Source organism: Lissotriton vulgaris, chromosome 12 (assembly GCF_964263255.1).
Source record: "Lissotriton vulgaris chromosome 12, aLisVul1.2, whole genome shotgun sequence".
NCBI classification, from domain to species: domain Eukaryota; kingdom Metazoa; phylum Chordata; class Amphibia; order Caudata; family Salamandridae; genus Lissotriton; species Lissotriton vulgaris.
In genome coordinates, this window is record NC_141700.1 from 72,310,765 (window position 1) to 72,597,529 (window position 286,765).

At 47.6% G+C, this 286,765-nt stretch overlaps 1 protein-coding gene across 1 annotated transcript; it reads right to left on the bottom strand.

The window, feature by feature from the left end:
• Positions 1-32,667: 32,667 nt before the first annotated feature.
• Positions 32,668-179,792, bottom strand: IZUMO4 (IZUMO family member 4). Its single transcript, XM_086945490.1, has 6 exons — positions 179,561-179,792; positions 138,457-138,537; positions 96,112-96,183; positions 84,466-84,492; positions 77,142-77,217; positions 32,668-32,719 (listed from the first exon to the last, which is right to left on the bottom strand). The coding sequence occupies exons 1-6, from the start codon at positions 179,790-179,792 to the stop codon at positions 32,668-32,670; spliced, it is 540 nt and encodes a 179-aa protein (XP_086801616.1).
• Positions 179,793-286,765: the final 106,973 nt, after the last annotated feature.

A 286,765-nucleotide genomic window follows, 5' to 3' on the forward strand; every position in this document is an offset into this window, starting at 1 on the left:
CGGGTCCTCCTCGTGAGCAGGTTGTGGGTGTGAAGGTGGGCACCCCGATGGAAGCACGGGTGGAGGCGTTTCCGAAATTGGAGTTGCTTGTCTAGAACCTGCCGATTCCGAAGGTGGAAACCTCCGATAGTAATCATCCAGCATAAATTGTAAGTTGGATATTAAATCCAAAGGCATTTGAGCAACAGGAGTAGCGACAGGCATGGACACCTCATCAGAAGAGTGAGGATCTTCATATTCCTCATCTTGAAGTTTAATATGTAACTCCGATGGACTAGTGGCTTGTCCAAAAGCATTCTGGACCATCTCATTGTCACTGTCAGAATCCAGTAGTTGGTCTGGGACTTCAGAGGACACCTTGTGTGGTGAAACACGCAGGGGTGAAAGCCTCATTACAGTTTTGCCCAGCTGTTCTGCTGCTTGACGTGGTGTTAAAAACACCGTTGACGGAGACCACACCTGTAGTGCCGTGCATGAGGAGAACTGCGGCGTCGTCGGAGGGTTAACTTCCGATGGATTTGTCGTCGACGGATCACCTCTCGCCAACGGAACACTTTTCGGCAACGAAATAGTCGTCGTCGACGGGATACTCGTCGTCGACGGGAGACCTTTCGTCGACGGGACACTCATCGTCGACGGGACACTCGTCGTCGACGGGACACTCTTCGTCGACGGGACACTCTTCGTCGACGGGGCACTCTTCGTCGACGAGGCACTCTTCGTCGACGGGACACTCTTCGTCGACGGGATACCCTTCGTCGACGGAACACTCCTCGTCGACGGGACCGTCTTCGTGGACGAGTCACTCTTCGTCGACGGTGGTATTTTCGTCGACGGCGTAGAACCTGACGACGAGCTCGTCGACGGAGTCTTTTTCGTCGGCGGTAAAGCCTTTAAAGACGTCGACGACGAAGTGTCGACGACGGACGTCGACGAAATAGGCCTCACAGAAACAAAAACCATCGTTGGAGATGCCGTAGACGAGGACATAACCATACCAGGTTTAGGAGATGAAAATGTCACCGTAGATGTCACTGAAGTCGTCGTTCTCGTCGACGAGGAAGCGGAAGAAGACTTCACAGGAGGCGGAGATGAATTCTGTGGCAAAATCCTGTCAGAAGACAGGGGAAGCTTGAGTTTTTTCACCTTTGAGGAAGCAGAAGCGCCTTCCATGCCCCTGGAGGTGGGGACAGCCTGAGAAGTGGATGGTTGATCCAGTCCTTTAGCAGGTGGTTGTTTTTTAGGCAGTTTAGCCTTGGGAGATGACATCCCCTCAGGCGCAGATCTCTTCCTGGAGGCTGAAGTGGAAGCAGAGGCGACACTGCTTACTTCGGAAACAGGATTAGAAGAATCCTTTAGCCTCTTCAACCACAGCAGTAAACGACCCTCTCTATCTCTGAGAGTCTTCTGAGGCATGGTTCTGCAGATTTTACAAGCAGAGGCCTGGTGGTCTGGGTAGAGACAATAAATACACTTTTTGTGTGGATCCTTCTCAAAAAGCCGAGGCTTACCACAGCAGTCACAGACCCTGAAGAGAGATTTCTTTGAAGACATCCTGGAGAAGACACAGATGAAGTAGAAGACAGAAAAAACTGAGCAGAGCTCAGGGAGACTCCCTTCACACGACGTGCGGTAGAAAATCTGAGAGCCTGAGCCTCTGGGGAGAGCATTCTGGTGGGTGCTGGCGCCTGATTGGCTGTAGTTTGGACTATACAAAATGACTATGATAGTCATAGAGGGGAAGTTTTATTTTGCCTACTGTACCATTGGCTGTTTTACTTCCTGGTTCATTTCTATTGGTATTACTGTATATTTATAGCATTTATTGCTTTTTTATGTACCGTGGGACTCCCACTCCGACGACGGGGAATGATTCAGGCATGTGAATCTATGAAAGACACCCCTAATACTGGAGAATACTGAGTTACAAGGCCCAAAGTAGAGAACATGACTTAGACCCATACAGCGTACTGAGTTGGTAGAACTTGTGAATTTCAGGTAGTCAGTAGACAAATTCCTTAGTCCATGACTGCCTTTGGGCTCACTGTCAATGGCAGGATATCTTATCACAACAGGGATGAAAACCGAGAGTCAAAAAAGAGTGGCAAAAGGAGAGAAGAACAAGTTACTTACCTAGGGTAATGCCTTATCTGGTAGAGACTATCTAGCTGCAGATTCCTTACCTAAATTATCCCCAGGCGTCAGACTGGATCCAGACTTTTTTCATAGGCAGTACCCCTGTGCGCCAGTAGGTGGCATAGTTCGGCTATACGTGTCTTTGTCCACGCCCAAAGTGACATTCACTGTGCCTATTTAGGCACCACCTAGGTGCCCTGACCTCAGGTACATTTCATGACTTTCCATGCCAGAAGTGTGGAGCCACGAAGTACACGGACCACTGGTGTGGAAAACTAGGGCCTTGAAAGGCAGAAGGTGGAAACAAATGCTATAAATATTTCAGAAACCTGTTTACAATGGGGGTTTTGAAAAGGGATGGCTGAGGAAACCGCAGTAAAGCTGAAATGGCGGAGAGATAGCCCTTCAGATGCCCCGAGCCTTGCTGGGCAAGGGAAAGGATGAATAGGAGAACGTGAGAAAGGAGGGCAGAAAGGGGATCAGTTTGTCTTTCTGTACACAATGCTACAAATGTTGGCCAAAGGCTTGCATAAATTGTTTTGGTGGAGGGAGGTCTGGCAGCCAAAATAACATCCCAGACTTCGGGAGAAGGTAGAAACCTGTCAACTGCCGCCGCTCAATCTCCATGCAAGAAGGCGAGTTGAAAACAGTCCGCTGCTGTTGCGACCAAGATCCTCCCAAAGGGGCAGCCTGATCAGAAGACCGATTACCATTCTCAACAGTTCGAGATACCAGACTCTCGATGCCCAATCTGGAGCCACAAGAATGACTTGGGCCTAGTTGTTCCTAATCTTTTCGAGAATTCTGGGCAGTAGTTGTATGGGCGGAAAGGCATCCAGGAGGCCGAGCTCCACTCGAGATGAAAAGCGCCTCGGAACTAGAGCCGCCTTGGAAACTGAAACGTGCAGAACTGTTGACATTGCACATTCTCATCAGTGGCAAACAGATCTAATCAAGGATTTCCACACTGCTGAAAGAGACCTTGCACCACCTCCGGATGGAGATGCCATTCATGATCCGCGAGGCATCTTCAGCCGAGTTCCTCCAGATGTTGAATCACCAGGGATATGCCCGCTGTTCTAACCATGTCTAGAGACACATGGCCTTTAGACAAAGGGTCCACGACCCCCCACCGCCCTGTTTGTTGCATTACCACATAGCGGTGTTGTTGTCCGTGAGCCTTCCCTAGATGGAGGGTAGGAAAGCTTTCAATGCTAATCAGGTCACTTGGAGCTCCAATAGGTTTATGTGGAGTCCGGATTCTGTCAGAGACCAGAGTCCTCTGATCTGCACCTCTCCCAAATGGCCGCCTCAACCCAGGACTGACCCTTCTGTCACTATTGTGAGATCTAGTTGGGGAAGGGAGATAGGTATGCTGCTGGCCCATTCGCAAATTGTTAACCACCACTGCAGATCTTGTGCAGTTCCAGCGAGATCTGGACCATGTCGGCAAAACTTCTGATGCTGCACCCACTGGAACTTCAGGTCCCACTGCAGATCCTGCATATGCCAATGGGCATGTGTTGTGCAGGATGCAGGAGGCCAGGATGCTCAGCAGTCTCAGTCTGTTTCACTGAAATTCAGGATAGAGGCTGAAACATCAGTATCATAGCCCAAATATCCTGGATTCGCCGTTGGGGAGAATAGTTCCAAAACTGCACCGTGTCCATTCTCAGATGAAAGGGAGCATCTGAGGAGAAGTCAGATGTGACTCCGGCACGTTGACAGTGAACCCTAGTGAACGCATGAAGTCTGCCATAATTCGGAGGTGAGAGATGACAGCTTGGGGTGAGCCTGCCTTCAACAGCCAGTTGTCAAGATAGGGATAAATTGACACCCCTGATCACCGCAGATGTGCTGCAACCACTGTCATCACCTTGGTGAACACTTGAGGGGCACTGATGAGGCTAAAGAGGAGCACAGCAAACTGAAAGTGCTCGTGACCCACTGGGAACCAGAGGCAGTAGGCAGGCAGGATGGGAATATGTAAATGTGCATCCTGCATGTCCAATGCTACCATCCAGTCTCCTGGGTCAGGGGCAGATAAGACCTGAGCAGAGGTGAGCATTTTGAACTTTTCCTTCTTAAGGAAGAATTTGAGACAGCACAGTTCTAGGATAGGATGAAGGCCTACGTCCTTCTTGGCACCAAAGAGTAGCGGGAATAACAACAATGACCCACTTCTGGCATTGGATCTCGTCCTATGGCTCCTTTGGCCGAAAGAGCTGTCACTTCCTGGTGGAGAAGAGATAGGTGGGCCTTCATCAATCTGTCCGGTCCGGAATTATGAGCACAGCATCAGCAGCACACGGTGAGAGCGCCTGACCCCTACGCCTGATGATGCAGTGCGTCCCAGCCTCTGTATAAGATGCTAACACACTTTTCCTAAGATAAGCGCAAAACTGAGGGACACCCTATGTGCGATGCAGAGGCTTTGAGAGATCCACTTTAGGATTGAAACTGCTCTCGTCTGGACTGCTTGCCCCTCATGCCTGACCCTAAGATGGCGCCCAGTACCCTTAACTGCTAAACAGGATGGCAAGCGAACTGCTCGGGGGCCTTACTCTGGCGCCATGCTCTGGGATTGCGTAATTGTTTTGCAAAGAGTCTACATTGAGCCCAGCAGGGAACCCAACCCACTTTGCTCCCTGCACCAAACACACAAAGAGGGGAGCCTTGCGACCGCCGAGAGAGCCTGAGCACAACCGGGAGCAGGAAGCCCTCATAAGCCCCTATGCCTCCCAGGAAATCACAACCAAACAAAGTCTCCTGCTTTAACATACAGATATCCCGGTACTAAAAAAATAAGGACTCTATTTGTGTTTATATATAACCAAAACAAGCTGCATTGAACAGTATCCATATAACACTGGAAACAGACAGATTTGGATTCATACAAAAATTTTGTTTTTAATTTAGAAAAACATTATGCGAGACATCACAATTTTCAAAGAAGACCAAGAAAGAACCATAGTCCCTAAAATACATGTAACATTGAAGAGACTGTTCATAAAAAGATGGTTTTAGCTTTATGATCTTGATCCAAATGCGCACCAGCCGACACGTGTTTCGTCACGTCAAGTGACTTCCTCAAGGCTTTTTCAAATTTCAAGGTTTCCGTGTCTATACATGTACTTGATTCCAAGTGGTTTGTAAACAAAGACCGATTGTAACCAGAAATTTCCTGATTTTTAGACATCGTCCACCTGTTTCCTTGCTCTGATTTGCCGGAGAACTGCCAGGTCAGGTAGTTTCAAGAATATGTAAAAAAAATCTTTTCTGTATTATGTCCCTGAAGATACGTATTATAACAATGTTCTACGTCCGAAAAAAGTATGATCTGAGTTGTGTTTGTCCCGGTTATGTTATGTTACTTAAGTCTTTTTTAGCGCTCGGCTACTCAAAAGAATGTCCCGGCGCTTTATTGACAGCCTGAAAAAGACAAACACAACACAGATATAAAAGAAACAGGGTCAGCAGGGAAGGGGAGTCTAAGAGGCAAAAAGCCAAGTTTTCAAGCCTTTCCTGAAGGCCAACAGATTTGAGGTACTACGCAGTGTCAGGGGCAGAGAATTCCAAAGCTGTGGAGCCCGAGACATAAAGGAGCGGCCTCCAATACGGGCCCTTTTCACGCGAGGGACAGTAGCAAGAAACAGCGCCTCTGATCTCAGAGATTGTGACGGACGGTAGAAGGCGAGCCTTCTTTGGAGGTATTTAGCCCCTGAGGCATAGAGGGACTTGTGTGCAAGAGTTAAGGCTTTAAAAACTATCCGCTTCCGGATAGGCAGCCAATGAAGAGACTGCTGCAGACCAGAGACTCTGACCCGCCTGTGCAGGCCGAAAATGGCTCGCGCTGCCGCATTCTGGACCACCTGCATCCTTTGCAGGAGATAATCCGGCAGGCCAAGATACAGGACGTTGGAATAGTCCAATCTTGAACCAATCAAGGCCTGTACCGTAGTCCTCCTATGGTCCTCTGATAGCAAAGGGAAAAACTTCCGAAGCATATGGAGGAGGCCAAAACAGGAGCCGGTAAGGGCAAGTATCTGAGATCTTAAAGTCAGGCAGTCAGGTTAGAAATATCTTCATTCCATCAAACGAGTTCTTTTTCCCCAAAGAGCAAAGATAATCTTTTAAAGTCTCTAGTGTGAGACACACATATATTTGGTTCACAACGGCTGTGATAGGCCCGCTACTTTGGAGCCTCCGGTGGCGCCGACAGTGCAGAACAAGGAAATCACCAGCCGGCAGAAAAAATGTTGCTCTCTCGTGAGGATCTCTTGGCAACTCTTTGAGATTTCAAAAATGAATTGCGGGCAGACATCAAGGCACATATTAATGCCTCGCTAGATGCCTTCAAATCAGAGATCAGTTTCAAGATCAGTGAACTGCGAAACAACGTGGACCCGGTTGGAACCCGCACCCTAGACTTAGAAACTAAATACCTGAACCTTGAGGAGCAACTACAGCCACTTGAAGAAGGAGCGGACACCATCACTGCCCAGCTGAACTCTGCATTGTCAAAATGTGAGGACTTAGAAAATCGCTCCAGATGGGAGAACATCAGGGTGCGTGGCCTTGAGGAGGGACGTGAGGGGACTAACCTGGAGCAATACATGGTGGGCCTCTTTACCAGCGTCGTGGAAGACGACAGTCCTTCGATTCTCTTGGAGAGAGTACATAGAGTGGGCTCCCCACAACAGGGCAAGCAGCAACGACCGAGAGATATCCTGGCAAAATTCACCTCTTTTAAAACTAAAGAACTTGTGCTACGAAAGGCCAGAGGGAACGACACGATCGAATATCAAGAAGCTCCTGCACCCTATGCCAGGACGTGGCACAGGCCACGCTGCTGAGACAGCAACAATTCTGCCTCATCACCACTACACTGCGCGACAAACAGATCAAATATAGATGGCATATCCATTCGGCCTGGCCGTTTCCTAGAATGGTAAACATCACCACTTTACTGAAGTTGAGGGGGTGGCTGAACTACTGGGGGTTGCCCACTCGTCACTGCGGAAAAGTCCGTCATCTGCAGAAGGCACCAGAAGGCACACAATGACTCCAGGCACTACAGGCGACTGGCAAACTGCATCACACTCCGGAAAGCCAATGCCCTGAGCGACCCGCTTCTCTCTCCTGTGCCAAACAGAAATATACAACGGCAAGGCGGTCGAGAAGATCCTATTTCTCAGTCCCTATCTGGGCTTGGCTTGGCCCTCCGGCTTTGAGCGAGGTCTACACTACTGAGTTGCTCCCACAGACCTTCCTCTGCAGAACCCCCGGCGTCTCCTGATGCCTGTGAACTGATGAGACGCTGATCTTGCAATGATTGGGTTGGACTCTCCAACAATCAGAAATCATATTATTGCTAGTTTGTAGAGGTGTCTCTAAATGTGTGTGTGCCCATAATATTTTCTTGCAGTTGAGATTTTAAAAAACTGCTGTCTTCCGCCATAACTGCTTTTAACTGCAAATTACTTTCTAACTATAAACAAACACAACATTCTCATATACACTGCAAACGAGCCGAAAGGATCAACAACGCATGCGTCCGTGTGCATGAAAGTCCTCCAAATCTGGACCATAATAAGCAAAGAGGTGTGAACGGTCACATGAAAACAGCCAGGCACATGGTACCAATTTAAAAGCATTAACAAAATCTGGTAAAGCAGTGCACTCAAACTGAACAGGTGGCATTGACAACACCGACCCGATTTGGTTCTACAATGAAAGTGCAAGTGTTCACAGCATCAAACACAATTCAATACACCAAATACAACATTTTAACTCAATCTGCTCAAAAACATAGGCCATGTGCCAACGCAGTGGTTGTCGCTATCTGAAATACCAGCTGAGAGTATGACTGAACTGATGGGAGATCTGACTTTGCTGCTGAAATTAGTTATTTCAATAATATCGCAATGGAACTTTGCAGGGGCGCCGTACCACCCTTTCTAGGGCCTCTAGGCATCAGCGCCGGGATAAAACACCTACTTAAAGGGACCTCCACCCTGGCGCTTGCAGGAAGGCCGTGGGGCGAGCCCCAGGGATCGGGGGCCCTTTCACAAACAAAAGCCCGCTTCAAAGCCAGCGCACCTGCAGCAGGAGACGGAAGAGACATGAAAAGGCCAACAAAGCTGCTGGATTCCGGGGATTTTCACCGCTCAAGGAAGCGGCTGCGGGATTGTCAGACACGGGCAGGAAAAGCCTTTCAGCAGCCTGCTTGCCTGCGCGGCGTCTGAAGCCGGCTCAGCGCGGCGCTTGTAAACAAATTGGGGAATTAGGGCCCGTGTTTACTTTAGCGGCCTGTTCCAAGCGGGGCGGGAAAGCGGCGACGGGTGTGCTACTCCTACTGGGACCTGTCTCGGAACGTGCACTGCCAACAGGGCTGCTGTGCAACACTACACCTTGCGTATGAAGATTTGGGGCGCACATGGCCATTAATCCCATTCTAAAAGTAAAAGGAGCTGCTCCTCTGGGCACCCAGGGCCCAGCCCCTTGAAGCATCGACTAATCCTTCTAACATGCAATGTATAGATAGCTGCCCCGGGGTGACTGTTCAAACCTGGGCTCCCGGATACCACTCGCTTTGCACGGATTGTTCCTCCTTGTCAGGGGCCAGCGGGGCCTGCGTGCTGCCCGGCTGGGTTTACTTCTGGACGACCCCGAACTGCACCGGAGGCCCAACTGAATGGGGAGGAAAGGAAAGCAGAGATGCGGACTCATCAACAGGGGTACCGAAATGGCGGCCACAAAGCTTCCGATTTTTTCGGAATCGGGGCGTGGTTTTGCTGTTTTGAGTGACAGACAACGTCACTGTCTAAAGAACAGCAAAACTTACGCCCCCAAATCCGAAAAAGACGGAGCTATTTGGAGGGACGGCTCTCTCCTCCAATGGCTGGCCTCCGTTTAGGAAGCCAGCCAATGGAGGAGAGACAAAAAGAGAGGCGGGCTAAAGCAGCCACTCTAAGAAACATTAATTCTCCGGACTTCCGGTCTTGGCCTACGGCCAAGCCCTACGGTCCCTCGACCTAACAACCTGAGAATCGGCAGGCTGCTCCTCGAGGGTCTGCTGTGAGCCAAACCAGAATGTACAAGATCACAGCAGTGGGGGCTTAGCCCACCGCGCTATCTTACACACGCTGAGGTTTATTTAAAGTCCATTGCCCCGAACTGCCGCACTGTTGTCTTTTCAGCTGCACATTTCTCAGGTCCAAGTTCTTAAGTAAGACTGTGAAGCTGATTCTGTTTCCAATGCAATTCCCTAAGCGCCCCCCCACTCAGGGGTGTATCTTCCATTAGTACAGCATGTACAGTTGCACCGGGACTCATTCATTTGCTACCAGTTCATTAACCATAACATTGCAGATGAGGCTTCTCTAATATTAAAGTAATTAGAAACATGGCTTGTCACTCGTCGCTAAAAACACTGTCTCAAAGAGGGCTATATAATCATCCTTCACACAGGCAGAATAATTGTAAAACCATGAAGCAAGTGTGCGATCACATTGCAACCAAATATTTTACTAAGATTTGAAAGTGTTGTATTGCATGTACATCAGATCATATGACGCTAATTGACTAGAACAATTTAAGAAAAATAGCAGATAAATGGAGTTTAGGAGCTGGGTCAACAAAACAGAAAGAGCTGCAGTGTCTTTATAAAGGAAAGATGAGATGTGATAGACATACCTTGGAAAGGCAATCCCACCTCCTAGGTAGGAGAGACCCAGTTTTGTGTGTGTGTGTGGGGGGGGGACTCTGTGTGTGTGGGTCTGTGTCTTTGTGTGTGGCATTTGCGAGAGATTAAGCTATTGGCATTGTAAATGACAATGCCATTTATTTATCTGTTTTCAAAACCAACACATAAATGAAAATGTTGTCATTTATAATGTCAATAGCTCTAACTTTTGCAAAGGCGAGACAGTTGCATTGTAAATGCTTGTTCTCACATGTGCACAGATCATATTCACAGATTGGCCAAGCTTTTTTAAGCCAATCACTCTTGCACACAGTCACGAATGCTCTTTTCCTACCCATAGCTCTCTCTGACCACGCAGCCCTGACTTGTCTGTTTAATTGGCCTACATTGTGGTGATCTTCGTAAGACGATTAAGGATTTCTTTTTACTCAATGACCCGGCAGACACATCCCCGTTGACTACCATGGATGCCTTTAAGGCACATATTAGGGGCCACTGCCTCTCATTAGCTTCCTCTCTCCGGAGGCTTCAAACGAAGGAGCGCCTGGAGCTAGAATGAGACCCATCTGAGGCTGAGAAATCTCATAAGCCCGCCCCCTCAGCCCCATCTCAATGAAAACTTACAGCCCTTAGAGGGAAGCTTAATGCCATATACACCAACGGAGCTGAGAAGACACTACTCCGGCTCCAAGCACGGGGCTACGAGGGGAAAGACAAAATGGGTACCCTCCTACCTAAACAACTGCGAGTCAAACAAGAGAAAGAATTTATTAAACAGATTACAGATGACCAGGGCATGACACATACTAGCGAACAGGATAAGGCGCGAGCATTCCTTGAATTTTATCAATCACTGTATCGAGCTGACTCTTACGAGATAGATGACCAGCAGCAATACCTGTCAGATCTAGATCTCGCACAAGTCCCTGCATCTGTCAATGAGAGTTTGGGTGCGCCATTTCCCAAAGAAGAGGTCCAGGCTGCGATCGACTCTCTTAAATTATACAAAGCGCCAGGACCTGACGGGTTCACGGGCCACTTTTACCGCACTTTTGCAGCAGATTTAAACCCCCACCTGACAGCACTGTTCAATGCTAATGCCGCCCAACAGACAGTCTCCGTTTTCTACAAGCAGGGGATAGATGCACAATTGTGTTCTTCATACCGACCCATTGCCCTCTTAAACCTTGATGCTAAGCTTTATCAAAAAAAGTTGGCCACCCGCCTCAAGAAAATACTACTCGACCTCATACACCCCGACCAATCGGGATTCATTAAAGGGCATCAGATGCATGATAACCTGAGGCGGATCTTCCATCTCATCGATAAGGCCCACAAGAAACAGATCCCGGCGACTCTACTCTCACTCGACGCAGAGAAAGCCTTTGATCGGGTTGATTGGACTTTTTTTGTGCTTTCTCTGCGCCGATTTGGATTTTGTGAGGCCTTTATACACATGGTCTGAGACAATTTTAGTGCACCTCGATCTCAGGTGATGGTGAATGGGGTGGCCGCCGATTTTTTTTATCTATCGAGAGGGACGAGGTAGGGCTGTCCCCTTTCCCCATTACTTTTTACCCTTAGCGTAGAACCCCTTGGGGCCAGAATACGGGCCAACCAGAATATCACAGGAATTACATTTGGGAAGGACAACCACAAAATAGCCCTCTATGCGGATGATGTTCTCTTGCCGGTTACTAATCCGGACATCTCCCTACCAGCACTCAACCAAGAATTAGCGCGCTTTGAATCGGTCTCAGGATTCAAAATACATCTGTCCAAGTCCTCCCTATTAAATCTTACGCTACCCACGTTCTACTGGGCAAGGAAAGCGATCACTTATCTAGGGGTCCAAATTACGCCTAAACTCTCTCACTTATATAAAGCTAACTACCCGCCCCTTCTCCGCCAACTAAAAACTGATTTAAAAAAATTGAATGCTGCATTTATCTTATAGATAGGCAGGATCAACACAATTAAAATGAACGTCCTGCAGCGTCTCCTATATCTCTTCCAGGGACTCCCCATCTTACTTGACAAAACCCTCCTCCCAGAACTGAAAACTATGCTCCTCAAATGTATCCCCTGTGGTTTTATGTGTATAGGCCAAACTACGCAGAAGGCAAAAACACGTATCCTGCAGCATTGCAGCAGAGTACGCTGTAAGGTACAGGGGGCACCGTTGGTGGACCATTTTACCAGGTTCAAACATCACCCAGAAATTCTTAAGTGGTGGATAGTCGAGAATGTGACACAGAATTCGCGGGGAGGTAATTTTACCAACATTATAAGCACCCGAGAATGTAGATCAGGGGTCTCCAACCAGTCGATCGCGAGCTACCGGTAGCTCGCCGACCCTCTGTGAGTAGCTCGTGCCTCCTATCTAATTATTAAGACGTGGTTTTGCCTTTTATTTTGTACTCCATCATTCTCTTTTATGGCAATCAGCCCTTGTCCGCCCTCACCCAAACCAGCTTCTCAGATTGGCTAAAGTGAGCTTTGCTGGGGCGGGGCGGACAGAAGAACGTGACGTTCTTCCTGCAGTCACAACTTCCTGAATTCACGCGCCACCTCTATTTTCCAGGCTGGCATCGCGCTTAGTATTTCCTATTTGATCCTCCCGGAGTAACTTCAAGGTAAGATGGCTGGTGGCCGAGCAGCAGCATAGTGACTTGTTAAAATGAACGCCATGCAAGCAAGGCCCTTTGGTTTGAACGTCGTCTCCCACCGCGCTTTAGATCTGCATTAAAAAATAAAGCGTGGTGGCAGGCGACGTTAAGATCAAAGGTCCTTGCAGGCACTGAGCTGCTACCGCCGTGGCAGCCGGTGCTAAAATACAAGTTCCTTGTATGCACGGAGCCGATTTCACTGACTTCACCAAGCTTTCCTTTGCCTGCACGTTGTAGTCAGTGAAAGTGGCTCCGTGCCTGCAAGGAACTTTGATTTTAACATGGGCTGCCACAGCTCTTTACGTCTGCTTTAAGTAATAGAGCGCAGTGGCTGCCCATATTCAAATTAGAAGTCCTTGCTTGTACTGGGCAGCTACGCTTTACATTTGCCTGCCTTCATTAGTAAAACAAGTTCGCAGACAGCAAAAAATCTTTGCCAGCACTAAAACTGTTTCACTGTCTACTTCAGGCAAATATATAGCGTGGTGTAATATTCAGTGAAAGTTTTCACTGATTACTACACCGCGCTATATATTTGCCTGAGGTAGACAGAGAAAGCTGCTCAGAGCATGCAAGGAACGTTGACAGCCACCGCGCTTTACATCTTTCTTCAATAGTAAAGTGCGGTGGCAGCGGATGTTGCAATCAAAAGGCCTCATATTCCCTGAACTTCATTTTTGTAATTTAACTGTGGGGCATTTGAAAATTAAGGTCAGATTGGGGCCAAGTATAACAGTACATCGAAAATATGTACTTGCACTGGCAACACTCAACATTAATGAATGTATATTTTTTTGAAACATGAAGGCTCTGTGCCTCTTGCTTTGCATATTTCCCTTATGCTACACAACATGTATCAACAAGCAGAAACAGGGCATTGCCACCAGTCAAAGACGGAGTCCCTTTTATGGGTTTTTGTCTTGTTCTTCTCTGCTGTTTAAAGTCCAGACTGCAAAATTCATGCCACACAATGTGAGAAGGAAAAATAAATGTTTACTTTGCAATCTCCTACTTTTGCAGTAAGGCACAGGCTCCAGATGAGTAGGGACCCATCAGACATTGTGTTAGCAGTGCACACACCCAAAAATTAACAGGCAGAGCAGAATGGTTTTTGAGATGAAAAAGTAGAATACATTCAAATATGCACTGGTAGCCCTCAACATTTTGAGCAGGTGAAGCACCATGGCTGGGATTGTACACAGAAAGATTGATGCCCTCACATTCAAAACCTTTTTTGAAGAGGTTTACACCTGTGTACCTGAGGGGTATGTGGCAATTGTGCGCAGAGGACAGCTGTACTGTTAGTGAATGGCTTTTGAGAAAATGGGGATGTGCTTAGTGTAGGATGCAGACAATGCTAGCATCTGAAATCTGTGAAGTGCAGGACTGTGTGAGAACATAATTGAGTTAGGGGTGAAAGCTAGACTGCAAAGTAAGCCCTTGTAAAATAGACTGCAAATTATGATTTTGAGTAAATAAAAGGCTGCCAAGAGATTGGAGTTGGATTTCTGGAAGTAGAAGACTGGGCAGAGAGTGCAAGGCTTAGCAGACAGTATGTTGCTGTGCTGAACAGAGTGAAAAACTATGGCAATGCATTTTCTGGACTTTGCAGAGTTGAAGTATGTGTTATAGAACTGAGTGAAATGCTTTATAGTGAAACTAGGGTGGTTGCCAAATACCGGCCATTTGACCTCTGTTTTAATAGTTTGCAAAGGCACAAGCATAAAACAAGCATTTACAATGCAATGGTCTCGGCATCATTAAAGGTAGAGCTATTGGCATTGCTCATGACATTTCTTTTTTTTTCTTTAAATCATAAATAAATGGCATTGTCATTTACATTGCCAATACACAGCACTCTGCACCTGCACTCACAGCTCTGCACTCAACAGCACACACCACTCTGCACCTGCACTCACAGCTCTGCACTCAACAGCACTCACCGCTCTGCACCTGCACTCACCGCTCTGCACCTGCACTCACTGCTCTGCACCTGCACTCACTGCTCTGCACCTGCACTCACTGCTCTGCACCTGCACTCACTGCTCTGCACCTGCACTCACTGCTCTGCACCTGCACTCACTGCTCTGCACCTGCACTCACTGCTCTGCACCTGCACTCACTGCTCTGCGCCTGCACTCACTGCTCTGCGCCTGCACTCACTGCTCTGCGCCTGCACTCACTGCTCTGCGCCTGCACTCACTGCTCTGCGCCTGCACTCACTGCTCTGCACCTGCACTCACTGCTCTGCACCTGCACTCACAGCTGTGCACCTGCACTCACAGCTCTGCACTCAACAGCACACACCACTCTGCACCTGCGCTCACAGCTCTGCACTCAACAGCACACACCACTCTGCACACACTCACAGCTCTGCACTCAACAGCACACACCACTCTGCACCTGCACTCACAGCTCTGCACTCAACAGCACACACCACTCTGCACCTGCGCTCACAGGTCTGCACTCAACAGCACACACCACGCTGCACACACCACTCTGCACACACTCACAGCTCTGCACTCAACAGCACACACCACTCTGCACCTGCGCTCACAACTCTGCACTCAACAGCACACACCACTCTGCACCTGCGCTCACAGCTCTGCACTCAACAGCACACACCACTCTGCACGTGCGCTCACAGCTCTGCACTCAACAGCACACACCACTCTGCACCTGCGCTCACAGCTCTGCACTCAACAGCACACACCACTCTGCACCTGCGCTCACAGCTCTGCACTCAACAGCACACACCACTCTGCACCTGCGCTCACAGCTCTGCACTCAACAGCACACACCACTCTGCACCTGCGCTCACAGCTCTGCACTCAACAGCACACACCACGCTGCACACACCACTCTGCACACACTCACAGCTCTGCACTCAACAGCACACACCACTCTGCACACACTCACAGCTCTGCACTCAACAGCACACACCACTCTGCACCTGCACTCACAGCTCTGCACTCAACAGCACACACCACTCTGCACCTGCGCTCACAGCTCTGCACTCAACATCACACACCACTCTGCACCTGCGCTCACAGGTCTGCACTCAACAGCACACACCACGCTGCACACACCACTCTGCACACACTCACAGCTCTGCACTCAACAGCACACACCACTCTGCACCTGCACTCACAGCTCTGCACACACCACTCTGCACCTGCACTCACAGCTCTGCACTCAACAGCACACACCATTTTGCACCTGCACTCACAGCTCTGCACACACCACTCTGCACCTGCACTCACAGCTCTGCACACACCACTCTGCACACACCACTCTGCACACACCACTCTGCACACACCACTCTGCACACACCACTCTGCACACACTCACAGCTCTGCACACACTCACAGCTCTGCACACACTCACAGCTCTGCACACACTCACAGCTCTGCACCTGCGCGCACTCACAGCTCTGCACCCTGCACTCACAGCTCTGCACCCTGCACTCCCTACTCTGAATTAACGCCTCCCTGCAGGTAATGTAAGTTTTCCCCGTTTTGTTGCCAACAAAACCCTTCAAATGTCCTAGGAGGCAGCGCACTACAAAAATAATAATGGCGTGATTACAAGTGCACATGCTTCTAAGGCACCCTACCAGCAGTGTGTCGCCCTGTCCGGCCTGGGGAGAGCCCTGCTATCTTATCGAGCCACTCACTCGGTCAGGTCTGTAAGAATGGTCCTGGAGGTGAGATATGCACACAAACTTTTTAAGGCATGGGCCAAGTGGGCTCTGGCCCAGTGCCCCTGCCTTTTAGGGGCCTCCCTGATAGAGGCATCCCTGTTCTACAGAGTCTGTACGACGCGTCACACTCAACTGTCCGTATCTTAGTATTCACTTTTCTATTTTGGTATTTAAACTAACTAGACACACACTTTACATGTCTAGGGAGAATATGGAATGACAAGATGTAAAATTGACTAGCACAGCTACCATCAGATAAGCCTAACCCGCACGCCCCTAAATAACAACTCTATGTCCGTGTTTACCATCAGTATAATTCCAGGGCTGAAGGCCTCATGATTGCTGTAAGAATTTGGCTCAAGTTGCAGAAACCAAGTCTTAAAACTTGCATATTGGGGTACCCAGATACAAAGAAGAGACGAAACCCTGTGAACTAATTCATGCCTCAGATCAACAACAAAGTAACGTGACTCAAAATTCCAATTCCATAATATTACGTGTAGCCCCAGTGACCTGCGAACATAATTGCGAAGCTGGTCACAATTTTTTTTTAAAACGAGACCCTGCTAAAAAACATAAGTCCGTTTGACCCAATGCATGGAAGCATTTAGGGTAACTCATTCAGTAACATTTTTACATGTAAAAGAAAAAAAGCAAAAGTACTACGGCAGTAAAGAGGCTGGCAATCGACAGATGGTGAAAAATAGACACGTTCTGTCATACATAATGTTTGTTCCGTTCGTACTGGTGATTGAGACCTTGGTGTTGCATCTAAGGCCATGGCTCCGGAGGTTTGTTTTCTAGACTTAACTCGCTGAGCAAACCGCACTCATCCTGTGCCTCGAATCCCTTAATAATAAATGTAAAGCACATGAAAGAGTTTTCTGCATCTAAGTATGTGACTGGTGCACAGCACACTCTGAACTTACCCAGGGGATGGGACTTCAAACTTGCGTTCACCGCTGCGCCTCCGGGTTCGGACCCTGATCCGGGGCAGGCCAGGCCAGACTCGACCCTGGCTCGGGGGGGGGGGGGGGGGGGGGGAGCTTCTCTGCGTCCTGGGCTGAGGTGTGTTCTCCACGGTGAGAGACGGAGAGCTGCGGGCAGAGGGAAGGGGGGGGGGGGGGGGAGAGAGACAGAAACACCTAAAAACCTCTGTCTGCTATCAACATGTTCCCCGGGTGCTCCAACTGGACCGGAGACCAATTTTGCAGAAGAAACTAAAAACGTGACTGAAAAACAAAGTTCTTACCAGCGCATAATTCACATCTACCACGGAGACAAACTCCTACTGATACAGATTTAAAAAAAGATTAAAGGGTGCACCCGTTTGTGTGTTGGGTGGTCTGGTGGCTGAATAGCTGCCTCTTGGTGTAAGAGGCCTGCTTTCTAATACCAGCTTCTCAATTGGAGGAGAGGCGTGTGATCCTCTCGGCAAATGTAACTGTCGCAGTGAGATCTTAGCAGCACTACACACACACCAGTGAAAAGCACAGCATAAAACGGGTCGAACTTGAAAGGGTTTTCGGTTCGTTGTCGCGCAACACACTCATCCATTCACTATTGTGTGCCTCAGAAAACACGTCTATTCCCCTGAAAGCACGGGGATCCGGGAATGGCTTGGGGTGACCTTGGGGCCACTCTGCTGCCCCTTGCCTTGGCATGGATGGCAGGGGGCGGAAGCTGCTAGGAAGCCCAGTGAAGTGCCCTTGCAGCTGTGGGGTGACCTGGCCCCCGACGGGCCCCGGTTCTGTAGTTGAGTGGTGACCTCGTCGCCGCCCCCCAGCCCTGGCAGCCGCTGCTGCGGCCTGGCAGGCTCTGGCCCCTGCAGCTGAGCGCTTTCATCCGCTCTCCTCGCTTGTTAACACCATTCAGCGCGAGGCCCCGTCCCGGGCCCGGCGGGGGCCTTTGCACTCGGATTGTTCCTAATTAGCCGCCTCGCTGTGCCCGCAAACATGGATACACGGTGCGGGGGCAGCGATCTGCAGGTGGGGGGCGCACAGGGTATCCCCGGAACAGGAGCCGCACAGACCCCCACCTGCCCCCTTCCTCGGGAGGGTTCCCGTTTAGCCCGTGTTCCTTGTAACACAAAGAGGTGAGAACAAGCACCAGGGCGCGCCTTCCAGGCCGTGCCTGGAATGGGTCTTTTCGGCCACAGGAAGTTACCGTGGATGCGCCAGCACCAAAGATAACGCAGTAGGTTCCGTGGTGCCTTGCACCAGTGACGGCACTCACAATGAGGTGACCAGGGGCAAGAGACTTCTCGACTGTAGAAAGGCGAGTTCCTGCACAGCACTCCGCAGACGAAGGGGGGCGGGGGGGTGCGACGAGAGACGAAGGAGAGCTGCGGGCAGAGGGAAGGTGGGGGGGGAAGACGGCACTCACCGGCTGTTCAGAGAGGCGGCGGTTCCTCCCTGCCACGGGCAGGGCTGCTGGGCTTCGGCTGGGGACGTGCTTCTTCTCCAAGATAAGAGCGGCAGGGCGGCTTTGCAGAGTGCGCTCCGCGGCTCCCTGTGGTGCCCCCAATGCCTGTCTGCCCACAAAAAACGAGACGGGCCGATGTGTACACACAGAGACTGCCAGGTGGAGGAGGCTGCGACTTCTTGGGGCGGCTGTTGTCGAGAAATGGCCTAAAGAAAAGCGCCGCCATTTTCCGATTCGGGGGCGTGTTTTTTGCGCCCTGAGTGACAGACGACGTCACAGGGCTAAAGAATGCAAAAAATCACGCCCCCGAATCCGAAAAAGACGGAGCTTATTTGGAGGGATGGCTCTCTCCTCCAATGGCTGGCCTCCTTTTAGGAAGCCAGCCAATTGAGGTGAGACGGCCGAGGGAGGCGGGTTCCAGATCCCTACTAAGTATCATACGATCTCCTCCCGGAAATGCTGGCAAGCCAGCATTTCCGGTCCTCGACCGAAAAAGTAATATGTATTCACTTGTAACATAACTTTTCTCCCTTTGTTTATTTTACTTTATTTGATAATGAAGTAAGGGGAGGCCTTCTGTTGCAGCATTCTATCTATTTTAGCGCTTACTAATCCAATGTGTGGCACTGAAGCACTTACTTCACTGAAGCACTTACCTACATGGTCAGCAAGCTATGGCATGTGTACCGTGAGTGGTTGGACATGTTTTCTTTGGTTTGTGATCCTATATGGGAAGTGTTACCTTGTCTTCCCTGATGAACACCAATAATTCGGCTTAAAGTCAATGAAGCCAGGTGTGGGGGGGATGTCTCAGAAAAATGCGTGAGTTGCTCGGCATTTAGTAGCTCACAACGATTTTTACTGATCAGAAGTAGCTCTCACTTCAGAAAAGGTTGGAGACCCCTGATGTAGATGGATGCACTTCTTTGATACTGTCAATAGGGGACTGAATGAGCATGAAGAAGTTACTAGACAAATGGCATCGATATATAATGGTTAATTTTACCATTTCCGAATAATGTATATGCTGACTGGATGATTGATGTTTACATTGGATAACCTTTCCCATTAGCTTATAAATGTGAAAGGTTTTTGAAATGTATTTGAACTATCCTGATGTATAACATATCAATCACAAGACTCTGTTTATTGACTCTGTGTACAATTGTATATATATGTATGTTTTTGTACAGTATTTACATTGAATGTGTGTTTTTATGTTTTTTATGTTTCCTCTACATTGATAAAACATTTGTTTCCTGAATATATCGCTTGGGTACTGAGCCTATAATACAACGGTTACATTTGGCACCGATAGTATCCCACAATTTATTTTAATTTTGACAATTGGAATTTGGTAATAATAAATGCCCCTTGCGATGTCATTGAACATTTATTAATGTGTACAACATCCTTTTAGACCTGGGATCGAGTAGCCGTATGCAATTTCCCTTGAATAAACAGTCGCGAAGAATGTCTTTCATCTTTATACGGGTCTTTTTATGCACCACGTGATCTCACGTTACGTGCTGAACAGACGTGCCTGATTGTGTTTGGAAGATGCTTTTCTCCCGTGGCTTGTTTACAACCTTGCAGTCACTTAAGTAAAATAGGAACGTTTCGCACCATCCCAACAGGTATTTACAAAAGCGGGGCCAGTTAATGAGCAATATATAGGGCGAACTCCTCTTACGAATTGTTTTTAAAAGTACAAGCAATTCTGATGCCGGTTCCGTTTTTCATGACAGGACGCTGGGGCTTTACACAGCACTGCCTCCTTTGACATTGCTCACGATTGGATAATAGCCGGGGTAAGGGAAGTTTGTGAACTTCAGCAATACTTTGCACTTACTGACTGACTTTTTAAGATATCGTGTACTCAGTCCTCCCCTTGTTTATGTTTAGAATAACATTGGAAACCGTTTCCCCCCTTTTTGAATGGAATATTCACCATGAGCCAAGTATTGGATGAACACTGGGCATACCACTGACGGGTGAGTGCTCAATTATTGATCTGTCAATAGTGATTGACAGGGAATGTATCATTGTGACATTTGGAGATGGGCACTTAGCCAGTCTTTCCTTTTGTGTCCCTTAGGTTGCCCTCACTCATTTATTGTCAGGACACGACCTTCTTTTCATTATTCTTGGTAAAGTACCCAACCATTAACCAATTTTAACAAGATTCTTCTAAGTATTTAGTCTAACTGAGTTATTTTAAATTGCCTTTTAGGTCCTTTCTGTTGCTTTCCACCTCCCTCCCTCCCCGTTCAGTCCTGTAGAAGACCCGCAGCAGAAACGTTAAACTTCCCCTTATTGCACCAGGGTCGAAACGTCGAGGTTGTCTCCCCCTTGTTTTGAGGCTTAGACCTTAGTACCCTTGTCCATGTCCCTTCCCTGTATGACCTATCTGTATGGGTAGGCCTCTGTGTTTGTTCAACTAGAACAGGGGTCTCCAACCTTTTCTGAAGTGAGAGCTACTTCTGATCAGTAAAAATCGTTGTGAGCTACTAAATGCCGAGCAACTCACGCATTTTTCTGAGACATCCCCCCCACACCTGGCTTCATTGACTTTAAGCCGAATTATTGGTGTTCATCAGGGAAGACAAGGTAACACTTCCCATATAGGATCACAAACCAAAGAAAACATGTCCAACCACTCACGGTACACATGCCATAGCTTGCTGACCATGTAGGTAAGTGCTTCAGTGAAGTAAGTGCTTCAGTGCCACACATTGGATTAGTAAGCGCTAAAATAGATAGAATGCTGCAACAGAAGGCCTCCCCTTACTTCATTATCAAATAAAGTAAAATAAACAAAGGGAGAAAAGTTATGTTACAAGTGAATACATATTACTTTTTCGGTCGAGGACCGGAAATGCTGGCTTGCCAGCATTTCCGGGAGGAGATCGTATGATACTTAGTAGGGATCTGGAACCCGCCTCCCTCGGCCGTCTCACCTCAATTGGCTGGCTTCCTAAAAGGAGGCCAGCCATTGGAGGAGAGAGCCGTCCCTCCAAATAAGCTCCGTCTTTTTCGGATTCGGGGGCGTGATTTTTTGCATTCTTTAGCCCTGTGACGTCGTCTGTCACTCAGGGCGCAAAAAACACGCCCCCGAATCGGAAAATGGCGGCGCTTTTCTTTAGGCCATTTCTCGACAACAGCCGCCCCAAGAAGTCGCAGCCTCCTCCACCTGGCAGCCTCTGTGTGTACACATCGGCCCGTCTCGTTTTTTGTGGGCAGACAGGCATTGGGGGCACCACAGGGAGCCGCGGAGCGCACTCTGCAAAGCCGCCCTGCCGCTCTTATCTTGGAGAAGAAGCACGTCCCCAGCCGAAGCCCAGCAGCCCTGCCCGTGGCAGGGAGGAACCGCCGCCTCTCTGAACAGCCGGTGAGTGCCGTCTTCCCCCCCCACCTTCCCTCTGCCCGCAGCTCTCCTTCGTCTCTCGTCGCACCCCCCCACCCCCTTCGTCTGCGGAGTGCTGTGCAGGAACTCGCCTTTCTACAGTCGAGAAGTCTCTTGCCCCTGGTCACCTCATTGTGAGTGCCGTCACTGGTGCAAGGCACCACGGAACCTACTGCGTTATCTTTGGTGCTGGCGCATCCACGGTAACTTCCTGCGGCCGAAAAGACCCATTCCAGGCACGGCCTGGAAGGCGCGCCCTGGTGCTTGTTCTCACCTCTTTGTGTTACAAGGAACACGGGCTAAACGGGAACCCTCCCGAGGAAGGGGGCAGGTGGGGGTCTGTGCGGCTCCTGTTCCGGGGATACCCTGTGCGCCCCCCACCTGCAGATCGCTGCCCCCGCACCGTGTATCCATGTTTGCGGGCACAGCGAGGCGGCTAATTAGGAACAATCCGAGTGCAAAGGCCCCCGCCGGGCCCGGGACGGGGCCTCGCGCTGAATGGTGTTAACAAGCGAGGAGAGCGGATGAAAGCGCTCAGCTGCAGGGGCCAGAGCCTGCCAGGCCGCAGCAGCGGCTGCCAGGGCTGGGGGGCGGCGACGAGGTCACCCCTCAACTACAGAACCGGGGCCCGTCGGGGGCCATGTCACCCCACAGCTGCAAGGGCACTTCACTGGGCTTCCTAGCAGCTTCCGCCCCCTGCCATCCATGCCAAGGCAAGGGGCAGCAGAGTGGCCCCAAGGTCACCCCAAGCCATTCCCGGATCCCCGTGCTTTCAGGGGAATAGACGTGTTTTCTGAGGCACACAATAGTGAATGGATGAGTGTGTTGCGCGACAACGAACCGAAAACCCTTTCAAGTTCGACCCGTTTTATGCTGTGCTTTTCACTGGTGTGTGTGTAGTGCTGCTAAGATCTCACTGCGACAGTTACATTTGCCGAGGATCACACGCCTCTCCTCCAATTGAGAAGCTGGTATTAGAAAGCAGGCCTCTTACACCAAGAGGCAGCTATTCAGCCACCAGACCACCCAACACACAAACGGGTGCACCCTTTAATCTTTTTTTAAATCTGTATCAGTAGGAGTTTGTCTCCGTGGTAGATGTGAATTATGCGCTGGTAAGAACTTTGTTTTTCTGTCACGTTTTTAGTTTCTTCTGCAAAATTGGTCTCCGGTCCAGTTGGAGCACCCGGGGAACATGTTGATAGCAGACAGAGGTTTTTAGGTGTTTCTGTCTCTCTCCCCCCCCCCCCCCCCCTTCCCTCTGCCCGCAGCTCTCCTTCGTCTCTCGCCGTGGAGAACACACCTCAGCCCAGGACGCAGAGAAGCCCCCCCCCCCCCCCCCGAGCCAGGGTCGAGTCTGGCCTGGCCTGCCCCGGATCAGGGTCCGAACCCGGAGGCGCAGCGGTGAACGCAAGTTTGAAGTCCCATCCCCTGGGTAAGTTCAGAGTGTGCTGTGCACCAGTCACATACTTAGATGCAGAAAACTCTTTCATGTGCTTTACATTTATTATTAAGGGATTCGAGGCACAGGATGAGTGCGGTTTGCTCAGCGAGTTAAGTCTAGAAAACAAACCTCCGGAGCCATGGCCTTAGATGCAACACCAAGGTCTCAATCACCAGTACGAACGGAACAAACATTATGTATGACAGAACGTGTCTATTTTTCACCATCTGTCGATTGCCAGCCTCTTTACTGCCGTAGTACTTTTGCTTTTTTTCTTTTACATGTAAAAATGTTACTGAATGAGTTACCCTAAATGCTTCCATGCATTGGGTCAAACGGACTTATGTTTTTTAGCAGGGTCTCGTTTTAAAAAAAAATTGTGACCAGCTTCGCAATTATGTTCGCAGGTCACTGGGGCTACACGTAATATTATGGAATTGGAATTTTGAGTCACGTTACTTTGTTGTTGATCTGAGGCATGAATTAGTTCACAGGGTTTCGTCTCTTCTTTGTATCTGGGTACCCCAATATGCAAGTTTTAAGACTTGGTTTCTGCAACTTGAGCCAAATTCTTACAGCAATCATGAGGCCTTCAGCCCTGGAATTATACTGATGGTAAACACGGACATAGAGTTGTTATTTAGGGGCGTGCGGGTTAGGCTTATCTGATGGTAGCTGTGCTAGTCAATTTTACATCTTGTCATTCCATATTCTCCCTAGACATGTAAAGTGTGTGTCTAGTTAGTTTAAATACCAAAATAGAAAAGTGAATACTAAGATACGGACAGTTGAGTGTGACGCGTCGTACAGACTCTGTAGAACAGGGATGCCTCTATCAGGGAGGCCCCTAAAAGGCAGGGGCACTGGGCCAGAGCCCACTTGGCCCATGCCTTAAAAAGTTTGTGTGCATATCTCACCTCCAGGACCATTCTTACAGACCTGACCGAGTGAGTGGCTCGATAAGATAGCAGGGCTCTCCCCAGGCCGGACAGGGCGACACACTGCTGGTAGGGTGCCTTAGAAGCATGTGCACTTGTAATCACGCCATTATTATTTTTGTAGTGCGCTGCCTCCTAGGACATTTGAAGGGTTTTGTTGGCAACAAAACGGGGAAAACGTACATTACCTGCAGGGAGGCGTTAATTCAGAGTAGGGAGTGCAGGGTGCAGAGCTGTGAGTGCAGGGTGCAGAGCTGTGAGTGCGCGCAGGTGCAGAGCTGTGAGTGTGTGCAGAGCTGTGAGTGTGTGCAGAGCTGTGAGTGTGTGCAGAGCTGTGAGTGTGTGCAGAGCTGTGAGTGTGTGCAGAGCTGTGAGTGTGTGCAGAGTGGTGTGTGCAGAGTGGTGTGTGCAGAGTGGTGTGTGCAGAGTGGTGTGTGCAGAGTGGTGTGTGCAGAGTGGTGTGTGCAGAGTGGTGTGTGCAGAGCTGTGAGTGCAGGTGCAGAGTGGTGTGTGCAGAGCTGTGAGTGCAGGTGCAAAATGGTGTGTGCTGTTGAGTGCAGAGCTGTGAGTGCAGGTGCAGAGTGGTGTGTGCAGAGCTGTGAGTGCAGGTGCAGAGTGGTGTGTGCTGTTGAGTGCAGAGCTGTGAGTGTGTGCAGAGTGGTGTGTGCAGCGTGGTGTGTGCTGTTGAGTGCAGACCTGTGAGCGCAGGTGCAGAGTGGTGTGTGATGTTGAGTGCAGAGCTGTGAGCGCAGGTGCAGAGTGGTGTGTGCTGTTGAGTGCAGAGCTGTGAGCGCAGGTGCAGAGTGGTGTGTGCTGTTGAGTGCAGAGCTGTGAGCGCACGTGCAGAGTGGTGTGTGCTGTTGAGTGCAGAGTTGTGAGCGCAGGTGCAGAGTGGTGTGTGCTGTTGAGTGCAGAGCTGTGAGCGCAGGTGCAGAGTGGTGTGTGCTGTTGAGTGCAGAGCTGTGAGTGTGTGCAGAGTGGTGTGTGCAGCGTGGTGTGTGCTGTTGAGTGCAGAGCTGTGAGCGCAGGTGCAGAGTGGTGTGTGCTGTTGAGTGCAGAGCTGTGAGTGCAGGTGCAGAGTGGTGTGTGCTGTTGAGTGCAGAGCTGTGAGTGTGTGCAGAGTGGTGTGTGCTGTTGAGTGCAGAGCTGTGAGTGTGTGCAGAGTGGTGTGTGCAGCGTGGTGTGTGCTGTTGAGTGCAGAGCTGTGAGCGCAGGTGCAGAGTGGTGTGTGCTGTTGAGTGCAGAGCTGTGAGCGCAGGTGCAGAGTGGTGTGTGCTGTTGAGTGCAGAGCTGTGAGCGCAGGTGCAGAGTGGTGTGTGCTGTTGAGTGCAGAGCTGTGAGCGCACGTGCAGAGTGGTGTGTGCTGTTGAGTGCAGAGTTGTGAGCGCAGGTGCAGAGTGGTGTGTGCTGTTGAGTGCAGAGCTGTGAGCGCAGGTGCAGAGTGGTGTGTGCTGTTGAGTGCAGAGCTGTGAGTGCAGGTGCACAGCTGTGAGTGCAGGCGCAGAGCAGTGAGTGCAGGCGCAGAGCAGTGAGTGCAGGCGCAGAGCAGTGAGTGCAGGCGCAGAGCAGTGAGTGCAGGCGCAGAGCAGTGAGTGCAGGCGCAGAGCAGTGAGTGCAGGCGCAGAGCAGTGAGTGCAGGCGCAGAGCAGTGAGTGCAGGCGCAGAGCAGTGAGTGCAGGCGCAGAGCAGTGAGTGCAGGCGCAGAGCAGTGAGTGCAGGCGCAGAGCAGTGAGTGCAGGCGCAGAGCAGTGAGTGCAGGCGCAGAGCAGTGAGTGCAGGCGCAGAGCAGTGAGTGCAGGCGCAGAGCAGTGAGTGCAGGTGCAGAGCAGTGAGTGCAGGTGCAGAGCAGTGAGTGCAGGTGCAGAGCGGTGAGTGCAGGTGCAGAGCGGTGAGTGCAGGTGCAGAGCGGTGAGTGCAGGTGCAGAGCGGTGAGTGCTGTTGAGTGCAGAGCTGTGAGTGCAGGTGCACAGCTGTGAGTGCAGGTGCACAGCTGTGAGTGCAGGTGCAGAGCAGTGAGTGCAGGCGCAGAGCAGTGAGTGCAGGCGCAGAGCAGTGAGTGCAGGCGCAGAGCAGTGAGTGCAGGCGCAGAGCAGTGAGTGCAGGTGCAGAGCAGTGAGTGCAGGTGCAGAGCAGTGAGTGCAGGTGCAGAGCAGTGAGTGCAGGTGCAGAGCAGTGAGTGCAGGTGCAGAGCAGTGAGTGCAGGTGCAGAGCAGTGAGTGCAGGTGCAGAGCGGTGAGTGCAGGTGCAGAGCGGTGAGTGCTGTTGAGTGCAGAGCTGTGAGTGCAGGTGCAGAGTGGTGTGTATTGGCAATGTAAATGACAATGCCATTTATTTATGATTTAAAGAAAAAAAAAGAAATGTCATGAGCAATGCCAATAGCTCTACCTTTAATGATGCCGAGACCATTGCATTGTAAATGCTTGTTTTATGCTTGTGCCTTTGCAAACTATTAAAACAGAGGTCAAATGGCCGGTATTTGGCAACCACCCTAGTTTCACTATAAAGCATTTCACTCAGTTCTATAACACATACTTCAACTCTGCAAAGTCCAGAAAATGCATTGCCATAGTTCTTCACTCTGTTCAGCACAGCAACATACTGTCTGCTAAGCCTTGCACTCTCTGCCCAGTCTTCTACTTCCAGAAATCCAACTCCAATCTCTTGGCAGCCTTTTATTTACTCAAAATCATAATTTGCAGTCTATTTTACAAGGGCTTACTTTGCAGTCTAGCTTTCACCCCTAACTCAATTATGTTCTCACACAGTCCTGCACTTCACAGATTTCAGATGCTAGCATTGTCTGCATCCTACACTAAGCACATCCCCATTTTCTCAAAAGCCATTCACTAACAGTACAGCTGTCCTCTGCGCACAATTGCCACATACCCCTCAGGTACACAGGTGTAAACCTCTTCAAAAAAGGTTTTGAATGTGAGGGCATCAATCTTTCTGTGTACAATCCCAGCCATGGTGCTTCACCTGCTCAAAATGTTGAGGGCTACCAGTGCATATTTGAATGTATTCTACTTTTTCATCTCAAAAACCATTCTGCTCTGCCTGTTAATTTTTGGGTGTGTGCACTGCTAACACAATGTCTGATGGGTCCCTACTCATCTGGAGCCTGTGCCTTACTGCAAAAGTAGGAGATTGCAAAGTAAACATTTATTTTTCCTTCTCACATTGTGTGGCATGAATTTTGCAGTCTGGACTTTAAACAGCAGAGAAGAACAAGACAAAAACCCATAAAAGGGACTCCGTCTTTGACTAGTGGCAATGCCCTGTTTCTGCTTGTTGATACATGTTGTGTAGCATAAGGGAAATATGCAAAGCAAGAGGCACAGAGCCTTCATGTTTCAAAAAAATATACATTCATTAATGTTGAGTGTTGCCAGTGCAAGTACATATTTTCGATGTACTGTTATACTTGGCCCCAATCTGACCTTAATTTTCAAATGCCCCACAGTTAAATTACAAAAATGAAGTTCAGGGAATATGAGGCCTTTTGATTGCAACATCCGCTGCCACCGCACTTTACTATTGAAGAAAGATGTAAAGCGCGGTGGCTGTCAACGTTCCTTGCATGCTCTGAGCAGCTTTCTCTGTCTACCTCAGGCAAATATATAGCGCGGTGTAGTAATCAGTGAAAACTTTCACTGAATATTACACCACGCTATATATTTGCCTGAAGTAGACAGTGAAACAGTTTTAGTGCTGGCAAAGATTTTTTGCTGTCTGCGAACTTGTTTTACTAATGAAGGCAGGCAAATGTAAAGTGTAGCTGCCCAGTACAAGCAAGGACTTCTAATTTGAATATGGGCAGCCACTGCGCTCTATTACTTAAAGCAGACGTAAAGAGCTGTGGCAGCCCATGTTAAAATCAAAGTTCCTTGCAGGCACGGAGCCACTTTCACTGACTACAACGTGCAGGCAAAGGAAAGCTTGGTGAAGTCAGTGAAATCGGCTCCGTGCATACAAGGAACTTGTATTTTAGCACCGGCTGCCACGGCGGTAGCAGCTCAGTGCCTGCAAGGACCTTTGATCTTAACGTCGCCTGCCACCACGCTTTTTTTTTTAATGCAGATCTAAAGCGCGGTGGGAGCCGACGTTCAAACCAAAGGGCCTTGCTTGCATGGCGTTCATTTTAACAAGTCACTATGCTGCTGCTCGGCCACCAGCCATCTTACCTTGAAGTTACTCCGGGAGGATCAAATAGGAAATACTAAGCGCGATGCCAGCCTGGAAAACAGAGGTGGCGCGTGAATTCAGGAAGTTGTGACTGCAGGAAGAACGTCACGTTCTTCTGTCCGCCCCGCCCCAGCAAAGCTCACTTTAGCCAATCTGAGAAGCTGGTTTGGGTGAGGGCGGACAAGGGCTGATTGCCATAAAAGAGAATGATGGAGTACAAAATAAAAGGCAAAACCACGTCTTAATAATTAGATAGGAGGCACGAGCTACTCACAGAGGGTCGGCGAGCTACCGGTAGCTCGCGATCGACTGGTTGGAGACCCCTGAACTAGAAGAATTGCAATTTTAGTTGTACATACATTTTGAATTTGTTCTTTGAACTATTTTTCCCCTTTCAATTCACTTGAGCACCCTCTTTACACTCTTACTGCATTCTGCAGTTCCCTTTCCCCTTTTTTGTCATCGAATCTGTGTTGCAAATGTTGAAAATAAATTTGAAATACATTGACTGATCAGAAAGATTGGTTGTTTTTGATTAGTAGATGTTGGGTACGACACATTGATATTGAATTCTGGCTTTGTAAAGAATTATTTCTCCTTCTCTGTTTTGGATTAATCTCCTCAATATATAAAGAATAAGTGATACACCAATTGGTGCTGTAAGATATGTCTAGGACCATCTTTGTTGCTTTATACTAATAGATACCCAGGTCCTTTGACTTATTGGGTTAACCCCATTGAATTAATAGCCTCAAATTTATCTGGCAGGGAAAACGGACACCACTGTCCTACAATTTACTGACAATGTCGCGAACTGGGGGCGGCGTGGCCCTCCCGGACTTTCTAACTTATTATAGAGCAGTTCAACTACGAGTGCTCGGCGAGTGGTCATTGCGAGAGTCTGATAAATGATGGCTCCACATAGACAGACAGGTGACTGACAGGACTATCTGGGACCTACCTTGGAGACACAATTTGGATAGACCACTGAACGCATACTTAGGTGTCCCTACCTCCACCACCCTGCATGTGTGGGATGCAGTCACTAAATCACTACCTTTGACCACGTTTCCTTCCCCCTATACCCCCATCCACTTCGCCAACGACTTCCCTCCTGCGCTTCGAGAGGGGCCCTTGGATTTGTGGAGGGACGGCGGCTGCCTAACGATCTCAGACTTATTTCAAAGTGGCAAAATACGCTCCTTCCCAGACTGCATGGATCGCTTTCACCTCCGCACACTGAACGGTTCCACTACTCGCAACTAATTCACTGGGTACAGGAACCCCAGATGAGTCAAGCTGCCACTAGGGATTACCGCCCAAAAGAAAAATGTGTTCAGACCCGCAGTACGGGTAAAGGTTGTATATCCTTCCTATACAGGTTACTGCTGGCCCTCTCCCCACATCGAACACAATGACATAGAACACTTTGGGATGACAGACTTCGAACTCCGCCATCGGAGAAACAATGGGAGTCTCTCAATAAAGACATAGCGAAATTCAACAGATCCATGTACCTCCGAGAAGCCCACTACAAGATACTGCACTACTGGTACCTATACCCCCACAAGTTACACTCTATCTTCCCGGGCACCTCAGATCGCTGTTGGAGGGGTTGTGGCCTACTTGGGGATTTTAAACACAAATAGTGGGACTGCCCTATCATCCAAACTTTCTGGAAGGAAATCCTGGCCCAAATTAAGCTCATATTGGGATACCCTATAGGGGACTCTATAGAACATGTGTTACTAGGCCTTCGAGATCCGCTACTCAAATATCAGACTCCTGCTGACCGCTCGGCCCTTTGGATGTGCCTGGGGGCCGCCAAGGTGGCTATAACTGCAGCGTGGAAGAAACCTACGGCCCCCTCCCTCACCCAGTGGCACGCAAGCCTTTGGAGAGCGCTGGCGATGGAGCGTCTGACTAATACAGCTGATGATACCCGAAAGGGATTTGAATATATTTGGGGTCCCCTGGTAAGCTACCTTTCAGAGGGCCTTTCTATGTTTGCTTGTCATCCCCGACTCAGAGCCCTACACCTCTTCTTGATCTAGCAACCTACATGAGGGATGGCTCTCCTCCCCTTGATGCCTGTTCGACGCCTGCGCTGAGAGGGCATTCCGCACTGGCTGTGGGATGCCCTTGACTAACATTGACCTCCTCCCCATTACCTCTCCAACATTCCCGGGTGTCATCATTGTTTTTTTTAGTTTATTTTGTATTAACTGGTTATCTCCTTTTGCTTTTTCTTTCTTGATGAGATGATTACTGTTGTGCTGCGACCAGCAGCCAGAGAAGCCTCTTTCTAGAACTAGGAGTGCTTTTTTTGGCGTCTAAATGACATTTACCCCTAAGGGTGATATGAGGTGGTCCTCATAAGGGGGCCATAAAGGAGTTCAGTTTGGGTCCATAAGTTTTACTAATGCATTCACTCCTGGTTCAGCTAAACACTGGGTGTGATTACCCAGAGTATACGAAACTGTGTCTTATTTTCTTTGGCTATCTAATGACGATACTCGCATCCACTGAATGTATGTCTGCTGATTAAGCAATGTTTTGATATATTGTGAAAATACTTCAATAAAAAGAATTTGATATAAAAAGGCGACACTACTCTGCAAACAGATCCTCTCGAAGGTGCCGGGCTGGACCAAGCTGTGTGGAGAAGCAGTGTTCTCTCTTTCTCTTGTCCCATTCCCCTTCCCTTTTGGGACACCTGCTAGGACTCCTGTAGCGAGTTCAGTAGTGCCGAGAGGTGTTCTAGGAGGAGAGAGGACAGTTCATCGCTCCAGCAGACAACCTGCCCTTCAGGTAGGTGACTGAGCCACAGTCTTACTGTATTCACATACATTCATAATGATGATAGCACGCACATGTGTAATGACCTACTCACATGTCAGCATGCATGAACTGGTACGTCTGGAATAATGTGTGCGCCACTTACTTTTTTTTTATTGACTGATCCAAGATGGTGAACACCACTTACATCAGTATATTAAAAAATGACAATGTAAGCATGTGAAAGCATTTTTCTGTGTAGCAAATGATAGCTGCTGGGTCCACCAAATAAATTAAATGTTATTCAACGGGAGAAGAGGGAAGCTTGTCAGGGGGAGAAACACACTACAGAACAGTACACAAGGAGGAAAGCAAAACTGCCCAATAGCGGAGGAGCACTTGAGAGAGAGAGATGGATAACACAAGTACAATCATGAATTGCTTGACCAAAAAGAGAAAAATTGCTTTATAAGAGTAAGCTGTGGGGGATACAAGTCAGTCAATCAAAAGGATGGCCAGAAGGCTGTGCTTCAGGGAAGGGACAAGCACAAGAAGGAGAAAGCAAACCATCAAATATGAAACGATCAAATGACATTGCAATAACGCCACTGAGATCCCAAGCTTGTATAATGTCTGGGTTAAGGTTGCCTCCGTAGCCTCTGTGGTCTTGCTTAAATATGTAGTACAAAGTATTATTTCATTTTTTGAGTTTTATTACAGTGTGGCCTGTGTCAATGTCGACAAAACACTACTTTACAAAGAAGAAGCAGCCATGCAAAGAATCGCTTTAAAACAAATACTTCAATAAGCAATATATCTTCATAAACAAATTGAAGACAACAACAAAATCCTCCATTAAAATATAAATGAATTCAACATTCTTTTAGGTGTCAATTTAAGTTTTTAACTAAGTCTTAAGCTATAAAAGTATACGACTTCAGCAACAAACAGCAAACACGTTCTCAATTAATCATAAATATAGCTTTAGGATTATAAATCAATATATTTTAGTAGACGTAGGCGAGATTCATTCTAAATAACGAATTATATTGCTATGTTTATAAGTAGACATGTTTTAGGAGATATAGGCAAGGGATGCAATCTGAATCTATAGGAACATACAACCATCTTGGTCGACGTGTTTTGTCATCCTTATAAAGCTCACACATATAAACAACCACAGAAAGTGTTGCAAATTCATGGCTTCAAATGCTTCTTTCACACTTTTCAGCCTTAAACAATGTTTTTCAAGGCTCCTTTCCCAGCAACCCTAGACTTACACATATTCAGGGATAGTTTTCAGGGCCAGTTGCCACTCTTCTACCGTCCTTAAAGAATAAAAAAAAAGGTAAGAGTTGGTGGTGCAGAAATAACATGCAATAATGCAAAACTGTGTGTTACTATATAAAAAATGTTTGTGATTTGTGGCAATGTAGATATGCAATTGCTTTGTCAAGACCAGTCCATTCTAAGTCACATTTTATAACTGAACAAAACACTAAAACATAAGCCAAGCTGTGTGAATTTTTGGATTATAAATTAAGACTGCATGCCAACGCCTAACGCGTTGTGTTCAAACCTATTGCATTGCTATGATTTAAGGGACAACAACAAATTAAGAATGCTAACCGTACTTGTAACTGAAACTTGACTGCACTTTTTTTTTGTCAGATGCAGACTCCTTTGCTACTGTGCGCTTATGCACATTGTACGACAATAAAATAATTATTTTGTATCTCCCTGTTGATAGTGTGGTCTCAAGGTACACCCTACAGGAAACAGCTCCACAGAAAATAAGTTACTTACCAGTAACTGCAGTTCTCCAGTATTTGTATCTTTCTTATGCTTGAATCATTCCCAGTCGTAAAATTGGGAGTCCCACTGTAACATAATAAAGCAGTGTGTATCACTATCATAGGCTATAATGGCAATGGAAATGTCAGTTTGTTGGCCCATCTATGCCCTTTTGAAAAAAAGACTAAACTTGAAATATAACCAATCAGGCAACAGCACCCTCTAGAACACTTCCAACAGAGGCCGAGTCCCTCAGATTTGCAAGCAAAAGTGGGACTAAATAATCCCAAGCTATAAGGGGAGCCTATCCGGGGAGGAGGGTGGGTTGCATGGGAATCTATGAAAGTTACCTATACTGTAGAACTGCAGTTACAGGTAAGTAACTTAGTTTCTTCTCCAGTATTGGATCTTTCATAGATTCACATGCTTGAATCAGAATAGCAACATCACAAAATAATATGATGGACAGAGTGTTAAAACTATTCAAACACTCACCCCCAGTTACAAATCTGTGTTTAATCCATCGATATTTTGCTCGACACGTCACCCAAGTTTGGATCCAGCAATATACAAATCAGTCTTGAGCCTGCTCCCCATGGGAACAGTCCAGCCCGAACGGCCAAGCCAGGTCCTCCCTGGACAGGTAACAAGCATCCTGGGACCGGTTTCAGGGTATCACCCCTCATCAGCCAGGCTAACTTGAATCCAGGGAGCACGGGACTCACGTCTGGGCATACCCGTAGCCACTTAGGGCGCACATAGCAACATCACCAAATAAAAAGATGCAGGGTCAAGACTGATTTGCATATGGCTGGGTTTAAACTGGAATGGCGTGCAAAAAAATGATGGATTCAGGCACAGATCCCTGTACTGGGGGTGAATGTTTGCCATTGTTTTAGCATTCCATCCATCAATTGTTCTTTTTGCATTTCTTGCCCTAAGTGGGAAGGGTATGCTCAGACGTAGGTTCCGTGCACACCATGCCACTGGGGTCAAGCTAGCCTAGTTGATGAGGGGTGATACCCTGAAATCGGTCCCAGGATACTTGTTTCCGGTCCACGGAAGACCTGACCTAGAATTTCGGGCTGAACTGTTCCCATGGGGAGCACAGTCAAGACTGATTTGCATATGGCTGGGTCTAAATTGGAATGGCATGGTGTGCAAAAAAAGCAATGGATTTATGCCCAGATCTCTGTGCTAGGGGTAAATGTTAGACATTGTTTCAGCATTCTATCAATTATTCTTTTTTCATGAATCAGAATAGCAAGCAGTTACTGTATATTTGCATATCTTATAGAATTAGCACAAATAGCAAATGGTGGGTAGAAAATATATATACACATTCATATGCAATTTAATAAATTCATATATAAATATATATATCATAAGTTAAAATTTGCATAAATATATAAGCAAACACATGGAACCAAAAGAGGCTCCCCTTATTGAAATAAGTGGTGTAGTAAACCTGTCCAACTGCTGCATCAATGGCTGTGTCACTTCCTGGTAATAATTCTGCAAGAATTATATGCCAACTCTTCCAAGTTGCAGCACAACATATCTTCTCCAGAGGCACCGCAAACAAAGTAGTTGACGTGGAACAAGCGCTAGTTGAGTGCACCCTGGTTTGCCCTGTGAGGGGCTTGCCACCCTTTGAGTGGCAGAACTGGATTGCAGCTAAAATTCATTGAGCGACGGTTGCTATTGTGACTGGAGCACCCTTCTGAGTTTTTCTATCTAAGTTCAACAGTTGGTCAGTTCTCATGAGTTGTTTAGTGAGATGCAAGTAGAATTTTAGATATCATTTGATACCTAGCATATGAATAGACCTCTCAACTGGTGATGTTGGATTTTGGAAGAAAGTCCGAAATATTACAGGTTCATTGAGGTAATCCGAAGGAACCTTCGGAATACATCTTTGGATTGACTGTGAGAAGTAATAAACTGCTAAGGCACAAGAAGAATCTTAAGTTGAGAAAGCCTGAACCTCCTCTACCTTCCTGGTCGGAGTGAGAGCTAGTAACAAGGTGACCTCCATGTGATAAATATGAGGTGTGCTCTGTGAATGGGTTGGAACAAACTCTTCATGAGTTGAGATAGAACTACGTTCAGGTGCCGGTCTGGGGAAGAAGCCCTTACAGGAGGAAAAAAACTGAATAATTCTTTCATGAACTGTTTGATGATTCTGCAAGAGCAGAAAGAGAGAAAATGTGATGAGCATCCATATCTTGATGTTGCTGTAAGCCATACCTTAACAGACACATGTATCAACCATAACTGAGCTACGAGAGGAGATAGTTATCTGCCAGATTATGCTAGTAAGGGACGTAGGTTTAATTTCTGGTGCCATAGGCAGAAACATTTCCATTACGATTTACATGTCTATTGTGTCTTCCACCTTGACTTGGAGAGAATACACCTGCAGTCCTGAGGAACATTGAGATCTTTAAATTCATGGAATTTAGGAACTGTGTGCATAAGAGGAGAGAAGTCGGGTCAGGATGAATGACATGGCCTTAGTTCATCATCAAATGTTTATGGGATGTTGGAAGGTGAATGTGATAGTATTCCGATAGCAGGAGAAGCTCCGTGAACCAATGCTGCATGGGCCACCTGGGGGCTATCCGGATGAGACGACGCCTCTCCGCTTTCCTCTTGCTGAGAACCTTCTGTATTAAAGGCTTCAGGGGAAAAAAGGTAAGCAGAGATCCCAGACCATCTGCCGAAAGGCATTCCTCTACGATTCTGGATGTGGATGCCAACTTGAATAGAATTAGCATTTGCTGATTTTATTTGTTGCAAAGAGATCTAGACCTGTTTGCCACAGAACAAGAAGATCATATTTAGCACCCACTATTCATGGAGGCGGTTTCATTGCAAGCTGATGGTATAGTCCATGCAAACTAACACAGAGGACTAAGCTATCATTGGCAGGAAAGCTTGGAGACTGATTTAGATGGCTTTGAGATGCAGGCGATTGCTATATATGCCTTTTTGATGCGGAGACCACTTCCCTTGAATTTTCAGGTTCTGTAGATGACCGCCCCAGCTCTACAGGGTGGCATCCACAGTCATTATGAAGAGAGGTATTTGAGGTAAGAACGTGAGGTCCTCTGACAGGTAGGAGGTCTGGGACCACCAGGCTAGAGCTTTCATCATACTTGTGGGAAGATCACCAGGCCCTTGAATGATTCTTTTGTTTGAATCTATTGTTTTTGTTGCTGTTTCTGTAAGGCTCTTATTTTCAGGCATGCAAGAAGGGTCATATTGATCGCTGAGTAAATGATGCCCAGAAGCTAACTGAACAGACGGGCATATTTATTTGTTTTTAGTTCGAGAGCCAGTTCCTTGAGCTTTCGTAGCTTGTCTTGGGATACATAATCTTTGCCTTGGATAATATCTAGTGTTGCAGCCCAGGAACAGTATCTTCTTGGATGGAGGAGTTGATGATCTTTGATAATTCGCAAAGAGCCCTAGTTTGTGAAACAACTTTAGGCAAGCCTCTGGGGCCTTTGACACTTTAAATGCCAATGGTGCTTTTATCAACCAGTTGTTGAAGTAGGTGAATACCTGATCACCGTCCTTCCTGAAAAAAACTGTCACAGGACTAGGCATTAGATCAAAATGCAGGAAGCTGATTTGAAGCCAAATGGGAGAACTTTGATGTGTGGGTGGGAATATGGAAGTATGGATTACGTAAATTCAGAGCTGTCATGTGGTGTCGGAGAGAATGACCATGTAAAAGTATTGTTTCCATAAATACTTGTGTAATTTCCAGAGGTCTATGATGGATCGCCACTCCTCTGTTTTTGTGACTGAGGAAAAAACGAGAATAGAAGCCAGTTCCCGGCTGAGAATGTGGGCCTTTTTCTGTATGGAACCTTTAGTTAGCGTAGCTAGCATTCCATTCTGAAGCCGATGGAGATAAGGTGGGCCACCTCGTTTTGATGGAGTGGTGGGAGGAATTTGGGTGAACTCTAACATCTGACCATATGTGATGAGATCCAAGACTTATTAGTCCAAAGCTATTTTCTGCCATAAATGACATTTTGGAATTGTTTCTTCCACAGGATGGCGTAAGCAGCACCAAAAGGTTGTCATTGTAGATCCGCTAGCCTAAGGGCTACTGAGAGGGTTGCTAACTCTGATGCCTCTCGTTTCCTCCTTGATACAGAGAAGTGTCTCTTTTGCTGGTCTCTTTAACCCTTTCGATGCTCATGACGAGCTCAGCTCGTCATGATGCACGGTTGAGCTGTGCTCATGACGAGCTGAGCTCGTCATAAAACAATAATAATGAGAAAAAGTCAGCACAGGAGGGGAAAACACCTAGCAGCCAAGGTGTTAAAGGGTGCTTCTTTCAAAATTGTAATGTGCCAAAAGATCTTGCAGTGTCAGTCAGCCTTGACTGCTTGCAAGGCATCATCAACGTGCTTGCCAAACAGAGCGTCGCAATGGTAAAGTAAAACTATTAGATATATTTGCAGCTCAGGTTCTAAATGTTGTGGCCTAAGGACCACTGATCCTGCCAGTTGTGGGACACCTATTGAAGCTATATCTACAGCACAATTTATGGTTTTCTGATGAGAACGTTTTGCCTCCCCTGCAGAAACTTTTTTAATTTCTGCCCTTTCTGTCTACCCGAGTGGCAGGAAGATCAACGCGAACTACAGTTCGCGCCGTCCACCGCCGCTTGCGGAACTCCGCTTTGCAGACATACTCCGCCCAGGCCTAGTCTGGATCTCAAGCTGTTTCGGTCCGCCTGGTGGTTCGGTCAATAGTCCTTGATAGAAGGGTCCTTTTTAGGTCATGCTCACGCAGCGCGCATGCGCTGCATAGGCGGGGACCTTTAGCAATGGACCAGCACTTTGCCTAAAAGCGTGCACATTTTGCATTGCTTTCTATTGTAACGTGTGCACGTTTGCCGTTTCCCTTGCGAGAGCGAGCATCGGCGCTATCTGTTTGTAATTATCTTGAAAACAGATGGTGCCCCTGCTCGCACCGGAAGGGAAACGCTGTGGGTGGCTGGTCCCTGTCAACAGACGCCTTGTCTTTTTTTGCAGTGTTTAACAATGACAGACGGGCTACTTTTCTTGTGTTGTGTGTGGCTCGCCCAACTTGATTCTGGCAACATTGTATGTTTTTTTCCCCAACAAAGCACACGTGCTAGCAAACATGCGTTTTTTGTGCACAAGTACACTAATTTGTCACACCGTTCGCTCATGCGCATCGGAATGACAGACAATCAGTTTCAAAATGGCAAGAAAAATATAGGAACCACAGCGTATATACGGTTTAACAAAAAACTATGAGAAAACAACACAACCAGTTTCAGAGCAACTCTAGCGAGCTGCAAGAAAATATGTCACCATACAGGTAAGTGTGGGAGGAAAACGTTCACAGTTGGAAAAACTTGTGAATTTATTCATACTAGGAGAAAGTAAAGCACAAGTTACTTACCTTCGGTAACGATATATCTGTAGGTAACTGTAGTTAGTGTTAGATTCCTTACCTTAGAATATCCCCAGGCGTCAGACTGGATCCGGAAAGTTTTGCCTAGCAGTACCCTTGCGCGTCGGTAGGCGTCGTCCACGGCTCCGTGTCCGTCGTCGGCATTGTCGGAGTACTTAGACGCCGCACTCGCGTGCTGACGTCAGTTCTTATACATAGATTTTCCGTGCCAGAAACGCAGAGCCATGATACAAACCGACACTGGTGCCATGAAACTAGGGCCCCCAAAGGAACCTTAACCCTAGATATCAGTTCGCAGAACGGGGAGGATGGGTGGGGCTGTAAGGAATCTAACACTAACTACTGTTTCGTACAGATTTATCGTTACTGAAGGTAAGTAACTTGTGCATCTGAAAGAAACAGGTTAGTGTTAGATTCCTTACCTTAGAATAGATACCCCAGCAATACCAACCCTGGTGATGGGTCTGCGAACCAAGATCACACCAGAAAGTCCTGGAGCACGGATCAGCCATAGAAGCCTTCTCTCCGGACTTGACTGTCCAGGCAGTAGTGTCTAGTGAACGTGTGCAGCGAGGCCCACGTAGCTGCCTGACAGATCTCCTGCAAGGGGCTCCCCGACCCAGGTCAGTAGTAGCCGCCGTGGCCCGAGTGGAGTAGGCACGCAGCCCCACCGGAGGCTCCTTCTTAGCCAGAGACTAACAGGCCTTAATGCACAAGAAGGATGCAGGAGGCCATCAGCCCCAGAAGCTGGAACTGGCGTGTGCGGTCCAAATAAAATGAGAGCGCAAGTTTTGGGTCCAGACGGTGGAGCCTCTTCCTCTTTTGAGGGATGCGGAAAGAAGGTGGGCAAGGTGATGGACTGCCCGATGTGGAAGGCTGTAACAACCTTGGGCAGGAAAGAGGGACATGTTTTTAAGACAACTTTGTCCGGATGGACAGAAAGGAAAGGAGGCTGAGAAGAAAGAGCCTGGAGCTCGATCAACCTCCTGGCAGAGGTGATGGCAACCAGGAATGCAGTCTTAAGAGTAAGAAGACGGGGAGGATAATTGTAAAGTGGCTCAAAGGGAGCGCACATCAAATAAGTTAGAACAAGGTTCAAGTCCCACTGAGGTATCACGAAAGGAACAGGAGGAAACATGTGAGTGATGCCCTTCAAGAATCTATTTACAACAGGGGACTTGAAAAGAGAAGGCTGATCAGGAAGCCTTAAGAAGGCTGAAATGGCAGAGAGGTAGCCTTTGACAGTGCCCAGAGAAGAGCCCTGCTGGGCAAGTGAAAGAAGAAAGAGGAGAACCTCTGAAAGAGGGGAAGAAAGGGGATCAACAGTCTTTGCAGTGCACCATGCCACAAATCTGTCTTGACTTGGGCCCGGTCGCGCCTGATCTTCTTCAGCGCTCTGGGCAGAAATGGTATAGGCGGAAAGGCGTACAACAGACCGCAACTCCACTCGTGACAAAAAGCGTCGCCGAGCGAGTGCCACCTTGGAAATTCCAACGCGCAGAACTGATGACATTGCGCGTTCTCTTCTGTGGCGACCAGATCTAACCAAGGCTCTCCCCACTGCCGAAAGAGACCTTGTGCCACGTCCGAGTTCAGACGCTATTCGTGATCCATCATGCACCGACTGCTGAGTTCGTCCATCCTGGCGTTCAGGGAACCTGCCAGGTGTTGAACCACCAGGGTGACGCCCTGGAAATCCAGCCATTGCCAGAGGCGCAGAGCCTCCTGGCAAAGGGTCCACAACCCCACCCTGCCCTGTTTGTTGCAGTATCACATGGCGGTGGTGTTCGTGAACACCTGCACCACACTTCCCCGGACAGAGGGAAGGAATGCCTTCAGTGCAAGCCGGATCGCCTGCAGCTCCAGAAGTTTGATGTGGAACCGGGACTCTGCTGGAGACCAGAGGCCTCTGATCTCCGCCTCTCCCATGTGGCCCCCCCCAGCCCAGGAGGGACGCATCCGTCACAACTACGTGCTCCGGTTGGGGTAGGGAGAGAGATCTGCCGCTGACCCAATCGCGGACCGTGATCTACCACTGCAACTGTTTTGCAGTGCCCTCCGAGATCAGGACATGGTCGGACAGGTTGCCCTGATGCTGGGCCCACTGAAACTTCAGGTCCCACTGCAGAGCCTGCATCCGCCACCTGGCGTGATGCACCAGAAGGATGCTCGAGGCCATCAGCCCAAGAAGCCGCAGCGTCAACCTGACCGAGACCCGGGATAAAGGCTGAAAGATCGGAATCAGAGCCTGAATATCCCGAACCTGCTGTTCGGGAGGATAAACCCGCAACTGCGCCGAATCCTGAACCGCTCCGATGAAGAAGAGCTTTTGAGAGGGACACAGGTGTGACTTCGGCACATTGATGGAAACCCTAGCAAGTGCAGGAGGTCGGCCATAGTCTGGAGGTGGCTGAGAGATGAGCTGCGACCACCGCCATCACTTTCGTGAACACCCATGGGGCGCTGGTAAGGCCAAAGGGGAGCACAGTGAACTGAAAGTGCTCGTGGCCTACCGTGAACTGCAGGTAATGCCGGTCGGTCGGCAGGACGGGGATGTGGAAATTAGCGTCCTGCAAGTCCAACGCTACAATCCAGTCTCCGGGGTCCAGGGCAGCTAAACCTGAGCCAAAGTCAGCATCTTGAACTTCTCCTTCCGGAGGAAGCCGTTGACATTACGCAGGTCCAAGATAGGGCGTAGGCCCCCTTTGCCCTTCTTGGGAACCAGAAAGTAGTGGGAATAGCAACCACACCCTACTTCTGGCCCAGGAATGCGCTCGATGGCCCCCTTGGCCAAGAGGGCCGATACTTCCTCTTGCAGAAGTTGCAAGTGATCCCTGACACGCGGTGGTACTGCCGTGGCATGGCTGGAGGGGTCGCCTCGAAGGGGAGGGAGTAGCCCCTTCGGACGATTTGCAGCACCCACCTGTCCGAAGTGATGTCGCGCCAGAGTAGGAGGTGATGGCTGACTCTGCCCCCCACCGGCGTCAAATGGGCCTGAAAGCTCGGACTAGGAGGGCTTTGAGGCATATGCTGCGGGGGTGGATGTGGACTGGCCTCGCCGTTGTCCCCTGGCACCGCCACGGCGGTTACCACGTGCCCCGCCGCGCTGGATGTTAGACTGCGGCCCGTGGCTGGCAGGACGTGAAGGGGCGCCCCTTCCTTGGCCACGAAAGGAGCGAAAGGCAGAAGATGGCTGACGCTGGCCCGACAGGCCCAAGGACTTGGCCGTAGCCCTGGAGCCTCTGAAGCATTCAAGCGCATGATCTGCCTTGCCACCAAAGAGGTGGCTGCCATCGAACGGCATGTCCATGAGGGTGTTCTGGACATCAGTCGAGAAGTTGGCGGACCTCAACCAGGCGTGGCGGCGAACCACCACCGTAGTTGACATCGTCCTGCCCAGCGAGTTTGTGGTATCCAGCCCACAATGAATGAAATACAGCGCTGCATCTCGTCCCTCCGCAAGGGCTTGAGCGAGCTTTGTCCGGGCCCCCTCCGGGCACTCCGGCAGCACGGACGCAAATGTATCCCACAGAGAGTGGGTGTAACAGCCCAAAAGGCAAGCGGTGTTGACTGACCGCAATCCCAAACTGAGGGAGGGGAACAGTTTCTTGCCAAACTGTTCATACCTTTTGGATTCCCGATCTGGAGGTGCAGTCGGGAATGCGGACTGGGAAGTAGAGGCCTGGATGATTAGGCTCTCGGGGTGGGGTGGGTGGACAGAAAACTAGGGTCGCCCGGAGCCGGGCTTTGGCGCCTGGCGACGTTCGTATCTAAGGGGAAACTGTAGCAGGCCTGGACCAGGTGCCCAACAGGACGTCCGTGAGAGCCTCATTAAACGGCAGTAGAGGCTCCGGAGAGCCTGCCTGCAGTTTAAGGACCACAGTGAGGATGTTGGACCTCAGTCGCGATAGGGAGCTCAAGAGCCAAGGCCTGATTTCCTGAAGCTTTTTGTTCTTTGAAGATAAAACTTCAAACATTGTTTAATGTCCAAAGAATGCAGTTTTCTTTCCGACGGGGTTGTAGGATTTGGGAAGAAAACTCGCAATTTCACTGGTTTGTTTAGATGGAACTGAGAAGGCAGTTTGGGTATGAAAGTTGGATTTGTTCGAAGAGTGGCATACTCTTGAGAGAAATGTAAGAAAGGTTCCTTTATAGTGAAAGCCTGAATTTCTCCCACTCTTCTGGTAGAAGTTAGGGCTAAAAGCAAGGCGACCTTCCATGTCAGGTACTTGAGGTCGGCTTTGTGAATCGGCTCGAACTGGTGCTTCATCAGTTGTGAGAGGACTGTGTTGAGTTCCCATTCCGGTGGAGAAGGTTTAACCGGAGGATAAGTTCAGAAAAGACCTCTCATGAACTGTTTTATCAGTGATGAAGAACATAGTGAGGGAATGTCAGCCACCTTCCTGAACCTGGATAGAGCCGCTAGATGGACCTTTATCGAAGAGAAAGAAAGACCAGAACGAGCCAAATGTAAGAGATAAGGAAGAATGTTTTCTGCTGGAGCTTCAATAAGGTGTAAAGCATTTGAAGTACACCAGGAGCAGAATCACTTCCATTTGAGACGATAAGTCTTTAATGTGCTTTGGCCTCGTGCTTTCTTTAAGATGTCCCCGGCAATCCTGAGGAATTTGGATGTGTTGAAATTCTAAGAAGTTAGGAGCAATGCGTGCAATTTCAGAGATTGAGGGTCTGGGTGATGTATCTGACCCCCGTTGCGTGACAGTAGTGTTGGAGCTGGGAGAAGTTTGATTGGAGGCTCCTGCGATAGCAACATGAGCTCCTGAAACCAATACTGAAGAGGCCATCTGGGAGCAATTAGGAGGAGACGGCAGCTCTCCAGTTTCATCTTGCGCAACACTCGTGGAATCAACAGGATCAGAGGAAAGGCGTAGGCATAAATCCCTGACCATCGCATGGACAAGGCATTCCCTGTTGAGGGTATCTGCTGGTGTAATACCGGCATTTCTTGTTCTGTTGGGTCGCAAACAAGTCCAACGTTGGCTGGCCCCAAGTCTGAAACACCTTGATCAATTGAGTGTTGTCCAGCTCCCACTCGTGGCAATCCGACAAGGATCTGCTGAGTTTTATCTGCTAGGGTATTGTGGAGGCCCTTGACATGTTCCGCCTTGAGAGTTATGTTGTGAAGTGTCAGCCGTTCCCATAACTCCTGAGCCTCCTTTGAGAGCGAAGCTGACTTTGTCCCTCCCTGCTTGTTTACATTAAACATGCTGGTGGTATTGTCCGTTCGGACCAGGAAGACCCTGCGATTCTGGGAAGGAACGCTTGTAGGGATAGAAAGATGGCTCTCCACTCTAGACTGTTGATGTGAATTTTTTGTATTTCTGGGACCATTTGCCCTGCACTTGCAAGTCCTGGAGATGACCTCCCCAGCCCTCCATGGACGCATCTGTCGTTAGAACGAAGTCCGGAGGAGTTTGCAAGAATGTGAGTCCTTGTTTTAGATTGCGTAGTTGCGTCCACCATTGAAGAGCATCTACCATGCGTGGGGTGACTTTGATGATGTCCTGGAAAGAACCTGTCGCTTGTTGTCACTGGAGATGTAGCTCCTCCTGTAGAGGCCGCATTTTGGGACGTGCCAGTGGATTGAGATTTATGGCCGAAGAACACATTCCCATAAGTGAGGGAAACAGGCGAACAGAAAGTGACTTTTCACTGTGGCTGGCGCCATTATCAGTTCAAAGTACTCGCATTTGGCCTCAAGTTGGCTCCAAGGATTTTTACGAAGTGCCTGGCCCCGGTAGCGGCAGCACTTCGCTCTTCAGGGATCCAGGTTTTCCCGTACTTGGACGACTGGCTAGTCAAAGGTCCATCAAAGTGCAGAGTACAGAACGACATAGCAGCGTGTCGCAATCTCTTTGCATCCCTAGTTCTCACTGTGAACGAAAACAAATCTCAATTGATTCCACGAAGAATTCTGCTTTTCCTAGGGGCTCGTCTGGACACAATACAATGCAAGGCATTCTTGTCTCAAGAAAGGCAGCTCCGTCTACAGACATTGGCCATAAAACTGTCAAAAAGAACGGAGATACTTTCGATGTTTTGGGTGAATTGGGATGTGGAAGTAAGAGTCTTCCATGTCCAAAGAAGCCAAAAAATCTCCCTCGTTTAGGCAACTTAGAATTTCCGAAAGAGTGACCATGCGGAAGCGCGCTTTTCTTTTAGATGAGGAGTATTGGTAGTGAGTGTTTTCTATCTTCAGTTGTAGGAAAGGTTTTCCATTTTCAGTTGTAGTAATGCTCAAACACGGTTTTTCGGGTCCGTCTGATACTTTTTAGACTTGGGCCGGTTTCTGTTATACAATGTAGCAGTCTGTGTTGCATACAGCACTGGTCACTGGGTAACATATGTTTGCCAATGGCATTAATATGATTGTAGTTTTCCCACTTGGGGCATTCATCTATCATAGATACTTAGGACTATATATTTCATTAGCATTTGGCACATATTTTTTTGTTATCTCAGGCCTCTCCTGTGGGGCTTTACTCTACCATCAACTGTGGCGGTTAAGTGACTGTAGGTGTTCCCTGGCGGGGTGGATAGGAGTCTATCACAATTCAACTGGGTTTAGTGTGTGTAGAGCGATTTGGCTGGACACAGAAGGATGGTGCACTAACTGTGTCCTTTTCTTTACACATCAGACCGGGGCCTCAATTTCCCGAGCAGTTGCCGGGCGAGGTGAGGTCTTCACCCACACAAAGCTGGGTGAGTATCACTATCAGGAAATGCCTCTTAGTGGTCAAGCTAATATGCTTAATTGTTGTGCAGAACGCAAATTGTTCTTGCAGGTGTTTTCTGTTTTGGTGGGGTGCGTGGTGCTATGTGGATACATGTGCATAAATGGATACATTGTATTTTTGTTTTTTGACAGGAAGAAGATTTTTCCTGTGATCAGTGGACACTGGGGTTCCAAGGTTTGAGGGGCAGATATGATTTTCTTAAGTATATCACATGATATTGATACAACTCATTCCCTCTTACATGTGTATGTACCCCTCACACTGTTTTGCAGTAGCTTATTATGTTTTACAAAGGTCCTGATGAAAGCTGGAGCAACATTCCTTCAAGCTGAAACTAGTCGACCACTTTGCACAGCGCCATAATGTAGTCTTACTCACCCACTACCAGGCGTGTTTTTAATCTTGTCACCTAGATTTATTTCTGCAAGCTGTTCCTTAATCTAGGTAGCCAATTTTAGCAAGCACTTTTTCAACAGCACTGCACTTTTTCTATCTTATTTTTAGAGCACTACTGTGGCTGAAATTGCCGCTCTCCATGTATGCAACGCCACTTGAAGGTTTAGGCGTTGTTTGGAGCGACCACTAATGCCCATATGATGATATGCCGCCAAATGGGTGGTCTGATGGGATTTTTCAGCCCAGCAGGACTCAATACTCTTTTTCACATCTGTGTCCATGTGACTCCCACGCACCTTTCAAATCAGTACACCACCTTGACCTGGTCTTCTCTCTTGTTGTTTCATGACCATGCGGAAACCCTGCTTCTTGAGATATCTGTTGAGATTGCGCAGGTCCAAGATCGGTTGCCATTCCCCTGATTTCTTCTTTATGAGGAAAAAACGAGAATAGAAGCCTGTCCGCCTCTGATGAACTGGAACTTTTTCTATAGCGTTCTTGAGGAGCATTGAGTGAACTTCCTTGAACAATAAGTGAAGACAAGGGGGAGGGAGACCCCTGGGCGGAGTCAATGGTGGTTTGGTGACAAACTCCAGTGTGTGTTTCCATGTTGAACTAGGTCCAGCACCCATTGATCGGATGTAATCTGCTGCTTCTGTTTTTGAAAGGCAGATATTTTCGTGCCCACAGGGAGGGAAGGAGATAAGGTTGGCGCCCAACTGATCTCACTGTTTTCTGTGAGTATCTTGCCCTTGATTGTTTGTGCGCTTTCGCCCGCCTTGGCGAGAGAAACTAGCTGTTCCAGACTGGCGATAAGAAGACTGATAATTGTGCCGGTATTGAGGCTGATATTGTTTGTCTTGTTGGTAATAGCTTCCTCTAGAGGAGTATTCACGTCCTCTAGCACCTCTAAAAGATCCCCGCTTGTACTGTTGTGAACCTAGGGATCTTGCGGTATCAGTGTCCGTTTTGATTGCCTGGAGAGCCTCGTCGATGTATTTCCCAAATAGAGACTCTCCATCATAAGCCTTGTCCAGGATCTTTAGTAGGACCTCGGGCTGAAAGGTGGTAGCCTTTAGCCAGCCCTGACGTCTGAGAACTGCAGCTCCTGCCAGTTGTCTAAAGTTCGTAGTTGCAATATCCAAAGCGCAGTCGATGGTTTCTGCAGCTGCACGTTCCCCTTACATTAAGATCTTGCTAGCCTCCTGCCTTTTATCTTCCGGGATTAGATTAATCATACCAGCCATGTCGGATCACATTTGGCGATCATAGCGCCCTATAATCGCCAAAGAATTTGCAGCTCTGATCGAGGCAGCAGCAATGGTGGAATTTTTTTCACCCGTCCTTATCTGGTGTTGTAGTAATGGGGGTGGCTGGGTTTTTCGATCTTTGTTGTGAGGCCTTCGAGATGACCGAATCTGGCCGCGGGTGTCCAGTGAGGCATGAAGGGCTATTGAGAGGAGCACGATATTTTTTGTCAATCCGTGGTAACATGGCCGGCACAGAAGCAGGATTTTTCATCACTTTGATGCCTTCTTTCCAGATATAATCTATAATAGGGATGGCTCTAGACACCTAACTAGTTTCATCTTTAAAATCATGAAGAAAACATTCTGTCTGTTCCACTGTTACCGGTAGTTGAAATCTAGTTGCAGCTAGCTGCATAAGATTATGGAACCCACCTATGTCTTCAGGTGGATCTAACGGAGGATTATCTGGTAACTCGCCAGGATCATATATGAGGGTTCTTTTAGTCACAATGGAGATCTTGGTAGACAGGACAGGATAGGAGAGGTGATGGCTGTGGTGGAAATCATAGCCGTCGACGAAGGAGCAGAAGAGGAGATGGTAGTCACAGGTGAGGAGACAGAAGAGGTCTTACTCACAGTTTTCTTTGTAGATTCCTTGAGAGCTGGGGCTTCAGGGAGAGAAGATGTAGATCTCTGAAGAGCCCGAAGTGGAGTGGGAGGTTTTAACATGTTTTCTCCCCTCACTTGGATAATCCTCTTGCGATCTTGCTCTCTTACTTGAAGTCGAAGCTCTGTCTTCATCATCAGTAGAAGAGGATTTGAGCCATAAAAGGACTCTGGCCTCCCTATCCCTTAAGGTCTTGGAAGGAAAGGTGTGGCAGATCTTACAATTTTTTGCCTCATGTTTTGGATAAAGGCAATAAATGCAGTCCTTATGTTGGTCATCAACATGGACCCTTTTCTTTTGACATGTTCTGCAAGGTCTAAATAAGGCCTTTTTGTCAGACATCCTGAAGTAGAGAAAAAAATGAGTAAAGACTCAGGAAGACTCCCTTACACACGACGTGCGGTGAAAATCTGAGGAGGACTGGCTCTGCAGAGAGGGTTCCAGAGGGTGCTGTGAGGTGATTGGTTGAAACAAAGACTTTGGTCTTTTTAGCATAATGAGGTAGATGAACAATAGTTACTTACCTGTAATCTGTGGTTCTCCAGTATTGGTGTCTTTCATAGATTCACATGCCTGAATCATTCCCCGTCGTCGGAGTGGGAGTCCCACGGTATATAAAAAGCAGTAATATGCAATAATATCCTTAAAAAAACTTGGTAATAATCAACCAGGAAGTAAAGTAGCCCAAGCTACAAGAGTAAAATCTTCCACACTCATGACTATCCTAGTCATTATGTATAGACCAAACTGCAGCCAATCAGGCGACAGCACCCACCAGAATGTTCTCCCCAGAGGCTCAGGCTCTCAGATTTTCTCGCACAGGAGTGAAGCTAAAAACATCCTAGCCTAAAGAGCCTCAGAGGGGAGGTGGGCGGGTTGCATGTGAATCTATGAAAGACACCAATACTGGAGAACCACAGATTACAGGTAAGTAACTATTGTTCTTCTCCAGTATTAGGGTGTCCTTCATAGATTCACATGCCTGAATCAGAGTAGATAGCAGTACCGAAATAATGCTTGGAAGACGCTATTTGTAACATAGGTTTGTACATAGCAAGTATATACATTCACATAATAAAATGCCAACATTCATATATGCATGAAAAAAAAAACTTGCAATCACATGAGAATGCACCCAAATTAGGCATGGAATAAGCGTCTGGAAAGCAGTACAGAGGAGGGAAAACAGAAGCTCATCTTATCTCAAAAGATTGCGTAGAACCGCTTGACCCACTGACGTATCAGCCTCGCTGGCAGCATCCAAACAATAATGCCTGGTGAAAGTATGTCTGCTGGACCTAGTCGCTGCTCTGCAGATTTGCTGAAGAGGATCTCCAGCGAAAAGAGCAGTCAAGGAAGAAACAGCTCTTGCAGAGTGAGCTCTTGGAATTTTCTGAAAAGGACTTCCAGCCTGAAGATGACAAAAGTCAATAGCTGCAGAAATCCATCTAGCTATGGTTTGTTTAGACACTGCTTGTCCTTGCCGTATCTTTCCATAGGCAATAAACAGTTGATCGGATTTGCGAATGGCAGAGGTCCTTTGCAAATAGAATTTTCAACTTCTTCTGATGTCAAGGGTATGTAATGCCCTCTAAATAACAACAAAGCCTGTAAGTCAATTGGTGCTGAGGTATGATAATTGACACTGGTGTAATTGCACAGGAGTGAATCCAACAAAAGACTATCAACTGTAGCTGATTAAGTCCTATCAGCCCACCAGATGGCGGAGCCTCATCATGTAGGACTCCAATACCAAGGTAAGTGTGCAGTCGCCTAGATGCAGTTTAGCGACGCATTACTAAACCATGGTATGGTCACCACAGTTGTTAGACCAGAGGGTGAGGCTGATATGTGCAGTGCAAAAATATAAACTAAAGTGGTGTGTGTTAAAATGGCTATCGAGGCAAACCAGGACCTTTATTAGCGTTTGCCTGGACGTCAGATTAAAAATAGTGAGAAAACAGTGTGAAAAAATCACTGTTTGACTTGCTTGGTAGAAAACTAAGTAAGATGTAAGAGGGCCAACATGTTTCTGCCTTAGATGTGAAAAAGTCACTGGCATTCGTCAGGGCCGAATTGATATCTGCTACTGCAAGGCTACCTTCGGCTCGTGATTCAGCCTCAAGGTACCGACGGACAGAGCGGTGCCTTATCCGTCCGAGCAGTTGCCGGGTGAGGTGAGGTCCACTTCCCACACACAGCTGGGAAAGACCTATCGCATCACCATAACTACAATGAGAAGATGTGGTAGGACGGTTTCGCTTTGTTCACTTTGTTGTATATTTTCTTTAGTTTAGCACATATCATAGTGCCTTGCAGTAGCAGATATCAATTCGGCCCTGACGAATGCCAGTGACTTTTTCACATCTAAGGCAGAAACATGTTGGCCCTCTTATATCTTACTTAGTTTTCTACCAAGCAAGTCAAACAGTGATTTTTTCACACTGTTTTCTCACTATTTTTAATCTGACGTCCAGGCAAATGCTAATAAAGGTCCTTGTTTGCCTCGATAGCCATTTTAACACACACCACTTTAGTTTATATTTTTGCACTGCACATATCAGCCTCACCCTCTGGTCTAACAACTGTGGTGACCATACCATGGTTTAGTAATGCGTCGCTAAACTGCATCTGGGCGACTGCACACTTACCTTGGTATTGGAGTCCTACATGATGAGGCTCCGCCATCTGGTGGGCTGATAGGACTTAATCAGCTACAGTTGATAGTCTTTTGTTGGATTCACTCCTGTGCAATTACACCAGTGTCAATTATCATACCTCAGCACCAATTGACTTACAGGCTTTGTTGTTATTTAGATAGTCTTACAGGGGGTATTAGCCTGTTTTGTCGTTAAACACTTCCCTCGGACCCTCTCTTACGAATTGTTTAGATTATGTAATGCCCTCTCCACAGGGGATTGCGGATTAGGAAAATACGTCTTTAAGATGACTGGTTTGTTCAGGTGAAAATCCGAAGGCACCTTAGGCATAAACCTTGGGTTTGTACGTAGCACCACAGAATTGGACGTGAATTGTAAGAAAGGTGAATTGACGATGAAAGTTTGAACATCACTGACTCTTCTAGATGATGTTAATGCTAGCAAAAGGGAAACGTTCCATGCTAGAGATTTGAACTACACCCTGTGAATTGGCTCAAATGGGTGGCGCATGAGCTGCGCTAATACTACATTAAAATGCCATGATGGAGGCAGACGACGTACAGGAGGAAACATTCTGAATAGTCCCTTAAAGAACTGTTGTATTCTTGAAGAATAAAGAGAGGTGGACCCATCCTGACATTACCTTGAAGTGGCTGCCAAAAAGACCTTCAACGTTGCATGAGATAAGCCTGATCTTGCCAAGTGCAAGAAAAAAGGTAATATCTGGTCCGGCGTTGCATGAAATGGGTGAACCCCAGCAGATTAATGCCAAATGCAGATTCTTTTCCAAGCTGCTAATTTTAGAGAAGCCAGATCCACATGGCAAATTTGACCATTCTGAATGGAGAGGAGATTCGGTATTGGTCGAAACTGTATTGGATCGCACTCTGAGAGGAGAAGAAAGTTCGGTAAACCAGTATAGGCAAGGCCACCTGGGGGCGATGAGAATCAAGCGACACGGCTCTTTCTTCATCTTCAGGATAACTCTCGGAACCAACGGTATCGGAGGAAAGGCGTAAGCATATATTTGAGACCAGTTTATCGAAAAAGCCTTCCCCTGCGAGTCCCTGTGGGGATGCCAGCTTGCAAAGAAATAGGCATTTGCTGTTCTTTTTTGTCACAAAGAGGTCCAGATTGGGATGACCCCACTGCTGGAAGATTCGATCTGCCATTGGCTGATGAAGTTCCTATTCATGGTTGGACACCGTTGACCTGCTGAGGGTGTCCGCCAGCACATTTGCAACTCACAGCACATAATCAGCCAAGAGATTGAACCTGTGTCGTATCACCCAAGCCCATATCTCATGGGCTTCCTGAGATAGAAGAACCAACCTCGTTCTTCCCCGTTTGTTTAAGTAATGCATACTTGAAGTATGGTCTGGGCGAACCAATACTGTGGCCCCTTGAATGATTGCACAAAAGGATTTGAGGGCTAAGAAGATGGCACCTAGCTCTATCAGATTGATGTGCCAAGCCTTTTGTTGAGGGTTCCATTTCCTGCTGACCTTCAGCCCTTGAAGATATGCTCCCCAACCCTCGAGGGATGCGTCTGTGGTGATTGTATAATTTGGCGCTTCTTGAAGGAAACGCACACACCTTCTACAAATTTCTTTCTTGGACCCACCAAACAAAAAGGCCTCTTGCATCCGAGGAGTGATTTGAATGAGATCTTCGATTGAACTGGAGACCTGCAAACACTGCTTGTCTAGCTCCTCTAGCAATTTGCTCATGTGTAATCTGTAGTTGGGAACCAACGGGATGCAGGTGGAGGCTGTGGCCAGGAATGTCTTTGAGGATCTACTGAAACAGACTTTTTTGTACGTAGAAGAAACACTAAGTGGGAGCTGCAGGCCCGTCGTTCGTGTGAGACAAACACCCTTGCTAGGTTTGTATTGATTGATGCTCCGAGAAACGTTCATATCGGAGCTAGTACTAGTTGGGACTTGTCATGATTTATTGAAAACCAGGTTTTGAAACAGTGACTGACAAGTCTGGGTGTGCTGGACTGCTTGTAAATAAGAGCGAGCCCTTATTATCACCATTGCTGCTAGCGATATTTTGCTCCTGTGCTGTAATTTTCAAAAGCCCATTGTTCATGACGAGCTGGGCTCGTCATCAGCCTGGTAGGAGGCTACTTTATGACGAGCCCAGCTCGTCATGAGCCTGGAAGGGGTTAAACAGTTGTCTCAGTAATGATAAATTTGTATGCCTTGCAGACGTAGATAGGCTGCCACTGGTGCCAGGATCTACGTAAAGACTCGTGAAGCGGACCTAAGTCCAAAAGGTAGGACTTTAATTGAAAAATGTTTTGTACCTATTGTAAAGCGTAGCCACTTCCTGTGCTTAGGAAGGATTGGCACATGAAAATAGATATCCTGGAGGTTTAGAGTAGTTATAAAGTCGTTCTGGCATAAGAACTTTAGGACTTTCTTGAGGTACGACATTTGTAAAGTTTGCGCAAAGATCTAAAATCATGCGCTACTTTCCTGATTTGCTTGTTGATGAGGAACTGAGAGTAAACCCTAATGCTGTTGGAGATTCGGAACCACTCCGACGGTCCCTGTTTTTATCCATATAGACACTTGTGCAAACGACTACCGTAGATGAGAAGGTGAAGGTCCCTTTAGAGGTGTAGAGTGTGCCCTTGGGCATGACGTTTAAAAACCCAACCTGTCACCCAACTGTCACCTTTGACCAATTGGAATAAAAGTGAGATATTAGACCTCCAACGTCTTTGGAGGGAATAAAGGTGGGTTCAAGGTAATCTATTGTTTCTTAAAAGAGTTGCCTCGGCTGTACGATGATTTTCTGTGTAGGACCTGTTGGTACTTTGCCCATGTGACTGCGTTTAATTTGAGTAACGCAGTTGGTTCTGATTGTAGGAGCCAATACTGGATTGAACTCCCTTGAAAAAAGGACTTGGATCTACGTCCTCGGCACCACGAAAAGGCTGTGAAGTATTGAAGTCTGAACCTCCTTGCGAAAGACGTAGCATTGAAGCAAAAAATGTCTTTGCCAGACTGCCCCTATTGCGAGCTGTCGAAAACCTGTACACGCAATGTCCGCTGCACAGTGTATTATTTCTGATGCACCTCTCTCTCTCTCTCTCTCTCTCCCTCTCTCCCTCCTGCAGGATCTTCAAAGCGTGAGGCTTGGAGGGTTCTGGAATAAGTTCTACTAGTGCCAACATGTCAGAGCACATCTGGCGGCATACCTGCCCAACTGGCTTGCAAGATAATCACTGTGCCTCCTGAGTAATGACTGAGTCAGGGTAGGCTGAGAGACTAGAAAAGCAGGTGAATAGTGGGGATCTTCACATTTCTTGTCGAGGCGTGGAAAAAATCGCCGGCACAGAGTTTGGCCCTGCATGAGTTTAACACCTTCTTTCTAAATAAAGTCTATGATAGGAACTGAACAAACTTGTTTCTGTGGTTTCCCCAGGATGAGGGGAAAGGGGAAAACGATTCGCCGCTCTCTTCATAAGGAGGGGAAAACTCCAATACTCACTGTCTACAGAGCTCACTGTCTACAGAGCACACCGTCTACAGAGCTCACCGTCTACAGAGCTCACCGTCTACAGAGCTCACCGTCTACAGAGCTCACCGTCTACAGAGCTCACCGTCTACGGAGCTCACCGTCTACGGAGCTCACCGTCTACGGAGCTCACCGTCTACGGAGCTCACCGTCTACGGAGCTCACCGTCTACAGAGCTCACCGTCTACAGAGCTCACCGTCGATGAGCCTACCGTCGACGAGCCTACCGTCGACGAGCCTACCGTCGACGAGGCCAACTGTCAAAGAAATTTACCATCGACGAAACTCCCAGTGGTCGACGAGCCTGCAGTCGACAAGAGGGCACTGTCCTCACTGTCGTCGACGAATGCCAGGAGGCGTTGTCGTTGCAGAGCACTAGTGACGGCAGAGATTGTCGTCAGAGAGTACATCGACCGTATCGTCGACAAGCAGGCACATTTTAGCGTAGAAAAGTGGGCCAAGTGAGTCTAGACGCCTGAGAGTAAATCTTGTGGGCGTGGATGTGGGAGGCACAGACTCAAAGAAGGCCAGAGACCCCTTCATTGTGGTTTTACTTCCGGCTGGTGAAGTAGAGGAGAAGCATCACTTAAAAACCTTAATGTGCAGGTCAAACGAAAAAATCCTCCCACATCAGAAGGGGGGGTATAGTCTAAGCACAAGAACAACCCCTTCTCCTCCTACCATGTCAGAGACAGGCAGAGTGCTGGTCCATATACTCTTCATGAGGGTTCACAGGAAAAGGTCTCCGCTTTCCACAAGTGACGCAGTGTCTAAAGGTAGACTTCATGTAAGAAGACATTACAAAACTGTAATATTATGAAGAAAGAGTTGAAGAAAAATTAAGAAAATTGAAGAAAACTGAGCAGAGCTCAGGGAGACTCCCTTCACACAACGTGCAGTAGAAAATCTGAGCGCCTGAGCCTCTGGGGAGAACATTCTGGTGGGTGCTGTCGCCTGATTGGCTGCAGTTTGGTCTATACATAATGACTAGGATAGTCATGAGTGTGGAAGTTTTTACTCTTGTAGCTTGGGCTACTTTACTTCCTGGTTGGTTATTACCAAGTTTTTCTAAGGATATTATTGCATATTACTGCTTTTTATATACCGTGGGACTCCCACTCGGACGACGGGGAATGATTCAGGCATGTGAATCTATGAAAGACACCCTAATACTGGAGATAGGCTACTACTATCTAGGCCTCAGACCTTTCTCATAGGGCCTACTACTGTAATTTACTTTTGGCACTGCTTTTTTATATACTGTGGGACTCCACCCTCGGCGACAGGGAATGATTCAGCATGTGAATCTATGAAAGATACCCCAATACTGGATAAGTGTCGAGACCACTGGCTTCCCCTAGCTTGTCTGTCCAGTCCTGAAATGACTGACACGCCCGTGTCAGAGGGTCCTCAGACCCCTGCAAGTCACCCTCGCCCTCCATCTCCTGAAAATCAGGTGCAAAGGATGGAGCCGGATCATAGAAGAATTGCTCTTCTGCCGGCGTCGAATGAGGCGTCGAGCGGTGCCGATCTGACACCAGATCCGGACCGAGGGAAGAACCAGGGACGGCGCCGTCTGGGGACAGTGCCGGGTGCGACACCCTAGGGGTCGCCGCCGGTGAGGTCGTAAGGTCGACCAGCGGCGACGCGGATCCAGAACCGGATCCAGCGCGGCCCTGCGGCACCGGGACTAAATTCGCCGACGGCGCCGAAGCACCCGACGGTGCCAGGGCCGAAGCACCTGGCCCGCTTGGGCTCCCACCCGGGACCGAGGGGCCCGAAGGCGCCGCAGAACCCGACGGAGGAGAGAGCGACCTCATGGCCATGAGGAAGGCATTGATCTCCTCCGGCGTCGCGTTCGGCCCAGGGACTGGCGGGTACGTAGCAGGCAGCAACGACTGCAGCTCTGGCAGAGCCGCGTGGGCGGGGTCGCCCGAACCCATCGCGCGAGCGTCGGGGGGAGTCGGAAGAGCGATGTCGCCTCTTCGACTTCTTGTGCCTCCTACCTGAGGACTTGGAGCCCGACGAATGGTGACGACTCGCCAAGCTTCGAAGACTGTGGCCCCACGACTGGTCCCTTGACCCCCTTCTGGACCGTGAGCGGCGCGGGGCCGACTGCCGGATCTCGAGGCGCTTACGGCAGTCGGGCACGACTTGTCGTCGTGGTCCGCCCCAAGGCAATAGAGGCACCGGCGGTGGGGATCGGTAACCGACATCAGTCGGTGGCAATCGGTACAGGGCTTGAACCCGGGCATCCCTACCCGCACCGAGAGTCGTAAAGACCCGAAGAGCGATCAAAAAGGATCCCCAAAAAAGTTTAGTCAATTAATGACTAAAGTACTTCTTTGTCCGGATCTGCGCTTGCCGGCGCGGAAAAAAGAAGAACTGACATCAGCGCGCAAGAGCGGCGTCTAAGTACTCCGACGATGTCATCACGGCGTCAATGACGGACGCGGAGCCGCGGAGACGCCTACCGATGCACAAGGGTACTGCTACGCAAAACATTCCGGATCCAGTCTGACGCCTGGGGATATTCTAAGTTAAGGAATCTAACACTAACCTGTTTCTTTCAGATTAACTGAGCAATTGGCAAAACTCTGCTTCTGTAAGAAAAATCGAACCCATCCATGTGACAGATTACTGATAAATATTCCTGGTGCCCGTTTTAAGAAAAAAAATGACAAAACTCTGCCCGGCGCGGCATCACGTCCAGTCTTAGATGCGCGCCATTGAATCAGTGCTTTGTTTCTCTTCCTTGTAGGGTGATGCGTCAGCAGCCCAAAAGATAAAGCGCAATGGCCCACTGCCCTTTTAATCGTGGAGGTGCAATCAAGACATACAGCAATGAGCAGCTCTCGACCCTTGGCCTGGCAGAGGAGGCGGGGGCATCTCTACCCCTCTGTTTGGAATGGAGAAGAATGCATTGAACTCTGCCCGGGTTCAATGTATGACGCAGAACTCTAGTGACACAACCCATTTGGCAATGGCAGAACACAAGGCCGAGAAACTGAGACACTTAATGATTCCAATGTTCGCCAACAGCTGAACCGGGTTCAAAAAGGTGATCTGCACACGATCACAGCAAGTGTCAGTGCTGGAATCAGTTTCTCCACCGTTCATATTTGCAAAAAGCACGTGCAGAGGCTGCTTTACAGACGGTTTACGCAGCCATTCTCCAGGAAAGCCAATGTTTCCATCACAGCAGTATTATTAGTTACCTTGTGCTGGTTACTATAAAGACAAAACAAATTCTGAGGTGGCGTGGACTTCTTTCCAGTTCAAGGAGTAGGGTGTGCATCAGCAGATGGGTGTACAAAAGTGAGCTGGTCCTGATGTCCTGACTGCTCAGTGTCACTAAATGGTTCTAGGGCTGGGGCCGAATCAGTCACACATGTGAGATTTTCTTTAGCTCCTGAAGGCACCGAAATAACTTGGCTGTCAATCTCGGCTGACTTGAATGTAATGTTATTTATTTTCTTAAAAGAAAATTTAAATAAAAAGATTTCATTTCATGAAGCTTTATTCGGTACATAAAAAACAATGACCATAAAAGCACACAAGCAAAATATATTACAATATAACAGTACAAATTAAAAAAGATGAATGTTTAAAATATCATACTTTTTCTAAACTGAATAGATTTACATATTAAAGTAGCAATATAAAAACATTTGTCCACAGAGTTCATGTTATAAATCAACTTCATTAAAAATACCATACTTTACAAACAATGGTTTTAAGTAAACAACCCTAACATTCAAAAATAGCGTACAGATTAGCATGAAGTGCAGGGTGCTTTGTTTTGAGTGCCCATCACATGGGCAAGGGCCAACAGGATACTTCTTTGGTTGGGGGAAGGCCACAAGAACGTGTGCCATTCCAAATCTAAGTCTAGTTAAGACAAATCTATGGGCTGGTCTAGTTACCAGGCTCAAGTACTGCTGGAAGCCTTCACTTTCAATGTATTTATTATAAAGATGGACTGTGGTAAGGCAACCATTAGCTGCTAGACGTTTTTGGGCTCTACACAACATAAACCTATTTTTCATATCCTGTATAGGGATATTTCCAGCAGAACATGGGTCTACAATATGTTGAGCCCATAGATAACCTGAAAACTGTCAACAACATACTTAAGCCAAGGTATCTTCGTGCAATTATCGAGGTCTAGACAGTCCTTGATGACAAGTTGATTAAAAACTGTCTCTTCCTTACGCCAAATAGCTCGCCAAAGCATCAGAGGCCTTAACAAAATAAGGTCACCCAAATAGGCAACCCCAACTTTCCTGTGGATCAAGGCAGTTGGGGCTGAAGTAGGTAAACAAAGACGTTTTTTAAGGAAGATATTTTCTTCTCTTTGCAAAGAACCTACATTGGTGTAGCCCCACAGCCCTGCCCCATATAATGCAATAGAGACACTCCTTGCCTTATAAATCTGCATCATATCCCTGGTACGCCTATCACCGATCTTAGAGGTGAATTTAAATATGCCATAGGCGCTTTTTGTCATCTTAGACCTAACACTTACTAAATCCTGAGACCAACTACCATCACACGAAAAAATAACACCCAAGTGACAGAATTTTTCCACCTGCTGCACTTTCACCCCTTCTAAAAAAAAAAGGCATGATTTTTATTAGTTCTAGCCCCACAAAGCATAATATGGGTTTTACTCTTATTGATCAGCAACTTCCTCTCCCCTAAAAAATCAGAAAACCGATCCATCAGGCGCTGTAAACCTATGGGGGTCCGTGATAGGAGCACAGCGTCATCTGCATAAAGCAGAACTGGCACACTAGACCCATCAACCTGGGGAGCATCAGCCTTAACTGTTTTCAAAACGGAATCTACGCCGTTAATAAATAGAGAAAACAACAACAGGGCGAGGACACAGTCCTGTCTTATTCCGCGCTTTACGCTAAAGTTTGGGGTACACTCCCCACTTACCCCATAGCGCACACAGGCCTGCATCTTATCATATAATCTAGCTAAGAAGAAGATAATTTCCTCTGGTGCTCCAAGCTCTAACAAAACTGGCCATAGAAGGGAGTGGTCGACCAGATCAAATGCACTACTTAAGTCGGCAAAGCAAAGATATAAATTACCAGGCTTAGCCTTGGTATACTTGCCAATTAATAGATCTAAATTCAGGCATTGATCTAGTGTCCCACAGCCCTTTCTAAAGCCATATTGGGAGTTCACAAGGATCCCCTTCTCGTCGGCCCAGTCTTCCAACCTGGACAGCAGCACTCTACTCATGATTTTCACTGATGAGTCGAGCAAACTAATTGGTCGATAATTACATGCTGCTGTCTTGTCCCCCTTCTTATAGATAGGGACAATAATCGAGTCTCCCCATGTAGGTGGAATCAGGACTGTTACTGCTGCATTGAGGACCAAGGTAAGTATAGGTCCCCACAGCAGCGGAAGGGCCTTGTAGACATTGATGGGAACTCCATCAGGCCCCTGTGCCTTTCCCCCCTTACTGGCCTTTATACTACACTCAACCTCTCCCAAGGTGATGTTTAATGGGGCTATAGGCCAATACCTTTGCTCTACATTGTTCGGGCCACTAGCTTGAAATATGGCTAAGAAATGGGAGACCCAGGTATCGCTACTGACATTGGATGAAAGTTGCGGGATTTTATCATCTTTAAGAAAGGTGGAGTTAACTGTGGACCAAAACAGGCAGCTATCAGAGGTTTCTGCCGCCCGCGTTAGACTGTCCCACGCTTCTTGCTGCAGTTCCCTCTTTCTTTTGGAAAGTGCCATTGTATAATCATGTCTCAGGAGTGTAACTTGATTTTTATCCCTATGTCTAAGGGCTAGAGCCTGTTTCAATTGGGAAAGGAGGGTTGTGCAGACATGGTCAAACCAACCCTTACCATGGGCGGTTCCGCCTGGCCTGTTTCATGTAAATATGGTATCAATAATTTTATTAATATTAACAAAATTATTCACAATAGAGACAGACACACTACCTGATGTCAAAATGGCATTAATATCTACCAAGGATTTAGATATAATTATATGGACTACTGTTGCAGATTTTTCCCCTTTCCACCTTAGCCTAGTTCCATTTCCCCTATGAGGCTCAATATTAACTAGGGTTCTTGACACCCGCTGATTTCTACACTTCCAAATTTCTATTCTCATTACAATGCAGTTATGATCACTTAAAGTGGGTACCTCTATTACCGTTGTCAAACAATGTGGTACAATGCTGGAAGAGACCATGATATGATCGATATAGGAATTCGTATTCCTCCCTGTAAAAGTAGGGATAATTAGGCCATTCGCGTCTTTTACAGGCTGCACCAATTCTAAATCATAAGTTGTCATAATACTATTAATTGCCTCCCCATAGGTATTATGAGGGAAGTGTGGTGTATTCTCATCACTATTGTTTTGCACCCCACATACCCAGGAAAATCACTATGGACAAATCGAAGAATTAAAATCGCCTAACCAAATATAGTTAAAAATACATTTTGCTTCTGCTACAAGCTTCATGAGGGCACTTTCCATTTCCTCTATAACTTTTGCCGTGAATTATTAAAAATGTTGTTATAGAAGTTTATTAAAAGCACTTTTGGGCCTTCCTTCATTTGTACCCATAAAATTTGAGAATGAGTTCCAACTGTTATATGTTTTACAATTGTCAGCGACAAATCCACAGATAAAAGAAAAAGCAGACCTCCCTTTGCTCTGCTGTGCCGGGACTCTGAGGCTTCTAAACTGTAACAAACAAATCCATCAAAGCTGGGTTTTGTGATGCACCAAGTTTCTTGGAGACATAAAATATCATGTGACCTAATCATGTCCTCCCATCCCAACTTATTCCCTTTGGAGGCCCAGCCGGCTATGTTCCAGCTGACAATAGAGGTGCCCTCTATAGTACAATTTTTGGGTTAATCTTGGACAATATTATAGTTAACACCATATACACAGGGTTCAACCTCAGTTAAACCAGCATTAGGGTCCTCAGCACATGTTGATTGCTGTTTATTCTCTATAGCAGAGACAGATTCCAGCCCGCTGTCAATAATCGCTGTAGAGGTAATATCCCAGGTTCGCTCCAAGTCTAAGCTTGTCCCACCTAGGTATTTTTCTTGGGCATTTAGGGTTATACTCAACTGAGGCCTATTAGCCTTTAGATGTAAATCATTCTGGTCCAGAGAGCTCAAAGCTTGATCTCTGTTCTGTATTGGTACCTCAAAAATTGGACAGTGGTTGGGAGTGAAGGGTCTGTCTCTTTTAATGGCAAGAGGTGTCTTACTAAGATGATTATAAAAATACCCCAATGGGCGCACAAGTACATCATTCTCATTCAGAGTTAGAGAGGCTGCTCTAAGTAAAACAGTTGCGACATGCTGAGGATATTTAAAATTAACAATGACACAATCGACCCTACAGGACTTTCTTGAGTTGCCAATCCAATTTACCTTTCTAGTTGTTAGAATTTGGTCGGAGTAATTGGTTGGGAACCCACAGTGCCTGTGCAACCATGAGACCGTTTTATTTTTGAGTGAATCATGTGATTCCTGAGGGGATTGAGCCTGACTAGGATCTAGAGGAGGAACATTGGAAAGAACAGCTACATAAGGCGCACTATCTGGTGGAATATTAATAAAACGACTTTTCTTGGGTGCAGATACTCCAATCATACTTACAGGTGCCGCTGATACCTGTACGGTTTGACAGCCCTCTGGCGGACCTGGTATAACTACTTTGTTTAAACTGGGCCTCCCAGCAAGCGGCTTCGGGACAGTGTCATTGAGTGGTACACCCCTCTCTTTGGACCTAGGGCTGTCAATCTTACCAATGTGCGCATCTAAAAGACTGCCCAGTCTAGACACTTCAGCTGTAAGTAGGTCTATTTTGTCCACCAATGGTTTGACAATAGTTTCAAGTTTTCCCTCTATAATACTAGCTAATAAATCAAATTGCTCAGTGTTTAAATTAGCAGCGCTGTTCTTAATCAAAGTCTCATTGTCGCAGACAGTACTCTTTGGTGTATTTTCAACTCTTCTCTTGTTATTGTTTCCCCCACGCTTAATTTTTAATTTTCTACAGGCCCTCATTGTTCTCCGGGCCGGAGAACGCCGTGGCGGGATATCATCAGATGCTTCAGGGGAATCCTGGTTAGGAGCCGGCGTTGCTGATATTTCTTTTAGTATAACGTCACAATCACAATTAAAGTCCACAGACACTACAGTATCGGCTATAGGAGATGTAGAAGGTAAGTCAGATGGGCTCTCCCGGCCCAATGACTTTCTCCCGTCATTGTAAATCTTATTCACAACTTTTACTAAATAAAAAGATATAAGATATATATATATAAGATTGAACAACATAGATGAGATGCACCATTTTCTGTAGTAAAAATGAGCTTCTTTCCATTTATATTTCCTGTTGACGGTCACAGACCCATGTTTACCAACAACTGTGATCTCCCTCTTAGTTAGGATCCCTATTTTGAGGTTGAGAGTGGGTCTGTTCACATTATATGCTAAAGGTGTAAATAAAGATGTATAGTATTTTCTAGTTGCTGTAATATTGAATGTATTGACTCTTTGATGATGTATGTGTGTATATATGTGTATATATGAATTTATTGTATATACATTTATACATATGTATATTTATATTTTGTACTTTTCTAATTTTCTACTTTTCTAGTTCTCTATTTTTCCACCATTTTTCTATTTTTCTACTGTTTTACACTGATAACTGGTTGATAAAATGATAAATATTATGGACATGAACACTATAAGAAAGTATACATAAATTGTTGTGGGTTGTAAATATGTAATATAGATTTGTATATATATGCCAGTGAAACTGAAATGTGGTTATATATGTATTATCAATTGATTATCACAAATCCGGGTGTATTTCGATGTTCAAGGATCCTTTTTAACTATTTATACTATTTATTATTATTAAAGTACGAAAAATACACACATGATATGTTGGGGTAATCAGAACCCACATATAATTTAAATGTGTTCTGATATATTCTTATCGTACTAGATATAATGACTGGTATTGCACTTTAGCTGATACAGCTTTCTCATCCTATGCACTTTTTGATAATTTTGCACTTTACCTTATTCACTAAGCACTTTATCATACTATCACTGGTACGTAGACAGAAACACCTATAGGCCTGAATTGTGGATATGAGAACTTTCCTGTCATTTACTACTTTTGAGTAGATGTACAATGGTATTTTAGATAAGTGATTTGATCACTAGTAAATAATTGACAGGTCTTTGATGGTACATGTGTATCAATGGATTTAACCGGTGAGGTCTTATGGTCTATGAATATCAATATCTGGATTTAACCAGTGATGTTTTTTCGTCTTTTTGGTAATTACCATTAGATGTACCAGCACTGACTGTGATAGTATGTTGTCTATATCTATTAAGTCACATGACTCACTACGTCACTGTGAGGGGGTGGTCACGATGTGTAATTTGCATTTAAAAAAGCATTGAGTTTGATGTACTTGTTGCAGCGTGAACAAGGGCATATCTTGCCAGAAACGCGTAGCTGCTTTCTGTTGTTCAATAAAAAACAACTCTGCTGATGTGACGTGGTCCGTCTACTTCCTGTTTGCTGGTGTGCTGCGTGGGTGCAAGAAACACCGAGAGATTTAGAGGAGTCACGTGGTTGATGTAAAAACGGAGGTGGATTTGTCTCCGTAACGGACCCCTTCCTCGTGTTGTGGAAGCCGCCTTCAAATCAACTCTGCCTGGAAACGTCCTGTTGGGAATTTTCGGCGGCTGCCCCCTGGTCGGCAAACTACAAGGAGTCACTGAGCGCGGCGGCGGTTGAACTGCGGTGTGGTCCATGTCGAAGGGCGCGGTTTACAGAGCGGATCCTGCCTTCGCTGTTCGGTGAGTAACAAGAGCCTGCACCAGGTGGGGTAGTGTACACAGCGCAATCTCACACGCACACGTTACGAGAACCCAGGTGGCCATCCGGTGTGAGACAGAGATAACGTGTGGCGTGTGCTTGAACAACGCCAGCAACAAAAAGGAATAACATTATGTCTGACGAGCTGGATAAACCGCGTGAGGAAGCTGCTATCAATCTATTTAGTGATCAAAGCAGTGAGAATGGCAATACCAGAGTGCCAAACAGAATCACTCAAACAGAACAAGTGAGAAACCTAAAAACGATTTTCAAGGAACTAGAAAAGTTAAAGAAACTTGAATGCACCAAGTGGTGGGAGCACAAATCTCTCAGCAAGTGTGAGGAGGTGGGCCGGGTCCCTCGTGGGCTGCGGATCCTTTTAGCCCCAAGTTTCGAGAAACCAGACCCCGCCATGCTACAGGAGTGGGGGGAGAGCAACCTGGCAGCTTCCATGAATCTGGTTTGCATTTTAATAAAGTATGCTGCCAAAGATAGAATCAGGTTGTTAGAACAAATCAAAGTATTGGAAAATGAACTATCTACATATGCTGAAGGGGAAGAAATGAAAAAGCTTTCGGACACCATGAATGAAAGGCTGAGAAAACATGAAGAAAAGATCAAAATTCGAAAAGCAACCAAGTTCACCCGAGATGCCAATGATTACCGTGATGGGAAAATATTCACATTTTCACGGAAATATGACTCTGCGAAGAGACAAGCCTTCAGCAAAAAGAAAAATGTCATTGGAAGTTCTACCACAGTGGATACACGTACTGCCAGGCAAACAAGTTCTAGTGCAGGCGCACATGGGATTAGTTCACAAACCACAAGTAGAGGTGAAAATGCATTAAATGAGGATGTTGTTGAAAGTAGCAGCTTGGACTCAGATGCAAGCTCCATAATAAGCAACTCGAGTGATAACTTAACTTCCTCTTCCTCTATGTGCTCGGATTTAAACTTGGAAGGACTAACCAAACTCACCTTGCAGGAGGAAATGGATTTTATAGTAGAGGAGAGGTTACAGACTTTGAGACCAGGGCCAAGGCAAAAATCATCGAGAACAGACAAAGAAGAAACAAGCGAAGAAAAGAAAGGCGCAAGCGGCAGCAACGGCGCCCAAGTGCAAACAAGAAAGAAGAAGCCATGGGTGAGACGCCGTTGAATGATAACACTATTATAAATCTTTCTAATGTCATACTAACAAAGGCAGAACAACAACTACTGTCATTAGGCTTGAACTTTTGTCCTGTTCAAAGTTTTAACCCCTTCGACACTCATGACGAGCTGGGCTCGTCATGGTGTAGCCTCCTCAAACACTGATGACGAGCCCAGCTCGTCAAAAAACAATGTAAAAAAAGAATTTTCAGCACAGAGGGGGAAAACGCATAGCAGCCATGGAGTTAATTATACTATGACCAGAGTAGATTTGTTCTTTTTCATTAGAAAATTAAAACTAAGAAAACATTTAGCACTTAAATCTATCAAAGACCCTACTAATAATATTGGTGAGGACATGTCCTCTGACAATTTAAACATGTTATCAGCTTCAGATGTACACACTTTTCTGGATGCTAACGACCTCAATACCTCTACTAATGACACTGAGGCGGATTTAGATGCTTCCACACAGGCAAGACTCAGCAGGATATCTGTCTTGCAGAAAGGAGCAGGCCTCAGCCCATTTAAGAGTAAATCCAAATTTGTTCCCGTAACACCCAAAGACGCCATCGACGTCTTCCATGACTGTGTGATAAATGATATCAAAAAATTGTACAAACAAACCAATTCTAAATCAAAGAAGAAAACAACATTCATGAGAAGAGAATATGGCAAACTAATAAAGAAACTTGGAGAAAATCATGAGATTGTAATAAAAAAATCAGACAAGGGTGGCAATCTAGTGATTTGGCCCAAACAAGACTACGTGCTAGAGGCCAAGCGACAACTTTCTGATCCCTTGTGTTACAAAGTCTCAAATCAGAAAGAATACCTCCATGCCAAATGTGAATTGCAACAACTACTTTCCCAATGGAAGAGAGAAGGTCTGATTTCCACCGAGGAATATAAATACATGAATATAGAATTTCCTAGAATGCCATCTCTGTATTTGATCCCAAAGGTGCATAAAGGCGTGACACCTGTGCCCGGCAGGCCAATAGTTTCCGCCATTAGAAGCATGGGCGAAAACGTTGGTCAGTACATAGACTTCTTTCTCCAGGACATAGTGAAAAATCTTGCAAGTTATGTCCGTGACACCAGCGATTTTTTTTGGACAAAATTGCCTGTATTAACTGGGAAGATGACATGTGGCTGATATCATTAGACGTTGAATCGTTATACACAAGCATCGACCACAAACAAGGCATAAATGCAATCAAGTACTTTTTGGACAAAAAACCCATGGCATTTTATGAGCATAACAAAGTAATTCTTGGGTTAATCAATTGGTGTCTTCATAATAACTTTTTCACATTTGGCAAAGACATCTATAGGCAAATGAGGGGTGTAGCGATGGGGGCCTGTTTCTCTCCCAGCTACGCGTGTTTACACGTGGGCTGGTGGGAGGAGCAGGTCCTCACCGCGAAGCACTCTGCCACCATGGGGGCGCATGTTGTTTGTTATCTAAGATATATAGATGACATTTTCATGGTGTGGAAAGGGCCTAAAAATGGAGCTATGTCATTTATAGATGATATGAATAACAATGCCGATTCCTTGCAGTGCCCGTGAAATTCAAGCTCAATGCGCATGCGCATGCGCATCGAGCTTGCGAGACTATGGGGGCTTAAACAGTCTTTAACCAACTTGCAAGGAATCGTGGCGATTCCTTGCAGTGCCCGTGAAATTCAAGCTCAATGCGCATGCGCATTGACATTAAAAGCGCGTGCACATGAAAGCGACAAGGCTCCCTCCCACGGCAATCCCCAACCCCATCCGCCAGCACCCCCCCTCTCTCTCGCACCCACCCCCAGCCGCCAGCACCTCCCCTCTCTCTCCCCGCACACAGAAAGGGTCGCATTCCTCCCGCCAGCACCTCCCCTCTCTCTCGCACCCACCCCCAGCCGCCAGCACCTCCCCTCTCTCTCCCCGCACACAGACCGGGTCGCATTCCTCCACAGACAGGCTGCCATTTCTCATCCACCTCCCCAGCCACCAGCTCCTCTGTCTCGTCTCCCTTAACCATGCACAACTCACACTGAAACACACTATTTTTAAAACAAAATTCGCCAGCCTTCGACATCTGTTCCCCAGCCCCCAGCCGCCAGAACCTCCCCTCTCTCTCCCCGGACACAGCCAGGATCGCAATTCACCTCCCCCTCCCCCTCTCTCTACCCGGACACAGCCAGGCTCGCAATTCTCCTCCCCCTCAAGGCTCCCTCCCACAGCAATCCCCAACCCCATCCGCCAGCACCTCCCCTCTCTCTCGCACCCACCCCCAGCCGACAGCACCTCCCCTCTCTCTCCCCGCACACAGACAGGGTCGCATTCCTCCACAGACAGGCTGCCATTTCTCATCCCCCTTTCAGCCACCAGCTCCTCTGTCTCGTCTCCCTTAACCATGCACAACTCACACACTGAAACACACTATTTTTAAAACAAAATTCGCCAGCCTTCGACATCTGTTCCCCAGCTGCCAGAACCTCCCCTCTCTCTCCCCGGACACAGCCAGGCTCGCAATTCTCCTCCCCCTCCCCCTCTCTCTCCCCGGACACAGCCACGCTCGCAATTCTCCTCCCCCTCACCAGACGCCAGCACCTCCCCTCTCTCTCCCTGGACACAGCCAGCCTCGCATTTCTCCTCCCCCTCCCCATCCGCCAGCACCTCCCCTCTCTCTCCCTGCAGTATCACGAACGTGTCTCGTTTTAAACACGCATTTCACAGCTTCGCATTGAGTACTAAAACATGTACATGTGTGGGAGTGAACGGCAGCGTTTAAATGCTGGTTGCAAGTTGCAGCCCGTTCCTTTCTGCTGATACTTACTTTGTATCGAGTGCCCAGCCTTCATACTTAAAACCAGGGCTTCAAACTGAGCCAGCAAAGGGAAGCCGCATTGAAAGCCCCCTCAGCCACCCACCCCATCAACCCACACGAAACAGATAGAGGGCTGCCATTGTTTTTGATTTGGGTGGGCTCAACAGCATTTGAACGCTGGCTATTGGCATTGTAATTTATTGTTCATTATCAGACTCGCAAGAAATGGTGCTCGTTTAGCAACGGGTCCTTTCGTACAACACACACTCCGTTCACACCACTTCGCCACACCACAACACATTTTTTCATACACACATACCCGGATCAAGGGGACTTTCACACACACCCTCTATTACGTCTCCTTGGGTTACATTTATACGCACACACAACACACAACACATACTACATTACACGCACAACTTATGGATTGCTAACACAGCTTATGCTTACTTAACACTACCAACCTGCTAGACAGTGGCCACAGCTTCTAATTACACTTGGGACACAAATCTGGCACACAATCTCTGATTCATATGCATAGTAACAGACATCCCTATATACCAGGCGTACCTCCTCACCCACTCGGCATCTATCACCCACACTGCATCTATCACCTCTGCAGACCCACTCTGCACCTTGCACCCACTCTGCACCTTGCACCCACTCTGCACCTTGCACCCACTCGGCAGCTTGCACCCACTCTGCAGCTTGCACCCACTCTGCAGCTTGCACCCACTCTGCATCTTGCATACATACACACAGGAAAACACAACTCACAGGCAATACTTTACTGCTGATCAGTATACATCCAGACTCGCTACAAATGTTGCTCGTTTAACAACGGATCCTTTCTTACAACACACACTCCGTTCACACCACTTCGCCACACCACAACAAAGTTTTCATACACACATTCACGGATCAAGGGGACTTTCACACACACACTCTATTACGTCTCCTTGGGTTGCATTTTGACGCACACACAACACACAAAACATACTAAATTACACGCACACCCAAAAAAGAAAAAATTACAGCAAGTTCGAGGCACAGGAGGGATGGCTAGCTTTACTTTCAAAAGACTTGTGTCAAAACGAATAAAAAAAATAAAAAAACACCCCATTCAGCTGGCCTACTATTTCCCCACATCCCTCTACAGCGTGATACGATCACACTCCCACAACCTCCATCACGCACCATCACTCAGCAACACACCCTCACACACAACCTCAACAGACTCCCCCTCACACACACTCAATCACCCTCACCCACTCACCATCACACACCATCACTCAACAACACCCCCAAACCCTCCCACCCCCTCACACCCCCTCACCCTCACAAACACTCACCCTCACCCACAGTCACACCCTCAACCTTCAAACTCGCACACCCTCACTCACCTTGACACCCTCACAACACTCAGCCTCACTCACGCTCAAACTATCACCTTCACTCACCCACACCTATCATCACACACTATCACATCCCATTACCCTCACCTTCACACACCCTCACACCATCACCCTCACACCCACACTCATACTCACACCGTCACCCTCACTCACCCTCACACAACATCACACACCCTCACACCCCCTAAAAATCACATCCAATCACCCTCACACCGTCCAGGTCCACCCTCACAACCCTCAAACCCTCACTCATACTCACATCGTCACCCTCACTCACCCTCACACACCATCACACACACTCACACCCCCTTACCCTCACATCCACTCACCCTCACACCATCAAAGACAACACTCCAACTACACCATAAAAGTACAATACCACACTACAACTCTACACTCCAACTACAACTCCACCCTCAAACTCCACACAAAAATAACGTTAGTCAACATTTACACTCACCCCCCACACACACTCACAACACTCACACCCTCACTCATACCAAAACAGTCACCCTCAATCACTCTCACACACCATCACGCACCCTCAAACACCCAAAGACTCACATCCAATCACCCTCACACTCACACAGTCCAAGTCCACCCTCCAACTACACCCTATACCTACAATACCACCCTACAACTCTACACTCCAACTACAACTCTACTCTCCAAATCCACACATAAATAACGTAAGGCAACATTTATTTTAATACGTACAATTCGGATTACACACTTGTAGCTATTAAAACATTAAAACTTAATGCAACGCAAGGACAGTGCAGCAATTAATACACAAAAATAAAGAAAGGGATTGTAAAATAAAACCGTTCTTTCACAAAGATCATAAATGCACACAAAATAGACAAACATATGAATACACAGCAAAAAATACAACAATTTTTAAGTGGACAAAGTGAGCTAAAGGAAAAAAATTCACAACAGAAAGCACTTACTAAAGTAAGGGGAAATAAACAAGTAAACAATGCCAGAAATAATCAAAAACACAAACAAAATGCGTCATCACAAAAGCACAAGACTCTGGTGTTGCTCTGACTGATGCTGCTGTTGCACGAAGTGTTTTGGTGGTGCTAAGTGCACAACCACAGGAACACCGTACACCAAAACAGCATCAAACAACATCAAAAGAGCACTACTCAACAACACAACAGCCAACGCCCCTTGCCCACGCAGCTGTTCACAAAAAATTAGGGAAGTACAGAAAATACAAAAACATCCTAAGACGTCTACCCTTATGCCCATAAATTAAAAGCAACACCCTTATTCTCACTGTTGCATACATCAAAGATAGTTCACATACACATTCTGATCTAACACATACTAAGCTAAAAAACACAGAACACGTTTGGGGAAGGAAATAGACTGCATACAATACTACAAATTTACACATACTGTGGCAAACTCCAAAAGGCTCACATGCACTCACCCTCACACTCACACCGTCAAAGTCCAGCCTCCAACTACACCCAATAACTACAATACAACTCTACAACTCTACACTCCAAATACAACTCCAGCCTCCAACTGTACACATAAATATTGTTAAGCAACTATTTGAATTATACGTAAAAAGAGGATTACACACTTGCAGCTAGTCCAAAATGCAAACTTAAAGCAACGCAAGGAGGGTGCAGCTATTAATACACAAATATGCAAACAGGGATTGGAAAATAAAACAATTCTTTCACAAAAAGCATAAAATACACACATTACATCACTGTGCATCCTCTTAATACGTTGCTAGGGAAAATAAATTCAGCAAATACACAAAGTTTCCTTTAATACATCGAGTACCTCAATAACATATAATCCGGCTACTTCAGCATCACAGGGAAAAAACAATGCAAACACAACATACATAAATATATTATAAACTAAATAGCACTTCAAAGTTCAAATAACAGCTCTTGTACGTCAAATAACAAACACCAGCTAAAAATACATTACATTACAGTTTTAGAAAACATATGCATTACATATCGACAATTGAAAACAAGACTTTAATTTACATTACATTACAAACATTTACAACACTCAGCCTCACTCACGCTCAAACTATCACCTTCACTCACCCACACCTATCATCACACACTATCACATCCCATTACCCTCACCTTCACACACCCTCACACCATCACCCTCACACCCACACTCATACTCACACCGTCACCCTCACTCACCCTCACACAACATCACACACCCTCACACCCCCTAAAAATCACATCCAATCACCCTCACACCGTCCAAGTCCACCCTCACAACCCTCAAACCCTCACTCATACTCACATCATCACCCTCACTCACCCTCACACACCATCACACACACTCACACCCCCTGACCCTCACATCCACTCACCCTCACACTCACACCGTCAAAGACAACACTCCAACTACACCATAAAAGTACAATACCACACTACAACTCTACACTCCAACTACAACTCCACCCTCAAACTCCACACAAAAATAATGTTAGTAAACATTTACACTCACCCCCTCATCCTCACACACACACTCACAACACTCACACCCTCACTCATACTAAAACAGTCACCCTCAATCACTCTCACACACCATCACGCACCCTCAAACACCCAAAGACTCACATCCACTCACCCTCACACTCACACAGTCCAAGTCCACCCTCCAACTACACCCTATACCTACAATACCGCCCTACAACTCTACACTCCAACTACAACTCTACTCTCCAAATCCACACATAAATAACGTAAGGCAACATTTATTTTAATACGTAAAATTCGGATTACACACTTGTAGCTATTAAAACATTAAAACTTAATGCAACGCAAGGACAGTGCAGCAATTAATACACAAAAATAAAGAAAGGGATTGTAAAATAAAAGCGTTCTTTCACAAAGATCATAAATGCACACAAAATAGACAAACATATGAATACACAGCAAAAAATACAACAATTTTTAAGTGGACAAAGTGAGCTAAAGGAAAAAAATTCACAACAGAAAGCACTTACTAAAGTAAGGGGAAATAAACAAGTAAACAATGCCAGAAATAATCAAAAACACAAACAAAATGCGTCATCACAAAAGCACAAGACTCTGGTGTTGCTCTGACTGATGCTGCTGTTGCACTAAGTGTTTTGGTGGTGCTAAGTGCACAACCACAGGAACACCGTACACCAAAACAGCATCAAACAACATCAAAAGAGCACTACTCAACAACACAACAGCCAACGCCCCTTGCCCACGCAGCTGTTCACAAAAAATTAGGGAAGTACAGAAAATACAAAAACATCCTAAGACGTCTACCCTTATGCCCATAAATTAAAAGCTACACCCTTATTCTCACTGTTGCATACATCAAAGATAGTTCACATACACATTCTGATCTAACACATACTCAATCAATCAATCAATCAATGGCATTTGTAGAGCGCGCTACATACCCGTAGGGTCTCAAGGCGCTGGGGGGGGGGGGGGGGGGGGGTGCCGCTACTGCTCGAACAGCCAGGTCTTCAGCTTCTTCCTGAAGGAGAGGTGGTCTTGGGTCAGGCGCAGGTCGGGAGGGAGGGAGTTCCAGGTCCTGGCGGCCAGGTAGGAGAAGGACCTTCCTCCTGTCGTCGCTCTTCGGATGCGGGGGACGGCGGCGAGGGCGTGGTTGGCTGATCGGAGGTGGCGTTTGGGAGCGTAGAAGTTGAGTCGGCTGTTGAGGTAGCTCGGGCCTTGGTCGTGTAGGGCTTTGTGTGCGTGGGTGAGGAGGCGGAAGGTGATTCTTTTGTTGACGGGGAGCCAGTGAAGGTCTCTCAGATGTCCGGAGATGTGGCTGGTTCGTGGGATGTCGAGGATGAGTCTGGCTGAGGCGTTCTGGATCCGCTGGAGTCTCTTCTGGAGCTTGGCGGTGGTACCGGCGTAGAGGGCGTTGCCGTAGTCCAGTCGGCTGGTGACGAGGGCCTGGGTGACGGTCTTCCTGGTCTCGGTGGGGATCCACCAGAAGATCTTCCGTAGCATGCGTAGGATGTTGAAGCACGCTGAGGAGACGTTGTTGACTTGCCGGGTCATGGTGAGGGAGGAGTCCAGGATGAAGCCCAGGTTGCGTGCGTGGTCTGTCGGTTTGGGTGCGGTGCCCAGGGCGGGAGGCCACCAGGAGTCGTCCCAGGCGGAGGGCGAGGAGCCCAGGATGAGGACCTCCGTCTTGTCCGAGTTCAGTTTCAGGCGGCTGGTCGTCATCCACTCAAGCTACAAAACACGTTTGGGGAAGAAAATAGACTGCATACAGTACTACAAATTTACACATACTATGGCAAACTCCAAAAGGCTCACATGCACTCACCCTCACACTCACACCGTCAAAGTCCAGCCTCCAACTACACCCTATAACTACAATACAACTCTACAACTCTACACTACAAATACAACTCCAGCCTCCAACTGTACACATAAATATCGTTAAGCAACTATTTGAATTATACGTAAAAAGAGGATTACACACTTGCAGCTAGTCCAAAATGCAAACTTAAAGCAACGCAAGGAGGGTGCAGCTATTAATACACAAATATGCAAACAGGGATTGGAAAATAAAACAATTCTTTCACAAAACGCATAAAATACACACATTACATCACTGTACATCCTCTTAATACATTGCTAGGGAAAATAAATTCAGCAAATACACAAAGTTTCCTTTAATACATCGAGTACCTCAATAACATATAATCCGGCTACTTCAGCATCACAGGAAAAAAACAATGCAAACACAACATACATAAATATATTATATAGCACTTCAAAGTTCAAATAACAGCTCTTGTACGTCAAATAACAAACACCAGCAAAAAATACATTACATTACAGTTTTAGAAAACATATGCATTACATATCGACAATTGAAAACAAGACTTTAATTTACATTACAAACATTTACAAATATTACGATCGAAAAAAAAAATTGTCAACAGTTATAAAAACACCCTCCTATTCAGTCGTTAACTTAAAGATAGTATAGATACTACATTACATTACATAAAAAAACACTTTGGAATACATTCTTACCTGTCAAACGACGCAGCAACAGCACAGGAACAAGAACACGCCTTCCGCGCACCAACATTCTCGATCTCTGGGGAATTCCACCGTTGACGTAAGCAAATCGGAACGCAACGTCAAAAACGTCGCGCTCCGATTGGCTAGAAATAAACGTCAAGGAAACGTAAACACTCACAACACAAAAATAAACTAGAACGCTAACGTAGGGAACGTCAAGGTGACGCATTGCGTCGGCCATTTTTAAAATAATAAAATTAATACGGGACTCCACAGACAACTAAAACACACACAACAACACACAGTAATTAAGAAACATACACAGTTCTATTACATACAAATATACACATAAGGCAGGACAATTACAAAGGGAAGATCTATCACGTTTTTTTTTACACGACACATATTAAATAATTAATATTAACATACACACACTCATAACATCACCCTCACACACCAAAACTCTCACACTCCTTCACACACCCTCAATCACCCTGACACAACATCTCACTCACACACCATCACACACCTTCAGCCTCACACCCACTCACTCACACTCACCCTCACACACACTCACACCCCCTCACACTCACACACACACCCTCACTCCCCTCAAAAAATAACACCCCTCACAACAAGCTCACACTCACTACACCGGACAGCCGCACCCACTCACACCCCTCACACTCTCTCACCATCAACACCCCTCAGCCTCACACAGCCTTACCCTCATCCCCTCACCCTCACACACCCTCAATCACCCTCACACCATCACCCTCACACACCCTAACTCTCACCCTCAACAACTCACACACACTCACACTCCCTCGCTCACCCTCACACACACACACCCCCTCACCCTCACACCCCATCACCCTCACACACCCTCACTCCCATCACAACATCACACCCCTCACAACACTCTCACACTCACTACACCTCACACACTCACCCTCAAAAACCCTCACACCCCCTCACTCACACTCACTCACTCACAATCACTCACACTCAGCCTCACACACCCTCACGCTCACACACCGTCACACACCCTCTGCCTAACAACACCTCTCTCACCCTCAATCACCCTCACACACCGTCACACACCCGAAACCTCACACCCCCTCACTCACCCTCACACACACACACCCTCTTCCTCAAACACCTTACCCTCACACACACACGCTCCCCTAAAACCCATCACAACACTCTCACACTCACTACACCTCACACACTCTCAGACGCAAACAACCTCACTCACCCTCACACACACTCACACCCCCTCACCCTCACACCCCATCACACTCACACACGCTCACTCCCCTCACCCTCACAACACCCTCACACCCCCTCACTCACACTCACTCACAATGACTCACACTCACCCTCACACACCCTCACCCTCACACACCGTCACACACCCTCTGCGTAACAACACCTCTCACACCCTCACTCACCCTCACACACACTCACGCACCGTCACACACCCGAAGCCTCACACCCCCTCACTCACACTCACAATGACTCACACTCACCCTCACACACCCTCACACACCGTCACACACCCTCTGCGTAACAACACCTCTCACACCCTCACTCACCCTCACTCACCCTCACACTCACACACACACCCCCTCACCCTCAAACACATGACATTCACACACACACCCTCCCCTGACACCCGTTACAACACTCTCACACTCACTACACCTCGCACACTCACCATCAAACACCCTCCCACACACTCACCCACGCTCATCCTTGCAACTTGTCACAATAAACACGCCTCACACTCACACACCCTTACCATCATCCCCTCAGCCTCATTCACATTCAATCAACATCACAACACCTAACTCTCAGACTCACCCACTCACACACAATCACACTCCCTAACTCACCCTCACACACCCTCAGCCTCACACCGTCACACACCCTCACTAAACATCAAAAACACTCACTCACCCTCACACACCCTCACCAACACACACTGTCACATACACTCAGCCTCACAAACACTCACTCAACTTCACCATCACACACACTCACACCCCCTCACACTCACACTCCCTCACACTCACAACACTCATGCTCCCACCCCTCACACTCACATTCCTCACTCTCACACCCCTCACCCTCACACCACTCAAGCCACAGATGGGTGTGCGATGGGAGGACGCTCAGCTTGCAGGGCTGTGCTTCTATCCCCTGCTGCACTCTCCTGCTCTCTAGAAATGTGGCATAACAACATAAGCTGCCATCAAAGTCACGTCAATACAAATCATGTGGCATTCCAAATGCTATAGGTGTCACATTCAAAAAAATTAAAACTATTGGCATTGTAAATGACTAATCTATCAATGTAGCTATTTGGAAAAACTACACACAAAAAAAAAAAAAATTACAATACCAATAGCTCCCACTTTTCTAATGCGAGACCTATTGCATTTCCAATGCTTGTTTAAGATATAGCTCGCTGACTGGAAATTAAGTTTATTTATTTGCTTAGTGACTGTTTATCTGTGCTTCTAACAACAACAAACATCTACAGGAAACCTTGACTGTATAATTTCACAAGCTGAGGAGAGTCAAGTGAGTAAAGGGAGAAAGCTCAATACTCAATCGAATATAATAGTATTGCTGGACTTAAAACCTCATTGGTCAACAACATTATCCACAGAGAATTGTTTTCAGTAACCACTGGTCCAGGACCCTCAGAAAAGTTCCCAAGGTTAATATACTAAGAACATGTTTCAGAGTAAAACAATAAATAATAATTGCATATGTCTAAATAGTTTTTAATTTGTATTCCTTTGTCCTTAGAATAGGTACGCTTGCAAACAATACAATTAGCCCATCAACCCTTCATACCTGCAGTGGTATCCAAAGCATGCGGTCACAGTAAGATTGCAGGTCCTGCAGGACACTGTCACGTACTCGTAGATCCCTAAAACACAAGCAGATAATATGTAAGGTTCAATGATGTTGCTGCGCATTGCTCGAACGGCCTTTCTCTAATTAGTAGTTCCTGTACTGTCATGATTAGGAGAGACTGAGGGCCAGATTTGTCAAAGGACTGTATTGCATTGTCCTTGCATCACACAAGGTGACAAAAGGGCAACACAATCCTAAAGTCCGATATACTGAGCCACACACCTTGCATGGCCTGGCAAGGCAGCACAGTCGCAGTCTTGCTTTACTTTGTGACGAGAAGACATTATATGGGTTGAAGTGTGGGTGTTCCCACACATTCACCCATGCTTTTTGAGGCATTCCATGATTTAATAAGACAAATAAACCTGGGAATACTTTATAGTTGTATGCCTTCCAGATAGAGGCGCAAAAAGGAGAAATATTCTTATTTCTCCTCATTTCCTCTTTCTAAGTGTGTTGCATTTTGCAGCAAACTGAGAACAAGCATTTACAATGCAATGGTCTCGTCCTTGTTAAAGTTAGAGCTATTGGCATTGCTCATGACATTATTTTTGTTTTTAAAACATATAAATAAGTGGCATTGTTATTTACAATGCCAATAGCTTAATCTCTCGCAAATGCGAGACCAATTGCATATGCACCCACACACACACAGAGCCACACACAGAGCCACACGCACCCACAGACACACACAGAGCCACTCGCACCCACACACAGACAGAGCCACACACACACACAGACAGAGCCCCACACACACACAGACAGGGCCCCACACACACACAGACAGAGCCACACACACACACAGACAGAGAGACACACACACACACAGAGCAACACACACACACAGACAGAGCCACATACACACACACAGACAGTCACACACACACACACAGAGCCACACACACAGACAGAGCCACACACACACACACACACTGTGGAGAAGTGTGGCTCACTGGTTAGAGGAGGCAGACCTGGAAGCAGAGGTCAGCCTGGGACCAGGGTTCAATTTCCGGCTTGGCGGGGTCTTGAGTCCTAAAATATTCATGGACTCGACAATTCTCGCTCCGGTGCCTACTCGATTCACAGGTTCACACTGCGACTCTGGGCAATAGCTTGCTTAATCTCCACAACGGCCCCTCGCGGCAGGATGCCTGGCTTTCACCTTGCGGATACCCTGCCGGGGTTATCTCACAGGGGAATACCAGGACGGGTTCCCTAAGCAAGCGCTTACAAACCGCTCGGTGATTTGCGCTATATAAATTCCTGTACATTCACATTTACATTTACACAGACAGAGCCACATACACATCTCTCTGCCCAGTAACGCCCTATGGAACAGAGGCATGAAAAATCGGATCACAAGCAGGGAACAGAGGCACAAGCAGGGAACAGCGGGACAAGCAGAGAACAGCGGCACAAGCAGGGAACAGAGGCACAAGCAGGGAACAGAGGCACAAGCAGGGAACAGAGGCATAAGCAGGGCACAGAGGCACGAGCAGGGCACAGAGGCACAAAAAACGGATCACGAACAGGGCACAGAGGCACAAAAACCGGATCACAAGCAGGGCCCAGAGGCACAAAAACCGGATCACAAGCAGGGCACAGAGGCACAACAAGCAACGAGGGGGCAGGGGCAGGGGAGCAAGCACAAGCAACGAGGGGGCAGCAAGCACAAGCAATGAGGGAGCAGGGGGCACAGAGGCACAAAAACCGGATCACAAGCAAGGCACAGAGGCACAAAAACCGGATCACAAGCAGTGCACAGAGGCACAAAAACCAGATCACAAGCAGGGTACAGAGGTACAAAAACCGGATCACAAGCAGGGCTTAGAGGCACAACAAGCAACGAGGGGGCAGGAGAGCAAGCACAAGCAACGAGGGGGCAGGGGGGCACAGAGGCACAAAAACCGGCTCACAAGCAGGGCACAGAGGCACAAAAACCGGATCACAAGCAGCGCAGGGCACAGAGGCACGAAAACCGGATCATAAGCAGGGCACAGAGGCACAACAAGCAACGCAGGGGCAGGAGAGCAAGCACAAGCAACGAGGGGGCAGCAAGCACAAGCAACGTGGGGGCAGGGGGGCACAGAGACACAAAAACCGGATCACAAGCAGGGCAGGGCACAGAGGCACGAAAACCGGATCGCAAGCAGGGCACAGAGAAACAAAAACCAGATCAGAAGCACAAAAACCGGATCACAAGCAGGGCACAGAGGCACAAAAACCGGATCACAAGCAGGGCACAGAGGCACAAAACCCGGATCACAAGCAGGTCACAGAGGCACAACAAGCAACGAGGGGGCAGGGGCAGGAGAGCAAGCACAAGCAACGAGGGGCAGGGGGCACAGAGGCACAAAAAACGGATCACAAGCAGGGCACAAAGGCACAACAAGCAACGAGGGGGCAGGGGCAGGAGAGCAAGCACAAGCAACGAGGGGGTAGCAAGCACAAGCAACGAGGGGGCAGGGGTGCACAGAGGCACAAAAACCGGATCACAAGCAGGGCACAGAGGCACAAAAACCGGATCACAAGCAGGGCACAGAGGCACGAACAGGGCACAGAGGCACAAAAACCGGATCACGAACAGGGCACAGAGGCACAAAAACCGGATCACAAGCAGGGCACAGAGGCACAACAAGCAACGAGGGGGCAATGGCAGGAGAACAAGCACAAGCAATGAGGGGCTGGAGGGCACAGAGGCACAAAAACCGCATCACAAGCAGGGCACAGAGGCACAACAAGCAACGAGGGGGCAGGGCCAGGAGAGCAAGCACAAGCTTGGAGGGTGCAGCAAGCGCAAGCAACGAGGGGGCAGGGGGGACCAGAGGCACAAAAAACGGTTCACAAGCAGGGCACAGAGGCATGAACAGGAAACAGAGGCACAAGCAGGGAACAGAGGCACAAGCAGGGCACAGAGGCACGAACAGGGCACAGAGGCACAAAAACCGGATCACAAGCAGGGCACAGAGGCACAAAAACCGGATCACAAGCAGGGCACAGAGGCACACCAAGCAATGAGGGGGCAGGACAGCAAGCACAAGCAACGAGGGGGCAGCAAGCACAAGCAACGAGGGGGCATGGGGGGCACAGAGGCACAAAAACCGGATCACAAGCAGGGCACAGAGGCACAAAAACCGGATCACAAGCAGGGCACAGAGACACAACAAGCAATGAGGGGGCAGGGGCAGGAGAGCAAGCACAAGCAACGAGGGGGCAGGGGAGCAAGCACAGCGAGGGGGGGCTGGAAAGCAAGCACAACGAGGGTACAGCCGCACAACAGAGAGGACAGAGGCAATAGGGCACAGAGGCACAAAAACCGGATCACAAGCATGGCACAGAGGCACAAAAACCGGATCACAAGCAGGGCACAGAGGCACAACAAGCAACGAGGGGGCAGGGGCAGGAGAGCAAGCACAAGCAACGAGGGGGCAGCAAGCACAAGCAACGAGGGAGCAGGGGGCACAGAGGCACAAAAACCGGATCACAAGCAGGGCACAGAGGCAAAAAAAAAACGGATCACAAGCAGGGCACAGAGGCACGAACAGGGAACAGAGGCACAGAGGCAGGGAACAGAGGCGCGAACAGGGCACAGAGGCAAGAACAAGGCACAGAGGCACAAAAACCGGATCACAAACAGGCCACAGAGGCACAAAAACCGGACCAAAAGCAGGGCACAGAGGCACAAAAACCGGATCACAAGCAGGGCACAGAGGCAAAAAACCCGGATCACAAGCAGGTCACAGAGGCACAACAAGCAACAAGGGGGCAGGGGCAGGAGAGCAAGCACAAGCAACGAGGGGGCAGCAAGCATAAGCAACAAGGGGCAGGGGGCACAGAGGCACAAAAAACGGATCACAAGCAAGGCACAAAGGCACAACAAGCAACGAGGGGGCAGGGGCAGGAGAGCAAGCACAAGCAACGAGGGGGCAGCAAGCACAAGCAACGAAGGGGCAGGGGTGCACAGAGGCACAAAAACCAGATCACAAGCAGGGCACAGAGGCACGAACAGGGCACAGAGGCACAAAAACCGGATCACGAACAGGGCACAGAGGCACAAAAACCGGATCACAAGCAGGGCACAGATGCACAACAAGCAACGAGGGGGCAATGGCAGGAGAGCAAGCAACAAGGGGCTGGAGGGCACAGAGGCACAAAAACCGCATCACAAGCAGGGCACAGAGGCACAACAAGCAACGAGGGGGCAGGGCCAGGAGAGCAAGCACAAGCTTGGAGGGTGCAGCAAGCGCAAGCAACGAGGGGGCAGGGGGGGCCAGAGGCACAAAAAACGGTTCACAAGCAGGGCACACAGGCACGAACAGGAAACAGAGGCACAAGCAGGGAACAGAGGCACAAGCAGGGCACAGAGGCACGAACAGGGCACAGAGGCACAAAAACTGGATCACAAGCAGGGCACAGAGGCACAAAAACCGGATCACAAGCAGGGCACAGAGGCACAACAAGCAATGAGGGGGCAGAAGCAGGACAGCAAGCACAAGCAACGAGGGGGCAGCAAGCACAAGCAACGAGGGGGCAGGGGGGGCACAGAGGCACAAAAACCGGATCACAAGCAGGGCACAGAGGCACAAAAACCGGATCACAAGCAGGGCACAGAGACACAACAAGCAATGAGGGGGCAGGGGCGGGAGAGCAAGCACAAGCAACGAGGGGGCAGGGGAGCAAGCACAGCGAGGGGGGGCCGGAAAGCAAGCACAACGAGGGTACAGCCGCACAACAGAGGGGACAGAGGCAATAGGGCACAGAGGCACAATAACCGGATCACAAGCAGGGCACAGAGGCACAACAAGCAACGAGGGGGCAGGGGCAGGAGAGCAAGCGTAAGCAACGAGGGGGCAGCAAGCACAAGCAACGAGGGGGCAGGGGGGCACAGAGGCACAAAAACCGGGTCACAAGCAGGGCACAGAGGCATGAACAGGAAACAGAGGCACAAGCAGGGAACAGAGGCACAAGCAGGGAACAGAGGCACGAACAGGGCACAGAGGCAAGAACAAGGCACAGAGGCACAAAAACCGGATCACAAACAGGCCACAGAGGCACAAAAACCGGACCAAAAGCAGGGCACAGAGGCACAAAAACCGGATCACAAGCAGGGCACAGAGGCACAACAAGCAACGAGGGGGCAGGGGCAGGAGAGCAAGCACACGCAACGAGGGGGCAGGGGGGCACGTAGGCACAAAAACTGCATCACAAGCAGGGCACAGAGGCACAAAAACCAGATCACAAGCAGGGCAGGGCACAGAGGCACGAAAACCGGATCACAAGCAGGGCACAGAGGCACAAAGACCGGATCACAAGCAGGGCACAGAGGCAAAACAAGCAACGAGGGGGCAGGGGCAGGAGAGCAAGCACAAGCAACGAGGGGGCAGGGGAGCAAGCACAGCGAGGGGGGGCCGGAAAGCAAGCACAACGGAGGGGCAGACGCACAACAGAGGGTACAGAGGCAATAACACGGGCACAATCAGGAAAGAGAGGCAAGAAAAGCGAGCACTCACCGGAGGACTCTGCAGCTTCTCGTCTTCTTCCGGCGGCGGTTGGGCAGAAATGGCATCAGAAAAGCACCGCCATTTTCGCATTCGGGCGTGGTTTTTGCTGTTGAGTGACGGATAACGTCACGGAGTTAAAAATTGCAAAAAACACGCCCCCGAATCTGAAAAAGACAGGGCTTGAACGGAGTGATGCTCCTCTCCTCCAATGGCTGGCCTCCGTTTAGGAAGCCAGCCAATGGAGAAGAGGGGCGGATTCATGCCCCCATACTTGTAAACATAAAGTCTCGGCTGCACGACACTGCTGCGCAGTGTACCCTAGTCCGAGACCTAAAAAGGAAACAATCCTCTAATTGTTTTTGTGCAGGAAGGTGTCCCTTTCTGCACAAAAACAATACTGCCAGCAACGCAGGCACCCTTGCACCATGCTGCAAGGGGCGTACGGTGCACTAGGCAGCACATAGTGCACCAGTGCAGTGAGAGAGCAGGAATGCACCATAGGAGTTGTCCACATTCTGGGCGTTTCACCAGAATTTTCCATCATCAGAAACTTTACTGATGGCCATAATGAATGTACTGCCACCTCCAAGCGAAGAATTTTAGAAACATTTATTCAAATTATCTAAATGATTGAATGGCCAACATCCTGTGGTTCTAGGCAAGTAACTTCATCTCTTTTTGCCTCAAAAAACGATCTGACCTTGCATAATGTCATCTGGTGCTCATGTAAAGAGTTCTAATGCTCTTGGGCCAAGCTTGTGCTATACAAAAAAAACACAAAATTAATTCTCTCTGCCCTTTTCACATTTGACAGGAAAACGTAAGAGTTTCAGCTATATTTTCAATTGACATATTTTGCATACAAGAACATTTGTCAGCTGTCATTAACTGAAATATTGTTCTAACATGAATGACTGTCAATAAAAGTCTTTTTCAGTATATCACAGAATACTGATCAAATTGAAATGTGAATAATTCCCCTCATCATTAGTTTTTCAGTAGCATCTGATTGCCTCCTTGCACACCAGTGTAGAAATTAAAACCTCAATATGTTTCATGCACAGGAACGTTGCGTTATCAAGTGTATCTGCTCTTTAGACCAACCCTTTGCGTTCACTCAAGCTCCTTTTTCCCTGAGAGTTAACCACCTTAGCTTTCTGATTGTATCTTTTTGTTCCTGTTGTTTCCTAATTCATTCTTGTGATAGTATTGGATTGAAATGTTTATTGAGTGCTTACTACCCCTATGTGGGATGCTGAGGCGCTTGCCTACATGGATAGCATGCTACATTATGTTGGATGTGTGGTTGGAAGGATGTTATCTTTGTTTTGATCGTATATGGGAAGTGTTACCATGTTGTGTGTGAAGACCACCACCGAGGTACCATTCTCATTTTTTGGGACGCAAGGTTAGCAGAGTGATGGATGAAGAAATGTGAGAGAGAGGTGCAGTTTGTGGTTTTTTATTCATGTCTGCGCACAGCTTGGCAGAGTCTGAAGCACATTTTCCTATTTGCAGGGGACCTGGCCAGATTTTTCAACCTGGACTCTTGCTATTAAAAGAGGACCAAGGGTTATTTGCCAATGGCCGGTAGTAGACTGGCATGCTGCCTCAGTAATTGCCAGTTATATCTGTTTGCAATACATAGGATGTGTCAAGTAATTTGCATTCACTGTCTTCAACTGGTGCTTGTTTGTTTGTTACATTTTCCAAACTTAAATCCATTAAAAAAAGTATACTAGAGACAAATGCATACTTACCGCACTGTTTTTCACAATCAATTCTGGCTAGAGAAAAGAAAGAAGAAAAACAGGAGATCGGTGTTTGCGATGTTCAGGAATTTGCACACTTGACAACATTAAGTCACTTCATGCGCTGATACAGTGCTAACGCGAGATCCCAACTACTGACAGATCTAAATATGTGAGATGGCTGAGGCCAGCTGACCACTAAGCACTAATGCTCCGTCAAGGGAGATAATGGTGTTTAGGGCACAGTCACTCGATTCCCTCTATCGTTTCCCATCCTTTCCTCTCCCCTGGTTTCTCTTTTCCTCCAACAATGATGATGCTGTGGAAGCACACTCTCAGGGTTCTGACTACAAATTGCAGAAGTGCTGAAATTACTGGATCAAAAAAACAATTGCAGGCGGCAATTGGACCCCTGCCCAGGCCAATTAAGAGTTTTTGTCTTTAGCTGTTATTTACCACCTGTTCTGAGCAATTCAGAAAAGGGGGTGGTGATGGACCGAGTTTCTGAATGAAGCAGAATACTCTTACCCTGTCAATAGATCAGGGCTTGATCCATCACCGTTTTTTAGCTCACTGCACCATCCCAGCTCAGAACCTGGCTACATGCAAATTAGTCTGTCCCTGGCCCAGTGCATCATGGGAACAGGGCAGACCAAACTACCAAGCCAATTCTTTTACCGGAAAGGAAACAAGCTTCCGGGGACCGGTTTCTGGCATTACAGCCGTCTTCGGCCCGGCTTGCTTGAATCCTGATGGTGCAGTGAGCAAGGGACTCATGTCTGAGTATACCCTTCCACGCTTACGGTGGACAAAACGATTCAGAAAAGGGGATGGTGATGGACAGTGTTTCTGAATGAAGTAGAATACTCTTACCCAGTCAAGAGATCAGGGCTTGATCCATCACCGATTTTTAGCTCACTGCACCATCCCAGCTCAGAACATGGCTACATGCAAATTAGTCTGTCCCTGGCCCAGTGCATCATGGGAACAGGGCAGACCAAACTACCAAGCCAATTCTTTTACCGGAAAGGAAATAAGCTTCCGGGGACCGGTTTCTGGCATTACAGCCGTCTTCGGCCCGGCTTGCTTGAATCCTGATGGTGCAGTGAGCAAGGGACTCATGTCTGAGTATACCCTTCCACGCTTAGGGTGGACAAAACGATTCAGAACAGGGGGTGGTGATGGACAGAGTTTCTGAATGAATCAGAATACTCTTACCCAGTCAAGAGATCAGGGCTTGATCCATCACCCTTTTTTAGCTCACTGCACCATCCCAGCTCAGAACCTGGCTACATGCAAATTAGTCTGTCCCTGGCCCAGTGCATCATGGGAACAGGGCAGACCAAACTACCAAGCCAATTCTTTTACCGGAAAGGAAACAAGCTTCCGGGGACCGGTTTCTGGCATTACAGCTGTCTTCGGCCCGGCTTGCTTGAATCCTGATGGTGAAGTGAGCAAGGGACTCATGTCTGAGTATACCCTTCCACGCTTAGGGTGGACAAAACGATTCAGAAAAGGGGGTGGTGATGGACAGTGTTTCTGAATGAAGCAGAATACTCTTACCCAGTCAAGAGATCAGGGCTTGATCCATCACCGTTTTTTAGCTCACTGCACCACCCCAGCTCAGAACCTGGCTACATGCAAATTAGTATGTCCCTGGCCCAGTGCATCACGGGAACAGGGCAGACCAAACTACCAAGCCAATTCTTTTACCGGAAAGGAAACAAGCTTCCGGGGACCGGTTTCTGGCATTACAGCAGTCTTCGGCCCGGCTTGCTTGAATCCTGATGGTGCAGTGAGCAAGGGACTCATGTCTGAGTATACCCTTCCAATCTTAGGGTGGACAAAACGATTCAGAACAGGGGGTGGTGATGGACAGAGTTTCTGAATGAAGCAGAATACTCTTACCCAGTCAAGAGATCAGGGCTTGATCCATCACCCTTTTTTAGCTCACTGCACCATCCCAGCTCAGAACCTGGCTACATGCAAATTAGTCTGTCCCTGGCCCAGTGCATCATGGGAACAGGGCAGACCAAACTACCAAGCCAATTCTTTTACCGGAAAGGAAACAAGCTTCCGGGGACCGGTTTCTGGCATTACAGCTGTCTTCGGCCCGGCTTGCTTGAATCCTGATGGTGAAGTGAGCAAGGGACTCATGTCTGAGTATACCCTTCCACGCTTAGGGTGGACAAAACGATTCAGAAAAGGGGGTGGTGATGGACAGTGTTTCTGAATGAAGCAGAATACTCTTACCCAGTCAAGAGATCAGGGCTTGATCCATCACCGATTTTTAGCTCACTGCACCATCCCAGCTCAGAACATGGCTACATGCAAATTAGTCTGTCCCTGGCCCAGTGCATCATGGGAACAGGGCAGACCAAACTACCAAGCCAATTCTTTTACCGGAAAGGAAATAAGCTTCCGGGGACCGGTTTCTGGCATTACAGCCGTCTTCGGCCCGGCTTGCTTGAATCCTGATGGTGCAGTGAGCAAGGGACTCATGTCTGAGTATACCCTTCCACGCTTAGGGTGGACAAAACGATTCAGAACAGGGGGTGGTGATGGACAGAGTTTCTGAATGAATCAGAATACTCTTACCCAGTCAAGAGATCAGGGCTTGATCCATCACCCTTTTTTAGCTCACTGCACCATCCCAGCTCAGAACCTGGCTACATGCAAATTAGTCTGTCCCTGGCCCAGTGCATCATGGGAACAGGGCAGACCAAACTACCAAGCCAATTCTTTTACCGGAAAGGAAACAAGCTTCGGGGGACCGGTTTCTGGCATTACAGCTGTCTTCGGCCCGGCTTGCTTGAATCCTGATGGTGAAGTGAGCAAGGGACTCATGTCTGAGTATACCCTTCCACGCTTAGGGTGGACAAAACGATTCAGAAAAGGGGGTGGTGATGGACAGTGTTTCTGAATGAAGCAGAATACTCTTACCCAGTCAAGAGATCAGGGCTTGATCCATCACCGTTTTTTAGCTCACTGCACCACCCCAGCTCAGAACCTGGCTACATGCAAATTAGTATGTCCCTGGCCCAGTGCATCACGGGAACAGGGCAGACCAAACTACCAAGCCAATTCTTTTACCGGAAAGGAAACAAGCTTCCGGGGACCGGTTTCTGGCATTACAGCAGTCTTCGGCCCGGCTTGCTTGAATCCTGATGGTGCAGTGAGCAAGGGACTCATGTCTGAGTATACCCTTCCAATCTTAGGGTGGACAAAACGATTCAGAACAGGGGGGGGTGATGGACAGAGTTTCTGAATGAAGCAGAATACTCTTACCCAGTCAAGAGATCAGGGCTTGATCCATCACCCTTTTTTAGCTCACTGCACCATCCCAGCTCAGAACCTGGCTACATGCAAATTAGTCTGTCCCTGGCCCAGTGCATCATGGGAACAGGGCAGACCAAACTACCAAGCCAATTCTTTTACCGGAAAGGAAACAAGCTTCCGGGGACCGGTTTCTGGCATTACAGCTGTCTTCGGCCCGGCTTGCTTGAATCCTGATGGTGAAGTGAGCAAGGGACTCATGTCTGAGTATACCCTTCCACGCTTAGGGTGGACAAAACGATTCAGAAAAGGGGGTGGTGATGGACAGTGTTTCTGAATGAAGCAGAATACTCTTACCCAGTCAAGAGATCAGGGCTTGATCCATCACCGTTTTTTAGCTCACTGCACCATCCCAGCTCAGAACCTGGCTACATGCAAATTAGTCTGTCCCTGGCCCAGTGCATCATGGGAACAGGGCAGACCAAACTACCAAGCCAATTATTTTACCGGAAAGGAAACAAGCTTCCGAGGACCGGTTTCTGGCATTACAGCCGTCTTCGGCCCGGCTTGCTTGAATCCTGATTGTGCAGTGAGCAAGGGACTCATGTCTGAGTATACCCTTCCACGCTTACGGTGGACAAAACGATTCAGAAAAGGGGGTGGTGATGGACAGTGTTTCTGAATTAAGTAGAATACTCTTACCCAGTCAAGAGATCAGGGCTTGATCCATCACCGTTTTTTAGTTCTCTGCACCATCCCAGCTCAGAACCTGGCTAACTCCAAATTAGTCTGTCCCTGGCCCAGTGCATCATGGGAACAGGGCAGACCAAACTACCAAGCCAATTCTTTTACCGGAAAGGAAACAAGCTTCCGGGGACCGGTTTCTGGCATTACAGCCGTCTTCGGCCCGGCTTGCTTGAATCCTGATGGTGCAGTGAGCAAGGGACTCATGTCTGAGTATACCCTTCCACGCTTAGGGTGGACAAAACGATTCAGAAAAGGGGGTGGTGATGGACAGAGTTTCTGAATGAAGCAGAATACTCTTACCCAGTCAACAGATCAGGGCTTGATCCATCACCGTTTTTTAGCTCACTGCACCATCCCAGCTCAGAACCTGGCTACATGCAAATTAGTCTGTCCCTGGCCCAGTGCATCATGGGAACAGGGCAGACCAAACTACCAAGCCAATTCTTTTACCGGAAAGGAAACAAGCTTCCGGGGACCGGTTTCTGGCATTACAGCCGTCTTCGGGCCGGCTTGCTTGAATCCTGATGGTGCAGTGAGCAAGGGACTCATGTCTGAGTATACCCTTCCACGCTTACGGTGGACAAAACGATTCAGAAAAGGGGGTGGTGATGGACAGTGTTTCTGAATGAAGTAGAATACTCTTACCCAGTCAAGAGATCAGGGCTTGATCCATCACCGTTTTTTAACTCACTGCACCATGCCAGCTCAGAACCTGGCTACATGCAAATTAGTCTGTCCCTGGCCCAGTGCATCATGGGAACAGGGCAGACCAAACTACCAAGCCAATTCTTTTACCGGAAAGGAAATAAGCTTCCGGGGACCGGTTTCTGGCATTACAGCAGTCTTCGGCCCGGCTTGCTTGAATCCTGATGGTGCAGTGAGCAAGGGACTCATGTCTGAGTATACCCTTCCACGCTTAGGGTGGACAAAACGATTCAGAACAGGGGGTGGTGATGGACAGAGTTTCTGAATGAAGCAGAATACTTTTACCCAGTCAAGAGATCAGGGCTTGATCCATCACCCTTTTTTAGCTCACTGCACCATCCCAGCTCAGAACCTGGCTACATGCAAATTAGTCTGTCCCTGGCCCAGTGCATCATGGGAACAGGGCAGACCAAACTACCAAGCCAATTCTTTTACCGGAAAGGAAACAAGCTTCCGGGGACCGGTTGCTGGCATTACAGCCGTCTTCGGCCGGGCTTGCTTGAATCCTGATGGTGCAGTGAGCAAGGGACTCATGTCAGAGTATACCCTTCCACGCTTAGGGTGGACAAAACGATTCAGAAAAGGGGGTGGTGATGGAAGTTTCTGAATGAAGCAGAATGCTGTTACCCAGTCAAGAGATCAGGGCTTGATCCATCACCGTTTTTTAGCTCGCTGCACCATCCCAGCTCAGAACCTGGCTACATGCAAATTAGTCTGTCCCTGGCCCAGTGCATCATGGGAACAGGGTAGACCAAACTACCAAGCCAATTATTTTACCGGAAAGGAAACAAGCTTCCGGGGACCGGTTTCTGGCATTACAGCTGTCTTCGGCCCGGCTTGCTTGAATCCTGATGGTGAAGTGAGCAAGGGACTCATGTCTGAGTATACCCTTCCACGCTTAGGGTCGACAAAACGATTCAGAAAAGGGGGTGGTGATGGACAGAGTTTCTGAATGAAGCAGAATACTCTTACCCAGTCAAGAGATCAGGGCTTGATCCATCACCGTTTTTTAGCTCACTGCACCATCCCAGCTCAGAACCTGGCTACATGCAAATTAGTCTGTCCCTGACCCAGTGCATCATGGGAACAGGGCAGACCAAACTACCATGCCAATTCTTTTACCGGAAAGGAAACAAGCTTCCGGGGACCGGTTTCTGGCATTACAGCCGTCTTCGGCCCGGCTTGCTTGGATCCTGATGGTGCAGTGAGCAAGGGACTCATGTCTGAGTATACCCTTCCACGCTTAGGGTGGACAAAACGATTCAGAAAAGGGGGTGGTGATGGACAGTGTTTCTGAATGAAGCAGAATACTCTTACCCAGTCAAGAGATCAGGGCTTGATCCATCACCGTTTTTTAGCTCACTGCACCACCCCAGCTCAGAACCTGGCTACATGCAAATTAGTATGTCCCTGGCCCAGTGCATCACGGGAACAGGGCAGACCAAACTACCAAGCCAATTCTTTTACCGGAAAGGAAACAAGCTTCCGTGGACCGGTTTCTGGCATTACAGCCGTCTTCGGCCCGGCTTGCTTGAATCCTGATGGTGCAGTGAGCAAGGGACTCATGTCTGAGTATAACCTTCCACGCTTAGGGTGGACAAAACGATTCAGAAAAGGGGGTGGTGATGGACAGAGTTTCTGAATGAAGCAGAATACTCTTACCCAGTCAAGAGATCAGGGCTTGATCCATCACCGTTTTTTAGCTCACTGCACCATCCCAGCTCAGAACCTGGCTACATGCCAATTAGTCTGTCCCTGGCCCAGTGCATCATGGGAACAGGGCAGACCAAACTACCAAGCCAATTCTTTTACCGGAAAGGAAACAAGCTTCCGGGGACCGGTTTCTGGCATTACAGCCGTCTTCGGCCCGGCTTGCTTGAATCCTGATGGTGCAGTGAGCAGGGACTCATGTCTGAGTATACCCTTCCACGCTTACAGTGGACAAAACGATTCAGAAAAGGGGGTGGTGATGGACAGTGTTTCTGAATGAAGTAGAATACTCTTACCCAGTCAAGAGATCAGGGCTTGATCCATCACCGTTTTTTAGCTCACTGCACCCTCCCAGCTCAGAACCTGGCTACATGCAAATTAGTCTGTCCCTGGCCCAGTGCATCATGGGAACAGGGCAGACCAAACTACCAAGCCAATTCTTTTACCGGAAAGGAAATAAGCTTCCGGGGACCGGTTTCTGGCATTACAGCTGTCTTCGGCCCGGCTTGCTTAAATCCTGATGGTGCAGTGAGCAAGGGACTCATGTCTGAGTATACCCTTCCACGCTTAGGGTGGACAAAACGATTCAGAACAGGGGGTGGTGATGGACAGAGTTTCTGAATGAAGCAGAATACTCTTACCCAGTCAAGAGATCAGGGCTTGATCCCTCACCCTTTTTTAGCTCACTGCACCATCCCAGCTCAGAACCTGGCTACATGCAAATTAGTCTGTCCCTGGCCCAGTGCATCATGGGAACAGGGCAGACCAAACTACCAAGCCAAATCTTTTACCGGAAAGGAAACAAGCTTCCGGGGACCGGTTTCTGGCATTACAGCCGTCTTCGGCCGGGCTTGCTTGAATCCTGATGGTGCAGTGAGCAAGGGATTCATGTCTGAGTATACCCTTCCACGCTTACGGTGGACAAAACGATTCAGAAAAGGGGGTGGTGATGGACAGTGTTTCTGAATGAAGTAGAATACTCTTACCCAGTCAAGAGATCAGGGCTTGATCCATCACCGTTTTTTAGCTCACTGCACCATCCCAGCTCAGAACCTGGCTACATGCAAATTAGTCTGTCCCTGGCCCAGTGCATCATGGGAACAGGGCAGACCAAACTACCAAGCCAATTCTTTTACCGGAAAGGAAACAAGCTTTCGGGGACCGGTTTCTGGCATTACAGCCGTCTTCGGCCCGGCTTGCTTGAATCCTGGTGGTGCAGTGAGCAAGGGACTCATGTCTGAGTATACCCTTCCACGCTTAGGGTGGACAAAACGATTCAGAAAACGGGGTGGGCATAGACAGAGTTTCTGAATGAAGGGTATACTCAGATGTGAGTCCCTTGCTCATTGCACCATCAGGATTCAAGCAAGCCGGGCCGACGACGGCTGAAATGCCAGAAACCGGTCCCCGGAAGCTTGTTTCCTTCCCAGTATAAGAATTGGCTTGGTAGTTTGGTTTGCCCTGTTCCCATCATGCACTGGGACAGGAACAGACTAATTTGCATGTAGCCAGGTTCTGAGCTGGGATGGTGCAGTGAGCTAAAAAACGGTGATGGATCAAGCCTTGATCTTTGGACTGGGTAAGAGTGGTCTGCTTAATTCAGACACTCTGTTCATCACCACCCCCTTTTCTGAATCACCTGTTCTGAGCAGAAAATAATCGAGAGTGAGTGGGGAAAATGTGTGTCATTGAATGGGGGTGTTGGGGGCATCTGGGCCAATCGTTACATGCACCCGGCCTGGTGTGGGTGATGCGTTACAGCTCTGTACCTGGACACCCACTCAATTTCACCTGGTTTGTTTCCACCTGGCAACTTGTTGTTGCCTCACCAGGTAATCCTAGGTGTTGGAATATTGAAGCAACTGTGATCAGCTGAGCAGTAGCCCTCCGGGGATACCGCTCCAGCTGGCTTGTAAATGGGGCCTTTATGACTCCCCGTCAGCACAGTCAACAAACATACCTGTTTTCTGGGTTCTTCCAAGTAGATCCCCTCACCCTTGTGGATGTTCACTCAAAAAACCAATGAGTCTTGGGGAAAAGTTTGGAAAAACGTGAAATCTCGCACTTGTTGTTACCTCCGTTTTCGCAGCCATTATGTAATGACTCCCTCAGTGTGAAAACATAGCCCTATATAGAGTAATGTGGCATCTACTTCAATAATCTCACGGTCCCAGTTCGGGTATGATGTACTTCAAAAAGGTTTGTGATGGAGTCCTGCTTACTTTGGCCAATCCCATACCACCGTTGTTAATGCCTGCGGCACTGCGCCAAGATAGGGACAAAGGAGAATCACACACAGCACCGGGTATGCCATGAACACCATCACCCGCTCCATGACACCCATCCATCCGCTTGATGGCTTACCATACAGTGCAAACGCAAACTCTGAGCCTTCTGTTTGAGACCTCACTGGTTCGTGGTCAACATCCTGGGCTTAATTACATGTCAGATTGGGCAAGCGGATCGGTCCATATCGATTCAGTAACAGGTTTCCGCATCTCTAAATCATCTCTGCAGGATGCTTCAGTTCCCTGACCAAGGGACCTGATCTGCATCTCCTCCGCGCCCTAAGTGACCACAGTAATCGAGCCGGCAGACGGAGTTCAGATGAGAGTGGCAACCTTCAACTGCAGCTTTCAATTCGCTTTAAAGAGTTTGGGTCAGAATTAGCTGCCTTGTATTATATTTCTAATTTTCCTTGCCTAGATAAGCAGAGTATGGTGTAAGGATGATATTTGGGTTGCTCTTGACTAGATGCACAAAGGGGAACTTAAGAAAAGTATGTATACAGGGTTTAAGAATGCTGAATATTAGAGACTTCAGCTGAAGATTCAGAGGTCAGAAGGGTCAGATTCCTGTGTCACCTTCACTTTCCTTTCTGGAGTGACTTACCCAGATGTTTGGACTGAATCTCCATAGGATGATTTTCCTTCCTAGTACTTTTTTGGGGGCTCTCTATGACATGTTTTCCTCTGACTAACCTCCATCAACTGCTTCTCGTTGCATCTATTGTCGTGTTTCTATGAGGCCTAACTGCCTTTGGCCATTTTGTAGTGCAGAAGGTCCACACAGGAGGTTGTAATTCAGGATGTTTTATTCAATGTAGGTAACAAGAAGTAAGGTTCAGAACATCAAGTAGATATGTTGTAAACCAGAGCCCCACCAGGAGCTGCCTGTCAGCTGCTCAGCCCATGACCAACTGTCCCTCTGCCTCTCTCAGTCTCAACATTCCGAGGCATCATCAGACTCCAACATTCTAATGAGTCAGAGCACAGGCACTGGCTGAGCAGGGCTGGTAACACACCTTACAATATATGCAGGATACTAAAGATTTGTGTAAATGTTTTCTGTGAATGTACATTTCTTCCTTTGGTGATAGGGGAGTAAAGTAAAGTAGAGTGACGCAGAGTAGAGTGGTGTGCTGTAGAGTGGCATAGTGTGGCGTAGATTGGAGTTGCATAGAGTAGATTGTTATAGAGCGAAGAGCGGTGGTGTAAAATACAGTGGCATAGAGTGGCGGTCTGGTAGAGTAGAGTGGCATACAGTAAAGTGGAGTAGCATAGAGTGTAGTGATGTGGAGTAGCATTGTGTGGAAAGAGTGGCGTAGAGTGAAGTGGTTTAGAATTGCGTTTTGTAGAGTGGAGTGCAGAAGCATGGAGTGGCATAGAGTGTCATTGTGTGGAGTGGCCAGGACTGGAGTGGCATACAGTGGAGTGGCATGAAGTGGAGTGCCACAGAGTGGAGTGCCATTGAGTGGCATAAAATGGCATGGAGTGGAGTAGAGTGGCATGGAGTGTCGTAGAGTGGTGTACAATGGAGTGCCATAGAGTGGCATTGTGGGAAGTAAAGTGGTGTAGAGTAGAGTGGCGTAGTATGGAATGGAATGGCACAAAGTGGAGTGGCGTAGAGTCTCTCACAATAGAATGACATAGCGTAGAGAAGAGTGGAGTGGCGTAGAGTGGAGTGGCATAGAGTCGAGTGATGTAGGGTGCCGTTGAGTGACATTGTGTGGAGTAGAGTGGTGTTGCACAGAGTACAGTGGCGTAGAGTACAATGGTGTGGAAAAGAGTGGCTTAGAGTAGGGTGGCATAGAGTACCGTTGAGTGGCACTGAGTGGAGTGGTGTAGAGTGGTATTGCGTAGAGTAGAGTGGCGTGGAGTAGTATCGCATGGCGTGGCATAGAGTAGAGTGGTGTGGAGTAGAAGGCCACTGAGTGGAGTGTCGTACAGTGGTGTTGCGCAGAGTAGAGTGGCATAGAGGAGAATGGCATGAAGTGGCATAGATTACAGTGGCATAGAGTAGTATTCAGTGGCATAGAGTGGAGTGGCATAGAGTAGAATGCCATCAAGTGGCATTGTGTGGAGTGAGGTGGCGCCAAGTAGAATGGCGTGGAGTAAAGCGGTTGGAGTAGAGTAGAGAGTCATACAGAGATGCTCAGTGGCATTGTGTGGAGTTGCTTAGAGTTGATTAGAGTGGCAAAGAGTAGTGTGGAGTGACTTAGAGTTGAGTGGAGTAGCACAGAGTAGTACAGTTGTGGGTGTAAGTAACTAAAGCGTCAATAGAGACAGCAGATTGGGTGAAGGCACCATAAATAAAAAAAAATACGCATGTATACCTGTGTTAAAAGTAGGTAAGCACATTGCAAGACGAGGAATAACAAAGATGAGGAAGTACACATGTAACAACTGGTCCAGGCTCTAGGGAGTAGCTAACACAACAAAGGAAAGGAAGCCCACAGAAGCTAAGCAATCAAAAGATTGCAAATGAGAGTGGTAACAAAAACCAATGGTATGCTGTGAGCGGGTGATAAACCCACTGAATTGTAAACAGTTTGTCTTGCAGAACAACTTATGCGCTGTGTAGGCGAGAACTAAAAAGAGGGGTATGAGGTATTCGGAGACCTCAGCATTCATCATCAGCAAGTTTGGGTTCCTAAGAAACATTTGCACTCTCCTGCAATTTGTTTTTATAAATTAAACACTGCTTTTCCAAACCATACAGCCTAGCAACAGAGCAATTAACATGGGATGAAATTGAATTCTAAAGTAACAATGTTGTCGACTGATATCCCCTCCAGTCAGGCAAAAGAGTGGAGCTTCCTCTGTATGTGAGCCCTGGCAGACATTCTTTTTGCAACACTTTAGAAATGCTACTTTATTTGTAATCGTTTCTGGAAGAACAAATGGTTCTCTGCTAGAAAGTGTAATAGAACCTCACTTTCGATGATAGCCCTCTGCAGCAAGTCATTCTGGGTGTCTAAAATGGAGCGCAGATGTTTTGGGAACGTACCTGTGGGAAGACAAACATCTTGTCAGTATTCGCAACAGTACAAACACTGAAAACCAATTGTAATCTCGTACACATGCAACCCTTCATTCCCTGTTAAACTATAGTAGAAGCCTCTTCTAAAGGATGTGCTAGCAACCTTCTTTCTTGCCTGTAAGGTGGCTGGTTTTTAAGAGGCTTCTTGCACTGCTTATAGTAGAGGTTCTGCACCATGCTTATATCACAGGCCTCTTGCCATACTTGCAGCACTACCGTTGCGTTTAGTGGGGAATGACAGTGACCAAATTGCTTAGACCCCACTGGTGATAACCTAAGGCAGCTGGCTCACCATGAAGTCAGCAAACGACCTGAAAAAAAATCAAATTCCACATATGGTGATGCTGGCACAGAATAAGCAAACATTGGCTGAAAATGCAAAACAGCTCTGAAAATCTTTTAGTACCAGCCCCTGTAAGGAATGTGAACGAATGAACGTAGAAAGTGAACTCTACATTCTCCAGTTGTTTCATTATCCATTTTATAGGACCATTTGTTAAATATATATGCAACGTTGTCGGTTATCTGTGGTTAAATATTTTATATCCTCCTAATAAATTGTTCAACACCGTGACTCATGAGTAAATGAGTATATCCAGCCCTTGGGAATGCTGCTTACCTGGCAAGAAATGTTACCTCTGTAGTCCCTTCGATTTCTACTTGCCATGGCAATGCCAGAGGGATGCATTGCTTTCAAGGCGGCTTCCAATTTTGACGGGCAATGAATGACTTCATCAAGTGATCTATGGCGCTGAGATGCAGAGGGGCTGTTGTGCATATGATGTTAGCAGGTGTGCGCCGTGTTAAAATGCAGAGAGGCTGTTGTACGTTCACAACATGCACAATCTTGGGAGTAGAGACTCAGATTGAATCCTCCTCTTTGTGATTATTTAAGGTTGTTAGGTATGTGTCACGGGTCCAACAAGCGGGAGTCCATTCCACCCGAGGACTGGTGGTCCGCCACCCCCCTTTCACCCTGCACCTTTTCCCCACAGCCACAAACCTGCACTTGGTACGAGGACACCGAGGACAACGAGAAAGACTGGCCAGACGAGGTTGCCGCGTTCGGCTCCTTTAAGGCAGCGGATCGGGATTACGAGACTCCGCCCCTGATGACGACAAAAGGCGGAAGTTCCTGCACGGAAGCGGACGGCGATTCCCCAGCGGAGAAGAACATCGAGGAGGAAGCAGGACGAGTTCCAGGACGCGGAGAGTACGAGAACGACAAGCCAGGAGGCCAGCGGTTGGACGCTTCGCCCTGCCACGTGCCCACGGGAGGAGCGTGGCTTCGAGAGGTACGGGGCCGGGTCGCGGGTTGGGTTGGGAGGCGGAGGCAGCCCCCGGTGTGAACCCAGTAAGCGAAGTCCTCTCCTTGAGCACGAGCACTCCTAGGCACGTCCCTTTGTAAATTTGAGCACTTTACACTAGTTGTGTACCCTCACTCCCGGCCCTTATCACACTTCCCCGAGTACTGGATGTGACTCGTGTTTCTCCTTTTCTTTTTACGGTCAAGGACGAGAGGACCTCTGTGCAGAGACGCCCCCTCCTGGAAGAAGACCCCCAAGACCCCAAAGCATCTTGAAGGAACCCCTATAAAGAGGCTGAGGTCCCCCTCTTTTGTTACATGAAAAAGACATACATTCCAATAAAGCCTTCACTGAAACCCTTATTGAAGGCACCGGTGTTTCTATTTGACCCACCAGCTCCCCTTCAGGTGGTCGACAACCCTTCCAACCGGCACCCCCGGGACAGTATGTATTTAAAACACAAGGCTTGTGTTCTTCAATGATGCGTAGAGTTGCTACCTGAGAGATACTAATATGCAATGCCTCCAGGCCCAATGACACGAGTAGTTGGTTGACTAAGTTGTACTCCAATTTCCTTACTAAGTTGACTTTGTATTTAGTATCTTTGAGGTAAGATGGCAATCTTCCGAACATAGGTAGTAGGAAGCAATCATAAAATTGTTCTTGGAGTTTTATGGCAATTTAATCCCTGGCACTATTGGTCTTGCACAAGACACTTTTTTATTCTCTTAAATATTTGGTAAACAATAGAATTATTGTGGTATTGGAATGACTGTGATCCGGAATACGCTTCGCTTCTTTTGAAATCCAGTCTTGGTGTGATAGCCTCATCCACCATGATTTAAATGTATTTCATGATTACACTAACTGGATTCCCTGAAAGTTTCCTATACTGTTGGGGTCCGATAATAACCTCTGGTAGGCGATGTTTGTCCTGTACTACTGTTAATACTCCCCCTTTGTCTGCTGGCTTTGTCATAATGTTTTCATTATTGGATAGCGAGATAAACGCTTTTCTTCTTTCACATCCCGGGAGGTTATCAAAGGTCTTTCTTCTTCAATTTTCTACACATTTGCAAGTGCTGCTTCCTCAAACGATGATGGTGGGATCATGTTAGATGGTGGGATAAACTGGGATCTGAGATAAGAAATTTAGTTACCTGTAAACTGTGGTTCTTCAGTATTGGTGTCTTTCATAGATTCACATGCTTGAATATTCCCCGTCGTCGAAGTGGGAGTAAGACGGCACATAAAATAGTAGTAAAATATATATATATATATATATATTTATGTAAATATAGAAAATTATATATATTATAAATATACATAAATGTAAGATATATAAAATATAACAAAGTTAAAAGTACCATAGAACTGAGAACAGGCCCATAGAAGCCTTAAAGGGAGAAATCACTTTAGTAACATATCACAGTCATTATAATGGTCCACACTCCAGCCAATCAGGCAACAGCAACCTCTAGAACCTTCTCCTCAGAAGCTCAAGCCCTCAGATTTTCGTAGCACCAAAGTAATCATGAGTGCATAAGGAGAAGAGAGCCTCTAAGGGGAGGAAGGGTGAGTCGCATGTGGATCTATGAAAGACACCAATACTGGAGAACCACAGTTTACAGGTAAGTAACTAATGTTCTTCTCCAGTATTAGGGGTGTCTTTCATAGACACCCCTAATACATGCTTGAATAAGAGTAGAAAGTAGTAAAATATTACATGAGTCATAAAAGGCAGTGCAAAACTAGAGAAGTAACACTATAGTATTATTCAAATAGCATACAGTGAAACACAATTCAAAAACCTTTGTGACAGGAGGCGGGAAGCAACAGAGGCTCACCTTAGTTAAAAAGAGTTCGTAGCACAGCTTGGCCCACAGCAGCATCCGAGGCGTCAGCTGATTCCAGACAATAGTGCCTCGTGAACGTGTGTCTGCTCAACCACGTTGCCGCTCTGCAAATCTGGTGTAGAGGCACCCCAGCAAAGTGGGCGGTAGATGAAGCCACAGCCCTTGTCGAATGTGCTCGTACTGGAGTAGAAAGAGGTTTTCCGGCTTGGCAATGGCAAAAGGAGATAGCAGATGAAATCCATCTAGTAATGGATTGTTTGGTCACTGGCTGTCGTTTGCATATTCGGCCATAGGCCACAAAGAGCTGGTCTGATTTACGAAAAGGTGCGGTGCGCTGAATGTAAAATTTCAGGCAGCGGTTTAAGTCCAGAGAATGTAAAGAACGCTCAGCCGGAGACTGAGGATTTGGGAAAAAAGTTCTGAGAACTACTGGCTCAGTCAGATGGAAATCCGAGGGCACCTTGGGAATAAATGTTGGATTCGTACGCAAGGTAACAGTGTCCCTGGAGAATTGGAGAAATGGAGGTTGGATCATAAATGCTTGGATATCACTTGCTTGCCTTGATGACGTCAGAGCGAGTAGAAGAGCAACCTTTCGCGTGAGAAATTTCAAATCTGCTGAATGGATCGGCTCAAAAGGAGGTAATAGGAGTTGGGATAAAACCAGATTCAAGGGCCAGGGAGGCGGAGGACGACGAATTGGTGGATACAGTCTAAAGAGGCCTTTAAAAACGGTCGGATGATCCGAGAGGAATACAGAGATGTGGTGCCATCATGACGAAAGCGGGAAATCGCTGCCAAAAAGACTTTAAGAGTGGAATGAGAAAGTCCTGACTTTGCTAAAGATAAGAAAAAAGGCAGGATTTGCTCTGGCTTAGTGTGCATTGGATCAAGAGCTTCTTTGTGGCGGTATACAGCCGTTACCATGCATCTTTTACCACGAAATACTGTTACAACGAAACTATTACAACGCAAGTGTATTTACAACGCATGTATTTACAACGCATTGCACTACAACGCAGATACTATTACAACGCATACCATTACAACGTAAGTATAGGTAAGTTTATCTTTTTTTAAAAACATTTATTAGGGGTATTGGGTTATGGGGTACAGGGGTATTTTAGGGTTCAGGGCTAGGTTTGGGTTATGGGGTAAAGGGGTATTTTGGGGTTCAGGGCTAGGTTTGGGTTATGGGGTAAAGGGGTATTTTAGGGTTCAGGGCTGGGTTTGGGTTATGGGGTACAGGGGTATTTTAGGGTTCAGGGCTAGGTTTGGGTTATGGGGTACAGGGGTATTTTAGGGTTCAGGGCTAGGTTTGGGTTATGGGGTACAGGGGTATTTTAGGGTTCAGGGCTAGGTTTGGGTTATGGGGTACAGGGATATTTTAGGGTTCAGGGCTAGGTTTGGGTTATGCGGTACAGGGGTATTTTAGGGTTCAGGTCTGGGTTTGGGTTATGGGGTATAGGGGTATTTTAGGGTTCAGGGCTGGGTTTGGGTTATGGGGTACAGGGGTATTTTAGGGTTCAGGGCTGGGTTTGGGTTATGGGGTACAGGGGTATTTTAGGGTTCAGGGCTGGGTTTGGGTTATGGGGTACAGGGGTATTTTTAGGGTTCAGGGCTGGGTTTGGGTTATGGGGTACAGGGGTATTTTAGGGTTCAGGGCTGGGTTTGGGTTATGGGGTACAGGGGTATTTTAGGGTTCAGGGCTAGGTTTGGGTTATGGGGTACAGGGGTATTTTAGGGTTCAGGGCTAGGTTTGGGTTATGGGGTACAGAGGTATTTTAGGGTTCAGGGCTGGGTTTGGGTTATGGGGTACAGGGGTATTTTTAGGGTTCAGGGCTGGGTTTAGATTATGGGGTACAGGGGTATTTTTAGGGTTCAGGGCTAGGTTTGGGATTTGGGGTATAGGGGTATTTTTAACATATATATTTACAAATTCTTAAATAAAAATTAATATAATTAATTAAAATATTTAAATAATTATTAGTTACATTATTTTAAAATATTATATACTTACCTATACTTACGTTGTAATGGTATGCGTTGTAATAGTATCTGCGTTGTAGTGTAATGCGTTGTAAAGCCATTCGTTGTAATGGGTCCTGCGTTGTAAGAAATGCGTGGTAATGGTATGCGTGGTAAATATATGCGTGCTAACATCATACATCCCTTTGTGGCACAAGACACAAAACCGTTTCCATTTCAGTTGATATGTTTTAATGGTGGAGGGGGCGCGTGCATGAGTCAGCACCTCTCTGCACTCCGGAGCAATATTTGAACTTGCAAATTCATTGTATTCAGGTTCCAGGCGTGTAGTTGAAGATATGCTGGATCCGGATGACAAATGCAGCCTTGGTTCATGGTGAGCAGGTGAGGCAGAGGATGAAGTGGTATTGGGTCGCACATGGAGAAAAGAAGGAGGTCCGAGAACCATGGGCGACGTGGCCACCTGGGCGCAATCAGAATGACATGACAAGGTTGAAGCTTCATCCTGTGCAGCAGACGCGGGATGAGAGGGAGCGGGGGGAAAGCGTAGACTAATTCGCTCGATCAGTTGATCGAAAACGCATTCCCGCTCGACTCTCTGTGGGGATTCCGACTTGCAAAGAATGACCCTGAAACCTGTCTCCATTGTTTGTCCAACTCCTCCTGTATGACTCTCATGTGAAGTCTGCAGTGTGGGATCAGATGTATGCAAGAGGAGGCCATGCCCAGAAAAGACTTTAGGGTCCGGACAGAAACAGACTTTTTTGGTTTGAGAAAAGCGACCATCCTGAGAATGCTAAGTTGTCGCTCCTGGGACACGAACACCTGTGCTAGACGAGAATCGATTAAGGGTCCTAAAAAGATTCTCTGTTGAGATGGACGAAGATGAGACTTTTCCTGATTCACTGAAAGGCCTAAGGCGTGAAATAGTGACAGACAGGTTTGGGTATGCTGTCTTGTTTTTTGACGTGTCTGAGCTTTTATTAGGCAATCGTCTAGATAAGGGTAAAATTGAATGCCTTGCAGGCGTAGGAAAGCCGCGACTGGAGCCATGATCTTCGTGAAGACTCTCGGCGCTGATCGAAGGCCGAAAGGCAACACCTTGAACTGGAAGTGCTTCAATCCGACAGTGAAACGAAGATATTTCCTGTGTTTGGGATGTATTGGTACATGGAAATATGCATCTTGGAGGTCGATAGTGAAGAGGAACTCTCCGGGATTGAGGTATTGCAAAATTTCCAGGAGGGTCAACATTCAGAATGTTTGTGATTTGATGAATTTGTTGAGGGCTCATAAGTCCAGAATGGGGCGCCATTCTCCCGATTTCTTCTTGATTAAAAAGAAGCGGGAATAAAAGCCCCTTCCCTGTTGTGCTCGAGGGACCACTTCAACAGCCCCTTTTTGTATCATGATCTTGACTTGAGCCAACAGATCTTTTAAATGAGGTGGTGGGGGACCAGAAGGTCGACGGCTGGGTGGAAATTTTGTAAACTCGAGAACATGTCCTTTCGAGATGACATTCAGGACCCAACGATCCAAGGTAATACGAGACCAGTTGGAGTAGTTTTGGGAGATTCGACCTCCAATTTTCAGAGTCTGAGAACACTTGGTGGGGAAGTCACTGTTTTTTGGAGGTGTTACCCCCTCTGTAAGTATTTTTTCTCCGATAAGGTCTTGAATCGGACTGGCGAGTCTGAGATTGATAGCTGTACCTTTGTTTGTTGTCGCCATAGGAGCGATACTGGGAGGAGCCACAAAAATTGGAAGAGCCACCTCTGCCACGTGCTCCTCGAAAATGCTGTTTCTGTACTGGAGGCTTTCTAAGGCACAAGCAGAATCTGTGCCCTTTTTAATGGATTCAAGGGCATCGTCAACATGCTTGCCGAAAAGTGAGTCCCCATCATATGGCAAGTCCCAGCTCCAGCAAGTTGTCTGAATCCTGTTGAGGAGATGTCAACAGCACAATCTATAATCTCTGCAGAGATTTTTTCCCCCCTCCTGGACTATCGTCTGGGCCTCGGTGCGGACAGAATCCGGGAGCTGGTGAATCAAAGCCGCAATCTCTGACCACATTTGGCGGTCATATCTCCCCAGGATGGCCAGGGAGTTAGCCGCTCTGACCGTTGTGGCAGCCATGGTGGTAAACTTCTTGCCGATGGAATCTAATCGGCGTCCCTCTTGGTCTGGAGGAGAGGTTAGAGGAGTGGCTGGATTCCTCAAACGTTTCTGGGCAGCCTGAGTTACAACGGAGTCCTCCTTGGGATGAGAGACAAGGCATACTGGAGAATCTGCAGGCACCTTGTATTTTTTGTCCAGACGTGGTAATACAGCTGCGATGGAGTTTGGCCGTGCCATAAGTTTAAGTCCTTCCTGCCAAATAAAATCAATGATAGGGATGGTATGAGTCTGTTTAAGAGGCTGATCTTTGAAGTCTTAGAGGAAGCAATCTGTTTGCTGTATCTCTAAAGTTAAATGGAAGCGCTTGGCAGCACGCACCATTAAGTTACGAAAACTTCCAATGTCCACCGGCGGAGAGGGCAAAGGCGATGTTGGTGGAGTAGATGGCGTTTGAGCTCTATAATCATCCCAATCCGCGAGAACGTCATCTTGATCAGTGTCCTGATGGACATCCGCGTCTTCATCAGTATCTGTGTGCGGAAGAGTTGGGGACTGCGGTATTTCCACACTTACAGGATTGGCGCCGCAGGGTGAGGAGTTGGTGAGGTAGTCGCAGATGGAGGGAACCTGCGATTGTAATTGTCCAACATGTTCTGCAAGTTGGTCACTAAAGAAGATGGTATTTGCGTCATACGCTGTTCATGTGGTGCTTCAAAGCGAGCATCCTGAACAGGAAAAAGAGCAGCTCCTTCTTCCTCATACTCCTCATCTTCCTCCTGGCACTTTATGTTAAGTTCAGATGGACTGTTAGCAGGACGAAATACTTAAGTAACATAGGAACCGTCATCAGAATCGTCTTCTGCAGACTCAAATAATTTAGTTGGCAGAGTTTCAGTCATCGGACTCAATGGAACAGGTCGTTTCACCACAGAAGCTGTAACCACCGTGAAAGTAGTTGCTGTAGCGAGTGAATGTTGCGCCGTCGGACAGATGGCAGCAGATGGCAATGGAGTCGTCGACGGAGGTAATATCTTCTCCTTAGTCGACGTAGATTTCCGTGCCGTCGACGGAGTCGTCGACGAAGATGAAGTCGTCGACACATGAGGAACCGTAGACGGCACCGTCAACGAGGATCTTGCCGTCAACGTAATCGTCGACGAGGGTGCAGCTGTCGATAAGGTCTTGGCCGTCGACGAGGTCTTGGCCGTCGACGAGGTCTTGGCCGTCGACGAGGTCTTGGCCATCGGCAGGGTCTTGGCTGTCGACGAGGATGTCGTCGTCGACGAAGAGGAGGCCGTCGACAAAGGACGTGTCAATGGTGTCTTCGATGATGGATGCTTTAGCCCAGGCGTCGACGAGGCAGGTTTAACCGCCGTCGACAAAATCTTTAAAATAGATGAAATAGGCCTCACTTCTGGAAGCGCCGAGGATGAGGTACGTTGTCGTGGTAGTCTTCGTAGACATAGAACATGTCGTCGTCAGTGTTGGCACAGCGTCGACGGATCTCGTCGTCGTCGACGGAACTCGTCGTCGTCGACGGACGCATCCACGGTCCCGTCGACGAGCTGGCGCCCGATTTCGATAACGAGGGCACAGCTTGGGATTGCGACGCCAGAGAACCAGGTCCCGTAGGCGTGGAAGCTTACAAATCCCGTGGGGAGACAGATTTAGAAGCGTCGACGAGCTTCTTTCTCTTCAGAAAAGGAGATGGCATCTCAGTCTCTGACCCACGCTTGAGAGAGGCTTTAGAATAGAAAGAAGACACGCTTTCCACATCAGAAACTGCACCTTCGGAAGTCTTCAACTTCTGTAGCCACAGAAGGAGACGGGCCTCTCCGTCCTTCAGTGTCTTTGAGGAGAAGGTCCTACAGAACTTGCAGTTCTTAACTTCATGGTCCGGATAAAGACAGTAAATACACTTACTGTGTGGATCCTCATGAAACAGGCAAACAAGGGTTGAAGAAACTGAGCAGAGCTCAGGGAGACTCCCTTCACACAACGTGCAGTAGAAAATCTGAGGGCTTGAGCTTCTGAGGAGAAGGTTCTAGAGGGTGCTGTTGCCTGATTGGCTGGAATGTGGACCATTATAATGACTGTGATATGTTACTAAAGAGATTTCTCCCTTTAAGGCTTCTATGGGCCTGTTCTCAGTTCTATGGTACTTTTAACTTTGTGTTATATTTATATATATTTTATATGTCTTACATTTATGTATATTTATAATATATATATAATTTTCTATATTTACATATATATATATATATTTTTTTTTTACTACTATTTTATGTACCGTGGGACTCCCACTTTGACGACGGGAAATATTCAAGCATGTGAATCTATGAAAGACACCCCTAATACTGGAGAATGTAAGCTCAGTTTTCAAAAAGAAAAAAACTGCTTTAGTCCTCTCCTATGATCAAATGGACAATGTTGATTGGGGAGTAAAAAGCGAAGATCTCTGTACTCTCCTTTCCATGGTGCTCATGATAAAGTTGGAGAAAATGACCGCTATATCTAGGCTAGGATCTCTAGCTGGGCTTTGCCTTTGCTCCTTGTAGTCTTATGTGTGGTTATGGTCCTCAGTATGACTTTTTGAATATTCCTCTTCCTCTGCTTCCCCACCACCGTTCGTTGCCTCTTCTTAAAAACAGTTCTGTTAAAGTTTAGGTAGAAAGGGAATAAAGGGGAGCCAATAGTTTTAGTCATGCTTCTCCGAGTAGCTCGCAAGCTACTGACAGCTCTCCAGCTACCTGTAAGTAGCTCTTCTGTGTGCAGTCCAATTTACAAAATAAAAGGCTTTTGCTTGGATAAATTATTAGATGTATACTAAAATTAAAGAGTGCACATAAAACAAAAATGTGTTTATTTTCAGAGCTCATAAGCCTGTTTGGAGAAAAGGGGTTGAATTTCCAAAATATATTTGAAGCTGATATTTAGGTGATGAATCATGTGGCACCGGGTGACACGTATTACTAAAATTACTTTGACCTTTGTGCTAGTGGTTATAGATATGCCTGTCTATGTATTACCCATGTAAAGGAATTCCAAATTGACAAAGTCTTTTTTACACTGCATGTGCCAAACCTGCCTGATGCACTGAAGTGATAAGTGATAATGTCTGTCATCCCTGCACGGAGGTGATAACTGCCAGTAATTTTGCATAAGGGCCACCAATTTAATCTTGTCTGATGTGGTCATTATTACAACTCTAATAATATTAATAGTTCAGTGTAGGAAAGTAGGATCTGCTTTCATGGTCACCCCCACTTTTTGCTGGTGTCATTATGTTTTACTGACTAGTCTGACTGGGATCCTACTAATCAGGACCCCAGTCTCTGTGCTTCTTCCCTAAATGGGATATGGTGAGTACTTAGGTACAACCCAGATTAGCTAATGGTGTACCTTTGTAAGTCCTTAGTTTATGGTACCAAGGTACCAAGGGCATAGGAACACCAAGGGTCACCCATGGGCTGAAGCATGTATTATGCCACCCATGGGAGACCACTCAAATTGTGACTACAGGCCTGCAATTACAGCCTGTGTAAGCTGGTGCTAGCACCACTTATGACAGATATAAGTTTCCTTATATCTGAGGTCACTGCACTTAAAACCTATAAGTCACCACTAAGGCAGGCCTTTCAATCCTGAAGGAAGGGTTCTCGGTTGTAATTGTGAGGGTGCCCCTGCATGAGCAGGACACCCCTTAAATCCACGGAGTCCATTCTCCCAGGTTGTAAGTGTATCAGCCATTACGATACATATAGTGGCCAATTCTCATTATGCAATGGCTATCTCTAAACTAGCTGGAACAAACCCTGTCGTGTTTGGGAGGTATGATTCCATGCACTGTCAAGCTCCTCTTGGGGGCCCTCAGTGCTCCTGGTACCAGTCTTCTAGACCTAGAGAGCAAACTATGGCTGCTACTGACCAGAGACACGATTCTACCCTCCTGCTGCTGAGCCAAGCTTGAGCAGGGAAAGGGAGAACAATAGGTTACCTATGTGACCACCTTCCAGACAGCATTTAGTGTATTGGGACAGGATGGAGGCGCTTGCCAGCGCCACTAGACTATTTGAAGGGCACATTTGGTGCCCTCCTTGCATACTCCAGTTGAAACCAGTTCAGGGAGCCGTTATCTCCCACTCTGGCACGAAAATGAACAAAGGACATGGGAGAATCCTTCCCACTGTCCAACCCATCCTCTGGGAGGAACTCCTGAATTGTCCCAACCCTTTCCTTAGGGTACTTAAGGGCGTACCTGTGGGTGGGTCCCTAGATTCATCGTGGGACAAGATTCAGATCCTAAACCACTTCATCTTCATCCATCTGGGCACTCTGGACTTCGGTGGACTTGCTTTTGGAACCGAGACTGCAACTGGGAGGACTCCTGCTGCTCCTGTTCTCGTCGTCCTGCAAGTCTTCTGCGTCGTCTGTGCCTGTACTCCATAGAGGTTCTTCTACAGGCCTGTGGATATCCAAGACACTCGAAGGAATCTCCCCTGAAGGGAAGGAGTCACTTCCCTGCATCTGCAGGCACAGCAACGAAGCTGACCGGTCTGCTATTCCTGAGCACCTACGAAGTACGAGAGGTTGAGCAACACAGTTGGTGGTTCTGCAACTCCCTCGAGGCCTGCACTGTCTTCACAGCAAGTTTGTAGCCAGTATCCCTCGTCAAAACCGCTGGAGCAGTACCCCTGTGCACTGCGTCAACTTGCCATTGCCAAGGCTTGTTGACTCTCTTTACCAGAGATCTTCAGGCTCCAAGAAGCTCCAGCTTCAATCATCTCCTGCAACCAAGATCTTCGCCTGCACCGCATCCTCTTCACCGCGGGTCTTCATCATTTGGTGAGCTGCTCAAGGTCCTCTGGCGACTCCTGTGCCTTCGGCCAGTCGGTCCTTTTGAGGGTCTACTTTGGCTCGAGTGGGCTCCCCTGCTTGCTCGGGGCCTGCTTTGCCCTACCTGCTCGTGGCAAGTCCCTTGGACCTTTCTGGTCCGACACTGCACTTTTTTTGACAGTTACTTTGGTTGCCTTTGCCAAGACTTGTTGGTGTCCCTGCCGGAAAGTGACCTCCCTGGCTCTTGACATCCGACTTAGGACAGCTTGTAAACAGCTTCTGGTCTTCCACAGCATCGCCTAGTCCGCATAGCTGCAACTTCAAGGGCACATCAAATTTCATGCATCCCGACATCGGTGGGCATTCGTCTTCTGTGCCACTTGGTCCCTCCTGAGTGGCATAAACTTTGTCCTCTCTGCTTGCAGATACCTCTTATCTTGAATCTACCTTTCGGTTGCAACGGACTCGTTTGGCCTCTTCGCCAGCGGCATCTTCACTGAAGTCCTCCATTGTGGTCTACGCGGTTTCCGACATCACTTCGCACCTATGCACCTGGGTTCCTTGGTGTAGGTATCCTGGTTCCTGGGGTATACACTGGTGGGGTGACTCTCCAACCTTTCATATTCCATAGGGTTTCTTCAGGGTCCAGTGGGAAGGGTCCTTCTTCTTTAAAACTGTAACCGCAACTTACCAATTGACTTGTATTGAGCACGCGCTCGTGTTCCCTCTCTGCACACGGCCTCTGTGGGGTTCCTGGGTATTTACCTTGGGTAGATCCTTGGGCCCCGACTCTTCTACATCTTCTGGGTCCAGTCCCGACTTAAGTCATGGTTGGTATGCCACTATTTTAGTATATGGTTTGGTCTCCTGCTGGAGACCACTGTCTATTTGTGGTACTTATGTGTTCTATTACCAAAGTATTGTGTTTTTTGTGGTTTTATCTCAGATTAGAAGATATTGCAATGTGTTACTGAGTGTTTATAATTAATACATATTTATATAACTACACTGTGTGGTTCTTTTTCACTTAACCTATACTATAAGATTAAGTACTGGTACAAAAGCTGCTTTACACTCCTTCTGGACTAAGTCTGAAGACTGCTCTCCACAGCTACCACTTAGAGAGCTTTCTAAGGTTGTCTAAGACCACTGAAATCACCATAAGGGTTTTCTGGATTAGTTCAGGGTGCTACACTTACATTAGTGAAACAAAAGGGGATGATGGACAGAGCGTTTGAGCAAATCAAACACTCACCCCCAGTCAAATGATCTGGGTTTAATCAATCACCATTCTTTAGCTCACTCAGCCCCCCCAGTTCAGACATGGCCATATGCAAATCAGTCTGACCCTTTGCCTCATGAGAACAGTCCAGCCCGAACAGCCAAGCCATGTCTTCCCTGGACCGGAAACAAGTATCCTGGGACCGGTTTCGGATTCATACTCCTCATCAGCCAGGCTATCTTGAATCCAGTGGCCAAGTGAGCAAGGGATTCACGTCTGAGCATACCCTGCTGACTTAGGGCGAACAAAGCGAAACAAAAGGGGATGATGGACGGAGCGTTTGAGCAAATCAAACACTCACCCCCAGTCAAATTATCTGGGTTTAATCCATGACCTTTCTTTAGCTCACTCATCCACCCCAGTTCAGACATGGCCATATGCAAATCAGTCTGACCCTGTGCCTCATGGGAGCAGTCCAGCCCGAACTGCCAAGCCATGTCTTCCCTGGACCAGAAACAAGTATCCTGGGACCGGTTTCGGATTCATAATCCTCATCAGCCAGGCTATCTTAAATCCAGTGGCCAAGTGAGCAAGGGACTTACGTCTGAGCATACAAAGCGAAACAAAAGGGGATGATGGACGGAGCGTTTGAGCAAATCAAACACTCACCCCCAGTCAAATGATCTGGGTTTAATCCATCACCATTCTTTAGCTCACTCAGCCACCCCAGTTCAGACATGGCCACATGGAAATCAGTCTGACCCTGTGCCTCAAGGGAACAGTCCAGCCTGAACTGCCAAGCCATGTCTTCCCTGGACCGGAAACAAGTATCCTGGGACCGGTTTTGGATTCATATCCTCATCAGCCAGGCTATCTTGAATCCAGTGGCCAAGTGAGCAAGGGACTCACGTCTGAGCATACCCTGCCAACTTAGGGCGAACAAAGCGAAACAAAAGGGGATGACGGACGGAGCGTTTGAGCAAATCAAACACTCACCCCCAGTCAAATGATCTGGGTTTAATCCATCATCATTCTTTAGCTCATTCAGCCACCCCAGTTCAGACATGGCCATATGCAAAACAGTCTGACCCTGTGCCTCATGGGAACAGTCCAGCCCAGACTGCCAAGCCATGTCTTCCCTGGACCGGGAACAAGTATCCTGGGACCGGTTTCGGATTCATAATCCTCATCAGCCAGGTTATCTGGAATCCAGTAGCCAAGTGAGCAAGGGACTCACGTCTGAGCATACCCTGCCAACTTAGGGCAAACAAAGCGAAACAAAAGGGGATGATGGACGGAGCGTTTGAGCAAATCAAACACTCACCCCCAGTCAAATGATCTGGGTTTAATCCATCACCATTCTTTAGCTCACTCAGCCACCCCAGTTCAGACATGGCCATATGCAAATCAGTCTGACCCTGTGCCTCATGGGAACATTCCAGCCCGAACTGCCAAGCCATGTCTTCCCTGGACCGGAAACAAGTATCCTGGGACAGGTTTCGGACTCATAATCCTCATCAGCCAGGCTATCTTGAATCCAGTGGCCAAGTGAGCAAGGGACTCACGTCTGAGCATACCCTGCCAACTTAGGGCATACCAGGCGAAACTAAAGGGGATGATGGACGGAGAGTTTGAGCAAATCAAACACTCACCCCCAGTCAAATGATCTGGGTTTAATCCATCACCATTCTTTAGCTCACTCAGCCACCCCAGTTCAGACATGGCTGTAGGAAGGTGGATATCTGACTATGGTTGCCCCCAACTGTTTTCCTAGTGTTTTGCTGGTTTTCGACATAGTTGGCCTGGGATCCTGCTATCCAGGACCCCAGGCTTCCTGCTCTCTCTTTTAAAATTGACTCCATGTACCTTAGGTACATTTCCAATTGGATACTGAGTCACCTTATCAGCCCCTGTACAGTGTACCTTAGGTACCCAGGGCATAGGTGCACCCAGCGCCTACCAGGGGCTGCAGCATGTATTATGCCACCCCTGGCTGGCCATCCAAAACTGACACATCTGGCTGCTAACACAGCTGGGGCAAGGTGGTGTAATCACCCTTTGCTTTATATATAGTATACCTATATCTAACCCTAAAATGGACAGATATACTCCTATAAGTCACTCCTATGGCAGGCCTTAACAATCCTGGAGGCAGAGTGCTTGGAATTATGTGAAATGGTGCTCTAGCATGAGCTGAGCCTGTCTACAGCTTTCGGAACCAAGTCCTTTAGCTGTTTCCATGATAACGCTATACCATATACTCTTAAGTGCATTATAACCTCGCGGTTATTGCTAACTTTGGCATAGCATTATCAAAAGATGTCGAGTAAGGTGTCATACGAAGAACAATAGTTACTTACCTGTAAACAGGTGGTTCTCCAGTATTGGTGTCTTTCATAGATTCACATGCCTGAATCATTCCCCGTCGTCGGAGTGGGAGTCCCACGGTACATAAAAAAGCAATAAAATGCCATAATACATATAGCAAATATCAGAAGTACCCAACCCGGAAGTAAAGTAGCACCAGCTACAGTAGAAAAAACCTTCACAATCGTGACTATCCTAGTCATTATGTATTAGTCCAAACTGCAGCCAATCAGGCGACAGCACCCACCAGAATGTTCTCCCCAGAAGCTCAGGCTCTCAGATTTTCTCGCACAAGAGTGAAACCCCATAATGCCTGAGTGAGTCTCTGGGGGAAGGCGGGCGGGTTGCATGTGAATCTATGAAAGACACCAATACTGGAGAACCACCTGTTTACAGGAAAGTAACTATTGTTCTTCTCCAGTATTAGGGGTGTCTTTCATAGATTCACATGCCTGAATCAGAATAGTAAGCAGTACTCCTAGCAGAACGCTCGTAGACGTCAGAGTATCAAATATATATACATATATATATATATACACAGTATAAATGAATAACAATAATCATCAACATCTGAATAACGTCTAAAGAGCATAGAGGAGGAGGTGGAAACTGAGGCTCACCTTATTTGAAAAGATTGCGCAGCACTGCTCTTCCAACCGAAGCATCTGCGTCGTCTGCTGAATCTAGACAGTAGTGTCTAGTAAAGGTGTGTCTGCTAGACCATGTAGCAGCTCTGCAGATCTGTCGAAGAGGCACACCAGCAAAAAGGGCAGTGGAAGAGCTAACCGGCCTTGTAGAATGTGCTCTTGGCAAGGCCTGTAAGGGTCTACCGGCCTGCTGATGACAAAGTCCAATTGTAGAGGAGACCCATCTAGCAATGGTCTGTTTTGAAACTGCACTGCCCTGGCGCTGCCGGCCATAAGCCACGAACAGTTGGTCTGTCTTGCGGATGGCAGAGGTTCTTGATAGGTAAAACTTAAGACATCTTCTAATATCCAACGAATGCAGTGCTCGTTCAGCCGGAGACTGTGGGGTTGGAAAGAATGTCTTGAGGACAACCGGCTCATTCAGATGAAAATCCAAAGGCACTTTTGGCATGTACGTTGGATTAGTACGTAGTACTACTGAGTCTGTGGTGAATTGGATGAAAGGCGATCTAGATGTAAATGCCTGAATATCGCTAACCCTTTTAGCAGATGTTAAAGCGAGTAACAATGACACTTTCCATGTTAAGAATTTCAGGTCCACCTTATGGATCAGCTCGAAAGGGTGACGCATGAGCTGAGTTAGTACGACATTCAGATGCCATGTAGGAGGAGGTTTCCGCACAGGCGGAAACATACGAAACAATCCTTTGAAAAATTGCTGTATGATCCGTACGGAAAACAAAGAATTTGATCCATCTTGACGAAATCTAGAAATGGCAGCCAGGAAGACCTTAAGAGTAGAATGCGCCAAACCCAATCTGGCCAAGTGCAAAAAGAAGGGAAGATTTTGCTCTGGTTTGGCATGAATGGGATGAAGACCATTAGACTGGCACCATGCACAGAAACGCCTCCACTTAAATTTGTAGGTCTTTTTTTTTTTTTTTTTTTTTTAAATATATTTTTATTGCAGGAATTAGTAAACCGTTACAAAATCGACCAGCATTATATCACAAGCAATATCAACTAAATACAACCCTCTGTCCCCACTCCCCGCACCTTAAGTTCCGTACACAGCCATCCAGCCCACAACCCTGGGGTCGGGCGGCGAAATTCAATGGGGGCTCAGAAGGATGTCAGAGCTGGTCCGGATGATCCACTGTCCGTCATCTGCTTTTCCAAACAAGTCTATAAACCCAAAAGAAAAACCCCCACCCTCAAAATACTACTAACCAAAGTAAACCCCACCCAACCCCGCCATCAGCGCCTGGGAACTACCGCAACAGGATCTGCTATGGGACCCACAGGGAAAGCAACAGGACTAATGGTGCAAATGTTTAACGGGACTCGGGGCGAGTCGCTTCTTCACCTTCAGAGTCGCTGGGGGCGCAATAATCCCTGAGGGCCTGTACTAACATTTCCCACTCCAACGCTGCCTCCTGCGCCTTCTCATTACGCTGCCTCCAGGCCAGTTGGTATCTCAGTGTGCTCTCCCCCGCCGCCCACTTCAAGAGCTCGCTGTGCCATCGGCTTCCTGTCGGACCAACTCGTGCCTTCCAGTTCCTGGTCACCTCTCGCTTAGCAAGGAGGAGCCCTAGGTCGATAAATTTGCTGGAAATTTTATTCTTGGGGGTATGAGGGAACCAGTGTAGGAGTCCCACCGCCGCATCAAATGATAAGGATCTCCCCGTCACCTCCTCCAGGGTCTTCCCCACTTCCACCCAGTAGGATGATAATCCCGGGCAGGCCCATAACATGTGGAGGAGGTCCGCCTCCTGAGCTGGGCACCTAGGGCAGTCCGCCGAATTCGTGGCAAAATATCGCTTAATTTTCACTGGGGTCAGATATGCTCTGTGGAGAACGTAATAATGGACCAGCTGAAAACGGGCGTGGCGTGTGCCCTTCCAGGCTCGCCGCACCAACTGGGACCAGGTCGTCTCCGGTATCTCCCTGCCAATGTCCTCCTCCCAGCGGTTTCTCGAAGTAGTGAGAGGAGCCAACCCTTCGTTGATCAATCTACCGTAAAGGCAAGTGACCGCCTTCACCGTGCCCGCAGACATCATCACGTATTGGCACACCGGAGATAAGGCGGGTTCCTCCTGCCCGCTCTTCCAGTGTGCCTGGATCGCTCGGACAATGGCCGAGTGCAACAGAAAGTCACCACGGGGGATCTCGAAGCGGTCAATAAGATCCTGGAAGGGCAAGAGCGCCCCGTCCTCATACAGATCCCCAACTAGCTGTAAGCCGGCGTCCTCCCAGGCCGCCAATCGTGACCAATCGCCTCCATGGGGGAGGGCCGTCAGCATCCCCAAAGGTATTTCGGGTGCATACGGTGTTCTCAGATGGCCTCGGGCGTGAGCCCGATTCCAACACAGGCGGGCGGTCCGCTCCTCCAGCGACAGATCCCGCAGGGCCAAACGTTGTCGCAGCGCTATGAAGGAGAGAACATGCCTGGCCATGCCCGTCCCCCTCCTGTCTTCCGGGCCCCGGAATTCTCGGGCGATCTCCTGGGTGAAGGTCTGGAGCTGCGCCGCCAGATAATATTTTTCAAAGTCCGGCACCGCAAGCCCCCCCTCATCTTTCGGCCTCATCAGGGTATTGAGGGCCACCCGACGGCGGCCCGAGCCCCAGAGGAAACCGACCATCATAGATCGTAACAGTCGAAACGTGGCCGGTGGGACCCAGATCGGTAGTGTCCGGAAATAATATAATAGCCGGGGAAGCGCCACCATTTTAAGCAGAGCGATCCGACCCGCCACCGAGAGCGGCAGCGTGGCCCAGAAGTCCATGCAGCCTCGAAGTGCTCGAGTGCTGCGGGCAATGTTCCCATCCAGGAGGTCGGATGGGTCGTGATAGACGAATACCCCCAGGTACTTAAAGCAGTCGGGTTCCCATCTAATCTCCCTACTTAAAGTAGGGGCGGGGGCACCCTTACGAACCGGGAAAAGACAGGTCTTGGACCAATTCACCCGGAGGCCCGAAACCTCCCCAAACTCCGTAAGTGCCGTCGCCGCTCCATGTAAAGCGTCGAGCGGGTCCTCTAGGAAGAGCAACAGATCGTCTGCATACAGCGAGACGTAGTGCGGGCCCGAAGGCGTCCATAGGCCCATATAGTGGGCTCCCGATCGAAGATGCAGCGCGAGTGGTTCCACCGCCAGCGCAAAGAGAAGTGGGGACAACGAACACCCCTGCCTCGTGCCGCGTTCTACCGGATATTGTGAGGAAATCAGTGGTCCCGCCCAGACCCTGGCCGATGCAGAGGCATAGAGAACCGCGGTCCATCTGATGAAGCCCTCACCGAGGCCGAATCTCCGCAGCACCGTGTAAAGGTAGTCCCACTCCAGGCTATCAAAGGCCTTCTCTAGGTCCACCGATAAGACAACCGGGGACGGGGCATCCACAAACGGTTCCCCTAGCAAACGGAGCAACCTGCGAATGTTCATAGTCGTGTTACGCCTCGGGATAAAACCCGCTTGGTCCTCATGCACCAGGGAACTCATGTGTCCCAGCAGCCTCGAGGCCAAGATACTGCTCAGTATTTTATAGTCCACCGTCAGCATCGATAAGGGACGGTAAGACCCCGGGTCGGACGAGTCCCTTCCTGGTTTGAGGAGAGGAACCACCAACGCCTCACACATCGAGCTCGGGAGCCGCCCCAGCCTCTTCGCCTCTCTGTAGACCACCAATAACCTAGGGGCTAGGAGGTCAGCATAAGCTGCATAAAACTCCACGGGCAGGCCGTCTAGGCCCGGGGTCTTATTTCTCGCCATCCGTTTAATGGCACCGCGGATCTCCCCCAATTCTATGTCAGATCCCAGGGCTTTTGCCACTTCTTGCTCCACTGTTCGGAGCTCCAGTGGGCGTAGATAAGTATCGAGCCGGTCAGGGTCTCGGGCGGAGCGACTGCGGTACAAACGTTCGTAATAATGCCGGAAGCAGCTGAGAATCTCCGGTTGAGTGTATACCTCGGTTCCGTCTGCCTTACGCATACTTGTCGTCAATGAGGACTGACGCGTAGGGTTGGCCAGCCACGCCAGCAACGCGCTCGATCTGTCCCCCTCCGCGATGGACCGGACCGTATAGGCCTTGTAGTCAAAACAGCGAAGCCGTTCGACCTCCGCCGCCACCTTCTCCCTCGCCTCCGCCGTGTGTACCTGTAATTCCGGGCGCCCGGGGCGGCGAAGTTCCAGCTCGCGGAGTTTCCGGTCCGCTGCATCCAGGTCAGCTAGGATAACTCGCCTCATGCCCACCTTTTTAGAAATGCAGTAGCCCCTCACCACTACCTTAAAAGCGTCCCACTCTAACGCTCTCGTACTCGCGGTGCCGCCGTTGGACGCAAAATATTCCGATACCTTATCCCCCAGGTCCGCCTTGAAAACACTGTCCTCAAGAATCTCGGGTCGTAACTTCCAGGTGGGCACCGCCGGCGCCCCGGGGAACCAGCGAAGGTCCAGCAGGAGGGGGTTATGGTCTGAAATGGTTCTGGACAAGTACTCAGATCGGACCGCTGCCGAAACCAGTTCGGGCGAGCCAAGAAATCCATCCAGTCTGACATGCAACTCATGGAGGCTCGAGAAGTATGAATAGTCCCTAGATGTGGGGTGGTGCGCCCTCCAGATATCCGTCAGACCCCAGTGGGTCTGCCAATCCTTACGCCCCTTAGCCGTGCGACGAACCGGAGAATCGGGAAGGGGCGGATGTGAGCGGTCAGTGTCTACGTCCACTACTGAGTTAAAATCTCCCCCGAGCAAAAGGGGCCCGGAGAAGAAGTGGGCCAACGAGCCCGATAACCTGGAAAGGAAGGCAGTCTGGTCTATATTAGGAGCGTACACACAGCAAACGTTCAAGTCCCTCCCTCCTAAAGTGCCCGAAATGGCCACGTAACGCCCCTCTGGATCTACCACTGTTTTCGTGACTTGGAAGGGGACCCCAGCTCTAATCCATATTAGCGCCCCTCTGGCATACGCGGAGTACGATGTGTGAAAGACCTGCCCCCTCCATCTACGCTGTAGCGCCGCCCCTTCCGCCCTGTTCAGATGAGTTTCCTGCAGCAGCGCCATTTGCACTCCCCTACGCACTAAATAAGCGTGGACTTTGTGGCGCCTGGACATAGTATGAAGCCCCCTCACGTTCCAAGTAACACATTTCAAGTTAGCAACATCAGCCATTGTCCCATATTGTTCTCGCACAGTCTCCCCATCCGGGGCCCCACAAAAAAAGGGCATCATTCATCCCAGCACTGATGGCGGCCATTTTCCCCAACCAAAACCAAACAACCCAAGAACGAACCAAACCCCCACCCACCCTCCCCAGAACAGGACCCAAACAGCACCATCCAGATCCCATCCAAACCTTGCCCTCCAACAACCCAATAACCCCTACTAATCCTGCGGTCGCCGCCGTAGGAAGGCCTTAAGGGCCAGGTGTGGGCCGGGCGGAGGCAGTGGGCCCTCGACGCTCAGGCTACCAGGACTAAAACAAGCCCAAAACAGTGCCGAAGACCTCCGGGGCAAAAACAGGGGCACCCCACCCTCCCCGCCCGCGTTGGCAGCATCAATTGACGGCAACCGCCTCCCCCCTGCCGGGCCCCCTCCCAAAATGAAGTAGCTCACCCCGTTACCCCTGTCCATCCAGAAGGTCTTCCACCGATTTCGGTGTGATCACCGGCGTATGGGCGCTATCAGTCACCGAGTCCTCGGAGTCCGATGGTGCCCCCTCGTCACCCGGGTCTGCTTCCTCTTCAATGGCATCGTCTCGTGCGCCAGATAACTCAGATAACGCCTCCAGCACTCCCTTCCGCTCCGTCGACGTCTCTGCAGTTGAGGGCCCCCCCGAGCGGCCGCGGCGATTCCTAATCCTCCTGGATCGCCGTCTCTGTTCCGGCTCCTCCGCCTGTTGGGATGAGGAGCCGAAGCCATCTTTCCCTGCTCTGTAAAGCTCAAGCCAGGCACAGACATCCTCCGGGGTGTCGAAGAATTGAGTCTTGTCATCGACAATGATGCGGAGCCTTGCAGGATAGAGGAGCGAGTACTGGATGCCCTCGCTCCTGAGCTCGCGCTTGACCGCCAGGAAGGAGAACCGCCTGCGTTGAGTTTCGTAGGTGTAATCCGGGAAGATGTTCACCTGACTGTTCGCCACTTTGAATGGACCATTATGTCTGGCGGCATTGAGGATTAAGTCTCTGTCCCGAAAGTGCAATAACCGCGCCACCACTGGTCTCGGGGCACGTCCCTGCTGCGGTGGCCGCGCCGGGACTCTGTGGGCACGCTCCAAGGTGTAGAAGGAGGATAGCCCCTCCGGGGCCACCGTGTCACGGAGCCAGGCCTCCAAGTATGCCACCATGTCGCCATCCTCGATCTTTTCCGGAAGGCCCACCACACGGATGTTGTTCCTCCTGTTGCGGCCTTCCGCATCCTCCGCTCTCTGCTCTAGGGTCGCAATCCGGGATAAGGCATCCTTCATAGTCGCAGCCAAGGTTCGCTGCGCTGGCTCCAAGATTTTCACCGAGCTCTCCACTTCCTTGACCCGGTCCGAAAGTTTGCCGTGGTCCGCTCTAAGGAGACCTAGGCTCGTCGCCACCTGGGCAATGTCCTGTTGGAGGGCCGATCGCGTGGTCGCTATCGCCTCCAGGACGCGGTCGAACTGCTGTTGCATCGATGCACCACCAGAACTCTTTGGGTCCCCATGTTCCTCTTTGTCCTGGGTCTCCGAGTCTGAGGCGGTTGGGGTGGTCCCCTTGGCTCCTCTAGGTTTCCCCATGTCGCCGGGGGCACTCCGTGATGGTCCAGGAGCAGGCGTCTCCGGGTGCAGATGCCGATCACGACCCTCCCGGTTGCTGGACCTCAAATCGAGTATCGGAGACCTCCTTCTCCAGGGCCTGTGGGAACTTCTCCGCTGCGGCTCGCGCCACCACCACGGCGTCCGAGGGCACCGATGAGGGGGCGGAGACAACCGCCGCCAGGTCGGGCAGGCCCGCACAGCCGCTAAAGTCCCGGGGTGAGGGTCACCAACTCCACCGGACGATTTGTGGCGCCAGAGTGTCGCGCCTCCCATGGAAGTGGACTGGCCAGGAAAATGTAGCTAAGTGCGGTGTCGTGAGTGGGGCCACCGCCTGGTTCACCAGACGTCCGCTCACGGGATCCACTATAACGTGGGCATCCGCCCAGTCACCCAACCGAGTGCATTCTCGTTGTAGAAAGTCCGATACAACCGATATCTAGTGCACAGATCAGCAAGGGATGGCGAAGCCGGGGGCGAGACGTTGCCGGCGACGCTCCTCCAGTTCAATGGATCCGGCCAGGGGGACAGTGAAGTCCGGGCGCCATGTTGGGTCGCACTCCGCAACTCCGCAAACTTCGGTTTTACGCCGGATCACCACTCGTCCGAGCCACACCAAGGGCCCTGGCAGGTCTTCGTCGGTCCGTCCAGCAGAATGCGGGGTCTGGGGTGCCCCGCAGCCTCCGATTTCCAGGATAATCACGGGCTCAGTCCCGGAGCCGAGCTCTCAGGCGACCATCGCCATCGGCGCCCAAGCCACGCCCCCTTAAATTTGTAGGTCTTGATCGTAGATGGAGCTCTGGCTTTCGCCAGTACCTCCTGGCAATCCTGTGGAATGTTTAAGTGTGCAAATTCCATGTGCTGAGGAGCCAAGCTGACAATTTCAGCGAGTTCGGGTCCGGATGGTACACCCTGCCCTTCTGGGTGGAGAGAAGATTCGGAATGTGAGGAAGTTGGATAGGGTTGCATTCTGAGAGAAGGAGTAGCTCGGTGAACCAGTATTGCCGGGGCCATCATGGAGCAATCAGTATCAACCGGCATGGCTGCTTCTTCATCTTCTTGATGACTTTCGGGATCAGAGGTATCGGTGGAAAAGCGTAAGGGAATATTTGATTCCAATTCATCGAAAGGGCATCCCCGCACGAGTCCTTGTGGGGAACCCAGCTTGCAAAGTATGGGCATTTCCGGTTCTGGTGCGTCGCAAACAAGTCCATATCCGGATGCCCCCATGTCTGAAAGATGCGGTCTAGAGATGGTTGATGTAGTTCCCACTCGTGAGTGCAGCCTGTGGATCTGCTGAGAGAGTCCGCTAACACATTCACGATTCCCGGGACATGGACAGCTGACAGATGGATATTGTGTCAGGGCCCAACTCCAAATCTCTTGTGCCTGTTGCGACAGCCGGGCTGATCTTGTGCCTCCCTGCTTGTTTAGATAATGCATGCAGGTGGTGTTGTCTGTCCGAATCAAGACTGTGGCGCCTTCTAGGGTCGCCTGAAAGGACTTCAGGGCTAGAAAGATGGCGTGCAATTCTAGCCTGTTTATGTGCCATCTCATTTGGATTTTGTTCCATTTTCCGCTGACCGTCATGCCTTGGAGGTGTGCACCCCAGCCTGTCATTGAAGCGTCTGTCGTCACTATGAACCTGGGCACTTCCGTGAGGAAAGAGCATCCCACTTGTATGTTGCAACCTTGACTCCACCATTGAATCGCTTCTCGCATTCGAGGTGTTATTTGTATGATATCCTCGAAGGACCCTGACACCTGTAACCACTGGCGACTGAGCTCCTCTTGCAAGGGCCTCATCCGAAGACGACAGTTGGGGGTGAGGAGAATACAAGAAGAAATCATCCCGATGAAGGACTTGAAAATGCCCACTGAAACGCACCTTTTAAACAACAGTGCCGCAGCCAACCGTTGTATCTTTTCCTGTCTCTCTTTTGAGATAATTATTTGGGCGAGCTTGGTGTCCAGTGTCGCTCCCAAGAAAGTCTTTCTCCTTGCTGGCGTTAGGTGCGATTTCTCGAAGTTCACTGAGAAACCCAGGCTTGGCATCAGTGACAAAGTTTTTAGGTCTCGCCTTTACCATTCCGCAGGAATGGGAAATGGGGAGAATTCAAGTCGGCTATTTTCTCTTCAAACCAAAGGGCTTTCAGCCGCGGTTTTCTTGCAGTTCACGTGAATCACGTGATCAAACATGCACGAGCATTCACGTCCAGGGCTTCTCCTCCCCTAGCAGCACTCCTCCCACACCAGCAACTCCCCCCTCCCACACCAGCACCTCCCCTCTCTCTCCCCGCAAACACAGCCTTGTCCTAGCAGCACTCCTCCCACACCAGCAACTTCCCCCTCCCACACCAGCACCTCCCCTCTCTCTCCCCCGCAAACACAGCCTTGCCCTAGCAGCACTCCTCCCACACCAGCAACTCCCCCCTCCCACACCAGCACCTCCCCTCTCTTTCCACGCAATCACAGCCTCCCCCTCCCACACCAGCACCTCCCCCCTCCCACACCAGCACCTCCCCTCTCTCTCCACGCAATCACAGCCTCCTCCTCCCACACCAGCACCTCCCCTCTCTCTCCACGCAATCACAGCCATGCTGCACTGCCGAGCCTGGGCTTTTCCAGCTCTTCCCTCCCACTCTCTCACTCTCCCGCCCCAACCCGACTTGTTCTTGTTCTGAACTGCAGATGTACGAAGCGCCGAGCCAACTGCACAGAAAGAGCCACTCTCTTTGAATAACAGTCAAAAAGAGCCACAAATGAAAAACAGATCCCTTGAGTCATCTGATCACCTGCACACGAATGACCGCTTTGGTTTCAATGACCTCTTTTTTTTTTTTTCTTTTTGGTTCTTGTTTGTGCGTAAATATTTGAAACAAAACAATGAAGCAATGGGAAATGGGGGAGAATTCATGTGCTCCATCGGATAGTCAAACCACCGCTTTTTTCCGTGGCGTTTTCTTCGAGTGCACGTACAGGCACGCGCATTTGGCCCATACACTTTCATGGCCATCTGTTCCTGTTCCTGTTCCTAATGGCCCTCCCCCCTCCCCCAGCACAGAGCGCGCATCGCGGCCGCACAGCACATCAAAGGGCTTCTCCCAGCGTGTGCTGTGCGGCTTCTCCTCGCCTAATTATGTGGCCGGCCGTACTTGTGTTTCCTGGCCGCTTCCCGGCCGATCAACTTGTATCAGTTTGCTTACATTACCATGGTTTAAGGCACACATAATTTCCTGTATCATGCCTTGCACTCCCGACATTCGGGACATTCTTTGCACTTGTAATCATAGCAAACAAGGCTACTTTCGGATCAGCTATGGTCAGACAGCTATCTTCTTCGCTGTCCTTGTTTTCGACGTTTTATGTTCTCTTCCTAAGCCTTACATCAGTGACGGCCCTTCGCTAGCCTTGCACACCAAAGCCTGTGATGTCACTTATATCACAGTTGCTTGAACTACATTACCTACCCATGCCACCTGAATTTGGCACACATTTTATATTCTCTTGCTGGGCATCTCATGCCGTATCGTTATTTTTACTCCTCAATTTCCACACCTGGCATTAGTTTCTTTTCATGCCTTGCACCATTTTGTCATGCTTTACTCTACTCATGCCTTGCAAGCCCTGAACCTATTATCTTCCCTACCCAATCTTTCCACCTGATATCTTCACATGCCATATACCTGTATTCTCCTCCTATGCATATGCACCCGTTATCGTCTCTCACATCAGGAAGGTTTTGTTTCCCATGCCTGCTCCTTGCATCAATCTCATGCTCTGCACCTGAAATGTCACATCAAAGGCTCTGTGCCACTTTCACCCACACAGCAACACTTACAGACACACAACGCCACTCACACCCACGCAAGCCCACTATCATCCACGCAACACCACACTCAACCACGCAACGCAACTCACCCAAGCAACACCACTCACACACGCAACGCCACTCATACTCATCCACGCAACCCCACTCATCCACGCAATGCCACTCATCCACGCAACGCCACTCATCCACGCAACGCCACTCATCCACGCAACGCCACTCATCCACGCAACGCCACTCACACACGCAACGCCACTCACACACGCAACGCCACTCACACACGCAACGCCACTCACACACACGCAACGCCACTCACACACGCAACACCACTCACACACGCAACGCCACTCACACACGCAACGCCACTCACACACACTACGCCACTCACACACGCAACGCCACTCACACACACAACGACACTCAACAACACAGCGCCACTCAACAACGCAACGCCACTCAACAACGCAACGCCACTCAACAATGCAACGCCACACACACATGCAACGCCACTCGTACATGTAACGCCACTCACACATGCAATGCCACTCACACATGCAATGCCACTCACACATGCAACGCCACTCACACATGCAACGCCACTCCACCATGCTACGCCAGTCAAACATGCAACAACACTCAACCATGCAACGACACTCAACAATGCAATGCCACTCAACAAGCCAACGCAACTCTACAACACAACGCCACTCAACCACGCAACGCCACTCAACCACGCAACGCCACTCAACTACGAAACGCCACTCAACTACGAAACGCCACTCAACTACGAAACGCCACTCAACTACGAAACGCCACTCTAAAACGCAACACCACTCTAACACGCAACGCCACTCTAACACGCAACAACACTCTAACATGCAACGCAACTAAAAAACACGCAACGCAAATCACACATGCAACGCCACTCAACCACGCAACGCCACTCACACATGCAACAACACTCAAACATGCAACGCCACTCACACATGCAACGCCACTCACACATGCAACGCCAGACACACATGCAACGCCAGTCACAAATGCAACGCCACTCACAAATGCAACGCCACTCAACCACGCAACGCCAATCACACATGCAACGACACTCAAGAACGCAACGACAGTCAACTACGCAACGCCACTCAACAACGCAACGCCACTCACCCACGCAACGCCACTCACCCACGCAACGCCACTCACCCACGCAACGCCACTCACCCACCCAACACCACTCACCCATGCAACGCCACTCACCCACGCAACGCCACTCACACACGCAACGCCACTCACACATGCAACGCAACTCACACATGCAACGCAACTCACCCACGCAACGCAACTCACCCACGCAACGCAACTCACCCACGCAACGCAACTCACCCACGCAACCCCACTCACCCACGCAACCCCACTCACCCATGCAACGCCACTCACGCATGCAACGCCACTCACCCACGCAACGCCACTCACGCATGCAACGCCACTCACGCATGCAACGCCACTCACGCATGCAACGCCACTCATGCATGCAACGCCACTGACGCATGCAACTCCACTCACACACCCCCTCACCCTCAAACAACTTACACTCACACACCCACGATCTCCTCACACCCATCACAACACTCTCACACTCACTATACATCACACACTCTCAGCCACAAACCACCTCACTCACCCTCACCCTCACACACCCTCACCCTCACACACCCTCACCCACAGTCACACACTCAACATTCAAACTCGCACACCCTCACTCACCTTCACACCCTCACAACACTCACCCTCACTCACCCTCAAACTCTCACCTTCACTCACCCACACCTATCATCACACACTCTCACATCCCATTACCCTCACCCCCTCATCTTCACACACCCTCATCCCATCACCCACACTCATACTCACACCGTCACCCTCACTCACCCTCACACACCATCACACACCCTCACACCCCCTGAACATCACATCCAATCACCCTCACACCTTCCAGCCTTGTCCTAGCAGCACTCCTCCCACACCAGCAACTTCCCCCTCCCACACCAGCACCTCCCCTCTCTCTCCCCCGCACACCTTCCAAGTCCACCCTCACAACCCTCACTCATGCTCACACCCACACCCTCACTCACCTTCACACACTCACAACACTCGCCCTCACTCACCCACACCTACCATCACACACACTCACACCCCATTACCCTCACCCCCTCATCTTCAGACACCCTCACCCCCTCACCTTCAGACACCCTCACCCCCCTCACCCTCACAACCCTCACACCCTCACTCATACTCACACAGTCACCCTCACTCGCCCTTACACACCATCACACACCCTCACACCCCCTGACCCTCACATCCACTCACCCTCACACTCACACCGTACAAGTCCACCCTCCGACTCCACCCTACAACTCCACCCTACAACTACTAATACACCCTCCAACTACTAATGCACCCTCCAACTACTAATGCACCCTCCAACTACTAATCCACCCTCCAACTCCAAAAGTAAATAGCATTAGGCAACATTTAATTCAATAACAAAACATCAAATTACACACTTGTAGGTATTCAAAAATGAAAACTTAATGCATCGCAAGGACAGTGCACAAATTAATACATAAAAACGCAGGAAAGGATGGTTAAATATAACATTTCTCACAGAAAAAAATAAATCCAAAGAAAAAAGGGAAACATCTGAATACACAGCGAGTAATACACCAATTTAAAAGGGGACAAAAACCTCTAAAGGACACAAATTCACAACATAAAGCAGTCACTAAAGTAAGGGGAAATAAATAAACCATTAAACAATGGTGGAAAGAATCCACAAAACAAAGAAAGTGCGTAATCACAAGAGCACTACACCTCACATCCTACTTGAAATTCACTAATAAGTACAAGAAAGTATTTCACTCAAACTAAACAACAACAACAATACAATTTTTAAAGGTGGCTTCATACTTATACTTTGCCACAATTAATGCACATCTGTACTCGGAAATTTATAAGGAGGTAAACATTGTCTCAAATAAGCAAACACATACAAAATCAATGCGCATCTATGTTAATGCAAGCCAAGCTTTTGCAGTGCAAATTGATGTGTACCTTACAAAAAAAAAAAAACGTTTGGCATGCATTATATAAAAAATGTTACTGATGTGTTTGTTTTTTTATTCAGCGTTAACAACAGCATCAATTCAACATTTCATTAAGGCATGATTAGCTTTCTCAAAAAACGCTTCACAACTTTAATACATTTGAAGTGTACAATATTCACGGAGAAAAAATGATCACTTATAGGCATCATCACAATGACTCACACCCTCACACACCCTCACCCTCAGCCAAACACACCCTCACTCATCCTCACCCTACATCACACCCTCACACTCTCACAACCTCACACCCTCAATCACACTCATACCCTCACACACCATCACTCACCAACACACGCTCAGCCTCACTCACAACATCAAACGCCCAAACACTCGCACCAACTCACAATCACACTCACACCGTCCAAGTCCTCCCGCCAACTACACCGTAAAAAACATAAATAGCGTTAGGCAACATTTACCCTCACCCCCTCATCCTCACACACACACTCACAACACTCACACCCTCACTCATACTAAAACAGTCACGCTCAATCACTCTCACACACTGTCACACACCCTCAAACACCCAAACACTCACATCCACTCACCCTCACACTCACACCGTCCAAGTCCATCCTCCAACTACACCCTATAACTACTATACCACCCTACAACTTTACCCTCCAACTACAACTCCACCCTCAAACTCCACACATAAATAACGTTAGGCAACATTTATTTTAATACGTACAAATCAGATTACACAATTGTAGCTATTCAAAGATGTAAAATTAATGCAACGCAAGGACAGTGCAGCAATTAATACACAATAATGAATAAAGGGATTGTCAAATAAAACATTTCTTTCACAATGATCATAAAGACACAAAATAATACAACAATTTAAAAGTGGACAAAGCGAGCTAAAGGAAACAAATTCACAACATAAAGCACTTACTAAAGTAAGGGAAAATAAACCATTAAACAATACCAGCAAAAATCAAAAACGCAAACAAAGTGCGCAATCACAAAAGCACGCAACTCTGGTGTTGCTCTAACTCATGCTGCTGTTGCACGAAGTGTTTTGGAGGTGCTAAGTGCACAACAACAGGAACAACCTACACCAAAACAGCATCAAACAGCATCAAAAGAGCACAACTCAACAACACAACAACACTACTAACAACCACCCCAACACCACGATTCAACACAACATTATCACTCCGCAACAACACATTAACACAATGCACCAACACAACAACACTCAGCACATTAACATTCTCACACTGCAACACTACAACATCGCTCAGCAACACCAGAACAACACCCAATAACACCACAACACCACTCTCAAGGACCACATGGACAAAACAACAACACCACAATGATACTAATGTTTAAAAATTAATGCGGCGGTGTTGCTAAGTGTTGCTAGGCTGCTGGAGAGTGATGCTGCATGTGTTGTTAGCTCTCACCCTCAATATACCTATCTAACTATCTATATAAATAACAAATTAACAACAACATCTATACAATAATAGCATTACACCACATTTCAATAAATAATAAACAATACAATGCATTCATGTAATAATGGACTAAATAACACAGCAAAAATAACACCTACACAATAAGATCTTGCTAACACATATAAAAAAACGCTTGTAAATTACAATTACAATACCATTCCTGTAGATACGCAAATAAACAAAAACAATTTAGACCCAAAATATGCACTTGGAAAAAGGGACAACAGTAATACACTCATGTTATTAACAATACAAGACCAATACTGTACATACGATACCTGAAATAATAACCCAACACCTAATTAATATATACCGATTCTATCGAAGCATGACAATACTTTAATACATTACATTATTAATAATTAACAACTCGGAAACAAAGGGAAATACTATTAGCAAAAACAAAAAGTACACAAAATCAATAAATGCATAAAATACACACTTTGACTATACCTTAAAACAATACATTGCTATACATTCCATAAAATTACATTACAACATTTCACATTCACAATTTAGAAAGTTCAATACATATTTAATAAGATACATACGATAACGTAAACAATGTTGCGATACACAAAAGTATAACATTAATAATAAACTGTAAAAAATAATCAAATACATCTCTACATAGTCTATAATACATTCACATCATACATTAAATAGTTGTAAAAAAAACCTACCTGTCAAACGACGCCGGAAGAAGACAGGAACAACAACACGCCTTTCCCCCACGAAAGTTCCCGAACATCTGGGGATTTCCCAATTAACGCACGTCAAACGCAACGCTACGTCACCAAAGGTAGCCCTGGCTAAGGATTACGTCATACATCAAACACATTCAGAATACACAAAAAAGACTAGAACGCTAAACACTTAACGTAATTCACGTAAAGGAAACACATAGCGCCCGCCATTTTTATTTCAATAACACTTCATACACAACGTTAAAAAAAAAACATTACAACACATAACACATACTTAAAAATAAATACATACAAAGACATGTTAAAATACAATACATACATGCAACACAATAACACTCACACATCACATCTTACAATTGCTATAAAACAACAAACACAAAGCATAACGCAACAACATATAATACACTACATAACAAACATAGATACAAAACTATTAATACACACCATCACAAAAACACAACTACTCAACTATGCAAAACACAAACACTCAGCACCAACACATCAACATCTCTGCAACAAGACAGCACCACTCACAAATAATCCAGCATTACATGCAACGCCACACACACATGCAACGCCACACACACATGCAACGCCACTCACACATGCAACGACACTCACACATGCAACGCCAGTCACACACACAACGCCAGTCACACACGCAACGCCAGTCACACACGCAACGCCACACACACGCGCAACGCCACGCACACACGCAACGCCACTCACACACGCAACGCCACTCACACACGCAACGCCACGCACACATGCAACGTAAGTCACACACGCAACGCAAGTCACACACGCAACGCAAGTCACACACGCAACGCAAGTCACACACGCAACGCAAGTCACACACACTACGTAAGTCACACACGCAACGCCACTCACACACGCTACGCCACTCACACACGCTACGCCACTCACACACGCTACGCCACTCACACACGCAACGCCACTCACACACGCAAGCCCACTCACACACGCAACTCCACTCACACACGCAACGCCACGCACACACGCAACGTAAGTCACACACGCAACGCAAGTCACACACGCAACGCAAGTCACACACGCAACGCAAGTCACACACGCAACGCAAGTCACACACACTACGTAAGTCACACACGCAATGCCACTCACACACGCTACGCCACTCACACACGCTACGCCACTCACACACGCTACGCCACTCACACACGCTACGCCACTCACACACGCAACGCCACTCACACACGCAAGCCCACTCACACACGCAACTCCACTCACACACGCAACTCCACTCACAGACGCAACTCCACTCACACACGCAACGCCATGCACACACGCAACGCCACTCACACAAGCAACGCCACTCACACACGCAACGCAACGCACCCACGCAACACCACTCACACATGCAACACCACTCTCACATAACGCCACTCTATGCAACGCCACTCTATGCAACGCCACTCTACGCAACGCCACTCTACGCAACGCCACTCTACGCAACGCCACTCTACGCAACGCAACGCCACTCTACGCAACGCCACTCTACGCAACGCCACTCAACTACGCAACGCCACTCAACTACGCAACGCCACTCAACTACGCAACGCCACTCAACTACGCAACGCCACTCAACTACGCAACGCCACTCACACATGCAACGCCACTCACACATGCAACGCCACTCACACATGCAACGCCACTCACACATGCAACGCCACTCACACATGCAACGCCACTCACACATGCAACGCCACTCAACTACGCAACGCCACTCAACTACGCAACGCCACTCAACTACGCAACGCCACTCACAATGCAACGCCACTCACAATGCAATGCCACTCAACTACACAACGCCACTCAACTACGCAACGCCACTCACAATGCAACGCCACTCACAATGCAACGCCACTCACAATGCAACGCCACTCACACATGCAATGCCACTCACACATGCAACGCCACTCACACATGCAACGCCACTCACACATGCAACGCCACTCACACATGCAACGCCACTCACACATGCTACGCCTCTCACACAGGCAACGCCACTCACACAGGCAACGCCACTCACACAGGCAATGCCACTCACACAGGCAACGCCACTCACACAGGCAACGCCACTCACACAGGCAACGCCACTCACACAGGCAACGCCACTCACACACGCAACCCCACTCACACACACAACGCCACTCACACACACAACGCCACTCACACACACAACGTCACTCACACACGAAAAACAACTCACGTTGCCAATAGGTCTCGCAGTACGACAGTTGGAGCCATTACAATTGCAAATAACAATGCCTTTCACTTTCGTTATCATTTTAAATACATAAAGGGCTTTGTCATTTACAAAACCAATAGCTCCAACTTTCCTACTGCGAGACCTATTGGCAACGCCAGTGCTTGTTTGAATGTGAGTTTTTACCATGTCGAAAGAACTGGCCTTGATAAGGCAATCTTCTAGATATGGATATATCTGTATCGACTGCAACCGAAGGTGGGCTGCCACCGGGGCCAGTATGTTCGTGAACACTCTGGGGGCTGAGCGCAGTCCAAAGGGAAGAACTTTGAACTGGAAGTCCCTGCCAGCCACTCTGAACCTTAGAAACTTCCGGTGCCTGGGAAAAATTGGAACATGGAAGTATGCATCCTGAAGGTCGAGTGTTGCCATATACTCTCCCGCCGAAAGAAATTGGAGGATTTCTTGAAGTGTCAGCATCCTGAATGACAGTTTGTTGAGGAATTTGTTGAGGGCACGCAGGTCGAGGATGGGTCGCCATTCCCCGACTTCTTGCGAATAAGGAAAAATCTTGAGTAGAAGCCTTTTCCTTTCTGATGATGAGGTACCCTTTCTATTGCTCCCTTCCGAATCATAGTGTTGATCTGGGCAAACAGCTCCTTGAGATGTGCTGGAGGCGGTCCTCTTGGGGGGAGTTTGGAGGAGTTTTTACGAATTCCAAAATGTGACCTCTGACTACCACATCCAAAACCCATTTGTCTGTGGTAATCTTGGACCAATTTAAGTAATTTTGGGATATTTTTCCTCCAATTTGGTTCGGGTTGGGACAAAGTGGTGGCAGGATGCGTTTCTCACTTCTTATTGTCTCTTCCGCGATAGTTGGATTTTCCTCGAGACTGAGAGAAATTTCCTTTTCTCTGTCCGTAAGTCTGTTGACGATATGGCTGTAATCTTTGGTTTCCCTGGGCGGAAGTATAGGAGCGCTGTTGGTTATAGCCTCCTCTATTAGAGAAATTCCCTCTTCCTCTTGCTCCACGAAAGGAAGACTTCCTGTATTGTAAAGTGCCCAGCGAACGTGCTGTCTCGGTATCCTTCTTGATGGCTTCCAGAGCATCGTCAACATGCTTTCCAAATAAATACTCTCCATCAAATGCCATATCTATAATCCTTGTTTGGACCTCCTCCCTGTGCCTTTTGTACCGCTTTTGGCCGCAATAAGTGTGGCAGGGTATGCTCAGACGTGAGTCCCTTCCTCACTTTGCCACTGGATTCAAGCAAGCCGGGCTGAAGACGGCTGGAATGCCAGAAACCGGTCCTCGGTAGCTTGTTTCCGGTCCAGGGAAGGCATTGCTTGGTAGTTCAGGCTGGATTGTTCCCATGAGGCACAGGGTCAGACTGATTTGCATATAGCCATGTCTGAACTGGGGTTGCAGAGTGGGCTAAAGAACGGTGATGGATTAAACCCAGATCTTTTGACTGGGTGTGAGTGTTTGATTGGTTCAGATGCTCCATCCATTACCACCCCCTTTTGTACCGCTTTTGGCCACCATAAGTGTGGCAGGGTATGCTCAGACGTGAGTCCCTTGCTCACTTTGCCACTGGATTCAAGCAAGCCGGGCTGAAGACGGCTGGAATGCCAGAAACCGGTCCTCTGTAGCTTGTTTCCGGTCCAGGGAAGGCATGGCTTGGCAGTTCGGGCTGGACTGTTCCCATGAGGCACAGGGTCAGACTGATTAGCATATAGCCATGTCTGAACTGGGGTGGCAGAGTGGGCTAAAGAACGGTGATGGATTAAACCCAGATCCTTTGACTGGGTGTGAGTGTTTGATTGGTTCAGATGCTCCGTCCATTACCACCCCCTTTTATACCGCTTTTGGCCGCCATAAGTGTGGCAGGGTATGCTCAGACGTGAGTCCCTTGCTCACTTTGCCACTGGATTCAAGCAAGCCGGGCTGAAGACGGCTGGAATGCCAGAAACCGGTCCTCTGTAGCTTGTTTCTGGTCCAGGGAAGGCATGGCTTGGCGGTTCGGGCTGGACTGTTCCCATGAGGCACAGGGTCAGACTGATTTGCATATAGCCATGTCTGAACTGGGGTGGTAGAGTGGGCTAAAGAACGGTGATGGAGTAAACCCAGATCTTTTGACTGGGTGTGAGTGTTTGATTGGTTCAGATGCTCCGTCCATTACCACCCCCTTTTGTACCTCTTTTGGCCGCCATAACTGTGGCAGGGTATGCTCAGACGTGAGTCCCTTGCTCACTTTGCCACTGGATTCAAGCAAGCCGGGCTGAAGACGGCTGGAATGCCAGAAACCGGTCCTCGGTAGCTTGTTTCTGGTCCAGGGAAAGCATGGCTTGGTAGTTCAGGCTGGATTGTTCCCATGAGGCACAGGGTCAGACTGATTTGCATATAGCCATGTCTGAAGTGGGGTGGCAGAGTGGGCTAAAGAACGGTGATGGATTAAACCCAGATCTTTTGACTGGGTGTGAGTGTTTGATTGGTTCAGATGCTCCGTCCATTACCACCCCCTTTTGTACCGCTTTTGGCCGCCATAAGTCTGGCAGGGTATGCTCAGACGTGAGTTCCTTGCTCACTTTGCCACTGGATTCAAGCAAGCCGGGCTGAAGACGGCTGGAATGCCAAAAACCGGTCCTCGGTAGCTTGTTTCCGGTCCAGGGAAGGCATGGCTTGGCAGTTCGGCTGGACTGTTCCCATGAGGCACAGGGTCAGACTGATTTGCATATAGCCTAGTCTGAACTGGGGTAGCAGAGTGGGCTAAAGAACGGTGATGGATTAAACCCAGATCTTTTTACTAGGTGTGAGTGTTTGATTGGTTCAGATGCTCCGTCCATTACCACTGTCAGGGTTTGCCTAAGGCGACTACAGAACTACATAATCCACAAGGCTCAGCGGCTGGGAGGAGCAGGAAAATCCATTTAGCTTGCTCTCTTGCATTGTGGGTCGTACGTGATTTGCTGCTCAAACCTGAACCTGTGTTTGAACCTTACGGACCCATTCTAGACTGAGCTGCTGCTCAGCTGAGTGCTACATCTGTTTGCTTTGGAGCGTTGTAGGCGTCTGCCGAACGCTATAGCCGGGAGTGTCTTGTTTTCGATCGACGAGACGCCCGGTATAATTGGAACCGCTAGCGTGTCGGCTGATACGCTGGTAAGGCTAATAGTTTGCTCAGCGATTTGTCTACGTGCGCGGCGTCTGCCGAGCACCTTCTTGGGACCCTTGTTGATTGGACTTCGATCAATATAGTCGGGGCCGGTGGAAGAGTTACTGAACATTCGTGAGTACACGCGTTCTCAGAGGAGACGTGCTTCGTTGCTTTACACTCCACCCCTCCCTCTGAACTGAATTTAAAGGATTTTCAGTGAATGTTTGTGGAACCTACAGGTCGAGACTTTGTTCATTAATCGGATATGTGGATATAAAAGGATTGCCAGTGACTGACTTTGGAACTTGTAAATCGTGACTTTGTTTAGTCCTTGGATTACAAAACAATCTTGGATTTGGTTCGTACTCAACTGGGTTATTCTGGAATCCTCTATTTCATTTATTGTTTGTTTTCTTTTTGCTCTAATACCGATATCTTCGGAGAAGGATTACTTATTTTGGTATTAGAATGGAAAGGCTGGAAGGTATGCAAGTGATACAGAGTGATTTGATCTAGGGTGATTGGTGGTTGGTATTGCTTTGACGATTGGTTGTTCTTGATTATGTATTGCAGAAGAACTAACAGGGTATAGAGGCGTTATCTGATACCTACCAAAAAGGGAGAAGAACAGCCTACAGCTAGTGAATTTGGTAGGTGGTGTTTTAGCGAGAAATTACTGAGAGTAGTTAGAGATTTCATGTACTCATCAGTGTGTTTTCTTTTTCTTCTCGTTTCAGCCTCCCTTTCCCGTTCCAGTCCCTTCCTTACCTTTTCCCTCGCTTAATTTCCTTTATACTCTGTGTTGCTATACAGTCAGAGTGTAGGGCAGTTGGGAGGTGGACCCCCTTTTAAGCATCTACCAGATCCTGAGGAAGCAAGGTTGTGACAACCACCCCCTTTTGTATCAGAATAAGGATGCACCATATATTATTGATGCACACTGCATGATTGCCTGAAAACATTTTTTTCACAAAATCAATGTTATATCAAGTATTAAATTATACTTCCTGCACTGGCTCGCGGAGAACTGATGCACAATGAATGGAGCAACTCATTCACAATGAAAAAGTATATAATTGTGCAACCTTGATGTTCTGCTCTATTCTTTCAGATTTTTCACTTACACAGAAGGCTGTAAGGGCGCTGAAACCATAAGTACACGGTCCGGCATTCTGTTGATTCAGAGAAGGGTGCGCCTTAGCGTGCGCAGACCTCTCGATTCAACTCACTTGGTCCTGACGAAAACCTTACAAATTTTTTGAGCAGGTTGAAACATGTTGACCATATCTTCACAACAACACTGATACTTTCTGGTCAAATCACGCCAGTAGAAGTATCTCACCTGATTTTAACCGTGTCACATGACTCTAGAATAAACTTTTTGGGGAGTACATGAAAGACACTTTTTAATTCACTCACTTACAGTACACTTTCACAAAATTCACAAAAACCAGCTCCGCTGTAGTTACAGGCGTCGAAGCACACCTGGGTGGCACTCGGTCACTCAGGTGGACCCCTATGATGAAGCATGTCACCAACTACGTTGGTGAGAGAGGGTTTTTAAAAAAAAGAAAAAATTCTTTCTTTTTCTGCATCTCTCTCCACCCATCTTTGATCACTAGGACACTGTGTCCTAGGGATACTCTCTCTTTGTTTCGTAAATAGAGTTATTCCTTTACCATGCAATGCATATAATGTATATTTATGCTTACAATTCCTCAGTTCCCTCTGTAGTTCTCTCTCGAGACTGTGCAGACGGAGCCCCACTCTGTGCGTACATAATATATGATTATTGGTGTATATTTTCTCCTGTTTCTCTGACTCTTCATTTAGCATGGAAGGCTGAGAGGTGGTCAGTGGTGACTGGGGTGGCCCTAGTTGGGTAATTTCCTTCAAGGAACAGCTAGTTCCTTGTGAGCTTTCAGAAGATATAGGACCATTACACTTATGTGGCTGCAGAGTTTCTCAGCTAAATATAGATTTGCTACATAAATTGCCACATAATTTGCAGATTTCACAAAAAAATGTGTTTTCAGATTAAGTGGAGGAAACGAATACTTCCAGAAACTATGCCACACAATTTGCCTTTTTGCTACATATTTAGATAATCTTGCCACATAGTCCTAGTGCCCAGTCAAAGGTAAAGCTCTGCAAAGTAGTTTGGGAGCTGTCATAATGATGATGAAACCCATATTTCACAGGGAAGTCTGAAATATTCCCAGCGTAATGAGTAAGGAAGTGTCACCCAAATTCACACCAAACTAATGCAAATCTGCACCAAAGTATCACACCCAATGAGTGAGACTATGATGCAAGATGTAAATCCCACACTCAGTATGAGACATTGCAAAACGTCCCTTTGCACCATGATGATTCGGAAAGGGAGAAGGCATTGCGTCATCCTACAAATGCTGCAACTAAATGTTTGGTGCTGTTTAATTTACTCAAATGGTTTATTTCAAAAGATCAAGGTGGCATTTGATGGGACAGCGCCATGGTACTATTTGCTTGATACACTATGGTGGAAGTACTTTCATAAATACCTTGTGAGATAGCAACAACTTGAAGCTTATGAGAGGATGTTGTTCGGATATTCTGAGAGGTCCTGTGTGCTACTAACAAACTGGAATGGCATGGTGAGCAAAAAATGATGGATTTAGGCCCAGATCTCTGTACTGGGGTGAATGTATGACATTTTTCTGCATTCTGTCCATCAATTGTTCTTTTTGCATTTGCCACCTCGAGTGGGACGGGTATGCCCAGACTTGGGTTCCGTGCTCTTCATGACACTGGAGTCAAGCTATCCTGGCTGATGAGAGGTGAAGCCCCGAAACTGGTCCTAGGATGCTGTTTCCAGTCACGAGAGGACCTGTCCCTGCAGTTAAGGCTAGACTGTTCCCATTGAGCGCAGGGTCAAGTCTGATTTGCATATGTCTGGGTCCAAACTGGAATGGCATGGTAAGCAGAAAAATTATGGATTTAGGCCCATATCTCTTTACTTGGGTGAGTGTATGACATTGTTCTGCATTCTTTCCATCAATTGATCTTTTTGCACGAATATTTTCCAGGCACAAAGCACTCCTGGTAATATTAAGGGAACAGACAACAGAAGAACATGATTAACCTAGGCGTGGTGGTCGAGTACTATTATAATGCACTGAGGTGGGTAGCATCCCCCACTTGAATTAGATGCCCGGCATAGAAATATAGATTAAGTAAAACGGTGGAGGTAATCTATGTCGTTAAGGGATGTCCTATAAAAGTTACCTGAATGTATGGCCAGAGGCAAGACAAGATTCAGCTGTATTCGGATCGCACAAATTTCAGTCTGGCCACAGGCTTGACGGGGTAGTCGAAGGAAGTGTATAAATTACTACTTATTTGACAATATACTTGAAGTTGATTTGTGATAGCATTCTATGTCAGGGTCAAGTGCAAGGGTTGAAAAATGTTTTAAAATTCCTAACAAAGAAATAGAAGAAGTTGGCACTACCTCCCACCCCGGCCGTACACTCATTTGCCCCACATTTACTTTTGGGCCGCACAGACAGTCTCAGTGAGACAGCTCTTGAACATATTTTATGGAGTGAGATCCTCTCTGAGACCTGTAAGAGTCAATTTGTGATCAGGTACTACCCATTGGCTGGAAAATAAGTGGAGCAGGACAGCCATGGCCCTGTGAGGCTATCCCCCGAACATTTTGACAACAAGATCCTTGAACATATTGCCTACAAGCTCTTTGATCTCTTTTGAGAAAACAGGTCTGCCTTCTCAAAATTTTCAAGGCATATATACTCTGAGAAATCAATCACATCCTCTCTGAGAGCATACGTACTGTTCTGTTTGTGAACCATTCCCATGTAGGAGCACACCAATCACCTTACTGCCAGGACTTTCAATCACTCAGGATGTGGCTCGATCACCTCATCCACCAGCCAGCGATAAAATACTCTAAAACTTTCCTGGTGAACTCATTCCTAGTGACTGCCCAGAGGCCCACAACAAAAGTGTACTTGCTGCATTTGCATGTTCAATCAATTCTTTATGCTCATAAGAGTGTAGATAGAACTATAAGGGTTTTATGCAAGAGAGCAAAATAACTTGCCTTTGCCACCTCTGTGAGAGTACCACAAAAAGGAGCAAACTATGTTTTTGCATTACAGATTTCAATGAAAGCCCTAATTTACAGAGTGAAAGAAATTGCAGACTGCACCCAGTCAAGTCAAGCATTCTTCTGAATCTTTATTTTACTGTGTTTACTCATGCAGCGATCATCTGTATTCAGGTTGCCACCCTTAATATTTCTACATTAGTTGCAACACTATGTCAATCCTGATCAGTACTTCTTTGATGGCTGTCCAATATTAATTCCTGGGGGACAGTATTCTTTTCAGATTATTAGATATCCACATAGTATAAAATTACATACAATGATCTGAATGGGAATCAATTACATACGTGGTTATCATCCTCAAAATGTACCATGGATTCAGCCATTGGGGATCATCCACAATAAAATAACTCTTTTTACAAAAAAGCAAACTTTACCCGGCGTGTATAGGAACTCCTTGTACATGTTGTCAAGCTTATCAAATACTTTCTTTGAGACTTCTTGTAGTTTATCTGGCGCTGGGAATGCAGAAAAGAAACAATGAGCGAGTGGACATGAAAAAAGAAAACAACTAACTGCTCAATTGTTTGCAAACAACTGTTAGTAGACTCAGACTTAAAATACAAGTTTATTTGTAATAATGAATAAGTCATAAAACCTATACAAAATTCAACCATTATATCTATTTCCTAAAATGCAATACATAAAATGATACTGTTTCTTTATTAAATCATAAAACACAACAGATAAGAAAAGAATAAATAATCTTAAAACCACAAAAATAAACTCTCAGAGGTTGTAGTGCCTTAAACACTTGCCCCAAAAATGTGCTATATTATGTTGCATACCAGTGCTTAATTGTACTATTCTTTATTTTGATTGGCACTTTCTGAAAATATTCTAAAACTATTGACACTGCTGTACGATTTGGTAATACATGTGTTAGACGGGAATCACAATACTTTTTTATACCATTAAAAGGGGGAAGTCAATATTTTTATAGGGAAATTTATAAGAGCAAAGTAATTGATACTGCATACTTATTCGGAATAATGCTTGATTTCTGGTATATCTCTGCACATTAGGGAAATGACCAGTCCCCGATCAGCCCCTTCTGTCCATTTTAATTTGGCACCCCTACTAACATACTTAGGAAGGAAAGCTAAGGAAACTGAAGGACTAATAACAAGATGTTTAGCAGTCGAATTAGATGTATGACATTCTTATTTAAATTTCTCTTGTATGCTTTTTTAAAATCTTATGTACTGTGTGAACTTGTTTATGGTTTTAATTGACTAATAAACTATATACATATGATATATCTAGCGTCTTCCAAGGTATGAACTATTCAATGTGCAGTCTATCTGCTCGAATGGCACTGACCCAATCTTACGTGAGGTATTTATTATTTGTGTTCTTCACTACTTTAAGATAATATTCAATCCATTTTCCATTTCTGACCACTAATTAAGCAACATAATGGGGACGGTATATCCAGGACCCAACTCCACTCCTATGTACAACTAGAGTGAGTTAAATAATAGAAGCACATTTGAACATGTATATTTATTGTCTATAGAAATGTTGCTCTGTAAAATTTATTTTAAAAAACTTAATTCAATGTTAATTATTTGAAGCATATTTTTAAAAGAAGTAACATAAATCAGACAGAAACGTTAGATTTATATATTTTTTTAAACTGTCATAGACTAAGCAATGTTCATAGACTCAGAACAACTTTGATATGTAATATAAACAAATTCTTTTCATTCATCCATTCTTCTCAGCACCCGTCCACATTTCTTTCTATCCATCTTTTTCTCCATCCACCCTCAGACAGCACAGAAGCCAGCACAAACCACAGCAAGGAGCTCTTCACCATCGTGAAGGAGTTCTCCAACCCCGCAGCTGCCAAGAACAACTTCATCCCCTCCCAAGAACTGTGTGACACATTGGCAAACTTCTTCCACTACAAGATCCCAGTTATCTATGAAGACTTCAAAGCCCCTCGCCACCAACAGTTTCAGCCTGCTCACACCCATGCTAACCCTGAACACCTGATCACCCATTAGGACCTTCTCACAACTCAAACCACTATCTCTATAATGAATTTGGGGCACTTGGGAGCTCCCACGGACCCCTGTCCCCACCACATTTTCAACCTCGGGAGCACAACGATTGGCAGCAAGCTCAAGAAAATCCTGAACACCTCCATCGTCTCAAACTACTTCTTTGAGGAATGGAAACATGTTAAAGTGAGGCCCCTCCTTAATAAAACATCCACCAACCCAGCAGAACCGAAGACCTACTGGCTCATCTGCCTGCCCCCTACTCCAGCAAAGGTTCCCGAGAAGAGTATCAACCAGCAACTCACCAGATAACTGGAACACAACACATCCTGGACTCCACTCAATTTGGATTCCCATCCAACCAATCAAGTGACTTGCAAATCTCAACCACTCACCCCTAGGGGTCACAAAGAGCTGGGGGCAATGGGGGAGGGACTGCTGATCCATCTAAGGCACTGTAGTTCTTGGCGACTGTGAATTCGTTGGTGAAGGAGGGGATCAGCTGGGTGTCGTCGGCATAGGAGACGATGTTGAGTTTGTGGTTCTTGACGATGGCTGAGAGCCGGGGCCATGTAGATGTTGAAGAGAGTCGGGCTCTGGGAGGAGCCCTGAGACACTCCGCAGCTGATCTTTGTGCGTTCAGAGTGGTACAGTGGTAGTCTGCCTTTAGTGTTTGGCCGGTAAGGAAGGAGCAGATCCATTCCAGGGCTTTGTCGCGGATGCCGGCGTCGTGGAGTCATGTGCATAGGGTGCAGTGGAAGACTGGCTCAAAGGGGGCCGAGAGGTCCAGGAGGATGAGGGCTGCAGTTTTGCCTCAGTTGAGGAGGGTGCGGAAGTCATCTGTGGCAGCGAGGAGAGAGGTTTTGGTCCTGTGGTTGCTTTGGAAGCTGGATTGGAAGAGGTCCAGGATATGGTTCGCTTCGATGAACTTGGAAAGTTGAGAGTTGATGGCCTTTTCGATGACCTTGGCTGGGAAGGTGAGCACACAGCACCTAAACAGCCATGATCGCAGCCACCGACATCAGGGTCCTACTGGACCACAGCAAAACTGCAGTCCTCATCCTGTCCTGTCAGCCGCCTTTGAAACCATCTCCCATCACATTTTGATCAAAAGACTCTACCACATCAGGCTCCAGGGAAACGCCCTCAAATGGATCGCTTCATACCTCACCGGAAGAACCCAGAGACTCCATCTCCCATTGTTCATCTTGGAGCCCAAGAAGATAATTTGTGGCGTAACTCAAGGATCATCCCTCAGTCCCACTCTCTTCAACACGTACATGACCCCCCTGACCAGCGCCGTCAGCTCGCATGAACTCAACATCATCTCCTACGCCAACTACACCCAGCTTGTTCTCTTGCGATCAGAAGATCCCTCCACCACCAGAATCAACTTTCACAGATGTATGATGAATGTCACTGTAACGGCGTGGGACCGCTGTATACTCCGGTTCATGACCGGGGGTCAGTTCATCAGCTCTCACCTACTTCCTCCCCTTCTTTCTGCTTCCCACAGAACGTCGATATTGACTTACGGGATCAAGAGAACGATATGGTACACTGGCCCTTTCACCTTGACACGGCTGACGAGTGGGCAGAGCTACCCCAGGACGTGGAGACGTCTTATACGGACAACAGCCAATCGAGAGTGTGCTTGTTCACCCGGAGGGAGAGAGTTGGCGAGTGGAGTGTAGCTGAGGAGAAAAGCGAAGCGGAGGACAACTTGGGAGAATTCGAGGAAGCTGAGACCGGAGGAGGAGAGGCGTGTACAGCGACGGTGAAGCCAGGAGGCCAACGTCTTCACGAGTCGCCCTGCCATACACCCGGGGGAGGTGTATGGCTTACCCAGGTACGGAACAAGATCAGGGGTTGGGTCGGGCGTAAGGGCGGTTCCACAGTGTGATCTTGGTATCCCCCTGTCCCCGGTTTACCCCTACCCTGAGCACTACCCCTCACATGGTCACTGTATATAGTCGTGTTGCACGGGTTTTTGCTTCCTCACTCCCTTTTCCCGATATCGATCTACACCTCAGAATACTACACTCACAAAGTGTTGTCTCATTCTGTTTGTTCCGAGAGCCAAGACGGAACCAGATGAAGCACTTCATCGACGGACTCCGGAAAGAACCCGTCGAGCTGATCCCATAAAGTCCTGCTCAAAGAGGTCCGAAAGGAGTCGTTCACTGCATCGGACATTGCCTGACAGGAAAACGTGTACTGACTTGCTGTATAGTAAAATAAAACCTACGGCAACAAAGACCCACTTGTTACCTATTCTTCCTGCGCCCGTCACAGTCACCGACTGGATGAAGGACAACTGTCGCTGGCTTAACACAGACAAGATGGAAGTCCTAATCTTTGGGAACAATACATCACCATGGAACTACGCTTGGTGGCCTGCAGAACTTGGCTAATTCCCTGTCCCGACAGACCATGGCCGCAACCTCGGCATCACCTTCAACAGCAAGCTATCTGTGAAGAAACAGGTAAAAGCAGTCTCATCCGCCTGCTTCCATAGTCTAAGCATGCTCCACAAAATCTTCAGGTGGCTCCTAGTCAATGCCAGAAGGACAGTCAGGCAGGCCCTCATCACCAGCAGGCTGCACTTCAGGAACACACTATATGTAGGAATCCCCACATGCCTCCTAAAGAGACTACAGACAATACAGAACTCGGCGGCAAGACTCATCCTCTACCTCCACAGACAGACCCACATCACACCCCACCTCAAGAAGTTACATTGGCTCCTGATGCAGAAGAGATGTCAAATCAAGATGCTGACCCATGCATACAAGGCCTTGCACAAAGAAGGCCAGGCATACATCAACAAGAGCATGAGCTTTCACCAACCGTCCAGACACCTACGATCCATCTCACTCTTCCTCGTAGAAGCCGCCGAAGCAACAGCAGAGGACGCTCCTTTTCGCATCTGGTGGCCAAAGCTCAGAATGACCTTCCCCTGCATCTCAGGACTACATCATCGCTCCGGCAATTCAGGAAAACTGAAGACCTAGCTGTTCGAATGAAGAAGTAAACCACAAAGCAGTTCGCAACTCAAGCGCCTCTAGACCCTCAAAGGTGATCTGCAGCCGCATTTCATAAATTGATTCATTGATTCATTCATCCATCCATCATTCTCTCTATCTATCCCTCATCTATGCTTAATCCCTCCATGTCTGTATCTTCCCAGGACTCTGTCTATCCATCTCACATTCATCCATCCTTTCCTTCTTCCACCATTCATTTTACATAAATCCTTCTCTCAGCCCTCATTCACTTTTTTCAAGCTTTGTTCCACTTGTTTCATCACTGCACTACTGCATCATACTATCTTCTTCTAGCGAAATTTATGAGCTTCTGTTTGTAGACCAGCAATCTACGATCACATCAGAGAGCTATAAACATAAATGTTGAGGTTTTATGTTAAACAACTTCCAGAGCAAACCAAGGCTCAAACTGCCTAAGTGGGGGGTTCATGAAGACCCAGGTTCTTAATATGGAATCCTAAAAGAACTATTCTCCACAGCTTGAATTATTTTCTGTGCCAATTATGGGACAGCAAAATGTAAGTTCTGTTCACATAGTTGTGTAACCTTTAAGGCTTGCACAGTGGTAAAAGTTTGCAGAATTTGCAAAACTGTGACCTTACTCCCAAAACTATTGTAAACAAGCATTGGCAAAGCAAATAGGCCTAGCCTTTTAGTTACGCCAACGCAGTCCTATTTGCTTTGCTAATTCTTTTTGACTGGGCTGTTCAATATGACAAAAAACATGATGATATATACGTACACATGCGTCAGCACACAAGCGCAGGTGGTCCTAGTTTAATGATGCAGGCATGTACATATGTCATGACACAGCTGCTATTGTTTTGTAATTGTATTGTAATTGCATACTACCCCTGACGAGGCATCAAAGCACTTTTTCGGCGAGTAGCACGCTACTCTGGAACCCATAGAGGATTAGTGTTGAATTAGTATAGTGAAACATGCGAGTACATTTTTAGTGGTGGATAGGTTAGTCAGTTATTTGGATTTGGAATGATAGCAGAAGGATAGAGGAGGACAAAGGTTTGTATTTTTATAGCGCTTGTTGACGCATGCTATTCAGGAAGCCTACAAAGGATTAGTGGTGAATTAATATGGTGAAATATGAAGTAATTTCAGTGGTGGATATTAGTCAGTTACTTGGAGTGAGAATGCTAGCGGAGGGATAAAAGGGGAAGAAAGATTTGCATTCATATAGCACTTGTTACCCCTGATGGGTGTTGAAGCGCTTTTCTGGCGAGTAGCACGCCACTCCGGAACCCATAAAGGATTACTGTTGAAAATTAGTATAGTAAAAAAATATTAAGTAATTTGAGTAGTGGATATGTTATTCAGTTATTTGGGTGGTATATTAGTATAGTTTAATATGGAATTTGAGAAGTGAACATGTTAGTCTGTTAATTTCGATTGAAAAGGATAGTGGAGGGATAAAAGAGTGAAAGATGTTTTATTTATTTTTAGCATTAGGAGGAGGCTTTTGGATGAGTAAAAAGAAGTTTTGGAGGAGAGGACTCAGAGGAAAGAATTTAGAAAGGTTTGTTTTAGGGGATCGGTATAGTAATAGAGGTGTCAGATGATGCAAGGAGGGGTAGAGTAGGAGAGAGTCTAGAAAGGGTTATTTTGGCAATCATAGTAGTGGTATGGGGTTTGGGATAAATGAGCGAGTGGGTGTAGAGGATATATTGATAGATGTATAGGATGAGAGATAGGGTAGTGCATTCGAAGGAGTAGAAGAAGAAGTTTGAGATGAGTCAAAAGGTTGGGCTAGAAGATATATTGAGCGAAGTATAGGCTGAGAAATAGATTCGTGCATTGAAAATGCTAAATTAGAAGAAAGTGATAAATATATAGATCCATAATTACATTGAAAGTATATAGATACATAAAGGAGGTAAGTATATGTAGATTAAAGATATTGATAGAGGCACAGGATGAGAAATAAGGTAATGCATTGGATATGCTTTTTCAGGAGAAAAGTAACAGACAAACAGATCCAACTACATGGAAGGTACATAGATGCACAATGGAAGTATGTACATGTAGACCAAAGAAGATTTTTATTTATTTATTATTATTATTTTTTCTCTCAACAACATAATTATTTTACATGCTTATACAAAGTAATACACAAAGATAGGTACATATCTATAGTGAAAAAAAATGCTTGTATATAGAGGGATATGCTGTAAATGTCTGTTAGCGTATGGTGCTTATGTGGGGAAGAGCCAAATCTTGAGTAGTTTTCTGAAGATAAGGTGGTTATTGGTGGACCTTATGTTGGGGGGTAAAGAGTTCCATAGTTTTGCTGCTTGAACAGAGAAGGATGTGCCACCCATGGTTTTTTTCTTGTATGGTGGGATTTTGAGGCGAGATGCTCCTTTAGAGCGGAAGTTCCTTTGTTGAATGTGTTTGGGGATTTTATTCCTGATGAAGAGCGGTCCCATTCCATGTATTGCTTTGTGGGTGATACAAAGCAGCTTGAACGTGGATCTTCTGGCAACCGCTAACCAATGCAGGGCTTCTGGCAGCCGAGTTCTTAATCCGTTGTAGTCTTTTCATGGTCGTTAAAGGTGATCCGTGGTAGAGGCTATTGGCGTAATCGAGTTTGGACAGAACAAGGGAGATGGTAGCTTGGACCTTGTGTGGAAATCCCAAATGAGGGAAAATTCGTGGCAGCGTTTTTATAGTAGCAAAGCTTGATCTTGCTAGTTTATCCACTTGGGCATTCATCGACGGACTCCGGAAAGAACCCGTCGAGCTGATCCCATAAAGTCCTGCTCAAAGAGGTCCGAAAGGAGTCGTTCACTGCATCGGACATTGCCTGACAGGAAAACGTGTACTGACTTGCTGTATAGTAAAATAAAACCTACGGCAACAAAGACCCACTTGTTACCTATTCTTCCTGCGCCCGTCACAGTCACCGACTGGATGAAGGACAACTGTCGCTGGCTTAACACAGACAAGATGGAAGTCCTAATCTTTGGGAACAATACATCACCATGGAACTACGCTTGGTGGCCTGCAGAACTTGGCTAATTTCCTGTCCCGACAGACCATGGCCGCAACCTCGGCATCACCTTCAACAGCAAGCTATCTGTGAAGAAACAGGTAAAAGCAGTCTCATCCGCCTGCTTCCATAGTCTAAGCATGCTCCACAAAATCTTCAGGTGGCTCCTAGTCAATGCCAGAAGGACAGTCAGGCAGGCCCTCATCACCAGCAGGCTGCACTTCAGGAACACACTATATGTAGGAATCCCCACATGCCTCCTAAAGAGACTACAGACAATACAGAACTCGGCGGCAAGACTCATCCTCTACCTCCACAGACAGACCCACATCACACCCCACCTCAAGAAGTTACATTGGCTCCTGATGCAGAAGAGATGTCAGATCAAGATGCTGACCCATGCATACAAGGCCTTGCACAAAGAAGGCCAGGCATACATCAACAAGAGCATGAGCTTTCACCAACCGTCCAGACACCTACGATCCATCTCACTCTTCCTCGTAGAAGCCGCCGAAGCAACAGCAGAGGACGCTCCTTTTCGCATCTGGTGGCCAAAGCTCAGAATGACCTTCCCCTGCATCTCAGGACTACATCATCGCTCCGGCAATTCAGGAAAACTGAAGACCTAGCTGTTCGAATGAAGAAGTAAACCACAAAGCAGTTCGCAACTCAAGCGCCTCTAGACCCTCAAAGGTGATCTGCAGCCGCATTTCATAAATTGATTCATTGATTCATTCATCCATCCATCATTCTCTCTATCTATCCCTCATCTATGCTTAATCCCTCCATGTCTGTATCTTCCCAGGACACTGTCTATCCATCTCACATTCATCCATCCTTTCCTTCTTCCACCATTCATTTTACATAAATCCTTCTCTCAGCCCTCATTCACTTTTTTCAAGCTTTGTTCCACTTGTTTCATCACTGCACTACTGCATCATACTATCTTCTTCTAGCGAAATTTATGAGCTTCTGTTTGTAGACCAGCAATCTACGATCACATCAGAGAGCTATAAACATAAATGTTGAGGTTTTATGTTAAACAACTTCCAGAGCAAACCAAGGCTCAAACTGCCTAAGTGGGGGGTTCATGAAGACCCAGGTTCTTAATATGGAATCCTAAAAGAACTATTCTCCACAGCTTGAATTATTTTCTGTGCCAATTATGGGACAGCAAAATGTAAGTTCTGTTCACATAGTTGTGTAACCTTTAAGGCTTGCACAGTGGTAAAAGTTTGCAGAATTTGCAAAACTGTGACCTTACTCCCAAAACTATTGTAAACAAGCATTGGCAAAGCAAATAGGCCTAGCCTTTTAGTTACGCCAACGCAGTCCTATTTGCTTTGCTAATTCTTTTTGACTGGGCTGTTCAATATGACAAAAAACATGATGATATATACGTACACATGCGTCAGCACACAAGCGCAGGTGGTCCTAGTTTAATGATGCAGGCATGTACATATGTCATGACACAGCTGCTATTGTTTTGTAATTGTATTGTAATTGCATACTACCCCTGACGAGGCATCAAAGCACTTTTTCGGCGAGTAGCACGCTACTCTGGAACCCATAGAGGATTAGTGTTGAATTAGTACAGTGAAACATGCGAGTACATTTTTAGTGGTGGATAGGTTAGTCAGTTATTTGGATTTGGAATGATAGCAGAAGGATAGAGGAGGACAAAGGTTTGTATTTTTATAGCGCTTGTTGACGCATGCTATTCAGGAAGCCTACAAAGGATTAGTGGTGAATTAATATGGTGAAATATGAAGTAATTTCAGTGGTGGATATTAGTCAGTTACTTGGAGTGAGAATGCTAGCGGAGGGATAAAAGGGGAAGAAAGATTTGCATTCATATAGCACTTGTTACCCCTGATGGGTGTTGAAGCGCTTTTCTGGCGAGTAGCACGCCACTCCGGAACCCATAAAGGATTACTGTTGAAAATTGGTATAGTAAAAAAATATTAAGTAATTTGAGTAGTGGATATGTTATTCAGTTATTTGGGTGGTATATTAGTATAGTTTAATATGGAATTTGAGAAGTGAACATGTTAGTCTGTTAATTTCGATTGAAAAGGATAGTGGAGGGATAAAAGAGTGAAAGATGTTTTATTTATTTTTAGCATTAGGAGGAGGCTTTTGGATGAGTAAAAAGAAGTTTTGGAGGAGAGGACTCAGAGGAAAGAATTTAGAAAGGTTTGTTTTAGGGGATCGGTATAGTAATAGAGGTGTCAGATGATGCAAGGAGGGGTAGAGTAGGAGAGAGTCTAGAAAGGGTTATTTTGGCAATCATAGTAGTGGTATGGGGTTTGGGATAAATGAGCGAGTGGGTGTAGAGGATATATTGATAGATGTATAGGATGAGAGATAGGGTAGTGCATTCGAAGGAGTAGAAGAAGAAGTTTGAGATGAGTCAAAAGGTTGGGCTAGAAGATATATTGAGCGAAGTATAGGCTGAGAAATAGATTCGTGCATTGAAAATGCTAAATTAGAAGAAAGTGATAAATATATAGATCCATAATTACATTGAAAGTATATAGATACATAAAGGAGGTAAGTATATGTAGATTAAAGATATTGATAGAGGCACAGGATGAGAAATAAGGTAATGCATTGGATATGCTTTTTCAGGAGAAAAGTAACAGACAAACAGATCCAACTACATGGAAGGTACATAGATGCACAATGGAAGTATATACATGTAGACCAAAGAAGATTTTTATTTATTTATTATTATTATTTTTTCTCTCAACAACATAATTATTTTACATGCTTATACAAAGTAATACACAAAGATAGGTACATATCTATAGTGAAAAAAATGCTTGTATATAGAGGGATATGCTGTAAATGTCTGTTAGCGTATGGTGCTTATGTGGGGAAGAGCCAAATCTTGAGTAGTTTTCTGAAGATAAGGTGGTTGTTGGTGGACCTTATGTTGGGGGGTAAAGAGTTCCATAGTTTTGCTGCTTGAACAGAGAAGGATGTGCCACACATGGTTTTTTTCTTGTATGGTGGGATTTTGAGGCGAGATGCTCCTTTAGAGCGGAAGTTCCTTTGTTGAATGTGTTTGGGGATTTTATTCCTGATGAAGAGCGGTCCCATTCCATGTATTGCTTTGTGGGTGATACAAAGCAGCTTGAACGTGGATCTTCTGGCAACCGCTAACCAATGCAGGGCTTCTGGCAGCCGAGTTCTTAATCCGTTGTAGTCTTTTCATGGTCGTTAAAGGTGATCCGTGGTAGAGGCTATTGGCGTAATCGAGTTTGGACAGAACAAGGGAGATGGTAGCTTGGACCTTGTGTGGAAATCCCAAATGAGGGAAAATTCGTGGCAGCGTTTTTATAGTAGCAAAGCTTGATCTTGCTAGTTTATCCACTTGGGCATTCATCGACAGCTTGGAGTCCATGGTCATTCCGAGGTTTCTTACTTCCTTCGATATTTTAGGCAGTGATCCCAGTTCATCAGGCCATGCGGCAAGCGGGTTGTAATGTTTCCAATCGCCACACGTGAGTATTTCAGTTTTTGAAGCATTCAATTTGAGATGGCTCCAGGTCATCCACCGATCCACAGCTCTAAAACAGCTGAAAATTGGTGATTTTCCAATGTCTTTGGGGCATTCCAGTTGAAGGAGTATTTGCGTGTCATCTGCATAGTTATAGCACGTGAGGTGACGGCAGCAACCCCGTTGCGGTCAACTGTATTCTTTAGGTCATCCCAGTTGGCAAGGAGGGCAGATTCAGTGCCTCTTCCTGGACGGAATCCTGTTTGGAAGTCTGAAAGTATGTCATTCTCTTCAATAAATTGTAACATCTGGGCAAACGCTGCTCTTTCTATGAGTTTGCCCAGGAACGGTTCATTTGTAATGGGTCAGTAGTTGTCAGGGTTCAGCGGGTCCAAGTTTGGTTTCTTCAGTAAAATTCGTATGTATGACTTTTTGAGTTCTTCTGGAAATATTCCAGTAGTTAAGGAATTGTTGATGATTCTTCTTACTGGAATGGCAGCAGAGGTTGTCTTGAAAGTTTGTGGCGGACAGGGGTCAGAAGGGCTGCCGGCAGGCCTGCTTGCTTTGACCAGGTCCAAAAATTCATCGTGTGAGATGTGTTGGAAAAAACGGAGAGGCTTGATTAGAGCATTCTTGGATTGTTGTTTTGTACAAGGGTTAGTGCTGGAGCTTTGTTTCTGTTTTAAGTATGATTCCAATGTGTCTGCTTTGTCCGTGTAATGATTTGCCAGTTTGTCTGTGAAATCTTGAGTAACAGGATGAGTTCCTTCTAGGCAATTTGGTTTGCGAAATTCATTTGAGTATTTTATAGAATTATTTATTTGCACATTTAGGGTTTTGAATTCTGTCTGAATAGTACCTTTTCTTAGCTTTTTTGATAGCCGACTTGTATAATCTGTTAACTTTCTGTAGGTAAAGTTTGTCTTGTTTGGCGTTTGTTTTGAGCCAGGTAAGTTGCAGCTTTCTAATTTGTTGTTTTATGTCTTTTATTTCTATGTTTCTCCAAGGCACTTTCTTTCTTTTGTTCTGTTGTGTGGTGTGGTTTTGAGTGGTCCAAACAATAGGAGCTATAGGGGGAAAAAAACGTGAACAGGCCGCCCCCCACTCAACGTATTACCAATCAACAATGGACCTGATCACTAGTAATTACACCAAGCTTTCACCGTCCAGCACTACAGGGGTTATTATACTCATTATACCTCCCTCACAGGCTTAACTACGTCCCTAGGCTGTGGTGTGTACAAGTTTCTAAAATGTTCATACCATCATAGTCCACCCAATGTGCAAGAAAAAGTGTGGAAAGGAAAGGAGGTACCTCACGGTCGTAACACCAAAGTGACTGCTAGCTGGTACTCATCAGCAAGTCCACTTATCATCATCTGTTACCACCTTTCCTGTTTAAAGAAACATGTGTGTTTGTGTTGTTTAACAAAAACCTTCACCCATGAAAACAAAGAAAACTCAAAACCTAAGTGTTATAGCAAGCTAATGTCATGTATGCCCAAAGGACCCCATGAGGATATAAGCAGATAATCCTCTCAATTAAAACTTGGTGAAGCTACCTAGCTGAAACTACCTTTATTTGGTGCTGCTAGCTTCCCACATTAAAAATGGTTCAAATCAAACCATAATCAATCACGCTGCCGACATGTTTCATTGCCCATATAGAATTTCAGGCAACTTCTTCAGGGCTTTTGGGGTTCCAGATTAAGCTTCTCATGGTAGGTTCACATCAAACCATCTGGTTGCGCCCATCATATATACCTGCAACCATAGATGCCAGTGGCGGGAAAAACTGTTATGCGTCAAATGATCGCGTTTCCCCTCAGTGAGTGCCCAAAGGTCCTTTCACCGCTACCGGTAGTATCCGGTCTTTGAATCAATGCAAAGACCGGATACTACCGGTAGCGGTGACAGGACCTTTGGACACTCACTGTGGGGAAACGCGATCATTTGACGCATAACAGTTTTCGCGCCCCTGGCATCTATGGTTTCAGGTATATATGATGGACGCAACCAGATGGTTTGATGTATATGTTTCATGGAATGGATTTGGTTTTGTAGTATTGTTTGTGAGAGGAGGTTGTGACGTAGAGGGGGTGGTGATGTGTTTATGAGTAGAGTGTATGTTGTGTGTAAGAGGGAATGAAGTAGAGGTGAGAGTGTTTATCTCAGACTGGGTTGTTGCAAGAGTTACAAAGTGTGGTGGTGTGCAGTGTGTGTGTTGTGTTTTAGTGTTATTATGGTAGAAGGGAGAGTAGGGTGTTTGTTGGACAACTGATGGAAGGATGATTATATGTTTGTTAGTGATAAAAGGTGGTCTGTTAGGTGTAATTCCAGCAGGGAGAGTGTGTATGAATGGGGTGTAATTATGTATGGTGTTGATTGGCCTTGTTTTAGCGATGAGTGTATTGGTTAGTGGTATAGGATAGAGTTGTGTACTGTTTGTCGGTAATGGTGGATATGTGTGGTAGTTGGGATGGTAGGGTTTGTAGATGTGGTTTGATTGGGTTTGTAGTGCAGGCTGGTACATTAATCTGTGCATAGTGTTGTGCATGGTGTGCATTTGGTGTGAGTGGGTTGCTCTGTTTGTGGATGGTGTGGGCTGGGTATAGCTAAATGAGAAAAAGGGCAGCATTTCTGGCCCTGGTCCCAACCAGTCTCAAACAGGCAACTGCCCTTGCCCTCTCTGCCCTTAACAGGCTCTAACAGGCAATTGCCCTTGGAACTGCCCTTGTCCTCTCTGCCCTTAGCCTCGACGCCCGGGCTGAGACACCCTAAGCCTGGCCCTTTATAGTCCTAGTAATCAGGTGACCCCTTTCAGCCAATGGGAACCCTAGACCTAACACTATCCAATCACAACACTAGCCCTAAAATCTAGAACCAATAGGAGACCAGGACCTTACAGCCAATCTTAGCCCTAATCCAAGAACCCAATCAGTTCAGAAACCCTGATCTCCACGTTCAATAAAGGCCCTAGCCATACCAGTAGTCCCGAAACAAGTCCATGCAACCAATGGCACAGGTAGCCCTAGTCCCTACTTCAAATTGAAAGCCTAACCCTACTCTAAGTCCCACACCTAGTCCAGCAACCAATCACACCAGAAGCCCTAATCGCTGCTTCCAATTAAAGGTCTAACCCTAGCCCTAGTCCCACCCTACTCCCAACAACCAATAACATAGGAAGCCCTAGTCCCTACTTCCAATAGAAATCCTAACTTTAGCCATAGTCCCAACCCTACAATGATTGAATCACAGACCCTGAAACCAATCAGGACCCTCAAATACCCAACCAATGAGGACATTAACCCTAATCCAATAGAAACACCAGATACAACCACCAATCAGTGTAGACATGTACCAACCACTAGCAGACCATATAAGGTCCCAGCGACCTCAGACAAGGTTTGCTGGCCAGGGAGTTGAAAGCTGCTTCTCCTGTTCAGAATCTCCTAGGAGACAGACAGGCTCAATCCATACTTTGGACTTCAGCAGGTAAGGGCCTCACTAACTTGAAATCTAACAATACTGTTTGAATAAAACTTTGCTCCCCATGCTGGCCCAAAACGAAGTGCACAACATGGAAGCAGTAAGATTAAAAAAAATATATAAGAAAAGTGTGTCACTCATCACTCAGAGCCATCTGACAGCAGATTGCAGCTGCAGAGCCCTGCAAAACAAAAAAGTGAAGAAGGTATGGGGGCACAGATTTGAGGGAAAAGGCGACAATTAAGAGATAGCAAGAAAGCACTCTTATTGAGTACAAAAAGCAAAATAAAAAAACATTAGTTCCCTCAATGTAAGTAGTGCATTGGTACTAATTATCCAATGTAAGTAGTGCATTGGTACTAATTATCCAATCAAAAGGATGGTAAAGAAGCTACTGTCCACAAGAGGGGAAGCACAAGAGGAAGGAAAGCCATTGAAAAAGAGGCAAGCAGATGACATTGACTTAAAACCAAGCTATGGCAAGCAATGGACTGATCCAATGCACACTGTAAGCATTGGTATTGTCCACAACAAGTATTTTATAACAAACAGCTAAAGAACTAAAAAAAAATTGAAATAGAATTTTCTAACTTTAAAACCTTGCACACTCCTAACGATAATAAAGGTTTAAGTATGGTCCACATAGAGAAATGGAGTAACTTCTATTGTGAAGCATGATGGGATTCTATTGCTGCTGACTCCCTTCAAGGAGTAGTGCCTCCTCTTATTCTTTAAAACGCTGCTGAAACACTATGTGCTGTTGCATTCTTTTTCCATTTAAAATGCAGTAAACTATGTAACTGTCATTTAGTTTACACGAGTGATGCGGTCATTTTCTTTAAAAAGGAAAACTAAATTTGGCCAAAACAACCATTACATTGGCTATACATTTATTAATTCTATATTGTCTTTTAGATAAGTTGTTTTGCATACTCATTTGTCAAGCCCTACCTTCCAGGCAGAGAACTTCGCTCCTCTCATATGGCTCTTTTAGCTACCCCCCGTTTTAAAAAACAGAAGGCTGGTGGAGCGAAATTCGCTGTTCTTGCTCCAGTCTTCTGGAACTCCCTCCCTGCTGCCCTTCGCACATCGCCTTCCTATTTACAGTTCCGGAAGGATCTTAAAACCTTCCTATTTGTGCGAGCCTACACTGCCTAGCCTCTTCCAGCTGCCGCCGTCCACTGCATTACACATAGCGCCATGAAACCGCCTGGTAAAAGAGCGCTGAATAAATGTTTTTAAATTCAAATTCAAATTTGTATATTGATGAAATTAAATGTCCCTGAATCCTGCACAGGAGCCAGACTCTGCATTGCTTATGACTGTGAATAATGATCTCATGAAAGAAAAGTAACTATATCTGGATACTTTCAGTAGTATTAGAAACGGGTACAAAGGATGGTGGGGCAGTTGCACATTACAGGTTCAATTCACAATTCATTTTCTAGAAGTAGGTGTCAATTTCTTAAGAATTTTCAGATCTAAATCACACCTGCGAATAGTAAAATAACTTTCTGAATCAGGTCTTATTTGTGAGGCAGAAAGCAGCATGCCTAGCAGCACTGAGAAAGCAGAGGCATTCTGAATGTTTTTGAGAGCAATGAGATTGAAGTGAATTATAAGACACTGTAGCAGAGTGGAACATGGAAAAACAGCTTTTAAACCTATTTCTCAGATATAAAAAAATGGGGAACGTCAGCTACAGGAGCCTTACATTCCCTAGAACCACCAGGCTGCTTCGGCATCTTGAAGATTTTATATTATAGCCCATATTGAAACAGAACTCATTTAAATTTTAAAAAAGCAATTGCATAGGAGAGGCACCAACATCTAACCTCTTAAGTGCTGCTGACGGCCAACGGTCGTCACGAGCGCTACCTCCCCAGTGCTGCGCACGACCATTGGACGTCCATTCAGCACTAGTTCCAATGGACAGCGCAGCACTGGGGTGGGATATTTGCGAAGCAGCTAAGGTGTTAATATTGAAGTAAACAATAACATAAGGGTAATCAAAAAAAGAAATGCGTTACTTACCTGTAACTGCAGTTATCCAGTATTGGTGTCTTTCATAGATTCACATGCCTGAATCATTCCCCGTCGTTGAGACGGGAGTCTCCGGTACATAGAAAAGTAATGTCCTATAGACATATATAGAGAGAAGTAGGCCTAAGGGCCTCACCTTAGTAGCCTATCTATGTCCTTTTGTAAAAAGGACCCAACTCTAGAAGAGATCCAATCAACTAACACCTCCCTCTAGAAGCTTCCTGTCAGGAGCCTCAGTCTCTCAGATTTTCCTACGCACCAAGCTAAGTAGGCGTAGCACTGATAGAGAGATAGGTGAGTCCCTCCAAGGGAGGTGGGAGGGTTGCATGTGAATCTATGAAAGACACCAATACTGGATAACTGCAGTTATAGGTAAGTAACGCATTTCTTATCCAGTATTATGGGTGTCTTTCATAGATTCACATGCCTGAATCAGAGAAGAAAGCAATACCTTGTGCACATTTCTGATGGAACAGCATATACAAGTCATTAGATAATACATATCATGCGACTATGAACCATCAATAGACATCAACAAGAAGCATTAACAGAGAAATGTGCATACCAGAAAAGGATGGAGGAAGGCTGACCTTACTGGAATAGATGGCGTAGCACTGCTTGTCCCACTGATGCATCCTTCATCAGCTCTGTATCCAGGCAGTAGTGCCTGGTGAAGGTATGCGGCGACTTCCATGTTGCTGCCCTGCAGATGTCAATAACTGGCACTCCTGCAAATAGTGCCATAGAAGTCGACATGGCTCTTGTAGAGTGAACCCTGATTTTGGAGTGCAACGGCAGTCCGGCTCTGTCATGACAAAAGGCAATCGCCGAAGAGATCCATCTGGAGATGTATTGTTTGGTAAGCGGTAGACCCTTCCTAGGTCTACTGAAGGCTATGAAGAGCTGATTAGATTTTCTGAAATGTTTGGTTTTATCAATATAAAATTTTAGACATCTCTTAAGGTCCAATGAGTGCAGCGATCTCTCAGCTGCAGTGCTGGGATTTGGAAAGAATGATCTGAGAATCACAGGCTCATTTAAGTGGAAGTCCGACTGGACTTTAGGAATAAACCTAGGATTGGTCCTTAAAATCACTTTGTCATCCCTAAACTGCAGGAAGGGGTCTTGGATGGAAAGAGCCTGCAGATCACTGACCCTCCTTGCTGATGTAAGCGCCAGGAGGAGAGCTGTCTTCCACGAGATGTATTTAATGTCTGTCCTGTGAATGGGTTCAAAAGGGTGTTTCATTAGTTGGTTAAGAACCACATTTAGACGCCATGTTGGAGGGATCATCCGTGGCCGAGGAAAAGATCTATAGAGACCTTTAAGGAATTGTTTCATTAGTCTACTAGACCAGAGAGAGGGCCCATTCGATGTTCTTTTAAACCTTGATATCGCCGCCAAATGTAGCCTTATGGAAGAGTGGGCCAGGCCCGACTGTGCCAGATGTAGCAGGCAGGGTAATATTTGTTCTGGAGAGGTGGCAAAGGGACGTAGACCTTTATCCGCACACCAGATGCAAAGCGCTTCCACTTCAGGGAATAAGTCTTGTTAGTGCTTTCCGCTCTTGCATTGGCTAGGATATCTTTACAATCCTGCGGGATGTTTAAGTTGCTGAATTCTCGGTACTCAGGAGCCAAGCCGATAACCTGAGAGATTTCAGATCCGGATGTTGAACCTGCTTGTTGCTCATCGTGAGCAGAGATGGATGCTGACGTAGATGGATCAGCGGCTGCAGTGAGAGGCGATGAAGGTCTGTGAACCAGTGTTGCCTCGGCCAGAATGGGGCTATCAGAATTAAAGTGCAAGACTCCGCCTTCATCTTCCTGAGGACTCTGGGAATCATTGAAAATGGCGGAAATACGTACGCAAAGACGTTGCGCCATGCGATGGAAAATGCATTCCCGAGAGACCTTGATTGGGGATGCCAACTTGCGAAGTTTTGGCATTTGGTGTTCTCCCTGGTCGCAAACAGGTCAATTTGCGGAGTTCCCTACTTTGAGAACATTTGAACGGTGGTTGTCATGTCCAGCTCCCATTCATGCGACAAAGACCTCTGTCTGCTTAGTGTGTGTGCGATGACATTGTCCTTGCCTGGGACGTACTCTACCCTCAACAATACGTTGTGGAGAATAAGCCACTTCCAGATCTTTTGCGATTCGCGAGAGAGTGTTAGCGAACGCGTCCCTCCCTGTTTGTTCAGGTAGTGCATCGTCGTAGTGGTGTCGGTCCTGACGAGCACTGGAGAGTTCTTGATCCTTGGCAAGAAGGACTGCAAGGCTAGGAAGACCGCCCTCAGCTCCAGCAGGTTGATATGGAGCTGCGTCTCCGGTTCTGACCATCTGCCACTGATCCGTAATTCCTGTAGGACTGCTCCCCAACCCTCCAGGGAGGCGTCCGTCGTAATGATATGAGGAGCTGCTGGAAGCAGGAACGGCAATCCCTGCGGGAGGTTCTTGAGCGACCTCCACCACTGCAATGCCTTGGTGACTTGCATTGTGATCGTTAGGCAGTCTTCGAACGATCCTGTGCATTGCGTCCACTGTTTGGACAAAGCCTCTTGGAGCGGACGCATCCGGAGGCGACAGTGCGGTATGAGCAGGATGCACGAAGACATCATTCCCAAGAGGGATTTGAAGGTACGGACTGGTAAAGTTTTCTTCGAAGCCAGTGATGCGGCCAGAGAGACAAGCTTGCGTTTTCTCTCCTGAGATGGGAATGCCTTCGCAACTTTTGTATCCAGTGTTGTTCCGAGGAAGGTAATGACTCGAGAGGGATGTAAGGTGGATTTTTCTCGACTGAGTGTAAGACCCAAGTGCTTGAAGAGATTTGGACAGGCGTTGGAGGATTTGGTTGCGCCTGACAAGGATGGTGCCTTCGTCCAAATATGGGAAGACTTAATGTCCATGCTGCCTGAGGAATGCTGCCACCGGGGAGAGACACTTGGTGAAGATTCGGGGCGCAGACTTGAGGCCAAAAGGGAGGACACAGAACTGATAGTGCTGGCCCGCCACTGCAAATCTTAGGAATTTCCTGTGATTTTTGTGGACTGGGACGTGAAAGTATGCGTCTTGTAGGTCCAAAGACGTCATGAAATCTCCCTCCTCTAAGAGGCCCAAGATCTCCTGAATCGTGACCATGCGGAACAATTGCCTCTTTAAGAATGCGTTGAGCGCCCTGAGGTCTAGAATGGGCCTCCATTTTTTCTCCTTCTTTTGAATCAGGAAGAAGCGGGAGTAAAATCCTCTCCCCTTGTGAGCTGACGGTACTCGCTCTATTGCCCCTTTTTGTAGCATAATTGAGATTTCTTGAAGAAGCAATCGCAGGTTTTTGTGACGCATCAGGCGTGGAGGGGTTGTTGGTGGGATTTTTTCGAATTCTATAGAATGGCCAAATTAAATTAATCAAAGGACCCACCGGTCCGTTGTTATTCTCCTCCAATTGTTGAGGAATTGGGTCAGTTTTCCTCCAATTTTCAAAGAAAGAGATGAGGGATGGACTGGCTGTAGGAAAAGATCATTGGCGTCCGCCAGTGGTCTTCCTTTGGTTTTTTCCCTTAAAGTTGGACTTTCCAAAAGAGGACTGTCTGCCTTGTTGTTGATGGCGAGGTTGGTATTGTGACTTGCCTTGGTTGTAAGAATATGAGGATCTATTTTGATAATTGCTTCTGTAAGAGGATTGTCCTCTGCCTCTGTTCCCTCGAAAGGACTGGTTTCTAAATTGTAGTGTACCAAGTGCTCTCGCTGTGTCCGTGTCTTTTTTAATTGTTTGTAGCGCTTCGTCGATCTTGGCTCCAAAGAGGCCTACTTCTCTCTATATATGTCTATAGGACATTACTTTTCTATGTACCGTAGACTCCGGTCTCGACAACGGGGAATGATTCAGGCATGTGAATCTATGAAAGACACCCATAATACTGGATAAAAAGCTTTTTTCAATAAAGAAACACAGGAAAAACTTGGAAAAGCAAAATTCATGTTTTGTTCCAACTGAGCTTATCTATCCATCTGCAAAAATCTTTCTAGCACTGACTACTGGAACATCGATGTAGCCTTGAAATTTAGAGAAGATAGTCAGCAGAGGTAGAAGGGGTGAGAAGCAGACACTAACCAAAGGTCCAAGTAAGATACAACGTAAATGACACTCACATTAGTGTAATTTCGAATCTTTCTTCACAGAGGTAACAGCCAGATGGAAAAAGATGTGTTAGAAAGATATCTCAAAACATCAACTAAAGAAGACATTCCACTGGTGGATATCTGGCATTCCATGGTTGCTAAATGGATAACCGTGCTGTTTTGAAATCTGTGTTATCGATATTCTGGATTTTTTACAGAAGAAGCTCTCCAAGTAGAACCCAACAATGTTTCTCACTTTGAACAATTGTAGACATAGCTGCACACCAGACAGTATTGATAGCAAATGAAATGTGACATTGCATGCCCTTCCACTTCTAATATTACCTGTAGTAACATTACATGCTTACATCCCTTGCTTTTCATCTGTCCCCCTCCATTGTCCATCTTCTCAATCTTTCCCTGAAAGAGGGCCTTGTTCCTTTGGAATGGAAAGCAGCACAGGTCATGCCTATCCGCAAGAACACCAAGGCCCCGCTGACTGAGCTCTCTAATCTCAATCCTATTTCTCTCCTCCCTTGCCTGAGCAAGTTATTGGAGAAGTATATAAACACACATCTCTCCAATCATGTCGAACGGATGGGCTGTCCTGATTCCTCTCGATCAGGCTTTCGGCCTAAATACAGCACAGAATCTGCCCTACTAGCGGTCACCGATAACATCAGGATGACCCTAGACAGAGGCCATTCTACCATTCTTGTGCTGTTGGACTTATCCGCCGCGTTCTACACAATTTCCCATCAGGTACTGCTCAGGAGATTGGACTTAGAGATCTGGCTCTTCAATGGCTGACGAGTTTTCTATCCTCTCGGTTGCAGGCGATCAACCTCGGCCCATATAATTCTGCTCCAACAGAATTGACCACAGGAGTACCACAGGGTTCCTGCTTGAGCCCTCTTTTGTTTAATATTTATGTGGCACCCTTGGCCAATCTGTTAAGAGTTGTGGGTTTACCCCCATCTCCTATGTTGACGTTAATCAGTTGCTCTTTCCTTTTGCAAAGTTTACTCCATCAGTGCAGGCCACCTTTTCTTCAGGAATGAGAAGTATTTCACAATGGATGAGGAGCAATTTTCTTCAGTGCAATGTGGGAAAGACGGAGATCATTCTTTTTGGAGAGGCCCAACTATTATGGACCCCCAACTGGTGGCCAACTGATTTGAGTACTCCTCCTGTTCCGAAAAGTTGTGTAAAAAACCTAGGCGTCCGCCTTGACCAGGCTCTTACCATAAAGGAGCATGCTGCACAAAAAGCCAGCTCCTGGTTTCATGTGCTGGGTTTGCTGCGTCACATCCTCCCTTTGCTTCCGGATTAGACTCGGAAGACATTGACCAGGCACTTATTTTAAGTCGCCTGGATTATTGTAATGGTCTGTTGGTCTCTGCAAATGAGGCCGCCCTCACACACTACAGGTTGTCCAGAACACAGCGGCTTGCCTGATCCTTAATGCCCCCCCAGGACTGCTTCCCGCCCTTTGTATTATCAAATCCACTGGCTCCTCATACGGGAGCGAGTGCAGTTCAAGGTCTGTTGTACAATATTCAAGGTCCTGTCTAAATCCGGCCCTACTTACCTTGCTGGCAAATTCATTCCTTATACACCTCGGAGGCCTCTCCGCTCAGGATCCAAATCCCTACTTGAGGTACCTGGAATTAAAAGGGCCAGACAGGGTGGGAAGGCCCTATTCTATCTGGGCCCTTACCATTGGAATAAGCTTCCTTTGCAACTAAGACAGCGCACGGATTATCTTCATTTTAGGAAACAGCTCAAGACCTTTCTTTTTTGTTTTTGATCTTCAGCAGACAGCTTTTCACATGCTGCCCGTCCAAGCGCACAGATACCCCTTCGGGGGTCGATTCTGGCGATATATATATATATATGGAACCGTCATTCCAAATCTTCCTCCCACGGAAAGAAAACAACGCAGAGTAAGCCCTATAATTTGTGCAAATCTCAGTGCTTTATTGTGCAATCTTGCAGCCAGCCATCTGCCATGACGCGTTTCGCCTCTAAGCCGAGGCTTGATCACATGACCTATATATATATATATATATATATATATATATATATATATAATATAAATGCAATTTGATCCTGATAACTGATCAGTGTACAGCTTTCGTTATAGAAAAAAAAGAGTCTGTATGACATTAAAAAAGAAGAATTCACAAAAGGCACAGAGAAAAAAATCTCATCTAAAGGCCTACTAGCTACTAAATTGTCCTTAGGAGTGTTGCAAACTGCCGCATAGGCACAGGGATAACAACTGCTGCTCCTCCCTGAATTTGTACATGAACACCCAATAACATTGCTGAATAGACACTTTGCCTCACACTCAGGCCGTCAACAGTTCCTATTTGCTAAACATGCATAATTTCTATTATCAAACACCGATGGGTTGAGAGTTGCGGTTGGAATACAGTAGAAGAATCGACTCAAATGTGTTTGGTAATAGCAAGTCATTCATGTTTTGAAACCTGAAGTAAGGTCCAGGATTGTGACCTAAACAGTTGTATAATTCCTGCATGCCCACCCAGGTGGCATATATAAACTGGGATAATGGCTTCTAGATTCATTTGGGACTTGATTTGATAAATGGAATTAGGAGCTTTGGGCCCAGTCTTAGGCTACCTGAGCAAGGGTCAGTCTCCGCTTTCTGTAGGTTTCCCTATTAGCTCTTCTTCACTGTCCTGATGAAGACCTGCACGCAAGGATGTAAAAATCACTATATGCAACAGTTGGGTCCAAGCGTTAATATTTTTTTTCTACCCTGAATTGAATACGTTGATCCTCAAGAGTGGTGCATCAGAATTTAGTAACCACCGGATCTTAGTAATGGATTAGAATTTCTGAAATGAGAATTGTGCTTTCAAACAGGCTGTTTACAGTGGCTCAGAACAAGCATGTTAGCGATTGTTTCATACTAAAAGATAGAATTATTTCTAATTACACGATTTTACCTTCCTTTTCATCACCTTGCACATGAGCACCTCTATGATCAATTTCTTCTATGCACTTTTCGGAGCAACTGTTTTTCTGAATATATTTATATAGTTTTGAAAAAAAGATGCAAAATATCAATTAAATTGAATAATGTGTTGTATTATCTCCATTTTCTCTCACGCCATGACCATAATACATTATTCATTACGGCTTTGTAAAGAATTTGCCAGTAGACCTTCAGTGGAATGGTTGTTTATATTTGTGGTATTACGTAGGATGGGGTTCCCCGAAAACTTTCTCAGATGGATAGAGATTCTATATTATACCCCAACAGCTAGGATTAGACTGAATGGACAAGTATCTGCCCCGATAGAAGTGAACAGAGGGACGAGACAGGGTTGTCCGCTATCGCAGATCTTGTTCACCCTGATTCTGGAACCTCTTGCCTGTAGGATCCGTCAGTGTGATAGGGAATCTGCTTTACAGTTTAGCCTACGCCCCATCAGCATTTCCTTATACGCCAACGACATGGTGTTATTTACGCGGCACCCTAATATACACTTAAACAATCTTTTCAAAGAATACATTCGCTTTGAATGATACGCAGGGTTAAGGATTAACTGGGACAAATCAGTGGTTATACCACTAACGCCGGCCACGACCCAACCAGAACTAGATTATCCCTTGAAATGGCAAACTGACCCGGTGAAATACCTAGGCGTGTGGATACACAAAGACCCAGAACTGGTCATTAGGGAAAACTATGGTAGAGCAATGACTAAGTTAGATGAGCAAATAACTAGATGGATACGGATGCCCCTGACATTGGCAGATAGAACAGCACTACAAAAGATGATTATACTGCCCGTTTTATATACTTATTTATTAATATTCCAATCTGGCTGACACAGTCTTACTTTGCAGAGCTGCGGTCAGCATTACAGAAGCTGACCTGGGCAGGTAAACAGGTTAGGATTCGCTGGACTATACTGACAAAACCATATCATATGGGCGGGTTTGGAGCACCGGATCTGCAGCTATACTTCTGCTGCGCACAAGCGCAACATGCTCACTACTGGACTAAACCGCATTGCTGATTGGCTCCTGAGGCGGAAAGCCGGGAGCAGGGACGATTTTAAAAATTGTATTTTGTGTATAAATTCACTGTGCTTTTAAACTGCCATCCACTCTCACCTGCATCTTGGCATCTTAGAACAGCGCTTCTCGCTGCAACGACCTCTTCCCTTCAGTCGCCATTCCCGAGGGCGAGGCGAGACACGCCCCCTCGGCTGGCCACGCCCCCCCGCCACGACTACAAATAGCGCGCGCCAACCTAGGCGCTGCATTGCTGATTGGCTCCTGAGGCGGAAAGCCGGGAGCAGGGACGATTTTAAAAATTGTATTTTGTGTATAAATTCACTGTGCTTTTAAACTGCCATCCACTCTCACCTGCATCTTGGCATCTTAGAACAGCGCTTCTCGCTGCAACGACCTCTTCCCTTCAGTCGCCATTCCCGAGGGCGAGGCGAGACACGCCCCCTCGGCTGGCCACGCCCCCCCGCCACGACTACAAATAGCGCGCGCCAACCTAGGCGCTGCATTGCTGATTGGCTCCTGAGGCGGAAAGCCGGGAGCAGGGACGATTTTAAAAATTGTATTTTGTGTATAAATTCACTGTGCTTTTAAACTGCCATCCACTCTCACCTGCATCTTGGCATCTTAGAACAGCGCTTCTCGCTGCAACGACCTCTTCCCTTCAGTCGCCATTCCCGAGGGCGAGGCGAGACACGCCCCCTCGGCTGGCCACGCCCCCCCGCCACGACTACAAATAGCGCGCGCCAACCTAGGCGCTGCATTGCTGATTGGCTCCTGAGGCGGAAAGCCGGGAGCAGGGACGATTTTAAAAATTGTATTTTGTGTATAAATTCACTGTGCTTTTAAACTGCCATCCACTCTCACCTGCATCTTGGCATCTTAGAACAGCGCTTCTCGCTGCAACGACCTCTTCCCTTCAGTCGCCATTCCCGAGGGCGAGGCGAGACACGCCCCCTCGGCTGGCCACGCCCCCTCCAACCTCCTCACCCACCGGTATAAAGTATGTGTCTTGGTAGGAAGCGCAGCGGACGAGCGCAGCGGGCGCGACTTTTGCGCGCCGAAGGCGCGCCCAAGGCAAGCCCGTCTGCGCCCGTCCGCGACCGACCGGGACCAGGGGCCATACCCCCTACAGGCTCCAGTACACCTGAGGCAGCCATCATTCGCTACAATCGCATCGATCTACTAGCCCTGCGTAAACCTATTGAAACAACAAATTGCATCCAAACCGGCCCAGGTCTATCCTACGGTCCCATCTCATGCCGTTCCTGTCATTGGACCAGCCTAGGTCAATCCTCAACGGATCTTCACATGATCCCCACCAACCCCCAGCATGAACTAAAATGTCTATATTTTAATGCCAGATCACTACCCAAGCATGCACTTGACATATGGGACACCCTAACCTCCAAAACGCCAGATCTGGTTTTTGTCACCGAAACGTGGCTATCAGATGCCAGTGCCCCGGACTTAGCTAACGCTCTCCCCCCCAATTATAAAATAATAACACAAAACAGACAAAACAAGAAAAAAGGAGGCGGAGTCGCCGTAATTTTTAGGGACCACCTAACTTGCCTAACTGATACAACTAATGCGGAGCCTGAACATGAGCTACTACCATTTAGAATTCTCGTTGAGAATCATGTCATGCTAGCGGGCGCAGTCGTCTATAATCCACCTGGACAACAAATTAACCTCAGTGCAAAACTACTGAATCAAGTACTCCCTTTGTGCCTAAAACACAAAAACTACATGATCATTGGAGACTTTAATGTCCATTACGAAAACCCCAATGCCCCTGGAGTCGCTCAGCTTAAATACGACATGGAAATCCTCCAACTGAAACAACTGGTCGATAGCCCTACGCATATAGCAGGGCACACCCTGGATCTCCTTTTTACGAACATCGAGCTGACCACTCTCAAGGAAACTCTCCCCCTGTCATGGTCTGACCATTTCATGCTCTCATTCCTACTTGAACTTCCTGGCAAACCCGTGAAAATCAGATACTCCCCCCTCACCTCCAACAGAGCCTGGAAACTAATCAAAGACTCCAATTTCCAAAATCATTTTCACAAGACAGATGTCTCCCTACCAGATAACGAACCTATTGGTAACAATGCCATCCGGCTAGAAACCAGCATCCGCCAAACATTGGACAAAATTGCACCCCTGCGAGAAGTTAGGAAAAAAACAACCATTAACGAAAAATGGTACACCCCCTCCCTCAAGAGCCTTAAAAGGGAATGCCAAAAAACAGAACACCAATGGAGACAAGCGAAAAACCCCACAACCAGAGCCAACTACACTGCCAAAAGGAAACAATACATCCTTGCCATCCGAGAGGCAAAAAAGGCATTTTTCGTGCAACGAATCAACGAAAACCACAACTCGGCAAAAGAGTTGTTTAAAATTGTGAAGGAGCTCAGCAACCCATCCTGCACCTCGCAAAACCTCACCCCTTCGACAGAAGCATGCGAACGGATTAGCTCCTTCTTCTCTGAAAAAATCAATAAAATGTATTCAACCTTCACCCCCTCCCACACCGTCCCCCCCCATGATAACTCTGACGTACGCCCATCTACATCCGACAACGACAACGATCGCATAGACTTGGGCAACTCCCCTCGCCTATCCAACTTCCAACCACTCTCCGAAGAGGAAGTACTAACAGTCCTTAGAGCAATAAAATCCGGCTCCCCTGCAGACCCCTGCCCACACTTTGTATTCTCTGAAATTGCACCGACTCTATGCCCAATCATCACCAAACTTTTTAATCAATCTCTCACCTCTGCGTCTTTTCCAGATTGCTGGAAACACGCATCTGTAACCCCCCTCCTGAAGAAAGCTGGGGCCGATATTTTCAACCCAGAGAACTATAGGCCAATTTCACAACTCCCCTACCTCTCCAAAGCATTGGAGAAAATGGTTAACTCACAGTTATCCAAATATCTTGAGGACAACTCGCTTCTGGACCCTACCCAAACCGGATTCAGATCCAACAACAGCACCGAGTCTACGCTGCTGGCAGTGTCGGACAGTGTCAGATGCATCACTGACCAAGGGGGTTCGGTGGCTCTGATACTGTTGGACCTGTCGGCAGCGTTCGACACAGTGTCGCACAAATGCCTACTGAACATTCTCCGGTGCAAAGGTATACAAGACGCAGCGTTGCAATGGATTGAATCCTTCCTGTGCAACCGCACCCAAGCAGTGCATATGGGCCAATTCCATTCAGAACCCCGCCCCATCGGCTGTGGAGTCCCACAAGGGGCTTCCCTAAGCCCCACTCTCTTTAATGCCTACGTATCATCTCTGGCCGACATCGGAAGAAAGTGGGGCATCGGCATTTGCTCATACGCCGACGACACGCAGCTGATGGTGACCTTGGATGAAAGATCGGAAAAATTAGAAACAACTAAAAATAAACTCCACAGCTGCCTCTCCGAAATGGCGGACTGGATGCGTAACCACTGCCTCAAGCTCAATGCCGGAAAATCCGAAATTTTATTGTTCGGAGGAGCTAAACTATCGTGGAATGATTCTTGGTGGCCACCGGCTCTGGGAACAGCCCCCGCCCGAAACAACATGCCAGGAATCTGGGCATCATGATGGATGACGCACTATCCATGAAGGACCACGTGCGCACACTTTGGGGTAAGGGGTTTGCAATCCTGAAACTCCTCGCTAAGATCTTCACATGGATCCCACTTGACTGTCGTCGTACGATCACCCAGGCCCTCCTAGTCAGCCGCCTGGATTATGGCAATGCTCTATTCGAAGGAATGAACGAGCAGTTGTTCTCCCGCCTTCAGGTCCTGCAAAACCAGGCTGCCAAGCTGGTATGCAACAAAGGCAAACGAGACTCTGCATCGGCATGTCTAAAACAACTCCACTGGCTGCCGATGCGCCAGCGCGCCACATTCAAACTACTTTGTCATGCGCACAAAGCCCTCCATAAAACAGGCCCTACAATCCTGCAAGGGAAAATCGAATTTTACATTCCAAACAGGAACTTAAGATCCATTAACTCAGCCCTAGCAAAACCCAAGCGTATCTACAAAACAAGAACAGGAGGACGAGCCTTCTCGCATTTGGCGGCCAAACGATGGAATGAACTACCGATGGATCTGAGACACACTGTGAACCTTCTTTCATTCCGGCAAAAACTCAAAACACATCTCTTCCCCAAAAAATAACCCCCCTGCTCAACCTCAGCAGCCCTTTCTCATTTAGCGCCTTGATATCCCCTGGGATGAATGCTGCGCTCTACAAATACCACAAATAAATAAAAATGCGGATATTTTGCACGTCGCAGTGGAAACAGACAGTGCACAACCCACTCCACTGATGGCGTTTGAGTCGAACCCAAGGACTTACACATATAGGGACATAATACAACCTGTGTGCTGCACTTCACATACAAGGCATGCATTGGCACAAAGGGCCAATAAACTGCTTATATACGCCCCAGCGCTTCCCATTGCTAACCATCCGAAATTATCGGTAACCCAAGAAAATGGCATGATGGGATTGCTGGAAGATATGAAACTTTCCATTATGAAAGATGTTTTCCCACACGGCAGATTCATACAAAGAAATGACCCGGCACTAAGCACACACAACTCACCAATGAATGCGTTTGTTCACCTGCGGCTGCAAACAGCGGTTAGGGAATTATATGACACCTACCCAGAGGAACCGCTAACGTTACAAGCCTTACAGGCTCTACTCATAGCACCGTCACGCAAGAAGTTAGTTACCCGCTTATATAATACGTCACAATCGGAACAAAGCGAGACAGAAAATAGATCTTTGGCTAGATGCGAACCACTGCTAGGAGACAAGATAGAGGAACAGGATTAGGAATATAGCTGCACACAACTACAATTACTGACATCCAACTGTAATCTACAGATAATACATTTTACATTTCTCCACCAATTCTATTACACCCCAACCCAACTCCACAGATACGGCCTCAGAACACATGACCGATGTCAGAGATGCAACGCTTTGAATACAGATTTCCTACACTTGGCGTGGGCATGTCCACAGGTACACAAATACTGGCACAACGTCATAGGGGCGATAAATGAAATGTTAACCGAACAAGTGCCAAACACGCCTCTTGTGTGCTTATTGGGGATATATAAATTAACGCCAACAAGAAGGCAGAAGTTCCTGACTGTGGCACTGCCACTGGCGAAACAACAAGTAGCTATTAGATGGGGAAGTAAAAGCCCCCCTAGATTCAAAGACTGGCTAACGGACATGTCATTTTGCAGGGAAACCATGGAGATGTATGCGGAAGAACTACCGATTTCATTGAGGCACTGTGACTTCTGGGGACCACTAAAACAGTACCTTTTGGCACTCCAGGAGGCAGAGTAATATATGCTTATGGCTGACAAGGTAAAACATAAATGACGCTCAGTCATAACCTCTTCTCCCTTTCAGCAATTCAGGAAAAATGGAAGGACTCATGTCTCAACTTCATATGTACTGTGGTGTAATATCCATTGATGCCCGATGAGCTGTAACCTCAGATAATAAGTTGCTATTGCCGTATTGTGATATGATGTGATGTTCACTGTTGGTTATACCTGTACGAAATGACAAGTCTTGTTGTGGTAATACAAAAAAGCTAACATATGCTGTGAAGAATACCTCTGTAAATGAATATGCCTCGGTATGTGTAAACTATGATGATGACCAGACGAAATAAATAAAATAATAAAAAAATCCCCCAAAAATAATTTGCCAACGGACCACATGGTTATTTGTACTATACATTACCCAGGTCCTGTGGCATATCTTGGGTTGTCCCATTAGTTTATAATGGCTATTGTAAACATTTCAATTGAATAGATGAAAAATCCAGTTACTTTTTCAATGTGACAGCTAAGAACTCTAGTACTTGTTAAAAATTAAATACTGGAAAATCGAATCCCTGCATTCTGACAGAAAGGTCAGAAAATGTTGGCTGGTAATGTGGTTGATGACGAACTAGTAGGGGAGCACTAAACTGCAGAGATGGAGGCTTCTGTGTGGAGGGCATAAAGTAACACCATTACTTCGAGAAGATTTTCCAGATATGCCTGTTGGTGCAGATCAATCCGAACCAGATGCAGTAAAGGAGAAGCTGAACCTCATGAATAGGTTACTTACCCCATAAACCTCTGTCTGTGGCATGTTGTTCTGTAGATTCACATGCTCTGCATACTTCCACCATCTAGTGTTGGGTCTAGTTGTGTGCAAGTTGTTTTACTTTGAAGAAGTCTTTTGAGTTACTAGACAAAGTGACTCCTCCTCTTGGTGATAATGCGCATGAGCATCAACTCCATTGTCAGATTGTTTCCCGCAGACGTGTGAGAATGGGGTGAGAGTAAATATCAGTTAAGAGATATCCATGCAAATAAAACAGTGTGAAGAAACTGCAACAGTCACAGGTGTCTGGGGAGGAGGATGGGCGCAAGTGAATCTACAGCACTACATGCCACAAAAAAATGCTTCCAGGCTAAGCAACATGTTCTGTTCGAGGCATGTGTGGCTGTAGAAACACATGCTCTGTATGGACTGTAAAGCAGTCCCTCTCCAAAAGCGGTGGCTAACAGTGGGTATTCCAGTTGTTTGAAAGAGAGTACGTAGAACTGCCTGACCTCCGTTGGCTTGTTGACGTGCTAAGACACTCACAAAATAGTGAAAGGGTGTAGTGTAGACCATGTAGCTGCCTTACAAATATCAGCTATTGGGATTTTGCCCAGGAAAGCCATTGAAGCCCCTATCTTTGGGTGGTCCCTCCTGTCATTATTTATTTTGTCCCCTTTTTGCCCCTCATAACCTTCATTTTTTTTAATGTCCACTGGGAATTTTTCAGGTTTTGACCAGGGGGTTCGGTGCTTCTTGACCCCATGGTTCCTCTCAGACCCAGAAATCCCTCCTTTTCTGAGGTAAAGCCTAGATGCCTAAAATGGTGGACAGTAACTGCCATAACGGACACCTTAGGAGAAAGACCCATAGGTTAGAATAGGGACATTCCAGAACCTTCTGGACCCTGCTGGACCTTTGGAGGGGAGCCTATAAAAGGCCAACTGCGGGGCAGCCATTTTGTCATACAGAGAGAGAATCAGCTGGAGTGCAGGCTGTGGCATAAGGCGGGCTAGGATATTCAGAGGGTTGACCTCCCACTCTAGGGTTGCCTCCTTACTGTTTCACCCCAGGTCCAACAAAATGACTGATTAAGAAGGAAACCACTTTCTGAAGGAATTTTGGGTTGGTTACAAGGACCACTCTATCTCTGTGTAGCTGGAAGAAAGGTTCTTCAAAGGGTAATGCGTGAAGCTCACTGGCATGACTGGCATGGGGTAATGGCTACCAAAAAAAGCAACCTTCCAAGATGAGAATTGGAGAGGACAGTTATGCAATGGTTCAAATGGTGGAACTATAAGTCTGGTAAGTACGCTATTGAGATTCCGTGTGGTTGTAGGTGAAACTCTAGGTGGAATTACTCTTAAGGCTTTCCATAAATGCATCAATGACTGCGACCTTGAACAAAGATAGGTGTTGCCTGATTTAGAGATAGGCTGTGACTGAAGCTAAATGTGGACATATTGAAGTGCATACGTTCCGGAAGGACCTCAAGACCTGGCTCTTTGGCTGATTCTGAGCCGCTCCTCCCCCTTCCCCTCAGCGCATTCAGACCCTCACAGGTGAGTAGCGCGCTATATAAATCCCCTGATTGATTGATTGATTGATTATCAAGCCAGGCCAGAGGTCTGCAAATGAAGGTAGCAAACAATCTTTCGCACACTTGCATCAAATGGATGAATTTGTTTACTGCGACAGAGAAGACAAATCTTTTCCACTTCGCAGCATAACATGCTCAAGTTGTAAGCCTATAAGTTTCTTTAAGAATGGTCATACATTCAGGTGAGAGATTAAGGTAACCGAATTCTATGACCTTGGGAGCCAAATCACAAGGTTAAGTTCCTTTGTATTTGGGTGCCTGATTTCCCCATGGTTTTGAGTGAGAAGGTCTGGATTGAGGGGAAGCTTTTCATGTGGAACTACAGAGAGTTTGAATAGTGTAGTGAACCATGGCTGTTGAGCCCAAGTGGAAGGTGAGAGATGTTTGCCTGGGTTTCCGACCCACAATCAGAAGAGAGAGAGGTGGAAAAGCATGGGCACATATACCTGACCAGTTCATCCATATGGCATTGCTTTTGGATAGTGGTTGTGAAAACCTGGAGGCGAAATTTCGGCATTTTGCAATGTCCGCAGTTGCAAACACCTCTATGTGGAAACCCCCAGATGTGAAAGAATGGGAGGAGGACTTGGGAGCGGAGTTACCACTCATGGACTTACAGCCGTATCCTGCTGAGGAGGTCGAGAAAGTGGCTGTCCATTCCTGGGAGGTATTTGACTAGCAACCGGATGTTATGACGTATGGCCCAATGCCAAATCATCTGAGATAGACGTGAAAACTGTAGTGTGTGCGTCTCCCCTCCCTTTTTCTGTAAACAGTAGATGGTTGTCATATTGTCCATCCGGACCACAACAACCTTGCCTGTTAGGTGAGTTAGAAATTATATCAATGCTAGGTGAACAGCTTGAAGCACAAGGCAGTTGATGTGGAGACCCTGGTGGTTGGTAACCCAGAGACCCTGAACTGTGAGATCCTGTAGGTGTGAACACCATCCTGCAAGGGATGCATCTGAGGTGAGAATGATCTGGGTAATACAGTCGAGAATTGTACTGGCTTTGATAAGCCAGTCGTCCAGATATGGGAAGACATGAATGTTCTGTCTGCTCAGATGTGCTGCTACCAGTGCTATTACGATTCAGAAAAGGGGGGGGGTGGTGATGAACAGAGTGTCTGAATTAAGCAGACCACTCTTACCCAGTCCAAAGATCAGGGCTTGATCCATCACCGTTATTTATCTCACTGCCCCATCCCAGCTCAGAACCTGGCTATATGCAAATCAGTCTGTCCCTGGCCCAGTGCATCATGGGAACAGGGCAGACTAAACTACCAAGCCAATTCTTCACCAGAAAGGAGACAAGCTACCGGGGACCGGTTTCTGGCATTTCAGCCGTCTTCGGCCCGGCTTGCTTGAATCCTGATGGAGCAGTGAGAAAGGGACTCATGTCTGAGTATACCCTGCCACACCTATAGTGGCCAAAAACGATTCCAGTGCTAGGCATTTGGTGAACACACTGGGATGCTGTAGTGACTCTGAATGGGAGTAGTTCGAACTGGTCATGCTTTCCAGCTATGACAAATCTGAGGTATTTGATATGAGCTGGATGTATTGGAATGTGGAAGTAGGAGTCCTTTAAGTTTAGCGCTGACATAAAGTCGCCCTTTTGAGGATGACATCTTGAATAGTGACCATATGGAAGTGTTCTGATAGTATGTAATGATTTAAATTCCTGAGATCTAGGATGAGCTGCAGTGATCCATCTTTCTTAGGAATTAGAAAGTATAGGGAGTACACTCCGGAACCTTAGTGTTGAAAAGGGACAGGCTCTATGGCTCCTTTGAGCAGGAGAGCCTGCACCTCTTGTTTGAGTAGATTCTGATGTTCTATGGAGAGATTGTGTCTGCGAGATGGAATGTTTGGAGGTGTGATTATGAGCTCCGGACAATAACAATGTTGGATAATGTCCAGCACCGACTGATCTGACGTTATAGTTTTCCAAGTGGGGAAGAAATGCAGTGGCGGCTCCTCCGCTATTGCGGAGGAATGTTGCCCCACTGCTCTGCGAGCAGTAGTTAAAAGAAAACTAAAATGATAATAATCAGCATTACTATCATTTTCGTTTTGTGTTCCCTGGTGTGGGGCGGGGCTAGACTGCCAGAGGAGGGACCAGAAGGAGGAGTGATTGCTCCACTCTAAAGTGCGCATAAATGTTTGGCCGGCCCTCTCGACCCGACCATAATAGTCATGAGCACTTTCCATGTTCTGCACCCAGGCTGCATTACAGCCTGGGTGCAGAAAATGCCCAGCCCCCCATTCGCCATCTGATCGTCGATCCATGGCGCTCAGACCAATCACAATGCTGCACTGCAGCATTGTGATTGGCTAGTGTAGTCAGGATCCTGGGTGCTTCCTGCTTCCAAGGAGCAAGAGGCGGCAGGAGCAGACCTGGAGGGAGTGGCCGACCTGACGGATAATTGTTTTTTCTGTTAATTTTTAAATTTACAAACCCCTTCATCCCCCCACCCCCCACTTCCGGTAAATAGCGGCCACCACTTAAGAAATGTTATAGTCGGTGCCTTACAAGTATTAAATAGTGGAAGGAAATGAATGAGAAGAGAATCACTGCTTCGAAGTGGAGGGTACAGAGCATGTTGAAGCACCCCTACTGACCCTTGGAATTATTTCCTCTATATGTGCCTTGTTAGTACATCCTTGTGGGGGAGGTTTGTTGCTGCCTTATGAGGTGGTAGAGGCATTAGGTGGTGTCGTTTTGGCACCCTGTTTGTATGAGGGACTTCGAAAGGAGCCACACGAAGCAGAGGTTTGGAGTGCCCCCATTGAATTAGCTACTTCGGTGTCCTTTATTTTCTCCAATGCTTGGTCCACCTGGGGACCAAAGAGATGCTCTTTACCAAATGGCACACTTAATAGGGTTTGTTGCACTTCTGCCTTGAACCAGATATACAAGTCAAGCATGTCTACGCAACAATACACTTGTATTGATGCCCCTGGCTGCTGTGTCCTATGAGTCTAGGGCACACCTGATTAAACTGTTGGAGATTAATCTGCCCGCATTTGCGATATCTCGTCTGCTTCTTTCATACTCCTTAGGGAGGTGTTGGAGGAGCTCCTCCATATCATCTCAATATGTCCTCTTGTATCTTGCCAAGAAAGCTTGTGTGTGTTGGAGATCCACCAATGACTAGAGGACTGTGCTGCCACACAAATCCCTGAATCGTCAATAAGTTTGGACTCTGTCAGGTGGAGGAGCATCTGCTAAGGATTGTGAATTGGCCCATTACGTGCATTTGGCACAACTAGTGAGTCGGGGGAAAGCGGACCCTTATTGTAAATAGGATCTGAGGGTGCTGGTTTATGTTTTTAGTTGACCCTGGGTGTAATAATACGTGCCCGTACTGGGTCCTTAAAAATTTCATCAGAATGTCGGAGCATGCCTTTGAGCATTGGAAAATATTGACATGATCTATGTGTGCTAGACAATATTTCAAAAAGAAAATCGCCCTCAAAAGGGTCCTTGTGTAAGGGGAACTAGTGATATGTTGTTTCCCTATCAATGAGGTCTTGAAAAGATCGAGCATCATCAGGGGGTGATAGTTTGGCTGGGTAGAGATCTGGGGCAGTATCACCCAGGGGGATCAATGTCAATTATCCCAAAGATCTGGGAACTGTGGTAACAATCATCTCCCCCCCTTGATCATCAGAGGAGACTGTGGGGACCCCTGTGGTGTAATGTCTTCTGGTTCATCATGTGAATTATGTGGTAAAGGTGGTGGTGAAGAGGGTGGAGGAGGGGGCTGAAGTGGTGGAGAAGGAGGAAGAGGAGGATGCAGAGGGTTGACTGCAATGTCCGTTCTTTCAGTAGGCACTGGTTCATCTATGGCCTTTTCAAAAGAAAGCTGGTGCTTAGATGGTTTGGACGCGGAGTGCACAAGCTAAAACATGTCTAGTGCGAGGCTGTGTATGTAGTTTTTTTCTGCTTTGGATCGAGCCAATCCTGCATGATTTGGAGGATTGGTTTCGGGGGCAATATGGATGCAGAAGTTGAAGGTTTCGGTGCCACAGAAGATTGCTTTTTAGGGCTCGGGCCTACGTCACACTGCGTAGCAGTGTTGGCAAAGCCCAAGAGTCCTGTAGTTAGCATCTCCAAAAAGCTACCTAAAAGATTCCTGGCTGCTTGTGATTTTTCGTCCTTCTTTTTGGCAGCTGCATGGCAATTGGGCCTCTCATGCGTGTTTTTTTAAAAGAGAGCACGCAATAGGCCATAGGCGGTAGAGTAGCTCCGCCTATGGCATATTGCATGCGGTCACGCACACCAGAAGGCCATATTTCTTCAATTATCGCAGCTGTCAGGGGCCGCGGTAATTGAAGACAGATGCTGCTGGTTTTTTTTTACTATCCTCTTCTTTTCTCTCTTATTTCTCTCTACCGTTTTTCTCTCTTTTTCGCTATTCTTGTCTGTTGCCTTTCGCTTTCTTGCTCAACCACACACGTTTGCCACTGAAGGAATAAGGGCTGGTACTTATTATAATATCATCATACTTGGCCAATGCTTGTTTCTCTCGTTGCTTTTGGCGCCTTTTCTCTTCTGAGACCTCCTGCTTAGTTCGCCATAGAAAACTCAAATTGAATTTTTCATGCCGGATTGTGATATTTTTCCTTGCAGCCAAAGGCATTTCAAAATGTGTTTATGTTTCCATCGAGTTCGCATGCCTAACAAGGAAATGGATGAATGGATTTGAACGGGCACCTGCCCGTGCCAGCTGGTTGAATGTGCACGTGTTTAATATCTCAAATTAAAGCATTGCAACCCTTTCAGGACGGGGTTGGGAGGGGAAAGAGGGAGTGATGGCTCAGTGACTTAAAACACGTACAGAAATCATCTGTGTTTGACACATCATGAGATCGAACGCAAGCAAATCAACTCAGGCGTCTATCCTTGCAAGGACGATAACAATAAACATGAACAATAGTTACTTACCTGTAATCTGTGGTTCTCCAGTATTGGTGTCTTTCATAGATTCACATGCCTGAATCATTCCCCGTCGTCGGAGTGGGAGTCCCACGGTATATAAAAAGCAATAATATGCCTGTAATAACCAAAAAACCTTGGTAATAACCAACCAGGAAGTAAAGTAGCCCTCAGCTACAGGAGCAAAAGCTCTCACACTCATGACTATCCTAGTCATTTTGTATAGACCAAACTGCAGCCAATCAGGCGACAGCACCCACCAGAATGTTCTCCCCAGAGGCTCAGGCTCTCAGATTTTCTCGCACAGGAGTGAAACCAACATAATTGCCTGAGGGAGCCTATGAGGGGAGGTGGGCGGGTTTCATGTGAATCTATGAAAGACACCAATACTGGAGAACCACAGATTACAGGTAAGTAACTATTGTTCTTCTCCAGTATTTGAGGTGTCTTTCATAGATTCACATGCCTGAATCAGAATAGATAGCAGTACTCATAACATAATGCTAATTGTAACATAGTATACATGCATAATGATAAAATGCAAAAGACATGGTAAAGCGTCTACAAAGAGCATAAAGGAGAGGGAGAACAGAGGCTCACCTTATTGGAAAAGATTGCGAAGAACTGCTCTTCCCACCGAAGCATCTGCATCACTTGCTGAGTCCAGAGTGTAGTGCCTCATAAAAGTGTGCCTGTTGGACCACGTTGCAGCTCTGCAGCTTTGTTGAAGAGGCACACCAGCGAACAGAGCAGTGGAAGAGGAAACTGCCCTTGTAGAATGCGCTCTTGGTAAGGCCTGTTGATGACAGAGTCCAATTGTTGACGAGATCCATCTGGCGATAGTCTGTTTGGATACTGCATAGCCTTGGCGCAGTCTGCCATAGGCCACAAACAACTGATCTGTCTTGCGCATAGCTACTGTTCTTGAAAGATAAAACCTGAGGCATCTCCTGATGTCCAAAGAGTGTAAAGCTCGCTCAGCCCGTGATTGTGGATTTGGAAAAAATGTCTTGAGGATTACCGGTTCATTTAAATGAAAGTCCGATGGGACCTTGGGCATGTACCTTGGATTGGTACGCAGCACCACCGAATCAGAGGTAAATTGTAAAAAAGGCGGTTTAGACGTGAATGCTTGAATGTCACTGACACATCTGGTAGAGGTTAAAGCCTATAACAAGGAGACTTTCCAAGTAATAAACTTAAGGTCAACCTTATGGATCGGCTCAAAGGGGTGACGCATGAGCTGGGCTAGCACCACATTCAAATGCCAAGCAGGAGTTGGTCGTCGAATCGGAGGAAACATACGAAATAGACCCTTGAAAAATTGCTGGATTATTCTTGAAGAAAACAGAGTTCGATCCATCTTGACGGAATCGGGAAATGGCTGCCAGAAATAACTTCAGGGTTGAATGCGCCAAACCCGATCTAGCCAGCTGCAGGAAGAAAGGCAAAATTTGTTCCGGTCTAGCATAAATGGGATGCAGATCAACTGTCTGGCACCAGGCACAGAAACGCTTCCACTTGAGTTTGTTGGTCTTAATCGTTGACAGTGCTCTGGCGTTAGCTAGAACCTCTTGACAATTGTGAGGAATGTCTAAGTGGGCGAATTCATTGTGCTGAGGAGCCAAGCTGATAATTTCAGAGAAACTGGGTCCGGATGGTACACTTTGCCCCTCTGAACTGTCAAGAGATTCGGTATTCGAGGCAGTTGTATTGGCCTGCACTCCGAGAGGAGGAGAAGCTCGGTGAACCAATATTGTCGGGGCCACCTTGGAGCAATTAGGATTAGACGACATGGTTGACTCCTCATCTTTCTGATGATCTTGGGAATTAACGGAATTGGCGGAAAAGCGTATGCAAATATTCGACACCAATTCATCGAAAGGGCATCCCCGCACGAGTCTTTGTGGGGAATCCAGCTGGCAAAGCGTTGGCATTTCCGGTTCTGATCTGTTGCAAACAAATCCAGGTCGGGATGACCCCTCTCTCGGAATATCTGATCCAGGGATGGTTGATGTGGCTCCCATTCGTGACTGCATCCGACGGACCTGCTGAGTGAGTCCGCTAGGACATTGGCAACCCCTGGGACATGGACCGCTGACAGATTGATGTTGTGATCCAGGGCCCAATTCCAAATCTCCTGCGCCTGATGGGACAATCGGGCCGATCTTGTGCCTCCCTGCTTGTTCAGGTAATGCATGCTGGTTGTGTTGTCCGTTCGTATTAACACCGTAGAGCCCTCCAAGATCGCTTGAAAGGATTTCATAGCGAGAAAAATGGCTCTTAATTCCAGCAGATTTATGTGCCATTTTTTCTGTTGCATGTTCCATTTGCCACTGACTGTTATCCCTTGGAGATGGGCGCCCCAGCCCTCCAGAGAAGCATCCGTGGTCATGATGAATCTGGGTCCTTCAGTCTGGAATGTACATCCCCCCTGCAGGTTGCCATCTTGCCCCCACTGGATGGAGTTTCTCATCCGAGGAGTTATGTTGATGACGTCCTCGAATGAGCCTGTTATTTGCACCCACTGACGACTGAGTTCCTCCTGTGGGTCTCATTCGCAGGCGACAGTTGGGGGTGAGAGGAATACAGGACGAGATCATCCCGAGGAAAGACTTGAACTTGCGAACAGAAACACACTTTCTTGTTAGTAGTGCTGAGGCCATCCTGTGAATCTTCACCTGCCTTTCTTTTGATATGAAAACTTGGGCGAGTTTTGTGTCCAGCGTGGCTCCCAAGAAAGACTTTCTCTTTGATGGAGTCAGGTGATATTTTTTGAAATTCACCGAAAAACCCAGGCTCTGGAATAGCGATAGACATCTCTGAACGTGAGTTTTTGCCAAGTCGATGGAACTGGCCTTGATAAGGCAGTCGTCCAAATATGGATACATTTGAACTCCCTCCAATCTCAGGTGGGTGGCCACCGGGGCTAACATTTTTGTGAAAACTCTGGGGGCTGAACGTAGTCCAAAGGGGAGTACTTTGAACTGGAAGTCCCTGCCAGCCACTGTGAACCGTAAGAACTTCCAGTGTCTGGGAAAAATGGGCACATGGAAGTATGCGTCCTGAAGGTCGAGTGTTGCGATGTGATCCCCTACTGAGAGAAACTGGAGGATTTCTTGAAGCGTCAACATTCTGAAAGATAACTTCTTGAGGTACTTGTGAGGGCACGCAGGTCGAGGATGGGGCGCCATTCCCCCGACTTTTTGTGGATCAGGAAAATTCTTGAATAAAATCCTGTTCCCCTCCGATGGTGAGGTACCTTTTCTATTGCTTCTTTCTGAATCATTGAATGTATTTGGGAAAACAGCTCTTTGAGATGAGCTGGAGGTGGTCCTTTTGGGGTAGAATTTGGAGGGGCTTTGACGAATTCGAGAATGTGACCTCTGGAAACCACGTCCAGGACCCATCTGTCCGTGGTAATCTTCGACCAATTTGAGTAGTATTCGGATATTCTTCCTCCAATTTGCTTCAGGCTGGGACAAAGTGGTGGCAGGATGTGTTTCTCACTTGCTCTTGTTGTTGTCTCTTCCTCCATAAGAGGTTTTTCCTCTTGATTGAGAGTAATTATTTCTCCTCTGGCCATATGTTTGTTGACGGTATGGCTGGTATCTTTGATTGATTTCCTTGGGTGTTATTGTAGGAACGTTGCTGTGAATAACTTCCTCTGTTAGAGAAATTGCCTCTTCCTCTTGCGCATTCGAAAGGAAGACTTTCGAAATTGGAGAGGCCAGCGACCGTGCCATCTCTGTGTCTTTCTTTATGGCTTATAATGCCTCGTAAACATGTTGTCCAAAAAGGAACTCCCCATCATAGGCTATGTCCATGATCTTTGTCTGGACCTCTAGACGAAAGGATGTAGATTTTAACCATCCTTGTCTCCTGAGGACAGCTGCTCCAGCCAGCTGTCTGAAACCTGTGGCTGCCACGTCCACTGCAGCATCAATTATTTCAGATGAAACGCACTCTCCCTCTAGTAGGATCTGTTTCGCTTCAGATCTATCTGGTTCTGCAAGCTTTTCGATGAAAGGCGATATGTCCGACCACATTTGCCTGTCATACCTCCCAAGTATTGCAAGTGAATTTGCGGCTCGGACCGTGGTTGCCGCAATAGTTGACACCTTCTTCCCTATTGAGTCAAGACATCTACCGTCTTTATCAGGGGAGCAGAGACCTGTACAGATGGATTCTTGGCCCTCCTTTGAGCTGCCTGCGTAAATACGGAATCCGTTTTAGCCTGACCAATAAGGCATGCCGGTGACGAACTAGGCGCTCTATACTTCTTATCTACCCGAGGTAGTACTGCGGGTAGAGAATTTGGTGCCATTATTTTCAGACCTTCCTTCCATATAAAGTCCATGACTGGAATAGACCAACTCTGTCTTTGCTGCAAATCCTTAAAATCATAAAGGAAGCATTTGTCTTGTTTATCTTCCATTGTAATGAGGAACCTTTTCGTAGCTCTATCCATAATCTTGTGAAAGCCGGCAATGTCCACCGGCGGAGAATCCGCCGTAGGCGGGCCCGCTGGAGAAGGGGTTTGTGCCCGATAGTCGTCCCACTCCGATGATACTGACTTGTCGTCCAATTCACCGTCTTCTCGTTCGTCTTCCGAAGAATTCTCACTCCCTGCCTGATGAGATGGTACTGGTGAAGAAGGTACTGTGGGCCGTGCTTCCTCAGTTGTCATATGTGAAACTGATTCTAAAGTTGCCGTAGATGTTCTTGGCCTAGGCGTAGAGACATGAGAATCACCCGATTCTAAAGGTGGAAACCGGCGATAATAATCGCTCAACATATATTGGAGATTCTGGAATAAATCCATAGGTATTTGCATATTAGGTGCAGACACAGTCTTCCGACTAGAGTGATCCAGGAAATGTTCCTCTTCCTCCTGATCCAAATCTTGAATCTTTATGAGCAAGTCAAAGGGCTCCTGGCCGCACGGAAAGTGCCGTCCTCATAGGATTCCTCTTCCTCAGAATCCAGTAATTTATCTGGCAGTTTTAATGGAGACAAAGTTGTGGAGGATGAACCACGCTTCTGTAGGAGCGAAGCAGTGGTAGCCGGTGATGGCAAAGGTATTGTGGATGTTTTAGCTGACCACACTTGCATTGCCGTACAGGTTGACAGTGGAGGCGTCAACGGAGCCGCGGGCGCTGATGACAAGCCTGATTCCCTCTGTGTCTCCAGATCCGTCGTCGACGGAGCGCCCGTCGACCGTAGCGGCTTCATCGACGATAAACTCGTCGGCGGGGTTGTCTTCTTCCTCGTCGACATTGTCGACGGAAATGTCTGCTTCGTCGACGGGATCATTTTCTTCGTCGACGGTGACTTCTTCGACGAGTGTGTCGTCGACGGTAACTTCGTCGACGAGGGTGTCGTCGACGGTAACTTTGTCGGCGAGAACGTCGTCGACGGAAACTTCGTCGACGAGAACGTCGTCGACGGAAACTTCGTCGACGAGGATGTAGTTGACGGTAAGGCCTTCTTCGTCGACGGCAAGATATTCGTTGACGCCTGAATCGAAGACGAAGTACTCGTCGACGGTACCTTCAGGATTCCCGTCGACGGTGGAGCGTCGACGATCGATGGAACTATTTTCGTCGAGGAGATGGGTCTAATTTGTACCTGAACCAACGTCGACGGTGAGGAGGCTGAAGACATCACCATAGCTGATCTTGGTGAAGAGAAAGTCATTGTAGAAGTGGAAGAAGTGGCCACATGAAGAGATGGCGATGATGAGGCTGTATTTGACTCTGCCCTGGCTAGAGGTGTAATCTGAGGTGAAATTTTTTGAGTAGCTGCTTTGGAAACTGTAGAATTTTCAGTTTTCCCTGAGGGCGCAGATTTCACAGGTGGAGACACCTTCTTAGAGGTAGTAGGCAAGCCAGAATCCTGGGAGGATTGGGCCTTCTTCAACACCTTTTCCCTAGGAGAAGCCACCTCAACCTCAGTTTTCCTCTTCCTAGAGGATACAGAAGACCCCGAGGCAATGCTCCCTACCTCAGAAACAGGGTTATCCTTGTCCTTTATCCTCTGAAGCCACAGGAGAAGACGACCCTCTCTGTCCCTGAGGGTAGGTTCTGCAGATCCTACATTCCTTCGCCTCATGATCCGGATACAGACAGTATATGCATTTTTTGTGAGGATCCTCCTTGAACAGCCTTAGCTTTCCACAGGAATCACAAGCCCTAAAAAGGGATTTAGAAGTAGACATCCTTTGAAGGTTAAAAAACCAACCAAAGTAAGAAGAAACTGAGCAGAGCTCAGAGAGACTCCCTTCACACGACGTGCGGTAGAAAATCTGAGAGCCTGAGCCTCTGGGAGAACATTCTGGTGGGTGCTGTCGCCTGATTGGCTGCAGTTTGGTCTATACAAAATGACTAGGATAGTCATGAGTGTGAGAACTTTTGCTCCTGTAGCTGAGGGCAACTTTACTTCCTGGTTGGTTATTACCAAGGTTTTTTGGTTATTACAGGCAAATTATTGCTTTTTTATATACTGTGGGACTCCCACTCCGACGACGGGGAATGATTCAGGCATGTGAATCTATGAAAGACACCCCAAATACTGGAGAACCGCGGTTTCTGCGGCACGAAACCCTTTGGGTCGATCATGGCTCTTAACAAATACACCAAAAGCGCAACCCCCTGCACGCCTCCTGGTTGGCGCTATGCAGACCTTGGTAGCTACCATTCCAGGGCGCACTGTCATCCGGGGCTTTGAGGCAGGGGGCAGCTGATGGTGTAATCTCTCCTCGAGGAGCGGGGGAGGCGCTCTCCCCGTCGCAGAATTAATGGCCGAGACCAGCAGCCTCCCATTACCAGGCGCAGAAGATGAGCCGAGCTAGCGGGGGACCCTCGGAGAACAGATGTTCGAGGGGAGCAGAATTAATTAATTCCATATTAGCTTGATTATGCCAAACAGAAATTTGGCTCCGAGATTGTAAGCACATTTACAACTATTTCCTCATATTTGCACTGGTATGAATTACTTTGTGAAAAATGGACAGGGGCATAAATATTTAGCAAAAAATGGTAGAAACTGATCCTGCGTCAAACATAGTTGCACCATTTACATATTATGACGTAAACACAGCATAAACGTGGTAATAGTTTGTGCCATGTTTTTACCCTTGTGCAAAAACTGCTTGCTTTAGTCCTTATTACACTAGCAGCATGAAGTGTAAATTAATTTGCCCTGCTTTATAGCAGTAATGCAAAGCTTTGAGGTTATAGGACTACAAGTGTCAAACAAAGAGAGCTACCAGGCATGCATTCATTCTATTAGACTCTGATCAGACGGACTCAATTCTGAATAGCTGATTTCCAAACGTCTGCATTATTGGTAGTGTAAGACACATACTGATTGAAACGCCATTTTGTCCAGCGCAGCCAATCAGCACAAATCATTTAGAGCCATATAAGGGAAAACACAGGCCTGTGTCTGGAGCAGTTGCTTTCTGCACTCCGAGGAAAGCCTGTAAACCCAGAGCTCACTTCAAGGCCTGCACGCGCATGGAAGTGGGAAAAAACCCTTCATCGAACAATCTTTCAGTCTTACGAAATATAAAACGACAAATTTCTGTTTCCAAATAACAGAATCGCATGCTTATGAAGTTGTCTTTAAATATAATCACTAGGATTTGTGAGTATTATGAGGAGAAATATAGCTTAAGTGTTTCGGGGAAAAAATCTCTGGAAACACTCTGCCATTTTACATCCACAGGTTTAAAGATGAAACGGTGCGAGTTAGCGGTATCAGTTCACCTTAAAAAGGTGCCTGAAAAACTGTTGCATGCTCTATGTACCACTCCAATATCAAAAGTACATGAGGGGGTTACTTTGGTACACAATTCCCAAATGAGACACTTTAGCCATAACTTATTACGGGAGACGAAGACGAAAAAGAATAAGGGTGTTTTCGTTTTATTTGTAGTTTGTCAAACTTAACTCGTCCAGGGATGATGGGCGAACATTAATTAGTGTGTCTGTTATGTTAATTAGTGCCGATCCTTTGTCTCGCTCTTAATAGGGGCAATGCAGACAGAGAGGTCTTTTACAGTCTACTTGTCGTTGGGGGTGGGTAGGTCTCCTAGTGTCTCGTATTGTTGGCCCATCCACTCCCTACCACGTTCGCAGAATCATTAGCCTGTTTGTGGGGGGCTGTTAATGATTTTACTTGGGCTCGGTGTGTGTTTTTTTCCCCTCGGTGTATGCCTGTGCGGTGCCTAAATCTTGCATGCAGTCAAAAGATATGTGGCCTAGTGGTGCAGTTTACTAAGATGGCTGCTTTCCCTCCAGCAGATCTCATATTGTGATATGTCATGTTCGCGTTTTGGAGTAGTGCAGCGTTCACTAACTAGTCACTTGTTTAGGGCTCGTGCAGAGTGAGTGCGAGAGCGACAGTGAGTGCAGAGTGAGTGCGAGAGCGACAGTGAGTGCAGAGTAGAGTGAGTGCGAGTGACAGTGAGTGCAGAGTGAATGCGAGAGTGACAGTGAGTGCGAGTGACAGTGAGTGCCAGAGTGACAGTGAGTGCAGAGTGACAGTGAGTGCAGAGTCACAGTGAGTGCAGAGTCACAGTGAGTGCAGAGTGACTGTGAGTGCAGAGTGAGTGCAGAGTGAGTGCGAGAGCGACAGTGAGTGCAGAGTGAGTGTGAGTGCAGAGTGAGTGCAAGAGCGACAGTGAGTGCAGAGTGAGTGCGAGAGTGACAATGAGTGCGAGAGTGACAGTGAGTGCAGAGTGAGTGCGAGAGTGAAAGGGAGTGCAGAGTGACTGCGAGAGTGACAGAGTGCAGAGTGAGTGCGAGAGTGACAGTGAGTGCCAGAGTGACAGTGAGTGCAGAGTGAGTGCGAGAGTGACAGTGAGTGCGGAGTCACTGCGAGAGTGACAGTGAGTGCAGAGTGAGTGCGAGAGTGACAGTGAGTGCAGAGTGAGTGCCAGAGTGACAGTGAGTGCAGAGTGAGTGCCAGAGTGACAGTAAGTGCAGAGTGACAGTGAGTGCAGAGTGAGTTCAGAGTGACAGTGAGTGCAGAGTGAGTGCAGAGTGACAGTGGGTGCAGAGTGAGTGCAGAGTGACAGTGAGTGCAGAGTGACAGTGAGTGCAGAGTGAGTGCCAGAGTGCCAGTGAGTGCCAGAGTGACTGTGAGTGCAGAGTGAGTGCGAGAGTGACAGTGAGTGCAGAGTGAGTGCGAGGGTGACAGCGAGTGCAGAGTGAGTGCCAGAGTGACTGTGAGTGCAGAGTGAGTGCAGAGTGACTGTGAGTGCAGAGTGAGTGCAAGAGTGACTGTGAGTGCAGAGTGAGTGTGAGAGTGACTGTGAGTGCAGAGTGAGTGCGAGAGTGACTGTGAGTGCAAAGTGAGAGTGAGTGCAGAGTCAGAGTGAGTGCAGAGAGAGCAGGGTATGCTTGTGCGCTTACACAGTGCACTGACACACAGGAGCTAAAACAAAGAACAGCTGAACACATGTCTTGGGAGCTTCATGGAGGCAATTAACTATTGTAGCAATCGCAATATGGTGCACTTTACTTTTAAACATATTCATCTAAAGTGCAGCATGCCACTATTGCTACAATTCGAATCCAACCCACATAATTCCACTACACACCATATTGCATACACTCCCTAACACATGGCTAAAAGACATTGCCATTTACAATGCCATTAGCTCAAACTCAAATAAATCTGAGACCTATTGCATTTCCAATGCTTGTTTGGAAAAGAGGTGGTTGGAGCCAAAGCTGCTGAGAGCGGGGTGCTTGGAAACAAAGAGGCTGCTGTTTGGCTCGGTAAGGGAGGAAGTTGTTGCGACGTTGCTTTCAGTGCTGAGCCCGAGGGCGGGGCGTCCGAAGCAGATGGTTGGTGCCTACCATGGCCTGCAGACAGTGGTGGCCGAGGAGCCGCATATTTGGTCGAAGCGAAGTGTTTTTGGCAGGTGTAATAGGGGCATGGGTACTCACGGTACGCTGGCACGAAGGAAAATCCTGTATCTGGAGAACGGTGTCAAGGTTGGGATGGGAGCCAGAACTGGAATCATGGATATAAAAAACCTCTTACTCAGTCGCAGAGGCCTCATGAAGCTCTCTCTGTTCCTGCTTGAAATCTTGTTGCCCGAAGGTAACAAGTGTTTCTTCTATCTCTCTGCAACGCACCCAATGGCCCTGCAATGTCTTTTTCGATCGAAAAGATCGACAAGCTTCACAGTCCACCTCCTCATTTTTAGGTCTCGCCTATTATATCCCGCAGGGATAAATTGGCGAGATTATAGTAAGGGGAAAAGAAAAAGTCTACCTAGCCTGCGGATCGCGTACAGTTCATGTGAGCTATGTGCGTGCACAGAGCTAACCACTTCATACACCACCATGTGCCTCGGCATCAGACTTCAAAGACTGTCACTCCCTCGCCCCCCGCGTGCACTACGCACTCCACCATTTGTCTGAACCTTGGCATTAGACTTCAAAGGAATGCGCTCCCGCTCACCCCCCCCCCCCCCCCCCCACAGCAATGCCGAGAGCTTGGTTTTATTTGCATCCATTTAGCGAGGAAGCCGTGTTCTGTTCGGCGTTTTCCGCACCTTTCTCGTTTTTTTTTCTAGACAAATGTGAAAGCCAACCGTGCTTGTTTACAGTAGCCTTGCTCCTCAAATGCTGTTGCTGTGTTGCCATCTCTCTAGGGACACTCAGCTTGAAAACACTCGACTTGCTAGCTGCAATGCTACATCCGCTATGCTTTGCCTCTAGACACGTTGATCCCTCGCAGACTGTGCTGACTCTGCCCCTCCTGATTCTGAAACTGACCAACACAGTCACAACGCAGTCTCTTCTCTCTGTCTTATGATGTCTGCCCTGCCACCATTTACTTCGGACCCTCACACCTCCTCACCCTCACACATCCTTACTCACCCTCACCCCTTCACCCTCACAACCCTCTCCCCCTCACATCCCTCACACCCCACACACCCACCTCCTCACCCTTACCCTTCTCACTCTCACACCCCATCACCCTCACACACCTCACACACCCTCACTCACCCCCAAACCCTCACATCCCCTCACCCACACACCCCCTCACCCTCACCCACCCTCTCACCCTCACCCACCCTTTCAACCTCACACACCCTCTCACCCTCACCCTACCTCTCACCCACCCTCACCCTCACACCCCCTCACCCCCTCACACACCCCCTCACCCTCACACCCCCACACATGCCCTCACCCTTACACCCCCTCACCCTCACACCCCCACACATGCCCTCACCCTCACACCCCCTCACCCTCACTCACCCTCTCACCAACCCTCACCCACCCTCTCACCCTCACCCACCCTCTCGCCCTCACACACCCTCTCACACTCACCCTCACACACATCCACCCTCACTAACTCACACCCCACACTCCCTCAACCTCACACCCCCTCACCCCCCCTCACCCCCTCACACACCCTCACCCTCTCACACACCTCCTCAGCCTCACACTCCTCCTCACCCTCACACCCCCTCACCCTCACTCACCCTCTCACCCCCCCTCACCCTCACACCCCCTCACCCTCACATCCCCTCACCCTCACACCCCCTACCCTCACACCCTCACACAGCCTCACCCTCACACCCCTTCACCCTCACACCCCTTCACCCTCACCCCTGTCACCTTCACCCTCCCTCAACCTCCCTCACCCTCACACCCTCACCCTCACACCCCCTCAAGCTCACAACCCCACCCCCTCATCCTCACAAGCCCACACCCTCCCTCTTACACCCCCTCACCCTCACACCCCCTCACCCTCACTCACCCTCACTCACCCTCACACCCCCTCACATCCCAACACCCTCACCTTCACACCCCCTCACTCACCCTCACCCTCTCACCCACCCTCACACCCCCTCACCCTCACACCCCCTCACACACCCTCACCCTCACACCCCCTCACCCTCACTCACCCTCATACTCACCAGCATAGCATAACAAAACATAGCATAGCATAACAAAACAAAGCATAGGATAGCAAAACAAAACATAGCATAACAAAACAAAACATAGCATAGCAAAACACAACAAAGGATAACATAGCATAACAAAACACAACAAAACATAGCATAGCATAACAAAACGTAGCATAACAAAACAAAGCATAGCATAACATAACAAAGCATAGCAAAACATAGCATAGTAGAACAAAATATAGCATAGCATACCAAAACACAACATAACATAGCAGAACAAAACATAGCATAACATAACAAAACATAGCATAACATAACATAAAACAGCGCATAGCATAACAAAACATAGCATAACAAAACACAACATATAGCACAGCATAACAAAACACAACAAAACATAGCATACATAACAAAACATAGCTTTGCAAAGCATAGCAAAACATAGCATAGCATAACAAAACATAGCATAGCATAACAAAACACAACATAGCATAACAAAACAAAGCTTAGCATAGCATAACAAAACATAGCATAACAAAGCATAGCATAGCATAACAAAACATAGCATAACAAAACATAGCATAGCAAAACAAAGTATAGCATAATAAAACACAACAAAACATAGCAAAACTAAACATAGCATAGCATAACAAAACAAAGCATAACATAACAAAACATAGCATAACAAAACACAACAAAACATAGCATAGCTTAACAAACCACCACAGCATCACTCAGGGGCACCACAACATCACTACGTGCTACCACAGCATCACTGAACGCCACAGCATCACTCGTTCACCATCACAACATCACTCAGCGCCACCACAGCATCAATCTGTGCAACCATTCAACAACACCTGGTTCAAATATGTTCTCTCAATGTTTCAAGCTTTATTACAAATGTAACAAAAAGATGTTAATATTTTACTTCTGTTCTTGGATTTTCGTCACAATAAAATACACAACATAATCTTCACAAAAGTTATTTACAAAACTTTAAGCTATTCCCATTATAAATTACAATAACTTTTATTTAAGTATTAATTATTGAAAAAAATTAAAAGCCATTGTTATTTGTAATATCAATACATGTAAGTCACGTAAATACAACACATATTGCATTACAAATGCTATAGGTGTCACATTTGCGAAAGTTATAATTATTGGCATTGTAAATGACAAAGCTATTAATTTTGCTATTTTCAAAAACAAAACATAAATAAAAAATTTGTCATTTACAATACCAATAGCTCAAACTTTCCTTCTGCGAGACCTATTGCATTGCAAATGCTTGTTTTTGAATATCTTTATTACATTTGTTTCCAGTTCTTCGGTACAAACAAATCAAGCATGGGTATATATTGCACTCATATACAAAATCAATACCACTGTGACATTACATATATAATTCCAGGTATTATCACTTGGTGAGCACAGCGTAATGTACATCTAGCTCGTAAAATATGAGGTGCATTGACAGTTTGATTTAAGTATACGATACCTACATATACCGTCACCTCTAATCGCAGTGTCCACCTCCTCATGGTCTGGAAACAGACATAAGTGACAAACCTGATGGAGATTGGTTCTCGGGTACTTCGCGTGGCACCTAGGATAGAAGCTAAATGGATTTTGTTCAATTAAAAGTGCATTCTCGGTTGAAGCCGGTGATATAAAAAGAAAGCTCCAACAGGTGTGGCCCAAAGGGCGCGATTGGAGCAAGTCAAATAGACAGGCGAAAGTTATCTGGTTTTCAGATCACAACAATGGAAAATACGACCAACCCAATACTGATGAGGGTAGAAATGAACAGCAAATCGAAGTGAGCCCGAGGCGGTATCGAACGGAGCGCTACACAACACGTCCGTATCCAACAGCGGAAAGAAAACAATAGAACAATGGAGTCAATGCCCATGCGCATTATCACGGAGAGGAGTCATTTTGTCTCGTGACTCAAAAGACTTCTTCGAAGAAAAACAATTTGCACATTTCCAGACCCAACACCAAATGGCGTAAGTATGCAGAGCATGTGTATCTACAGCCACACATGCCTCTAATATACATTTATCCACATAGCAGATTTGCTTTTGGCACTTGTAGCAGTAGGAATTCTATTGCTGTTGCTTACCCTGGCCCATAGCTCTTCTCCATCACTTCCAATATCACCACCTCAAATTGGCTATAGGAAAGGTCACTCCTGAAAATGCAATCAATTGATTCTCTGCTCGAATTTCCCGTTGGTTGTTGAAGCCAATAACTGTGCAAATATCTGAGGTGTTATCATACGTTCAGGGAGGAGAGAAGTGACATTACTCAAATGAGAAAATGTGTCAGTAATGGTCCAATGGGCTGAGATTTCAACACCCATCATCCATAGAGAATATGTTAAGACTGGCCCAGTGGGAAGATATGTCCAATAGGGTCGAGTGGGAAGGGATATCAAAATCATCCACTTGGAAGAGATGTGAGTACGCAAGACTGATTCATGTGAGAGATGTCCAAATTGGTCCAACAGGACAAAATGTCATTGGAGAACTGGTAGGGAGAGATGACAACACGGGTACAGTAAAAAGGGATGTACCTGTTGTAAATATGTCAGCGCTAATCAAATGGAAAGAGATGACAGCACTAATCAAGGGGAAACTGAAAAAATAATGACAAGTAATTTCAGTCAATACCAATAACTCAGTATTTTCCAATTCCCATCACACTAGGCCTATTTTATTTCCTACATGTGCCACACCACCTACTTTCATATCAATGTAGGGTAGCTTACTTGAAAACAAAGCCTGTTAAATTGACAAAACATGAAAATTAGAGTGGAAGCTTTAGTGAAGCTCAAATGTGTACAGATACGAATATATATATCATCATTATAAAACAATGTAATCTTTGTCAGTCCTTTAAATGGATTCCCGTTAGAGTGCCCAATGGAACAAAACAGAACACACACCACAGATGCAAGCAACCAAATGTAAATATAGATAAAAGACGCAGAAGGCAGACAGTAATCTTATGCTATGTTATGTTAATTAATTTTCTACCGTGCACAGCTACTCCAAGGAGTGTCCCAGCGCGAGCACAGGGGCCTGAAAACACAACCAGACTAATCAAAGAGATGAGTTTTAAGCTATTTTTTTAAAGCGGCAGGATCTTCAGTATTACGAAGCGCAGGCGGCAAATCGTTCCAGGCCTGGGCTGCCAAAACAGCAAGAGAGCAGCCACCCAGCCTATGCCAATGATAGCGGGGAACCTTTGCCAAACGAAGAGCGGAGGAGCATAACAGTCTCCCCGTAACATAAAAGGAAAACCGTTTCTGCTGGTATGTTTACCCGAGGCCATGCAGAGCGCGATGGGCAATAGTAATAGATTTACATTTCATACGGGCCGCCATGGGAAGCCAATGAAGGGAGAGGAGATAACATTGCACACTGCTTCTTAGAGAAATCTCCCCCAAAGGCTGTGCCGCTGCATTTTGCAACACTTGAAGTTTGTTAAGAGAGTATGCTGGAATCCCCACATAAAGTGCGTTAGCATAATCAAGGTGGGAGAGAACGAGCGCACGGACTACCGTCTCTTTCGCCACCTGTGGGAGAAGTGGAAGAAATCTTCTCAGGATTTTAAGAAGGCCAAAACAACACCCAGAGAGTCGCTTCACTTGGGTGGCAAAAGATAAGTTATCCTCAAACCAAACTCCCAAGTTCTTAGCAATACTACTGCTGGAAGATGGTGGTAGATACTCCGACGGCCAAATCAGATCACTGAAGTTCAAGGGAAAATTGCCGTACAAGACTATTTCCGACTTGTCTTCATTGCACTTTAATTGGGCACCCGCAAGCCACTTAAATACTGAAAACAGGCAGAATTGAACAGGAGACACGGAATCCTCATCCTTTTTCCAGGTAAAAAGTAACTGGGTATTGTCAGCATAGGCGATCACCTTAGCCCCCAAATCCTAAGCCAATAGGACTAGAGGAGTACGACAGATGTTAAACAAAAGGGTGCTAAGGGACGACCCCTGAGGGACCCCAGTAGTAACTGGCAGAGAGGCAGATGCGGCAGGTGGCAGCCAGACTTGTTGTACCCGGCCCTCCAAAAAGGACCTAATTTAGCCCCAGGCCGACCCAGAAACACCAATCTCCGCGAGACGGTCAAGCAACAAGGAATGAGAAACCGTATCAAAAGCAGCCAACAGGTCGAGCAGCACTAAGGCTGCTCTCCCGCCGGCATCAAGGCACTCTTGAATGGCCTCAGACACTTCCACCAGCGCCAATTCAGTATTGTGAGACGACCGAAAGTCTGACTGAGCTGGGTGCAGAATATCCGCTGTCTCCACAAACTCAGTCAACTGTCTATTTACTACCTTCTCACAGACCTTGGCGAGACTGGGAAGTAGAGAAATAGGTCTATAGTTCCCAGGAATCAAGGGATTGAGGGTCGGCTTATTTAATAAGGGAAGAATTTTAGCCTTCTTCCAATCATCCGGGACTCGAGCTTCTTGCAAAGAGTAGTTTATAATGATGTTAACCTCAGGATTAACAACCTCCGCTACAGCTGCCATTAGTCTGGCGGGACAGTGGTCTGCTGGAGAACCGGATTTTAGTCCCTTCAAAATTTTCAAAGTACTAGGCAAATCAACCGGGGCAAAATTAGCCAGAGAGTGCCTAGGGCAGATGAAAGCAGAGGCGGGTGGCAAAGAGTTAGATGGACATGATATAAAGCTTGCTTGAATGACTCGGATTTTGTCCAGAAAGAAATTAGCCAGCGTATCACACCAGGCATCTGTGGCTGGCAGAGTGCATGATTGTGCTATAGGTGACATAAAGCTCTGAACAATTGCAAAGATTTCCTTAGAGTTGTTTTGAGCTTGATCAATGCGAGCAGCATAATAGTCAATTATAGCTTGAGAGATGGCAGCATAGTAGATTTTCTGCTCTGTCTAAACATACCCTTTGCCACCGGGCAATACTCGCTGAGACGCCATGTACGTTCCAATTTTTTGTAGTCTTGTTTCAATAGGGCCAACTCAGCTGTATACCATGGTTTAGAAGGAGTTTTCCAGGTGCGCCTCGCTGATGTAGGAATAGCAATAGCCCTCTTAGTATGAGAGGGACACAAAGACCATACGCATGAGAAGGCATGCAGCTTCTGTATTATATTAAGTGATATTTATATATATCTAAATATGAGTTGAGATGATGATGTTTGTCATGTGAACCATATATCTTGCCTGAAGGCCATTAGCAGTATTGGTTACAAGGATGTTTAATATCATTCGTCATATAGATTAGCTTGGCAGCTTCATAAACACGGTTAGAAGTTATATACTTTAAGTTTTCTCAAACCTATGGTGACACTGTACACCTTTCAGTCAGTAAAGTTTTTAGATTTTTTAACGGAGTTCTATATAGCGCGAACTTGACCCAAAGGTATCGGGTATTAGAACACTTTACACGAGCACCAGTTGTGTTTCATGTGGACACATTCATTTTTGTTAGGCACGGGGAGATTACGTGATTTGCTTTCTACTGGTTTACGTAGGACAAACCAGTAGAAAGATCAAAACACGAATAGTGGAGCACAAGAGTCGCATTAGGAACCAGAATACTAACTCCTCACTAGCTAGACACTGGGTTGAGGCGAAACATACTATTCCCCAGTTAAGGTACACTATTCTAGAATGTATTGAACGAATTTCAGGAATGGATTTCAACACTCTCCTAGCCAGGAGGGAGACACACTGGATAAAGACCTTAGGAACTGTTATTCCAGGGGGTCTCAATGACCATTACGAATTATTATGCTTTCTATAAATGTAGAATGTCTTCATGCAGATTGTACGGGAGTACACTGGGATTCACCTCACATAGTTTAAGTGATGAAATCACATTTGTTTCACTTTTTATGGACACCTAGGTACCATTTACTTGGTCACAATTTGAAGAGTTTGATCCTTTGGGCTTAACACTAGTTTTTATGCATGTTTGTTAGCAGGTTCACATGCACTTATTTATTATCCTTTGACAGGAGGTTACACATTTTTTTTGGACCTTTGTCGCTAATCTCCACGATCCTTTGAGACACTTTTTCATTTACATGGTGATTTAACACGACAACTGTTTTTTATAGTGTTCCCCTCCGGAGCTTACGGTTTGTTTTCTATTTTTCTTTCTTTAATCCTAGCGAAGTTCCGCACCACGTGATTTGGTGGGTGAACTTACGTCTTTTCCAGTCTCCTCTATAGTATGGAGTCCGCTTTTTGTTTCTTGTTCTTCTTTCCTTAAAAACCGGCGAGTTCCGCACCACGAGACCAGATGGGCGGACTCGTGTTTTATGCTGGAACTAGGGTGACGACGCTGGCGGCTGCAGGTCTGTTTACGGACTTTTAGTCCGATATGTACTACGAAGTAGAATAGTTGTTGTACTCCAAGGTTTTCACAAAATACATTTGTGATATATATATATTTTTCAGCTCCTCTTGAATAGGCTTCTTGAAGCCGTTTGACAATGCGACAGTGTTGGCGGTAAGCCCCCCCCGACATCCCATTCCACGGTGTGTTGTTCTTAGTCTCTCATACATGGCTAACTGACCCTCATTCGTTCATTTTTAGGGAATGGACTGTCACTATTAACAGTGCCAGGAGCTAAATTGGAAGTCACGATTTTTGCGTACTTCCGTTACAGTAAGAGTATTTTCAATTGAGTACTGAGTTGCTTAATCAGCATGCTGTCTTTCCTTTTTTTGGCCACAGTCTTTATTAACATCGCTTGATCCTCTTCACCTGGAGCACCCTTGAAATTGTATGATACTCACATATTTATGTTTGGTATTTCACCGCATTGGTAATGAATTGCACGTTTTTCTTCACATGGTTGCATCATTATTTACAGCACGAGGCATGTTTCTTTTCACAAGGAGCTCTTTCTCAGTGGCACTCCCTAGATTTTCTGTGAATATTGTACAACTTATGTGTGAGTTGGATACAGATTTTCTATGTTGCTGTTTTATAGATCCCGTAGGGTCTTCACTACAGGACGCCGACATCTCAAGGATTTAGTGTATTCTTCTTTAAATTACATAACCCCTGACGAAGGGTTCATTTTGAAACCCGAAATGCATTGGGATTCTGGACATTATTATGTTTAATCGCACACGTGTATTTTTTCATCAATGTTTACAATATGCAACTTGAGAATGTGACTATTGAACATTTTCAGTTACCCACATATGAATAGTATATACATGCAAAGTAATGTACTCATATGTTATATGTGTTTTTGATGAATATGCAAATTACTGAGAATAAATGTTATTTGCTCATGCAGAAAAAGTAGGTATTTAACCTGTGTTCTGAATTTTAAAAGGCCTATGGCCCATCCGTTGTGCCTCTAGCAGTCCAGGGTTTTCCTTGGGCTCATATTTACACATTTGCCCAGAATCACAGCATGTTGAGGTTCCTTGCCGAGACTTGTACCCGGTTCCCTAGATTTGGCATTGACCGCCCTAGCCGTTAGGCTAACTTCTTTCTCCAGTTCGACAATGTTATGGCTTGTTCTCATTAGCTTTTATCTGACCCCACCAGTTTTGATGCCAGCAGAAACATCTTCCATCTCAGTCGAACATCTCACGTCCCCCCGGCTGGAGCTCTCTAAACTTAACCTCTAGAATACAATGCCTCTGTCCTAAACAGAGGATGTGACTGCTTTTTGGAATCATCCTTTGCCTGTTTAACAGTTAGCCCCACTTCAATAGGTTGAGGTTAGGAGGAAGCTGAAAGCATTTCTATTTTCAACAAACACATGCTCTGGAGGTAGCAGTAGATTGTCCTCTGCTGCCAGCGGTTAGTCTAAACATGTTCAATGGAAGTCTTGTTTCTGTAATTTATTATGAATCTTTTTCTGGGCAGTGTTTCTAGTACAGGCTTGCAAAGGAAACCATCAAAGTAAATAAATAAATGGATAACCCACCTTTTGGCGAAGCTGTGATTGCGCTTGATTTGGTAAGGAGTGGGGGGAGCCTAGTTCCGCATGGTCAGGTAGAGCTCCACGGCCTATGGCCTGGCTGAGTCTTCACCGAAAACTATAAACAGCTGCTGGCCATCGTTTCCAGCTCACATCAAAATCCAGTCACTTCTCATCCAAAAAGTATGCTGTCCATTTGAGTAAAGTGTACAGTCTCTCCACAAAAAGACAGGGATTTTCTTTTTATGTCTTTAGCGTCTAGATAGAACCACCACCACTTTCCTCTGAGCATTGTGTGTAGCAGGGTGTTTTCATAATACATACAAGTTACATACAACTCAGCCCTAATTACATGCCAGCTTGAAAGCCACTCTTTGGAATCTGTATGTGAAAGGCTTAGGGCCTAGAAAAGGAATACTCTTTACGTGTGTGTGAAACTGCAATATTATTTTATATTTTTTTTTTAGAGCTGTAAGTTAACATTAGTTGCACTGACAATGAGAGCTGCAGGGCTACGTGAAATAATTAATTTGACAAGGCTGTCCTGCTTAGTTTAAATCAGACTAAGAAGGAAATAGAAATGGCAACTGTTCCCTCTCCCATCGCCACAGAGAATTGGAGAAAGTATAAAGGGATCTGAGGCTATTGTAGGGATAGACACAGGGACTTATTGATATGGGGACACGCTGAGGTGCTGCTATCTAGCTAAATGCCATGGTAAAGATGATGGAGCGTCCATTCTAGAATCAGATTAAAGCTCAGTATTTGAAACTAAAGTTTCTGCGCCTTCAGGTCCTGCGATTGACAGTAAAGACTCTGTTGCTGAAGCCATGATCGTGAAGGAAATGAGACATGTGTAATATCAGTGAGTGAGTGAGTGGGTGTCGGTTATAGATGTATCTGTGCATAATCATCTATCTGCTGATTCTTTTTTTGAAAACCTTTATTGTGCAGATAGTAGCATACAAATACGGGCCTACAACCAATTAGGCCGGCCACAAAGCAATCCGAAAAGCACGTAAATCAATAAAGAGGTTTCACGGCAGCCACCCAGTATATTGCGAACTGGTAGTGCAATCGTAGAGGAGCTGAGTGTGACCGCTGGATATAGGATCAAAGAAGGTTAATTTTACAATAGAAATTATAGCAGGATCAGTTGCAGTTTAATCATCTGAGTGCCCATAGCGGGCCACGATTCAAGCAGCAAAACATTAAGGCATCAATAGAAACGGTTATCAACAATAGTCTACAACAATCAGAATATAGATGCCATATTACCAATCAGTACCCATCGTAGCCCGCCCCGTGCACCCAGACCACCAAATTGCTTATACATATACCTAACTGAGTAACCAGAACGGCAAAAGGAGTTACAGTCATTCTCTATACTGACCCAGAAGACAAGAAAAAAGGGGAACGCTAAAAAGGAAAGAAAAGAAGGAACGCCGTGCTGCTGTACGCTCCCCCCCCCAGCGATAAGGGCGAGCAAGGTGACTGGGGACCACGTTATTGGGGGTGGGGCGTTCAAGTCAGGATATCTGTGCAATCAATATCGTATAAAGTACTAATACCTCACCCCCACACCCCCCCGACAAGCATTCACACCGTGGGAAACACGCACAGCCATGGCGTCCTAAGAAAGGGACACAAAAGAGCCGTAGAAACTAAAAAACGGTCAGAAAAAGACCCCAACCCACCCACCCCACCCTGCACCCCTGCAGAAGGCTACGGCCTACCCCCTCCAGCAGCGTGCCTGTCGCCCTAAATAGGAGACCCGAAATATAGGAAAAGTTAGAGAGAGGGAAAGGAAACAAAAGGGACAAAAAGGAAAAAGAACCAGGGGGAGAGGAAAGCAATCAATCGAACCATTGGCCCCTACCCCCCGCCATCACACACAGTAATGCAACATCAAAACGAAATCGACATAGTCTCGGGTATCATAAACCTTCGAAGGAATCGTCCATAGTATCATGGTTGAGAGCACTCCTCGTCTCCATCCGCCAACCATTAGTCTTCCGGGTCCAGAACCGGCTCACCCCTGTCCTTTCCTAGCCATCGCTACCGCGCGTGGTAGAGTAGTGGGCAGCAAACAAATCAAAATGGAGAGGCCGTATGGTCGAAGCAGGACAGACCATGGGAGCAGACCAGAGGACGCCAGCAACCAGCGGCCAAGCAAGGACTTTGTGCGGCAGACTAGATGTTTCAGCAACGACAACGGAAACAACAAACAGTGTGGGTACAGTCTCACCGCCCGGGAAAGTAGAGTCGTCCCCGCAGGGTAACACTGGGGTCTCGCCGGGGCAGTTCGAATCGGTAATCTACGTTGTACTCCGATCAGTCGAGCAGGAACGGGCCCCGACGCGGTGCCCACGCCCGTGCCCGCCACGATGAAGGCGTCCCCGGGATCTGGGGCCGCTGGTGTACAGTCTTGCCGATGCACAGTGACAGCACTCCTCTCGGCCACCGAGGGGGACGAAGCAGCGCACACTCGGAGCCGAGCCGCGTCCATGAGGGACGGCACGACAGAAATGGTGGCCGTCCTTCTATCCAGCACAAGGGCGTCGAGGGCCAGGGTCGCGCGTAAAGTCTGTAAGGCGTCAAGAACATCACCAAGCGTGGGCTCCCGCTCACATGACCAGACCCCCGCACAGTTCAGCGACACAAATTCGCCGTCCTGGTTCAGTCCGTGACTCAGGGCGCCGGCCGCCATCTTGCAGATCCAGCCGCTTCCCCGTGCGCCTCAACTTCTGGAGCGGGCTCTCAAGCAAGGCCACCACGGGAGCCCCCTCGAGCCCCAGGAATGGCAATCTGGGTGCAGAAAGGAGAGCCACCAAAAGGGGGAGTGCCAGCGCCACCGCCCCGCGGGCGCCACACGCCGACTCCGGGCGCAGGGCTTCAAGATGGCCGGACAAGGCAACAAAGGGGGGAGCCTCCTACACGGTCTTCCCCCGTCCACGGCGTGCTGCACCTCACCACGGGGCCCTCCGGCCGCTGGACCGGGCCCGATCCGTTGCCCACGGCAAACCGCACCACGGCCTCTCCCAGCCGATCTCTCCTCTCCACCAGGGGCCGCCGTCGACACCATCTCGCCGGCTGACCTCCACATGCAAGTCCCCAGTCTCTACGCCGCGGAGGCCCCAGACCAAGCAGGGGTGTAACTTCGGATCCGCCGCTCACAGGAGCCCCCGGGACAGATGGTGAGTACAAGCTTTCATTCGTCTTTCCGTATCTTCCCGAGTATGTCGTCTCGGGGCAGGATGCATGTCAGGATATATGTGTTGGGCAGGAAGGCTAGCGGAGCCGAGCTACATTGCGGCCATCACGGTCGCGAGCTTGGCTCCTCCCCCTATCTGCTGATTCTTATGAGCAATTGGAGAAATTGGAAAGTCACAAGAATATTCATTAGTCATTCTGCGTTAGGGTGCTACCCCTGAGATATAAATAATTAGTGTTAGAATATGAGTGAGTGTTTATTGATGCACATATTTCTTTGTCTTTTCACATACTTTTTCCCTTTTTAGGTCTCGCTGAAGCAATGTGTAAGCATTGCGGCGAGATTCTAGTAAGCAGTACGAAAAGTCTGCCAGAACTGCGGAGTAGACACAGTTCATGTGATCTATGCGCGTGCACGCCAGCCACGTCACACACCACCATTTATCTGTGCCTCGCATCAGACTTCAAAGGCTGCCGCTCCCCCCCAAATCCGACTTCAAAGGCTGCCGCTCCCCTGCCCCTCCGCCCCCCGCATCGGACTACAAAGGAATGCGCTCCCGCTCCGGCTCCCCCGCCCCCCCGCCACAGCAATGCCGAGAGCTTGTTTCTGGACGAAAGTGAAAGACTACCGTGCTGGTTTACAGTAGCCTTGCTCCTCAAATGCTGTTGCTATGTTGCCATCTCTCTAGGGACACGGAGCTTGAAAACACTCGACTTGCTAGCTGCAATGCTGCATCCGCTATGCTTTGCCTCTAGACACGTTGATTCCTGGCAGACTGTGCTGACTCTGCCCCTCCTGATTCTGAAACTGACCAACGCAGTCACCACCAGTCTCTTCTCTCTGTCTTATGATGTCTGCCCTGCCACCATTTACTTCGGACCCTCGCCCTCACACCACCTCACCCTCACACACCCTCTCACCGTCACACACCCTCACTCACCCTCACACACCCTCACTCACCCTCACCCACCCTCACTCACCCTCACACACCCACTCACCCTCACCCCCTCACACCCCCTCACCCTCACACCCCCTCACTCACCCTCACACCCTCACCCTCCCTCACACACCCTCACCCCCCTCACAACCCTCTCACCCTCACTCACCCTCACCCTCACACCCCCCTCACCCTCACTCGCCCTCACTCACCCTCACACACACTCAATCACCCTCACCCTCACCCTCACACCCTCACCCTCACAACCCTCTCACCGTCACTCACCCTCACCCCCCCACACCCTCACCCTCACACCCCTCACCCTCACACCCCTCACCCTCACCCCCTCGCCCTCACATCCCACACCCTCACACGCCATCACTCACCCTCACACCCCTCACACACCCTCACTCACCCTCTCACCCACCCCCTCACACACCCTCTCACCCTCACACCCCCTCAACCTCACACACCCTCACCATCTCACACCCTCATCCTCTCACACCCTCACCCTCCCTCCCCTCACACCCCCTCACCCTCACACCCCCTCACCCTCACTCACCCTCACACACCCTCACCCTCACACCCCATCACCCTCACACACCCTCACCCTCACACCCCCTAACACCCACATCCCACACCCTCACACACCATCACTCACCCTCACTCACCCTCACACCCTCACCCCCCTCACACCCTCACCCTCCACACATCTGCTCACCCTCACACACCCTCACTCACCCTCTCACCCTCACCCCCTCACCCTCCACACATCTGCTCACCCTCACACCCCCTCACTCACCCTCACACACCCCCTCACCCTCACACCCCCTCACCCTCACATACTCCCTCACCCTCACACCCCCTCACCCTCACATACCCTCTCACCCTCACACCCCCTCACCCTCACACCCCCTCACCCTCTCACACCCTCACCCTCACTCCCCCTCACCCACCCTCACTACCCCTCACCCTCACACCCCCTCACCCTCACCCTCACACACCCTCACACCCACTCACCCTCACACCCCCTCACCCTCACACCCCTCACTCTCCCACCCCCTCACCCCCTCAACCTCACACCCCCTCACCCCCTCTCACACCCTCATTCACCCTCACATCCCCTCACCCTCACACCCCCTCACCCTCACATCCCCTCACACACCATCACCCTCACACACCCTCACCCTCACACCCCCTCACTCACCCTCACACACCCTCACCAGCATAGCATAACAAAACATGGCATAACAAAACACAGCATAGCATAACAAAAAAACATAGGATAGCAAAACATAGCATAACAAAACAAAGCATAGGATAGCAAAACAAAACATAGCATAGCAAAACACAACAAAGCATAGCTTAGCATAACAAAACACAACAAAACATAGCATAGCATAACAAAACATAGCATAACCAAACAAAGCATAGCATAACATAAAGCATAGCAAAACAAAACATAGCATAGTAAAACAAAACATAGCATAGCATAACATAACACGACAAAACATAGCAGAACAAAACATAGCATAACATTACAAAACATAGCATAACATAACATAAAAACAAAGCATAGCATAACAAAACATAGCATAACAAAACATAGCAAAACATAGCATAGCAAATCAAAGCATAGCATAATAAAACACAACAAAACATAGCATAGCATAACAAAACAAAGCATAGGATAGCAAAACTAAACATAGCATAACATAAAAAAACAAAGCATAGGATAGCAAAACAAAACATAGCATAGCATAACAAAGCATAGCATAACATAACAAAACATAGCATAACAAAATACAACAACACATAGCAGAACAACACATAGCATAACATAACAAAACATAGCATAACATAAAACAAAGCATAGCATAAAAAAATAGCATAACAAAACATAGCAAAACACAACAAAACATAGCATACATAACAAAACATAGCATTGCAAAGCATAGCAAAACATAGCATAGCATAACAAAACACAACATAGCATAGCATAACAAAACAAAGCATAGCAAAACAAAACAAAGCTTAGCATAGCATAACAAAACATAGCATAACAATGCATAGCATAACAAAGCATAACAAAACATAGCATAACAAAACATAGCATTACAAAACATAGCATAATAAAATATAGCATAGCAAAACAAAGCATAGCATAATAAAACACAACAAAGCATAGCATAGCATAAGAAAACATTGCATAACAAAGCATAGCATAGCAAAACACAAAAAAACATAGCATAGCATAACAAAACATAGCATAGCATAACAAAATAAAGCACAGGATAGCAAAACCATACATAGCATAGCATAACAAAACAAAGCATAGGATAGCAAAACAAAACATAGCATAGCATAACAAAACATAGCATAACATAACAAAACATAGCATAACAAAACACAACACACAGCATAACAAAACACAACAAGTAGCATACCAAAACATAGCAAAACACAATCAAAACAGCACAGCTTAACAAAACACAACAAAACATAGCATAGCAAAACAAAACATATAATAGCATAGCAAAACAGCATATCAAACACAAAACATAGCATAGCATAACAAAACATACCATAGCAAAACAAAGGATAGCATAATAAAACACAACAAAACATAGCATAGCATAACAAAACATAGCATAGCATAACAAACCATAGCATAGCAAAACATAGCATAGCATAACAAAACATAGCATAGCATAACAAAACACAGCATAGCATAACAAATCAAAGCATAGGACAGCAAAACATAGCATAGCATAACAAACCAAAACATAGGATAGCAAAACAAAACATAGCATAGCATACAGCATCACTCTGCACCACCACAGCATCACTCAGGGGCACCACAACATCACTATGTGCTACCACAGAATCACTGAACGCCACAGCATCACTTGTTCGCCATCACATCACTCAGGGCCACCACAGCACCAATCTGTGCAACCATTCAACAACACCTGGTTCAAATATGTTCTCTCAATGTTTCAAGCTTTATTACAAATGTAATGAAAAGATGTTAATATTTCACTTCTGTTCTTGGATTTTCGTCACAATAAAATACACTGAACATCATCTTCACAAAAGTTATTTAAAAAAGTTAAAAGCCATTGTTATTTGTAATATCAATACATCTAAGTCACGTAAATACAAAACATTTTTTCATTACAAATAAGTATTGGCATTGTAAATGACAAAGCTATTAATTTCGCTATTTTCAAAACCAACAGATAAATAAAAAAATTGTCATTTACAAGACCAATATCTCAAACTTTCCTGAAAGCGAGACCTATTGCATTGCAAATGCTTGTTATCTTTAGTTATAAGATGAGAGATGTGTTGTATTGTATAGGGTAAGTTCATCAACACCTCCTTCGACACCGCTACCTTCCCGGAGAGCTGGAAGCACACCGAACTCAGCGCCCTACTCAAGAAGCCATCAGCCGACCCCACCGACCTCAAGAACTACCGGCCCATCTCGCTGCTCCCGTTTCCTGCAAAAGTCATCGAGAAGACCGTCAACAAGCAGCTGGCCGCCTTCCTCGAGACGAACGGAACCCTCGACCCCTCGCAGTCTGGCTTCCGGGCCAACCACAGCACCGAGACCGCCCTGATCGCAGCCACCGATGACATCCGAGCTCTGCTCGACAACGGAGAAACAGCAGCCCTCATCCTCCTAGACCTCTCCGCGGCCTTCGACACTGTCTGCCACCGTACCCTAGTACAGCGCCTCAGCAACGTCGGAGTCCAGGAGAAGGCACTGGAGTGGATCATCTCCTTCCTCGCCGGAAGGACACAGAGAGTCCTCCTCCCTCCGTTCAGATCCGAAGCCACCGAAGTCATCTGCGGCGTTCCTCATGGCTCTTCGCTCAGTCCAACCCTCTTCAACGTCTACATGAGCCCCCTCGCAGACATCGCATGCCAGCACAGCCTCAACATCATCTCCTACGCCGACGACACCCAGCTGATCCTCTCCCTCACCAACGACCCCGCCACCGCCAGAGCCAACCTTCACGAAGGGATGAAAGAGGTTTCCGAATGGATGAAGAACAGCCGCCTGAAACTGAACTCGGACAAGACGGAAGTCCTCATCCTGGGATCCTCACCCTCCGCCTGGGACGACTCCTGGTGGCCCCCCGCCCTAGGCAGCGCACCCAAACCAACAGACCACGCACGCAACCTGGGCTTCATCCTGGACTCCTCCCTCTCCATGACCAGACAAGCCAACGCCGTCTCCTCGTCGTGCTTCAACATCCTGCGCATGCTACGTAAGATCTTCCGGTGGATCCCCACCGAGACCAGTAAGACGGTCACCCAGGCCCTCGCCACCAGCCGGCTGGACTACGGCAACTCCCTCTACGCCGGAACCACCGCCAAACTCCAGAAGAGACTCCAGCGGATCCAGAACGCCTCAGCACGACTCATCCTGGACATCCCCCGTCGCAGCCACATCTCCGGACACCTGAGTAACCTGCACTGGCTCCCGGTCAACAAAAGAATCACCTTCCGACTCCTCACCCACGCACACAAAGCCCTACACAACCAAGGCCCAGGATACCTCAACAGCCGTCTCAACTTCTACGCTCCCAAACGCCAGCTTCGATCGACCGGCCACGCCCTCGCCGCCGTCCCCCGCATCCGAAGAGCCACCACAGGGGGACGGTCCTTCTCCTACCTCGCCGCCAAGACATGGAACTCCCTCCCGACCCACCTCCGCCTGATCCAGGACCACCTCGCCTTCAGGAAGCAACTCAAGACCTGGCTGTTCGAGCAGTAGCGGACCCCCCTCCCCTAGCGCCTTGAGACCCTCTGGGTGAGTAGCGCGCTATATAAATGCTTTGATTGATTGATTGATTGAGCCTTGTGTAACACCACACCCAAACCACTGTATTGCAGGTGGGAGACTATCTTGAATTCCAGCTGCAGAGCTCTGCCAAACTCGGATTCCTATTTGAGGGGATCTTTCTGTTGTGTTGCCCGGTAGGACAGTAGCAGGGTGGACTCTGTCCTCAATAAATCTTCTGTTGTTGAAGATGTGTGAATTTTCATTCATAGCACACATGTTTAGAAACTATAAGTGAGAAGACTGCATATGCTTTCGAACCTGCAGACTGAATTGCAGATCGGAGGACTGACTGGTAACTTGTGAATTTGCAAGGCCTGGGGAGGGTTTTGTTCATCTCATGATTCTGGGAAATGGGTTGTGGGTGAGGTGGCCTTGAGTGGCCTGTAGGTTTTGATGTTAACAGGGAAGTCTATTCCTTGATATGTAAACCCAGCCATGTAAAAGAAGTCACAGTCCCAGGAATTTTCTGACATAACCGGCTTAATAGGCACATTTATCTCACCTTAGCTAGAAACAAATCAGTACATGGTGGCATAAACTGTGAGAGTGGGCAAGCAGGGTTTTGAACAGGTAGTACTAACTTATGATAAAGATTTTGAAAATAAGTATTTTGTGATCAGCAAGAATGGCTAATTTGTGATACAAGTGTTAAGAAGTGTGAACAATTTTAAGGCCATTATGGCTTAAGATTAAACATGTTTTTATTGGTTCGGATATGGTAACTGCTTTTCTATAGGGATGGGAGTGGGCTAGTGTGCATGGCAGTGCCTAATATACACAACTGCCGGCTCAACCAATGTCACGTATTTGATTTTGACTTGGTTTTTACGGACGACATCAATTGGCATTCTACGACTTTCCGTTTCAGTTCTCCTATTCTAAGTGTAAACTAAACTATTCGAGCATTTACGGCATTGCACTGCAGGCTCTGTAATGCCGGATTTTAAAAGGGAACCAAGTATAAATTAATTTAATTATATAAACAAAAAGTTGAGGGCTCCAATCACGGGCATTAGTGGATACATTGGATGGTTATTTAATCACTCAATTAATATGATTTGCAAAAACAGAAACAGAACGTTTAGCAGGAGAACATTTTTGGGAAGAAAAGGCAAACAACAGGGGAGACTGATTAGTTAAAATAGAATGAACAGAAAAGTATGAATTAAAAACTATTTTTTTGTTTGAAGGTTTTAATTTGTATTTGGGGACGTGTTAAGAAATAGTCACAAAACAGGCGGGAAACGTAAGCAAATCAACATTGCAAGTATAAGTAGAACTAATGTATATGTACATAATTCTTTTTTTCTTTTTTTTTTAACAAGGGTAGAGTTGTAAGTCATGTAGAAACAGCTCATCAGCCCAACCCATCAGACCCCTTGCCTGTACTCACGGATCTCGGGGGAAATGGTAAGCTTGAGCCTCTTTAGAGTCTCCTCGCGCCAGTTCTGGAAGAGCTGCTGAGCCGCTCCACGGTCGCCTGCCCACCAAGTCTTCCAGTTCATGTTCTTCTGGTAGTATGGGAACTTATCCTTGAAGGCCGGGTCACACTGCAGACAAGCCCCAGCCAGACTACCAGCAGCGAGAGCTAAGCAGAGCCAGAGCGGCCTGGCCAGGCAGGCAGTGCAGCCCGCTGCTCGCCGCCTCCTCATGCAGCGGGGCTGCCGTGCACCCTATGCCCGCCGCGGCCAGCGTGTCTGCTCCAGGACTTCGCAGTTTCATGGGCTGCCTCCAGCTTTCACTTCCTTGCAGCCCTTGCTTCTTCCACGGTGGGAAGGAGCGTGGAACCCCGCTGGTGTCACAGATGAAAGAAGGCGGCGAGTCACAAAGCCTGCCTGCAGGAGGATTCCAACAGATCAGACAGAAGCGCAGAGAGAGAAACATGTGTGCATCACCTACAGCAATACAACTTAAAGGACATGGAGGAAACCTACAGGACACCATGGGCCTAATTACCTCATGAACATGTACCAGATCAGGGAAGGAATATACATACTAATCCTTCAGATGGTGCACACCCAAACTGAGGAAGATTCCTGGTTACAACCACAATCTTACAGACACTACTGATGATCTTACTCAAATAGAAAACAGACTTCGATCTGTGTGGAATCCTCGGGATCAGGTTGTGACAATGACAGTCTTCAACTTGGGCATACTAATAGCAATATAGCATGGTTTCAAGGGGGCTGTCGGGTAGGGGAAATCTCCACATAGCATACTGGAGAGGGGAGAAAAGGTCCCCAGTATATCCAAGCCAGGGCTGGTTTTCACATACCCAACATAAGCATCTAAATATCACACATACACTAGTGAACTGCTCAGGCCTCTACTGCAAGCATTCATGCCTCTCACAGACATCCACTGACCCAATTTCTCTTCTTTCAGACATCAACATGCATGCCATCTCTCCCTATTTAGAAGCAAGACTTCAGATAAAATAACACTAATTCTGGTGCAATTCCACTCCCTTACACCCCATTCCAGAATATAGCGATAGGGTAAGATATGATGGTCTCTCAGTTCTTATTACAAGGATCTTCATGGCCGACTCCTTTGAAGTTATTTCATGTGAATTACCTTTTGTGAAAATTATAGTGAGGAACAATACACTGCAACATTCTTATGCCTCTTAAGCAGTATACGTGGTAAAAAGTACCAATGTACATCCAACCCTATGGATATACGGTCCTTGTTTTATCGTGTTCTTTCTCTGTTCAAAATGAAAAGCTGCAACAGCTTGCTGCAACCATTTAATTCATTCATATATATCCTAATATGGTTTACATCCATTAATACTCTTCTAGCACACCCATTAATGTGAAATCACAGCTATAAAATAGCAAACTACTACATTTAAAGTGTTGCATTGTTAGAAATTGGCCTGGTATATGCTGTCCACTAATTAAAGTATTTACAACAAGGGGTGGTGAGGGACAGAGTCTCTGAATTAAGCAGAAAGCTCTCACCCAGTCAAGAGATCAGGGCTAGATCCAACACCGTTTTTTAGCTCACTGCACCATTACAGTTTCAGAACCTGGCTGTATGCAAATTAGTCTGTTCCTGTCCCAGTGCATGATGGGAACAGGGCAAACCAAACTACAAAAGCCAATTCTTACACTGGGAAGGAAACAAGCTCCCGGGGACCGGTTTCTGGCATTACAGCCGTCTTCGGCCCGGTTTGCTTGAATCCTGATGGTGCAATGAGCAAGGGACTCATGTCTGAGTATACCCTTCCACGCTTAGGGTGGACAAAAATATTTACAACAAGGGGTGGTGAGGGACAGAGTCTCTGAATTAAGCAGAAAACTCTCACCCAGTCAAGAGGGATTAGTTACTTACCTGTAATCCTAGTTCTCTTCCAGGGGTATCCTCATCAAAGTCATAAGCATTAGAATATTCCCGCCCATGCGCGGGACCCCGGAAACAATATATTATATGTGCCCCACATATACATATACATATATATATAAATATATATATATAAAAATAAGCAATTGCAGCCAAATAAAACAGAAGAGCTGGAATATGCTGTGAAGAATTTCCACCATACATGTGTATTAGCATTAGAAACATGAGAAACAACACCAATGCTTGTTTAGAAACTGTTTTAATGCTTAGAAAGCAGTAGAAATTCTTATAACACACTGTAAGCATATACAGCTCCCAGGCTGCCTTGCAAATACCCAGTCTAAAAAGACTGAAAAGCTAACCCTGTAGCTGCATGTACCAAAACTGACGCTGTGCCTTTAAGGCACCTCTGCCCCTAGCTTCCCATCATGCCTCAGGGGTTACAGTTAGGTCAGTTGTTCTTTTCGGAGACTGAAAACAAAACCATGGTAGTAACAGGTTAAAACATCTCCTACTTAATAAACAAAGTCCTTTGCCCGGGGAGGCGGGAGGGTTGCTTATGACTTTGATGAGGATACCCCTGGAAGAGAACTAGGATTACAGGTAAGTAACTAATCCTTCTCTTCCAGGGGATCCTCATCAATAGTCATAAGCATTAGAATAGAGTAGCGAGCCTCACCTCATCCCTGCGGGCAAAGGAACCAACAGGTAACATTCACATTCGTAGGCCCAAAAAGTAGGCCTTATTCTACCCAAATAGGTTTCTCAAGGAGGCTTGCCCTACTTGGGAATCCGCTCTGGAATCAGACTCTAGGCAATAATGCCTTGTAAAGGTATGGACTGATTTCCATGTCGCAGCCTTGCAAATTTCTGACATGGGAATGTCATGTAAAAATGCTGTTGTGGCTGCCTTCCCTCTAGTGGAATGAGCTTTGGGTGATTGTAACAAAGGTTTGCCAGCCAGCTGGTATGCTAGTTTGATACATGAGACAATCCATCTGGAGATGGACCTTTTGGCTGCTGCAAACCCGGTCCTCATTGAACCATAATTGACAAAGAGTTGGTCTGTCTTTCTGGTGCCCTTCGTTCTTTCTAGGTAAAACTTTAGCACCCGTTTAAGATCTAACGAGTGCAACGACCTCTCAGCTGGGGTCGATGGGTTAGGAAAGAACGAAGGGAGGGTAATCGTTTGGTTTATATGAAAATCCGATACCACTTTTGGAAGGAAAGAAGGGTGAGCCCTCATTACCACTCTGTTGTGGTGAAACACAGTGTACGGTTCCTTGGTGCAGAGTGCTTGAATCTCGCTAACCCTGCGAGCAGAGGTTATTGCCACCAAGAAGGCCGCCTTCCAAGTGAGATGCTGCAAGGAGGCCTTGTGTATAGGTTCAAATGGTGCAGACATCAGCCTGGAGAGAACCAGGTTCAACTCCCAGGGAGGAGAAGGATTTCTCACAGGGGGATAGACCTTCTTCAATCCCTGAAGGAAATCCTTAACCACTGGGACCTGAAAAAACGACGTTTGTGTAGGTGATTTTCTGTACGCTACTATGGCAGATAGGTGAACCCTGACAGAAGCGTATTTCAACCCTGATGTCGCTAAGTAAAGGAGGTATGGGAGGACTACCTCTTCTTGTCCTTTGGTGGGATCAAAGCCATGGCCCTTACACCAAATGAAAAATCTCTTCCACTTGAACGCATAAGACGCCCTTGTGGAAGGCCTCTTTGCCTCTCTTAAAATATTCATACATTCTGGAGGCAGATTTAAGTGTCCGTATTGCAAGACCTCAGGAGCCATGCAGTCAGGTTCAGTGACGGGAGGTTGGGATGCAGGATCCTCCCGTTCATTTTGCTCAACAGGTCCGGCCTGCATGGTAGACGTCTGTGTGGACACAGCGACAGATGTAATAGGTCTGGATACCACCATTGTCGCGGCCAATCCGGAGCAACTAGGATCATGTCCATGCTCGATCTGATGAGCTTGGCCACCACCTTCGGAATCAGTGCCAGAGGAGGAAACGCATAGGCGAACATTCCTGTCCACTCCAGCAGGAGAGCGTTCCCTTGTGTCCCTGGTCGGTGGAACCTGGACGCGAAGGCGTGGCATTTGGCGTTTTCGTCGTCCGCGAATAAATCTATGTTTGGACGGCCCCAGCAACGGAAGAGTTCTTCGACTACTTCGTCGTTTAGCACCCAGTCTGGCTGATCTTCGAAGTGCCTGCTGAGTGCGTCCGCCTTTGTGTTTAGCTCGCCTGGAAGGTGTACTGCCACCACCGACAGTCCCCGAGCCAGAAGCCAGTGCCATATTGTCTGGGCCTCCTGAGACAGAGGGCGAGACCGGGTTCCTCCCTGCTTGTTCAGATAGAACATAGTTGTAGTGTTGTCCGTCTGAACCAAGATTTTGTCCGTTGTGATTGCTGGAAGGAACGCTTTGAGCGCCAGATGAACTGCTCGAAGTTCCAGCATGTTGATGTGGTATGTCTGGAGGTTGGTCGACCAGCGACCCTGAATCTGAAGATGACCCATGTGAGCACCCCAACCTTCCAGAGATGCGTCCGTTACCACAGACATCGAAGGAAGAGGCTGCTGAAAAGGGACTCCCTGCAAGACATTCCGAGGGCGAGTCCACCACTGTATTGAGGTCAGTGCTGCTTGAGATAGGATGATTCGATCCTCCCAATCTCCTGTCGCTTGGTCCCACTGATCTTCCACAGACTCTTGTAGAGGACGCATCCTCAACCTGGCGTTTGGAATTAGGAAGATGCAGGACGCCATGGAGCCCAGTAGAGACGCTACTTCTCGCACCTTTGGACGAGGAAATTGAAGCAACTTTCTGCATTTCTGCCCCATGGAAGATAGTCTCTCCTGCGAAGGAAACGCTCTTCCTAAATTTGTGTCTAGAACTGCTCCCAGATAGTGGATGGTTTGTGTGGGATGCAGGACTGACTTTTCTGTGTTCACGTGGAGCCCAAGCTTGTGTAGTTGTTGAAGACACAGACGACAGTCTTTGGTGGCTTGATGAGGGGACAGACTCTTCAGGAGCCAGTCGTCTAGATATGGGTACACAAAAAGACCTTTTTTTGTGTAGACATGCCGCTACCACTGCCATGCACTTGGTGAACACCCTTGGTGCGGATTTTAGACCGAACGGAAGTACTTTGTACTGGTAATGCTTGTTCCCTACCAGAAACCTCAAGTACTTCCGATGACCTGGTGTTATAGGAATGTGGAAGTACGCGTCCTGTAAATCCACCGAACACATCCAATCTCCACTCTGTAGATGAGGACATATCTGATGAAGTGCCAGCATGCGAAACTTCTCTTTGACCACCACCTTGTTGAGGGTCCGAAGATCTAAAATCGGTCTGAACTTGTCCTCTTGGTCTCTTTTGGGGACTAGAAAATACCTTGAGTACACTCCTCTCCCCCTTTGGGGTGGGGGTACCTCTTCGATTGCGTTTTTCTTCAAGAGGACGCTCACCTCCCTTTTGAGGAGGTTTAGATGGTACGAGCGAGTCTTTTTTGGAGGAATCGGTTGTGGTCTCTTCCGGAAACGTAGCGCATATCCATTGCGCAGTATATTCAGCACCCACTGATCTTTTGTGATGCTGACCCACTCTGCCAGGTGTTGCGAAGCACTTCCTCCCACTGGAGTGGGTAACGGCGCCAGAGGAAGCCACTGCTCAGGCTTTGCCTCCTCTAGGCGTGGCAGAGGACTGATGATGTCTGCCTCTGCCTCTACCCGATTTTCCTCCTCTGTATTGTGTCTTCCCTTGTGGCTTGTTCTGAGACCATTGAGGGGTTTGAACCCTCTGTTGGCCTCCCCGGTTCTTGTTGGTCTTGAAGCGTCGCTTGAACGGCTCTTTCTTCTTTTCCAGACCAACCGCCTTCACCGTGTCCAATTCGGTTTTCATGCGGGTCATTTCTTGATCGGCATGTTCCCCAAAGAGTGAAGATCCTGAGAAGGGCAGATTGAGGATGCGTTGCTGGGCATCTGGTTTGAGACCAGTTAAACGCAACCAAGAAGATCTTCTTGCGCATACCCCATGTGAGTAGGCATGTCCTGCTAGTAGGGCGTTATCTGCGGATGAACTGATCATTTGGTTTGCCACCAAACAGCCCTCCGTCACTGTTTCCTCAAAGTCCTTCTGGTCCTCCTTGGGCAATTTCTCTTTGAATCATTCCATGGAGTCCCACAGAGCTCTATCGTACCTGCCGAGAAGTGCTGAGGCACTAGAGACTTTCAGGGATGAAGCTGCTGTGCTGCACACTCTGCGTCCCCAAGAATCTTGGGTCTTGCTGTCCTTGTCCGGAGGAACTGAAGAAGAAGGAGCGACTGCGTGATTCTTCCTAGCAGAGGCTACGATAACTGAGTCCGCTGCAGGCTCCCCTTTAACAAAGATTGGATCCGAGTCGGCCGGCCTATACTTTTTCTGGATACGTGCCGGTACCGCCCTGATCGCTGCTGGCGTGAGAAAAACCTCCTTGATTGGGTCCATTATCCCTGGAACCAATGGGAGCAAAGGCCGTGAATATGATTTGTGACGAAGGGTCTCAAAAATCACAGTAGTGGAAACTTCTGGAACAGCCATTTCTATTTGAAGTTTTTGAGCGCCCCTTTGTAGAACGTCCAGATATGTGTTGACGTCGTCAAGCGGGGAAGCTCTGGAGCGAGGGCTGTCCGCCAGCGTTGGGGAGTAATCCCCTTTAGAAGATCTCGAAGAAGATGAGGAGGAGGATGATGGTGTTCTCCTTCTCTTGTGGTGAGATTTTTCCTTCCTCACTGGCGATCTTCTCGGTCGGTCTTCCCTTCGAGGAGAACGTGATTCTCTCCGATGCTCCCTTCGTGGAGATCTCGACCTCTCAGTTCGTACCTCCCTTCTCGGTGTTCGAGACCTGGGATGCTCTCTCCGTGGCGATCGGGAGACCCTGGGGGTATGCGACCTTTCCGCTCTTCTCTCCCGAGAGCGTGATCGGTGCCTGATAGGACTCTGTCTGTCTGTCTCTTCTATCAGTCTCTGAAGAGGTGACCTGTGGAGTGGGCTTACATATCTTTGCAGCCTCTCCGTCGCTCCAGAATCCTTCCAGTTGCTCAACGGAGCATACCATCTTGGCGAGAGTGTTATCTTTCGCTGAGGCAACGGACTTCTACTCCTGGAAGAGGACCTCGATGAGCTAGAGGCACTTGAGGAGGAATGGTGAGAAGCCGATTGAGTCACCAAAATAGTCGAAGGCACTGAAAGAGATTTTCGTCTCACTGGTGTTGGCAGACGTCTTAAAAGTCTTTCCCTTGACGTTGAACGCCTCTGCGGCGTCGACGGAGTGATAATCTTCGACGTTGAATGCCTCGCTGACGACCTGTGCTCTCTCGACGTCGACCTGTGATGTCGAGCCGATGACGGAGTCTTCTCCCTTGACGTCGAACGGCGTCGTCCTGCCTTCGACGGAGGTCTCGACGTCGAACGGTGTTGCCCTGCCGTCGACGGAGGTCTCGACGTCGAACGGCGTTGCCCTGCCGTCGACGGAGGTCTCGACGTCGAACGGCGTTGCCCTGCCGTCGACGGAGGTCTCGACGTCGACCGACGTTGGTCTGTCGGCGACGGAGATGGCATTCGACGTCCTGTCGTCGACGAAGCCCTTGATGTCGACCTGGCATGTGGCGACGGCGGAGGATCGGACATCCTCGACGTCGAGCGCCGACACGCCTTCGACGATGATCCCTTCCTCGACGACGATCGTCCGAGGGGGCTCTTGCTCCTCGACGCCGAGCGCCTCCGTGGAGACGTCGGCGGAGGCGTCACACTCTTCGAAGCCTGTCGACGTTGAGACGACGGCGAGTGTATTCTGTCTCTCGACGCCGACCGTCGCCTGGTTGACGGCGGCGGAGTTGACTTACGTCTCGACGCCGATCTCCTCGCCGACGGAGATCTCGTGGCTTCTCTCGACGCCGATCGTCGCCTAGTTGACGACGGCGGAGCTTTCTTCGTCGTCGGTGATTTTCTTTTCGACGACGATTTCCTCGTCGACGCCGGTCCCGACGTCGACGGAGCTTTTTCTTTCGAATTGTCCATCAGATGTCGTTTTTTCAGCGCCGAGCCCGGCGCTGAGGTTGATGGACGCTCTGACTTGCCTTTGGAGGGAGTTCTGGGTCTCTTTGAACTCTTCCTCTCTGTAGATCTTCCCCTCATGGATCTCTGGGCCAGACCATAGAGCCTGTTCCTCTCTCTGTCCTTTAAAGTTCTGTCAGACAGGTTTTGACAATGAGAACAGTCTTTTGGATTATGATCTTCTGGCAAGCATAAAATACAGACCTCATGAGAGTCCGTTTTTGCCTTCTTGTGGCCACAAGAAGGGCAATCATCAAATAATGAGGGCATCCTGACAGGAAAACCTCACAAAAAATCGACTGCTAAGCAGTTATTTACTTGACCCTGATGTTAAAAGTCAAAGTAAATCAAAAAATTGTTCTTTTGAAGATTTTCTGACTGAAAAAGGCAGAAAAATGTGGAGCTGTGTATCCAGGGTCCTTCCTGAAGGAGCCGGAAAGAACAGCTGACCTAACTGTAACCCCTGAGGCATGATGGGAAGCTAGGGGCAGAGGTGCCTTAAAGGCACAGCGTCAGTTTTGGTACATGCAGCTACAGGGTTAGCTTTTCAGTCTTTTTAGACTGGGTATTTGCAAGGCAGCCTGGGAGCTGTATATGCTTACAGTGTGTTATAAGAATTTCTACTGCTTTCTAAGCATTAAAACAGTTTCTAAACAAGCATTGGTGTTGTTTCTCATGTTTCTAATGCTAATACACATGTATGGTGGAAATTCTTCACAGCATATTCCAGCTCTTCTGTTTTATTTGGCTGCAATTGCTTATTTTTATATATATATATTTATATATATATGTATATGTATATGTGGGGCACATATAATATATTGTTTCCGGGGTCCCGCGCATGGGCGGGAATATTCTAATGCTTATGACTATTGATGAGGATCCCCTGGAAGAGAAATCAGGGCTAGATCCAACACCGTTTTTTAGCTCACTGCACCATCCCAGTTTCAGAACCTGGCTGTATGCAAATTAGTCTGTTCCTGTCCCAGTGCATGATGGGAACAGGGCAAACCAAACTACAAAAGCCAATTCTTACACTGGGAAGGAAACAAGCTCCCGGGGACCGGTTTCTGGCATTACAGCCGTCTTCGGCCCGGTTTGCTTGAATCCTGATGGTGCAATGAGCAAGGGACTCATGTCTGAGTATACCCTTCCACGCTTAGGGTGGACAAAAATATTTACAACAAGGGGTGGTGAGGGACAGAGTCTCTGAATTAAGCAGAAAACTCTCACCCAGTCAAGAGATCAGGGCTAGATCCAACACCGTTTTTTAGCTCACTGCACCATCCCAGTTTCAGAACCTGGCTGTATGCAAATTAGTCTGTTCCTGTCCCAGTGCATGATGGGAACAGGGCAAACCAAACTACAAAAGCCAATTCTTACACTGGGAAGGAAACAAGCTCCCGGGGACCGGTATCTGGCATTACAGCCGTCTTCGGCCCGGTTTGCTTGAATCCTGATGGTGCAATGAGCAAGGGACTCATGTCTGAGTATACCCTTCCACGCTTAGGGTGGACAAAAATATTTACAACAAGGGGTGGTGAGGGACAGAGTCTCTGAATTAAGCAGAAAACTCTCACCCAGTCAAGAGATCAGGGCTAGATCCAACACCGTTTTTTAGCTCACTGCACCATCCCAGTTTCAGAACCTGGCTGTATGCAAATTAGTCTGTTCCTGTCCCAGTGCATGATGGGAACAGGGCAAACCAAACTACAAAAGCCAATTCTTACACTGGGAAGGAAACAAGCTCCCGGGGACCGGTTTCTGGCATTACAGCCGTCTTCGGCCCGGTTTGCTTGAATACTGATGGTGCAATGAGCAAGGGACTCATGTCTGAGTATACCCTTCCACGCTTAGGGTGGACAAAAATATTTACAACAAGGGGTGGTGAGGGACAGAGTCTCTAATTCTGGTGCAATTCCACTCCCTTACACCCCATTCCAGAATATAGAGATAGGGTAAGATATTATGGTCTCTCAGTTCTTATTACAAGGATCTTCATGGCCGACTCCTTTGAAATTATTTCATGTGAATTACCTTTTGTGAAAATTATAGTGAGGAACAATACACTGCAACATTCTTATGCCTCTTAAGCAGTATACGTGGTAAAAAGTACCAATGTACATCCAACCCTATGGATATACGGTCCTTGTTTTATCGTGTTCTTTCTCTGTTCAAAATGAAAAGCTGCAACAGCTTGCTGCAACCATTTAATTCATTCATATATATCCTAATATGGTTTACATCCATTAATACTCTTCTAGCACACCCATTAATGTGAAATCACAGCTATAAAATAGCAAACTACTACATTTAAAGTGTTGCATTGTTAGAAATTGGCCTGGTATATGCTGTCCACTAATTAAAGTGGGCACCCTGTACCAGTCCAAAAGGCCCTTATTGATGATTAGGTCCAAGACAACCTTTATAGTTAGCTATCCTAGTGGTAGCTGTGGAGAGCAGCCTTCAGGCTAAGTCTCGAAGGAATGTAAAGCAGCTTGTTTTACCAGATCAGAACCTCAGGAATAACCAAATGAAAGGAGAACCACACAAGAGAAATATAAAATATATGTATTTATTACTAAACACTCTCTACTAACCTCTATACGAGATTAGAGCACAAGGCACACAATACTTAATCACTAGAACAACAGTAAGTAGCACAATACACAGCGGGCTCCACGGGTAGACCGAACCATATACAAAAAAAATGGTAGAACAACAACAACTTCACTCGACACAGTGCCAAGAGTATGTAGAATCGCTGGGACCCCAAGGAACCACCCAAAGGAGTGACACAGGGAGCCCGCGGAGCACGGTGCAGTGTGTGAACACAGATGCGAGTTCCGTACAACTCTATGGGAAAGTGGCGGTTGGAAAATTACAGTTTAAGGACACTTCGGAGAGAACTTCAAGCTAGCCCTTTGGAACATAAAAGGTTTTAAGGCCAGCACCCTTGTGAGTACGAAGGTACCCATGTTACCTATCCCAGGGGAGCCGGGTACATAGAGGTCAAGTGGCGTCGGAAACCTCTGTCGTTTTCAATGTCGTGACTCAAAGAAGTGCTGCTGCCAGGAAGATGAAAAGTGTCCGGTGGAATCCAAGCCTGGAATCCAAGCCAAGGTGAGAAGAACCTGAAAGCAGAGGGGACAGTGTCCGGGTCACTTCAGGGTGGCCAGGGGTTCGGTAGGCGAATGCCCACCGATGTTGGTTGCTTGGGGTGAGAAGACTGGGTGCTTGACTCTGCAGCCACGGGGACCAGGAGACGTCGACGAGACCAAAGTCTGGAGGTGAGCTGTCCCACGAAAGATGTCGAGGGCTGAGGGGTCAGTGTCCGGATCGAACACCAACAAGCCTTGGCAAATGCAACCCACAGACAGAGGAAACAAGTTACAGTGAGGACCACCAAGGTCCTGGAGACTCCAAGCTATGGGGAGTCAGAGCACTTCTGGAGCAACCAGGAAAGCCAGAGAGAAATCAAAGTTACCTTCACAGAGACCCACAGGCCAACAGGACAGGGATCGCAAAGGGACCTCAAGCTGAATCACGAAGTACAGGCCCATGGAGCACACATGGAGTGGAGGCCGGAAATCTTCGGTGGAAATACTGCTCGGGGTCAGGACTACACGTAGCACAAAGCACAGCCTCAGGGATCACCGAAAAGCATATGCGGCTGCAAATGTACACGGTGCACAAGGGTTTGGGTTGCACGGTCCCCACAAGGGATACTGGTCTCATGATTGCTGAGAGAGCAGAGCGACCTCAGAGACACTCGGGAACCCACCTCCTGCGTTGCAGAAATCTTCGGAGTCCTCAGGAGCTTGGGAGATGCAAACCGGTCAGATGCGTTAAGGTGCCTGCTTCAGCAGGGGAGTAACCTCTTTACTCCAAGGTAGATTCTTCTGTCGTCCAACGTAGTGTAGATCGTCTAAGTACTAGGTTTCTGCTTGCAGAATGTAGTCCAGGTAAAATCTAAAGTCCTGTAGTCAGGTTACCTACTTTATACCCAAGGACAAACTCTGGGGACCCTCCTAGGGGAGGGACAGGACAGAGGGGTGGTTACACCCATGTCCTTTCTCCAGTTTAGCACCAGAGCAGGAGCAAATGGCTCCTGCAAACGGTTTGAGCTGGACTATGCACAGGGACACCAAATGTGCCTCCAGTACAGACTTTCAGGCACTCTCAGAGTGCACTCACCCCGCCCCAATACACTAAAGCCTGTCTGGGAGGTGGTCACACCTCCCTGTGACAGGAAACCTATTATCAGGCCTTCCCCTGCTCGAGCTCAGCTCAGCAGCAGGACGGCAGACTCGTGTCTGTGGCTAGCAGCATCCATCTTGTGCTGCCCAGGTCGAGAAAGCTGGTACCGGGTAGACCGGTGACCCACAGTAGTGGTTCTACAAGGGAGGAATCATACCTCCCCCACCAGTTACTGGTGTGGAGGTATGATTCCAGGGTGTTTGACACCAAACACAACATGTTTCGAAGCAGCTGTTTTAAAGTTAGCATTTACCGCAAGGTTATAATGCACTTAAGAATATATGGTTTGGCTGCATCACAGACAACCCCCGGGGAATAGATTCCGAAGGCTGCAGAGAGGGGCTCTGCTCATGCAGAGGCACCCTCTCACACAAAACCCAGCACCCTGCCTTCAGGATTGATAAGGCCTGCCATAGGTGTGACTGAAAGGTTAATAGGTGTAGTGATTTAGAATAGATATAGGTAGCCTTTATCTAAGTAAGGGGTGCATGCACCACCTTACACAGGCTGCAGTAGCAGACCTGTGGTGTCAGTTTGAACGGTCTCTCAGGGGTGGCATAATATATGCTGCAGCCCCTGGGAGGCTTCTGGGGTACATATGCCCTGGGTACATGGTGTACCATATACTAGGGACTGATCAGGGTGTACCTAAAGTACATGCACAACCAATTTAGGGAGAAAGCAGACAAACTGGGGTCCTGATTAGCAGGATCCCAGTCCGACTAGTCGCAAACCAGCAAAACACCAGGAAAAAAGTGGGGGTAACCATGCAGTCAGATTCCACCTTCCTACATGCATTACCAGCAGTACATAATCCGTGATGTGATAATCTGTTTAAACTTTAACCGAAAACTGCCAAATCAAGCCTATGGCTTAGATGAAATAAACATTCAGGATCAAAATTTCTGCTCACCTTTTAACTACCTTACATACAGTGCAACAGCATTTAACTTTGAGAATATTACCTTGTCTACTCCAAAATTAAGCTATAATTTTGAGTCATGAAAGTTAGTAACATTTATGAGGGAATTGGACATACTACTCTATATTAATCTATTTTAGCATTAAGCAGCTGTAGTAAACAAAAAGTCAAATGTAACTTTATTCAGTTGTATATATCAACCATAAAAGTACGATAAGAACAGATAATAAAATCAAATTTATCAACAGTCATAAAATTAATGTATACAAAGGAGTATCGGTAAACTGAATCACGACATAATGAAACAATAAAAATTATCTTAGTGTTTCTTTAAATTAATAGCACACAGTGTAAAATTTCGCCGTAGCCCAACATACATACATTGATAGTAAGGATTGAATATAAACCATAGCTTCTTTACATTGCCTGAGCTTAACATCTTTCATCAAAGGAATCAAAAAACTAAGTCTAAAAAAAACATAACATTTACAAAAAAAACAGGAATCGCAATCTCCATTGAGTAGATAGATGGTCACAGGGGCAAGGTGGTAAAAACACATGATATGAAATCGGTATGGGAACAGCCACCATAAGTGCACACTATTAAATCTTAGGCGTGTTACCAAATACTTCCGATAGCTAACTGAAATCCAAACAAGATACAAGTCGGTCAGTGGAGAAGCGGAATATAATTTCTCACAGAAACCTTCTGAATTTCCTTACACATTCTCCAAGACCGATATGTGTCCAACCATTTTTCTTTTAAAACAAACTTAAAACAAGTGGGCTGACAACTGGGTTGTACAACAAATCAGGGATATGTAAGCTGCGACTTAATTCTTCTATGTATATTGGCCAAGGGATTTTTTTGACAAATCCAGGCGTAAATAGTCTTCCAATACTTGGCGCGTAAAACTGTTTTGAGGATTAGAACAAATTGACAACCACAATAAAACAGGGCAAAGTCTGATTATATCATTTATGTAGTCCAGCCCCAATTCAGTATGACATAGATAAGTAGACCTACACTGAGGGGCCGAAAGCAGGTGTTTTGTATGATATCGTACTCCAGCAGACCCCATAATTGGCGATAGTAAGACACTTGTACACCGTAATAAGTTCTCCAATATGTTTATTACCCAACTTTAAAGGAATTTTAAGGAGTGCCTCTAAACTACTCCCAAACATAGCAGCCCTACTGTGGCCTAAAGTAGACCTGTTGAAAGAATTGTGAAGAAAAATACCCAGATGAGAAGGTAGAGACAGGTTGTATCTTTGTATTAAATACAATGAATAACTTGTTCTTAAATTTCATAGGCCCACAGACCATTATATTTGTGTGTGCCTGATTTATAGTAAGGTCAAGATTTGCCATAAAGTTTTTTTTATTTTTCAAAACCTTTATTGAGGAAATTCAAGTCAGACAAATTACACTGTGCAACATAGCAGCTCAAATTGACACAGTAAAGACCAAGTCAAGCATTCGGAAACAAGTAGGCTGCACCCTGTAAGAAGCATGAACACGTTAAGGTTCAAAGCACAACTTCACTTTGCAGGGGTCCATCCCCTCATGGGGGGTCACACACAACAGCAATAACATCAGTGGTGAATGCCGCAGGGCGGGGGAGTCTATAAGGAGGGAGGAGGCAGTCACCGACCAGCACCGGCAGCTGCTGCGGGCGCAGGGCCGGCAGGGAGTGCGGGAGAGGCAGCGCCACTGGGATGGGAAAGGAAATGGAGGTAAGTCACCAGAGGGCCCCACATTTCAACAGGTAGGGACCTGGCCGGTAGTAAATCCCAGAACTCCGATAACAGGGTCTGACATCGAGAGGCGTCCTCCAGCCAGCTCTCAACTCTAGGAGCAGGTCTACGACCCCAGCACATGGCCACCCTACGCCTGGCCAGGACCAGCAGCATCGCAATCAGGGGCCGGGAAGCATCAGGACAGAATTTTACGAAACCAAGAAGGCACAGGGGAGGGTCAGGGTGAACTGTAGTACTAGTAATGTCAGAAATAGTGGAACACACCACCCTCCAGAATTCGGAGACCTTGGGGTATACCCACGCTAAGTGTGCGAAGTCCGAGGCGGGGGCAGCGCAATGCATGCAAGTGTCCCTTGGAATAAGCCCGAGCTTGTGGAGCTGAGCAGGGGTACGTGTACAGCCTGTGCAAATACTTAAAATGTATCAGACGGAGCAGGCAATTTGGTGACAGCTTCTTCGTCTGATTGTAGCAGTATAGCCAGTCAGCCTACGCAATGTCCATACCAAGATCAGCGCCCCACACCTCCCGCGCCCGATCCGAAGAAATGGAGGTGGACGTTAGAGTAAGAGCGTATAATTTGTGTGGGGACGGGGATGTATACATGAAGTCCAGAGCCGGCATTGTGGGTGAGGGCTGAGGGAATGTAGGGTGTAGGGTGTAGGTTCCGGCAAATAGCACGCAACTGGTAGAATAGAAGCGTGTCCAGCGGGCCCGACGAGTCAGGAAGGGAGTAGAAAGTGTTCCCTGGGTAAAGGTCTGCCACTGTCCGCAAACCCAAACGCGTCGCATGCTGAGACATGCCAGAAGGCTGGAGTGGGGAAAAATCTGCATGGTTCACTATTGGCACAGCGTTTGCAGGCAGTAAGGGAAGACTGGAGAGCTGGGAAAGGCCAGACCAGGCCCAGCGAAATGTCTCGACTGTGTCAACCTCCGCCCACGGGCGCACCGCCGGTGTGAACAAAGCTGTGGACACAGGCCAAGGGGATGCTATAGCCGTCTCAATGGCAACGTGAGGTTGATAAGGGGTAGGATGGATCCAAAAGTGCAGAAAGCTGGCCTGGGCGCACAAGGCATAGATCCTGAAGTCAGGAGCGCCCATACCTCCGACAGACATGGGGAGAGTGAGGGTGTCGTATTCGATTTGTGGCTGTTTACCCGCCCAGACGAGCGAAATGATCAGGGAGTGTAATTTGCAAAAGAAATGAGTAGTGAGAGGGATAGGGACATTCAGAAATAGGTAGAGAAATTTAGGCAAGACCACCATCTTAGCGATTGCGATACGGCCAGCCAGGGATAGCGGAAGCCGGCTCCAAGTCGGAATCCTGGATTCCAGCCAGTCAACGGCACAACCAAAGTTAGATCGCCACAGTTCGTCCAGGTCCCTACTCAACCAGATGGCTAGATAGCGCGTGGGGCCAGAGGCCCACACAAACAGAAAGTGCGGTGCGAACGGCGTGATGGCATCAGTTAAGAGAAACAGCACTGACTTGCTCCAATTAACCTGAATGCCGGGAAGTCCGCTGAAGCGTATGATTTCCCGGACCAAGGGGCTGAGGTTTTCCTGAGGATGACGGACGTAGAGGGTCACGTCATCCGCATACATGAAGACGAGAAGGGAGCAGGCCGAAAAACCTATCCTCTGTGAGTGTGGTGCTGCCGGAGCCTGGCAGCCAAGGGCTCCATTGCAATGGCGAAGAGCATGGACGATAAAGGGCACCCCTGCCGGGTGCCACGAGCAATACTAATGGGGTCAGAGACCTGGCCATTGATGCAGAGACGTGCTGAGGGATTGGTATAGAGGAGCTTGAACTTGTGCATAAACATCTCGCTGAAGCCCACGCGTGGCAAGAGGTAAAATAAAAAGGGCCACTCAAGCGTATCAAACACCTTTGTAGCATCCAGTAGAGCCGCCACCGGCGGAAGATTAGGATTAATTTGATGTAAAACTGAAAAGATTGTGCAGAGGTTGTGCGAGGTAGCTCTACTGGAAATAAAACCAGATTGGTCTGGGAGGGCAATGAGGGGCATAAGGAACAGAAGATGGGAGGCGATCAGTTTGGCGAAAATTTTGTTATCAATGTTTATTAGGAAAAGGGGACGGTAGGAATGGCGACAGTCAGCAGGCTTGTCGGGTTTGAGAAGCAAAGTTATTATAGCCTCACCAAGCGACAGTGTAAAGAGGCCAGTATCGAAGGATTCATTATACATAGCCGCCAAGTGTGGTTCTAGGAAATAAGCAAACGTTTTGTAAAATGAGGCCGGTAGGCCATCCAGGCCTGGGGCCTTGTCCCCGGGTAAGCCACTAATGGCTGCGAGTATTTCCTCCCTAGAAATGGTTCATCTAAAAATTTCCTGTGGTAGTCCTCCAGCCAGACCAGCGCAATAGGCTCGAAATATTGGTCAAAGGCCTTCCGTGACGGAGGGGTATCGGCAGAATATAGCTGTGAATAAAAGGCTAGGAAGCGGGACTTAATCTCCTCTGGGGAGGTGGTCCTGGATAAACCTCCGTCGCTAAGGGCCGTAATATAGCAAGTAGCTTGTGGCGGGCGAAGGAGATTGGCAAGAGTACGTCCTGGGTGATCGCCTTCATCGAAGCGACGAGCCCGACCCTCCCTACCCAAAAAGGAAAGCTTGGGGTCCGCCTCCTAAGAGAATTCAGTGTGTTTTTTACGTATTAATGCCAGCGTCTCAGGACTGGGGTGTGCAGCCTGGGCGGCATCAAGATCTTTAATTTCCACCTCGAGCTTAGCCAGAGTAGTGCGGATGGATCGGAGGACACCGGCCTGTTTGGAAATACATTCACCCCGAATGACGGCCTTAAACCCTTCCTAGAGTACTGAAGCCGAGTCCACGGAGCCAGAGTTTAAGTCAAAATAGTTACTAATAGCTGTTTGGACGTCCGCACAATAGACAGTATCTCGGAGGGTGTTTGGGAGGAGACGCCAGGTAAATGCACGTTGTGGGAAGTAGGGAAGACGGAGGCGAATCTGGACTAGCGCATGGTCGGAGAAGGTACGTGCCATGTGTGCTGCGTAGGTGGGTGGGAAGTATAGGAGCCAGACCAATCAAGGGCCGCTGATAGGGTGACGTTAAAATCCCCTCCCCAAATAACAGCCGCAGGGCCACAAGCGGAGATGAGGTGCCAGATATGATTGAAAAAGTCTGGATCGTCCGAGTTGGGACCGTAGAACGCAGCGATCGTCACGGGCGGAGCCAAAAGTGAGCCGTGGAGGATTACATACCTGCCCTCAGGATCAGTAAGCTCCTGGGCGGTGTGCCAAGGGAGACCCCTGTGAATCATAACAGAAACCCCCCTTGCATATGAAGAGTAGGTAGGTAAGTGTGATTCCCCCAAATAGTGCGCCTGGAGTCTGAAGAGGGATCCGGACAACAGGTGCATCTCCTGTAAGAGGCATATGTCCACCCTGTGTCGCTGTAGGTGTGAGTGGATCAGTCTGTCCTTGCGGTGGTCATTCAGGCCACGAACATTCCAGGTCCAGCAGACAGTGTCTGTCATGAGGAGGCGGGGTGAAGTGTGACGCAACGCAATGTAGGTGGGGAGAGCAACAGGCAGGCGCAATCAGTGCATCAGGGGCGGCAGCGTGCAGGACGGCATGGGGAGAGCACGCAGGCCCTGATCTGGCAAATTAGGAGCAAAGACACAGGCAAATGCAGCAAGCGAATAGGAGGGGGAACTAATGGAGCAGAGTGTGCATAGAAGGTGGATAACAATTGACTTGAGGCAAGGAGAGGCAGGGAGCACAGTGCAGTGTCACAGTCCAGACATATGAAACAGTACATAACAAAGAAATGGTGGCGAAGTAAAGCCACATCCCCAATAGGAGAACAAAAAGACCCCTTAAAAAATCTCCCACCCCATCCCAACCCAACCCCCACAAGCAAAAATGACCCACCAACCCCACAGCCACTCCAGCCCCCCAATTACACTGAGAAACCCACCGCCCCACCCCAAGATTTGCCATAAAGTTAGCTGATCTGTCCAACAGCTGCTTGAGGCAAAGCAGGGTCCGAACTATGAGCACAATATGATCTGCATATGAAAGTGCTGTAATAGGTCTTGAACAAGCATGTGGAACATCAACGGGGGAATTGACAAGATGTTTTGTTGAGGGAGCATAGCTCCTAGGATTAAGCTCAAGGCAAAGGGGGATCCAAGTTCGCACACAAGGTGCACCCAAAGCAGCACAGGGGGTGCAGGGTGGTGGATCGATCTCAGGAGCCCTGTTGGTATCAATGGGGAAGCTTCGGTCAGAACAAAGACTGCAGACTTGGGAATGAAGATCTTTTGGAGGCGACCCCTGGTTGGAGAGGGCAATTGGGATGTAGGGGCATGCCGGGACACTGTCAGTTGGGCCACCCAAGGCCCTGGGGCGTCAGGTGCAGGGGTGTCTTTTGGCGTTGGGTTTTCCTTGGGGGGGACCCTCCAGATAGAGTCTGCAGGCATCATCAGGAGGCTTGAGGTAGGCCAGGGCTCAACAGATCCCAGGTCAGGAACACCGGGGAGACCTCCTCGTGATGTTGGGCCACTCGAACTTGTGCCATAGGCGTCAATGCAGAGTGGTGCAGACTCACAGATTTATGCCAGAGTATGGTTTTTTAGCAAGTCCGGTAATCAAGGGAGACACATTTTTTGTAGGGAAGTCAGGGCAGGTCCTCTGGGGTTCTGGGGTGCTCCTGGCTGCAGGACACACCGGGATTACACAGGAGCAGGTCGAGGTCAGAACAGTTCAGTAGGGCTGGGGCCAAGGCATCTGGTGTCCTTCTCTTCTTCCTTCACCACGGCTCTTCGGTCCTTCTTCTTCTTGCTTGTCTGAAAAGGCAAGGTTCAGAATTGCTCCTAAATACTAAATTTAGGGGTGTTTTGGGTAGGTACAGGTAGGGACCAATGGGTCCCTTCATTGGGGTGGGTACACCCCCTATTATGCCACCCCCCAGTGGGAGGGGGCATAAGCCTCACACTGGTTGGCTGGGTCCCCCATCTTTGACATGTGTGCTTCGCCTGCCCTACTTGAGGGATGGGGTTGGCAAAGGTGGGTACACTTCTCCGCCTATCTTGGTTTTCCCGTTGATTCTCCTACCCAAAGTGGGAGTCAGAACCGATGGAGGCCAATTCCTGGGAGCAGCAAAAACGGCTTGGTCAACTCACAAAGGCAGCATGCCTTTAAAGCTTCACTTTCGTGGAACTTGCACAACCTGGGGAGGAGGTTTGGCACCTCTGCCCCGAAAGTTCTTTGTTTCAGGACCCAGAGAGTGGGAGGCTCTCGACCCAGGGGTCCAGAAACATGTCTGGGTGTGGCAGCTGGCGAGCAGCCAGTCAGCAAGGACACTAGAGGTAGGTCGTTTTTCAGGGGGCATCTCTAAGATGCCCTCTGAGTGCATTTGGCATTAAATCCCACTTTGGCATAATTGTTGGTTTAATATGCTGAGAAGGCAGATACCAAACTTCCCAGATTTCAGTAAAGACATTATGGTGCTGTGGTGTTCGTAATGACAAACTCCCAGACCATATACTCTTTATGGCTTTACTGCACTTACAATGTCTAAGAATTGGCTTAGACACTGTAGGGGTACAGGGGTCATGCACCTGTACTCTCACAAGTGGTATACTGCAGCCACCTAGAAGGGTGGCTTACCTATGCCATAGGCCGTGGATTGTAGGCATGGCCATGTTGACTCTTCACTTTGCTCTGCACCAAAACATGCGGCCTGCAATGGCAGTGTGTGTGTGTTGAGGTACAGGGCCTTTAAGGGTGGCACAATATGTGTTGCAGTCCCTAGAGGCCTTCCCTGGTCACAGTGCCCTTGGTACCCATGGTACCTTTTACTAGGGACTTACGTGTGGCCAGAGAGTTGCCAATTGGGTTTGCAACAGTACAGTTGTAGGGAACGAACATTGGCCCTGGGCACCTGGTTGGCAGGAACCCAGGGCACACTTAGTCAAAGGTCAACAAAATCAGGCAATACTTAGGGGTAACCACGGAAAAAAGGGGCACTTTCCTACAGTGGTGTAGAAGCATAATCAAAATAACCAGTGCACATATATCGCATTTCATAAATAAGTGATTCAAGTGTATAAAAGAAACTGCCCGCCCATTCTAAGTTGAAACTCAGATTCCAGTTCGACAGAGCTGTTTAAAATTCCGCACACATTATTAAACTTTATACTATATTTTCAAAAGAAGTGGTATTGTCTTTTTTGTTGTCTGATAAAAACACACCCACTCCTCCTAGCTGTATCCCACAATGGTCATCCTTCAAACCCGTATCTCAAACACTCCACTGACATGCTCAATTTCCTCAAAGCTCCAGCCTATGAATATGAAGAATTACCCTCATCCTTCATTACAATCCATGTAGTGGAAGCTCTGTCACGCCCACTCACCATCCTCAGTGTCTCCCTCACTCAAGACAGCTTCTCTGAAGCTTCCAACACACCCCAGATCCTCCCACTCCTGAAGAAAACATTAGACCCTGATTACCTTGCTCACTATTGCCAATCATTCAAAACCCATTTATCTTCAAGATCATCGAAAAGCAGTTGTATGCACAACTTCAAAATCACTTCAGCTCCCACCATCTCCAGTGTTTCTAGAAATTGGCTTTCTAATCTCACACCAGCATGGAGACAGCAACCTTACAAATTATGGATGACTCTTCTGACCAAGGATACAGATAAACCATGTCTTCTTGTATTAATGGACCTCTCACCTACAATCGACACCTTCACCCCACCATAAAACTCCTGAAGGAGTCTCACAAACTTTTGAAGCTCATGTTCCCAACATGTGAACCCCAAACCCACACCCTCAAGAGAAAGGCATCATTCACAACTGAGGTTTGTGGCAAAGGAGATTAAAATATTTGTCCTTGAAGCAGGTTCTGATATAATTGCAGGGGTTGCAACTTGATTTGCTGAACCATCTTGAAGAAGAAACACCCGCTCTGGTGGAGGTAAAAACCTGTAACAATTGAGTTTCTAGTAATGCACCAGTAAATCAAATACTTTGATACAGAACAAAGTTTGATTTCTGTGCATTTATTGAAAAGTCCAGCTATTTCAAAGTTGTGACTGCAGTCTCATGTGCTGAATAGTAAGGTCGCTAGAGGAGAATTTTACCAGCCAATTGTCCAAGCAAGGATAAAGATGGATAAGTTGTTGATGGAGGTGGTGACTGCAACCACCATTAGTTTGGTGAATAATCTCCGGACTGAAGATAGACCAAAGGGTAGCAAAATAAATGGATAGTGATTTCCATCACAGCGAATCACACACATTTCCTGTATGTGGCTACGATTATAATATGGAAGTACGCATTGTGTAAATTGAGGGATTCCATCCTATGTTTCAACTAGAGTGCCTGATGAATGCAAGCCAAAGATGTAATTTTGAAGTACTCTGGTATTTACAAATTTGTTCATGAAGCTGAGGTCTAAAATGGGCCGAAATCCACAATCCTTCTTTGGAGTTTTGGATTAATTGAAAAAAAATCCTAGACCTCTTTGTGAATTGGAATCTTTCAGAATCGTACCTTATGCTAGTAAGGGTGAAATCTTTTAAATCAAGATGCATGTATGGGGTAAGATAGGGCTGAGGTGGACTGGAGGAGAGAGGAAGTGTTTAACTACGAAGGACAATCTGCAGGGCCCATTAGTTTTAAATTATTGACTCCAGTCTCTATAAGAAGGCTCCTGTCAATTCTATACTCACACTTTTTGTAGCCTGCTGCTCTAAAACTCCTTGTGCTTGAGCTGACTGTACATCCTATTGCAGTCTCAATTACGTGTTGTCATGTCTCCTCATCACAACATTGTTCACACTGTAGTTTCTGTGATCCGGTTACAGCCATTCACCACATAAAGAAACACACAAATCTGTTCTATGTGAAGCATTTTGTGTTTGAGACGCTCCAGCTGCAACAAAGTGAAAACAATTAATTGGTAGGTAGTGAGGCAACATTTTGACCATTCTCCGCATTCAATTGTCCTTTGTGGTTGTCTCTTCCCCGATCTGATCAATTATTACATCTTGTACTGTTCTCAAGGAACAAGTTACTTACCTTCGGTAACGATATATCTGGAAGAAACAGTAGTTAGTATTAGATTCCTTACCTTATAATATCCCCAGGCGTCAGACTGGATCCGGAAACCTTTGCGTAGCAGTACCCCTGCGCGTCGGTAGTCGTCGTCTGTGGCTCCGCGTCCGTCGTCTGTGCCGGGATGACGTCGCCGGAGTACTTAGACGCCGCCCTCGCGTGCTGACGTCAGTTCTTATACACGGCTTTTCCGTGCCAGAAACGCAGAGCCATGATAAAAACCAACACTGGTGCCATGAAACTAGGGCCCTGAAAGGGGGTGACCTTAACCCTAGACAATATTTGCAGAACGGGGAGGATGGCTGGGGTGGTAAGGAATCTAATACTAACTACTATTTCTTCCAGATATATCGTTACCGAAGGTAAGTAACTTGTTCATCTGCAAGAAACAGGTTAGTATTAGATTCCTTACCTTAGAATAGATACCCCAGCAATGCCAACCCCGGTGGTGGGTCTGCAAACCAATAATCATACCAGAAAGTCCTGGAGGACGTAACGGCCAAAGAAGCCATCCCTCCGGACTTGACTGTCCAGGCAGTAGTGTCTTGCAAACGTGTGCAGCGAGGCCCACGTAGCTGCCTGACAAATTTCCTGCAAGGGGACTCCCCGACCCAGGGCAGTAGTAGCTGCCGTGGCCCGAGTGGAATGGGCCCTCAACCCAACAGGAGGTTCCTTCTTAGCCAAGGAGTAGCATGCCTTGTTACACAACACGACCCACCGAGAGATGGTCTGCTTGTGTACCGCCCGTCCTTTCTTAGCGCCCACGTAACCAACAAAGAGTTGGTCATCCACCCGGAACTGGTGTGTGCGATCCAGATAAAACGAGAGCGCACGTTTTGGGTCCAGACGGTGGAGCCGCTCTTCCTCTTTTGAGGGATGTGGAGGCGGAAAGAAGGTGGGCAAGGTGATGGACTGCCCGATGTGGAAGGCTGTGACAACCTTGGGCAGGAAAGAGGGTCTTGTCCGCAACACAACCTTTTCCGACTGGACAGAAAGGAAAGGAGGTTTGGAAGAAAGAGCCTGGAGCTCACTCACTCTCCTGGCAGAAGCGATGGCAACCAGGAAAGCAGTCTTCAGAGTAAGAAGGCGAAGAGGACATTTATGAAGTGGCTCAAAGGGAGCGCACATCAGATAGGTAAGAACAAGGTTCAAGTCCCACTGAGGCATCTCGAATGGAACAGGGGGAAACATGTGTGTGATGCCCTTCAAAAACCTATTTACAATTGGGGACTTGAAGAAAGATGGCTGATCAGGTAGCCTTAAAAAGGCTGAAAGGGCAGAAAGGTAACCCTTGGGAGTGCCCAGAGCGGAGCCCTGCTGGGCAAGACTAAGAAGGAAGAGGAGAACCTCAGAAAGAGGGGCAGAGAGAGGATCCACAGCCTTTGCTGTGCACCATGCCACAAATCTGTTCCACCTGCAGGCGTATATCGACTTCGTGGAGGGACGCCTGGCTGCCAGAATCACAGTACAGACTTCAGGAGGCAAGTCAAATGGCCTCAACTGCCGCTGCTCAATCTCCAAGCATGTAGGTGGAGACTGGACAGGTTCGGGTGGAGGACCGTCCCCTGCTGCTGCGACAGAAGGTCCTACTGAAGAGGCAGACGAACCGGGGGACCGACAGACATACTGAGTAGCTCGGGATACCAGTACCTTCGTGCCCAGTCCGGAGCCACAAGGATAACTTGGGCCCGGTCGCGCTTGATCTTCTTCAGCACTCTGGGCAGAAGTGGTATAGGCGGAAAGGCGTACAACAGGCCGCAACTCCACTTGCGACGAAAAGCGTCTCCGAGCGAGTGCCGCCTTGGAAATTCCAATGCGCAGAACTGATGACATTGCGCATTCTCTTCTGTGGCGAATAGATCTAACCAAGGCTCTCCCCACTGCAGAAAGAGGCTTTGCTCCACGTCCGAGTTCAGACGCCATTCGTGATCCATCATGCACCGTCGGCTGAGCTTGTCCGCCCTGGAATTCAGAGAACCTGCCAGGTGTTGAACCACCAGGGTCACGCCCTGATCTTCCAGCCACTGCCAGAGGCACAGAGCCTCCTGGCAGAGGGTCCACGACCCCACCCACCCTGTTTGTATGAGTACCACATGGCAGTGGTGTTGTCCTTGAACACCTGCACTACACTCCCCCGGACAGAGGGAAGGAATGCCTTCAGTGCTAGACGAATCGCCCTCTGCTCCAGAAGGTTGTTATGGAGCCGGGACTCCGCCAGAGACCAGAGGCCTCTGATCTCCACCTCTCCCATGTGGCCTCCCCAACCTAGGAGGGACGCGTCCGTCACAACTACGTGCTCCGGTTGGGGTAAGGAGAGGGACCTGCCGCTGTCCCAATCACGGTCCGTGAGCCACCACTGCAGCTGTCTCGCAGTGCCCTCCGAGATCAGGACATGATCGGACCGGTTGCCCTGATGCTGGGCCCACTGAAACTTCAGGTTCCACTGTAGAGCCCGCATCCGCCACCGGGCGTGATGCACCAGAAGGATGCAGGAGGCCTTCAGCCCCAGAAGCCGCAGCGTCAACCTGACCGAGACCCGGGATAAAGGCTGAAAGATTGGAATCAGAGCCTGAATATCCCGAACTCGCTGTTCAGGAGGATAAACCCGAAACTGCGCTGAGTCGAGAACCGCTCCAATGAAGAGGAGCTTCTGAGAGGGGCACAGGTGTGACTTCGGCACATTGATGGAAAACCCCAGCTGGTGCAGGAGGTCTGCCGTTGTCTGGAGGTGGCTGACTACTGTCTGGGGCGAGCCCGCCTTCAACAACCAGTCGTCGAGGTAGGGGAAGACTGAAACCCCTAACCTGCGTAGATGAGCTGCGACCACCGCCATCACCCTCGTGAACACCCGTGGGGCGCTGGTAAGGCCGAAGGGGAGCATGGTAAAATGAAAGTGCCCGTGGCCTACCGTGAACCGCAGGTAGCGCCGGTGGGCCGGCAGGACAGGAATGTGGAAATAAGCGTCCTGCAAGTCCAACGCTACCATCCAGTTTCCTGGGTCCAGGGCAGCTAAGACCTGAGCCAGTGTCAGCATCTTGAACTTCTCCTTCCGGAGGAAGCCAGTGACGTTCCGTAGGTCCAAGATTGGGCGTAGGCCCCCTTTGCCTTCTTGGGTACCAGAAAGTAGAGGGAGTAACAACCACATCCTACTTCCGGCCCAGGAACGCGCTCGATGGCCCCCTTGGCCAAGAGGGCCGTAACTTCCTCTTGCAGAAGTTGCAAGTGGTCCCCTGACACGCTGTGGTATTGCGGTGGCATGGCTGGAGGGGTCGCCTCAAAGGAGATGGAGTAGCCCCTTTGGACGATTTGCAACACCCACCTGTCCGAAGTGACAGCGCGCCAGTGGAAGTGGTGATGGCGAACCCTGCCCCCCACTGGCATCACATGGGCCTGAAAGCACGGACTAGGAGGCTTTAGAGGGGGATGCTGCGGGGGAAGGTGTGGACTGGCCTCGCCATTGTCCCCGACCACCGCCACGGCGGTTTCCACGGCCACCACCGAGTTGGATGTTAGTCTGCGGTGAGTGGCTGGCAGCACGTGTGGGAGTGCCACTTCCTTGGCCACGAAAGGAGCGGAAGGCACCCGTTTGCTGGCGCGGGGTCGAGAGGCCCAAGGACTTGGCCGTAGCCCTGGAGTCCTTAAAGTGCTCTAGCGCATGGTCTGCCTTGTCGCCAAAAAGGCAACGGCCATCGAACGGCATGTCCATAAGAGTGTTCTGGACATCGGCTGAAAAATTTTCGGACCTCAACCAGGAGTGGCGACAAATCGCCACCGTCGTTGCCATCGCTCTGCCCAGTGAGTCTGTGGTATCCAGCCCACACCGGATAGAAAACCGTGCTGCATCTCGACTCTCCGCAAGGGCTTGGGTGAGTTTAGTCCTGACCTCCGCCGGACATTCTGGCAGCACGGCCGCAACCGCGTCCCACAGAGAGTGGGTGTAGCGGCCCAAGAGGCACGCGGTGCTGACTGACCACAGTCCCAAACTCAGGGAGGAGAATACTTTCTTACCGTATTGCTCGTACCGCTTGGATTCCCGATCGGACGGGGCCGTCTGGAATGTGGTCTGGGAGTTGGAGGCCTGGATGACCAGGCTCTCGGGGTGGGATGGGTGGACAGGAAACAAGGGTCGCCCGGAGCCGGGCGGTGGCGTCTGGCCACGTTCCTATCTACAGGCTGACCTGTAGCGGGCTTGGACCAAGTGCCCAAAAGAACGTCTGACAAGGCCTCATTAAACGGAAGCAGAGGCTCAGCCGAGCTTGACTGCGGTTTAAGGACCTCAGTGAGGAGGTTAGTCCTCACGGCCGCGATTGGGAGCTCCAGGCCCAAGGCCTTGGCTGCCCGCATCAGCACCACACTGTAGGCAGCCCCCTCCTCCGAAGCCACGGTGGGAGGGGAGACAAAACCAGTGTCTGGCGAGGTGTCCAGCCCACTGGCATTCCCAAGCTCACCTGACCAGTCCTGCTGAGACTGACAGTCCCGTGCCAGAGGGTCCTCAGACCTCTCCCAATCCCCCTCGTCACCCATCTCCTGGTAGTCAGGTTCAAAGGATGGGGCCAGTTCGTTGAAGTAAAATTCTCCAAGCGATGTCGAGAGCGGCGCCCAGCGGCGCCGCTCCGGTGCCGGAAACGAATCGAGGGTAGGATCGGGGACGGCGTCGTCCTGGGACAGCGCCGGGGTGACACCCTGGGGGCCGGCGCCGGGGAGGTCGTAAGGTCGACCGGCAACGACCCGGATCCAGTGAGGGCCTGCGGCGCTGGGACCGAAGTCGCCGGCGGCGCCTTCGCCGAAGCACCCGACGGCGTCGGAGCCGAAGCACCGGACCTGCTAGGCCCCCCAGTCGGGGCCGCTGGGCCCGAAGGTGCCGCGGAACCCGGCGGAGGAGTTAGAGACCTCATGGCCATGAGGTAGCGCTTGATCTCCTCCGGCGTCGCGTCATGCCCAGGGACCGGAAGGTATAGGGCAGGCCGTGACGCCTGCGACTCCGTCGGAGCCGCGTGGGTGGTGTCACCCGAACTCCCGGCCACATCGCGCGAGCGTCGGGGTGGATCGGAAGAGCGATTACGCCTTTCCGAACTTTCATGCCTCTTACCTGAGGCTCTTGATCCCGAAGACCGATGCTGACTTCCGGAGCTATGATGGCTCCGACCCCGCGACCGGTCCCTCGACCTCCTGTGGGACCGGGACCTCGAACGGCGCGGGCCGACTGCCGGAGCTCAAGCCGCTTGCGGGACCGCCCCGCCTAGCCTTGGACGTCAGGGCCAGGCAGTCGGATTAGGTTCGGTCGTCGTGGTCGAGTCTTAGACACTGAAGACACCGGCGATGGGGGTCGGTAACCGACATCAGTCGGCTACACTTGGAGCAGGGTTTAAACCCGGGCATCCCTACCTGCACCGTCGGAGTCAATCGACTCGAAAAACAGATCAAAAAGATCAAAAGTTTAGTCAAAAAATGACTAAAGGGTACTACTTCTCCGGATCTGTTAGCTGGTGCGTAAAAAAGAACTGACGTCAGCGCGCGAGGGCGGCGTCTAAGTACTCCGGCGGCGTCATCCCGGCGCAGACGACGCTGACGATGGACGTGGAGCCGCAGACGACGCCTAACGACGCGCAGGGGTACTGCTAAGCAAAAGTTTCCGGATCCAGTATGACGCCTGGGGAAATTCTAAGGTAAAGAATCTAATACTAACCTGTTTCTTTCAGATTATGTTATTGTTTTCTCAACCTGCTTCTCCTTCTTGACCATCTGTAAAGCACTCTGATACCCTCTAGGGTCATGTTTGCACTATATAAAACTTTATAAATAAAATAAGGATCTGAATCAAGAACTTTCCAGTTAAAGGGGGTATATCGTTTATTAATTGGAAGAAATGTAGAAATGTAAAAGAATATGAAAACGTTAAAATAATCCACATTTAAAGTTTTTGGGCTCAGAAACTGATTGAATATTGTTCGCCAATTAAAGTATGTGCCTACATGAAAATCAGTTTGTCAAAAATGCTAATTTGTACTCATAAATAGTTCCATGTAAGCTTGAAATTCGGCCAGTACCGACCGAATGTTTCCCATAAATAAATCTGCTCACTCGGCATGAGCTTTCTGGGAATTCACAGGCAGGTTCAAATATCAAAGTAGATCAACAGTTCAGCCCCGGACTGCCTGTTCTATACCTTTCTGTATCCATAATTGATAACGCTTGTGAGTTCGATAGGGTTTCTGCAGCAGTCACGTTTTCTTCAAGAGTACTCCTGGAATTAATTTGTGAAATCCAGAGGTTTGGAAATATATCCAAATTGTTGGCAGGGCTTACTTATAAATTTCAGACTTTCAGAAATTCACGAGTTTCATGAATTGTGCAGAGTGTTTCCTTTATTTCGAAGATCACTGTTTGTATTAAAAGGCATACTTTTGGTAACTGTCAGGGTCCGTAGGATTCTTTCCCAGAACACGGACTTCTCAAAGCAGACTGGCCGTGCTGTTTGGAGCCGCTGATCCAGAAAAAGGACAGCATCTTCAGAACCCAAGGAGCAGGTGACACCTTATCAATGATTCATGGATTAATAGCAGAAACTATTCAGCAGGGAAATCTTATCCGCCGAGCACGTAATCTCACCTGTAGAGCAGGAGGCGCACACCAGTCATCATGTGCTGCACATTAACAGCGGTCACTATTGTCACACCCTTTCATTTAATGCTGAAAACTTGAAACTGAGGGACGGCCCTCATGGGGTGGGGACTAAGAGAATCATCATGCTGATAAAAGTGCATTTTTTAGCCCAACAAATAAAGCAGCAATAAACCACTCTGCAATTTGCCATCACTAATATCTTTATTATACATAGACTTGCAAGGGAGTAGGTGTCAAAGGGGGAGGGCCTCCAAATAATCCTCAAGCCACCCCGCACTGGGGCAGCATTGAAAAGTTTGAAGACCACTGATTTGAAGGGGATACCCAGAGAAAAGGAAAAAACACTTCCGCCTACCCAATACTGCAAAGGGTAATCATTCCATAACACCCCATTTGTTCTGTGGCATTTTGGTGAATACTGGGGGTGTGACCGCATTTGCTGAATACCGTTTTATGATCAGATAAACCTGTGTTTGTTGTGAAAATCATGTGACCAGTCCTCCGTATGGACCAGAAGACAGCAATTGCATTACCGATTCTAGAGTCAATGGAAACTGTATGACTGTACCAATCTTAATATGGAAATCGATGCGTTTATTGATAAAAATGAACTAGCAATAGAATAGCTCAGTCTGAACTCCACAGAGTTAAGTTAAACAAGTTATGTTGTTAAAAAAAAAAAATCCCACTACTGTCTTCGGACAGTAAGAAGATTGTGGTTCAAGCATTGGTGACATCAAAATTGGATTATGCTAATAGCCAATATCTAGGCCTGCCTGATTACCTTCCTCAGCATCTGCAAGGGGTGTAAAACGCTGCGGCTAGGGCAATCCTGAGACCAAAGCCCAGAACCCATATGACTTTCATTCTGAAGCCCTGCATTGGTTGTGTATGAAGGAAAGGATACAATTTAAAGCCATGGTGATCCTTTTTAAAGCACTCCACGGAATACTACTTAAACAAACGTGTCAATCGCTACAAGCCAACAAGGACCTTAAGATCCTTCGACGCTGATCTCGTTCACTCACCCAAAAATCGTTTGGCTCGTATGGGGGGGGGGGGGGGGGGGAAGGGGGGGCGCGCAGTTCTTTTGGGTTCCTTGGGGTAAAAGCATGGAACAGTCTACCGGCTACGCTGACAGCCACTGCTGACCTTTCAACCTTCAGGAAACACCTTAAAACCTTGTTTTGTAAGACCTAATTCTTGTTTTACTGAAATGCCTACTTTCCAGCCTCAGAGCCAGGACAATCTAGTTTGAGTAGCTGTGTGGTATACCAAATTCATCTCATTCATTCATTCACACACAAGTATGTAGTCAGGAAGGCCCTGCGACCTAGTCCTGGGATTACTGATTGATGGGTCACAGGTGGGAGGGTGAGTAACTGGCAGGCACACATTCGAGCAGGAAACTCTTGATAAATCCCACAGATAGGCACTGTAGCGACATTACAATAGTCAGGGGAGCTTGCCCCAATAAAGCACACATGGCCAGAGGTGGTGGTCGTGCTTCTGAAAACACCACAAAGTCAAATGCCACATGCGTTAGGAACACATAGCCAATCAGGACCTATCACGCGCTTCCCATGACGGACATCTGGACACATTCGTAACTGGCCACACTGTGTCCACACAAGGTCAAGACCCATCTTTAGTAACCATTTGACCATTAATTTATTACTTTAAGGCAACAAACATTCCTCACTGTTTGACCTGCCATCTTTTGCCATGTTTACCCTGTCTTTTGTGCTTTCTCACCTCCTGTTTTGATGGTATGCTGAATTTAATTTTTGCTGGTTTAGTGTCTCTGCGCACTTTTTCACTGCTATTCAGCGCTAAAGTGCAAGTGCTTTTTCTGTAAATTGTATTACGATTGTTTTTCCATGATTGGTATATTTGATTTACTAGTACGTCCCTAGTACAGTGCAGTGTGTGTGCCTAGGGCCTGTAAATCAAACGCTACTAGTGGGACTGCAGCACTGGTTGTGCAACCCCCACAAGTATCCTTTCAAAGGCGTCTCATACCACTGAAGTGTCTGTGTGCAGTTCTTACTGCCATGTCGACCTGGCAAGTGCACCCACTTGCCAGGCTCTAACCTTCCCTCTTACTAAATGTAAGTCATCCCTAAGGTAGGCCTAAGGTTGCCCCAAGTTAGCCCCCAGGGCAGGGTGCAGTTTATGTGAACAGTCCATCCCCTAGACCAGCACTTATAAAATTCAGAAAATGTTTTGAAAAGAAAAGGTGCGCTGTGGAAACGGGGGCATTGTAGCGCGTGCAGCTGTTGCTGCCTTCATTGGACATGGACAGTTTGCGTATTGATTGGGTGCGAAGTGGCACAAGACAACCCCACAGCCTAGATAAACCAGCCCAGGGGGCCTGGGCCCCGTGAATCACACACTTCTCGTCAGGCCTTTAGCGCGTGCTTCCTGCTGGCACTGGGAGAGTTGGCAGCTACAGGTGGTTGCACAGCTCAGCATACAGCACAGATCGGTAACGCCGCTAACCTATGGGGGCAGCGGCGACAGTGCAGGTCACCTCAAACGATGGAAGTGAGCAGTGGACATTTCCCCAGGTGTTTCTGCATTTAGATAGTCAAGTCAAGTCATAAAATTTGTATAGCGCACTACATACCCAGAGGGTTTCAAGGCGCTTAGGAAGAGGAGGAGGATTATTTGTCAAATATCCACGTTTTAAGCTGCTTTCTAAACTCTAGGTGGTTCTGGGTGAGGCGGAGGTAAGCGGGGAGTGAGTTCCATGTTTTAGCAGCCAGGTAAGAAAAGGATCTGCCTCCCATGGTGGTCTTGTTGATGCGAGGTATAGTGGCGAGGGCTTGGTCGGAAGAGCGTAGTTGGCGGGAGGGGGTGTAGAAGGATAGTCGAGAGTTGAGGCAGTCTGGTCCGATGTCGTAAAGTGATTTGTGTGCGTGGGTGAGCAGTCGGAAAGTGATCCTCTTATTGACGGGTAGCCAGTGGAGGTCTTTAAGGTGACCAGAGATGTGTTCGTTGCGTGGGATGTCTAATATGAGCCTGGCAGAGGCGTTTTGGATTCGTTGGAGTTTCTTCTGGAGTTTAGCGGTGGTACCTGCGTAGAGGGTGTTTCCGTAGTCCAGTCGGCTCGTGACCAGGGCGTGGGTGACTGTTTTCCTTGTTTCGGAGGGGATCCAGCGAAATATTTTTCTGAGCATGCGAAGAATGTTGAAGCAGGAAGAGGATACGGCGCTGACTTGTTTGTTCATTGAGAGTGAAGAGTCCAGGATGACGCCAAGGTTTCGTGCGTGGTCTGTCGGGATGGGTGCTTTTCCGAGGGCTTCCGGCCACCAGGAGTCGTCCCAAGCAGAGGGGGATGTACCTAGGATGAGGACTTCTGTTTTGTCTGAGTTCAGTTTCAGACGGCTGTGTTTCATCCATTCGGCGACTTCTTTCATTCCTTCGTGCAGGTTAGTTTTGGCGGCGCCGGGGTCATTGGTGAGAGAAAGGATTAGTTGAGTGTCGTCCGCGTAAGAGATGATGTTGAGGTTGTGTTGGCGTGCGATGGCCGCGAGGGGGCTCATGTATACGTTGAAGAGGGTGGGACTGAGTGAGGATCCTTGAGGTACGCCGCAGATGACTTCAGAGGCCTCGGATTTGAATGGAGGAAGGCGGACTCTCTGGGTTCTTCCGGTGAGGAACGAGGTGATCCATTCCAGTGCTTTTCCTTGGATTCCGATGTTTCTGAGGCGTTGTAGAAGGGTGCTGTGGCAGACTGTATCGAATGCTGCAGAGAGGTCGAGGAGGATGAGGGTGACAGTGTCTCCCTTGTCCAGTAGAGTTCGAATGTCATCTGTTGCTGCGATGAGGGCGGTCTCAGTACTATGTTTTGCTCGGAAGCCAGATTGTGAGGGGTCGAGGGATTTGTTGGCTTCGAGGAAGGCGGCGAGCTGGCAGTTGACGGCTTTCTCGATGACTTTGGCCGGGAATGGAAGAAGCGAGATGGGGCGGTAATTTTTGAGTTCGGTGGGGTCCGCTGTTGGTTTTTTCAGAAGGGCGGTGAGTTCAGCGTGTTTCCAGTCTTCAGGGAAGGTAGCGGAGTTGAAGGAGCAGTTGATGACGTCTCGAAGGTGCGGTGCTATGACGGAGTCTGCTTTGTTGAAGATGTGGTGAGGACATGGGTCTGTGGGGGATCCTGAGTGGATGGAGTTCATCAGGCGGATGGTGTCCTCAGTGGAGATTGGCTTCCAGTCGTTAAGGGTGTTCATGGGGGGGGGGTGGACAGCAGACGGCAGGGTGGGTTGGTTTCCGGGTTGGTTGTCAAAGCTGTTGTGGATGTCTGCAATCTTGTTGTGGAAAAAAGAGGCTAGGGAGTCGCAGAGGGTTTGAGAGGGGGTGATGTCGTTGGAGTTGGCCGAGGGATTGGAAAATTCCTTGACGATGTTGAAAAGTTCCTTGCTGTTGTGAGCGTTGTTGTCGAGTCGATCCTTGAATGCTGCTTTCTTGGCTTTTCGGATTAGTTGGTGGTGAGTGCGGGTGGCGTTTTTGAAGGCGACCTTGGTGCTGGTGGTTGGGTCTTTTTTCCAGGTCTTTTCAAGGGAGCGGCAGAGTTTCTTGGACTTCTTGAGATCATCGTTGAACCATGAGGCCTTCTTGCTGCCAGGTTTGTTTTGACGTTTTTTCAGAGGTGCTAAGGTGTCAGCGGTGTTGGATAGCCATAGGGTGAGATTAGTGGCGGCATCGTTAGCGTTAGAGGAGGGGGCTGGGGTGTGTTGAAGGAGCGATGCGGAGATTTGGTCCGTGGTGATTTTGTTCCAGTTTCTTTCCAAGGTAGGTTGGAGGTGGATGCTGGGTTTTGGTTTGTTGTAGGTGAAGTGAACGCATTTGTGGTCAGTCCAGATGAGGTCCGTGGTGTGGCTGAAGGAGACATGGTTGCTGGAGGTGAAGATGGGGTCGAGTGTGTGACCTGCGATGTGGGTGGGGGAAGTGACCAGTTGTTTAAGTCCGAGGTTGGTGAGGTTGTCCACGAGGGTGGCGGTGTTTGCGGTCGTTGATCTTATCGAGGTGAAAGTTGAGGTCTCCCAGAAGGATGTAGTCTTTGGAGGGGAGCGCGTGAGGAGTGATGAAGTCCGTGATGTCTTCACTGAATTTTGCGCTGGGTCCTGGTGGTCTGTAGAGGAGGGTGCCTCTGAGTGTGGTCTTGGGGTCGATGTGGATCTGGAAGTGAAGGTGTTCGGAATTGGCGAGGTTGGCGTCAGAGCTGGTTGAGATGCGGATAGATTTCTTATGGACGATAGCGATTCCTCCTCCTGTGCCGGTACGGTCCTTGCGAGTGATCTTATAGTCTTCAGGGATGGCAATGGTGATGTCTGGTGTGAGGAGGCGTTCATCCATGTTTCCGTAAGGAAGGCGATGTCCGGAGAGATGGTGTCTAGTAGGTTCCATAGGTCGATGGCGTGTCTGTGGACTGATCGGGTGTTGAGAAGGATGCAATGTAGGTGGTTGGGGTCGGGTATCTGTGGTGAGGTTGTAGCGGAGATGTTGTCGGTGCCGATGAATTTGCAGGAGAAGCAGGAGAACGGTCCATGGGTGCGACCAGGAGCGGCTTGGACGCAGTTGGGATCGCGACCGGGGTTAAGGGCTAGGAGGGTGGCGGCATCGTAGGTAACGCGGGGGGGCTGGGCCGCGCGAGGGGCAGGGGGTCTGGCGCTGGGCGCGGTCCAGGCGCGGACGGGCGTAGACGGGCTTACCTTTGGCGCACCTTCGGCGCGGGTTGGGCGCGGTCACTGCGCGTGAACGCTGCGCGCAGAAGCCACTGTCATAAGTGGATAGTGAAGGGGGGAGGGGCGAGGTCGGCTCAGCTGGGAGGCGGGGCGGGCTTACGACAACAACAAACAAAATGGAGGAGGGGGGAGCACAACAGAGCGCTTGGGGAGAACGCGCTGAGAGCAGTAAGCAATAAATCACGTTAAGGTTAAAGCGCCTACTGAGGAAAACGGCAGCCAGGCACAGAGCGCTAAAGCAGTATAAAAAGTATCACGTTAAGGCGCATACACGGCAGGCGGCAGCCAGGCACAGTTGAGGCTGAAATTAAAAGCACAGATCTGCAAATCTGTAGCCACCATCGAGCTGCAGGCATACAATATGCACGGTTAACTTTCAGCAGCCTGTTCCACGATGCTGTGTACGTATAAATTATTAAATTCTCCAGGTTTTACAGAAATTTTGTCAACAATATTACCAGATTAAATTCACGGAGGGATGGTCTCTTTTGAAGCAGACAGGCTACACCTTTTACACTGACGGGCATATCTGGCTTTTGTTCAATAAGTTGGGATGTTGTTCTGTCTTATTCAATAAACACAAATTTGTAAACCCCCTAATAATAGCACGTCGCCACAAGCTTCTGTGGAAGTTGGAATATTTAAGCGGATTCTTTTAGGTGTAAACACTGCTGTTGGACTTTACTTCATGTCCGTGTCCTGAAATGTTAAAAAAACAGTAATGGCAAAGCCATTGGGTCAAGCCTTGGCAAATGTATACATTTGGTACATAATTGTGAACTTTTTCTTTTTTGCTGAGATGTACATTAGGTGATAGAAGTTTAAAAATAACAATACGTAAAAATGACGCGATCTCAAGGCGACCTATATATTTTTGCAAGCAAAAAAAAGTAAACATGGACTTATCACAGAAAGTAAATTAAAATAAACATGAAATAAAAACATGAATACAAGCAAAGACTGGTCCTCCAAATTTAGCACTAAACGCAACTACATTTTAGGCAGATCACTACAAGTAAAATACTGCAGATGTGTGTAGGAGAGTAGGGTCTGCTTCCTAAGGTCACCCCCATTCTTTTGCTGTGGTTCTCTGGTTTTTCGACTTTAGTGTGGCTGTGGGCCTGCTAATCAGACCCACAGCACGGCTGTTCTCTCTCTAAATTGATACCATGTACTTTAGGTACATACCTAATTGGGTATTGGGTCACCTTTGTGAGCCCTTGTATAGTGTACCATAGGTACCCAGGGCATAAGGTGCATCCAAAGGATACCAGGGGCTGCAGCATGTATTATGCCACCCCTGGCTGGCCATCCAAACTGACACCACAGGCTGATCACTCAGCTTGGGCAAGGTGGTGTAAGCACCCCTTGCTTAGATATAGTATACCTATATCTACCCTTATATATCGACACATATATACCTATAAGTCACTCCTATGGCAGGCCTTGACAATCCTGAAGGCAGAGTGTTTGGTTTTATGTGAGAGGGTGCTCTAGCATGAGTTGAGCCCTTCCGCAGATTTCGGAACCATGTCCTTATAGCTGTTCTATGATATAGCCATACCATATACTCTTGAATGCATTATAATCCTCGCAGTTAATGCTATCTTTGGTTTGGCTTTATCAAAACATGTTGTGTAAGGTGTCAAACACTTTGGAATACTACCCCCCGCCAGTTCTGGCGGCGGGGCTAGCATTCCACCCTTCTAGAGGGAGAAGACATGTAGTTACTGCTGTACCCGGTTAAAATTAAACAGAGCCTCAGCATCACAAAATGCATGCTGCTGCCACAGACACGAGTCTGACCTCCTGCAGCTGGACGAAACTCGGGCAAGGGAGGTCTGGACAATAGGTTTCCTGTCGATGGAGGTGCTAGCACCTCCCCAGACAGCCTGTAGTGTATTGGGGCAGTGTGGGTTCAATGGAAAGATGCTTTTCCAGACACTGCCTGGGGCACACAAGGTGCTCCATGCATAGCCCGGTTCAAACCAGTTGCTGGGGCACTCCAGCCCCAGCTCTGGCGCGAAACTGGACAAAGAGAAAGGGGTGTAACCACCCCCTTATCAGGTTCCACCCATAGGAGGAACTTAGCAGGTAATCCAGCCCCTTAGATTAGTATAAAGATAGGAGCTGTGTCTAGAGACATTAGATTATCCTGGACTGAAACTCGGAAACCGGACACCCTGAAAAACCTGCTCTTTGTTAACCGTGCAGCTTCTGAGGTATCCTCAAAGTTGTGCATTGGGGTTTGAGAAGCCCCAGACCCGAGCAGCATTTGCACCAAAGCTCAGCCCTCCACACTCCACGAGTGCCGCGTGGAGCCTGCTCCTGCAGTTCAGCTCGACGCGTCTTCCCGGTTGCTAGCCCGTTGGCTAGTTAGCCCTCCGAAGACTAACTACACCGCTTGCCTGGTTGCTCCGGGCTTGCTCCAGCTTCCCTGCAAAGGAGAAGCTCCCTAGACCTTGCTGGTCTGACCTGAAGCCAATCTTCCCTTCCTGCGTGGATTGCGTTTGCCAAGGCTTGTTGGGTCCAATCCGGATACCGAAACCGCAGTCAACAAGATCCTTCATGGGACAGCTCGAATCCAGATCCTGGTCATCGTCGACGCCTCCTGGTCCTCGTGGCTGCAGAGACAAGCTTCACCTTCTTCACCTGAAACACTCAACATCGACTGGTTCCTTCCTGGTCACTCTGTACCCTCTGCTTTCAGTTTCTTCACATCTTCAATCCACCCTTGGATCCACCCGGACACTTTTCTCCTGGTCGCCTGCAGCACTTCTTTGCAGCTCTCCATTGGAAACAGCGACGAAACCCGACACGAAAGAACACCTATGCACCCATCTTCCCTGGGTGAGGTAACTTGAGTACTCCGGTGCTCCCGTGGGTGTTGACTCTCGAAGTGTCATAGTTTAAAAGGGTTTTACCGTAGTCCATCCGGAAGTGTCCTTAATTTACTACTTTGTAACTTTAACGTTCCCATTATAACTCGCGACTGTGTTTAGACTCTGCACGCGTCTCCCGTGGGCCTCCTACTTCCAACCCCTTGGTTGTCCAGTGTAGCCCCAGTGATTCCCTAGGCTCTAGGCCTATTCACTATTCCTGAAGTGGTTCTTATATCACTTACTTAGTATATGGTTCGTGAGGCCCCTAGGGCAAAATTGTATTTGTGCAACTTAAAGTATGCTTAATGAGTAACTTGTAATGTATCTCGATCTCTGACCTCATAAAGAGTTCAGAGGGGTTGTGTTAGTAATAAATACATATATAATTTGTATATACCTTGTGTGGTGTCCTTTCATTTGTTATTCAAGGGATTATAATTGGTAAAACAGCTTGCTTCGCATGCTCCCTGAAGTTTTAGCCTAAGACTGCTGGTCCATGCTACCACTAGGATAGCTGATCTATAAGGTTGACTTTACAGCCACCATCATAAGGGTCGTTTAGACTGGTGCAAGGGTGCCCACTAGAATAGTGGACATCATATACCAGGCTAACTTCTCACAATGTGTACATGTGCACAAGCAGAATGCGTAACCTAACAGTGAAAAGAGCCAATGGCTGAAGTGGGCAGACCCATTTGTCCATGAGGTATGCTTTGGTGGGCTGAGGCAAAACGTAAATAACACCTGAACAGTCCTGTCGATGGTGGTCATGAAGTCGCCCATGGAGAGAAGACGCAGGATCTCTACTAGTGTAAGCATGCGGAAGGATTGGCTCTTGAGGTACCTCTTTAGCGCTCGCAAATCTAGAATCGGTCACCAATCTCCCGTCTTCTTGAGTATTAGGAAGAAACGGGAATAGAAACCCTTTCCTCTCTTGAGACTTGGGAACCACTTTGACGGCACCTTTCTGAATTAGAAGACAAACTTGATGGAAAAGCTCCTTGAGGTGGGGAGGAAGCGGGCCAGACGGTGGAGTGGGAGGAGGAATCTTGATGAATTCTAGAGCATGGCCCTTTTTCACAATGTCCAGAACCCAGCGATCCGAGGTGATGGAGGACCACTGAGAAAAGAACAGAGAGATTTGACCTCCAACAGTGGGGGGATACACAAGTCATTGACGTTTGGGAGTGGATCCTCTATACAAGGATTTTCCCTTGTAGGATTTGGACGACTGCTGTTGGTTGGAAGAGTAACGTTGCTTACCTTGATGGTAAGAGCGATATTGAGTGTTTCCTCCACGAAAAGTTGAGGAGGTGCCGCGTCCGTGTGCACCCCGACGTGGCTGCTTCCGAAACTGTAAAGTCCCCAATGAGCGAGCAGTATCAGTGTCCTTTTCAATGGACTGCAAAGCCTCGTCTATGTGCGCTCCAAAAAGCGACTCACCGTCGTACGGCATATCCAGTATCTTGGATTGGACTTCTTGGCGGAAAGAGGTGGACCGTAACCAACCCTGCTTTCGCAAGACCGCTGCACAAGCAAGCTGACGAAAGCCAGTGCACGCAATGTCAACTGCGCAATCAATGATTTCCTTCGATGTCCTCTCTCCGTCCTGCAGGATCTTTAAAGCTTCAGCCTTGGAAGCATCAGGGATGAGGTTCACCAGGGCAGACAAGTCCGACCACATCTAGCGGTCGTAGCGGCCTAAGATGGCTAAAGCATTAGCTGCCCTCACCGTAGTGGATGCCATAGTGGAGAATTTGCGTCCAATAGCGTCCAGGCGACGACCCTCCCTATCTGGAGGAGCTGAAATTGGAGATGCCGGATTACGGGAACGACGTTGTGCAGCTTGAGTGACCACTGAGTCAGGCTTTGGATAAGCGACAAGGCACGCTGGAGATCCTACGGACGCCTTGTATTTTTTCTCAAGGCGAGGAAGTTGAGCTGGCAGTGAATTTGGAGTTTGCATGAGCTTCACCCCTTCAGTCCATACAAAGTCTATGATGGGTATAGTGTGGACTTGTTTGAATGGCTGATTTTTAAAATCATAGAGGAAACAGTCCTCCTCCCTCTAGACTCTAGGCAACTTGAAGCCCTGGGCCGCTCTATCCATCAGCTGATGGAAACTCGCAATGTCCACCAGAGGCGAATCCCCGGGCTCTGCCGGAGGAGGGGAAGGCGTCTGGATTTGGTAGTCGTCCCACTCAGCCATGTGGATGGCGGCATCATCATCATCGTGGACTTCACCATCTTCCCGTTCCGGAATGACTTCATCATCATCAACGGGGTACACCATAGTGTGGATCTTCACTGACGCCTGAACCTGTGGTGAAGGCGTTGGTGGCAAAGGTGGCGGAAACTGGACAGGAGCCGCCGCAGCCGCAGGCATATGAGGCATAGGCGTACCCTGCGGAGAAGGCGGGATACGCCGGTTGTAGCCATTCAGCATATGTTGGAGATTTGAGATGAGCGACAAAGGCAGTGTCGCAGTTGGAACTTGTATAGCGCGTTCTTCTGCCTGAGAATACTGGCCGTCGTCATCATCATCATCATCACCATAATCCTGGCACTTAATAATGAAATCCGAAGGACTGTGTGCCACTCTGAAAGAATCACCCACATCATTATCAGAGTCAGAATCCTGCTCAGAGCCCGTGGCGAACATGGGCGAGGGAAGTTGCGGATCTGGAATGGATAGTTGGTCAACTGGCCGTTGACGACGATGGTGCAAGGGGTCGGCGGTGGAAGGGCCAGACCCAGTGGAAGGCAAAGTCACCAAAGGCAATGAGGCAAACGATGAAGGAACCACCGTTGACGGTGTCGTCGATGGTGCTGACGACGACGCTGGAAGAGGCGTCGACGAAGTTGTTGCAGAAAGATCCACCGTTGACGAAGCCGCCGTCGACGGAACCATCGTAGACGGTAAGGTCGTCGACGAAGTCGTCGGCAAAGATGAAGTCACCGTCGACGGCGCCGATGTCGACGGAGCCCTCGTCGACTGGACCGACGACGAAGAAGACTTCCTGTGAGCTCTCGTCGACGATTACTTTGCTGACGACGAAGCAGATTACTTTGTCGACGATGAGGCAATAGGTATCGTCGACGAGACAGTCTTGAAGCTAAGTGATACCTTAGTCGACATGGAAGACGTCGACGTAGCCGTCGTCGACGATCCGGATGCTGATGTCGTCGTCCCTGTCGCCGTCGACGATCCGGAGACGGCTGATCTCGTCGTCGGGACGATCGTCGACGATGAAACATGTTTCGGAGCAGAAACATGATGGGAGGCAGCAGAAGACTCCTGAGAGCCAGGTCTCGTGGGCGTAGAGGTAGTAGGAGGTGGTGAAGACACCACAGGAGCCACAGACATGGAAAGTTTCTTCCTTTTTAGAAAAGGTGAAGCCATATCCTGCACACTACTACGCTTGGAGGCTGCTTTAGAAGGTCCAGACAGCAAACTTTCTGCATCTGACAGTGCCGTATCCTTATCCTTAAGACGCTGGAGCCAAATGAGGAGACGGCCTTCTCTGTCCTTAAGGGTTTTTGTAGAAAAAGTCCTGCAAAACTTGCAGTTACCAACCTCATGGTCGAGATAAAGACAATAAATACACTTCTTGTTTGGGTCCTCAGAGTAAAGACGCAATTTCCCACAAGAAGAGCAAGGTCTAAATAAAGACTTCTTACTTGAAGACATGCTGAGAAGACTGGAAAACTTGAAGAAGTTGAGAAAACTGAGCAGAGCTCAGGGAGACTCCCTTCACACGACGTGCAGTAGAAAATCTGAGGGTCTGAGCTCTGAGGAGAAGGTTCTGGAAGGGTGCTGGCGCCTGATTGGCTGTAGTTTGGACTAACATTGTCACAGTAGCTGGCTCCGCGAGGTCAGAACGATGCTCAAAGGGGGTCCACCTCCTGACGTACCTGTACTCTGACTAGCTATAACATCAGAGCACAAAGGCAGTCAAGCGAGGGAAAGGTAGGGGTAGGAGCAGCAGGGGTAGGGACACCTGTAACAAAAGAGGGAACACGTTAGTACACACCCCCTTTCTTCCTACTCTCCTGTACTGTTAACTTAACTTAAACAGTACCTGATAGTTGCTCAGGAGATGACCCCTTCCCTCATCTGAGATCCTTCTCTCATCTGAAATATGGTTGACCTAAGAGAAGAACAACCATGTTACTCTTAGAACAGCATACCATCGGCCCCATACTCATCCACAACTCAAATACCATACGTACCAAAAACACACTCACAAGTTCCTTAAAGAATATCGGATCCTACGACCTCTCAGTTCTTTGTGGAAAAAGTGGCCTCCTTCCCCATAAGGCTCCAACAAAACTATTCACAACGGTAGTCAGTAATTCGCTACCCCAATGATTGGCAGTAGAGCATAGCCCACTAAACTCTGGAAAACGAAATGCCAAAAAAAGAAGACAAAGGTAGCCTTACCGGCAGGTCCGGAAAATTCAGAGTATCGTCTCACTGCTTCTCCGCAATGCTATCATTGCGAACATCCGAACTATAGAATGACACAAGAGTTCTAGAAGGGGGCAATCCGGTGTCTGCTGACTTTCAGTTCCATAACAAAGACCCCCACGAGCAGTCTACTTGATGCGGCCGGGGAGGGGGCAATCCTGCGTCTCCCAGACCAATTCTCAAGTCACTGACCCCAACACACTGGTCACATCGGTGTCAACACTCAGCCGAGTGTATTATCCAACCGTTACCCGTGAGGACGCGGAGGGGGCAATCCTGCGTCTCCTAGCGCCTCACTCTAACAACCACGGCAATACCAGCCGGTAGAATGCCACAGGCGTGCTGGCTCATCCGAGCAAGCATGCAAACTTCGCTTCGCAGCCACGAAGCTGGAACGGCAACGCGAAGGCAAACAAAACTCCACAGCGGCTCCGCGGGAACAGGGCGTCTGCAACCAGCAGACTCCCAAGGACGAATGACGTGAAAGGACCTCTGTCTCTCGTAGTGCTATATGCCTTCCCGGTCTGTCCCCCTACCGCTAGGCATTATGGGAGATGTAGTCCTCTCTAATTATCCATTCGGCAGGCACATCCGTCAGACCCTGACAGTACGCCCCCCTTCCCTGTGCCTCCTAGCGCGTGGCTTATGCGGGTTACGGGCATAAAACATGCGGACCAACCGTGGGGCGTGAACCTCATCACTCGGTTCCCACGAATCATCCTCCGGATGGTATCCTTTCCAGGATATAAGGAACCACAGCTTCCCTTGACGATACCTGGAGTCCTGTATGCGACGAACCTCGTATTCCAGTTGGTCACCATCTGGATAGGCAGAGCGGCCTTGCGCCGCGCCGAACCTGCGTGCTTCAGTAAACTGCAGTGGAACACAGAAGGTATTCTCATGGAAGCAGGCAGCTTCAGTTTGTACGCCACTGGATTGATTTTTCGGAGTATGATGTAGGGACCAATGAAGCGCGGATGAAAGATGCTACAATAGCGGAAACGGATATTTTTCGTAGACAGCCAGACCTTGTCACCCACTTCATACTGAGGGCCCTCCTGTTGGTGCTTATTGGCCCACTTTTTGTATGTCGTCTTGGCGTGGACCAGCGTTTTTTGGATTCGTCTGTGTGTTGTCAGAAAAGCCTTCACATATGCTGCCACCGTGGGATGATTTTGCACTTCTCCTGGTACTGTCAAGGGCAGAGTGTTTGCATGAAAACCAGTATTAGCTTTGAACGGTGTTTCTCCTATCGAACTATGCCAGGCATTGTTGTAGGACAGTTCCGCAAGCCATAGCAGAGAGACCCAGGATTGACTAGCTTCCTCTAAATAACACCTCAAGTATTGCTTGAGCGTTTGGTTAAGCCGCTCGGTCTGTCCGTCGGTTTGTGGATGGGAGCTGGTGGATAGAGCGTCTTCCACCCGAAGGGCCTTGCACCACATGTGCCAAAACCGTGCCACAAACTGCGGCCCCCTGTCCGAGACGATTACCCGTGGGATGCCGTGGATCCGCACCACATTGATTAGTAACAACTGGGCTGTCTGGCTGGCCGTTGGCAGGTTCTTGCAAGGGATGAAATGTCCCATCTTCGTTAAGCTGTCCACCACTACCATGATGGCGTTGCACCCTTGATCTGTTGGAAGGCCAACAATGAAGTCCATACTTATTGTGTGCCAGGGACGAGATGGAGTGGGTAGAGGCATGAGTTTTCCTCAGCTTCTGGAATGGTCCCCTTTTGCCCGGGCACAGGTGTCACATTGATTGATCCAGCTCTACACATCTTTTGTCATGTTCTCCCACCAGAAATGGCGCTTTACTCGATACAGCGTTTTCTTGTTTCCTGGATGCCCAGTGAGCACGTCGTTATGACACCAATTGAACGCCTTCATCCGCAGGGCGTGTGTGGGTAGATACAACTTTCCGTCATGCAACGGTATACGGTGTTTAATAGTTCGGAGTCTGTTCTTGCCCGCCCATGCTTGCCACTGAGCCTGGCTCCGATCTCCATGGACTTGCTCAATAAATCGATCGGCGGTAACTGAGCACACTACTTTCTCCGGGGCTATAATAGCTCGTTGCACCTCCTATGGTGCTACCGAGTCTCCCCCTTGTCGTGAGAGGGAATCTGCCTTCCTATTTTCTGATCCTGGACGGAAGGTGACTATAAAATTGTACTCCGCAAAGAATAACATCCACCTCATCTGACGGTGACGTGTGGTCTTCATGAACTGCAGGTTCCTGTGGTCGGAATACACGGTTATCGGATATTGCGTTCCCCAAAGGTAATGTCTCTACTCCTGGAACGCCCTTTTTATGGCTAGCAGCTCTTATTCGGAGATTGTATAGTTGGTCTCGGCAGAGTTGAGTTTTTTGGACAGAAAAGCAACAGGATGCAACTGTCCCCTTTCCTTGTCTCTCTGTGATAAGACGGCCCCCACCGCCGAATCGGATACATCCGCTTCCACCACAAACGGTAGGTCCAATTAAGGGTGTTTCAGAATCAGGGCAGTGACGAACGCCCGTTTCAAACGTTCGAAAACCTCGATGGCTTCGGGATTCCATTTGAAAGGTACCCCTTTCCTCATGGTTTTGTTATTGGGGAGGCCAACAGGGAGAACTGAGAGATGAACCGCCTATAATAGTTAGAGAAACCAAGGAAACACTGCACCTCTTTCACACTTGTAGGTACCGGCCCCCATCGTACAGCTTCTATATTTCTTTCAGCCATACGGAAACCCCCAGAGTCAATATAACCCCTAGGAACTCCACCATAGCTACGCTAAACTCGCATTTGCTGAGTTTACAATAGAGGCTGTTCTCCAGTAGTTTCTTCAGAATCAGGATAACATGGCTGACGTGTTGGGCCCGGGAGACGGAATAAACCAGGATATAATCGATGTATACTATGACAAACTGGTCTATATACTCCTTCAGCACGTCGTTGAGGAAGTACTGGAATGCCGCCGGGGCGTTACACAACCCGAACGGCATTACAAGATATTCAAAAAGACCGTATCGGGTTTTGAATGCGGTCTTCCACTCATCCCCCTCGCGGATCCTGACCAAGTGATAGGCGCCACGGAGATCCAACCGTGTATAGATCACTGCCTCCCTCACTTGATCCAACAAGACGGGGATGAGCGGAAGTGGGTAGCGATTCCGAATGGTTTGTTTGTTCAGCTGGCGATAGTCAATGCACGTACGCAGCTCGCCATTGGCTTTCGACGTGAAAAACAGGGGCGAGGCTGCTGGAGACCTGGATGGTCGGATAAACCCGATTGCGCTAAAATGTGTCAAATATTCCTGTAGGTGTTTAGTCTCCGGTTCTGATAAGGCATACACCCTACATGATGGGACTATGGCTCCGTCGACCAGGTCTATACGGCAGTCGTACTCCCGATGGGGAGGGAGTACCTCTGCCTTGACTTTGCTGAACACTTCTCTGTACCCTTCATAGGCCGCGGGCAGGATCGTATCCTTTTCAACGGCCGTGGCTATATGCAGGACCCGAGCCAATGCTAGTGTGAGGGATGGAGGTGTAGTCATACAGGTGTTCTGACACTCATCAGAAACAAAACTAACAGATTTTTTCCTCCAATCAATGGAGGGATTGTGCAGTTCTACCCATGGTATCCCCAGAATAATCTCGTATTGGGGGGCTTCGATGATGTTTAGCACGATGCTTTCTACATGTTCGACCGTGCTGCCTTTTAGGATCAACACTACTTCTTCAGTACGTTCGGTTATGGGACCGGATTTCAATGGGGTACCGTCCACGGCCAGCACTGTCTCCGGGTTTGTATTGGGAACTCGTCCCAATTACAAAAAGGCGCACCAGTCCCTCGTCTACGAAGTTCCCGGTAGCCCCGGAATCTATCATGCTCCACACTGAATGTTGTTGCTTCTTAGATTGCAACAACGTGGATAGTATGATGTGAGTAGCTGCTGGTTTAGCTTCTGTAGATGCTAAGGATGTCAGCCTCCATTCTTTATCCTCCAACCCTTTTCTGGTTATCTCTGTCTCTTCGGTTTTGCCTAGGTCTACTGTGGTAAGCATCACTTTCTTTCCTGAATAGAAGGACTTAGGTCTTTTCGGTTTTAGGTGACACTCCTTGACATAGTGCCCTTTCTTTCCACAGTACATACAGAGCCCCTGTGTTCGGCGGCTCTCCCTTTCTTCCCTGGACAATGGCGATCTGATAGCGCCTACATCCATGGGCTCCGGGGCGCTGTCTCTCGTTACTGTGGTAGGTTGAGACATCTGCCCCATGCCACCTGAGGTTCTGTCGTGTCTCCTACGATCACCTCCCTCTCCGCTAACCGATGGTCTAGGCGTAGGGTGAGGTTGATCAGATCGACACAGGTAGTAGGTTGGGGGGGTCGATCTGAGCGAGCACGCCCTTCAAGTCATCAGACAGACCCTGGTAGTACAACGCCATCCTTTTTTCTTCCGGCCAGGCGGTTTCTGCAACCAGCCGGTTGAAAGTAGTCATGTACGTGACCAGATCATTCTTTCCTTGGCGAAGCTCTAAGAGCTCCCGGTCTGCGCTGAGAGTGGTCGCTCTTCGGTCGAATACCCGCTCGAATTCCTTACGGACAGCGGACCAATCGTCAAGTATAGGATCATCATTCCTGACGAAAGGAACCGCTCAATTGGCAGCATCCCCTGATAAATAAGAAATGGGAAACGCCACACGGGACAGGTTCGTTGGGAACGAGGCAGGCCTGCAAGAGAAATGGGGGGTGTTCTGTGTCAGAAAAGGCTGTATTTTCTGCGGATCCCAAGAATACCTTTCTGGACTGGCTAAGGGTATAGGGGGAGGGACCGTCACCTGTATCTGACGAGCCCCCACTGACACATTAAACGGATTGCCCTGCTGTCGATCTAGTCTTTCCCTTAATGCTGCGGTCTCTGCTTTTGACGTATCCAGTTCCTGCTGTACTAGCAGCAGGGCCTGGAGTACGTCATTTAGAGTCGCCATGTTTGAGGATCCTTCCGATCGGGAGGAGAGATATTACGTGGGCACGTGATTCTGTCACGGCTGCTGGCTCCTCGAGGTCGGAACGATGCTCAAAGGGGGTCCACCTCCTGACGTCCCTGTACTCTGACTAGCTATAAGATCCAGAGCACAAAGGCAGTCAAGTGAGAAAAAGGTAGGGGTAGGAGCAGCAGGGGTAGGGACACCTGTAACAAAAGAGGGCACACGTTAGTACACACCCCCTTTCTTCCTACTCTCCTGTACTGTTAACTTGACTCTAAACAGTACCTGATAGTTGCTCAGGAGATGACCCCTTCCCTCATCTGAGATCCTTCTCTCATCTGAAATACGGTTGACCTAAGAGAGAAGAACGACAAACGTGTTACTCTTAGAACAGCATACCATCGGCCCCGTACTCATCCACAACCCAAATACCATACGTACCGAAAACACACTCAAGTTTCTTAAAAATATCGGATTCTTCGACCTCTCAGTTCTCCTTGGAAAAAGTGGCCTCATTCCCCATAAGGCTCCAACAAAACTATTCACAACGGTAGTCAGTAATTCGCTACCCCAATGATTGGCAGTAGAGCATAGCCCACTAAACTCTGGAAAACGAAACACCAAAAAAAGAAGACAAAGGTAGCCTTACCGGCAGATTCGGAAATTTCAGAGTATCGTCTCACTGCTTCTCCGCAATGCTATCATTGCGAACAGCCGAACTATAGAATGACACGAGAGTTCTAGAAGGGGGCAATCCGGTGTCTCCTGACTCTCAGTTCCATAACAAAGACCCCCACGAGCAGTATACTTGATGCGGCCGGGGAGGGGGCAATCCTGCGTCTCCCAGACCAATTAAGTAACTGACCACAACACACTGGTCACATCGGTGTCAACACTCAGCCGAGTGTATTATCCAACCGTTACCTGTGAGGACGCGGAGGGGGCAATCCTGCGTCTCCTAGCGCCTCACTCTAACAACCACGGCAATACCAGCCGGTAGAATGCCACAGGCGTGCTGGCTCATCCGAGCAAGCACGCAAACTTCGCTTCGCAGCCACGAAGCTGGAACGGCAACGCGAAGGCAAACAAAGAACTCCATAGCGGCTCCGCGGGAACAGGGCGTCTGCAACCAGCAGACTCCCAAGGACGAATCACGTGCAAGGACCTCTGTTTCTCGTAGTGCTATATGCCTTCCCGGTCCGTCCCCCTACCGCTAGGCATTATGGGAGATGTAGTCCTCCCTAATTATCCATTCGGCAGGCACATCCGTCAGACCCTGACAAACATAATGACAGGAATATGTTACAAGTGTTTTTTCTCTTTATCATGTATTCCTATGTAGGAATTGTTTTTTTTAGTCTTTATTATGTATTTACTGCTATTATTTCATGTGTTATGTATTTACATACATATGTTATTGGTATGTTATTGCTATTTTATTTACCGTGGGACTCCCACTTCGACGACGGGGAATATTCAAGCATGTGAATCTATGATAGACACCCTAATACTGGCGAAATGTCATTGTCATTTACAATGCCAATAGCAGGTCAGGAGAGCAAGCACAAGCAACGAGGGGAGCAGGGGAGCAAGCACAAGCAACAAGGGGGGGGGGACAGCAAGCACGAGCAACGAGGGGGGGCAGGACAGCAAGCACGAGCAAGGGGGGCAGAGGAGCAAGCACAAGCAGCGGCAGGACAGCAAAAGGGGGGCAGGACAGCGAGCACAAGCAACGGGGGCAGGACAGCAAGCACAAGCAACGAGGGGGGGAGGACAGCAAGCACAAGCAACGAGGAGGGCAGGACAGCAAGCACAAGCAACGGGGGGCAGGGGAGCAAGCACAAGCAACGAGGGGGGAGGACAGCAAGCACGACAGGACAGCAAGCACAAGCAACGGGGGCAGGGGAGCAAGCACATGCAACAAGGGGGGAGGACAGCAAGCACAAGTAACAAGGGGGGAGGACAGCAAGCACAAGCAACGAGTGGGGGAGGACAGCAAGCACGAGCAATGGGGGCAGGGGAGCAGGGGGGTCAGGACAGCGAGCACAAGCAACGGGGGCAGGGGAGCAAGCACAAGCAACGAGGGGGGAGTACAGCAAGCACGAGCCACGAGGGGCGGCAGGACAGCAAGCACGAGCAACGGTGGGGCAGGGGAGCAAGCACAAGCAACGGCAGGACAGCAAGGGGGAGCAGGACAGCGAGCACAAGCAACGGGGGCAGGGGAGCAAGAACAAGCAACGAGGGGGGGAGGACAGCAAGCACGAGCAACGAGGGGGGGCAGGACAGCAAGCACAAACAACGGGGGTAGGGGAGCACGCACAAGCAACGAGGGGGAGGACAGCAAGCACGACAGGACAGCAAGCATAAGCAACGGGGGGCAGGGGAGCAAGCACAAGCAACGAGGGGGGGGAGGACAGCAAGCACGAGCAACGAAGGGGGAGGACAGCACGCACGAGCAACAGGGGGCAGGGGAGCAAGGGGGGCAGGACAGCGAGCACAAGCAACGGGGGCAGGGGAGCAAGCACAAGCAACGAGGTAGGGGAGGACAGCAAGCACGAGCAACGAGGTGGGAGGACAGCAAGCACGAGCAACGAGGGGGGGCAGGACAGTAAGCACAAGCAACGGGGGCAGGGGAGCAAGCACAAGCAACAAGGGGGAGGACAGCAAGCACGACAGGACAGCGAGCACAAGCAACGAGGGGCAGGGGAGCAAGCACAAGCAACGAGGGTGGCAGGACAGCAAGCACAAGCAACAAGGGGGGGCAGGACAGCAAGCACGAGCAACGGGGGGCAGGGGAGCAAGCACAAGCAACGGCAGGACAGCAAGGGGGCAGGACAGCGAGCACAAGCAACGGGGGGCAGGGGAGAAAGCACAAGCAACGAGTGGGGAGGACAGCAAGCACGAGCAACGAGGGGGGGCAGGACAGCAAGGGGGGCAGGACAGCGAGCACAAGCAACGGGGGGCAGGGGAGCAAGCACAGGCAACGAGGGGGGAGGACAGCAAGCACGAGCAACGAGGGGGGAGGACAGCAAGCACGAGCAACGAGGGGGGGCAGGACAGCAAGCACGAGCAACGGGGGCAGGGGAGCAAGCACAAGCAACGAGGGGGGGGGGGGAGGACAGCACGGGTGCTTCTTAGCGTATGGGTTCCTGCTTTGCCCTGCTGTAGTCAAGCCTCCTCATCAAAAGTAGACGTGGAAGAGCGAGGAGCCGAGCAGAGTCTGCTCACGCTGCCTGCACGCGCCAGTGGGCCCTCTGATTGGTTAATAAGGAACACCAATCAGAGAGCTGACTTGAGCGTGCAGGCAGCGCGATGACGGGCGTGCTCTCTCCCGATGACGTCAGGGAGAGAAAGAAGAGGAAAAAACGGCCCCGAATCGGGAAAAGACAGGACTTAAAGGGAGTGACGCCCTTCTCCTCTAATGGCTGGCCAGCATTTACGAGGCCAGCAAATGGAGAAGAGGGGCGGGTTCAAGCCCCCATACTGGTAAACATTAAATCTCTGACCGAGACTGCGCAAGCGTAGCCTACGGTCCTCAACCTAAAAAAGACTCAACCGTTCTCCAAGAGCCCATCAGCCAAAGTACCTCGAATTTGCAAAACTGCAGTGGACATTTTCCTTTTTTGCAATTTTGTGGGCAAACAGTGCAATAATATTTTGGAGATGTAATGTGAAAGGCCGGCAATTAAATACTCTGTAATGTCATAGCAGTGACAGATTGTGCTCTAAACACATGCAAGTAAAACAAGCATTGGCATAGCCAATAGGTCTCGCTTTTGGGACCTTATAAGTATTTAGTTATGCAGCACAATATCCTTGGTGCAATAACATCTACTGTTGCACGGCTAAATCTTATAAGGTCCCAAAAGCGAGACCTATTGGCTATGCCAATGCTTGTTAAATTGTGTGTTTGAGAATGCCACTTTTAAAAATGGACCTGCCACTGAAGTGTCTGCGTGCACTTTTTACTGCCATGTCGACCTGGCAAGTGCACCCACTTGCCAGGCCCTAACCTTTCTTCTTATACATGTAAGGCACCCCTAAGGTAGGCCTAAGTTTGGCCTAAGTTAGCCCCATGGACAGTGTGCAGTTTATGTGACAGGTAGGATATGTAGTAGTGTGTTTTACATGTCCTAATAGTGAAATACTGTGCATTTTTTTTCACTATTGAAAGGCTGTCTTTTTCATGGGTGATCATTGGAGCTGCCTTGTAACATTTTATAAGTGCAACTGGGAAAAGGTGAAGAAATTCAGTTGAGGCTTCCTGAGCTCAGAATGTATTAACACATCTTTTAGTCAAGGTGGTGTTTTAGGTCTCGCCTAGCGTCGCAGCACATGCGCTGCACGCTCTGCGAGATCTATTGTCGTCGGGTTGATTTTGGAAGTGGAGTGGACCTCGCCCATGCTTTCGATTGGCGTGCGTCATCCTTTATGCTAAACGCTGGCCTCCGATTGAAAGTGAGGCCTTTTGGTGACCGCCCTATCTCCTTTAGGCCCCGCCCACCCGGACTAGATCGTTTGCTAGACGGTGGTCGCAATGAATTTTTCCCACTGCAGGCAGGCAAAACGCGCATGGCACGCCTTCGCTCCCCTGTTTTTCTTTCTTCATTCGCGAAATGGTGTGGCAACAGCTTTTTAATATAGCGCTTAGACTCCGAGGGAGTTCAAGAAAACATGACAGATGCTACTGGTACCAAACTCAATGTGCTGACTTAATCGGCCTTGAGCAGCGGTCGAATCCGTCCACTCAGGACTCAAACCGGCGACCTACAGCTTACATCTGTGCAGCGGGAGACTTGAGACTGAGCTGTCTGTCCAGATAATATAATAAAATATTATCGCTGGGTCACAAAAGAAGGGATTGCAAGGTTATTGAAACCACCAAGTCTTAATTGAATGATGTGAAGTGCGTCTGTAAAATGTAAAACATTCGTCTACTGATGTCATGTTAACAGACTGTGTAGCGCTGTACTGCCCTTACTGTGGCTTCGCAGTGCTCTCTTGACTTTGAGTACATGACTGGGGCGCCAGCCACCCAGAGAATACAATGGAAACTACCACCCCATGTCACGTGCCGTGTTCCACGTGACCGACACTGCTCAGATGCCAGGATAGCAGTGCTAATCCTAGCTCACCCTCTGCTTCTCCTGGCACTGCCGGGACAGCTCTGGCTCGAACTTCACAGTGCCACTTCAGAGGAAGAAAAGTGAACAGGGCTCTATGAGGGCCAATGTCACTTTTGAAGATCCTGCATCTTCTTCCTCAGATATCCCCTTGCGCATAGGAGGCCGCTGGGAGGGGCAGTGGTGGGAGGGAGATTTAGAGCGTCAGCAGGGTGTCACTGAGGGGGAACACAAGCAGCGGGCCCCACCCCCTGCTCCCAATGCCACGAGGGAGCGTATTAGTACAGGGACCACCAAATAATGCCAGGAAATCAGCCATTTATATCGAGGCTAGTGTTGTTGCTGCACACTGCACTGCGCCCCTAGCCCGCTGGCTGCCTACTCCCTCTGAAAGGCAGACTGGCCCTGCAGCTCGTGCAGCTGCTCTGGTGAAGGCAGTGGGGCAGGCGGGGTGTATATTTACCCTCAGCAGTTGAACTGGGGCTTGGCAGCCCCCAACAGCTGCAGGCTGTGCTGGAGGTGCACTGCCAAAGCTGAAAGTGTGCCCCTGGTTACAGGGCTGCTCGGCGACGCGGAGGGTCAGAGTGAGGCTCACTGTCAACGCTGCAAGCAGGCCTTAGTCAGTAGTATAATAGTTAGGGTGATGCAGAGCAGTCGGTGAGTAGAAATGACGCTGATGGTCTGAACTGAGTGCACTGGCAGAAAGGCCTACTCAAATCATTTGGGTGTTGCAGGTTTAGACCAAGGATACTGGAGCTATGAAACCGACCACAAATGAAGGGGTGTTTTGGGCAAGGACTGATCAGCACCGGCAAATTAATGAGGGGACCCAGTACATGAACAGGAAGTAGTGCTGCAAGGCAGGCTTGATGTGCACGAGCAGAGCTATGAAGGGTGCTGCTACAGTATCCTCCAAAATTTGGCATACAAATTTCACACTTAATTTACACTAAAGAACTTGTTTTAATCTAAAAACAGCTAGGACGACTGGAAAATATAGCTCTGATAACGGTATACTTATTAATTACACTAAAACAAAAATAATGTAATTTGGTAAAATAAGGTCAAGATCCACCTAGCAACTGGATAGGAGATTGAACAGGTCACGTATATATATATATATATATATATATATATATATATATATATATATATATATATATATATATATATATATATATATATATATATATATATATATATATATATATATATATATATATATGGAACGGATCAAGAATAGATTGAATCTACTGGCAGAGAAGGTGCATGTTTTGCACATCTATTGGGGTAGGTTGGGCGGGGGGTCGATGCTAACAATCTATCAAATTATTTTACATGTGGGAAATGTATTTAATAAACACTATGGAGGTCTGTCTTAAATACAACTGTGATGTAAACTGTACAACACATTTATTTTACAGACTTTGATTCCACATGCTATGATCAGACTAGAATTTGGTCTTACTAGATGAGTGTTTTAAATAACAAACTGTTAATTATTTATGTGACTACGGAATGCATCTTTGCACAATCTGGGAATTAATCAGACAGGATCTGGAAATAGAGCCATTCGATCAAGTGATTTTCATAGATTTGGAGCTAAATCTTCTACAAGGAAATTATCAACTTCCGATGATAAAAACTTTGGCAACTATCAATAAGATGACCCATAAACTGCTAATCAAAAAGAAAATGAAGTCGGTATCACATGAAAGGGATTTATTTGCTGAAACAAAACAAAGGCATTTTCATTACACATATGAAACATTTATTACACATATGAAACATTTATAAATAAGAGGCAACCCTACTTAGATTCAAATTTAAATATGTGGGTTACAAAAGCTTTTCTATATTTTAGACTTGTATATGTCCCACTGGTGCACTTTGAGGGGTCTTGGAACAAGACTGGAGTTAACAATATGCAATGCCGCTTGTGTAAACTATTTCCTGAAAGAGAAGAACGTAACGTTTGCTTATTCGAGATATACATTTCTGAAACCTCTGTTTCAGCAGGCAGGTACAAGGACAGTGAAAGACGCTACTCAGTTCTGTTTTGCCGGGAGCTCTAACAAATGTATTGAGTTTCTTACCAAATGTATTTTATTGGTAGAGCTGCGCCTAGAGGCAGAGTGTAAATAAACTTTATTAAGGGCAATGTATATCATTTTAAGAATATGGATTTTAATTGATGTTGGATTGCAAGTATAAGGTTGTTTTTATTATTTAAAGCTGTGTATTGCATCGATTTGTAATATAAATTACACAATACAAGTTTACCTACCTACCTACTACATGAACAGAAAGTAGTGCTGAGGGTCAGAATGGGGCACATTGGCACAGCTGGGAGAGTCTTCCATTGCAGTAGATGTAGAGGAGGACAGAGGTGCACTGACAGTACTGTTAATGTCCAGTACAAGATTAGTTGTGGTATTTCAGGTCAAGATTGAGGTGCACTTGCAGAGTAGGTAACGAGTTCATGTACAGTTATTTGTGCAGGTACCGGGTGAGGTATGGGTCCTGGGTCAGTCATGGAGCTTTTTCAGAGCTATGGAGAGGTCTTGGACGTGGTTCTTCCATCGCATCATTTGGGGCCTGAAGAGGAAGGCATTTTGTGTCCGCCTGCATTTCTACCACGAAACCTAGCAGTGCCCCTTTCTGTTTTTTTAAAACAGCTCCATTTTAAAACGTTGTACAGCTGCCTCTGCCCTTCACCCAAATTCTGCTTTGTCCTCAAAGTAAAATTCAGAAACATTTAAGTGGCACAGAACTTTAGAACACTTTTAGACTAAGAACCCTGCCAAGACGAAGAGCTGGAGGAGCTGCCAGGTGGAGTACTGCCCCTTTGCCCTTTGTTGGGTTGGACTGCAATTGCTGCTTCTGTCTTGGGCAGAGGAAGGACTGGACTAAACTTTCTTGAATCCTGCTGTTACAGTTTCTTCTAAGGCTTCAAGCCTTAGAAGACAGTTTCGTCTAAGGCTTGAAGTAGAGCTTGCCACCTGTTGGAGGTCTCAGGCACACCAAAGACTTCACCATTCTCTGGGTACCCGCATCTGGTACGGCGTGTTTCAGCTGCCACAGAGGAAAGAGCAACCCGACACAATCAACCTTGCCGCTGCCGACTGCGTGACCTTTTGGCACAGCAGAAAGCACCAGCCCGCTTTGCACCGCAACCCTGGTCTCACCGACTATGACGCCCAATGCTGCCACTGAGCTGCTGCGTGCACCGTGACCTGAGGGCACTGCACTTCCCACTGCCTCTTCACACCGCCACCCTGGTATCCCAGACGACGGGACGACACGCCAACATCGAAGCCGCTGCCAGCACTGTGGCCTGGGGAACTGCTCATAAGTTATACGATGCACCGCCCCATCCCACACTGCAGCCTTGGCCAACCAATGCCGGGGAAATTGACTGAAGATGGTCTACAGATGACAGCACTTCACCAACTATGACCTGTCAGCACCACAACGAGCACCATCCCACTATGCACTACAGCCCTGGTCTCACAGACGCTACTGCCTGCACCGCGACCTGAGGGCACTGCACCGCTCCACTATACTTGCAGCACCAATGTCGGACGACGCCAGCGCTCCTGACTTCAACCTCACGGAGTTCGATCTGCAACGCATGCCACTTCACGGGCTCAACGACTCCTGCGCCGACCTCTGGAACCAACATCGCCTCTTCAGAGCTCATCGCAAGGTCCACGACGCCCTGCATTTCCAAGGTACTGTTTGTGTGTCTTCCCGATACTGTAGCTGGCCTGCGACCCCGCTATTGGCCTAAACTGTTGGATTTGTTTGTTCACAACGCCATGATAGCCCCCGATGAAGCTATCGACTTCAAGGAACTGTATTTTAAGGTTATTCTTGCAAACTTCGTATTTTGATTACTGTTTTTTGGATGTTCATCGTTTTGGTCTTGTTTTACGCAGATAAATATTACTATTTTTCTAAAACTGGTGTGGTGTCCTTTTGTAGTGTTTTCACTGTGTTACTGTGTGTTACGTGCAAATGCTTTACACATTGCCTTTGAGATAAGCCTGACTGCCTGTGGTAAGCTACCAACGGGGTGAGCAGGGGTTATTTTAGAAGTGTAATCCCCTTACCCTGACTAGAAGGAAGGGTACCTACTTGGACACGGTGCAAACCTGCCAACTAAAGACCTCCATTTCTAGCACTCATCATATATAGTACGCCAGAAACTTTTATTGCTTGTTGTAATTTTGTATATAAGAAGAGCACAAACCCAATGTAAATAGAGACAGTCCTCAAACCTTGTGCCTGTAACTGTTCTTCTGGCCGAACTGTTCAATTAAACAAACTGTTCCTGTTTTGCCAAACACTTCTTGTCTTCAGTTTTTTTAATGCAATTTGAACCCGAGGAACATTTTGCCTAACCCGCCAGGAAGATTGAGACCTTGTACCAGAAGGAAGGTGACCCCGCCTGGACGGATATACGTTGCACAAAGAGAAAGGTGGGCAGACACCACAATTGATTGGAAATTCTGCTGAATTCGCGGGGAGGTCGGTCCTGAAGCAGCCGTCACAGTGAGTAAGAGACTACATCAGACCCTGAAACATAGTCTAGAGTATTTGACGTATGGCAAACTAGGGTGAAGTGTAAAGGGATAACCTGAGCACCCTGCCACTGACGAGGTCTGGCATATTACCTATTTTATATGTCCCAACTGTATCAATTGTAAGGCGGCATAGGAGGCGATTGCGCCTCCTGAAATAGTTTGCTTTGGAACTACGTATGAGCTTGTTATAGTAACTTCTTATGGACCTCAGGTGCTGGAGTGTTGTGGAACGAGAGGTTCTCCATGCTCCTTTCAGCAAGCCTTAGTTTACACCATACCTCATTAAAGTCTCAGCTGAACCAAGGCTTAGAGTGTCAATAGGATATTCGTTTAAGTTGCTTCGGAGCAGTTGTATCACAAATGTCTGACATGGATGGCATGTAGTGATCGGTAAACTTCTTCACATTTGCCATGTTTGGGGGTGGAGAAAGGAGGTTGTTGTAAAAGGAAGTTAGTTTGGTTAGTTTTATTTTTATAACGTCTATGGGCCATTGTTTTATATGAAGAGGTTGACCTTGTCTATTAGTACAATATCCAGAATGAAGAAGGAGATTTGGTGGTGATCTGACCAGTCACAGGGTGAAATGGATTCTAGATTTATGACATTATGACATTATTCTCCACTTGATTTACCAACCATCTAGTAATAACCTTCCTTTCATTGAACAATTAATAGAGACCATCTCATCTAAGGCAGACCAACCTCCTAACCAGATCTTCCTAAGGGATTTCAATATTCACTGGAACAACCCAAATGACCTCTCACTGAACACCTTCAAGTCCTTCCTGGCTGACCTCAACCTTGCTCAGTATTGCAATGGCCCAACCCATATCAGAGGCTCTGCCCTTGATCTAAACATCGCCAAGGATAATGTCATAAAGGAGCATGGAGAACCTCTCATTCCACAACACTCCAGCACCTGAGGTCCATAAGAAGTTACTATAACAAGCTCATTCGCAGTTCCAAAGCAAACTATTTCAGGATGCAACTGGACAACGCCAAAAACAGACCCAAAAAGCTTTTCAAAATCATCAAAAAGCAAGCTAGCAGTAGTTCTAACCCCCACCTTAAAGATAATGTGAGACTACCAAGTGGTAACGATTTCTCCATTCATTTAATTGAGAAAACGATGAAGACTAAATAAGATCTACAATATGCAGCTCAACATCCACTAAGCCAGGCCGAATTTAGTCTCCTCCCCATGCCCCCTAAGATGTGGTACTCTTTCTCTGATCCACTATAAACAAGCATTTACAATGCAACGGTCTCGCCTTCGGAAAAGTTAGAGCTATTGGCATTGTAAATGACAAACGTTTTATTTATGTGTTGGTTTTTAAAACAGATAAATACATGGCATACCCACACACAGAAAGACACCCACACACAGAGCCACACACGCACACACACTCAGAGCCACACACACTCAGAGCCACACACACACACAGAGCCACACACAGAGCCACACACACACAGCCAGACACACACACACAGCCAGACACACACACACAGCCAGAAACACACACAAAGCCAGACACACACACACACAAAGCCAGACACACACACACAGAGCCACACACACACACACACAGAGCCACACACAGACAGAGCGACACACAGACAGAGCCACACACAGAGCCACACACACACAGAGCCAGACACACACACAGCCGAACACACACAAAGCCAGACACACACACACAAAGCCACACACACACAGACCCATACACACAGAGCCACACACACAGAGCCACACACACAGAGCCACACACACATACACACACACACACATAGAGCCACACACACAGAGCCACACACACACACACACATAGCCACACACAGAAAGCCACACACACACACAGAGCCACACACACATACAGAGAGCCCCCCATTGCCTCCTCCCTACGGGAGCCAATTGCTCCCCCGCGCTAACCGGGCAGTGAAACGATCATGCCCCCTATACATGCCCCCCAAACAGTGGAACCCCCACGAGCTCCATGAAACCCTAGGGAGAGAGGGTGGGTGCGCCACGGTGCTACTGGCTCTCCCCCCTCCCCCATGCATCGGGAGTCCCAGGCCAACATAAGCCCTACCCGCAGTCCGACTTCTGCCATGTGGGGGCCCCAAAGGACAGACCCCATTCCCTCGCTGCCCCCCACCAGCACAACCACTCGGGTGGCCGAGTTAAGAAAGCAAATTACCCGTCCTAGGAGGCCGCGACCTCGGCGATGGCCAGGCCGCGCGGCTGCTGCCTCGTTACCCTGCCCGCCCGCACCCAGGGCACCTTGCCAGGCGCCACATGTGGCCAGAGACAACCGGGCCCGCCACACACGGGAGGCCCAGAGAGACATGACCGTGCTGGGTTGCGGGTTTAACCCCGCAAAGGAGGCCTAAACCTCACGGAAGCTGCCTCGTGGGCACACCCCCCTTAACGCCCGTTCCATACACCCCAGCCCCACCACGCAGGCACCAGCCCCGCGGGTGGCATGTAGCCTATTTTGTACGGGGTCCCTCCCGGGCATGGCCCACGCGGTGAGACCTCAGTGGGGGGGGGGGAGGGGGCAAGGAGGACAACTGACCTTGTGAATCAGGCAGCTGTCCTGTCACAGGAAGTTAGTTGTTACCGAGTAGAATTGGTGAGAGAGAGAGCACGACAGTAGCAAGGAGCAGCGGATCGGAGCGGAGCGAGTGCCCCAGGAGAGCTGAGCTGAAACATTGACAAAACCCGAAAACTGCTGGCATAGTGACCAGCATCCGGAGGAGGAGCTTGTGTGGTGCCGTGCCGTGCTGCGGTCCCGAGAATCGGTGAGCCGAGTGCCCGAGAGCTGAGAGACCCACCTGCCCCAGGTCGCTGCCGTGCCGTTTGCTGATTGACGGTCTGCAACTTCCAGCTGAGGCAGCGGGTCCTTGAGAGCGGAGGGAAGTGACGGTGAGCGGGCACAGCACAGCGAGCAGCGGGCAGATAGAGAAGAGAGGCTTTTAATTAATTTACTACATAGGTAAAGAGTGATTTCTAGCCACTGAAAACTCACGGACTCACAGCGCTGATAGAGACAAGGACTTTGTTGTGGGGAGTAGCTTGAACAGCGGTGCACCCACACCATAATTTTGCAAAGTCTCTGGATACTAATTCCCCTGGTTGATCTGCGCAGCGGTGTAGCGGTGCTGCGGCGTGTTGTGGCCAGCTGGTTCGGTGGATACGAGGCTTGGCTGCGGCTTGTTATTGACCCGACTTGAGCCTGGATCAGGCAGCTTCCAACCACATCGAGGCAAACAGCGAGACGGTCAGCAGAACATGAAGCTAGAAATGGCAAACAAAACAGCCCCGTCCTTTGCAGACTGGGGGCGTATTTTTCTTTCTCCCCTCTTCTCCATTGGCTGGAATGTAAACAACAGGCGTGTTTTTAACTTGTTGTTTACATTCCAGCCAATGAAAGAGGAGAGAAAGAAACAAAAAAACACACCCCTCAATCAGAAAAAGACGGGGCTTAAATGGAAAGAATGACATCACTGAGACCTCTTCTCCAATGGCTGGCCGCCGTTTAGGAGGCCAGCCAATGAAGAAGAGGGGCGGGAATTAACCTCTCTACTCAGAGACATTAAATCTCGCCAGCGACACTGCGCATGTGCGCAGCCTACGCTAGCCGAGACCTAAAAATAATGCTATATGCTGTGTAGGTCCGTCCAGCTTAGGGATAAAAAGGAGAATGGGTCGCATGGGGGAGGGTTGAATGAAAACATAAGTAATTCATGTAAGGAAACCTGGGACACCGAGGTGGGTGGATACACTTGGTTAGAAGGGAAAGGTAAACTCCTTATTGTATAGAAACTTACACCTTGTTCCTTAGGTTTCGGAGGAAAAGGTACGCTTCTGATGGGCACGAATGCTAACTGCGGAGTGATTCTACATAATCTGGATATACAATGGGGCACCTCCACACTTTTGGATTTTTATTGGCAGCGCGTCGACCATGTCTACTATACTCTGCTGGTTCCTGGATGGAGAGGTTTGTGTTCTCTGGTAAAGCAGCACACCCGACCCTAGTCATCACTGGAGAAGAGCTAACAGACTTAACAGCATCCGGTAAGGAAAAAAAACACCTTGCTGCACCAAGCTTGTGAATAGAGAACGGCGGACTATTTTGGCTGGGCTCAGTTCAAGGACATCACAGAAGAATTCAGACTGTTCAAAGATGCACAGTTGGGGGTCAGGGGGGTTGATACCCTTCCTCACCCAGCAGACAAAAGCTAATGCCTGCTGGTTTCAGATCACCCGCTGGGATATGCTCAAGATGATGAACAGCACTGAGCTCGGCTTCAATTCGATAAAGGGAGAAATGCGAGCCATCTGCCTCATGATCATACAGCATCAATGGGTGCTGGACTCATCAATGGAGGGAGGTGTCTGTGCCAGGATTGGCCCCGTCTGCTGTAGATCCATCCCAGGAAACAACATGGACAATGGAACATTGACACTTGCCATTCAAGCCCTGCATAATTTTCAGAGAAGCATGCATAAGGAAGGAGGGGCCCTGAGCAGGAGTGGTTTTTGAATTGGTTCTCCTGGCTCCCACGGTGAATATCCTGTTTATATAGATCACTGTTGCCAGTTATTGTTGTGTTTCTATTGGTTTGCAGGGTTATAAAATTTGGAGCCATCTGCTGTAAAATCGCAGTCCTCAAACTAGGTAGAATGCAAGTAATTAGGAAGGTCGTTGTAGTAAAAAACAAGCAAAGGGAACAACAGGACCCGAGTAAAGTTATGGTACAAATCCATGAGTTAGATAGTGTAGTTGAAGAATCAACTTGAGGGGGGAATGTTAATATGAATATTGATGCGTTTATCAATAAAAATTAACTTATGTCCTTATTAATAGAATCGCCCATTCTGAACTCCACACGCAAGAACATAGCAGGCAGGCAGGCAGGCCCGGCGACCAAGGCCAGGGATAACTGATTGATGGGTGGTCACAGGTGGGAGGTTGCGTATCTGGCAGGCAAACACTTGGGCAACAAACTCTTTTCAATCCCACAGATAGGTGAACAACATTACCATGGTCAGGGAACCTTGCCCCAATATAGCACACATGGCCAGAAGGGGTATGCGTGCTTCTGAAAACACCATAAATCAAATGCCACATGAGTTAAGAACACATAGCCAATCAGGACCTAGCACGCGTAGTGATCACGCGCTCCTCATGCCGGACATCTGGAGACATTTCCCACTGGCCAAACTGTCGACGCAAGATTAAGACCCACCTGTAGTAACCATTTGACCATTAATTTATGACTCTAAAGCAGCAACCAACATTCCTCACGATATATATGGTACGCCGGAAACTCTTATTGCTTGTTGTAACTTTGTATATAATAAGAGCACAAACCCAACGTAAATTGAGACAGCCCTCAGACACGTGCCTGTCACTGTTCTCCCACTCAAACTGTTTAATTAAACAAACTGTTTCTATTTTGCGAAACACCTGTTGTCTTCTGTTTTCTTCTAACGGATTCCAAACCGAGCAACACCCTATACTAATGTTTTTTGGTATAGACATATATGGCATGTTTTTTTGTAGAAACAGAAAATAGGAGCCTCTACTATTAATCTGCTCAATGGTACTAAATTTATCAGTTGTCATAAACATGGAGGGGGACCGCCATGACTTTCAGATTTCTCATTGGCAAGTGTTAAACTCATTGAGCTAGCTACCCAGTAAACTTTTCTTTAATATTATTTGGTCTCCAAAATACCAGAAAGTACATTTCAAAGGGAAACTCCTGAAAAATTGTGTTATTTATAAAAGGCATTCTGAGGGATCCTATTGGGTCTTTCTAAAATATTTAAGTCAAGGTAAGTTATGGATAGAAGATTTGCACTGTGATGCTCCTTGGTAGGTCCTCTTAGGAGAGGATAGTATTTTTCTTTGTCAACTGTAAATTTGTATATGTACATTTATAATTTTACTATATTCCTGGTGGTTACGTGCAAGAAACCTAATGCTTAAGCTAATAGGCCTGAGTTGATTATGGTACATGAGACTGATGAAGGGTATAGGCCTAATTTGATTCATTGGTAAACGTTATGTACAATGGCAAAGGTTTGGGTTGTTTTTAATAGAAAGTTGTGTTAAAGACAGTAGGCCTGACTTACTCACCCTGAAAACAATATTTATTTAAGTCAATAGGCCTTTAACAATGCATTGTTTTCATGCGGTATTATAGGCTGTAGACAGGTATTTTGTTACATGAACCTCTCAGATTGCTGTAGTAGTTAAGCATTTATATCGATAGAAGATCCTGGTTAGGAAAGATTGTATATTATTTTTTGAACTGTCATTTTGTACATAGTTGTAATTTTAGAACTGTATTCATGATGGTTACAAACACACTGCAGTAGTTCTGTGTTGGTTATTGTTTCAGGCCAATGATAAAAGCTATGTGACTTATTGCTTTGCTTCTTTAGGAAAAGTTATTCCAGATTTCATAGGTTTGATCTGTTTATTATGAAACATTATGGCACAGCTAGGAGCACTGACTTATTGTGAAAAGCACGAGCTAAAGGCAATAGGCTTTTAAGTGTAGATTATTACGCTGTGCTAATGCCTGTAGGCAGGTAGTTTGTTAAATGGAATTTCGCTAAACACCATTGTAGGCATAGAAGATTTGTAGTATAATAATTGTTAGACTCTCTTTGGCGGGATTTTAAATTGTTATGAGAAATGTAATTTGTGTACATAATTTGTAATTATATTGCACTGTACCTTATGGTTGCCTCATGGGAATGCTTAGTATCAAAACAGTAGGTCTGAATTGTGTGTGGTGATAATAGCCTGAGCTGAGTGGTTCATTCGGAAAGGCCCGAGTTGTTTATTATCAAGAATTCGGATTCTGGGAATCAGCGCTAGAGGACAATATGCTAATACAAACTGGAAGCTAGGTGTATTTAGCTGCTAGTCAAAGGAGGTTGAATTCTCCTAGAGGAAGATCTGGTAGAGTGCTGTCCCACATTATTTGAGATAATTTCCATAATTTGGTTTATAAATAAGAGGGTGTCTCCTGGTGGATGGTATATCACATGTAGTTTGCATAGTGGCTTGTTACTTATAATGTGGATGGCTAGGCATTCACAAGAGGATGGAGTAATGGTTTGAGCCCGATTCACTAAGAGATTGTTATGGTATATGCAGGAGATACCCCCACCTGGTCTGCTAGATCTATCTAATCTTATGATATCATAGGTAGGTGGGACTAGAAAGTCAAGAATTGGTGTGGAGGAATCATTTAACAAAAGTTTCAGTCAAGATTAAAAGGTCAAGCTTGTGTGTGAGGAAGAGGTCAACAATGTCCGCTGTATGTCTCACTGCCGATCTGCAATTAAGTAGCATGCATTTCAGGTGTAGGTTAGTGTCAGCTGAGGTAGTCTATGTGATGAGAACTCTCATAAGTTAAGACTTGTGGTATGGTAAGAAAGTTATGTATTAGGCTGGGCACAAACACAATATACGGAATAAATGCAAGCCAATGTGACTGAAAAAAACAATGATAACCAGTGGATTGACCCAAAGCCCACTGTCAATACTCGTACTGCCAAAAATAATTAAAAAGTAGTTACTTGAATGTAACTGTGGATGGATACATGTCATTCAGTTAAAAGGATGGTAAGGAAGCTTTGGTCCATGAGAGGGTTCAAACAATTCAGAGAACAAAAGCAATCAAATAAAAAACAAGCAACTAAGCCAAAGTCAAGACACTTTACCACCACCTTGTCTAAATTGAATTTGCAGAAGACACTTCTTCCTATTTTTTTTGAAGGTATGCAGTGGGTAATCAGATGCTCCTCTAGCCCTGATGAAGTTTCCAATAGAGCATAAGACATTGAAACATGTTCACCCGACATAACTAACGTGCCATTACATGCAACACTGTTTTTTTTATCAGTGTGCCTAGTTGAACTGAGTAAAACATAGATGGTTTCTGGGACACATTTTTAAACATTCATAAGACAAAGTATGTGTGTTTTTGTGAGCAGAGGACGGACATTAAAGCAGGGACATGGCCTGTCTAGATCACATGGATCTGACAACTACCAGGAGAATTCACTAGAAGCTGAGCTGGGTTGACTTACGTTAAGATGGACAATCTTATAACGCCTGGACTCAGGACCACACCTGTGTTGAGAAACCATTGGAACTGAAAGACCATTCAGTTTCGCTATTTTGGATGCTAACATGAAGTGAATCGCACACCCTTGTGAATTCGGATGACAGACACAAAGTGCAACAACTGCGTTACACACCGGGTGCATGGGCTGATTATGTTTGCAATACATTTAACCTTCTATGCCTAGAGATTTATGAAAGACAACACTTTAAAAAGATGCACTCATTTTCCATTCACGATTGCCGATAAAACCTTTGCATTCTCATGTTGTAAAAAAATAGCCAAATGTCCTTTTTGAAGCCATGCATCCCATGTTTAAGAACTATGAACTGGGTTGTTAGTGGGGCACATATGTTTATGCATGTCTTGCACATTGAAACGGGCCCCATCTGATTTGCCTGTGTTTGGTATATTAAGAACAGCAAAATAGTCTTCCATAAGATCAGACCTGTATCAGATGTCCAATTGCAGAGGAAGCCCCTGAATATTTAGAGCAGGGTGTTCTAAGAATATTTTAGTGTGGTTACTTTCCTGTAAAAATACAAATCAATTCTCTCTTGAACTCCCTCAGGGACATATTGTCAGTTGTGCAGCTGGCTATCTTCAAAGTTACAGAGCGGCTTTGGGAATGGCTCCTCTACCAAAAAAAGACAATGTCTGGCTGGGTTGTGATCTCAACAAAAGAACATCTTTAGGAGGAGTAGGAGTTTCAATTACCCAAAATGTAAACTTGATCGATGGACCGTACTACAACTATACAGTGTTGTGAGTCAGTCGAAGTATGGTCTCTTTATATTGAGGCACACTTTCTAATCACGCACAATATCATTCATAATTGTACTCAGTAGGCTCATACGGGCTGCATTTGTCGATGCAAAAATTGGAAAATAGCATTGGTCCATTCACTGCACACTGTACTGCCACTGAAGTGCTTAAACAAACTCTTTTAGTAGCCAGTCGTTTCCACAAGCATTCTGTTTTTGCCTTTGGAGCTTCATCGGTCATTAATTAAATCAAACGTCATCTGCGTTTAATCAAATCAACCTCTTCAAAGTGGGGTTTTCAGTATTAGCAAGATGTTGATTTGTTCTTTTGTTAGATGTTTCTTTTATATTGTCACCATTTTTCTTTCTCCTATTCAAACAGATTCCTCTGGCCACGCCTCTCTGCTTCAATTTATTTTTCATTGTGCTATTTATAGTCATCTGGTTGCTAGCCTTGAAGTGACCTAGCAGTTCTGTTATGTTTTAACAAACCATTTTATTTAAAGGCACCATTAGGTGATGTGTAATAGACATGGTGCATTAGATTAATATATTTTCATTCACATGTAAACACATTTCCATTTATCCAACCCCTCAGAGCTTTATCCCCCCCTCTCTGTTTTATTTTATCTCAATAAAACTGATGTACGCTAAGCAGTTTCCCTCGGAGATCTTTAAACATACTGCAGTTTATGCTCAAGAGAAAGTCTGACACGCAGTGGGCTTTTTAAAATTCTGATTTTATTGTTTACAGCTAAAATGTTCTAAAAATCATTTTAGCCTAAACCTCACTAATAATTCTACCATGGTAATGGCGTTGCTTTTCGAGAAGTGCAATTGCTAGCCCATTTGTTTCTCTTTCTGTAAACATATTTTGATGGTCCTTTTTGGGTTTCGCCTGCCGAAGGCTGAGCTCTGCGCAGCTTTTCGGCGCAGGCGAAATCCATTGACTCTAATAAGGACTTCAGGAACGTCCCCCGGCTCCCATTGGCTAGCTCCATAAATGGAGGCTAGCCATTGGGAGCCGGATCTGTCCGTCAAGGCCGGACCAGATTCGGGGGCGTTCCCGCGATTTTTTCCCTCTCCACCCACTTCTGTTCGTCATCGCGGCGGTGGGTGTGTGTTATTTATTTTTTTCGAGTCGCCCTTTTTTCTTCATTTTACATGCGTCTGTTGTTGGAGTTAGTTCAAGATTCGAGTTCCCACGAAGCGATCAGGGATCAGGTAAGGAGTATTTTGTTTATAAATGTGTTTTCACTTTGTAAGTTTAGGTATTTTGTTCTGTGCCGGTTCCCGCCCCCCCCTCCCGCTGTCCTGTGCCCGTTCCCGCCCCCTCCCGCTGTCCTTGTATCCGTTCCGCCCCCCTCCCCGTGTGCCCGTTCCCGCCCCCCTCCCCTTTCACTCTCCGTTGCTTGTTGTATTTATTGTGCATATTACCCCCATTTGCATACCACTTATGATGTCATGTTCAGCTTGTCTATCACATTCCACCCGGGACGGAAGTCCGTCACCGCTGTCGATGACCCTGATCACAACACGCCTCTATTAACACACTTCTGTGCGCTAAGTAAACATTTTGAGCCTCGTTGCGGTCTCCACGCAACCGATTTTGCGGTTTTCGGGTAAGATTTGCCATTTTCAACCATGTACACTTTTACCGTTTCGTTACGCTTTTGGGAATGCATGCGGCACCATTAGATATTACCAGCACACCGTAGTTTCACCAGCCGTGCATGAACACCACTCTGTTTCGAGTGTCTTGTCTAAACGGCCGCCTCAACTAACTATATACGGCTCATTCGCGTTCCCACCACTTTTGTTTGGTTCTATGCAACTTCACCATCCGAGTATGCACGTAAATCCGCTCTGAGAGTTTTTTGGGATAGTGGTTTAATGGATTATACACAGCTCATTCACACTCCCATAATTTTTGTTTGGTCCTTGGTCTGTACACTTATACCTCATGTTTTTTTTTTTTCACTCGGTCACCGTCACTTATCAGTCATGGCAATTCACTCTTAATGCACCAGTTATTTTATACACATTCCCCAATGTTCATTTTCTAATGACTCTTTCTGTATATGTTTTTTGAGGCTGAGTTCCCACCCTGAATGGTGTGTGTGTGACTGCTCCAGTGTGTGTATGTGACTGATCCCGAGTGTGTGTGTGTGTGTGTGACTGCTCCAGTGTGTGTATGTGACTGCTCCAGTGTGTGTATGTGACTGCTCCAGAGTGTGTGTGTGACTGCTCCAGAGTGTGTGTGTGTGACTGCTCCAGTGTGTGTGTGTGTGTGTGTGTGTGTGTGTGACTGCTTCAGTGTGTGTATGTGTGTGTGTATGTAACTGCTCCAGAATGTGTGCGTGTGTGACTGCTCCAGTGTGTGCATGTGTGACTGCTCCAGTGTGTGCGTGCATGTGACTGCTCCAGAGTGTGTGTGTGTGACTGCTCCTGGGTGTGTGTGTGTGTGTGACTGCTCCTGGGTGTGTGTGTGTGTGACTGCTCCTGGGTGTGTGTGTGACTGCTCCAGAGTGTGTGTGTGTGTATGTGACTGCTCCAGAGTGTGTGTGTGTGTATGTGACTGCTCCAGAGTGTGTGTGTATGTGACTGCTCCAGAGTGTGTGTGTGTGTGTATGTGACTGTTCCAGAGTGTGTGTGTGTGTGTATGTGACTGCTCCAGTGTGTGTGTGTGTGTGTGTGTGACTGCTCCAGTGGGTGTGTGTGTGACTGCTCCAGTGGGTGAGTGTGTGTGTGTGACTGCTCCAGTGGGTGTGTGTGTGACTGCTCCAGAGTGTGTGTGTGTGTATGTGACTGCTCCAGAGTGTGTGTGTGTGTGTGTATGTGACTGCTCCAGAGTGTGTGTGTGTGTATGTGACTGCTCCAGAGTGTGTGTGTGTGTGTGTGTATGTGACTGCTCCAGTGTGTGTGTGTGTGTGTGTGTGTGTGACTGCTCCAGTGTGTGTGTGTGTGTGACTGCTCCAGTGGGTGTGTGTGTGACTGCTTCAGTGGGTGTGTGTATGTGACTGCTCTGGTTGTGTGTGTGGGGGGGGCTCTGGGTGTGTGTGTGTGGCTCTGGGTGTGGCTGGCTCTGGGTGTGTGTGGCTGGCTCTGTGTGTGTGGCTGGCTCTGGGTGTGTGTGTGTGTGTGTGGTAGTAATTGCTGTATGCTGAGCTCGTCCGTAGGATACAATAGTTCTCACATTTGCGAGAGATTAAGCTATTGGCAATGTAAATGACAATGCCATTTATTTATCTGTTTTCAAAACCAACACATAAATAAAAATTTTGTTATTTACAATGCCAATAGCTCTAACTTCTCCAAAGGCGAAACCGTTGCATTGTAAATGCTTGTTTAAATATGCAGGAATCGGGGTGAGAGGCATACAGAAATTCTGAAATAAAAAGCTATGCAGAGACTAAACATATAACGAAAGCAAACACTTGAATGGCACATTGAAAAAAACTGAAAATGGATACTGGAACTGACAAATTAAGGCTATAAATTGATAAACAGAGATGACGTTTAAAATAGAGAAAAGGAGTTATTATAATGTGGAACATTAGTCCAACTGAAATGAAACTGAACCACTAATCCTAGAAGGCATTGGATTATGCACATAAAGCCCAGGAACAAGGTGTCTCCAGTGACATGAAGTGATTGAGAAATCTCAATTAGAATATGCAACCATGCTGAGAAGCAAAGCAGATGGCCTACAAACCAGAAGTACTCTGATGTGCACCTAAACAGAATATGGATAGAACCAGGTCATAACGGTTACTTTTATGCTATATTAATGCACACCTCTAAGGATCTCAGATATTTGAAAACAGCTATTACTGGAAGTTGTCCAGATGCATGATGTGGCACTGCCTTCAAAAACACACCTAGGGGGCGTGGCTAGCGACCTGAGAAAATGGCCGCAACCTAGAAGAGCTCCGGGACCCGACTACCTAGACCTGCAGATCCTGGCATTAATCCTGCAGCCTGACGCAATCAGAGCGAAGGCATATCTACAGTGTTCCCTCCGGTGCTGAAGTATCTGTCCGGTTGGTGACAGGGAGCTTCAGAAAGCGAGCAACGTGAGGGGGCGGAGTCACGGCCTAACGCCCTGCGACGGAGCCGGGAGCCACAGTGATCAGCAGGGCCGCACTCACACACAAGCAGTGCGGCCCGACATCGCGCATACAGCCAGTCCCTGCGTCCCTTGCCCCAGACATAGAAGAACGGATGACGGATGCCAAGAGTGCTCGGTCGCAGTAAGAGGTCTCACACTCCTCAGTGAATGGGAGTAAATATACGGGAGTGTTGGACCCATGGCCCCATGGTGCTTTCGGCAACGTGGGCACCTGCGGGGCTGCGGGGAGCTCAAGTTTACCGGGCTATGAAGTGAAGGCAAAGGCGAGGAGGCTGCATTACCACCTTGGGAGCCAGACGAGAGTGCCGGTTCAATCAATCAATCAAGCATTTGTATAGCGCACTACTCACCCGGAGGGTCTCAAGGCGCTTGGGGAGGGGGGGGGTCTGCTACTGCTCGAATAGCCAGGTCTTGAGCTGCTTCCTGAAGGCGAGGTGGTCTTGGGTCAGACGGAGGTGGGTCGGGAGGGAGTTCCAGGTCTTGGCGGCCAGGTAGGAGAAGGACCTTCCTCCTGTGGTGGCTCTTCGGATGCGGGGGACGGCGGCGAGGGCGTGGTTGGTCGATCGGAGCTGGCGTGTGGGAATGTAGAGGATGAGGCGGCTGTTGAGGTATCTTGGGCCTTGGTTGTGGAGAGCTTTGTGTGCGTGGGTGAGGAGACGGAAGGTGATTCTTTTGTTAACCGGGAGCCAGTGCAGGTCTCTCAGGTGTCCGGAGATGTGGCTCTGTCGGGGGATGTCGAGGATGAATCTTGCTGAGGCGTTCTGGATCCGCTGGAGTCTCTTCTGGAGTTTGGCGGTGGTTCCGGCATAGAGGGAGTTGCCGTAGTCCAGTCGGCTGGTGACGAGGGCCTGGGTGACCGTCTTCCTGGTCTCGGTGGGGATCCACCGGAAGATCTTACGTAGCATGCGCAGGGTGTTGAAGCACGACGAGGAGACAGCGTTGACTTGTCTAGTCATGGAGAGGGAGGAGTCCAGGATGAAGCCCAGGTTGCGTGCGTGGTCTGTGGGTTTGGGTGCGCTGCCCAGGGCGGGGGGCCACCAGGAGTCGTCCCAGGCGGAGGGTGATGAGCCCAGGATGAGGACTTCCGTCTTGTCTGAGTTCAGTTTCAGGCGGCTGTTCATCATCCACTCGGCTACGTCTGTCATCCCTTCGTGTAGGTTGGCTCTGGCGGTGGCTGGGTCGTTGGTGAGGGAGAGGATCAGCTGGGTGTCGTCGGCGTAAGAGATGATGTTGAGGTTGTGTTGGCCTGCGATGGCCGCGAGGGGGCTCATGTAGACGTTGAAGAGGGTGGGGCTGAGCGAGGAGCCTTAAGGAACACCGCAGATGACTTCGGTGGCTTCTGATCTGAACGGGGGGAGGCGGTTGCGATGGCGAGAAGCACCAGTGAACGGCGAGAGTGCTCTGAGAGACAGGCCTTCAATTACTAGACAGAGCCCAGTGTACGACACCGTTGAAGGTGGGAAAATGAACTGTATTAAAGTGTAGTCTGCACATAAAGCATAGGCGGAACGGACAAACCTTCTGGAAGTGGCCCGGCCACTTTGATCTGAATCCGTGCCAGAGGGGTCCCCTAGAGTGGCGTTGGCGCCGGGTGCGCCTCGGAGCAAGAGCATGAGTACCAGGGGGCCAAAGCCGATGCAGAGCAATCGCATAGACAAGTATGCCTTAACGAACAGCCAGCAGGTAGAACATCAGCCTGCGAATCCGGCTACAAGTGAACAGACGAACGGGCCCCAGAAAGAAGTCGCACTACAAGATGTTATGACTACGCTACTACAGATGCAAACGTCAATTGGATCCATTTTGAGTGAAGTGACACTGTTAAGGGCGGACTTTTCAAAAATGGGCTCCAGGATGACGGAGGTGGAGGCCACTACAAAAACCCTCACGGCGGATACCACCATATTACAGAAGCAGGTGGCGCAATTGGAACAGCCGAACCTGCACCTGTCGGCGAAACTGGACGATCAGGAAGGACGCTCTTGGCGCAACAACGTGCGTTTATTTGGTGTGCCGGAGAGTGTCAGGGGACCGGCACTAGACCTATTTGTGGATGAATTGATACAAACGCAGCTGTGTCCTCGTGGGCTCTCGAAATTCTTCTTGGTGGAAAGAGCGCACAGGGTCCCGGTGGGCGACCCAGACCGGAAGCTCCCCCGCGGCCTATCCTGGCCAGACGTTTTAACTTCCGCGATAGAGATGTGATCCTTCAGGCAGCCCGGTCGGGCCCCCCTCAAAATAGACAACTGCACGGTGACACTGTACCCGGACTATACAGCGGCAGTCACGGCCCAACGACGCAGCTTTACAGAAGTTAAGAAGGAGCTCCGCAGTCGAGAACTGAAGTATGCAATGCTGTTTCCAGCTAAATTGCGAGTAGAGGCAGAATGGAAAACTTGGTTTTTTGAATCGCCGGGCGAGGCAACAGACTGGCTAGAGGGCTGGAGACTAGCAAACAGGAACCACAGGCAGAAGGGATGGAGACGAAGGCCATCCCAGCGCGATGAGGCGGAAGAACAGGAAGAGGCGACGCAGGGTGCGATTGGAGGATCGCGACAAGGCAATGAAGAAGAATGAAGCCGCCGTAGCTCTGATAGCAACTTTGAAACGGACGGTTGGGGACGTCGCCTCCTCTGGCCATACTCCGCAGTTTTGGGGGATCTGTGGTCTCCTATAGATGAGTAAATGCAGACCAATTGGAGGCTCTTTGTCACACCGGACTGAGATAATGGTAATGATAAACTGGAAATGGGTGGAGGAATTACTCTAATTGAAAGAGAGTTATGGACCATACATGCTCTGTTGCAGGCTTTAGACAGACGCTAAGCAAGGGCGGGTGGGCGGTGTGGACGGGCTCGTTCTTCTCCCCTGTTACGAATGTACACTGTTATGGGCTTGAAGCACTCTGCTATGTTGGGGTGGCGGGTAGTTCTAAATCTGCTGGGCAGGGGAGCAGGAAGGGGGATCAGTTTGCAAGGGGAAGGTTTGTTGGGGATTCGTCCCCAGTTTTTGGTAAATTTTGGAAAGTGATAACGAAGCATGATGCATCAGATCATATTGAATCAATCCCTAGACGTTGGCCAGCAATCGACTATCATGGCAGCCACAAGCCAGGGTGATAGAGACACAGCCCCAAGTACTCAGGAAGCCCAGCAATGGGCGCCGCAGTTAACAGTGCTCTCCTGGAATGTAAACGGGCTGGGAGATAAAATTAAGCGTGGACTGGTATTGCAATATTTAAGACGGAAGAACCCGGCAGTGGCATTAATTCAGGAGTCACACTTGCAAGGAACGACGGTTAAGGCCCTAAACAGATGGGGGTTCCACATGGCAGTCCACTCAGAATGTACCTCTGGGTCTAGGGGTGTAGGTATCCTGATAAATAAATGCTTCCCTGTGGTGGTGTCGGAGACCTACAATGACGATCAGGGACGCTTTGCAGCAGTCTCAGGCCAATTGGATGGTAGACCATATAATGTCGTATTGGTATATATCCCACCGAAACTGCACCAGACTGCATACACAGACTTGGGGAAATTCCTGCTTGCACTCCCCACAGGGGAGTTGATTATAGGGGGAGATTTTAACGCAGTTATGGATCCCGAGCTAGACAGACAGCCTCCGAGGGAGACAGGGGGTGGTCCACAGACTACAGGACTTTGTGGAGGCGCTTGGTTTATTGGATGTATGGAGGACTAGGTACCCGACCGACAGACAATTCACGTTCCACTCTGAGGCCCATAATAGTTTCTCTAGATTAGATTATATTTTCACGTTGGCCACAGGGATGCTGGGCATGACGGACATTAAACATCTCCCAAGGGGCATCACCGATCACTCCCCAGTCACCATTGCATACACATTCTTCAACCCGCAGAATCGGAGGCTCTTCCCCATTACACCAGGGTACCTCCAGGATCGAGGGATACGGAAAGCCTTACTCCAGGCCACTAAAAACTATTTAGAAGAAAACAATCACTCAGTCTCCTCGCCGTTGGTCCTATGGGAGGCTTATAAGGCGGTACTACGGGGTCATGCAATATCAGCAATTACTGGTAAAAAGAGGATCAACAGCAACATATAGAAGAACTAGAGGAAGCTGTAGCGAGGGCGGAAACGACTCACGCACTAAACCTGGCACAACAGTAGTAGTAAAATCAAAGTTTATTTAGACAATAGTCTATAAACCATACACAAGACCATGGATCCACTTAGCAATAGAAATTTTACATCATAGTTCATTTTAACACTCAGTACACATTTAAAACCATAAAAGCACTAAATTGACATTTTCCATTTTTTTAAATCTTAATATCTTAAAATTTCCCAACTTCCTTGGTTGTCTCCTTTACAGCTTCTCTTATTGCTTTCGAAAATTTCCCCAACCCAATTGTGATATCTAAAAACGACATTTCAGTAAGGAGAACAACAGCCTCTGATCGTGTGTTTACCTTATACTTTAAAAATATTGGACGTAAAAACATTTTACGCACTGTTAAAATCCATGTACAGTCCAGTAATATATGTAAAATATCATTCTTCACACCTAGGCCACATTTACAAATACCATCAGGTTGGATCAGGGCTACTTTCAATTTACTATCGATCTTCCATGGAATTAAGCCTACCCGAACCTTCATGATTTCGTACCTTAACCATTTACTGGGTAAACCGGACCTCCTTTTGCCATTCATTCCTTACCCAGTTCACTGATTTTTTTCAACTTCAGGTACTCCATGTCTTGTGATCTGGAATATTCTTGCCCTCGGTCCCTTAGCATTTTCTTAGTAAAAACTAGGTCCAATAAGGGTTGTTCGAGGGTCAACTTTAATTGCGCAGTTACTAGCTGAAGGGTTTTCCTCACTTCCCGTGCCCAATGTAAACTGCTTGCTTGTATTTCCTTTCTGCACCAAACTGACACTTTTTGTTCACCACCGGGCGTCTGGCGGTTCCAAAATCTTAGCAATGACAGTTGTGCCTTTACCTCCCATGCTGTCAAGCCTACCTTCAATCTAATAGCTTGCAACATGGATCCGTTAGGTAGGGACAACAGCATTTTAATTATCTTTCCTTCCTCCCGGTCCCAACCCCTTTTACCACTCAGATAGAGCACTTCGGCGCCATAGAGAACTTGTGGGGCTATCATAGCTTCAAATGCCCATAGTAACGGTCTGTGAGACATGTCACCATAGTCCTTATTAAATTTTTTCAATCCACAGACCGATGAGGACGCCTTTGAAGTTTGTGCCGCCACGTGGGTATTCCACTTTAATGCACTGTCAAACCAAAGGCCTAGATATTTGTATTCATTTACTACCTCTAATTTGTCTAAACCTAAAAACTATTTTAAATTGTTTACCCTCTTCCCGAAACATAGGATCTTTGTTTTCTCCATATTCACCGATAGAAACTTTTTATCACAATATATTTTAAAAGCATTAAATTTCCTTTGGAGGCCCATTTCAGTTTGGTTCACGATCAATAGATCATCAGCATATAAAAGGCATGCAACTTTATTATTATTCATGCGCGGGCTCGCACTCTTTTCAACTTCCAAAACCACAGGAAGATCTGATAGGAAGATTGAAAAGAGCAAGGGTGCCAAAACGCACCCGTGTCTCAAGCCATTCTTTACAGGGATTTTCTGCGTTAATGAGCCCTTTGAATCTCTAATGACCTGGGCCCAGTTGTCACTAGGAATATAGGGCATACACACGAGAAGAGGTCTCTGACAGGCTCACCAAAACTCAGCACACTATCTATGGCCAAGGGGATAAGGCGGGTAAATTACTGGCTTGGTTAGGGAAGAAGGAAAGGGTGAATAATTGGATTGCACAGGTACGTACAAATTATGGCCTGCTAGTTCAGGCCCCGCAGCAGATCTCAGATGCGCTAGCACACCATTACGATTTGATATACACACCAGTGGCCGATGCAAAGGTGGAAGAAACCTTGCATTTCTGCACAATATACAAACTCCAACCCTTGGGGAAGATGCAGTCTCTGCTCTGGAGGAAGATATAATGCAGGAAGAGATTGCGCAAGCGATTAGGGCGCAGCACACCGGGAAGGCGCTGGGGCCCAATGGCATTCCGATAGAATTTAATAAACTAGGGGCTACACAACTAGTGCCACGCCTCCTAGATATGTATAAAGAAAGCTTGACAGTTGTGGCTCTACCTAGGGACCAGCGACTTGCTACAATTGTTGCGATACACAAGCCTGGCAGACCGGCGCAGGAGTGTATGTCATATAGACCGATTTCTCTGCTAAATGCAGAGGCAAAGATACTAGCTAAAGCCTTAGCCACAAGGTTACAACCATATCCGTCAGAAATCATTCATCCGGACCAGTCGGGCTTTATGCCACAACACAACACGGCACTAAATCTGCGGCGGCTGTTCAGTGTAATGGAGCGTAGAGAGACTTTGGGTGAAGATGCGGCTATACTCTCCTTAGATGCACGTATGGCGTTTGACCTGGTGGAATGGCCATTCCTTTTTCGCGGTTCTCCAGCATCTGAGCTTTGGCCCCAACTTCTGTAAATGGGTTGGAATATTATATACGCAACCACTGGCGAGGGTGGTGGTTAACGGCTGTCTCTCCAGAGAATTCCCATTAGGTAGAGGGACGAGGCAGGGATGTCCGTTATCACCCCTACTTTTTGCGATAGTATTAGACCCGCTGGCGGCATGGGTCAGACAAGACCTCACGATACGGGGTATACGTTGGGCAATCGGTTGGGAAGACCGGATTTCGTTAAATGCAGATGACATCTTGCTATACCTTACTTCCCCAGCGCGGTCTATTAATTGTCTGCTGGACATCAGCGCCGCATATGGCCGAGCGTCCGGATATACAATAAATTGGGATAAAGCACTGTTATTTGTCCTTTGGGGGGGGTCGCCGCCTCGATTACCAAGGGGGTGTGCATTACAAGTAGTCACGGATGGCTTTAAATATCTAGGAATATTTATCACGCATGATCGGACACAATTCCTCGATAGAAACGTGATCCAGCCGCTGATGCGACTCAGACAAGATGTCAAACACTGGCGAACACTGCCTCTGACACTTCTTGGTCGTGCAGCGCTTTTTAAGATGGTGGCGCTGCCGCGATTCTTATATGCGTTACAAAACACCCCGTACCCGGTCCCATCAAAGTATCTCGGTGCAGTAGAGGCGGAGATAACTACTCTGCTATGGGATGGGAGGGCGCCCCGCATCGCTATGAAGAAATTAAGCAGGAGTTGGTATGATGGTGGAATTGCTCTGCCTGACATCAGAGCATATTATTGGGCCTCGCACCTTGTCCCGATCAACCAGTGGTTGCATGTCCCCCAAGAGGAGTCAGTGTTCAGGCTTGACAGACATCTTCTGGAGCCTGCAGGGATCATGAATGCCCTGTACTACAAGAGACGGAAGCACTTGATCACCTGACCAACACTTCACACGATACACATTTGGTTTGTAGCTCAGCGTGCATTGGGATGGGAAGGGGTGGTTACCTTAGCAATGCCGTTATGGGACACACAGAAGCTTGGGAGGCTGGGCAACTCCAAGGGGTTCAGGAAGTGGGATACTATAGGGATATCGTCAGTAGGGTATTTGTGGCAGAAAGGGGAGGTGGTTCCATTCACACACCTGCAGACCACCTATGGCCTAGCTGAAACTGAACGATTTCGCTATATGCAGATTAGACATGCCCTGCAATCAGTCCTGCCGCCAGGCGCGACCCCAGAGGAGTCCTAGCCATTAGAGGATAGCCTTTTGACCGATCATCTTCAAAAAAAGGCGATCTCACTGACGTATAAAAAAATAATTAATAACAGACCTGACCCCACAGGAACAGTTAAGGCTGCTTGGGAAAAAGAAGTGGGAGACATTGATGAGGCAGACTGGCGGGAGGCGCTCGCTTCCCCGAAAGAGGCGGCAATTCCGTAAAGGCTATGTCTTGTACAACTTAAAATTCTCCACCCCACATATTACACAAGGGTGCTACTACATAAAATTGGGAGGACAGACACACCGCAATGTTTGAGAGGATGTGGGGAGCCTGGGACCTTTTTCCATACCATATGGACCTGCCCCACAATAGTAAGATACTGGATAGCAGTGATGAGGACGCTCTCCCAGGTTACAGGAATCACTGTATTGCCAGAGCAGAGGTAATGCTTGCTAAATATTTGGGAACCAACAGACTTAAATATGACGGAGCAGGGGTGGGTGACCCTTGGGGTTACAGTGGCAAAGCGAAACATAGCAAAACGATGGGGATCCATGGCTAGTCCTACCCTGGCCCAGTGGTGTGCAGACATGGACCTGGCGATGGTGGCGGAAAAGTCTGTTTTTATATACCGGGGATGTCCGAAAAAGTGGGAAAGGGTATGGGGAGGTTGGAACTCCTACCGAGGAGATATATGTGAGCCAACGCTCCCTGAGGATTACGAATCAGATGAGAGCAGTTAAACGGATTTGTTTTAATACTATGTTAACCACGCAAGAGGAGGGGAGAGGCTTGGAACTAAATACTACCTGGAGGTGGGTCTCTGCAATTGAGGGAAATGTATATATGCATAAAAATGTGATCTGCATTTATGTCATGCCAATAATACTGTACGGAAATTGCTTTATTTCTTCAATAAAAAACGCTATTTTCTGCAACTTTGGAGTATGGTTTTAAGAAGTTGTTCACTTAACTTGATTCAGATTCCAATGAGTAAAGCGAAAGGTACACAAACTAATCAACACCACAAGATCGCTGACACTAGCTGTTTTTTTAGAACATCAATAAAAGTGAGTAGACCGTACATTTGGTGCAGAAAAAGAATGAGATGGACGTGTTTTTTGTACAACGTTGTGGCACACTTTTTAAACTTTGCCATTCAAGAATAAAGCAAATCAAATATCATTTTTTTCAGTTTTCTTGTTTATTAATACAAACAAGAAACTCAACACCTATTACACTACTTACCAGCTGCAACTCCAACTCACATCTCCTAACCTCTACTGTAGCTCACAACAGCATTATGATTCCAACCAAAACATCACAACTGCTAGCATTTAGATTTGTATCACTGTTCATCGACTATGCTGTAAATGTAGCCCAGGTGTCATTAATGTGCAAAGTAGGGTTCAACTCTTTCAAATATTCTTCCTCAAGCTCCTGATATTTAATAAACTCAAGCAGCCAGTATTTAGTTCCTGACATAGAACTCCTTCCCCAGTACAACACAATGCTATGCTTGGCCATCAAAAAAGTCAGGGAAGTTGTTTGTCTAGCGCTCTTAAGAAATTCTTCCAAAGACAGTCTCTACCACACAACCTCCTGGCAAAAGGCTACTATGCTTGGGAATTTCGGGACCAATTGCATTAAGTCTGCTCCCAGTTATGCCATATAATGTAGATGTCTAGAGTGCACTATAAACAGTGAGAGTATCATGGCATGAGCAGGTGTGAGCCTAGTCAAAACTAGGGCCAAGTGGGACTACTCGAAAAGCCAGGTATTCAGCTTCTTGCAGTATTTAAAAAGTGAGGAGGAGGCTCTTTTTTGTAGTGGCAAGTTGTTCAATGCTTTAGGAGGGATGGAGGAGAAGGCCCGACCACCAGATCTGTTTTCCATATGTGTGCAAATAGGAGCCTGGACGAGCGGAGGTATCTGAAAGGTTTGTGAAAGTGATGCAGTTGTTGAAGTATGCTGAACAAGTGTTATGTAGTGACTTGAAAGTGTGGGTGAAGAGTTTAAATAGTGCTCATTTGTGTATGGGGAGCCAGTGGCTCCCAAAGGTGCGATGTGATTGTGGTGTAGGA

Bases quoted from the DNA above. Each gene is read 5' to 3' on its own strand.
- IZUMO4 (XM_086945490.1), bottom strand. From the start codon at position 179,792: ATGGCACGGTCGCTGGCCTCTCCAATTTCGAAAGTCTTCCTTTCGAAT. The intron at 84,493-96,111 runs GTGAGGTTCTAT...TCTTTTCTCTAG, and splicing joins GCAGAGGGCTATCATCGAAA to CCAGAATTGATTGTGAAAAA. The intron at 32,720-77,141 runs GTATGAAGGGTT...TTATTCTTTAAG, and splicing joins TGCTTTGGATACCACTGCAG to GACGGTAGAAGAGTGGCAAC.